This window comes from Notechis scutatus, chromosome 2, assembly GCF_049901735.1.
Source record: "Notechis scutatus isolate UNSWTSFEM ecotype Mainland chromosome 2, rNotScu1.2, whole genome shotgun sequence".
Taxonomy (NCBI): Eukaryota; Metazoa; Chordata; class Lepidosauria; order Squamata; family Elapidae; genus Notechis; species Notechis scutatus.
The window spans coordinates 127,730,228-127,971,388 of record NC_142010.1 but is presented as its reverse complement, the minus strand read 5'-3'; the positions used below and the strand labels follow the sequence as shown (position 1 = coordinate 127,971,388).

The 241,161-nt window shown below is 42.1% G+C and overlaps 6 protein-coding genes across 22 annotated transcripts; 3 read left to right on the top strand and 3 right to left on the bottom strand.

Annotated features, from left to right (window-relative positions):
* The first annotated feature begins 850 nt into the window (after positions 1-850).
* On the top strand, positions 851-17,901 carry CD63 (CD63 molecule). Of its 2 annotated transcripts, none has more exons than XM_087956171.1 (8): positions 851-1,018; positions 1,852-1,932; positions 12,713-12,904; positions 14,645-14,719; positions 14,974-15,069; positions 16,318-16,455; positions 16,925-17,008; positions 17,302-17,901. In XM_087956171.1, the coding sequence occupies exons 2-8, from the start codon at positions 1,867-1,869 to the stop codon at positions 17,365-17,367; spliced, it is 717 nt and encodes a 238-aa protein (XP_087812297.1). In that variant the 5' UTR covers positions 851-1,018; positions 1,852-1,866; the 3' UTR covers positions 17,368-17,901. The 2 variants fall into 2 exon arrangements, with proteins under 2 accessions (XP_087812297.1, XP_087812298.1); XM_087956172.1 differs by lacking the exon at positions 851-1,018 and adding an exon at positions 1,118-1,694.
* A 2,326-nt stretch (positions 17,902-20,227) lies between these two features.
* RDH5 (retinol dehydrogenase 5) lies at positions 20,228-29,034 on the bottom strand. 4 transcript variants are annotated; one of them, XM_087956164.1, is made up of 5 exons: positions 29,012-29,034; positions 25,273-25,599; positions 22,758-23,016; positions 21,866-22,029; positions 20,228-20,542 (listed from the first exon to the last, which is right to left on the bottom strand). In XM_087956164.1, exons 2-5 carry the CDS (start codon positions 25,583-25,585, stop codon positions 20,319-20,321), a joined length of 960 nt encoding a protein of 319 aa, XP_087812290.1. In that variant the 5' UTR covers positions 25,586-25,599; positions 29,012-29,034; the 3' UTR covers positions 20,228-20,318. The 4 variants fall into 4 exon arrangements, with proteins under 4 accessions (XP_087812290.1, XP_026536578.1, XP_087812287.1 ...); XM_026680793.2 differs by lacking the exon at positions 29,012-29,034 and adding an exon at positions 28,753-28,993; XM_087956161.1 differs by lacking the exon at positions 29,012-29,034 and adding an exon at positions 28,727-28,969.
* A 6,030-nt stretch (positions 29,035-35,064) lies between these two features.
* On the bottom strand, positions 35,065-46,705 carry BLOC1S1 (biogenesis of lysosomal organelles complex 1 subunit 1). The gene is made up of 4 exons (XM_026680824.2): positions 46,262-46,705; positions 44,175-44,247; positions 36,792-36,924; positions 35,065-35,546 (listed from the first exon to the last, which is right to left on the bottom strand). Exons 1-4 carry the CDS (start codon positions 46,320-46,322, stop codon positions 35,436-35,438), a joined length of 378 nt encoding a protein of 125 aa, XP_026536609.1. The 5' UTR covers positions 46,323-46,705; the 3' UTR covers positions 35,065-35,435.
* Positions 46,706-61,354: 14,649 nt separating this feature from the next.
* ITGA7 (integrin subunit alpha 7) lies at positions 61,355-124,590 on the top strand. Of its 11 annotated transcripts, none has more exons than XR_015747756.1 (26): positions 61,462-61,881; positions 83,643-83,770; positions 86,590-86,669; positions 88,995-89,250; positions 90,551-90,670; positions 95,667-95,874; positions 96,091-96,284; positions 96,647-96,735; positions 102,952-103,079; positions 103,732-103,827; positions 104,838-104,902; positions 105,184-105,353; positions 106,681-106,830; positions 107,812-107,924; positions 108,345-108,534; positions 109,475-109,558; positions 109,666-109,745; positions 110,267-110,344; positions 111,032-111,134; positions 113,229-113,405; positions 114,508-114,606; positions 117,859-117,972; positions 118,494-118,592; positions 119,607-119,732; positions 120,247-120,465; positions 122,782-124,590. XR_015747756.1 is itself a non-coding variant. In XM_087956157.1 (26 exons), exons 1-25 carry the CDS (start codon positions 61,469-61,471, stop codon positions 120,355-120,357), a joined length of 3,471 nt encoding a protein of 1,156 aa, XP_087812283.1. In that variant the 5' UTR covers positions 61,462-61,468; the 3' UTR covers positions 120,358-120,359; positions 122,782-124,590. The 11 variants fall into 11 exon arrangements, 8 of the variants coding, with proteins under 8 accessions (XP_087812284.1, XP_087812283.1, XP_087812282.1 ...); XR_015747757.1 differs by lacking the exon at positions 90,551-90,670 and adding an exon at positions 89,987-90,109 and having other exon boundaries at positions 104,841-104,902; XR_015747755.1 differs by lacking the exon at positions 90,551-90,670 and adding an exon at positions 89,987-90,109.
* Positions 124,591-131,496: 6,906 nt separating this feature from the next.
* MCRS1 (microspherule protein 1) lies at positions 131,497-150,550 on the top strand. 2 transcript variants are annotated; one of them, XM_087956150.1, is made up of 14 exons: positions 131,497-131,627; positions 137,774-137,903; positions 139,305-139,443; positions 139,938-140,096; positions 141,098-141,207; positions 143,596-143,704; positions 144,143-144,281; positions 144,372-144,447; positions 145,077-145,105; positions 145,675-145,767; positions 146,201-146,283; positions 146,908-146,995; positions 148,301-148,428; positions 149,639-150,550. In XM_087956150.1, the coding sequence occupies exons 2-14, from the start codon at positions 137,794-137,796 to the stop codon at positions 149,723-149,725; spliced, it is 1,350 nt and encodes a 449-aa protein (XP_087812276.1). In that variant the 5' UTR covers positions 131,497-131,627; positions 137,774-137,793; the 3' UTR covers positions 149,726-150,550. The 2 variants fall into 2 exon arrangements, with proteins under 2 accessions (XP_087812276.1, XP_087812277.1); XM_087956151.1 differs by having other exon boundaries at positions 131,536-131,622.
* A 209-nt stretch (positions 150,551-150,759) lies between these two features.
* KCNH3 (potassium voltage-gated channel subfamily H member 3) lies at positions 150,760-218,423 on the bottom strand. 2 transcript variants are annotated; one of them, XM_087956148.1, is made up of 15 exons: positions 218,199-218,423; positions 185,855-186,088; positions 182,947-183,081; positions 177,134-177,264; positions 171,983-172,235; positions 170,328-170,485; positions 168,629-168,836; positions 164,740-165,006; positions 162,369-162,568; positions 161,230-161,479; positions 158,961-159,175; positions 155,619-155,899; positions 154,398-154,501; positions 154,221-154,288; positions 150,760-151,956 (listed from the first exon to the last, which is right to left on the bottom strand). In XM_087956148.1, exons 1-15 carry the CDS (start codon positions 218,272-218,274, stop codon positions 151,345-151,347), a joined length of 3,192 nt encoding a protein of 1,063 aa, XP_087812274.1. In that variant the 5' UTR covers positions 218,275-218,423; the 3' UTR covers positions 150,760-151,344. The 2 variants fall into 2 exon arrangements, with proteins under 2 accessions (XP_087812274.1, XP_087812275.1); XM_087956149.1 differs by lacking the exons at positions 185,855-186,088; positions 218,199-218,423 and adding an exon at positions 185,746-185,797.
* Between the last annotated feature and the right edge of the window lie 22,738 nt (positions 218,424-241,161).

The window sequence follows — 241,161 nt, the reverse complement described above, 5'->3', positions numbered from 1 at the left end:
TATGCTGTCTCATCCTCTCCGGAGATGAGACCAATCACGGTCGTGTCGTCCACAAACTTTATGATGGTGTTTGTTGTGTGGCTTGGTGAGCAGTCAAAGGTGTACAAGGCATATAGCAGAGGGCTCAAGACACAACCCTGGGGGGAACCAGTACTGAGTGTAATAGTAGAAGAAAGGTGGGGGCCAAGTCTAACAGACTGTGGTCCGTTTGTCAAAAAGTTCTTAATCCAGGAGCACGTGGGGGTGGGGACCTGCAGATTATACAGTTTGGTTACTAGTATATCTGGGATGATAGTGTTAAACGCAGAGCTGTAGTCCACAAAGAGCATCCTCACATAGCTCTCTTTGTTCTCCAGATGACTCTGTGCTTAGAAAGGAGGATGCAAGAGTCTCTCAGGCGAGAGAGGAAAGTTTTTCCTATTAATTCCTTGGCCGTGTTTGTTTTTCCTTTCTCTCCTCGCTGCCTTTCCATCTGCCAGTTTACAGCCCGCTTATTCGGATCCGACAGAGCGCACTGAGCCACACCGACTTCCACGCCAGTCCCAAGGCGGGTTCCCCCCGGTTCACGGGCGGCGGGAGTTTGTGTGTGTGTGTGTTTAGGGAGTGTATCTGTGTGGAAAGGCCGAAAGTCGGCGCTCCTCGGACGCCTGACTTAGTCAGCTGCTCCCGCTATCTTCCCCTTCCACGCGTCCTGTTGACTTAAGTTGGCGGAGGAGCCTCAGATGAGGTTCCGCTTGCCCTGTAGACTTTTCCCCCCCTCCCTTCTCTCCCTTCACATGACCGGCAGCTGGGCTCCCTCAAGCAGAAGGCGGCGCTGGAGGGGAGAGGAGTAGGTCGAGCGGGGCGGGACAGAGCCGAGGAGAAGTGACGCCCGTGAAGGCAGAAGGCGTACGCGCGGAGGGCAGGGGCGCAGTATAAGACGCGGGGGAGCGGCACTTTGCTTTTGACTACTCCGTCCTTAGCTTGTCGGTGCGGGCTTCTTATTTTATTTTTTTCCCCTTGACTAAAGAGAAGGAAGGTAAGCCAAAGGATAAGAAGGGGGAGAGAGGGAAGAGGGAGGGGGAGACGGGTTGAATAGCAGCCTCGGAGAAGAAAAAGCGGGCGAGAAAGAAGGAAGGAGGAAATGCAGTCGGGGTGGGGGGGGGGGCTCTAATTGCCTTGGACAACTACTTGGGAGCTTTCTTCCCCCACTCTGCCCAAATCCTCCCTCCCTCCGGCCACCTTGCCTCCCTTTCGAGGCTCCGGGTTGTGAAATCTGGTGCTGCTTAACAAGAGGCGGCAGGGAGGAGCGGGAGGGGACCCGACGCCTTTAGGAGCGGACGTAGTTCTAATTCGGCGAGGCAAGGCGCATTGCCACGCTGCTCAGGGATCCTCTTTTCCCTCCTCCTCTCTTACCCCTCCCTCCCCCCGCCCCAATACGCACACAAACATTTCCAGGGGGTGCTGGTGTGTGTGTGTGGGAGGGGGGGAAAGGACCGGCTTTGGGAGTCGGCCCTTTCGGGGGCTTACGTCAGAAAGCAAGGTGGGGCGTGAGGACGGGAAGTTTGGGTGTTGTCCCGGATTGGGAACTTCTTGGCCGGGAGCGCGTCCTGTTTTTAGCCCGCTCTCTCTTTCGGTTGAATAACCTGATCCCGTCGAGTTATTAGTAATAAGCGAAGGATTAGTAAAGCTGACCACGATTCCTGGAATTGCAGGTCTCTGTGCCTGCCTCCTTTACGGGAAACTTTCCCAAGCTTCCCTTTTACTTTTTTTTTTTAACAACCTCCATTTTATTAATAAAGACGTGTTTCTTGTTCTTGTTCTTGTAATAATTTTCTCCTTCCCCTCTCGTTCTTTTTTTTTTTTTTTCAGAAAAAAAAACGCAAGATGGGAGTGGAAGGTGGGATGAAATGTATTAAATACCTGGTGTTTTTCTTCAACTTTATATTCTGGGTAAGTTAATGGGGGGGGGGAGCTGACTGGTCTTAAAGAGTGAAGATTACTTACTATGGATTACTTGTTTGGCCCCTTCCCCAGGTAAGCTTTCTGGGGTATGTTTACTTGGAATATGTTTGGCTTCTGTTTATACAGTTTATCCCTGGAGAAGCTTTATATATAGCCATCCGGATGCTAGTTTAAGCTCCCATCTGCTACTACATGTTCCTGAAGCCATGGCCACACGTTTCGTTGTCTTTTAACAGGTTTTAAAAACATTAGTAGTAGAACTCCAGATTTACAGTTTTATCCTGCTGACCTGGTCATTGTTTGGATTTGTACTATATTTCTATAGAAGTCAACATCTGAGGCACTTCTACTTGTATACCTGAAACCTATTAAATCAGTAATTTTCCTGGTAACTCAGACTGCTAGGTTTGGAAGTAATACCAATACTAATTAGTAATACTAACGCCTTTCCAAGAACAGTATCATTTTCAATACAAAATCCCCAAATGTAAAATCCTGGATTGAAAAAAACCCCACTGAATTAGAGTATAATTCCATGACACCAAACAATTCACAAATAGAATAAATTTACCAGTGCAAATTTAAACTTCATTTTAAAGGTATTCGTTAAATAGCTGAAATCTTGTAAGATCACCAAATCTTATGAGTTTCAACTGTATTTGTATAGATTAATTTTGAAGTCCCGGGATAATATCTGAAAAAGGGTTGGTTGTGCCTTGGTGCCTATAGGATTTGCATTGCTCACCTAGACTTATGTGGTAATCCTCCAAAGATTTTAGTGAAAAGGTTGGAAACCACTGTTGTAAGAAAATGGTTGGCTTTGTACAATAGTACTGTGTCATGGCTTGTTCAATCATCGTGTTGAGTTAAGCCACTGTTCACTCAACAATTGTAAAACAAGCTTAACCAAAACAATTTGATTTACATGGCCTGCTAACCAAGCCAAACCAACCACATTATTGCTATTACTACAATGGGTGAATATAATTAATATGCTAGAAGGAAGATGTGCTTCTCTACCACTCCATATAGGAGTGGTTTCAGGTGCTAAACTACTGACTTGGTATAAAACTGGCCAATGCACAAATAACTCTCCATAAAAAACACAAAAAACTGCTGATGTAGAAAGTTCAGCCCACAAATAGCTGAACATTTTGAGACTTTGGTATCAGTTTGGCCAATGGAATTGCCAGACATCAGGGTTCCAGAACTTGGTGGTTTCCTGTTAGACTAGAAACTGCATATTATCCGTTCGATGACTGATGTGGCAGAAATTGTTGCTTTTACCATAGCAGCCATTGTAACAAAGCCAGTGGTTGCTGCTGATCTGCTTGCAGCGCAGGGCTAGTTCCTGGTGTTGGCAAACAAGATTCTGTGGAATGTAGTGAGACTTTTAAAGCACTTTTACTGATCTGGATTACATATCCTAATTCTGTAGAAATAACATGACTTGCTACATTGCCCAACCACAGAAAAAAATTAGCTTTCTACATCCCTTTTCAATACCTACTGTGACAAATTCTGGGTGGTACAGACTAGACAGTTTTAAAAGCTGGCTATTCATTTTGTTGCAAATGTAGAATGGGACATTTGTTCACATGAAATGGACTTGCCCTAGTATTGCCCTGTCGTGTCTTTACTGTCTCCTTAACTCAAACACATTCAGGATTTTCTGGGGAGGGGGAGGCGGTGACTTATCATTTGAGCTCCAAAAAAGGACCATTTTTTTAAAGGAACTGCTGACAGGTACATGAGTGTGCCCGTATAAGATCTGAAGTAGCTTTCTAACTTTGGCTCTAAATACCCCAGTTCCCATTTTTTATTATGTTTTTAATATATTTTTATATTTTGTACTTTTTTCTTTATATGAAAGAAATTCTGCAAAACATACAGTTTTTTTTTTCATTCAGTACCCTTTAATAACTAGCTACATCTAGAGTTGATGGAGTTATACCAAATTGTGGGTGAACTGACAGAGTAGTACGAAAAGAATGCATATGTGGAGACAAAGTTTGGTGTGGGCTTTGTTTATAAGGGGCAGGTGGCAGTAAAGGATGCTACTTAATGGGAAACCTGGGATCAGTTGGGGTTTTGTAATTAGAAAAGGATATTGGTTTTTCCCAGCAGCACTTGGGAATGCTTTATGTCAATACAGTTGGATTAAATTTGTTAAATTGCAAGAGTTAATATATAAGGAAGGTATTGAGTGCTTCTTCCAGCTCTTCAATATCCTTGTAGAACTTGGAATTTCCTTTTGAAGAAACAGGAGTTTTTTTTATTGGACCAAATAGATGATAGGAACTTGATAGGAACTATTGACCTTTCTTAGTACTGTATGTTTATTTTGCCAATCGCAAGAAGGGTGAATTAGCCATATGTTTGTTCTGTTTCTCTCAATGCAGTCAAAATGATAAATACAACTGGGTGAGGAGCACTCTTGTGGTATGGAACAGAAAAGAGAGTTAAATGTGAAATCTTGCTTTTAAAAAAGTCGTCTATCTCTAATTCTAGACTCTGAAATAATTTGTAGTATTACGTGCCATAATATAAGCACCTACATTTCAGTAATGAGATGCATCTTTATAATCTGATTTTGTGTACATGTTTTTAATTGTACTTGAACAGTGAAATTATATATACAAATATATTTTGGTGGTAAGATGGCATTTGTTCTTGGATTCAAATACTTATTTACCTGCTTTTGGAGAAATGTATAACACAATTTTTCTCTTGGAAAATTATCAAGATATTAAATAATGTGAGAGTACTCTTTTTGCACATCCCTGCACAAATACTTGCTAGGTTTCCACTTTTTATAGAGGAGTGGTTGATAGTTGTTGGGATTTTACTTTCCAGAGATTAAAAAAAAGACATTTTTTTTTGTGTAGGCTTTGAAATTTAGATACTAGTTTATTTCCTGTTGTTAGGCCCCATTTACATAAAGGAAACTGTATGATCTGGAAATTAATTTGTCGGTGTAACATTTGGTGGTCTCAGGCTTAAAAAGAAAATAAATTATGACTGTGCCTGTCTTTAATTCTGTTTGCACCAAAGTGACAAGAATTGGCATCTATCTCAGAACAGGTTTAGCTGCATATAAAAATTATCGGGGTGGTTCAGGAATCAAATAATGAAAGTACTAAGTTGTCCTTTTTCTACTTTGGAAAAGCATCATGGTTGGTTTTTGTTCTCTAGAAGGGTAAGCCAACTTTTATTTGGCAGAACAGTGGAATTGGAATTATTTGTCCTAATGTACGCAGCAGCCAGATGTTTGCCTGGCTATAATACAAAAACAAAGATAGCCTTTAATAGGGACTGTTATTTGGGAAATGATTTCAAGATAGTCTGTTTATGACTGTCCAGATATTGTATCTGCCCTTCACAATAGAATAATCTGAATATAAAGGGAAAAGCAAAGGTAGAAACAGTAACTGTTGTACATTTCTTTTTTGTTTTGTTTCTGGTTGTTGTGCCACTTGTGTTGAACTATTTGAACTGGCAATTAAGTATTTTTATAGGATGGTGAAAAGCAATTAGTAGCAGGTAGTAAAAGAATAGGATTGATGGCTGTCTGAAAGAAGCTTGATAGTATAAGGCAGGGGTCACCATACCTGGCAAGTTAATTCTGGAAGTTCAACTTGCAGAATTTCCCATCAGCTAATCCACAAGTCTTAAAGTTGCCAAGTTTAGAGACCCCTAGTATAAGGGAAAACCTAAAGGATGTATAAAGTCAGTTTAGACAAATATTTAAAATAATGTTCTTTGATTTATTCTGAATGAAAAATTTATGAGAAAACTGATAGGGAAGAAGGCTACCATGTGGATGTGCTAGTCAGGAAATCCATATCATTGTCATGAGGAGTCTCACTTAATTTTAGAAACAATTTGAAGATTCTGTGAGGGGGGACAAAAAAGGTTTAAACATTTTTCTTAACTCTTTTGTTATAGAAACATTAATCCTAAAGCAGAGGCGTCAAACTCAAGGCCTGGGGGCCAGATGCAGCCCATGGGGTGCTTAGATCTGGCCTGCAGGTCACCCTGGAAACAGTGAAGGACTGGCTCACAGTACCTCTGCCAGCAAAAATAGAACTCATGAGCTCGCAAGCTCAGTTTTTGCTGGCAGAGGGTTGGAGGAGGCCATTGTAGCCGAAAACGGAGGCTGCGAACTCTGTTTTGGCTGGTGGAGGGTTGCAGGAGGCTGTCACAGCCAGAAACAGAGCTTGGGAACCTGTTTTCACTGGCAGAGCGCTTGGGCCACCACAGGTGCCCCTGACACGCCCACCTCGGCCCCCTGAGGTCAAACACAACCCTGATGTAAACCTCATTGAAATTGAGTTTGACACCCCTGTCCTAAAGTATCCAGGTGATCAAAGCAGTATCTCTAACAGAGAATACTATTCTATTTATTCATTGATAAAGAACAATAGAGATGATCGTTTCCATTTAGAATTTTTTCCATTTAAAATGCAGTTATTTTGCATCCACAGTTTGTAGTATAAATCCATTTCCTCCGTTGTTCTCCCATCCATTCTATCAACACTCCAAAAATATAAAGAAATGAACATGTCCTTATTCCTGATGCTGGAAAGCAAACATACTTTTCCTCCTGACCCTTAAGGGATTGCTTTATAATCCCAAGTGTTGAAACCATTTCTGCAAAGCAAATTAATTGTGGCTCTGTTTCACTGTGTTCCAATACTGGGTCTCTGCTTGTTCTTTGGAAGACTCCTCTATGCATGTGTATACGTGCAAAATATACATCCTAATCATGTTGAGACTGGTGAATCATAACAAGTGAGGGTTAGACTATTGTAAATGACAGCGTAAATCAGAAGCCCTTTCTCTGCCCTCTTCTATCCACGTCAGATCTGAGGAGTTTCATGTTCCCTTGAGTTAGGCCAAGCGGAATTTCTGCTGCTGGCTGACTAGGTTTAGTGGTGAAAGCACCAGACTAGAAACCAGGAGCTGGTGAGTTCTAGTCCTGCCTTAGCCATGAAAGCCAGCTGAGTGATTTTGTGTCGGTCACTGTTTTTCAGCACAACTCAACTCACAGGATTTTTGTGGAGGAAATAGGATGGTGTGCTGAATGTTTGCCTCCATGAGTTATTTGTAAAAAATAAAAAAAGTAGGATACAAATAAAATGTTCGTTTGGTTACAGTAGAAATAATTCTCTGTGGATTTGCCTTTCACGCTTGGGCTATTGTGGAAAAAAGCTATGTGTGCTATCAGGATATAGGCAGAGTCTCTTTGTTTTTGGGTGGGTCCATCCTGCTGCGATAAGAGTAAAAGGTAAACACTAAATCTAGGAAGTTCTAATTATTTGGGAAATGTGTGTGGCAAAGGTTGGAGAGAAGACTTTCTGTGTGTTGGAGATCCAGAACTTTTTATTAGGATTAGCCTTAATGCTATTAGAAGTGTGCTCTCTCTCTCTTTTTTTTAAAAAAAATCTTTTGTTTGTTTTTAAAAATACTGCAGTTCCTGTTCTGAAGCTTTTAGTCTCTTTGTCCTTGCTAGCCTTCTTTGAGAGACCAGTTAGTAATTTGATTCTATTAAGCACATGTGCCAAAGTGTTTTCTAATATATAGCCTGCTGTTTTATATTCTGAGGCCATGGTTTGTTTTGAACGCAACTATTTTCTGCCCATATATCTTTAACAAAACAAAAATAAAAAAATAAGCAGACTTTAACATGATATAATGCAATCCCAGCAGAGTCTCAAGTATAAAATGTAAATTTCCCTCCATCTTAGTCATCTTCATAGAGAAAGTTTCCATATACATTTCAGTTCCAAATTTGTGGTTTTGTGCAACCAGATTCTTGGTGAGATTAAATATGTATTTTTAAAAAGGAAAAGGAAACCAAGAGATGGTGTATTTACATATCTGATTTCATGAGCCATTTAAAAACAGGCTATTGCAAAATGAATAGATTTGTCAGGGAGAGGGAATTGAAAGACCATTCATTTAAGCGAGGAAAACAATAGTTATTGCTTTGAAAATTAAATGTTATGTATATAAATGTGTTGGTTTTCACCTGAACGGTGAAAAGAGGGTATGGTTTTGAAAGTATTTACCTGAGATCCATACAACACACTAGAATAGCTAAAATAAGTTTGTGGTATTGGCACATTTGATTCTTCTTTCACTCACGTATTCATGGTGGTTCATCATAAGTACAGGAAGTGATCTCATCTCATTGGTAGTAGCTGATCTTAACGAAGTTGGACTAAGTTAATATTTGAATGAAAGTGCACGGTTTTAGAAACCCAGTTAAGTGTAATTTAGACAGGAATTCATGAACACCCAATTGGCCGTCATGAATTATGGCTGGAACTGCAGTGAATTGTTCACTTGGATTGTATTCAGTAGATTGATTAGTATTTGTTGATTTATATAATTGGTGTGTGGTAGTTTTACCAACCTTGGTTGGTTTGTGAAATGTAGAATACAAAAAAAGAACTGGGGATTAATGTAAACAGGCTACAGGCATGAGAGGTCCTTGGTGCTCTCTGAGCTTGGTTGTTTTCTGGCAGAATTGAGACTGAGCTTTTTAATCTTGGAAGGAGAGATAATTTAAGGGAAAGGACACCTTCTTTACAGTAGCATATAAGGCAGAGGTCTCCAAACTTGGCAATTTTAAGACTTGTGGACTTCTACTCCCAGAAATCCACAAGTCTTAAAGTTGCCAAGTTTGGGGACCCTTGATATAAGGAGATGAACTTTAAAAAGTTATAAGAAGTTCAGTTGTGTTGCATGATATATGTGTTCTAAAAACTGAAGATTAATGAGTAGGTATTAAGCAAGCAATTTTTAATAATTGTATGGATGATTTTATAGCAAAAAATAGTCTTGCTTTATTTTGTCCCAGTTTAAGATACTAACCTTTTATTTTTATCTACTGTCCCCATTTCATATTTTTTTTAAAATTTTTATTGATTTTTAAAAACAAACATAAACAAAACATAAAACATAAAAACATAAAACATCTTTTTTGAAAGCAGCATAATCCCGGGTTACATCTCTTCGTACAGACACAAATTCAAGTTCATGCTCATTATTATATTCCATTCCATATCTTACTACTATTCTACATTTTCTATATAGCTTCTCCTCTCTTTTAACTTTCTTAATTTTATTTTATTTATTTCATCTCAATTCAAATCATTGTACTTATATTCTTTGCCTGTCCTGTTTCAACTGTCTACTATCTTTTCTCATTGAACAAAATTTCTCCTGTAATCACTGATTGGAGTATGACCCCTTTATATCTTTCCCCTAAAATTATAACACTTAATATAATACATAACTTCCGTTCGGATTCTGCTTGGTACATTCTAAAACTACACACTGTATTTTGAAAAAAGAAAAAATTATAAATGTATAATATAATTAAAACAATAATCCATACCAATTCAATTCTATCATTAACATTAATATTCATTTAAATCTTAATGTTTTACACATTACTTTTCAGATAAGTATCATACTTCTATGGGAACACTTATAAACTTTCCATAGTTAATTCCCCCCCCACTTCACTTATATTTTATAAAACATTGAGTAATTAAAATGTTCCCATTCCTTCCTAATTCAATTCTCTCATTTTATTTCATTTATTTTGTTCACAAAAGTTTCACTAAATTACACTGACTATTTTATCCCACTTTTTAATCATACGTTGTTTCCAATTTTCTAACATTATTTCTATTACAAATATAACAATACAATCTTATGTACCTTCACAGAATCCCTTTTTCAGTTAAATTTTCACCCATTATCTCTGAATAAGTCCTTTCTTTACATCTTGCTCCAAACCTTTGTAGCTTCTCTTCCTTTCCTTCTTCCCTTTCTTCTTCTCTCTCCCCTTTTTACCCCCCTGTCTCTCCACCTCCATTTCCCTCTTCTGTATTCCCCTTTTCTGTTGCTTTCCAACTTTGTATCCGCTTTTCAAATTATTTTTCCCTTTTTTGGCTGTTTTTTTAAGTCTTAAATTCTCCATTCTCTTTCCCCCCCTTTCCCCTTTCTTCCCCAAATAAAGTTACTTGTTCATTAAAGATTACTTCTTCTTTGTCCCAATCTTCTAGTTGTGCAGTCCTTTCTTGTTGTTTCTCGTAGGTGCAGATCACCATTTCTAAGAATTGAAAAACGGAGCCAAAGAAGCCCTTCCCTTCTTGTGTCTCTTCTTTATATTTTTTAAATTCCATTTTCAGTTCATCCAGAAGTGATGCCATTGTAGTTTTTTTTTTAAACAGCCACCCAATTGTTTTTAGTCATTCCAATATAATATCCAAAAATCCCAAAGTCACCAAGCAATCCAAATACACACAAGCTGTTTCTTTTTACACTTTCTTCTTTCTTCACTTTCTCTTCCTGGGGTTACTATTTAGTTACAAAGTTCCAGTTAAAATGTATCTTTTAGAAGTCTTATTACGATTTTATTTTAAATTCTTTTGAAGTCCAGGCAGTCTCCTTCTTCCAAATCCTGCCCTTATTCTTTTCCTCTCCCTTCCTCCTTATAGAAAAAAGGATTTTCTAGTGTCCAGAAATCTTTATTGTCCCTTTGGCATTTAATTATATTTTCAGCTTAATTACCTGTTAGTGCCAAAGCGGATTTTTCCAATTTCTTATTCAGCTCTCTTCGTTGTCAATGTGAGGAAGGAGAGTGAAGAGAAAAACAACTTTCCCTTTTCACCTTCTTTTTCTGCTTCCAACTCTTCTTTGGGAGCGGTGTTATCTTTTATAAAATTTAAATTCCAGGATACCTTAGTTGTTGCTTTTTATCCCGGTCAGCCAAAACTTTCACTTCTTAGCTTCCTCCTGCACTTTCTTTTCTGGTTGAGAGCTTCTTTGAGGTGGCCATTTCTGACCACCGCTCCACTGCCTTCGGGAAAGGGAGTTTGACCAGCTGAGGAAGGAGAGATGCGGCTCTCAACGACCCTGCTGGCGATCTCCCCTCTCTTCACCACCTCTACGGGGTGGCTTAGCCCCAAAGCCAGCTGTCTCGGGGCGCTCCAGCGGCGAGCCCAGGCAGAAACTGCACACGATCGCGGATTCCTGCCTGCCAACGAAGCCCTGCAAACTGGAAATCCCCATTTCATTTTTAAGAACCTTGTTCTGATGTGGTCCATAGAATTCATGAAATTATTTCTTTACTGTCACTTAAAATCTTTTAAGAGTCACTCTGGAGTTGGTGCTGAAATTAAATAAACGAATGAATCAGTTCTCCTTTGTAATGCTGTTCAGAATAAATAACCTTAACCCTGGTTGTTGTGTTCTGGACAGCAATACACACAATTCCTAACTGGTTGATATTGTAAAAAAACAAATCTAGAGGATATCAGATTATTGACACAATATATTGCAAAAATAGCTAATGCCCTCTTTCTAGATGGCTATACTGCTTTGGGATTGGACTTCAAGTCTCGTTCATTCTGTGCATGATCCAGCCCACTAATGACTGAGCTGATGAGAGTTTCACTCGGCTTACCTGAAGGCAGCAGGTAGAGAATAACTTAGCAGGTTTTTCTCCAAAATTGGCCCTGTACAACATATAAGAGATGGAATGCTTCCATGGGAAGACAAAACATTAAGCTTTCCAAATGTATCCATTTGCCTATGCCACCGTTTTGAGGCTGAAGCTGGGTTAGTGGGAGTTAGTATTGGAATATATACAATAAGGGAACTTCTCAAATTAACTCTTGCCTGAGGGGAGGAAAATGATTGAGGAGCTGCACTGAATAAGAGTTAGTTGGTGTGATGGTTGAGTTGTTGGGCAAGGGTGGTTCAGGTTCAACCACTATCAGCCCTGAAAGCTCATTGAGTAACTTTGGGGCAATTGCTGTTCCCTCAAGCCAATTTAACAGATTATTTGTAATAAGAAAAACAGGGAGGGAATGTGCATTTTTTTTTTTATTGAAATTTGGAATCTGGAAAGAAAGATGAGATCTAAATTAACATGTAAACAAGGCCCCTGGAGGATGTGGTTTGATAATGCACAAAAGCAGCATCACCCACACATTGAGATGTGGTTTTCTGTTTTCCGGAATTTAGCTGTTGTTTTATTTCCTTTCTTAAAGGTTCTGATAAACTTATGTTAAGGCCTGTACTACAGCAGGGTCTCCCAGCTTGTTGTGAGCACATTTGAAATTCAACAGTCAAATGAAATACTAAGCTTTAGTTATCTGTTTTTTATTTTTTTATGAATGCCCTGGAGATTAGATGATAGATAGATAGAAATTACTGAAGCTTTCTTGAAATCAAAGCTTTGTGGCACCACAGCTTCCCATTCAATTGTTTTGCTTACATTTTAAACATCTAGAAATAGAATAAAACCAGATAGGGCATAGTGCCTTATGGATGTCAAAGAGGTTGATTGCAAGTAAAATAGTAATTATTTCAGCTTTCTTATTTCATGACTCAAAGAAATAGGAAAGCGTTGCCACCAATTTCTGACCATTAAAATTCAGCAGCAAGAGGGTTTTAGGAGGAGCCAAACTAGTGGGCTAAAGGTCTTACACATCTGTTGCCTTAGCCTGTTTCCCTTCGTAGTTGCAGCCCTTCTAAGATTATGACAGAATCTTAGAGCTGGAAAAGCTCTATTTAAATCCAGCCTCCTGCTCAGTGCAGTACTGTTATTACAGCATCAACAGATACCTATCTAGCCTCATCTGGAACACATTCAGGGAAGAGGAGGCACCACTTCTCGTACATTGCAGTTCCCCTGCTTATCACTGCCACCATGCTGATGCTTTGTTTTCCTTCTCCACAGCTCTGCGGAATTGCTCTCATTGCCCTGGGGATTTTCGTACAAATCGAGCTCAAAGACACGCTGGTGATGACTGGCCCAGCATCAGCTTCTGCTGCTCCTATTGTCATCCTGTCCGTGGGTGTCATAGTGTTCTTCATCTCCTTCTTTGGTTGCTGTGGGGCAGCAAAGGAGAACTACTGCATGATCACCACGGTGAGGGGGGTGGGTGGGGATGATGGAGAAGGAATGGGGGGCGGGGGCTATGAAATTGCTGACGACCTTATTCCAGCTTCTGATGCTGCATTCAGACAAAGAATCAGAGCTGTAACGTTATTTCTTGGAGTTTGGGTAATGGGAAACATGAGAAATCAAGCAGACTATGTTATGCAGCCGGTGTGCAGATTTATCTATGTCTCATTGCAGAAATGTTTCCTAGGAATGTGCCACCTGAACAATTCTTAGCCACAGGTCCCTGGGGCTGAAACATGTGCAATCTGGCAACTACTATTCCCAGTTGTTTGAATTGGTGGGCATACCTGCGATGCTAAGAGCTTATTTTCTAAGGATGCTTGTGGGGTTTGGATTTTTTTTAAAAAAGTTGCTGGAAGTTAGGGTTAGGGTTAGGGTTTACTTTTTAGCCTGCCAGCTTCCCATTTCATTTTAAAAACATGTTCAACAGTAAGTTGAACAATCAGGTAGCATAGCGGGCAACAAGAGTAACCTCCATCAGTACCATATTGGTGATTATAGCATTATGGCCACAGACCGTATTATTATAATATATTTGCAGTTGAGAAAAGAATTCAAAAAGGAATGGGACAGATCGTCCAATCTAACCCAGAGCCTTTTATAAGTCAGAAAGTATATTTTTATTTATTAAATTTTTATCCCATCCATCTCCCCTACAACATGACTCCAGGTGGGCTTACTTGTTATAAAACAAGTAAAATTAAAATATTAAAACTACAGCTTTACCTATTTAAAACTTTGAAGGCTTTATCAATACTTTGTCAGTCCCTAATCTTTGTACTTTTAAGATAGTTGGAGAAATAGTAACACAAATATTCAGGGCTTAACAATACTCATGAAATCCAATCAGGAGCTTTATTTTGGTCTTGAACATTTTGGGTCAAAAACCATATTTTAAAATGATTCAAAAAACATTTCTGTGCCAAAATTCTGTGCAAAGTCATGGCAACAGCAGTGTATATCTTTTGCATAATTTAGATTCCTGGGTTCCCTCATGGAAATTTATAGAGCGTGATGTGTTATTCTATGGAGAAATACCTCTTGATTCCAAGCAGAAATTGTCTTTAATGTGTTTTAAAATAATAGCAGCAAAAGATCCCCATTGGCCAAAATCTTGTAGATTTGAGTGGGTGTTTATTAATAAATCTAAAGTCTTGGCAAGCGATAGGTTGAATTAAAATGAAAACTAAAAGGACCCACAAGAGAGGTAGAGGCTACATGTTTTTCTTTTAAAACTTGTCTTTGTGTGCTGGGTCTGATAACACTAAAATTGTTGCTATAAGCTGAAGTGTGCAGGCAAGCACTGGAGAGAAGTATAAAGTTGTAGGGCAGATAGTCACTGGGAAGCTAGGAAATCTTTTTTCCTATATGAACATGGAAGGCTTTGACTAAAGATGGGCCCAGGAGCTTTATTTGGTGACAGATAGATACTCAACTGGTGCCTTCTAGATGTGATAATATAAATAGAATAAGTAAAGAAATAAAAACTAAACAACTTATAAACTCCCAACCAAGTATTCTGAGACAGAAGAAGCCTAGTTTAGACCATGATAGAGAACCAGAATTGAAGAGTTTAACAGTTTTTTCCAGTTTGGGGATAGGTTTTTTTCTTGAATGGAGACAACATTATCTGGAAGTAGGTTATATGAGCCAAACTAGCAGTACATTTTTGTCTCCTTAATCACAATTTTTTTTCCTCTTCAGTTTGCCGTCCTGTTGACTCTAATCTTCCTGGTAGAGATTGCAGCTGCCATTGCAGCGTACATCTTTAAAGACAAGGTAAGAGAGACCTTTAGGAATGATGCCACAGTAACCACCTACCTTAAATATTAAAACTTCCTAGAGAAAAAAAGGTATTGGACCACAATTCCAAGCATTCCCCAGCTAGCACAGGCAAAAGCTGGAAAAAAGATTAGGCCTCAAGTTATGATATCCACCTTTAGAGAATCCATGTTGAAGTTGTTTCATTCTTCATATGAGATATAGAAACTTTTTAAATCTTATGACCTGTCTTACTTTGCTTTCTTTCCCAGGTTCAAACAGTGATTGAAAATGAAATCAAGGAAGAAATGAGTCACTACAACAGTACTTCAGAAGTGAAAAAAACTTTGGATAATTTGCAGAAGAAAGTAAGTCTGCCGTAAGGGTCTGCTTCTAGGACTCCAGGGTTGGCAAGTAGTGGGTTTAATATGTATGTATGTATGCAGGGGTGGGATTCAAATTTTTTAACAACCGGTTCAGGGCGTGGCTTAGGTGGTGGGCGTGGCTTGGTGGTCATGTGACTGGGTGGACATGGCTTGGTGGTCATGTTATTGGCTGGGTGTGGCCAACTCAATATCACTCACATCGAGGCACGCATCTCCTCGCCTGGCCTCTCATGACTGTGGGGATCCTGCAACAGTTGTAAGTGTGAAAAATGGTCATAAGTCACTTTTTTCAGTGCCATTGTAACTTTGAATGGTCACTCCACACAAGCAAAGTACCAGCAAAGGAGGGGGAAAAAACTCCAGAGATGTTCCTGAAACAGGAAGTCTAGTCCTGCCAAGAATGTAATAAAGGTTAACGGAGAGGCAGTTTCTATAAGCAACACCAGAATGTTTCCTTCCTGCCTTCCTTACAGGATTAGGCCAGTAATTTCTTCTAACAACCAGTTCTCCGAACTGCTTAGAATGTTAACAACCGGTTCTAGCGAATAAGTGCGAACTGGTAGAATCCCACCCATGTATGTATGTATGTATGTATGTATGTATGTATGTATGTATATGGGTTCCTAATTAGTTTGCAGATTCCCCTTACTTGATTTCAGTATTTCCTTCACTGTCCAAAACAACTTGTCCAAATGTCCATAGTTACAGTCTGTCTGATATTTGTTGTATTGCTTTTCCTACACATAGTCCTTTTGAGCAAATCCGCCTGCAGTAGATTCCCTGCAGTGAATAACAGTGGAGAACCTGCATTTTTATCTTGAATCAGGACAATTTTGGGGAAAGGTGGATGAGGCTTCCCTTTCTTCTGGAAGAGGAAGGTGAAAGGCACATGAAAGATGTAGGCTGAAAGTGGTGGGAGCAGAATAGTTGGAGTATGTGTCAAAGAAGTTATAACATAGATGCAAATATTTTCTGTTAAAAAAGGAGAGAAAAAGGCTGAGCTCTAACCATTCCAGTTCTATAGGTGTGAGAATGAAGCTGATGGGTGGCTTACCTGAACATACGCTGGGACTCCATCCAGCATCAGATGTGGCCCAATCATGCGTTTAATAAAAAGCTTCCTCTTAATCAGATACAAGTCAAGTATCGAAGACTTACAAAACTCAACCCCCAATTTCATTAAAATGTTGATCTCTTTTTCTTCTTCTCTTTTCCCATCCCCAACTATAGTATTCCTGCTGTGGAGTCACTAGTTATACTGACTGGTTTAATGTCACAAAACCTGAGCCTGGAAAAGTACCTGCCTCCTGCTGCAAGAATTCTACAGACTGTACCCAAAATCCCACTCGTGGCAATACTTACGAAGAGGTTTGTATGACAGGAGTGTTGGGATGGTGTATGTATTCATTCATTCATGCATTCTGCTTTGAGCTCTTGATAAAAGGCAGAGCATGGGGAAATCTGCCTGAATAATATCCCTGCTGCAACCCTGTGAAGTAGGCTAGGCTTAGAAAATATGCCTAGTCTAAAGATGTCCAATCTTGGCCCTTCAGGACTTGTGGACTTCATCTCCCAGAGTTCCCCAGCCAGTATTCTGGCTGACATGGCTGGCTGAGGAATTCTGGGAGTTGAAGTCCACAAGTCTTAAAGTGGTCACGGTTAGAGACAGACATCCTTGGCCTAAGCCAAAATCACCCAGTGAGGCCTAGTTCATGTAGGAAACTTCATCCTAGTTTTCCCACACCAAAACCTTGCCTATAATGCTTCACTGACTTTTTGCTCCAGCTTTAATTTTTTGAGAGAATCCTCCAAACATTTTTTTTTTCTTTCCCTGCAGGGTTGTGTGAAAAAAATAGATCTTTGGGTGCGGAATCATATCGTGATCGTGGCTGCAGTTGCGTTGGGCATTGCCTTCTTTGAGGTACAAAAGCCATTGTTTGTGGGAATGGGTTCTCATCTGAACATGCCTACCTGCATCTTCATTTGCTAGAAAAAGCTAGTAGCCTTGTTCTGGATTGTGTTCTTGAAAAAGTGACTTCCACAAAAACACAGTTAAAACGTGACTATACAGATATATGGCTGTGGAAGCAGAGTTTGCCTGCAATCCTGCGTTCTAACCACTGCACCTCCACAGCTCCTACAGTGTAGTAGTGGTCTTGCTATTTCTAAATAAAACATCGGGGCTAAATATTTTTTTCTCTCATTTTTTTCTAGATCCTGGGCATCATTTTTGCCTGTTGTCTCATGAAAGGAATCCGCAGTGGCTATGAGGTCATGTAATAGTTTCTGTTCCTGTACATCTGGCTGTTATGAGGCCCAATCACAAAGCTCTGGAATACTTTCATCTCCATTTCTGTGGATACAGTTGACCATCATGTGCCAATGGGACAGGGTTGGGTGGATGCCTCCTCTTCTGTTGCCTGTTAGGAAAATATATGCTGCCCTCAAAGAATTCACATGTTGCCTTATCTCTCTTTTTTCCTCTCCCATAATGGACAGGTTTAAATCCATTCCTTGCACCTCACTGCAACTCCTAACCTTGCATTATCCTTCATGTGAGACTTGTGTGCCACCTAGTGGGCATCTGATGATATGTTCCTAGTGCCCTTAATAGATGTGAGCAAGCATATTTAAAGACATTATTCTACCTTTTTGAGTCCTTTCAAGTAGACTGTCTTATGTGTTCAGCTATATTTCTCTCTTCCTTTGGAAAGATAGACTCTTGATTCTATATAGGTCATAATAAGAAAAATTGTCAGGGCTAATATTTTTAGTCAGTAATTCACTATTTGGAAAATAAAAGATATTGTTTCACCCACGAGTTGTGACTTATTTGTATGGTGCCTTTTCTCCATTGACCATTTTTTAGCTTTGCCTCATCCTCTGACTCTCTTGAAAAAGAGAGGATGGTTGGTAGAATAAGGCTTCTTTATGTAATACTGGAATAACGTGGGGTATAATCAGTTGTAAACAACTCCTCCACTGCTCCAGAAATGTAGGAGACCTTATTTAGCATTGAATTATGGGGTATATTTGGATCAGGTGGGTTCTTGATGTGGATGTATTTATTTTTGCCCTTTACAGATAGTCCTTGAGTTACAGCCATTTGTTTTGTGCAGGGGTCTGCAACCTTAAACACTCAAAGAGCCCATTGTAGCCATTTCCCACAGAAAGGAAAACACCGGGAGCCAATAATTTAACAACCGGTGTGACTGGGTGGGCATGGCCAACTCGACGCCCCTCACTCACACCCAGTCACCACCTGCTCTGGAATATGGAGCAAGTCTCCATCCCCCTTATGTTCTCAGGCCAGGTGAAGAGTGACGGAGAGGGGCTTGCCAGTGGTGGGATCAGCCGACAGAGAGCCGCAACAGAGGGCCAAAAGAGCCACATGTGGCTCCAGAGCCACAGGTTGCAGATCCCTGGTTTAGTGTCTGTTAAAAGTTACAGTGGCGCTGAAAAAAGTTACAACTGGTCCTCACGTTTGCAACCATCACACTATCCCCACAGTCACATGATTGAAATTTGGGTGCTCGGCAACCAACATGTATTAATGATGGTTGCAGCATCCCAGGGACTTGGGATCACCATTCACAACCTTCCCTGCCAACTTCGGACAAGCAGTTAATGGAGGAAGCCAGATTTGCTTAACAACCATGGCAATAAATTCACTTAACAATCGCCTTGCTTAGCAATGAAAATTCTGGTCCCAATTGTGGTTGTAAGTCGAGTATTGAGAAGTGTGAATTATATTCCTTTGTTCTGTTTCTCCTTCCTCTGGCTTTCAACAGGACTTTAGTTCTTGGTCATTATTAAATCACTTCCCGTCTGGGCTTTTACAAGCCATGACAGTCACAGCCATGTTCCTAGACTCGCAGCATGAAAGAAGGCTCATCAATTGGCTCTAAAAGTTATCTCAGTAAAGCCAATGCCATATTAAATTTCAACATAAGCAATAGATTATGTTTTATCAAATTAATATGGTTGTACGAGGAACTTCCTCCCATGGTGCTAAAATCACCCTCTGATAGCCATCAAGTTCTATCTTTTTCTCTTTCCTCTGCCTCCAATCATTGGATGCAATCTGCTTTCAGTATTTTTGTGTACCTGGTTGCCCTTTCTTAATAGTTGCCACTAAGTAGGAGTACATTTGTGCTAGGTTTGTTGGCATTTTTGAAAAATCAGGTTAATATACACACTCTTTAACAGAGCTGTCTAGCTAAAAATAGAATTCTAATTTTAAGACTATTTTTGCCTGAAGCAGCTGAGTCAAAGAAAGGCTGTTAGGTCATCCTTTGGGCTCGGGGAAAAACAGAGATTTTTGATTGAACGTAACCCAAGGGCGCCATACTGAATCCTAATGAATTTCCATTATCCATCAGGATTGAAACTGATAATAACTCTGGAGAAATGGTTTTGTCCTAAACACGTGTTTAGGTCTCCACTTCTCCATACATTCACCTAACCTACAGGTGAACCTTTGGTATCGATTCCTTCTCTAAATATAGAAGACTTGGACACTTATGCAAAAAAGGTAGCAAAGGTTTCAGATTATGGACTGGAGATCATCTTGGAGCTCTCTTTGCTATTTGGGAGTTCCACAATAAAAGAACCAGTAGAGCTTCCTACTCATAGCTATAACACTCCCCACAGAGTGTATGGATGCATGAAAGTTGGGACGGTTAGGCAGTCTACAACCGACCACAACAGCTAGCAGGTGTTTTGGAGTACATCCTAGTATAAGGTGTCCCCAAGTTCTCCCTCTGAAAGTCTGCAACAGTGGTGTGATTTGGCGATGGGAGTTAAGACAATGAACTACAAGCATTTTGACATTTGGAACACTGATTTTACTTCAAACTTTTTCCTCCAAGGCTGCAATTAAGATTTAAATATTGCCCTTTCCTGTATTGTCATCTGTACTTCAGAGACTCACTAAAAAAAGCTTGTACTTGGGGGAGAAAATGGTAACTACTTTTTGTACTTTTATATTGGCGCCAATTATTCATCTGCCCAACATTTCCCTTTTGCATCCAAATATCTCTGTTCGTTATGATTTCTCAGCATCTGGATAGTAAACAGCTTACAATATGGAAATGTTTCTATACCGTCCTGTGAAACCAGAGCTGGTGAGACAACAGCTTTCTTTGAATAATCTTTTTATTTATTACTGGTTTTCAGGAGTATGATCCGTCAACATTTAGGCCTCAAGCTTGATCATAAGAGAACAGCTTTTACTGCATCCGCTGAGCTGGCTTTGGTAAGATAATAGACAGGGAAATATCCACCAAAAAGGAAGGTAGATAAGAGATTGGCAGCCACAGAAATTTAGCATCCCATCCTGCGCTGTAACGAGAGCGAGGGTGCTTCGCTTGAAGGGCATGCTCCATGCAGTTCGTCACTTTGCTGAGATCAGAATCACATATGATATTCATGATGAACTTCTGGACTTTCAAGTCTACAGAGAGATGGAAATCATCAGAAATTAAACTTTCCACCTGATACTTAACCTTATCCTGATACGAGGTTATTGTTTTAGGATGTCTTGTCTTAATGTAAGGTACTGACTTTTCTTGTTAGCTGGTCCCATCAAGCTTACACTTGACTTCTAGACCTAAATTAACTGTCTTCAATCAGATAGTCTTTAGGCAACTGGTTAAAGCAGTGGTGGGATTCAAAAATTTTTACTACCGGTTCTCTGGGGGTAGCTTGGTGGGCATGGTTTGGCTTGGTGGGTGTGGCAAGGGTAGGATACTGTAAAATCTCCATTCCCACCCCACTCCTGGAGGAAGGTTAATGCAAAATCCCATTCCCTCCGCACCCCACTAACCTGCTTTCCAGCTCTCTTCTCCTGTGCAGAGCAACCAAAGAAGACCCAGCTGATCAACTGGGACTCGGGAGGCAGAGAAGAGATGGGGTTGGCGGGGCCAGTCAGAGGTGGTATTTGCCGGTTCTCTGAACTACTCAAAATTTCCACTACCGGTTCTCCAGAACTGGTCAGAACCTGCTGAATACCACCTCTGGGTTAAATACAGGTGTTGATAGTCCTGACAGTATAAAATGATGGGGGTTCAATTCTTCTGATGGGCACCATGTTAGGAAAACTCTTCTCTGATCTGTATTTAACTAGCAAAGTGCAAAATTTGACCGAAATCTTGACTTTTATCTGCACAATTCTTTCAGTGGTATTAGAACAGAAGAGATAAGTTGCAAATGCAGCTACAATGGTTCTCCCAGTACTTGCCATGCTGAAAAGCCATGGTGGCTCAGTGGTTAGAATATACTATTGCAAGCTAATTCTGCCCACAACCTGGCGTTCAATCCTGACTGGCACAATGTTGACTCAGCCTTCTGTCCTTCCAAGGTCAGTAAAATGAGGACCCAGATTGTTGGGGGTGATAATCTGACTCTGTACACAGCTTGGAGAGGGCTGTAAAGCACTGCGAAGTATGTAAGTCTAAGTGCTATTGCTATGCACCTATTGAAATTTAGGAGCCAAGTATCAAGTTTCAAAGGCCTTTTTTTAAAATGCAAAAGTAAGGATGAAAATGGGAGCAAGGTTTACTCAAAAGCGCCTTTTTTTCTAGAGTGATTTCAGTCGCTTTTGGGCAGGTTTTAGTGTGCTAAATGGTATGAGAACAAAGATCTCTTTAAACCCTGCAATATGGCTATGGCCACGATGCATTTGTTTGGGTGAGATTTTACAGGAAATGGCTTCAAATGGGAGTAGTTTACCACCACTCCTGCTTCCATCCATATTTTAGTATGCATCAGTACTCACAATTGCGAAAGAAACTTTCACCATAGCTCTGCTGGGCTTCGGGGGTCATTCGGTCCCAGTAGTGCCTCAGACTGGCCTCTATCGTTTCAAGATCAGTCATGGCTGTTTTGAAAAAGCCTGGCTCTACAATGGAGACTTTTACCCCAAAATGATACAAGTCCCTCCTAAAAAAAAACACCAAAATATTGTGAAGGGCTGAATCATATTCTTTATACTAATGTGTAAAGCTTCCATAGCATTCCTTGAGACCTCAATAATTTAATTATTTGATTTGATTTGTCAATCACTTACAAGATAATATGTATAAGTATAAACATGAGCAAGAATACAGGAAATAGGTACGAGCAAATGGGGACAATAGGACAAGGGACGGTAGGCACGATGGTGCACTTATGCATGCCCCTTATAGACCTCTTAGGAATGGGGTGAGGTCAATAGTGGTTAGTTTGAGGTTAAAGGAGTGGGGGTTAAGAGGATGTAACAACAAAGTCAGGTAGGGCATTCCAGGCATTGACCACTCTGTTGCTGAAGTCGTATTTTCTGCAATCAAGTTTGGAGTGGTTTACATTGAGTTTGTATCTGTTGTGTGCTCTTGTATTGTTGTGGTTGAAGCTGAAGTAGTCATTGACTGGTAGGACAGTCAATTGTTGCCACAGATTATGTAGGATCAACAGAGTATGTATGATCTAGCAATACCTTTACTTCTCAAGAAACAATAGGCACCATAAAATGTTTGAAAATGGGAAAACAGCCCAGTCTGAAAGGTTATCACATGGGTCGGGGTAAGACATCTGTTTTAATAACAATAATTGTTACACTAAGAGCAGGCAATAGGCAGACTCCGAAAAGTTATTGTGGACCTGAGGAATGAGCGCACATCAAGCTCACCTACCTGAGGCTGTCAGAGAAGGCCTCCACAGTGTATTTGGAAACGCAGTAGCCACCACCGTTGGCTGAAATCCGCCCCAGGACGCTGGAAACATTGACTACTCGGCCACGTGCTTGCTTGAGCAACGGCAGGAAGGCCAATGATACCTCAATCATTCCAAAAGTGTTAACAGACATGACTTTGCGGTAGTCTTCCACAGTCATCCATTCTGTGGGGCCAATAGAGCTGCCTAAACCTGCATTGTTCACCAGACCAAAGAGTCCTGGGAGATGAGAGAGAGAGACAGAGAGAGAGGGGGAGAGAGAAGGAAGGAGAGAAGGAGAGAGAGGGAGGGAAAGGAGAAGAATCACTAAACAAACTGCTCCTCTTCAACTACTGTATGGTGCAGTGTTTTTCTGTTTATGCTACAAAATCAGTTGTAGAGAAGCCAACTGATCATGGTCTCGTGTGACCCCAGTTTGTGTACTCTGCAGCAAGCCAGGGTAAGTGGATGGACTCAATTCAAAAAAATAACCTCTCCTTTACCAAGATACCTGTGAAAGACCTGGATCTATCTCTGATCCCACATCCTACATTGGATCATTGGGTACAAGTTGCACAATGCATGTGCAACTTACATGTAGGATCAGAGATAGATCTGGGAATTATATTAATGTAACCCCCACCCTGTTGGCTAACAGAATCTCAGATTGAAATGACAGCTGGAGTTGGTGCTGAAGGGCTTCAAAATCTATTCTGGTGCTGGTTTGGAACAGTTCAGGACTTCATAGTACCCATGACAGCTATAGGTCTAATCCAGAGGTGTCAAACTCACGTCGTCACAGCGGCATCACATGATGTATCAGGACTTTTCCCCCTTCGCTAAACCAAGTCTGGGGGGTGGCCAGAGTGTGACACATCCGGCTCACAGGCCGGGAGTTTGACAGCCCTTGTCTAACCCAACTGGGTATATGTAATATAGGTCTTGCATTTGTTCTAAATATCTCAGATGGTCTGTGGCTGGGGGCACTTCACCTCATTTTTTTTTCATTGTCTTGGATCACCATGTGGTTAAGGTTGCATTAGTGGCAAAGGACTAATAGTCTATCTGTAAAGATTATCAGTCCAAGATTTCAAGACATCATGAAAAGTGTTCAGACTGATTGCACTAGATACCATTATCTACGATTATGGTTAGCACATGGATATAGAGTTGCTAAACCCATCAGTACTGTTGTTCTCAAGGATTTTGTCTGGCCTTTTTTAAAGGTAATTCTATATTGCCTCAGTGGTTAAAGATGCTGACCTTGTCAGCTGGAAAGCTAATATCCTGGGTTTGAGACCTGAGTGCCATGTGATGGGGCGAATTCCCATCCTTCCAGCTCCTGCCAACCTAGCAGTTCAAAAGCATGTAAATATGACTAGATAAATAGGTACCACTTTGGTGGGAAGGTAACAGTGTTCCATAAGCCTTGGAATATAGTCATGCTGGCCACATGACCACAGAAATGTCTTTCAACAACGCTGGCTCACTTGGCTAAGGAACAGATGAGCACCACTCTGTAGAGTCAGACACAAATTGACAGAGGAAACCTTTACCTTTATACAGATATGAAATGTGGGCTGAAGCACCAAAGCAAACTAAGCGTGCAGGTGGAGGAAGATCTGACAAATCTGATAAATATGCAGCAAAACACCAGTGTTCTCAAACCTCATGCCCAGTTGAGTTTTGTTTGAAAGGGAGCTACCTTGTACTTTTCCACTTCTTCCTTATCACAGACCTCTGGAGAGCTTATTATACCATTTTCTATAAGGGTTGGGGTTGGTTTGTTTTTTTGTTTGCAGATGAAGGCATCTTTGAGCCCATCTGGGTGTCACCTTTGGTATATGGTTAACATTAGGATGTCTTGTCACTTTTCTGTATATAATAGATTGGTTTTGACTTATAATACAGAAGGACAGAGATTAACTCCTTGAAATGGTGCATTCCACTGCTTGTCCTCTGGATCTTTGTCCAGCTTAGCTTACTAGTGACACCTGGTTAACATCATGAATGCTTCTCTGAGGGAAGGCAGGATGACTCCTTTTTAAAAAAGAGGCAACTACTAGACCATCCTTAAAAAAATTGCCCTGAATTTTTCAGAGATGGGCAATTACAACAAGGTGCTAGCCTCCCACAAGTTGGTTAAGGTAAGAGAATGGTGACTTTTCAGGATGAGACTAACCTGACCCAATTAGACTCAGGGCAGAGCTATGAGGTTGAGACTGCTTTGACTGGTCTGCTGGAAAAATCTGATTTTGTTGGGATTTCCAAAGAAGGTATGGTGATCTAAATAGCTTTATGAAAGCAGGCCCTGTGACCACAACAGAAACGAAGAACCTGGTGAATTCTGAGAATGGAAGTCCACACATTTTTAAGTTAAGAATAGTGTGTTGAGTATTTATATAGAAAAGCTAAAGGAATTTAAACAGCTAATTCCGTTCCTGGTTCCACACACTCTCCTGTCTTTTCTTTGATCCCTGTTGGGGTGAAACTCACCTTTCCGACCCACTTCAGCTTTCACCCATTCCACTGCTTTGGAGATGCTTTCGGAACTGGTAACATCGATCAGTGTGGTCCGCAGGTTTGGCGAGCTGGTGCGGTCCAAGTTATCAGCTCCTTTCTGAGTCAAGCAGCCTGCCAGCACGTGGAAACCCTTCTTGTCAAGTTTCTTGGCTAGCATGTTCCCAAAACCCGTGTCACAACCCGTGATGAAAACATACTTGTCTTTAAAGTTGCTCAAAATCTGCTGGTCACGGAAGAACCAGACCACAGCCCAAACCACACTGATGAGTAGGATGCAGCACCACATTGTAGGCTGAAGGCCTGCGGAGATGGGAAAGGGTTGGCAAAAGTAGAACGGGACCCCAATATTCCCACTTTTGTCCTTTTCCAAAAGTCCAAATGGCACTTATCTAACTCAATCCACACATGCCATATTTTTTTTTTCCAGGGAGAAGCAGTCTGGGATTTTCCATTTATTTAGGATCATGACTTCCATCAGCCGTAGTCAATACAATCACGGCACTCAATGTCTATGGAGATTCTCAATCATCCAGGCCATGGTTGTCCCAAACAACTGGATTTTCTTGGGTGTTTTTCTTTGAAAATGTTTCACTTCTCATCCAGAAAGCTTCTTCACTGAAAAAGCTTCCTGGATGGGAAGCGTAATGTCTCCAAAGGAAAAAAAAATCCAAGAAAATCCAATTGCCCTTTGGAAAAGCACTTTTGGGACAAGCGGCTACTCGTTAAAGGATTTGCAGTCCTACAGAGATGGAGGTCACGAGGTTGTCTGAGCCTGCATCAATCACTAGGATTCTAGTTCCAGAATAATGCCCTTGAGGGACATTGATCAAGCTGCTGGTATTTAAGCAGCCACATTAATTCTCTTGCTAAACATCTATGCTAATTGAAATAACGAGAAAGAGAGCTACTAGAAAACAGTTACTGAATCATCCACACAATTTGAATGTTTAGGGAGCCTTCCAAAGAGGGAAGCTAGAAATTAATTTATTCTCGCGTAACAGCCTTTGTGTTGCAAATAAATAGAAGAAATGGACAGGATGAACCTGATCCCAATCAGCACTGTGCTATGTGGAGTAAGGGTTCAATCTGTTGACTTGGTACCCAAGTAAGTGTGGACTCTTGTATTTCAAATAGGGTGAAATTGCTTAATAAGCCCAGTGGGATGTTCTCTTCAATAGTAAACATCAAATGTGTTTCTATCTGGTTTAGATTTGGGACTCCATTTTAAGGTCCAAATTGCACCATTCTACCATCTGGGGCATCTAATTTGTGACACTTACACTTAGAAGGATCATTACAGACCACTCATTAAGTCTAACTCAGTTCCTAAGAATCTGATATCCAGTTTTCTCTTGAAGGGAAGATTCAGCTATGGATAGTCAAATCCTAGAGGATAAGACCCTCCCTCCTCCGGAATTCCAGTTTAAACTATTAAATAAGTTTAATAGGCCAGTTTTGTAGCTGCCTTTGGTCCTGTTTAATGTGTGTCCAGTTCTATGCTTCATTCCTGTAAAGCTTGGGAAGAGATTAAAGGATTAAATTGACATTTACACAAGTTGCATACAGTATACAGTTTTGGATGGTTTCCCTTACCTTGGAGTGGATCACAAACCTAGGGCCTCCCATGCACATTAGGATGAAGATAATTTTGCAAGAATATGTGTCACATCTCTTATGGTCATCCCCATGGCTGATCTTCGTCAGCTAATGACTTTACTTGAATGCACATTACCATGATTTTTTTGCACATACGTATCACTAACTGTATTTATAAAACACAATAGAATAGTTGGGAAACATGTTGTGGAAACCCAGCAAGTTTTGTGAAGCAGGACATCATGTCTGCATACTTGTTTGTGCTTTAGCATATTACATAGATTGCATCTTAATAAGTGTAGCATTTTGCATGCTGTGTGAACCCAGCCAACCTGATTAGGGTTTAATCCTGCCAGCTGTCAATTCAACACAATGTAGTTCAAAAAATGTAGCTAGTAGTTAGAGAGTGACATTGACACCACCAACACATGCATACAAAGCTACAGATGTTAAGGAACTGTGCATTCAAATCCAGTCCAAGTACTGTGGCACCTGAATTTCTTCCCTATCCCGGACAGTTTAAATGCAACAAAAATAACAAAGAAGCATTTAATGCCCCAATTCTATTGCCTGTGACAATTTCCTTATTCTCCGAGATTGGGCTAGCCTTAACTTTACTTGGCACAGAAATAAAGTTATAATTTTCCATCAGAGCATAAGAGCAAAAATGACTAGTGATACTCAAAAGATGGATGCAAGATGCAGAAATGGCTTTTTGCGTGGCTACAAAAAAGACAGCGTCTCCTGTTCTTCAATCAGCTACATTTCTTCTCTGCTACTACAATTAATGGTATGTTCTTTTTGCACTCTTTAGCAGATCATTAAGACAATCCCTTCTCTTTCTTCAATGAAACAGAAAGTATAACTTCCAGTGATCTTGATTTGCTAGTTCTTCATTGGCAGGGATAGATACCCACTCACAATTGGTTTGTCTCATCAAGATCTCCATGCTTCACACAATCACTATGCTTTTTTTTTTTTTACTTGTAAACTGTCCAGAGTCACTCAGGTGAGATGGGTGCTGTAAAAATTTAATAAATAAATTCTAGAAAATGTAAAGATTAGGTGAAATAGGTATGTATAGTTTCTCCACTCCATTCCTGGACTATTCTAGGGATGTTACAGTGTCAATTTACCCTCATATGTTAATGCATTCAATGAACAGATCTCTTTGTATTTTAGGATTGTGACCCCAAACCCCAATACAATACAAGTGAAGAAAGGAAAACACTGACTAGCAGAATGAGCTCTGTCCATTAATGGAGAACCTAACAAAATGATTACTCTTTAAGATGCTCAAGAATGTTGCGATTTTTCCTATAATCCACTGTTTTCCTTTAATCAGGCTATAAACTGGAATGCTAACAGCTCTCCTCAAGCAAACCAAAGGAGACAAAATTCTGTAAATCAGGCATAAAGCAAAAGATATAAGGTCCAGTTAAAGACATACAGCGACAGAAATAAACGCTACATCCTATTTCAAAGTAGAAGTTGTTTTTCCCCCCCTCTTAAACATCACTAATTGTCCCCTTTCCTTCTGAAGTTTAATAAGTGGGATTCCAATTTCTCATCTCTGTTTACATCTTGCACAGCTAGGCTTTTGATTCCTGAGATAGTTCCTACAGTATCTACAGAGCAAAATGGGAAGAGTTTTTTTTTCAGATCAGGTTTCCCCTCTCCCAGTTTTCCCAATTTTCAGCCTTGACTATACTGGCTGAATATCTTGGCTATAACACCCTACCCCTCCTAGGCTTGCAATCTTGCAAGATGGAAAATATAATGAGTCAGTTAGAAAATCCCTGGGATTGGACACCGAGCAATGTCAACTCACCTCCCGCCTCTGTTCCTCCTCCTTACCTTTCCGAAGATAAGCTTAGGGAGATAACCTGAGCAAACTGCACCACTCAAAGCAATAGCAAGTCCCTACCCTGTTTCAGAGCCTTTTAGCCTTTAGTAGCCAAAAGTTCTGCTCCTTGTCAAAGTCCATGAGGGGTAGAAACAGAGCCCTTTCTAATCAGGACTCTGGTGGAGAATGCCAAGGGCAGTGATTCAGCCCAGTATTAACTCTTGCGGTTGCCGCTAAGAGTCAGAACAACAGAAAGAATATCCCGTCTGCCTCCAAGGGTGCAAATTCCACTTCAGTCTCTTGCGAAGGCGAAAGTGGAGAATGAAACAAATCAGGAACGAGCCTGCGTGAAGAAATGGGTTGAAGAAATGAATGTGTAGGCTGAATTCCTGTACAATGAAGCAGGCCAGAATGGCAGTCAAAGGTAGTCAGTATTCAAGCAGTCATGATAGCATACGGCTCCCTCATTTATAATCCCGAGAGCTCAAAGTTAGTGTATGTTCTGTTTCATAACTTCGCAACAAGGGAGGTAGATGTAACTGAAAGACTGTTTCTTTCCCCAAGAAAGCTTCATACACACACACACACACACACAGAGAGAGAGAGACAGAGAGAGCTGCTTTATCATATTCTCTTTCCATCCAGAGCTGGCAGGAAGTCATGCTGACTTAAATTTTGTTGTCTCTGCAAGCTTGCCCTTTATGCACTTCGAATGGGTCCATGTTACACTATTATCTTCTACAGCTTTTAACTTGCACTGAACTAAGGGTTCAAGAGTCTGGTAAGCACCTGGAGTTGACCAATAGACCTTTAGATCACGAGGGGGCAGCATAGAATTAGGTTTTTATTTTGTATCTTGACTGTCACCAAGTGGTCCTCTGTATTTGTGCAGCCATTGGATAAATGGCATTGAAGAACTGCGCTTGGGGAAGGCGGGGTAAGCTACGGAAATCAGAATGGGCACTGTAAACTACTCTAAGAACATTGTGCAAGAAGAGAAATCGAGGAGCTATTCTTCTTGGGAGTAGTAACTATTAAGAAAGAAATTGTCTCCCAGACAGGCTACATTGTACAAGAGGTTATTCTTTTGAGTACACTTCCAAGTAAGCCACAGATGGGCTAATCAATTTCACATTCTGTGTTAACCAGCCTATCTTTAAAAAAAAAAAAAAACTATCTGTAAACGTTGGGATGCTGGTATTCCTCAGGGCAAAAGGGCTTAGAAGGGTAGAAATCATACAGGAAGGGGTGATTCCACAGGAATCTGGCCATACCAACTAGAGTCACCATTTTGCCAACAGAGCATGTCATTTCAGGCCCCCTCCCGATGTGCATTGATGTTCTCTACGTTGCTTGGATGTAACATATGGATGTTACATAGGGTGAAATGAGATGGGGGAAAAAAAAACACTTTCAAAGTGAAACACACACACACACATACACATGCACACACGCACGCACACACAATTCTCAGGCATATTTCAGCAGAAACCCTGTGTTGAAAAACATTCAACTATTTTGGAATGATTTGGGAATTCATTTCTTGTCTTAGTGCCATTATAAGAAAACCACTCCTTTCCTCTTGCCGAGAGCTCATCAGATATATGGCTCTAAATAGAGGGAATTTAATTTGAGGTTATCCAAGGCGACGTACATACATTCCTATTTAATTTCTCTTTAGCACCTGCCCTATCCTTTTAAGGACTTAGGAAAGAAAACTGACATTTTATTCTCTGGAAGAAGGGAGCAGCAATGGCAGTTAGACTTAAATACCGCTTCACAGTGCTTTCCAGCCCTCTTCAAGCTGTTTACAGAGTCAGCCTATGGCCGCCAACAGCCTGGCTCCTCGTTTTACCAACCTCAGAAGGATGGAACGCTGAATCAGCCTTGAGCCTGGTGAGATTCGAACTGCCAAATTGCAGGCAGGTAGCAGGCAGAAGAAGTAGCCTGCAGTACTGCAGTCTAATACTGCGCCACCAAGGGCTCATACAGGATACACCAATTCTCCTCTGCTGGCTGCAAGAAGCCATTGCAAAAGGGGAGAAGTTTTCTGTATTCTCTTGAATACTCCAGTATTGATATATCAGTAATTTACTCCTTGTGGAGCTGTATAGCATCACTTGCAACCATTTGTTTTGTCACCGTTCAAAGTTACAATGGTTGCAGCCTCCCCATGGTCGCGTGATCAAAATCCGGACACTTGGCAACTGACTCATATTTATGACTGTTGCAGTGTCCCGCCCGGGGTCATGTGATCGCCTTTGGGACCTTCTGTCAAGCAAAGTCAATGGAGAAGTCCAATTAAATTAACAACCGGGTTACAACAACTGCAGTGATTCACTTAATAACTGTGGTAACAAAGGTCATAAAACAGGGCAAAACTCACTTAACTGCCTTGCTTAGCAATGGAAATTTTGAGTGGAATTGTGGTTGTAAGTCGAAGACTATCTGTAGTGCATTTAGAGTCTCACTCATTGCTGATAATATCTGCTAAACAAATAATTCCCTCAACACTGTTCAACTATTTACAAAGTGTGCACTACTATTACTATTAATCTTCTCATCACTCCTTATCACCAATCCCCTCCCACTTGTGACTGTATAACTGTAACTTTGTTGCTTGTATCCATACGATTTAATATTGACTGTTTCCTAGTATGATTTGATTGCTTATTGTACCCTATGACTATTATTAAGTGTTGTACCTGATGATTCTTGACTCTTGACAAATGTATCTTTTCTTCTATGTACACTGAGAGCATTTGCACCAAGACAAATTCCTTGTGTGTCCTATCACACTTGGCCAATAAAGAATTCTATTCTATTCTATTCTGTTCTGTTCTGTTCTGTTCTATTCTATTCTGTTCTGTTCTGTTCTGTTCTGTTCTGTTTTCTATTCTATTCTATTCTATTCTATTCTACTCTACTCTACTCTACTCTACTCTAATGTCAAGAATGAGAAATAAAGAAATGTAATCCAGGCTTCTTAAAAAAATCTACAAAGGGTTTTATGCTTTTGCAGAAGGGAACAGAAGAGAGAGAGAGCTTAGAAATGAAAAAGACCTTTGTTGCTTAGTTCAACTTGTTAGAAGATTCTAAATAAGAGATCTAAGCCGCTGAGCTTTATGCAAGTAAAGAAAGTGTCCATGAATTCTGTGTGTGGGAAATCCTCTTACTGTTAAACATTCTAACAAAATGGAGAGTAGGGTGCCCTTTTTTTTACAGATTTATACGGTGCTATGCAAGAGAAAAAATATAAATATTTAAATCCAGGAAAGAATAGGTAGAGAGGTGTGCTTGCTTTAACCCTGTTACAGAAGCATAGCCAGTTTGGCCTAGTTCAGTGAGTTCAAGTCCCGCTTTAGCCACGAAAGCCAGTTGGATGACTTCGGGCCATTCACTGTCTCTCAGCCCACCTCACTACACAGTTTGTTGTGGGGAAAATAGGAGGAGGAAGGAGCTCCTTCACCCTTATCAGAATAATAAAGGTGGGATATAAATAAATAAACTTATGACCGAAATGCCCAAGTATTTCAGGTTATCCAATTTAGAGTATCAGCAGAGAAAGGGAAAGGTCAACAACTTAGAAGTCAATTCCAACTGGATTTGTCTCTCTCTCTCTCAACAATCATTCAGCAACCTTTTACTGGGATGTAACTGAAGAAGTGATAAAGTTCCCTATACATTAAGAATTGGTTTCCAAGTATGTCTTTTCCCATCTTGGACATTTTTTTTTTTGGTTTACTGTCATGTTTTGTTTTGAAAGATTGTGAATATAATGTTAGGGACTGTCTTTTTACTGAGATAGAAGCTGCACTGGGAGTCTTTCTAGCCGGGATGTACTTTTCTAAAAATCACCTGAGTTTCTTGCTTGGAACTAAAAGCTAAACAAAAAACGAAGAAAGCCCATCCTTTGCCACTCTTTAGCTACAGAGAAGGGAGGCGGTGGAAGTCCCCACAGTTTAGATGCCTCCATATGTTGCAACTGTTTTCCACCTACCACTGAATGAATTAAGGAATATAGAAGAAAATGAGAATAAATAGCCTCGGGAAAATCCCAATTAATTTTCTGGCCTCAGGGCTCGCTTACAATTAATTTAGGACTAGTTTGGTCTAGTGATTATGGCCCCAGGCCAGAAAGCGAGTGAGGTGGTGAGTTCTAGCCTTGCCTTAGCCATGAAAGCTGGCTGGGTGAGCTGTGTCTAGTCATTCTCTCTCTCAGCCCAACTTCTCATAGGCCTGTTGTTGTGAGGATAATAAGGGGAGGAAGATGTGTTAAATATGCCCACCATCTGAAGTCATTTGTAAAAATCGTCAGGCAGGACACAAATAAAGTGAAGAGGAGGCATATTGGGAGCTTAAACCCAGCAGTTTAAATCAAATGTGAACCTGTAATTGAGAAGGATTTTTACCTCATCTTTGGGGTAGAAACCAAGAATCCATTTTCCACGGCTTCTTTCAGAACAAGCAATATAGGTAGTTCTTGACTTACAACGGTTCATTTCGTGACCAAAGTTACAATGGCACTGAAAAAAAAGAGACTTATGACTGTTTTTCACACTTACGCCTGCTGCAATATCCCCATGGTCATCTGATCAAAACTCGGGCGCTTCGCGACTGACTCGTATTTATGACGGTTGCAGTGTCCCAAGTTCATATGATCACCTTCTGACAAAGTCAGTGGGGAAGCAGATTCATTTAACAACCAGGTTACTAACTCATCAACTGCAGGGATTCACTTAACAACTCTGGCAAGCTAGGTTGTAAAATGGGGCAAAACTCACCTAACCATAGAAATGCTGGGGTCAGTCGTAGTCATAAGTTGAGCATTACCTGTACAGTTTGGGCAGAAAGCATTTACATTCAGATATAAAAACTGATGCACAAAAACACTCAAAATATGTGGTTGCCTGATCTCCAAATGAAGCAAATATGGAAAATGGTGTCTTGCTTTGGTAATGTTGTGTTAATTAGAAAGACCCATGATGTAACAAAAGGCCCAGTTTAGCCAAAAGATTCAGAGATGCCATAAAGGAAGAAAGGAAAATAAATGGTTTACATTTTTACCGACTCTGCCCTAAGTTAGGAAATCTCAGTGCTGTTGTAAGAAATGCAACAAGAAATACTGTATTATCACAATTGTGATGAGATGGGCAGAAAACTATTAGTATTATATCTATATCTGCATCTATATCTATATATATAAAAGCGAAATACCATTCACACGTCATAAAATCTCTAGAACCATAAAGCCTACTAACTTGAAATTTGGCATGTATGTTCCTCTTGACTTCAAGGTGCTCAACTAAGAAAGGATTTTTCAAAATGACCACCAGAGCATTAGTATTTCATATATTATTAATACGCTCTGATGTTAAGGAGATCTACTCTCTCTCCCCACCTGAAACCTGTTCCAAATGCAAAACACAGAGGAGTTTAAGTTTCACGGCAGCAACCAGCTTTAGTACAGAACAGTTGAGCTAAGCCATGCCCAGGCTCCTTGCTGTCTCCTTTTTGCTCACATAGCAAATACTGTTTCGGTTTCCATGTTTCAGTTTCCAAACAGCCCTCAACTCTCACACACTGACAGAAGACGCTAGGCAGATGAATACCGATGGATGCTGGAAGGCAGAGGCACAATTTTTCCTCTTATTTTCCTCCCAAAAAACTAAGCCCGATCACATAGCTTCATAGCAAAGCACGGGTATAGAGCTAGTAATTCTATAATTATTATTAACTCAAAAGCTCCCCAATTTTTGCAGCTACAAAAGCAGATGGAGAGGTGCACTAGATCAGGAAAAGAGAAGCAGAACGCTTGCTAGCTGAAGCCCAGAGGTAGACGTGAACAGACTAAAGGCAACCCATCTGTGAAAGCAGGGAATATGGGGAGCTTCCTTGAAAGGATATTTTCCTGGAACACTTTAAAATATCCAGCCTCCTTTACCATAAAGCTAGTGAAGGGAGAGGCAACATTCCCAGAAATGGAAACTGAACACGTTTGGCATTCCATGTCACACCCCTCTTACCCAAGTATGTAGTACATGACAAATTAAGAAGAGATTAGGACAAATTAAATCTTGAGAAGGGTTCCTTTGTTTAAAGGGTTGCAAAACACTGGGAAAGGATTTGAAAACTAAAAGAGGATGAAGAGGCCAGGCTGGGTGACCTTGTGAGGAAAAGCTCCAGTTCTCCATCTCCACCCCATTCCTCTGGGTGAGGAAGAGAAGGCAGCTTTCTGTTGTTCTTCGCCATTTGCCAAGATGGGGTTGAGCAGCTGACAGAACCAACACTCCCACTCCAATGACTCACATCGACACTTGTAATTAAGCCACCTGCTTTTATTTCATTCTTTCTAACTTCATAGCACAGACTGCTCCAGCTTGCATGGGAAAAGCATGGCTTCTTTTCCTTTCCTTGTGGGTTTGGGCACTTCCATGCCAGGCTGTTTCACGATTCCTCCCAGCTAGAGGCTGCCCATGGATACTCAGCCAAAGCGAAAGGCCCAACGGCACCTCTTATGGCATCTAGATGGGCCGGGGAGGAGGGGGAAAAAAAGGTTACTCGGTGCTGTAGAAGAACAGTCACCGAACTACAGGAAGAGGTTGCAGGCAAGGACTCTGCCACGACGTGCCTTCAGCTGGCAATACAGCGTGAGAGATGCAACTCTGGTGACCAAGAGATTCTGGCATCTGGATCAGGAAGTGGAAGGCTGCAGCTGCCCTTTGTACACATATTCCAGAGCGGTGGCAATGGTCCGCATGTCCATCTCGATGCTCCGTGCCCAGTTCTCCACATCACCAATTTCCTGCCCAGAGAGAAAAGTCAAGATCAAACCCATGTTCTTTGGCTTCTCAAATCCATGGCATGCAGAGGTGTCAAACTCGATTTCACTGAGGGCTGCATCAGGGTTGTGTTTGATCTTGGGGGTGGGGGCGGATGGGCATGGCCGGGTGGGTGTGGCCAGGGCATGGCCTGCTTGACATCACTTGTGTCAGGGGGCACCTGTGGTGTCCCAGGCGGGGCTGGAGGGGGATCCTCCTGCAGCCCTCTGCCGGAGAAAATGCAGCCTGGGAGGGCTGTGCGCAGCCCTCCCGAGTTCAGTTTGCGCTGGCAGAGGCACCGTGAGCTGATCCTTCGCTATTTCCAGGGTGGTCCCGCGGGCCAGATCTAAGCACCTCATGGGCCGGATCCGGCCTGCAGGCCTTGAGTTTGACACCCCTGTTCTAGAGCATCCTTCTGCTCTGACACTTAAATAACGTTAGGTGAATTCAAGGATAATGTACAGGAAAGAATTTACCATTTTAATAGAAGACCCTTGTTAGCCCTTATCTCTTTTACTAAATACACTACAAGGCTCAAACAGTCTTTCATTTCTTTGTCTACTGGACTATCTATCCATCTATCCACCGTCTCCATCCCTGCCATTTAGGATGAAGAATGTACAGATACAAATTCCACAAATGCACATAAGACCACTTTTGTCCTTCTTACAGACTCGGTATCTTGAGAAGCCTGTGACCAGTAGATGGAGCTCTCCCATCGTGCTCAGGATTAATCACAGCTTGACAAAACAACAAATAACATTTGAGAGATCAAGTTAACATTGTTTTGGTAGTGGGTTGCTGACAATAAGCTTTAAATAAAAGCGTAATGATACCGCCCTTCTCAGATGTGCCAGGTTGCCGATCCATGCCCAGTATGCCACAATAGAACCAGAAGGCACACAAGGGTCAAGGTGCATTTTTAAATGCGCATGTTGCATCATATTTTTGAAGGAGAAATTATAGCATAATTCATATTAAAGAAGTTATAAATGACGGGCTAGAGGGGGAGACCGTCTTGTTGAGGTGCTTGCTGTTCCTTTCCCTTCTGGGATTGCCTCTTCTTTCGTACCTGTGAACTGATGGCTTTGTATATCCTGAACCCATCTGGGATTCCCCCTATACCCACTCACCAAGCCCAGCCCAGCCCAGCCCAGTCCTTTAAGGGTGACCTAGAAGAGGCTGAGCAATATACGAACCACTGCCCTTCATACAGGCACTGTGCTCACCTTCAGAGCTTGATTGAAGTTTTCCACCATGCTGATCCACTGGCCCGTTTGCTTGGCAAACTGAGCGGCTTGGATTTGCAGTGTCTTCACCTCGTGGTCCAGCTTCCTTTGATTCACGTAAGCCTGGGCCACCCTGGGAACGAGAGGCTCAGTCATTCTTTAAGACAACAAGGGAGGAACGGAACTTCCTTTCTCTAAGCCCTCCGTCGCTCTATTTTCTGTTCAAACTTTTCTCCATACTAAGTAGCTTCCCAGCTCAGAACAAGCTAATCCCAGGGGCAGAGGCAGGCGCTGGAAGCTTGTAGCCGGATAAATTCCCAAGGATATAGTAGATTAAGTATCTAAGCAACATCTGGCAATCATTATATACACAAGTAGCATCTGGATCCATTTGTGAATAAGGCAAAGTCAGGTGAAAGATTCAGCATAGAGTGGAGGCTGAGCCACTTTGAGTCGAAGAAACTGCCCAAAGTAGGGCAGATATAGCACTAACACCTAGACTTATATACTGCTTCACAGTGTTTTTCAGCCCTCTCTAAGCGGTTTACAGAGTCAGCATATGGCCCCCGACAATCTGGGTCCTCATTTTACCCAAGGATGGAAGGTTGAGTCAACCTTGAGCCTGGTGAGACTCAAACTGCCAAATTGGGAAGGGAAGGGCAAAATAATTAAGAGGTTGTGGTGAAGAGGAAAAACCAACCAACCTGTAAACAGCCAGGCTGTTTCTAAAACTAGCTGCTGCATTAATGACATGTAGAAATAAAGTCTCAGAATTTCATTCTGAGAATTTCTTTCACTACCACCATTGCGCATTTTTAGGAAGAAAATTTTCCAGATTGAATAAAAAACTCTATTCCAAGAAAATGCGATATCCTTCCTGTATAAGTTATAGCTTCTGATAACGCAAAGTCTCAGACCTTACCCAGCAGAAAGTAAGTTACTTGTTCTGTTATGTCTCTTTTCCTGCTTCACTGAATGATGAACATTCTCAACTGATATGGGTCTCTCTTGCAGGCAGCTGGTTAAGAGATCGAGAAAGCAGAAGGCAGCACTGGGGAAGTCTCAAAAGTGGAGAGATGCTACTGTGTAAGCTTTACTTTGTGGAACCAAACCAGGGACCCACAGGCCGGATGCGTCACGTCCTGGCCCCACCCCTGCTGGGTTTAGTGGAGGGGGAAATAGGTTGTGATACATCACATGACGCTGCCGTGACGACACGAGTTTGACACCCCTGATCTGAGGCTTTCTCTCAATATTTTGTCAGCTGCCTAAGAGGAATGTAAGCTCTACAGAGCCTATAGTTTACTCTAAAATCTTCAATCACTTAAGCTGATGTGAAAGATGTTTCAAAGACCAAACATTTGTGCTGACTGCTACTGTGACTTGCTATACAATGACATTATGTTTAAAATGTGATGTGCTAGGCTAAGACTGGCTTTGCACGGTTGGATGAACGAGGGTCTTAAATGGCTGAAAGTGATTATCTGAGAAAGTTCTCCTATTAATTGTCAGAGGCTGACAATTGTGGAAATTCAGGGTCAAATTGTAACCATTCCAGTTCTCTGGAAAATATTCTCCACTGAATTGAGGCATCTACCCTTTGCAGACCTTTTTAAACTGGCTTGTAATTGCTTTTAAACTCTTATTTTTAATTCAACTGGGGATCTAAAGCACCAAGAGATCTCAATGATCAGAGAAATATAAGGTAATCTGAATGTTCCTCTCTGTTAATAGTTTTTAACAGCCTTTCATGAATCATTATTCTTGCCTGTAATGAACTAGGTCAATTAAAGCTCTTTAACGAACTATGGCCTTCTAATAAAATCCCTTCTTTAATCAACTGAGTATTTATATGGGTGTTTGATGCTTAATCTATTATACCATTTAAGAACAAGCCCTATATTCCAATTATCACCTACTCCATTTTTAATGAACTATGCAACCAATTAAACATTTAATTGAATTGTGCAACAATTGTGTTCTATTCAGTGAATAGATGAATGTTTTATAAATGGTATATTTTCACAAAATATCTTTTAATGTTACACTGATACATTCTCTTTTCCTCACTTGAGATAATTGAGTTAATTATCAAACATTCATATATGACAGAAAATATACAATACAGCTAGGGAAGAAAATAGCAATATTCTGATATTGGTAGCAATCTGACTGAAATAGACTGATACTTTTGATAACGGGCTAATGAGATATTTTCATCATAGACATTTCAACATACATGTTTTTAGTTAAGAAATGTTGATATATAAAGTCAGTGTTGTTTGTTTATAAAAGATTCTTCTATGTGGGATGAAAATCACATATGTAAGCTACAGCAGAAAATCCATCTACTGTCAATAATAATAAGTTAAATAGTTAAATAATTCTACTGTATTTGATAACAATACTTTTGAGAACAGAAGGAACAACTTGTAGATAAGGGAGACAGGTGTGACAAAAATAGAATATTCTGGAAAATGATTTATATGATTTGTTTTTGACATACCTGCTTGGATGTAATACTTTTGATAGACTCCTTCACCTAAGCTACCTTACTGATCAACAAGGAAATTAGACGTCATATTTGCAGATACCTTTCTTCATTTGCAACCCCTTAAAATCACAGCAAAAAGATTAAAATATCCCAAGCCCTCAACTCTACAAGAGATGAGGATTTAGTTATCTCTTCACATTTTTTTTCTTGCAGAAACCTTGGGGGATCTTGGATATTTACCTGGAAAGGAATCTTTCCACTCATATCTTCCATTCAAATCTACAAGTTAAAGCTATAGAAAAAGGCTCTGAAGATTACCAGGCTCCTTGGAAGAAAAAAAAATCTTTTCAGATGGATTTGAAATGAAATGGATTTTAACACTCAGCTGCAGGGGGAAGAGCAAGTATCTGTTTGAGACCTCTTTTCATTTTGCTTTGCATTGCATCTGGTACCAATTTAAATCTTTGCTCCACTGACTTTTGTCCACTGAAGTCAGTGGCCCACTTAAGTGGAAATGGTTTGGAAAACACAAAATACGTATTGAAATAATTTGAGGGACTGATACAAGACAATATTTGTAGTTCAGGGTTGAACTGTGGGGTCCTTGGTACTCTCTGACCTTGGTTGTTTTCTCACAAGATGTTTCATTAACCAACTAAATAACTTCATCAGTGTGAGTAGAGAGTGGGGTTTGCTCTCTGTTTATATACTAGTAGCTTCCACTGTCAATGTTGGTGGGAGTGCTCTCGATGATTCCTTGATGAGGCTGTTGTTTGCTGTTAGCTTGTTTGTCTGAGTTGTTATAACTTGTGGAATCATATCTTAATTGGTTGATTTTCTAATGAAAAATATTCATCTAATAATTTTATATACTAATCCATGTTTTGTACATGTGCCCCCCCTGCCCTTATGTCTGAGGCAACTGCCTTATTGCATTTCCATCCCATCTCACCCTCTTTAAAGGCCCTGAAAGCATTTCAGGAGGGATTATTTGTTTTAAAAAGTCATGCCTGAAATTCATTAAAAATTATTTTTGTGGCTATAGAAATTAAAACACGATAGTGCTCTGGCTTGTTTAAGTGGAAGAAAAATGTTGCCTGCATAAAAAGGAAATAAAAAAAGTTGTCTTGATTTTTATAGACACAAGCATACACAAAGAATAGCTTATAACTGCCTCCACGAGGAAATGGATTATGAATATAACATTAATCTTAGGGGGATGCTTTTAAAGCTAAGATAATGTCATTTGAGCTTTTTAGGAATGGGAGGAAATTACTTTCTCATGACTGTGCAACACTGAGTACCAGATAGACGAATAGTTCTTTAAATATACTGGAACAATTAATGACTTGGACTAACTTGATTTTGTAAAATAAACAGGAGAGATAAACCAGAGATATTTTAAGACTGAGAATGGTAAAGTTTTAGTGCATTCTTCTTCCGCAAAATAATGCAAAACAAAACAGTAACAATTCTGTTGCGATGTCATCAACTTTTGATAAATTAATGTAGATATGTAGTTTTCTTGGTATGAAAAGAAGTCTATTATTCATCAGTAATAATGAAAACAACTGTTGATGAGCAGGGCATATCTAGAACTAGTGGTCAGGATGAGTAAAAGGCGGAGACTTATTGGTAGTTTGTGACTTGATTCCAAGAGGATGGAAATGAATTGGATAGCATCAGTAAATTGGGCCAAGAAGACTCTGAACCTTTATATGTAATATATATTACTGTTCACTGTAAACAGTGGAAAAGGAACCTTGGGCTTGCCAGGATATCCACCATACCTCAAGTGAATCCCCTCTTAGAACGGACCTTGGGGAAGATACGAAAGAGACCTGAAACAGGGACTTGGACAAGAAGTTACATAGTCCAAACACTGAAGCAAGCATAAGAAAGAATCTCAAAATAATCCTGCTTTGATTTTGTTTCCTATTAAGATGGATTAGAAAGAAACCTAGAGAGGCTTTCAAGATTTTGAATACTGAATGGATGGGAAAGAGGAATATGAACTAGAATGCATTCTGGGCTATCCCAAACCAGAGAAGTCACAGGAGAAGGAGAGAAATGACCACATCACACACGTTGCACAACAGTTCCATCTGATATGCCTGTACAAGTTCTGTCCTTGTGACCTGCTGTCGCTATTAATAGCCAGAGCATGAAGGAGACTCCTTGCTGATTCTCAGGGTAAAAGCTCTTCCGTACTATTTGCAATGGAATGGGAGGAGTGGGGGGAATTTTACAACTGACTCTGTTGCGTGGTTCACTGAACTTGGTAAGATGCCAGGCCAATCTTCAGATGAGGGAAGGAAGGATTCTTATCTCCTGCCCATAACAACCTGTCTAGCTCATCTTCCTACAAGGGAGGGGAGGATTGTTCTGATAGGGGAGGTGGAGTAAAGGAATTCAGAGCTGATCTTGCAGAAGAAGGTATGAAGAGCCAGTTATGCTGGGACTTGGACACGCAATACACAGTTCATCAACTGAAGCACAGGTGAGAAAGAAAGTCAAAATAACCCCGCCTTGATTTTGTCTGACATAAAGCGGGATAGAGAGAAACTTTTCAAGATTCTGTTATTGCAGTCCACAATAATAAAACAACGTTCTTAGAATCCCTGCTGCTTCTGTTTCTTGACCTGGCCTGTCTGGAAGGGCTGATACCTCTCTCCCTACTGACTTTAGTTACTATTATAGTAAAATGAAAAATATGAAGCCATTGGAGAAGTCTATGCAGCTTGATCACAGGGCAGACAAAGACAGCCTGCTTTCTACTCCATGTTTAAAAGTACTAATGAGGAAGAGAAACGTGGGAAAATACACAGGCTACAGCTACTTTTATGTTCCATTATCAGGATCTCATTTGTTGGGTGGTAAAAAGTTATAACAACAAAAATAGTCATTGCGAACGGAGTTAGATGCAGCATTTCTGGGGCAAAACCTACACAAGGCTTACTTAATCATTTTCTCTATTGTCCCAAGGAATTTCTAGGGATCTGCGGTCTACTGAAAGCCTCTAGGGAAATGTAGCCTGAAGAATAAAATTGTAATTCCCATTCTCATCCATTAACCACAAAACTAAATGGCGCCAGCAACTGTGGGAGCTAGTCAAGGACAGGAGTTGTGCTATAAAATGTTGCAGCTTCTGCTTCCCAACGTAAATAAACATTTTAGGCTAGAGGGTGGTCTAGTTTCAGTCCTCTCTTCTTTCAAAATAACTGTTGCACAAAAGGGTGAAGAGTGTAAAACAGGCCACAAAGTGTTAACAGGAAATCACATCCTTCCAATTAGTATTTCAGACCTTGCAGAAACATACAACTTTTACTTTACATCAGGGGTGCCTAACCTTGGCAACATTAAGGCTTGTGGATGGAATTGGTTGGCTGGGGAATTCTAGGAGTTGAAGTCCACAGGTCTTAAAAATTGCCAAGGTTTTGGACAACCCAGCCTTAGATGTTCTTATGTCACAGAAATATTATTTCTCCAAGATTTTGCCATCATACTGAGGCTAAAAACCTAAGTATTTATAACATGATTACTTAAAATCTATTGGAGGGGATGAACAGTTATAAGTTGCATTGATTTATGTCTGAAATGGAGTATTTTGGTATGGTTTTTTTTCCCCCAGAAGAGATCAAGAAAAGCAATATTTACACGATACTTAGAATTATAGAAATCAGTGTTTTAAATTGTTATGTTGTGGTTTATTTATTTAATCAATTTATATGTGCAAGTCTGGGCAGCTCACAACACATTTAAAACCAAGGAAAAGAATGATATCAATTGAAACATAATGTGCTACGGCTAAAGCAATAAATCCAGTCCACATGTCTAAGACAACCGTGATGAAGTTCCTAGAGCCGACTATCAAAGAGACAGTAATAGAAAAGGACACCCATATAAAAGAAAGGTCGTTTCCCATCTGCATTCTTCTGCATTGCCACGCGAATTCTATGAAGCTATTTTTGTTAACATGCAACAAATGGCGAGAATCATATTAAGTATTTATTTATACAGGGCTGTGAAGTTGAGCTTTAAACTTCACAGCCCTGCATAAATAAATACTTAATACTTAATTACACTATCCAGGCATTGTCAGGAAAGTCCTGTATTATTCTTGGAATTGGTGAGATAAAGCTAAGTGGCTTGTCATATGCATATGCTATGTTTATAATCAAGGCAGGAAGATTGAATTGCTCTATCCAGAGATTACATCCTTCACATTACTGGCTCTTGACTATTCCCTTATAAGGGAACAATTCAGGGACTTATAGATGTAAAAAAAGAGTGGTCCTTTTCTGCAACCCCAATCTTCTGTAATTTGATTCTCCCCCTGCCCCAGAAATACAAATGAGTTATTAATTAATTTTTCAGTAAGTCTGCCCAAGACACTTTCAATTTCCCTTGGTTAAGAACTTCGCTCCATGAATGCAAAGTGTTTGTTGAAATGAAGAACTAATTTGCCTCCATAAAGTGCTTTCCAGCCTCAACAAACCTATGCAGTAGCTAGAAGTGGCCTCTACTGATTGCAGCTTCCTAAAGAGAAGCAACCTTGAATGAAGTAACCATTTGCTGTTAGAAGTGAGAAGGTATCACTTCCTGAAGCAGCTTCAAAGGGCTGGTTCACTCAAGTACTTGTCAAAGCAAAGCATCTCTTTGAAAATTTGCATAGAAACCTTATTTTTTGGCAATACAAATTTCAAATAGGAGGCATGAGCCAGATGGCAAAATATTCAAATTCCCATTTGAGGAAGGACACCGTAGATGGATATATTAGAATATCAGTTTGATCTTAAATCATGTCCTGGATACCAATATCCACGCCATGTAATTTCATGGCTATTCCATATAGTTTCAATCACTCCCCACTTCTCAATACTACTCACCCCACATTTAGATGATCAACGAGGGCTTCTGTTAAACAAGTTGCTGCAGCAATAGCTTCTCGCCGCCGCCGTTCTAGAAAGAAAAGCAAATGTCTCTTCTATGATATCATTAAAGTCAACATGTCCGTGAAATGACTCTACATCACATTCTTGGCAGTTTTCATGTTCTGTCCTTTCTCTCACTGTACATTCAATTATCTGTTTGGAATATTAAGGTTCCTTGCTTAGTAGAGCATTGATTTTGTATAATATCCATCTCAATAATTTAAGATAGGCCTCAACCTCCTAGCTGCCTGACCACGGCAGGAAATGCCTCAGAAAGGGTTTTTTTTAATGCCATGTCCTCATGATATTGCTCATTTCTTTCCTCAGCTCACACCTGAAACAATTCAAGGCCAATTTTAGTTGATCTAGTCATAAACAAGTAGATTCTCACACAAATTGAATCAGCCATATTATTGCTTCTGCAATCAGGGGTTGGGATGAGCCCTACTGTTTACCATTTCAGAATGCTACAAGCATCTGTTCTGATCACACAGGCTTCCTATAAACATAAATTTGAAAGAGAGCATCCTGTTTTTTTAAGTTTTTTCAGTCTTTGTTGAGAAGACTATAAATCCATGATGGTGAACCTATGGCACGCATGCCGGAAGTGGCACACAGAGCCACTTCTGCTGGCACATGAGAGGTTGCCCGGAAGAGCCCTACTGTGTATGCATGTGCGCCCCGCCAGTCAGCTGATTGTTGGGTATCTGCCGCGCATGCGCGGGAGGAGACACACTCATGCAAAGGTGTGCAGTGCAGGGAGGTTGCGCATGCATGCGCAGGGGGTGGGGGAGTCACACGCATATTGCATCATGGGTGCAGGCATGCAACGTGGAAAAGGTTAGCTATCACTGCTATAAATAGTCCCCGACATTATTTAGTGACCATTTGAAGTTGCAACAGAACTGAAAAAAGTGACATGATCATTTCTCTCACAACTTTTGTAATCGCCACAGTCAAATGATCATGTTTGACAACCGGTATGTATTTATGTTGGCTGTGGGACCCAGGTCATGTGATCCCCTTTTGCAACCTTCTGACAAGCGAAGTCAACGGGGAAGCCAGATTCACTTAACAACTGTGTTACTAACAACTGCAGTGATTCATTTAACAGCTGTGGCAAGAAAGGTGATAATATGGAGCAAAACTCACTGAACAATTGTCTTGCTTAGCAACAAAAATTTGGGCTCAATTGTGGTCCTACGTTGAGGACTGTAGATGGAAGGTTGCTTTAAACTGGGAAAGAACCGACTGTTTTATTTTTATCCCGCCTTTACTTTTATTACAAATAATTCAAGGTGGTGAACATTCCTAATTTGCTTCCTCTTCCTGTTTTCTCCACAACAACGAGGGTGTGAGGCAAGATGGTCTGAGAAAGAGTGACAGGCCTAAAGTCACCCAGCCGGCTTCCATGCCTAAGTGGGGACTAGAACTCACAGCTTCCTGGTTTCTAGCCTGAGGCCTTAAAACCACCAGACCAAATTTACCAGATCTTACCAAACTTTTACCAACTGAGTACTGATGGTTCTGCCACCACTGCATTTACCCCACTTCTGCACACAAGGAGGGGCTAATGCGTTTGGACTCAATTGTGGTCATAAGTCGAGGACTACCTGTTCAATATGTATGCCGCCCTTCTCACTCTCCAGAGCGACCCTCGCCAGGCTGTATCAGGCTAGCCTGTAGTTCACACCACACAAAACTATCCATCCTTTGGGGAGCGAGGCGAGGTTCTCCCAGGCGGGAGGTTCCAATGTGGTTTGAAGGCTTGTGTCGTGAGAATTACTGCCGCAGCCACGCTCCAATTGCACCTTCCGAAAAGCCCGGCTTTTTTATTATTATTACGCGCCGAGCCACGAAAGCCACGGGGTCCCTCGCCTCGACTCCTTAGTCCCGAATCCGGCCCTCCTCTCCCCAACCACCTTTCGCTCCGAGAAGAGTTGAAAGGCGACGCCGCGGCGTTTTGCTGGGGAGGGGTGGGGTTGGCTGGGCACGGGGAGCCAAGGCTTTTTTCCCCCACCCAGGCTCCCCCGGCCGCTCACCTTGCAGCTCCTTCCGCTCGCTCTGCTTGGCCTGGTGCTCCCGCAGCAAGCGGGAGAGCATGGCCGTCCGGGGAGAGCACTGAAGCGCCCGGATTCCCCCTCGGCCTTCCTCCTCGTCAGATGACTCCGGCGCTCACGTGTGAGCTGCTGGGCGGTGCTGGGAAAGCGCGGTGCCGCGGGTGTCTTGCTCCGCTGTCTCTCCCTGACCGATGGCTGCCTGCTAGGACGGAGGCGGTTCATCGGTGGCATGCTGTATCGGTGGCACGTCAGCCAGTCACGCCAGTGTTAGCAGCAAAGAATTTCCCCGCCTCTTAGAAGTGATTCTCGTCGACTCTGACACTGCCAGATCCTCTCTCTCTTTCTTCTTTCCCTTCCCTTCCTATTGTCGCTTTCGTTCTTGCTTTCTTTCTTCCTTTCCTTTCTTCCTACCCCCCTCCCCCATTCCCCTCTCTCCCTCCTTTCCCTCCCTCCCTCTCTTCCTACTTCCTACTTCCTCATCCAATGTAATGGCAAGAGTCAAGAGAATAGTCTTCAGTTTTGGCATTCATCTGCTTAGGCGACAAAAGTATATCGGAGGCTGGGTGCATGTGCATGTGTTGTTTTGTTTTATTTTGTGTTTTGTATTGTTTTGTTTGAGGGGGGCAGGGGAGTTTCAGTTAGAGGTTGACTATTGACTGGACTAGTCCCTGTAGTTTTCTTGGCAAGCTTTTCCGAGGTGGTTTGCCCTTGCTTGCTTTCCAGAACGGGGGAGAGAGTGATTGGCTCAAGGCTGCCCAGTTGGTTTTATGCCTAAAGCAAGACTAGAACTCCCAAGTCTCCCAGTTTCTAGCGTGGTGACTTAATCAGTGCACTAAACTCGGTAATTTAAGGGTTTAGCCTGGGATATTTTTTATCTCAAGGAAACTCCCCCCCCCCCCATTTATTTATTTATTTATATATGGGGGAATTTGCTCGCAACAACTATAGATAGTTTTTGACCTACAACAGTTTGTTTAGTGGCCATTCAAAGTTGCAACGTCACTGAAAAAAGAGACTTATGACTGTTTTTCACACTTATGACTGTTGCAGCGTCCCCATGATCACTTGATTTACCTTCAGATAGCAATAGCACTTAGACTTACAGTAGTGGCCAAAATTATGGAAAACTTTTGGGAAAAGCATTTTTGATGGCTAATAACACCACTTTCTTTAGTAGTACCATAAAATTATAAATCAATGGAAAGATAATGTAATCAAGAATGTAATGCAATACAGTTTGTTCAGTTATCTGCATTCTATGAACAGTTATAGCCAAATAACCAGAAAAAGGAAGCACAACTTGCTTCGGGTTGACATCAGGTAGCTTTCCTTCATCTGATTGTAGCCAATGAGCTACAGTGTTTAGAGAGCCAATCAGGTGCCATCTTGTTTGGCAACGAGCCAATCAGATCACAGTAGGATTCAGTTATTGATGTATTGAAGCTGAGAAGGGGACATTTGTCATTGTTAAGTGATCGCTATCAAGTTGGTTGGGGTTTTTTGTGTTCTTTCATTTCGTGAGCTTGTAAAACATAATAAAATTAAAGTAATGGTACAAAGAGTTGACTGGTGACTCAGAAAGCATTGTAAAATAGTATTATTCAGTGAACAAGGCTACAGTTATAAAGAAATTAGAAGAAAAATTGGTGGAAACTTAACCAAAAGTGGCATTTCTAAGTTTTTGAAGAGGTATAAGGAAACTCAGTCACTTCAAAGCCACACTGGTAAAGGCAGGAAAAGGTGCACAACAGCAAGTGATGATAGAAGAATTAAGAGACTGTGCCTACGTGACAGAAGAAAATCATCAGGGTGTATGAATGGCGCAATGCAATGTGAAGTTGAGTGCAAGGAGTGTTCGAAGCAGATTGCAGGAATTTGGCCTAAAATCTAGAATTCCACAAAAAAGCCATATTTTTTTTCTCAAACAAAGTTGAAAAGACTGAACTGGGGATAAAACCCATGTTACCTGGACAGAGGAACAATGGGACAGTGTTATTTGGAGTGATGAGACCAAGATCTCCCTGTTTGGTAGTAATGGCATAAAATACGTAAGGAGACACATTTCCCAAAAGGTTTCCACAATTTTGGCCACTACTGTATATACCAGGGAGTATAAGCCTGGAGAACTTCAACTCCCAGAATTCTCCCAGGTTGGGGACCCCTGGTATATACCACTTCACAGTGCTTTACAGCCCTCTCGAAGCGGTTTTACAGAGTCAGCATGTTGCCCCCAACAATCTGGGCCCTCATTTTACCCACTTCAGAAGGATGGAAGGCTGAGTCACCTTGAGCCTGGTAAGATTCGAACCACCATTGCAAGCAGCCGGCAGTCAGCAGAGTAAACCCGCAGTGCTGCATTCTAACCATTCTGCCACTACAGCTCTTGACAACTGGTTCATATTTATGACGGTTACAATATCCTGGAAGTCACATTTTGCGAGCTTCTGACAAGCAAAGCCAATAGGGAAGCCAGATTCACTTAAAAACTATGTTATTAATTTAACAACTCAGTAATTGATTTAACAAATGTGAATAAAAGTTGTAAAATGGACAAAACTAACTTAACAAATTTCTTACTAAGCAACATAAATTCTGGGCTCAATTGTGGTCATAAGGACTACCTGTACTGTAATAGAGGCATTTATCTATAAAATTTATAAGGGCTTCACATGTGCAAGCGACACTTGGATATTTTATTGTTGCATTTACAAGGGCAAAAAACAGCTCACTCTTGATAGGATACATCCATAGAGAGTGGGGTATCTAGACAACAAGCCGAAAATATATTACGGGAAATATCTGAAGCAAACTTCTCCCATATACTGACTGTAGATTAAATCTGTACTTAGGTCATAAGAGGGAAAAAGCTAATATCTCATGTTCATCCCTCAGTTTAATTTGCAATAAAAATATACAACTTCTGTTATTTACTGATAATTTGCAATTTACCTCATATGTATGAATCATTTGACAGATGATGAATTAACAGTGAATAATTTTAAGAGGCTGGCTGTAATTTGAACATGCGGGAATGAACTTGGCTGTTCTTATTAAAAGAACATTAAATTAAGAATTACTGGTAGGGCTTTGTCACAGTGTAACAGGGAGAAGATGATTAAGCCAAATACAATATGGCATCTGAACTCACTGAATTCAGATGCCATATCATATTTTGCTTAATCACAGAATGATGAATTATTGCTGGAAATTAGAGTTGGATCAACAAGAAAACTGCTGAATTTAGGTGAAAAGAAGTTGTGGGCCCAGATATATAAAGGAATCAGAAAAATAAAAAGAAGATGAATTCATAAATTTTATTTGCTAATGGAAATGGTACATTGATATCTGCATCATGTTGGATGTGAAAGCCTTGAGACAGACATTTCTATCTAAAATAAATTGAAAATTTCTCTCAGATTTTCGCTGAACGTTTTTGAAAATGTTGGTTGAGAAAATGACTGTTCTGTATGATACTTCCTGACTGGATTTGTGTCCAATTATTATTCTTACCCTCTTCTTCCATATCTTTGCTTTTGTCTACATAGTTTTCTTATCAGTACAGAGATGACCCACCTACTTTCATGTCCTTACACCAGAGCCTCCATCTTGTTGGTAGCCTGCTACTGAGATAGCTAAAGTCACCCTGCAATGAAAAACATGTTTTCCATCTTGTGGCAGCAGAAGCCTTTTCATGAAAAACTGAATGTACATAAAGGAGTAGAAGAGGCTGGGTTCCATCATCCACCCCAATCCAACCATCTCTGGGACTGCCCCTTCCCTTCAGGAAAACTGCTGGGGCCCTGTCCTTTTTTATCATTCTCATTTGGGCTGAAGGGTTGCAACTCTTTTTCCCCTGATATTTTGCTGAAAACATGAACTTTGGTTCCCTAGGAAATATCAAGCTTTGCACATTGGAGCTTTTGACTGAAAATTTAGCATTATTGAGCACTGTTCACTTTTCCATTTTTAAAAAAATGTGCTGGCCATCTACATCACTTCCTCAATATGTCAGTGGGTTGCACTGGTAGCAGTTGCCTGAGTGCCTGAAATGGTCCCTTGATATGCCATGGATTCATGGGAGATGCTCTAAGGGGCAGGCTTTGTATTTTGGCACAGTCACAGTATGGGGTTACCTGTCTGCATTTTCTAGTAACCCCAAAACTTAGTCTGGTTGGTGTTTTCTATGCTGTTCCATTCTTTCCTTGGACTGATTTGGAAAAAAAACCTGTATGCAATCCTCTTTATACCTATGTTCTGCATGTGTTGATAGTTTAATCCAGGGGTCCCCAACCCCCGGTCTATGGACTGACATCCATCTGTGGCATACCAGAAACCAGGCTATGCAAACAAAGCCCCATCCATGTGATGCAGGTAGCACATACTATGCTCCTTCTGATCTGCCGAAAAATCTCTTTCCACAGAACCAGTCCCTGGTGCCCAAAAGGTTGGGGGCCGCTGGCTTAATCTACTATATCTTGAAAGACAAGGAGTGATGGAACAGCCATCGTTCCCCCTTTACAATGATAAAAAATAGATTTGATTGCTGGCAGCCTGTCAAACTTTCACCTTCAACTCTTTGAAGGTTAAACAGACAGTTTGGCTGTGTGTCAAATGAACAGTCTATAACAGGGGGTCGCCAACCTTTTGGACCTCAGGGACCACCAAACTGATAATTTTAGATCCCAGGGACCACTAACCGGTTCTGTGGGCGTGGCCTAATTTGTGGGTGTGGCTTGGTGGTCATGTGATTGGCTGGGCATGGCTTGTATGTAAATATTATAAATATTTATATAAATATTGATTTTTTTATAAAAAAGAGCAACTTTTACCCAAAATCGGGCAAAGCAGGCAGATTGAGTTGCTCATAGAATCACAGATTCATTCAGAGATCTATCTATCTGCCATTGGCTAGCTCAGTCTGTCACATAAAATTTGCTAGCAAGCAAACTCACAAAATTAACTCACAACACACCATGTATGTAAATATTGAATTTTTTATTTAAAAAAGCAACTTTTATCCAAAATCAGGCAAAGCAGGCAGATTGAGTTGCTCACAGAATCATTCAGTGATCTATCTATCTGCCATCGGCTAGCTCTGTCTCTCAAATTTGCTTGCTGTGAGTCTGCACTGAATTTTCTTGCAAGCAAACCTTCAGTTGTAAGGGAGGTTCGGCTGTGCTTAGCTAGAAAGCAAGAAATCCAACCATTTCCTGCTTCCTAGCTGATTTAAATCTCCCGGCACAGCAGAACAGATGATGGTCAGAAAAAGGAAAAATAGCAACTTAGCAGACAAGTTTGCCGGGTAAGGATTGAGTGGGCAGGGAGGGTTCCCGCGGGCCATGTGGGCTGAGCAGACTTGTGTTTCTGCGCAGCCTGGATTAATTGTTTTGGGGGGGTGCTCTGAGGGTGAGATTTCTCTGCGGCCCACCAAAATTTTCTCACGGCCCACCAGTGGGCCGTGGCCCACCTGTTGGCAACCGCTGGTCTATAATGAAAGTTGAGTTTTCTAATTGAGTGACTCCAAGAAAGGCTTTAGATTAGAAGCTAACAGAATCTTCTAAATAAGGAACATTTTCCACTTGTACATTATACAGCTAATCCTCAACTTACAACAATTAATTTAGTGACAGCTCGAAGTTATAACAGCACTGAAGGAAGTGACTTTATGACAATTCGTCACACTTATGACTGTTAACAGCAACCCCATGGTCACATGATTTACATTCGGATGCCTGACAACTGACTCACATTTATGACGGTTGCAGTATCTCAAGGTCATGTGATCTCCTTTTGCTACTTTCTGACAAGCAAAGTCAATGGGGAAACCAGATTCACTTAACTGTTACTAATTTAAGAACTGCAGTGATTCAGTTAACGAACGTGGGGAGAAAAGTTGTAAAATGGGGCAGAACTCACTTAACAAATTTCTCACTTAGCAATAGAATTTTTGGGGTCAATTGTCATCCTATGTTGAGGATATCTACTGCCTGCATCTTAATTGTTCAAAAAATACCACTCACAAAATGCATTTTTAAAACAAATTTGGAAGTTGGTAAAAAAAAAACTTGCCCAACTTACTTATAAAATAGAACAACAAAAATCTGCATCCATCCTAAGAGAAATACATACCCAACTTTCATCTAGAGAAAATAAGAGTAACAAGGATTTATACAATGTGTCTTGTTCTTGCTAGAAGTGTATTTAAAGCCAGCTAAAAGGCTCACTACCCTTGCTCACTACTGTAAAACTTGAGCCCTTTATTACCAAACATGGCAATTCTGTTGGTTACAAAGTATGTTTGTATGAGATTATAGTATGCATGGGGAAATAAGTGCACAGAGATGAGCAAAGGGAAGGACATGACAATTGAGAAACACTGGGAGGCAGAAAGAGTTAATCCACGGGGAAGGAAAATGAAGATCACTTTTGAAAATGTGTTCAAAAGAGTCCTTAATGGGCTGGCTTATCCTTTCAGGAGGATTTCAGCAGTTCTAGCACTGGGGCCTCTACACATGCCTGTCTCATAAATTGCATGAAGTTAACAAAAGGGCAGTTGCATTGTGCTGCAGCTGTTGGTTTGCCCACTGCCTCCACTCCAGTTCCACTATGCTAAAAAGTGCCCCCCCCCTTGCAAATCACACTTTGATGGATTTCCTACCAGTGCTCAAGGAAGCCTAAGCTTCACTCTAGATTGCATCTTTCCTCCAATAAGGTTTTTCTGTGCTTTTTCCTTCAGAGGTAAACTAAGTGAAAAGATAAAGGTAAAATGTCCACTAGACAAAAAAAAAACCCTCCCTGAATCTAACTGTGATGTTGGATTTACTCCACAAATTAAAGGAAACCAAACCCTAATTCTAGATTACATTTTTGCTCCAATTAGGTTTTCTCATGCATTTTCCCTTAGAGATAAAGTAAGCAATAAACATAAAAGTAAGATGTCCAATACAACAAATGGGGTGTAGGACAGCTCACCAGGATCAAGTCGCCATGGGACAAGTCACCACAGGACAATTCAATGCTACATTAATTGTTTCATTCAGTTACTTTTATTATTGGTGACCATGTTTTCATCCAAATTATTGCAACTGGATTGACTTTATTATTATTGGTCACTGTTCCATTGAAATTAATTTAGCATTTGTGTTTGTTGAATTGTTCTGTGGCGAAGTTGTCCCACAGAGAGATGGCTGTGACGAGTTGACCATGGCTAGTTGTCCCATTCCTCACCAAATAAGCTTCCATAAAATTGATCCAATTGATGTTGTGTTTCCTTCCAGAATTCAAGAAAGCTGAAGATGTACCTTAATTTCAAATATCATATTTTTCCTCCAGTGGGGTTTTTCTGTGTATTTTCCCTTAGAAGTAAAGTAAGTGAAAATATAAAAGTCAGTAGTTCACTACACCAAACGAGTCTCAAGGAATACAACTATGATGCTGAATTTCATCCTAACCCTAACCATATACCTAACCCCAAACCTTAGATTGGGTTTTTTTTCCTCCAAAGGGGTTTTCCCATGTATTTCCTTTTACAGTTAACTAAGCGAAAACCTAAAGTTAGATGTCCACTACAAAGGAGCCTTCTCAAATCTAACTGTGATACTGCATTTCCTCCTAGAATTTAAGGAAGTAAAACCCTAACCCTAGATTGGATTTTTTTTCCTCCAATGGGCTTTTAGCATGCATTTTACTGTGGAGGCAAAATGGGAAACTGATATGTCCACTATGCCAAAACCACTTCCCTGAATTGGACAGTGATGTTCAATTTCCCCCCAGAATTCCAGGAAGCCTAACCCTAACTTAAAAATGCACTACCTTCCTTACTTCCTGATTGTAGAGTTGTAATTGCAGGAATGTCCTTATCTTGGATGGTAAACCTCAGAGAAAGCAAATACAACTCAGGCAAACAAAGTCACTAATGTAAAGGAGGATTAGAGAGAGGAAGTAAACATAAGTTGGACTTTGACTAGAGATCATTAATTGTGTTAGTTACTATGCTGAACAATAACGAAAGTCAAGCAGAAACCAAAGTTAACCAATGTTGGAAGATTACTGAAAATGTGTATAAATGCAAGACTAGACTCCAATAAAGTTCATCATGATTCAGTTGATCATGATCAAATACCTCGACTGCCTCGTTATTACAACACCTGATAGGGCTATTTTGTTTAAGGAGAGGATAAGGAGCTGCTCAGGAAAGATTTGGTGCTCTTGGACATAAATGGTGTTAGGCATTGTCTTTGTAATAATGGGATTTCCTGGGAAAGAAAGTAAGAAGAGACAATTATTTCTAGTGATTATAAGTTGAGCGAATACCAGCAAAACAGCTTAAAAGGAGGGCATGAGAAATAATAGGAATTTGCAGAAATTTCCCATAAAAGTCCTGAACCAGAATCTGAAGGCAATTGGGATCTGGATGAGAAGAAAGATCCTCAGAGTAAAAGAGTTGTAGTTTGGCCAAAAAAACAAACAAACAATCCACTTTGGCCTCTTGCTAACATTGATTCCAGTACTAATTCTATATGCTGGTCATTCTCCCTGAAAGAGCCAGTCTTACCATGAATATCCTCCTGGACTCGAGTCCTGCTTCAGCAGCAGCAGGCAGAATCATTGCCTGGTGGAGCCGTTGTTTTACTATCTTGAGCAAGAAACCCAGCAGCAGTGACTCATACACATGTCCCTATGCAATTGGAGTAATGCAGTATTGTATCTTTTCCATTTATATTGTTTTATTTGTTTCCCAGTATGATTTGATTGTTTATTAGTAATCTATGACTACACGATCCTACTCGTCTTAAGTTAAAACACTGAATATTAATTCTACATTAGGGCCAAACAGGCTCAAATGGTGTTGTAGGTTACCGTTCATGTGTGTGTTTGTGTGTACAAATATAAACATGTTTTAGTAAGTTATCATAGCCCCACTTTAAGAATATTAGCACACAATTCTGCACATATGTATTTAAAGAAACTTCCATGGCAAAATTCATCTTTAATAGAGCTAATGCAAGGGGGCTCACATTCCTATCTATTAGTGTCATTAGGTTTCTCTGCATAATCCAGTTTTACATCTGCGATTATCGCTGGTACTACAAGATAGCAATCTTGTGTACCTTCACTTGCAGCTAAGTCCAACTGCATTTCATAAGACTTATTTATGTGCTCAAAAGCCTGGCTAGTTCTGAATTTCTTCTGAAGAAAGTAGATACCGGCATTATCTAATGTGATGCTGTCCAGATGCATTTAGACTGTAATTCTCTTTGATTATATAGCTAGCTAGGAATTCTGAAAACCGAATCCAACACAGTTGTTCAGTAGCAGGAAAGGGAAGCCCAGCATTAATTCATAGCACATTTCAATTGAACATATAGCAAATCAAAATGTGAAATAATAATGTGTATTGCAAGGCATATTAAATGATATTATTTAAGGACCTTTTTGCATTGTTTTCTTTGTTTGAACTAATTCCTGTCATGGATATTTTGAAATGCCTGCACTATTTGCTTTCTTAAAAGTACCTTCTTTTAAACTTAAAAGAAGTATAAGTTTTAAAAAAATATCCATCAAAATGATTTTGTAGCAGCCAAAATTTTACTGTCAGGCAATGATGTTAAATCAAAATCCAGTTATTTCAGCAAACGCCATTGCAAATCTCAAGAGGCTACTGTTCGACTGTGTTTCATAAATCTGGGTTGTATTTATAATTATCCATCCTATCCCAAGATCCTCCCAGAAGGGCAATTTAAAGAAATGACCAAGTGGGTATTCTAAGCTGGAATATTTGCAGCTGAGTTGCCTCTTATAGTGCAACACATTCTGTTTAGAGTTTGGGAGCAGCCTGACCATTGGAGAACTGCAGAACTATATTCTCTGGGATTATCAGAAGAAACCGGGACCTTTCCCAACTGGTGCTTATGATGTCCTCACAGTGGTTTAACCGAACCAGAGCAAAAGCTAGGGAGACAGCTAGCTAAGAGAAGAAGCACATGTCAAGAGACCAGGCACTAAAATGGAGGTAGAAGATGACTCCTCAAAGGCATGGATGATGGATCCATTTCAGGTCAGCGAAGAAGTCTCATGAATGGCACAAAAGCCCATCCCATGAACAGCAGAACAGGGTCCCAAGAGAGGAACAACTTCCAAGTTCCTGTGACATTTGTGTAGCACTCCACCGCTGTGTCCTGCCAATATTCTGGACTCTCAGAGATGTGGTGTCCTTGCCAATACTCCAACGTCTCTTAAAACTTTCACAGCTATTTAAAAATAGCCCTCACGTCCTGGAAAATATGATGGATGCTTTTCCTCCTGCCAGAGGCTCATCATGTTAAGGGTTGAGTTTATTTATTTATGTATTAAGGAAGTGTATAGGGCTACCCATGTTAAGCAAATAACTCTGGGCAACTAACAATGTGAGCCAATACTGTATAAAGCAACAAAAATGCATTTAAAAATAAACTATATAAAATGAAAATGTCCCGGGATCCCACATATAACTCCCAGCCCCAAATCCACATATGTAGACTCTGCTATCAATCCAGTCCTAATAATTGAGGAAAAGGCTAATTTTTTTCAGCTTTCTGGAAGGTGAATAGCATCTGGGTCACTATAGTTGCTTTTCATTTTGAAATTGTCGTGTCCTTCGCAAGGAATGAGACTCGTTAGTATGTAAATGACTGTACAGAACACCCCTCCCCCTCTTGGTATGGTCCTCGTAACGTAGTCCCGTAGTAGGCGGGGCTGCATACTTGCCTACTTGACCTGCGCAGGTTAGTTGGTGCTTGGCTCCCAGCCGGTTCGGTCGGGTTCTGTGTTGCTCTCTGCCCGTCGATGGAACTGCCTGGAAGGGTGAGCCAGGCCTTTCGTCGCCAGCTCCCTCCCGGTCTACCCGGGCTGGTTGAGCTGCGGTTGTCGTTGCTCCCGCCTGGTCTTTCTGGGCTGGTTGAGCTGGCCTGGCTGTTTCTTCCTGGTGAGGCTTCGAGCTGGCTGCTTGTTGGTGAGTATTCGGTTTCTTTCTGGTGTGGGTTGGTTCTTGGGGTCTTCCCTCCCCTCTTGGTTTGTGTTGGGGGGGTCCCCTTCTTTTTCTGGGAATGTGTTTGTGTCTGTTTGCGTGTCGGTTGTGTTTCCCGTGGTTGTTCTTGACCTTAATTGGTCGATGTGTCGCTTCCATGCTCGTCCATCGGTTGTCTGTAAGCGGTACGAGCGGGGACCTGTCACTTGGGTTATGGTTGCTGATATCCAAAGTGGGTCCCGGTAAGGTTCCTTGCGTATACTGTGTCGCCTGGTTTAAATGTTCGGTCTTTGCTTGAGGAGTTTGGGGGGGTTCTGGGTTGTATGTGGGTGCAGTCTGTCTAACGGGACCTTAATTTCCTCCCCATTAATAGTTCTGCCGGGCTTTTGTTAGTTGTTGTGTTCGGGGTTATGTGTTGTATCAAGAGCATTTTATTTATTTTTTCTTGGATTTCCCGTTTTCTATTTTCTGGATTGTTTTTTTTTGTAAATTGAACCATCCGTTCCGCCCTCCCGTTCGCCGCCGGATGTGCCGGCGCTGTCAATGCGTGTCGTATCCCCGCTCCGCTGAATTTTCAAATTCCAGCGAGGTAAATGGGGCCCGTTGTCGGACACGAGGACGTCTGGGAGGCCGTGGGTTGCGAATAGTTTGCTGAGTTCTTTGGTGATGGCCTCTGTGGTGGTAGTTCTCATATTGCTTACCTCCAACCAGTTGGAGTAAGCGTCTGTGGCAGAGAAGGTGTGGGCCCGCAAAATCTATGTGGATCCTGGACCATGGTCCCCTAGGGTTTCCCATTCCAGGATTGGGGCGGCGGGGAGGGCTGGGTCTGGTTTCCTGGCATCTGCTGCATGCTGCCACCCAGGCCTCGATTTGTTTGTCCATCCCTGGCCACCAGGCGTAACTTCTGGCCAAGGCTTTTGTCCTAACGATGCCTGGGTGTCCCTCATGCAATAATTCCAAAACCTTTCCTGTAATTTTTCCGAATAACAACCCGGTCCCCCAAAGAAATGTTTATAGGCAATCCTAGGATAAGCTAGGCTGGCCTCATGCCTTCTCTTTGTCAAGGCTCATGCCTACCTGTGTAAGTTTGATGGCCTTCAAACCATTCATTTGCACTGATACATCTCATTCAGACCATTTTTTTTCCTGGGATCCTGGATTTAGGAGCCTAGACAAGAGATGCCTAGGATTCTTAAACTCCTGATAGTTGTGATTCCAGAGCTGGCTATTTGAATTGAATTGAATTGAATTCTTTTTATTGATCATGTGTGATTAGACACACAAAGGAATTTGTCTTGGTGCATATGCTCTCAGTGTACATAAAAGGAAAACATACATTTATCAAGAATCATAAGGTACAACACTTAATATAGTCATAGGGTACAAATAAGCAACCAAATCATACTCGGAAACAGTCAGTATAAATCATAAGGATACAAGCGACAAAGTTACAGTCCTACAGTCACAAGTGGGAGGGGATGGGTGATAGGAGTGATGAGAAGATTAATAGTGAGTAATGCAGACTTACTAAGTAGTTGGACAGTGTTGTGGGAATTATTTAGCAGAGTGATGGCATTTGGGGAAAAACTGTCTTTGTGTCTAGTTGTTTTGGTGTGCAGTGCTTTATAACATCGTTTGGAGGGTAGGAGTTGAAACAGTTTATGTCCAGGATGTGAGAGGTCTGTAAATATTTTCACAGCCCTTTTTTTGACTCGTGCAGTATACAGGTCCTCAATAGAAGGCAGGTTGGTAGTAATTGTTTTTTCTGCAGTCCTAATTACTCTCTGGAGTCTGTGTCTGTCCTGTTGGGTTGCAGAACCAAACCAGACAGTTACAGAGGTGCAGATGATAGACTCAATAATTCCTCTGTAGAACTGTATCAGCAGCTCCTTGGGCAGTTTGAGCTTTCTGAGTTGGCGCAGACAGAACATTCTTTGTTGTGCTTTTTTGATGATGTTTTTGATGTTAGGTGTCCATTTTAGGTCTTGAGATATGATAGAACCTAGAAATTTGAAAGTCTCTACTGTTGATACTGTGTTGTCTAGTATTGTAAGAGGTGGTAGTATGGGAGGGTTTCTCCTAAAGTCTACTGCCATTTGCATTCTGCAGGAACTGGCAGCAACCCATCCTGTATTCCTCCCAGAGACTAGTCTTATATGTCAGAATAGGACCTGGAGCTTTTAACAGTCAAAGCAGAAGCAAACTTAACATTTCTCTCTTTCGGATGGAATTCCTTGGGGAAAATGTTGTCCTTCATTATTTTGCTTCTCATTTCCTTCTTGAAAATTGACATTGTTGGGTGGCATCCAGGAACAGGATCTGCCCTGGAAGCTTCTATTGTTTGCTTGTTTGATTTATAATTTCAGTTGCTGAGGTTGTCCACTTGCTGAAAACTCAGGGTGGTTCACAGAGGATTAATAGCAATAAAAAGAAAATAACAGAAAACAACCCAGAAAGTGAGAATGACCGAGGAAACATTTAATTTCTTCACATTTAATAGTTTAAAATCATGTTGGTGTACACATATTACTGTCATATAAATGAAATGCAGTGGAGAAAATAAATCTAACAAATCAAATGCACCTTTTCTTTCCTGTTTTTTTGGATGTGACCAAGGCCAAACTCTTTGCCTAATCTCATCAGACACAAATTAATCCATCTTGCCCCAAAGTCCCTGCAATTCCATTTAAACCAAAGAAAAAAAGCCCCCCAATCAGCTCAAGGACAGCAAAGGAATTGAAACCTAGAGAAATCCCAACTTTCAATGTCCATTAGTTGATTATCTCCAACATTCCATCTTTTTAACAGTTGACCTCCTCAGCTCTGCCACTCTCCAAAAGGCCCATTTTGTCTAACAAAACCAGGTACACAGACAAGGACCTTCTAGAAGAGCAATAAAGATGATTAGGGAACTGGATATTAAAACGTGAAGAATGGTTTTAGGAATTGGGTGTGTACTTTAATGAAAAGAAGGACTAGGGATGACGATAGCAATGTTCCAATATCTAAGGGGTTGCCACAAAGAAGGTGGGGGTAACCTATTCTCCAAAACATCTGAAGGCGGGACAAGGAGCAATGGGTGGGAACTAATCAAGGAGAGAAACAACCTAGAGCTAAGAAGGAATTTCTTGACAGTGAGAACAATTAATCAGTGGAACAACTTGCCTCCAGAAGCTGTGGATGCTCCAACACTGGACGTTTTAAAGAAGTGATTGGACAACCATTTATCTGAAATGGTATTGGGCGACTGTTCAAAGTTACAATAGCACTGAAAAAAAAAGATTTATGACCATTTTTCACACTTACGACCATTGCACCATTCCCATGGTCACATCAGAATGTGGATGCCTGGCAACTCATTTATATTTATGACGGTTGCAGTGTTCTAGGGTCATGCGATCACCAATCTTCTGACAAGTAAAGTCAATGAGAAAGCCGGCTTCACTTAACAACGGGGTTATTAACTTAACTGCATTGATTCCTTTAACAACTGGCAAGAAAAGTGTTAAAGCGGGGCAAAACTCTCTCAACAGATGTTTCACTTAGCAACAGAAATGTTGGGCTCAATTGTGGTCTACCTTGCATATTCCAAGCTGCCACTTCGCTTGGAAGTCCTCTAGTTATCCTGAACAGTCAGAAGAGAAAATGTTGCTAACAGTATGTATGTATGTATGTATGTATGTATGTATGTATGTATGTATGTATAAATAAGTAAGTAAGTAAGTAAGTAAGTAAGTAAGTAAGTAAGTAAGTATAAATCCTTCCATTTCCCCACCATCCAGTCAGACTTGAAGAAAGCTTCTTAGATGAGAAGGGAAACGTATTTAAAAAAAACACCCAGAAAGTCCAGTTGCCTCTTGAAAAAAAAGCACCCTTGGGACCACCGCGACTGAGATTTGGGTTGCCAGTCGTGGGCAAGGAGGAGCTCTTTCTTGCCTCACTGGGTGGCAGTCAGGTTCCTCCTTGTCCTTTTAACGGTGTGTGTGTGGGGGAGGGTTCCCTTTGGATCTCGGGTTTGACAGCGGCCCACCCGGATCGCGCGGCCTGGGCGCTGGGATGGAGCGGGAGATAGCTCGGCACCTGCTTCCCAGCTCTCCGCTTCCTCGTGTCCAATAGCGGAGAGCGTGGCGAGGGCGTGTTTGTTGTGGGAGCGCGAGGCTCCGCCCAGCGCCACTCCAGAATGGATGAGGGAAAGAGAGCCCGCGCGAGCGGGCGGGCGAGGTTGCCTCCTTGCCTCGGGAGTTTGGTTACACGCCGAGGTTGGCCGGCCTTCGGGCAGCGCAGAGGGCGAGCCAAGGCCCGAGACTGAGGCGGACAGCTGGCAGCAAAGCCTCCGAAGGGGACGGCGGGCTGCGAAGCTCTTTGGAGCCGAGGTGGCTCTCGCCCGGCTCGCCTTGCAGTCGCTGCTGCGACGCCTCGCAGGGATGTCTGGGGCGCTGGACTTTCGCCTCTTGTGCCTCCTCAGCTTTTGCCTCGGGAGGAATTCCGCCTTCAACCTGGATGTCGCCGAGCCCATCGTCAAGCGGGGAGAGAAGGGCAGCTTCTTTGGCTTCTCCGTGGCATTGCACCAGCAGCTTAGTCCGCAGCCCATCGGCTGGTAAGCTCCCACACCGCCCCCCCATCCCCACGCCCGGCTTCCAGGACGGGAGGTTTGGATGCTGATCCCGGGAATGAGCCCGAAAAGGGGATGGAGGTAGACGGTCGCCCTGGGAGGACGTTTTGGACTCACAAGAACGAGGCGATCAAACTTTCGCCTCATCATTTAATATCGGCATGATCGCTCATCTTTCCAGGCGCCTTCTGAATTCAGGTTTTCTCGGGGTCTCCTTGAGCTTGAACACGGCTCATATAAGTTCATCAGTCCCTGCCTGATTCCCTGGCTATTGCGATGAAAACACAGGCTGGTTATTTGCACCTTCTGGGTGCAAAATACGTGGAATATACAATCGGCGATATTCCCTTTGCTAATATTAGTCTCCGGCTTTGGCAGTAGGAGAGGAGGACCAGATTAAGAGCCGTTTGTTTCCTTTCAGCGGTCCCGTGGTGGATAGTTCTTATTTTGTTGTTGTTGTTTTAAATTCCAATGCAATTTGGGTACATCATCTTCACAGGGTGTGAAAGTTAGATCCAGGGAGCCAGTGGTTAACATTCTCCACTGCCCTACCCTAAATATTTTTAATATTTCGTAGAGGGAAGGGAATCCTTGATCTTGATGGGTGTGTTGTCAGAGATTGCATTATTTTGGTAATAAGTGAGTGTCTTTATAAGTTGTTTTTTTTTTAACCTTATCTTAAAGTCTCTTCCCACAAGTTTACTGTTTTCCCTAGTTAAAGAAATTGCCTGTGTATTATGAGATATTTTCTTTTTTACCCTTATAAGCTGGGGTTTTTTTTTTTTGGGGGGGGGAATAAATCTTTCTTCTTCCTGCTTGAGACCGGAAAGATAGAATTCTGAGATATGCCCTTGCCTTGTTCAGTGCTAAGGGAGCTGAATCACTGCTGAAAGCAAGGTCTCCTTTGCCAGGGCTGTTTTCCTAGTTAGCTCCTGGCGACAGCAGTTCTGCAGGGAGCAAATGTGGAAGCAATGAAGTGGTACAGAAGAAAGAGAGAGACAGACAGACAGAGAGAGAGAGAAGAGAAAAGAAAGAAAGGAAGAGAGAGAGAAAGAGAGAAAGAAAGAAAGAAAGAAAGAAAGAAAGAAAGAAAGAAAGAAAGAAAGAAAGAAAGAAAGAAAGAAAGAAAGAAAGACTGTAAATGTCTTACTTTGTGGAAGCAAGGGGCCATGCACTCAGGGAAGTCTACTGAGATTCCCCCCCCTTGGAGCAGAAATCAGAGGAGATGACCCTGTGATCTGAATAGGAAAGCCAGGTCACGATTTGATGAATCTGTCAGCTGGGTGGTTTTTGCACATGCATTAGGAGATCTTGGGGACGGCACCAGTAGAAGGCCTCTGGTCCCCAAAGGGTGGAGTGAGAGTATCTTCCTTCAGTTAGACTGGAGGGAATTCTCGTGACTCTCTCTGAAGTGTTTGGTTTCTTCCATGCTTGGTTTCTCCGGGGATATTGTGACCTAGGATCTGTTCCCCCTGTAACGTTGCTGTGAGGCTACTGACAAAGTGGAGCTTCTAATTGCTTTGCCTGCAGCTTTTAGCCCTTGCTAAAGATCACTTCAGCCCTACTGAACTTTCCATGATGGCCTCATTCACCTTCCTGCCTGGAAGTGTTGCTCGTTTTTTTTTTTTTTTACTGCTAGTTGTTGTCAACTTCTTGGACTCTATTGTCTCGTTTTCCTATAATAGTAGTGGTACAGTACTATTTTTTTAAAAAAAAAATTGCATTTGCAGTCAGGTCTAGTCCATCAGCAGCCTCTGCAAACCAGAAATGTGGACAAGTTGCCTTGAACTGTGAGATGGGTGGCGTATATACTGTAAATGTAATAAATAAATAATAAAAGAAATTGCCTTGGAAAGGTAGACAGGTACGAACTGCTCTGGCTAATTCTGGAATCTAAATAATATTGTATTACAGACAGCTTCTTCTTGGGCTTCCACAATTTCTTCAAGAGTAACTGCTTGAAGCTATCCAGGGACACATGATCACCTTTTGCAACCTTCTGAAAAACAAAATCAACGGGGAAGGCAGATTCACTGAACAACCGTGTTACTAACATAACTTCAGTGATTCACTTAATAACTTTGGCAAGAAAGGTTGTAAAATGGGGCAAAACTCACTTAACAACTGTCTCACTTAGCAACATAATTTTGGGGTTTAATTGTGCTCATAAGTCGAGCACTACCTGCAGTTGTCTTGCTAGTACTCAACATTACAGCCTAAGGGTAGAAAGATCCAGGTTCTTTAACACGAGGTTACCATGTCATTCATGGATCTATTTGATAGCTCTAAATCTCATTTCTTCATCTGTACATGGAAATATTTATGATTCAATGGAAGGATTTGAAAGACAAATGTAGACGGGAAAGTACTTTGCAGACTAGCATGTCCTATGAATGACGGATAATTAGGGAAGACAATATTTATAAACGTTGAACTCACTGCATTTTACAGATAGTTCCCAGATAAACTCATATGATAGCAGTTAAAAGTCTGCCAAGCTTCTGAAACAGCACCACATGCCTCAGGGCCATAGACCGTCCATCTTTTCTCACCATTAGTCATGCTGGTTAGATCTGTTGGGTGTCGAAGTTCAGCCGTATCTGCAAAAGTCCCGTGGTAAGTGCTAGAAAAGAAATGATTATCTGGCCTGGTCCTTGGACAGGGGTGGGATTCAATATTTTTAACAACTGGTTCTGTGGGTGTGGCTTAATTGGTGGGCATGGCTTGGTGGTCATGTGACTGGGTGGACATAGCTTGGTGGTCATATTATTGGCTGGGCGTGGCCAACTCAATGTCACTCACATCTCGGCACCATCTCCTCGCCTGGCCTCTCATGACTGTGGGGATGCTGCAACAGTCGTAAGTGTGAAAAAGGGTCATAAGTCACTTTTTTCAATGTCATTGTAACTTTGAATGGTCACTCCACACAAGCAAAGTACCAGCAAAGGACGAAAAAAAAAACTCCAGAGAAGTTCCTGAGACAGGAAGTCTAGTCCTGCCAAGAATGTAATAAGTGTTAACGGAAATGCAGTTTCTGTAAGCAACACCAGAATGTTTCCTTCCTGCCTTCCTTACAGGATTAGGCCAGTAATTTCTTCTAACAACCGGTTCTCCGAACTGCTTAGAATGTTAACAACCGGTTCTAGCGAATAGGTGCGAACTGGTAGAATCCCACCCCTGTCCTTGGATCATGATTGTGAAAGAGAGTATCTATATTTTGTGGATGATATATGATGCCCCATTCAACCCAACTGTGATAGACTTAGACTTAGAATAACTTTATTGTCACTTTGAATGTACCCTAATCGGTATACATTAAAATGAAATTTTGTTGCACTCAGCTCTCAAAGGGTCTCCACCTCTAATATATACTACATAAACATGATAAAATAAATAAATATAAAATTATGCATATACCAACATATATAACACAGAGAAACAACACAGTCTAGTTCCCATTAATAACATAACTTCCCATTGTTTAATCTATGCTGGGATTATGAGCAACTGCAACAGAAACAATGTTAAAACTGAGTTGTTCTGAAGTACTTTGATTTTTAAATAAGAGGAATCAAGTTGTGGGTTGTAAAAACGCAATTTTTCTTGCCAAAGTACTGAGAAACTGCAGACACAGCATGTTTACACCACTTTACCTGACATGCTTATTATAACAAGACACTATAACAAATTATATCTTCCTTTCTTTTCATACTCTCGAGTTGAGATTCAAGCATAAGAAGAGCCATCTAATCTAGCATCCTATTCCCAACTAGCGAAGCAAATGCTTATGAGTCTAATAAACTGGCCATAATAGCACTTTTTGCATAGTTAGAAGACATTAAAAGCTCTGCAGCAGCTCACAGATACAACAAAACAGGGACCATGGCATGGAGCAGGGGTCTCCAACTTTGGCAACTTTAAGACTTGGGGACTTCAACTCCCAGGAACTCTGGGAGTTGAAGTCCCCAAGTCTTAAAGTTGCCAAGATTGGAGACCGCTGGCATGGAGCGGGGTTGTTAACACAACAAACCTACGCTCTGTGTTTTGAAGATGCTTGGAGGTTCCCCAAAAGTACAGCATAATTTTGGGAATGAGTCCTCGTCTTTTCCTCCAGTTTCAAAGACCTCACATGTGTAGCAAAAGCTACATTTTCCCTGAACCCTTTCCCCTGCTCCATCCTTCTGTGTAGGTGATGTTACATTTTTGTGGCACACTAAGCAGCTTGTATTGCAACATGAAAGCCACAAGCGAAACAATTCTTTCCTTGAGCTTAATCTGGGGGGAAGATGAAGGACTAGCCCTGTTCTCAGGTGAGTTTCACAGGTATAGCATGAAACCAAATGCAAGACTCTATTCTGGTAGTGCTTGTCTAAGGACAATGGTCTGAGCATTCAGACTAAACTTTGCTGCACAAAAGTAATCTGGCAAAAATCTGGTCTATTTGGTAAATAATCTGGTTTATAGCAAAAAGGTTTCAGAAAGCTGACTAGAGCAAGGGCATCATATTTACTGGCACATATATTCTGACAGTATACAGGTAGTCCTCGACTAACAACAGTTCATTTAGTGATTGTTCAAAGTTACAACAGCCTTGAAAAAAAAGTGATTTATGACTGTTTTTCACACTTATGACTATTGCAGTATTCCCATAGTCACGTGATCAAAATTCAGACACTTGGCAACTGACTCATGACAGTCACAGCATCCTGGGATCATGTCTTCCCCTTTTGTAGCCTTCTGGCAAGCAAAGTCAATGGAGAAGCCATATTCACTTAACAACGTTACTAATTTAATGACTGCAGTGTTTCACTTAGCAACAACTGTGGCAAGAAAAGTTGTAAAATGGGATAAAACTCACTTAACAAATGTTTCACTTAACAAGAGAAATTTTGGGCTCAGTTGTGATTCTAAGTCAAAGGCTACCTGTATAAAGTATCTGTAAAGGCATTACTGAATATAATATTATATTGTAGTGTAGACTCTTATATCTTGCAATTTGATTTTTAAAAAAGGTTTGACTAAAACTTTGGACACACTGCAATCTTAGCAAAAAAAATTATGTTTGCTAGGATTGCAGAAGCTGGTAAAAGTTACTTTGGAGGCTTTATCTGATCTGCGAGTTATTGATTGATGGATTAAAATTACACGTTGCCCATCTTGCCTACTCATCATTGACTGTCAAAGAAAATCCCAAATGAAGGTCCGGATAGTTTCTAGGGGAATTGTGAACTCCCCCTTGCTCTCTTCTTCATTTGAAGAAGCCAGTGAATGAACAAATTCTGCATTCCATTCCCCCATCACCACCCACAAATGTATTACAAGACAGTTACACACCTAATTGTGTTAAAGGCCAGCGGCAACTTCCCCCTTTTCACTGAATTCTATGATTCTCTGAGCTCTTCCGTCCTTTGAGAGCCTTAATGTATGCGGAGAACACAAGCTCTCTTTTTTTCCTGACTGATCTCATGCTTTCATTTCAATTCATGGATTAAATTGTTTCTTTTTGGCCTTGGATGAGCTTGGGAAAATTTCAGATAATGTAAGTCCACTCCCTCCACCCCCAACTTTTCTCCCCGAACACATCCATGAGAGGCTTTTTTTTCCAGTTTGAAAGCGGCTGCAGATCTCTCCATTCCCACAAGGTCGGTGGTGTTGGGAGAGCTGATCTGATTGATTTCTGGCTCAGCTGCTGTGTGTAGCCAAAAAGAGACCTGCAGATGGGGGATGTGTAGGGTTGGTTTGGTTGCTGGTATATTGAGATGCTGTATCTCCCTTTTTCCATCGGAAGACATTCTTACCTCACGTCTTCTCTCAGTTCTTTATGCCCTGCAGTGAAACACTAGCTTTACAGATTTGCAATTTTCCTTCAAGCCCAAATGAAATGTACCAGGATTAGAAAACAAAGCCACCTTCAGGTGGTGGAAATAAAATAGTCAGACCAGGTGGCTTTGAAAACAAGCTCAACCTAACGACATGACATTATTATTTTCCTCCAAGTTTTCTTTTATTTCAGTCAGCTGGTTTAGGAAGTAAAAATGCTTTTTCACTTTTTCTTCTATTTAGCCTTTCTTCTTCTACTATAAATCACCCCAAGGCCTGCAACAGATACTGATCTATCCGCCTTTGCTCAAAATGATGAAAGATGAGTTTTTTTTTTCTCTTCAGAACTTCACTGTTAGCTTGCTCTGCTTCTATGATACACACCAGTAAAATTTCTAGATAATTGCCTTTCCCTCTGTAGTTGCTACTCCGTGCAGAGAAAAATAGCTGTGATACATAAGGTTGCAATGAGTTATTATCCACATACAGGGTTTATAATCTATATATTCTTGGTTTCCTATTTTGGAATTATTTTTAATAATTAATGAAAAAACATTTAAAGTAAATGTAAAAACACACACAACAGTACTGTACATTGGGAGGGCGGAATGAGTATTTCACAATGATGCTGTTGTTCACTGAAACCCCATTTAAAAATGGCATATTTAAATCCATAAAACTGCTGAAAGTGTAACAGTACAACATCACCGTATGCCACACACTGAAGTACAAAATCACCAGAAATGAGGAGCCACTAGCACAAATGTAGCCAAAAGCCTGAATAATGAATAAAAGCTGATAATACTTTGCATTCCCTGGAACTAAATTCTGCATTTATAGTGTTTGTATCAAAATGTCCTCTTTTGGGTCAGCTAGAAAAGTCAAATCAAACTTGTGACAAATTCTTAGACAGATCTGTGCAGTTGTGTTGATAACATTCTACTGCTAAATGTCTATGGGGATTCTCAGTCATTCAGGTCATACCGTAGTTTTCCCAAAGGTAATTTTTTTCAAAAGGCAACGGGACTTTCTGTTTTTTCTTCGAAGACATTTTGCTTCTTATTCAAGAAGCTTCTTCAGTTCTTGGGTAAGAAGCAAAACGTCTTCAAAGAAAAGGAAGTCCAGTTGCCTCTTGTAAAAGCACCTTTGGGACAACATGATACTGCCTCCTTATTTATTTTTATTTATTTATTTGTTTTATTTATTTGTCAAAAGCTTACAATATAACAAAACCAAGAATAAACATAAGTTTAAATACAAGAAATAGGAACTAATAATTGGGGACAATAGGACAAGGATGGCAGGCACGATTGTGCGCTTATATACGCCCTTTTCTTCCAAGGTGCCTTTCAGCTTCCTAGTCTATCTGTAGTCTTAGTGTTTTCTGGCAATTTGCCCTTCAAATGCTAACCATACTTAGCTTCTCAGCCCTGGAAAGGTTTGCCAAGTGCTACCATAATGCAGGGCTTTCAAGAAGGCATCCCAACTGGGTTCCAATTGGTGGGCAAGGCATATCAACGATCATATGCCTGTCAGATGCGGCATGGGGCAAGTACTGAATTTCACTGCAACAATCCCAGCTATTTCCAACTGATTGTTACAAGTTTGCACAGTAACTATTTTTTTCTTCCACTGTTAAAAAAAATCAACAGTGAAAAACAACTGGATACTACAAAATGCAGTAACTCAAATTGCAACTCTAAGTCAGATCATTCCTGGTCAGCCTAAACAAACAACACACCCAGACGCAATAGTACAAAATCTCTAGAGCTACTTATAGGAAGTGGATTTTTTCTGCCGAAGAAAAATAGTTTAGAAAAATCTTGATCAAGTCATCCAGACAGGGTTTATGGTTTAAGAGTGACCTCCCATTTGCCAAAAGACATTTGCTTTGAAAGAGCTTCCTCGGCCTCCAAGCAGCAGGCAAGAGTCAAGGCCAGACCTTCTGAAGAAGATTCAGGGAGATATAGCTTAAAACATCTGGTGGAGAACAGCTGGGAAGGCTACTCTATCTCAGACCTGTTGGCAATGCTCCTTTTGCTCAGACAACTTGCAAATTTCCAGTGCCTCTATGGCTTTGGGCCAGTGGTGGGATTCAAATTTTTTTACTATTGGTTCTGTGGGCATGGCTTGGTGGGCGTGGTGTGGCTTGGTGGGCGGGGCAGGGGAAGGTTACTGCAAAATTGCCATTCCCTCCCCACCCCACTAACCTGCTTTCCAGCTCTGTTCTCCTGTGCAGGGCAACAAAAGAAGACCCAGCCGATCAGCTGGGACCCGGGAGGCAGAGAATAGATGGGAACGAGGTCAGCCAGAGGTGGCAGAACTGGTCAGAACCTGCTGAGTACCACCTCTGCTTTGGGCTCCCATCTCATATTTTAGCCACACTTTTTCTCAGATATGATTGATGATGAGTTTTTGATCCCACCATATGTTTTCACAGAGTATTAGGCTCTTCATGTACATTCCTGTTCCAGGTAGTCCTTGACTTACAACCATTTGTTTAGTGAGCCAAGTTACAAAGGCACTGAAAAAACTGACTTATGACCATTTTTTACACTTACAGCATGCCTATGGTCATGTGATCAAAATTTGGATGCTAGGCAACATATACAGATAGTCCTTAACTTATGACCTTCAATTGAGCCCAAAATCTATGTTGCTGAGTGAGAAATTTCTTAAATGAGTTTTCCCCATTTTACGAATTTTCTTGCCACATTTGTTAAGTGAATCACTGCAGTTGTTCAATTAGTAACACGATTGTTAAGTGACTCTGCATTCCCCATTGACTTTGCTTGTCAGAAGGTTGCAAAAGGAGATCTCATGAGACAGTTGCCAAGCATCCATTATTTTGATCATATGACCATGGGGATGCTGCAATGGTCATAAGTGTGAAAAATGTTCATAAGTCACTTTTTTCACTGCCATTGTAACTTCAAACGGTCACTAAGTGAGCTGTTATAAGTCAAGGACTATCTGTAAGACAGTTACAGTGTCCCGAGATCATATGGTTACTTTTTGCAATCTTCTGACAAGCAAAATCAATGGGGAGGCCAGGTTCACTTAACAACCAGGTTACTAACTTAACAACCACAATGATTCACTGAACAATTGTGGCAGGAAAAGTGGTAAAATGGTGCAAAACTCACTTAACAACTGTTTTGCTTAGCGATAGAAATTTTGGGCTCAGTTGTGGTCGTAACTTAAGGACTCCTTATATTGTTGTAGCTTGGATGTTTTCTTCCACAGTTACAATATGCCTACAAGTTATCTATATCCTTGTGTAATTATCAGGGAGATAAACACAGTGCAGGTGATCTTGTGTAAGGCATATTTAGTTTAATTTATATTGTTCAGCCTGGTAGCTGTAAAAAGATTTATTCTACACCCAAGCAATTAAGTGTTTCTTCAGTGTTATATCTAACAGGGCAATCAGGGGATGCAAATATATAGGAAGAAAGGAGAAAAAAAGAAATTAAACTTCTCCTTTCCACATTATTTAACTTATCCTGGTAAACAGTACCAGATAATATATTTTGCCTCAGAAGATCCCAGGTTCAGTTTCCAGCATTTTTTTTCTGGGCTGGAAAAAAACTATGTTTGAGGTCCCAGAAAGTCAGTGTCAGCTAGCCTTACACATCACACTAAACAACAATTAGACCGCAATATGTTTTGGCATGATATGTGAACTCAACCAGTATTGCTAATACTAAATTACAGTAATTATCTGATTTAGTATAGCAAATCCATGCGTGGAATTCACATTCATTTGAAGTTACAGATGTTTTTAATGGGAGATTTGTTATGGATCCCTTCCATCGAATTCATTTTAATCCCCAAAACTTTGATATTCGTACAGCCCTAGAAATCAGGGATGGGAGAGAGACTTTGGAAAATGCTTTTCTGCTCCAGCCTCTATAATTTTGGTGCAGAAACATTATCACTGGGGGTATAAATACCACTGGTTGTAGTCCAAAAGTTTTGCTATAGCAATGCCATCATTGTATCTCCTTGCCAACCCAATTCAAGGTGATTAGTAAGAACATTGCCCTTGTTGTGTGAAGAGCAATTCCAGTGTCATTTCTGTAATCCTGTTCCCTAGGATCGTTAAAAAGTTTTGTTCTCATCCACTGACCTTCCAAGGCTTCTTCAGATATTACAATCCCTCTACACAGAATGCTCATCGGTGCAAGATAATGCATGGCAGTTATCTAAAATACACGTTTACCTCTTTCATTATATATTTGCCCCATTATAAGTCTTGGCAGGCCACTACCAGCTGTAGTTTCTCAGAAAAAAGATGCTCGAATCATAATCACATGTAAATGTCTGTATACCCCTGCTCTCTATTTTTTCCCATACCGTAATTTTTTTTCCTTCTGTGTGAGAAAGTTCTGAGGGCGAGATCAATGTTATTTCTGACTCGGCTTCTCTGCCAAAGGCCTAATAGTCCTGAAAGAGACTGTAGAGAATAAATGGAGGTAATGATGAATATTTATAGCACAACTGCTAGAGCCACTGGTTGCACCCAGAATTACTAATGGAACGTTTAAGCAGTGACATCCGAAGTCCAGTTCTCCTTTCTCTCCTCCCTTCCTCCCAAGCTCCACTTAGCTCCAGATGCTCTACTCTGGCCTTCATTGAGAGTCTCTAGGGGTGTGTGTGAGAAATAATATCTCCTATCTAAAGAACCTGGGAAGCTGCTGCTTCCTTCCCTTCTTCACTATATTTCCCTCTCGGGGAACTGCCAGGCCCACCCCGCTCAATCAACTCCTCAATTATGTAAAGGCAGCTGAAATCAATAATCTAAATGGAGATGGGAATTCTTTCATTCCAGGCCATAATAAGACCTCTGGATATGTAACAGATAAATAAAACCCTTATGCTGATTTTAAAGTGGACCCTAAATGTAATGCAGTGTGTAAGAGAGCAACACAAGAGGGGTGTGAGAAAAATAAACATTGTGGATTCTGTTATATTTTACTATTCATGATTTACCACTCTGGACAGTTTGTACTTTTATACTTTAGCCTGGAAAGGTGAAAGAGTCCTTTTCCTTCCCATCCTAATACGCGCTAGTAGTGCATTTATGAGTACTTTAGCTGCCAATTATAGAAAGCCCCATCCAGTTTATGCACTTAATGAAGATAATATAAACACACACATATAAACCAGCACATTTATAATCCTAGATGGAAGATTCTTTACAAAAGAGCAGTATGTAACTGTGCGTCTATATTTACAGGAATTTGGAATTGTTTATTCTGGGATAAATCCAGCCGTGACAAATACAGCAAATAGTCTCACAAACTACAAACCTCTTACATTTCTTCCTTTAGTACAGGAGAGTGTGTACAATTCCTTTACTCTCCCAGCTGAGCGCACAGTCTGCTTGATGCAACCAGCTTTAAGTATCCAGGTGCCTAAAGTGGCCTTTCTTTATCCCTAATAGCTCGATAACTTCACAGCAAAAAAAAAAAAAAAATGTGATCCTTTGGGTCCCCCCCAAATACATCAGTAGTGATGTAAGTTAGGCTAATAAGAGTCTGTCTGGCCATCTAGCACGAGATTGGTCTCTAGGACAGCAGTTATATTGCTGCACTAAGAGAAAAGAAAAACATCATATAGTGAATTTATTCCAATTTGTATGTGAAAAAAATACCCAATACTTAAATGGGGCATCAGTTAAATATCTGAAATGACTGGCACTGATTCTTTAAAAGTTTCTGACCCGCTATATAATTCCTGGGGATTGATCCTGAAATCTTCTACAGTACGTGTAAAACGTCTGATCTGTTCCTGAGGAAACATTTTTGTCTACCTCCTACAGATCAAATGAGTAGTGCTGGAAATTTCTTTCCTATTACACATTTTGCATCTCCCAATTGTCAGTTGAAGGAGAGCTTGATCACCGGGTGCTCATGTAGAACCTACATTCTTAAGGGAAGAGGCTTTTGTGTGTCGGAATTTAATTTTGTGATTCCTGAGGGGAGATGCCTGGAGGACTCATTTTGAAAAGGAGACAAGGGAACGTTCAGCAGAACAGACGCAAATTTTCTTCAGTTAGTTTTGGGGTTTGTCACTTCTTTGAGGTCCAAAGGAACACCTGTCAATCAACAACTGAATCAGAGAAGGTGTCATGCTTGGCCGGTGCCCACAATCTACTCATTATGACTCAGAGGCTGAGCTGGTGGTTGTGGAAGGAATGTACTGAAAGGGCACCTTGGTATTCCCAGATCTATGTGTGAGTCCTTTGTTGGTTGGCTGTCAGAGTCAGTCAGGCACCCACAGAGATTCCAGGATGGTGTTTGCTGGCTTCCTGGCAGGACTCTGATTCTGGCAGTAGAAGGGACTGTTGTCCAGTCTCCTGCCCACACTGCTGTGAACCTTCTGCCTGTACTGCCACTCCAACACTAGCTTCAGCCAGGCAATGTGTGAAAGGCTAGGACTGTGAGAGCCTTGGAAGTAGGCAGAAGAAAAGGAACTTGCCAGCTGCTTTTACAAGCACATCTCAAAAGCCTTCAGGGAACACTTTTAGGCTTAAGCTTCTTCTGGCTTTCTCACCTGGATCAGTGTTGTCACCCTGCCCTCCAAGCTTCTGCCTACCAGCTTGTCCTCTCTTCTCGCCGTGGGGTTGCAGTACTGGTATCAAACAGGGGCTTTGGCATTTTCCCTTCCTGCAAGAATGCTGTCCTTACTACAGCAGCTTGGAGGGGAACCAAGGTTTCCTGGTGTTGGTGTCCATGTGTGCATTTCGGTTACATGGATAAGACAGCGATCATTACATAATTCTTCCCTGTTATATCTGCTCCCCACCTTCCTGCCCATCCCAAGACATTCTCCGCATTCTTCATCCTTGAATGGGTCTGCACAGACTTCAAACAAGGGATTGAAGACGAAACAAGAACTTGGCATGAATAAATAATTTCTCCTTTACTAAGACCTGCTCTGCAGAGGGATCCAGCAGGCCTCGGAGATTGGAACTGTACTCCTCCTCTGTCATCTCTTGTACCAGACTGTTCAGCTGTTCATAAAAATGGCAATTTTTATGCACGATCAGCTTCACGTATACTATGAACTCTCCTCTGATCCTTTGGCCTGTAATAGTCCATTGAATACTCAAGCGGGTACAAATGCTCCCTTGCTTTTTTATCTGACACAGTGCCCTACCTGGAGGATTACACGTGACCGAGCCTCATCTGTGGTGTGCTTAATGGAGTGATACCTATAAGGCTTCTGTCATCCTTTTGGGTCAGAAGCAAGAGAGACGTGCTGGGAAACAAGTGTAAATCTCCCTATTCAGGGATTAAACCACGCTGCCTCCTTAACTTTTGGGGATAGAACAGAACGGTGCCTTCCAACTCTGTCTCATTCGTTCACTGGAAAGCTGGTGCCTGTGGAAGCCAGAGCTGAGCAAAGAAGCACTCAAAATTCTTATCGTGTCTCTGGTTATTTTGGATCGTCCTTGTGCTTGTTGTTCCAAGCAGTTATTTGTGGCAGAGGCTCCTGTATTCTGTCTTGTTCACTCGTTTGTGACCTTTTCGAGAAGGACAGTACTTTTTTATAGAGTTGCTACCAGAATTAGGCAAGACTCAGAGCAGGATGGTGGGGTTCAGTTATTTGAGGGAGGGGGGGGAATCCTGGTAGAAGAGACCCCCTGTTTTGGTATGTGAAGTAAGAAATCCAAAGGGTAATTCTCCACTTTAAATTACACACTATGATAATGTGCTGCTTTTCATGGTAGTATCATATCATAATCTGTCTACTGCCCGGCTGTCAAACATCCTGAGTACGATTACTATAATTACTACTAATAGTTTCTGCAATAGGCTATGAGGAGGATTGACTTGTTTTAGAAGCGGAAGAATGACATATTGATCTCAATGTTAATTATTTCGTTTCATTTTTTTTCTGGAAGGAAAGAAAGAATCTGGATGTGGGAACTCTGAGAAGGATAAAAGAATTTGGAGTTTCTGGTGTGGATCTTGGATACGCTCTTCCCTGGGGAGATAAAACTTACTCAGGGCTTCAGTAATAGTAACTTCGTGCCCCTGCCTTGTCCAATCACTGATGATACTCAGAGGAACATGCACACATACAGAGGATCTTGCATGAATATTTCTGGCACTCCTCCTTTTTGGACATGCTGGGTGCTGAGTTATTTTGAGTGAATTCCTGTTTATTTTTACCATCTCTCTCTTCCCCCCCTCTCTCCCCCCACCCCTCTTTCTTCCAGTCGTCCACATGGCCTAGCTTTCCTGCTGCTAACTATCCTCTTCCCTAACCCTGATCTATAGTGTGAGGATGAAGTAGAAATTCCTTGCAGAAAATGCTTCAAGAACTCCAGGATTGGCTGGAGGTAGGGACTTCCTTCTCCAACCAATCAGGAAAAGCAAAACGCCCACAGCTCAGGCAGTCATAAAAGGCAATAAAGAGGGACAAGGAAACAGTGTAATCCAACAGCTATGTAGTAGGGTCCCTTACAATGCAACAGCCAAATCCGTACTTTCTCCAGGTATGCAGTTGTGTGGAGAGCTAAGTCCATCTGAAAGGATTTAAAAAAAAAATACCATGGATCAAATAGTTGAGTTTGCATGTAACCATTTCTAATTAAATAGGAAATTCAGTGTATTTCCAAGATAAGGTCAATTTCCTTCATACCGAGTTGGATTCTAGATGATGACTTCATGGACTTTTTTAGCAGTAAAGCCAAAATGACTTATTGTAGCCTTCCTTTGGATGCTCTTTAATTACTCTGCAGTTTTGAGTTTTCTTGGTGGTTCGATCCAAGTACTGATTAGCCCAGATCCTGCTCAGTCTCTTTTAGATCACCCAAAGCCTGCTAGCTGCTGCCTCCTGCAGTGATGCTTTCAAAATACCCATTTATTAATTCTGTTTATCCAGCCTTGCCCTTAACATGCATTTTTCTTCTGTTATTTGATATCCACACCTTGTCATGCATTTCTGAGCAGAAGGTATATTTTTGGGGCACCTTTCGGTCTCTAACTCTGCTCCCATGAGCGAGCAGAGAAGAATTCATGATAGCCATTGTAGGTACAGGAGAAAATCCTTTAGAAATTATAAAGTCTACTTGCATGGAATTGCCAGCTAATGGTTATTGACTATCCTTTGTTAACATTGTTAACTGTCAGATAGGATTGTCTGATCTTTCCTCGCTAGACCGTCTGGGGTTTAACAAACAACATTTAATGTGCTTGAAAACTCTGCCAAATCCAGACTGGGAATTGGAGCAGAGAGAAAAAATGCAATTTGATGGTAGAAAGTCATTTGAGGGTGGGTAGCTGGAGCTGGCCGAAACTGGAGATGCAGTGAGAAAGGAGAGGACAACTTTCTCTAGTAACTGCTGGAGTCCTCAAGACAAATGAGAGTATGGAAGTCTTCATAATATCAAAGGAAAGAAGGACAAAAGGAAAGCAAAAAGGGAGGAAGGGAAGATAAGGAAGGAAGGAAGGCAGAGAAAAGCAACAAAGATGATTAGGAGGTTGGAGGCTATAACATATGTAGAATGGTTGCAGGAATTGGGAATGTCTAGACTAGTGAAAAGAAGGCCTAGAGGCAATATGATAGCAGTGTTCCAGTATTTGAGGGGCTGCCAAAGAGAAAAGGGGGTCAACCTATTTTCCAAAGCAGCTGAAGGCAGGACAAGAAGAAATGGATGGAAACTAATCAAGGAGAGAAGCAACCTACAACTCAGGAGAAATTTCAATAAACTAGTGGAACAGAAGTTGCCTTCAGAAGTTGTAGGTGCTTCATCACTGGAGGCTTTTAAAAAGAGACTGGACGTCCATTTGTCTGAAATGGTATAGGGTCTCCTGCTTGAGCAGGGGGTTGGACTAGAAGACCTTCAAGGTCCCTTCCAACTCGGTTACTATAAATCAAATGGGAAGAGGAAAGGAAGGAAAGGGAGGAAAAGAAGAAAGGAGATGGAGGAAAGGAAAGAAAGAAAGAGAGAAAAGAAAGAAAGAAAGAGAGAGAAAAGAAAGAAAAAGAAAGAAAGAAAGAAAGAAAGAGGTGTGCGTAAGAGATGCATATAATACACCCACATACATAATATAGTCATATGTTCTCCATGACCAAATTCTAAATACAAACTGATTTAATAGCCATTCTGAATTCCCAGCAAATGAAATATAGTTGAAACAAAGTTTAACATGCTCTAAGGATTTTCAGCACATCATCAAATAGACTTTAGAGCAGGCGCCTCCAATCCCCGGTCCATGGACTGCACTGGTCTGCAGCCAGCGAACCCGGGCCATGCAAGCAAGCGAAGCCCCATCCGCAAGATGCAGGCAGCATGTGAAAACGGGCCCCCCTCTGGTCTGCAGCAAAACCTCTCTCCATGGAACTGGTCCCTGGTGCCCAAAAGGTTGGGGGGGGGGGGCGCGTTGCTTTAGAGAATTTCTGGGAAAGGCTAACCCCATCTCCTCTCCTTGAAGCTCCAGTTTGTAGGGGCAATCAGTGATGCCTTCTTCCAAATAGATTGCTGATGATAGAAGAAATTGTGCAAGATAGCTTTTTATAATGGGGCATGTCGTTGGATGAGGTGTATACTTCTGTTAATTCTTGAAGTCCACCTGTTTTTTTTTAAAGGGGGAATGGACATTAGTTGAACGGTTCTCCTGAATTTAATAGAACAGTTCCAATCTCCAGCCAAGTTCCAAAGGCTTTATGCAGCTGGCCTACATCTTCATGTAACTGTATCACTGCTCTGATTCAGCTTTCATCCTCTCTGGAGAAGACAATAAAACCCCGTAAATGATCTTCTGCAATCTGGTCCCCTCTAGGGATATTGGTACTACAATTCGCAGGGTTGTAGGAAACTCCATTTGGATGGTATCAACTGGGGAAAAATATGGTTTAAACAGCCCTGGAAAAGAACATTGTATTCAGGAGTTATTTATATTTCTGTTCTGCAATCGGTCTTTGAAATGTAAGCAGGATATTGGTTTCCCTGTGTCCCTAAAGCCCCCCTGTCCCTAAAGCTATTCCCTCCACAACATACCACACACAGAGAGACTCTGCTTGCATTACTGCTGGAACTCTGACAGAAGAACCAGGACAGCTTCCCCTGTATCTCATTTTCCTTCTCACCGAGGAAGAAAGGGACACAGGCAAACCAGGTGCCACCCAGTGTGTTCCCCAATAAGATTCTGCTGGGAGACTCAAGGCAGAGCTGTTCAGCTGGCCTTGGAGGAGAAGATATATGTTAGAAGCAGCAGCGTGTCTTGTTAAACTGGCGAAGATGACTCTCCATATCCTCTTCCGCAAAACAGTTGGTGAGGTCTGTGGTGGGACTCCATTGATATCACAAGGTGATGTCACTTAGCCTGGAATCCACCCCAATGGACTTGGAGGGATTGAATCTGAGGCTTTGGTGAAACCTAATCTGTTCCTCTTGTCTTCTTCTTTTTTGGACAAAAGCCATTTTTAGTCTGTCCAACAACATAGCTCAGCTTTAAAGGAATCTCAAGCCCACTTCTGCTTCCTCCCGATCTATGAAGACTCTACTATTCCGTTGATAAGCTCTTCTTAAGCACTCAGGCCTGCTTTTACCTCAGATGTAAGCTTTTGGAGATGGCCTTTGCTCAGGAGAATTTGTGGAAACATTTCACGTCTCTCTGCTTTGTTTTTCCAGCAAGAACATATTGAATGGGGAATTTGTTGAGCTTGTCTTGTCAGTGCTATGAGAAAACTTGATCAAGAAACCAACTCCTCAGGAAGATCTATTTATACTTGATTGAGATAAGCTGTAGTAACAGAATTTTGTGTCTGCTTGATTTACCTTTCCTCCCTCTTGCATCTTACCATACCCCATTAGGCCATTGTTTTGGAGATATTTCCTTACCTAAACAGGATGATTAAAGGCAAAAAAGTGAAAAGGGAGTGAAAGCAACATCTAACTTCTGGCTGGGTTCCTTTCTCTTCCTTTCCCTTCCCTCCCCTTCCCAGCAATCAGGTAAGTGGCTGCTGCTGGGTGGGGGAGGGAGGTAGGGATTGTTAGACTGGCTGGGAAACTGTCATGGAACATTGTAAATGAAGATCACATGACCATAGCAGAAGCACAGCAGCAGCCAGTAATTGAAGCAGCCATAACTTTCTCAAATTTCATTATCTCAGGAGTCACGGGTCCTGGATTTTAGGCCATTTGAGGTACCTTAGTTCAACAATTGTTGCCTGTCATGCACTTGTTTTCACCTAGTTAAAGGTCATGATAAGGAGAATTTTAGTAGCATATAAATTGAATCAGGGAGGAGCCAGCTGGAATCTCTTTCTAATACTATCTTCTTTCCCAGGGTTTCCTTCTGCTGCTGTTGTTTTTATAATGGCTTCTGAATATTTTCCTACAAGTCCATGTCTCTGCACATCTGGATTTTTCCTTCCTTTGCTTTTTAGCTGAGGTTTAACTAGTGTTCTGAATTTTGTCTAGTGTGAAATATAACTGGAATTCGCTGGTTGAAAAGCTACCCGATAAACTTAATTCCACCTTAACTTTTTCTATTTTAAAAAAGAGGTGATTCTTTCTCCATCAGCATGAGACACATAAGAAACAGAGAAAACCACCTACTGGGAAATCAGTTTGTCAGAGTCTGTGAAAAGGGGAGAATCGTGTTCCTTTGTGAAGAAATTGGCAGCCAGACACTTTCCATTAAATTCTTGTAACTTCATTGTCATGACTTCTAGCAATTTCCTCTCTTCCAAGAAATCAGTATTTTAGTTAAACATTTGTTTTTGTTTCCCTTTGGTTAATTGTCTGCACTCTGAAAGCATATTTAATATTGGATATTTCTGTGTCTTTGAAATTCCTCATTTTGCTTTGAATTTTCCTGAAGGTGTGACTTGCTTGTTGTATCTCTTGGTTTGATGTCATGTGAGAAAGTTAGGCCAGTTTTTCCACCTGTTCTTTGAATGTTATTCTTAACTAGCCATCCAGATTTAAGAGTGTTCTTGCAGAACAGGGCGATTCTTGATTGTCCCAATAGTGGTTTTTGCAAGCAGAGTTATCTTTTACAGATGAGAAGGGAAGTTGGGATATATTGTGTGTTTAGGGTTATTGAATTGATTCAGGATTGAGGTGGGCTTTGTAGGGAGATTTCTCAGTTTATATTTTATCCAAAAGCTTGTGCAAAACCTACCATCTGTGCGAAAGAGAGAACTCTTGGTCCCTGGATAACACCTGCTAGCTTGTGAAAGGCAATATGTCAGAAAAGGGAGGGAGAGCGACAAAAAAAAAAAAGGTTTGGCTCAGAATCTTATCTAAGTTTGCAAACCATTGATAATAAAATATATTTAAAAAACCAGCTACAACTTCTTCTGTTCACTTGCCTCTATTGTGAATGGTCAATTTAGCCAGCAGCACTATAGAGGGGGGTGGGGAAGAGAGTTCTGTGGGTTTGCTCTTTTCACAGAGAACAAGTTTGAGATTTTTCTGAGATTTGTGGGCACTTCTGTGTGGTACGTGCATAATTGTGCAAGGAAAGCTACAGCTGGTTTTATTGTTTCTCCTCTTGGGATTTCTGCAAAACTCCTGTAATTCTAGAGATATCTGCATATTCTCTAAAATGTGCATGAAATAAGGACTAGAGAGATTTTGTTTCAGATCTCAGAATCTAAAGATCTCTATTCCTATATCACCTGCTGTTGAGCAATAATGCTTCTTATGAAGATTGGACTGCCATTTGTCAGAAATGGTGTAGGGTCTCCCGCTTGGGCGGGGGGGGGTGTTGGACTAGATGACCTACAAGGTCCCTTCCAACTCTGATGATCTGTATCTGTATCTAAGATTTTACCTGCAAGGTCAAATACAAAGGCTCCAGCCAAGCATACATAATCCAGCTGGCATCCTCTGTGGCATTTGTCCAAAATGGCATTGCAACCAGTCAGGGTTAAGGAAAACAAAAGACAAAGCCTAAAATTGACAAAATTTGTGATAGTTTCATTCCGGTCTTGCAACCCATTTTAACTGGTGTGCTTTGCATTTCCTGTAGAAATGTTGGGAACAGGAGAGGAAATTTGCTTTGAGCAAAGAAAATCAAAGTGCATGATTAGAGCTAATGTGTTGGTTTAGTGCAGGGGTGTCCAACCTTGGCAACTTTAAGACTTGTGGACTTCAACTCCCAGAATTCCTCAGCCAGCTTTGCTGGCTGAGGAATTCTGGGAGTTGAAGTCCACAAGTCTTAAAGTTGCCAAGGTTGGACACCCCTGGTTTAGTGTGTCAGGCCTGTCCGATTACCCAGTCCCTAGGGAAGTGACTTATCCCTGTGTGGCAACAGCTGCATCATCATCAATGTCTTCGTAAAAGAAGGGCGTGGCCATTTTCAAATCCTCCCACTTGCTGGAAAGGAGACTAGGATGCTATCATTTTCACGCAGGTGGGGGTTGAGGGATGGTTAAACATCTGCAGTGGGCAAAGCAGGTTGAGCCTCACTCTAGAAAGAAATTAGTCACCTAAAGACTTATTTTTGTATATGCCAAAAAAGGAGCAAAAATGTAGAAGAGAATGGAAAGACAATGAAGCTTGTGTTCTTCTAGAGTTGGCTAAGATTTTGGCTTTGTTTCAGCAGTGGGACAGGAGGATTAAGCCTCCATCAACCCTCATATTCTTCTGATGACCCAGCTGGGACTCAGGCTAATAACTAACTCCTATCTATGTCCTGCAGCATTCTGATTTTTCTCCTTTTCTCCTTTAAGTGTGACACACAAACAGAAACAAGGGTAGCTTATCCGTATTTTATTGAACGGCTGTATCCACGCAACATGCTAAATCACAAACAAACCTGCCACATCATTATGGCTTAACACAAATATGTGAACCCAGCCGGCGAAAGCAAATAATCAGCAACAATATGAAACGTAATGGAAAAGAAAGGGGTTCTGCAAATGGGATTCAGCATGGGAACTCTTAACTTTGTGGGTGAAATTTTGTCTTGGGGAAATTGGTAGACCGCGAGCAGAAATACAGCTGTTTTGGTCAGGAATGCAAGCATGAAATGGGTTGTGGGTTGTTCCAAGTGACAACATGTCCCTCCTTAGGAATCCTGGCTGCTGGAGGGAAAGGACAGCTGTGATGGAGATGCAGGAACAGGTGACATGTGGTCAGGAGCTGAAGTGGGCCCTGCATCTGCTTGAGGCAAAAGAGTATGAATCCTCTTCCCCCACGCACCCAGCTGTTCACTGCCCCCTTCTCCCCCTATATGTGCTCCTGACAAAAATGCCTAGGATAGAATTTATTCTCTCTTTAACTAATTGATCTTTTCAGAACGCACATTAATGTCAGAAGGGGGAATACTCAAGGTCACAGTGGCTTAGCATCAAGGCGAAAGGAGACCAGCAGCTTTTGGCAGCTCAGCAGAAATCTGGTTCCCAAGTGTGCTGCTCAGCTCTCCTTGATTCACTCTCTCACATCTTTGTACCCATCACAATAACAATTTCATTTCCTCCTTCTGTACGTCCATTCATTTTTAAAAAAAATCATAATTCAACCTTTCCCTATTTTCTTTCGATCCTGCAGATCTGATGCCCCGTTTTCTCCTTTTATTCGATGCTTCTTTTTGCATTAATCTCTTTCCATTAGGCAGTACTTTTTTTTCTTCTTAAAAACAAAAACCAACACCATCTGCTTTTTGTTATTAAAAATAATCCAGTGCAATAGGATACAAGATGCAAAGAATAAAACCGTGAAGAAGATAGTTGGCAAAATTACAAGAGGTTTAAGAAACCATTTTATGAGACAAGGACCAAAATGCTAGCCCACATTCAACGAAAGGCTTGACTGAAGAATTAAATGCTTCGCTTAGCATGCCACAGCCGTCCAGATGCAGAGCAGTCAGTAAAAAGCCCACATGTCCTCCCATCTTTGCTCCTTCCCATCTTCTTTTGGTCCCTCTAACTTTCTCCTCCATTTCTTTCAGGATGTTGGTGGGAGCACCACAGGCTACTGCATTGCCCGATCAACAGGCCCAAAGAACAGGTGGCTTATATGCCTGTCCTTTGACCTACGGAACTAAGGACTGCGAGCGCGTGCCCATTGATGAGGGAGGTATGGAACAGTATGGTTAAATTGGGGTGAATATGAACCCTTCCTTCCACATAGCAACATTCCTTCTCCAATTTGGATCAGGTTTAAACTGGAGTCAGTTCAGAATCTGGGTTGTCTGTGATAGAAGGGGACAACTTGCCATGTAATTAACCTGCTGTGGCCATATCTGGTGGTGGGGTTCAAATTTTTTTACTACCAGTTCTGTGGGCATGGCTTGGTGGTGTGGCAGGGGAAGGATACTGCAAAATCCCCATTCCCTTCCCACCCCACTAACCTGCTTTCCAGCTCCGTTCTCCTGTGCAGGGCAACAAAAGAAGACCCAGCCAATCAGCTGGGACTCGGGAGGCAGAGAATAGATGGGGGCGGGGCCAGTCAGGGGTGGGATTTGCCGGTTCTCTGAACTACTCAAAATTTCCACTACCAGTTCTCCAGAACTGGTCAGAACCTGCTGAATACCACCTCTGGCCATATCGCCATGGCCAACTTGCTGCAGGGCAACTCGTCATGGGAAAACTTGCTGTGGGACAATACATGCGGGATAACTCAAAGACTTTACACTGGAAATCATGGAAATGATGTTGAAGAAACAATAGTGGATAACATTTATCATGACTGTAGCGAGTCGCCCTGTGGTGAGTTGGCCATAGTGAGATGGCCTCAGCAAGTTGGCTACGGCGAGTTGTCCCATTCTGATCGCAGACAATTCAGATTGACAAGACAACCCTGTGGTGAGATGGCTGCACCAGACTGGCTGCAGTGAGATGGCAGGGGTGAGCTGGCCATGGTGAGATGGTCACACCGAATTGGCTGTGGCGAGTTATCCTAAATCCATCTGCGATTACTCCTGAGTTTACTAAAGAGTAAGCATAGAATTTTTTTTCAGCCAGTGTAGAGCCTATGGCCCAAAACACATGATAATAAAATGTTAAACATGCAAAAAGACTCATAAGTCACTTTGCCAGCTAGACTCTTCTAAATGTATTGGATTTCAATTCCCCTGGCCATCTGTCTAGGTCAGGGGTGTCAAACTGGCGGCCTGCAGGCCAGATGTGTCATGTGCAAACCATGCCCACCCCAGCTCCGCGAAGGGGAAAAACATTATGTGATGGCATTGTGATGCCGTGAGTTTGACACCCGTTACCTAGGTGTTGGGAAGGTGGGATCAACACATCAGGAGATTATCATCATGGTGGAGAACATGGCCATTTGCAGCATTGAAAGCTTTTATCAAAATGACGAAAGCAGGACCTCATCATCATGATACAAGCCCCACCCTTTTTGTATGAGATCATGACAAAAGGGGTGGGACTTGCATCACAGTAGGACAAGGGTGTCAAATTCACGGTGTCACGTTGCCATCATATGACGTTTTGCGGCATTTACCCCCTTCGCAGAGTTGGGTTGGGCATGGCTTGGGCATGACGCATCCAGCCTGCGGGCTGCCAGCTTGACACCCCTGAAGTAGGACAACCCTGTTTTCATCATCTGTCCTCTTGACTTTTTAGAAGCCACCTCTCTCTGCCCAGGGGTGCCTCTGTTGGGAAGCATAGTTAAAATATGTGATTTCCAGAGCAGCTAGCTTGATTGCTTCCTGGCAATTTGCATTTCTTTAAAAAGAGAAAGCTCAGCTGCATTAGCCTCAGTATGTGCTCTAGGGGGCAATTTCTTGCTGACCTGTGTTACTCATGAGGTGATGATGAAGAACGGTCATGGAGCTGATGATTGGTCCTGATTGGGCATCTTTCCAGCATAGAATCTTGCCCTACTGCCTCATTCTGGTTTCTCATTGCATTGTCCGAAATGTTCCCAGGCGGGTACATTCCCCTGCAGTGATAGAGGGGCGTTTTTGCAGTTGTCTAAGTGCAGGTGTAATTTAGAATTATAATTATAATTCTTTTATTGGCTAAATGTGATTGGACACACAAGGAATTTGAAGAGGAGCAAGGAAGCTGGGAGGGAGATTAACTTTTTATCCCATGCTGCATATACATGGTCTAAATTGCTCCTCTTAAAGTGCTTCAAACTCATGGAAGAACAGATACATTTTCTTCTGTCTAGCTCAAGCGTCCTCAAACTTGGCAAGTTTAAGACTTGTGGACTTCAACTCCCAGAATTCCTGAGCTAACATGACTGGAGGAGGAATTCTGGGAGTTGAAGTCCACAAGTCTTAAACCTGCCAAGTTTGAAGACCCCTGGTCTAGCTAATAAAAACCTTGGTGGAATTGGATACAGAAGAGAGTTAAAGCCCCATTTCTGTAATTGTGATCCAAATCAGAGCCACACAGCTCAATCAAAGAAATTGAGATTGTTTAATGGGTAGTGCTGTGTGTGTCTGTATAATATTTTTTCACGGAAGAATTAAAGGAAAAATGCTGCAAAATCCATTTAATTTGATCCTAAGGATAGGATCCTAAGGATTATTTGATCCTCATATCTTCCTAAACATGACACTCTTCCATTTAAGATAGTGCTTTTCCTCTTCTCTTTGATGGGGATGCAACGTATCACCCTCCACACTTCATGTAGTCAGGATGAAACCTATCTAGATCCTATTAGTTGCTCAAGGTAGCCATCTCTGGTCACTGGGAACTTCCCTCCTCGGCCATTTTGGCAATTTAAACTATCATATATATTTTTTGACAACCCACAGATTAAAAAAAATATTTTAACATGACTATTTGTCTGTGCCTTAGCCACTCTTGTATTTTTGCAATTTGTTGTATCATATAAAGCAAAGATCAGGTCCTCTGTGCCCCAGTAACACAGGGTCAAATAATCTTCCCTCCTTAATATCTCTCCATTTCTTTCCCACTTTGCAGTTGACCTGAAGAAGGAGAGCAAGGAGAACCAATGGCTGGGTGTTACTGTCAACAGCCAAGGCCCCGGAGGAAAGATTGTGGTCAGTGGCCATGACTGGATGGGTGGGTGGTCATTCTGTTTAACCTCTTTGGTTCCGGCCAAGTAACCTAACAGGGTCCAGCCTGGTGTGGCTAAGTTACATAAATCTGAGTTTGTGAGGAGGCAGCATGCTCAGCTAAAGAGACTTAGGGAGCTATTCCAGCTACGCCATGTGGATTGGGGGGAAATTGAGAAATCCAAACAGATAGATTTCAAATGGATTGTGATGGTGAAGAATGAAGTTGGGGAAGATAAAATTAGAGAGAAAGCTTTTCCTGTGTTCACGCAAGTGAAATTGTGCTTAGTATTCTGGATGAAAGGAAGCTCCTTTACACTGCAATCACCTTTCACACTGTTGTGGAATAAAATTATATAAACATATCCCAACGCCATGTCCTTGTTCTCTCTGCAGAGAAAGTTGTATGGCTAAAACTAGAATGCAACAGGGAGGTTAAAGAAACCTAGCTACGTTGGCAACATTCGTACAACTCAAGCAGTCTAATATAAAGATATGTTGTCTTCCTAGAAAGACTTTAAAATCAAAATACATGTTAAGAAAATCCTTTCCCATCCTAACACTGTCCAGATATTTTCCCAGAATCCTTAAGGCTAACTTTCTGGACTTAAGATTTCAACACACTACATGGACATTATGCTGGGAAAGCTAGAATATAAGTATCTGGCTGATTTTTTAAAAAATGGAGCAGGGTTGGTCTGTGTTAATATTTGAAATACCAGGGATATAGGCTAGACTGAGAAGTTTTTAAAAATACAAGAAGACGACAGTTGCAAAACATTTCTAGGTTGTCAGGAAAAAAGCCACATCCATGAAGGTATAAACAAGTCAAGCTTGGTTAAAAAGAAATGATCACTTGAAATAGCTACTCACATTACCATTGCCTGTAAAAATATCAGCTCAGATGAATAATAAAAAATCCTTATGTCAATAATTCTTGGTTAAGTTGGGTAGCTATTGAAATTAAATAAGTCAATTAAATCCTCACTTCATATAGAAAGCTGCTGGCAGGTCTGTGGGGTAGACTCTCCTTTTGCATTGATTTAATAATATTAGTTAGGGACAATTCATACAGTGTATCAGGGCATCATCTGAGGAGTTTCATGGACTATTGTTTATGCTTAGATTTATGCATTTATTTCCTTATATGGCCACTTATATCATCTAATGACTCTAGGTGGCTCACAACAATCCATAAAACATAGTGAAGACCAAAGATACTTTCCTCAAACCCTGTTTGGATTATGTTTTTCTACATAAAAGATTGGGGTGGGTTCTTTGTGGTAGGAACTGCACCTTCTGGGCTTCATTGGTAAACAGGACCTGACTTATAGACTTCAGCTTTCAGCTCCATCTATTGATTCCAGGAACCATGAGCACATTTTTCAAGTATAGTTCTAACTTATCACATTCCTAGGAAGACTTTGGCTTATGGCATACCTGCCATTCATAGCGTGGTACCTTCCAGGAAAGAATTCATATCATTTTTAGTCATGTTTAAATCCATTCACAAAGTGACAAATTTGTCACAGGTATTTCACTAGTGATGTCCATGAAGTGGGTCTGAATATACAGTACATACCACACTAGTCAGGATGTGTGGGCTAAGGTGTATGTTATACTTTGGGCCTCCTGAGCAATTATAGGAAAAGAAAATGCAATTTACTAGTGCTTTCAATTTGTGTTTCTATCCATCCATCAATTAAAACAGCATTAGCTTTTTCATCACTGAAGCAATCTCAGAATGAGTTTTAGCCCTTGTTAACTTGTCAAAATGTTTAAATCTTGTCTCGGAATTGTCCCTGTTATCTGTTTTGTGCATGTTTTCATATATATATTTAAATCTGTAATTCACATTTTGGCTATTATTTGATAATTATCATGCCTTGCTTGGAGCTTCCCTACCTCTAGATCAGGGCTGTCAAACTCCCAGCCCATGGGCCAGATGTGTCATGCTCTGGCCACGCCCTTGCCCGGTTTAGCAAAGGGGGAAAAAGTCCTGATATGTCACATGATACTACCTGATGCCATGAGTTTGACACCCCTGCTCTAGATAATGTTACCTCAGAAAGGATGGTTAAAAGTAGAACCATGTTAACAGCTCTTCCCTATTGCTTAGACACTACAAAAGAGGCTTATGGCCTAAACTCCACTCAAGGTACATTCCAGGAAAGTCCATGAACTCTCCTGTGCTATACCTTTGATAAGACTATAGGCCTTCTACAACCGGTGTTTGTTTCAGGGTCTAGAGGCCTCACATACTTTCTAACCCTCTCTGCCCTGTCTCTTTTCTCCTCCCATGAATCCCAGACCTGCGCTCACTTATATGAAGCACGCAACCGTGTGAACGACTCCCTGGAGACGAGGCACGTGATTGGCCGCTGTTACGTACTCAGCGAAGGGCTGCAAGTGGCCGATGAACTGGATGGTGGCGAGTGGAAATTCTGTCAAGGGCGTGAACAGGGGCACGAACGCTTTGGTTACTGTCAGCAGGGAATAGCCACGGGCTTCACTGCAGATAGGCATTACATCCTCTTTGGGGCACCTGGCACATACAACTGGAAGGGTAAGCCTTTGCTTTCAACAAAGAATATTATTAAGTCAGGTAGTCCCGACCCACATCTTGGCAGGCAGCTCAATCATACCGTACCCCCCCCCCCATTTGAAGCTGCAGATATTCCCCCCCAAAAAACAAATAGGATGGCTGTGGATACCATTCATGCCCTTATCAATTGGTACCCAAATCTGGGAATATGTCCTCCTAAGTGACTTATAGGAAGCCCATGGAGGAGGGGGGCAGTGTCTGTATTTTCTATACTGAATGGCACTGGATGGGTGTATCTCCTGCAGGGATTGTGTGGAGGGTTTTCAAATCTAAGGCATTGCCTCTGAAGGATCAGACCTTCCCAACATGACCAGTATATGCAGGAGTATTCTGCTGTGCCAGAAAGAGCAGATCATGGGCCCAATCACCACAGCACAGCACAGCTGCTGCAAAGACAAAGCTAAATCCCAGGATCTTTCATGGAACCAATGGGCTTGTGGCAAGCAAATCTAAGCTCCTAGGAAATGCTCATTGTGTCTTTGGCTCTTTGCCCCCAGCATTATTCTAGAGGGCTCATTTTAAACCTCTGCCCAGATCCTCCCTGTAAATTTGTGACAAGCGGTTGCCTCTTCCATCACCCACTACAGAAGGACAAATCAGAACAACACTCTTGCTTTCCTACTATCCTGCAAGACTGGCCATTTTCTCCAATGTCTCCCTCACTCTGCCCATCATTAACAGGTGTTTGGTTTGGCAGGGACCATACGGGTAGAGCTGAGTGTCTTGGATTTCAGTCACTACGACGATGGGCCGTATGAAGCCGGGGGAGAAAAGGACCAGGATCCCTCGCTCATCCCCTTGCCAGCTCACAGCTACCTCGGTACGGGGTTGTGCCCAGCAGGCCAAACACTACAGAGCAATCAGACAGGCCATAACAGGGCAGGGTGTTTGGGGGGGGGCGCGGGGGGATGGGAAGCAAAAAAATTCACCCGGGGAGAACTAAAGACTGGCCAATAAACATCATGCCAAACTCAGTTTTGATTGGAAGAATAAATTTCACTTGTAACAAGCATGCTATCTCGTTCTTTGGACCCGGGCAGTCCCATCCCTGGGAAGCAGAATTGTTTGATCAGCAACAATAATGTGCCCTGGGTCATAACTGGGGGCCAACCAGACGACAGTGTGCGAGCACAACCCAAGCCCTGGAAGTCTCCTGCCCGATGCTCTGTGGTGTTTCTCTGCCTGGGCGCTGAACTTTCTCATACCGCTAACCATCTCTCTCTCTCCTCTCTCTCTCTCTCTCCTTCCATTGGCCTTGCAGGGATATTGTTTGTGACAAACATTGATAGCTCAGACCCTGATCAGTTGGTCTATAAAACGCCAGATACCAGCGAACGGGTCCCCGGGACTGTTGGAGACGTAGCCCAGAATAGCTACTTAGGTTTGTAAGGTGTTGGTGTGCCCGTCTCCGTGATTTCTGCCCCTTCCTCCCCACTATTATTTTTAGCTAGTGTCTGTTGTTCTCCCCTTCTGTTGTGTTTTGTCGTTTCCACCTTCTCTGCCTCCCCCAAATACATGGCAATCGAATTCTCAAGTCCTGCTACTTTCAACCAGCAGAGGGTGTCAGTCCCAGCTCCTGCTGCAGCTCTGACTGTAAAAGAACAGGAATCTTTATCGTGGTTTTTTTTTTAAAACAGGCTGCTATAACAGGGAGCCTATGGCTAAGGATAGTGGATCTGGGAAAAGCAGTTCAGTAAATAGTTTAATAATGACTAATCAGCTTTCCCAGTGCAGCCTGTTTCGATAGGGATTGTCACCACTAATAGGGGCATCAAGAATATCACAGTTACAAAAATGGAAGGTTTTTTTTTTTGCTTTTTAAATGTTGGAAAAGAGTTGGTAGAGAAATGCCACATTTCTCTTTTGGTCTGCTTCCAAAGGCTATATTGGATATTATCTGGAGTTTAAGAAGCATAAACCTCTGGGCTCAAAATACGTTATGATACGTAATCTCCATCTGCATGCTTCCATTGTATGTCGCAGTCATGTGCTTTAGTTTGAACTACGTCAGAGCATTTGACATTGTGTGTGTAAATGTGTGTGAGAGCTGTGAGAGGCAGGAATGTGACCAGGTGTGTGTGTGTCTGTATGGGGGGCAGGAAAGAATGTAATCAGGAGCATTCATGGAGGAGTAAAAAAAAAAAAAATCAAGACTATATGAAGACCCACTCCTTTTTTACATGTGCCATATATGTACTGCATGTACAAAAAGGCCAGAGATTAATTCTCATAGTTGTGGCTACCATCTTGACTTTTTTGACACCTCCTGTTCACCCTATGGACTTTCCTGGATGCAATCCTCTGGAAGATGCAGTCTTTCCAGCCTGAAAATTTTCAGATGCTATGGACCCCATCTTTCAGCCGACATACCTGAGAGTCATCAAGATGGAGAATCATGGCAGCAAGCTCTGAAAGGATGGACAAAATCTATGTAGGCAGATGGAACATGGGCACAGTGGTTCCGCCCTCCTGACATTACCATTAACGCCCAGACAGATCAGAGTGAAAACATCTCATCTGTCTGGTGTAGCTGCCATACCAGCGGGACTGTTGCGACTGCATCTTGACTCAGTGAGAAGTCTTTGCAGGATTGTGGTCTGCTAATCAGTTGGTCCTGACTCCAGTTGAACTGCCAGGTGGGGCTATTTCGGGACATGATGTGTCAGGCATGAACAACCAGAACCACAAGTGCAGAGTTCAGTCTAACTACTTTATTATATTCTACCAATAATGCCTATAACTGCAGTGGCTCAGCGCTTAAGATGCTGGGCTTGTCATCTGGAAAGCCAGCAGCCCAGGTTTGAGACCTGAGCATCACGCGATGGGATGAGCTTTTGTCCTAGCTTTAGCTCCTGCTAATTTAGTAGTTTGAAAGCATGCAAATGCAAGTAGGTAAATAGGTACCACTTTGGAGAGAAGGTAACAGCACTCTGTGATGTCATGTAGGCCACATGACTGCAGAAATATCTTCAGATAGCGTTGGCTCAATGACCCTGAAACAGATTAGCACTGCCCCCTATAGTCACAAGGACTAATGGAGTAAAATGGAGATTTCTTTACCTTTACCTTTTTACTTACTGTATATTAGAAGAACCTCTCCAGACTGGTAGCTCTCCCTTGGGAACAATTCGATAAGACTCCAAGGAACTTGGGGTGTGGGGAGGTCAATCCTAACCCTTTTACGGTTGCACAGAGACTCCAGGCTAAATCCATGCTTGATCCCTCCTCCCTGTCAGGCTGGGTTCTTCTCGACTGATGTAAAGAAGGTTGGCAATTCTGGATGATTAGTTCTTGAACCCAGAACTGGCTGTGACTCTAGTGGTGGTTTGGATGGTATTCCTCCTACAGGTCTATATACAGATATTCAGGATGCTCTTTGGCTTCATATTGATGCTGGAGATGCATGCGATGCCAGTGACTAGAAGCACCAGGGCACAGGTTTAGCTGTAAATCATCTCTGGCTGTTTCCAGATGGAGCTAATCTGATTTTAGCAGTGCACCTGCTGCTCCCAAGTTGGATGACTGTAATGTTATCTATGTGACAGTCCTTATTAGTTGATGCAGAGCACTGATGGGCAGCAGGGGAGCTTGGAAATGGGTGCAGGTGACTCGGTACTGATTGAATACTGGTCCCAATTTTTAATGTGCTAATGCTATTTATCATTGGAGCATGTGGGTCGTACTCTATACCAGAACCAATCCTTTGGAAAAAATATCCAAGGGGGCTGAATCTGTTTTTTTTTATTTTATTTCTTTTAGAAAACGGCTAAAGACCTACATACGTTCTTGCTGTATTTTTGGAGTGTATTTTTATACGCTTTATATAAAATGCCTCTTTGTTACCCTTGGCAGCCCTGAGACTTGAGTGGCCTTGTCCAAGTTGATATATAAATTTCTACATTTTTGATAACAGTATTTAAGGCGGCCTTAGCACGGATACTTTAATGCCGTTTAATTTGTGATTTTATTGTTGGAAACTAACCTGAGTGCTGTGAAGTGGTATGACAAAATGTGAATAAATAAGAAAGATGAATTTTTATTTGGAACCAAACAAAATAGGTGGCCAAGTGCCTCATTAAGATGTCTTGTCTGCTTAAGAGAGAAAAACATTAATTTACACCAGAACAGCTAGTGATCAGTGTTTAAGTTGAGGTGTTTATTTATTTGATTTTCCTCCTGCCTTTCTTTCGGGAACTCAAATGGGCATTCATAGTGGCCCCCTCCCCTATTTTCCCCATTAATAACAACCCTGTAAGGTAGGTTGGATAGAGAGTGACAGGTTTTGAATCATAAAGAAAACTCTGGTGGCTGGATGGGGAGAACGACTAGAATGAGAGGCAGCTTGGTCTAGTAGTTAAGGCGCCCCAAGCTAAAAATTAGGGGACTGTAAGTTCCAGTATCACCTTAGGCATGAAAGACAGATGGGTTAATTTGGACCAATCATTTTCTCTCAGCCCAACTCACCTCACAGAGGTGTTGTTGTGGGGAAAATAGGATGAAGAAGCATCAGGTATGTTCTCTGCTTTGAGTTATTTATAAAAACAAAGGCAGGTTAAAAAATAAAATAAAATAAAAACCTCGGTCTCTATCATTCCTATTCCAAGGGACTAGGGCAGGAAGAAAAGTTTTCTAGGGCATATTTGTTCTGTGATAGTTTAGGAGCAAATGGAGCTAAGATTTTGAGACAGTCTACCTGCTGATCTAGCAGAAACTGATATGAACAGCAGCTACTGATCTAGTAAAATTGGAATTTGCTAATTTTGATCAGCATTCCACCTGCTTTGCAACTAAAGGCATTTTAAATATTTTTTGAAACTGAAGTCTATGGTGGTCTGATTTAGGTTGGAACTGCCAAAGCAAAGAAAAGGACCCATTTTCTGTCTCCCTTTTGCTCCGTATCCACTACAGAGAGATGCAAATGAGAAAATAACCAAGTAACATCATCAGTGATAGAAGACAAACCCAGCTCTCTTCTAGCACTGAGGTTGTTACCTTGCTGGGTAGTGAAACATCTGTAAGAAAACAATCAAGCTTAGAGAGCACCAAAGACTACAAATATTCTCTTCTATTGGTAACATGTTTTGCTATATTTTGGATAAAGTCACCAATTTAGTATGACCATTTCTCCCTCATCCCACTCTCTCAATCACGGGGAAATATTACATAATATTCTGTTGTTGGGATCATCTTCTGATAAAGTAGACCATAGGCCCCAAATTTTATGCTACAACAAAATTCCTGGACTTTTAAGTTGCCACAAGATCATGCTACTGTATTCCATTTCCAGATGAACCGCAGGCACTTTCCTGGGAATGAGCTGAAAAGACAAATTTCTCTCAGTTTCTAGAATAGAAAACTCGGTCTTCTGGGAGATTACCAGGGCGTGTATTTCAAGGAGCCCTTGCATTCCTGATCAAGAGCTGTTATTCAAGCCAAAAACGCTCTCAGTCCCTTGGGAGCGGGAAATGACAACAAAAAAAGGCCAAGAGAGACTCTAATCAGACTGCAGAGCCTATAAAGTTTGCCTGCCATTTTCAGAATGGAATGTTTTTTGTCTTAAAAGAGGTTTCCCTCTCTAAATTCTCCTCTTCCTTGGCCTCTGTAGCATCAGTAAAAGCAACTTCTTCTTCTTTCCTTCTTGGTCCTTAAGATGTTGTGTTTCCTGCTGTTCTAGTATTGATTTCCCGCCTCTTCCCAAATAGTCTTTATATATTCTGGCATGCTTGGTGGGAAGGGAGACAAAACTAGGGAAATGAAGTGACCGTTTTACTTAATGTAGCTCCCAAAGAGGAAGAACAGTACCCTTCACCAATCTTATTACTGTGGTGTAATAGGGGAGCAGCACTGTTGGCACTGATATATTTTTCTGCTGGCGGATAACAGTTTAATTCAGCCACCAGGAAAAGCCATGTGCCACAAAGGATAAAGGAAAATAGTTGTAAAGCAGAAGAGGCATCTTCCATTCTACAGTGAGTTCCACTGTATAGAGTAACTTTAAATTGCCATTTTGTGCAACACCAAAGCTTAGGTTCTAAAACCAAATCTAAAGATTGGTTTTTTTAAAAAAAGATGATTCAAAGACCTCAGGTATGATTTTGGTGGCTTTCCTTCTCCGAACAATTCAGGAACAAGAATGTCAACCAGTTGAAAGTAGGTCTTGTGATGTTTATGAGTGGTGTATGCCCGTGAGCATGACGGTGTGTGCATGTTTGTGCATTGACATATTAAGTCTAGAACTGGTATTGGTACCAATATTGAGAGCTCATGAACTGATAGCTTGTCTTATAAGTTTTGGAATGAAAATTCTGGAAATATGGTGTTAATGCCCGGTAACACCTCTTTCTCAAATGACAAAGTACCCCTTCCTCCATTTCCAGGTTTTTCTATAGACTCTGGAGTAGGGATAACCAAGAAGAATGAGCTGAGCTTTGTAACGGGGGCACCCCGAGCAAATCATATTGGATCCGTGGTGATCCTGCATCAAGACAACTTTAACCGCTTAGTGCCTGATGTTATCCTCTCAGGGGAGAAACTGGCTTCGTCCTTTGGCTACTCTCTGGCTGTAGTAGATCTCAATCATGACGGGTAAGTAATGTGGGAGGAAGAGAGCGTTATGTGCAAAAGGCTTTTTGCTCCATGCTCTGTTTGACGTTCTACTCTGGTCACACAATGGATGGTCCATTGCCTTGTCTAACCCAAATACACAAGAATACACAGTGGGACACTGTTGGACCAGGGCTTGAAAAGCCATCGGTGGAAAAGAGCAAGAAGTGAGCAACACTTACATATTGTTTCTTTTAGATGGATGGACTTGGTGGTTGGAGCACCAAACTTCTTTGATAGAAAGGAACGAATCGGGGGTGCCGTCTACATTTACATCAACCAGGCAGGGCGCTGGGAGAACATCCTCCCCATTCGCCTCAATGGCACCTCTGACTCCCTGTTTGGCATCACAGTGGGTGCCATTGGGGATCTCAATCAAGATGGCTTTCAAGGTGAGATTCTTGAACCTCTTGTGGGAAAGATGGGCATGAACGCTTCGGTTGGTTCCACATGTGCTACCCGTGAATTTGAGTTAAGGTTAGGGGGAATTCTGGGGGGCCAAACAAAATATGCATGCTTGGAAGCAAGCCTCTGAGGATCTGGGGGACAAAATTTCAAAGCCTGTGCGTAGGACAGTATTGAGTGACTCTTGGAATAGAAAGAGAACCATTAGAGAAGTACACAGGTATGAGAAGAGAAAATAGAAGAGAGACAATATCTGTCTTACAAGTTCCAGTGCAAGCTAGCAATATAATTACAATTGCTATGGGGGTGCGGTTCTTATTTCTCTCTGCCCCAATTTCCTTCTTTCCAGATTTTGCAGTTGGAGCACCACTGGATGGTGATGGGAAAGTCTACATCTATCATGGCAGTAACTTGGGAATTGTGACAAAACCTGCTCAGGTCAGTAGCCTTTCCAGTTAATTAAATGATTGAGAAATACTACATCTTTATGATCTGCCTTGGCTCTACATAGATAGAAAATGAGGAAAACTATCTTGATAATAACGTGGAGGAACCATTGCCTAAGACAGCGGTTCTCAACAGGGAATTAGGGCCCTCATAGGGGTCTTAGAATATTTCAGGAGGGCCACTGGTGAAAAACATACAATGCAGTCTCAGCATGTGCCAAGAGGGACACAGAAAAACTATGACTGCATTATTAAATATTGTCTTCTTGATATCAGAAAATGCACCAGTTACTGGTCATGCGATCTGGAAAGGGAGCCACAGAAGAAAAACAAGGTCAAAAGGGGGGCATGGATAAAAAAAGGCCAAAAAAAAAAGTGGAAGCATTTTTAAAGTCCAAAGCAACAAGGTAATGTTTAGAAGCAGCTTTCGCAGATATGTCCCTAATCCATTGGATCATAAGAAAGGGGAGGAGGTACAGTACAGCCAGATTTGCCAGACCCTGTTATTATAGCTACTATCAATAAAAGTCATTTAAGCCTTCCTGGGGTGATGATTTCTTAGTCTACTCTAATTTATCTAGTGGGGCTGACAACAAACATTCCCTTCCCTCTGTTTATCATCATTACGCTCGGTAATGGCGGCGCCCAACTAGGAAGGTGAGGCTCTCGCTCCTGGAGCACTATCTCCCTATAAAGCCACCACCTGCACCAGAAATCACTTTTAAAGCTGCCGCCTGAACCAATAACCATGAGTAAACCAGAGCCCAAAAAACAAGCCCCAAAACGCTAGATTCTGAAGCCGTGGAGCCCTAATAATGCTGGCGGAGCTCCTGCTAACTGATCCGGAGTCTTCCTCTCCTTCCCCAGAGAAGTGAAGCTCTTTCCATCGAGCCCTATTAACCACACTGGTGGAGCTCTTGAACTGGATCACTTGGAGCCAGCGGAGTGCAAACAGCGTACCTTCATTTAAATCCCTCACACAGCTGATAGAAGTATCTTCCACGCCAGACAACCGTGTTTCCATTAATATCCCACACACAGTTTCCCTGGAGCCACATCGGACAGCTGGCAGGGAGAAACAAGGAGGGAGGAGAAAGCCCTGAGGCTCTTAGGAGCCGAAAGTCACCCTGGACGGGTGGTAAAGGCAGAGGAATGCTTCGGTGGTCGCGAGGAGAGGAGAGTCTCCTCAACTGACCCGAAGAAAACCCCTCCATCCGAACTAAAAAGAGAACTGCCAGCATGGCTAAATAGAAGCCAGGAAGGCAGCTGAGACAGAAGTGAAAAAGAAAGGAAAGATCTTGTATCAGCGTGCTTAGTCTTGGTAAGAATCACTCCAATTTCTGCAGTGGAATTTTCCTTGGAAAGTGGGACTCAAAGGAGGAAAATAGCTGCGATTAATGATCTGGAGTGACTGTCAAATTTTGTTAAAAAAAAAAAGATATTGCAACTAGAAGTAACTTTAAAAGTAAAGGACAGATTGGATTGGTTACTACTACTCAACTTGAAGAACTTTAGGAAACTATTGGAAAACAATCTTATTCAGAGACATATTGATTGTAGTTAAAGTGTTTTAATTCAGCGAGTTTTGCTCTCTTTCAAAAATCCAGCGTGCTTTTAACATCTTGTTACAGCCTATTGTTTACAGAGTAATAGCAGCAGCAATCAGAGCAATAAATTCCTCCCACCCAGTAAATCACAGCTGCTAGTAAAACAATTAACCCTTTCCTTGCAGACTCTCAATACTACCTCATTACTTTAATCAAACACTCATTAATTCATTACCTCAAAACTTACAACTTTTCTACTTCATCACCTATATCAATGATTAGATAATCAATTTCTATAAAATATTTTATTAATGGTTTAATTTATTTATTGTTTTAATTGATTAGTATGATTAGAGTGTTTAGTGCAAATAGCGTGATTACTGATTAGTTTAAAAGATCAAGATTCTGTAATTTAATTGATTAGTAAAATCAGTGATTTAGTGAATTTAATTGAACAGTGTGATTAATGATTAGTGTAATTAATTGATTAGTGATTAGTGTAATTAATTGATTAGGCTGATTGTTGCTTAGGAAAATTATTTGACTAGAGAGATTACTGCAATTGATTGATTGGTGTGATATTGGCTATATTGATTACCCAAAATTGTTCCATTAATTAATTTAATCAACGTACCATCTTAAAAAACCTACCATGCCAAGAAAAAAAATCCAGTGCCAAACCACAACCTAAAGAGAAAGTAATCCCCACCAATGAACCACAAGACTCCTGCACATGCCTTAAATGCTACAAAACTCTAAAGGATAGTGAAAACTCCATCAAATGTTCTCTATGTAACAAATACGCTCATCATGACTGCTTGGGGATTACCCGAGCAAATGATTCAATACCTAGAATCATGCAATGAGTTTCCATATCTCTGCAAATCATGCAGACCCAAACTGGATCTGTTGGAAAGAGTTGATACCATTGAAACACGAATAACATCCCTTGACACCAGTAGCATCCCTGGACGTCTTAAAAGAAAGATTATCCAACCTTGAAAAAAAAGACACAATGCAAAAACTTGAACATCCAATAGCTACAAACCACATCTCTACCCAACAACCACAACCCAATCCACAACCCAATCCACAAAAAAACATAAGCCAGACAAATATTGATATCCCAATCCTCATCAGAGAAGCTGTTGAGCGTGAACGGAAACATCCAAACGCCATCTTATTTGGTCTAGAGGACATCAATGATAATGATGACATCACAACTGTCCGAAACATCATCAGTGATTATCAAGCATCAACCATCTCCCCTGATGAAATACTTGACATTTCCCGCATTGGCCGAGAGCTCAAAAACAGAGACGGCTCTGTGGTCCCACGCTTCTGCAGGGTTATTTGCGAAAATGAATCAAGCAAACGTAAATTCATTTACACTATAAATTCACTCGCCAAAACCAACACCAACCATAAGAACCTCCGTTGTTGCCCTGACCTAACCATACAGCAATGTGCCCTCTCCCGTGTACTCCGCACTGAACTCAAAAAATGTCTAGACAATGGAGAGAAGGACCTGTACATTGACTACCATGCTGACTGTATCAAAAGTAAGTCACACAACCCACAACTCAGCTTTAACCCTCAACCACAACCCTACCTCAACCAATCCACCATCACCCAAGACTAGGCAGGCACGCCCCTAACTACCTCAATTCCAACTACTGCTGGCCTTAAATGCAACCTACTCAATGCAAGAAGCCTTGCGAATAAAATACCTGAATTTTTCCTCTTACTAAATATGGCTAAATTCGACATCATATTTGTCTGTGAAACATAGCTCAACGCATCTCTCCCTGACTCCCATTACCACAGTAAGAGACTATCATGTTTACCGATCAGATCGTGAAATTCGTAGAGGAGGTGGTGTTGCTATCTTCTATAAAAAGTCCTTACATCTAAAAAATATCCAAGTTACCCAGGAGCTTGCTCTTCCTGAGACCATCATCTGTGAACTATCCTTAAATATCACATTTCGATTCTTACTATGTTACAGAGCACCTGATTATGACATTGAACATGTAAACAAGCTAAATACACTATTAACATGGGCAGCATCCTGCCTATATGCTTTTATCTTTCTTGGTGATTTCAATCTACCTCATATTGACTGGACCCTAAATGAATGTACAACTGAAACCATACACGCAACCTTCTACAACGCTGTTACAAATCTGGGACTGGAACAACTAGTAACCAACAACACTAGACTAAACAACTGCCTCGATCTCATCTTCTGCAATAGTTTGAATTTAATTTACGGAATACAAACTAAAGAACCCTTTTCCAGCAGTGACCACAATATGATTGACTTTTGTCTCAACATACGCCCACACAAAAATCATCACAATGACGTAATCCCCAATTATAACTTCAAAAAAGGCAACTATGATCTTATAGACAACGATCTCTCATCCCTTGATTGGCAATCTCTATTCACTGGATGCAATACTGTTGAAGACCATTACAACATATTTTTACTTGAAGTCAAAAGAGTCATCAAACTATATGTACCAACAACAACTCCCAAAACAAAAACAAAAAAACAGATTACCCATAACAATAAGGAAACTTCAATCCAAAAAGAGATCACTCTGGTGGAAAAACAAATCTGGTCACGTTGCCAATTTCAAAAGCCGATACAAAAATTTATGCCACCAGATAAAGACTGAATGCACCAAATATCACATTAAACAAGAGGAAAACCTTCTATGCACCAATTCCACCCGCGTTTTTTACAATTTTGTAAACAACAAACTAAAAGACTCAAGGTCCATCCCACCTCTGATAGGACCTAATGGTAAAGACTGCAACGACGACACCATTAAAGCCAACATCTTTAACACATTCTTCAGCTCAGTATTTGTAAACAGCAATGGATCATGCCCAGTATTTCCTAGCCGAACCACAGATAACTACAATGATCTAATACATATCGATTTTACAGAAGACAATGTTGAAAAAGCACTACGCAATCTAAAACCATCTCTATCTATTGGACTGGATGGAATATGTGCCTACTTCTTTAAAAAGCTATCCACTGCCATAGCCGAACCTCTAAGCATAATCTTTGAAAAATCTTTCAGGACCAGCTCCTTGCCTAACCTATGATCACAAGCCACAGTCATCCCCATCTTCAAAAAGGGAGACCCCAGCCTAGTTGAAAATTACAGACCAATCTCCTTATGCTGCATCACCTGTAAAGTCATGGAATCAATTATTAACCAATCCATCATCCTCCACTTAGAGACAAACAACCTACTCTCCAATAAACAATTTGGTTTCAGGAAAAAACTATCATGTAATCTGCAACTCTTACACTGCAAAAACATATGGACGACACAACTCGATCAGAGCAAAGCAATAGACGCAATCTACATAGACTTCTGTAAAGCCTTTGATTCAGTGGTACACGACAAACTACTCCTAAAAATAAAATCTTATGGTATCTCTGGACAACTGCATAACTGGATAGAAGCATTCCTGTCAAACAGACAACAAATGGTCAAAATTGGGAGTGTCCTATCAAATTCTGTACCTGTCAATAGTGGTGTCCCCCAAAGCAGTGTTCTAGGATCAACTCTCTTCATACTCTACATAAATGACCTCTGTGATCATATTAAGAGCAACTGCGTTCTTTTTGCTGATGATGTAAAGCTGTTCAATACCACAGACAATACTGCTACCCTTCAAAAAGATCTTGACTATGTATCAGAATGGTCAAACAAATGGCAACTTCAAATCTCAACAAATAAATGCTCTGTCTTACATATTGGCAAAAAAAATCAGAAAATAAAATACAAGCTGAATAGTCAAGATCTTGTTGATGATCCAAGCTCTGTAAAGGACCTTGGAATACTCATCTCTAATGATCTAAGTGCTAGAGCCCACTGTAACTACATAGCCAAAAAGGCATTAAAAGTTGTTAACCTAATCCTACGTAGCTTTTTCTCTGGTAATACCACACTACTAACTAGAGCATACAAAACATTTGCTAGACCAATACTCGAATGCAGCTCATCAGTCTGCAACCCACATTACGTATCTGATATTAGCACAGTTGAGAAAGTCCAGAAATATTTCACAAGAAGAGTTCTCCACTCCTCTACTCGTTGTAGAATACCTTATGCCACCAGACTTGAAATTCTAGAACTAGAAAACCTTGAATTACGCTGTCTTCGGTCTGATCTAAGTATGGTATATAAAATCATACATTGCAATGTCCTACCTGTAAATGAATACTTCAGCTTCAACCATAACAACACAAGAGCACACAATAGATACAAACTCAAGGTTAACCGCACCAAACTTGATTGCAGGAAATACGACTTCAGCAACAGAGCGGTCAATGTCTGGAATACTCTACCTGACTCTGTAATTTCTTCCCCAAACCCCAAAAACTTTAATCTTAGACTGTCTACTATTGACCTCACCCCTTTCCTAAGAGGTCTGTAGGGGGCGTGCATAAGCGCACCAACGTTCCTACCGTCCCTGTCCTATTGTTTCTTTTATTTTTCTTATATGTACCCATTTCATGTATTCATAACTATGTATATACTTATACTTATTATCTTGTAAGCAATTGACAAATCAAATAAATAAATAAATAAATTACTTTCTTCTGATTACTATACCTTTGATCTCTGTAGATCCTGACTGGGGAGAGTGTTGGCATCAAGATGTTTGGCTATTCCTTTTCTGGAGGGCTGGATATTGATGACAACTTTTATCCAGATCTCCTAGTGGGCTCACTGTCTGACACAGTAGTATTGTACAGGTAAACCTGGAGGTGTGTGTGTGGGGGAAAGTAGGGAAGTGATCTTCAATAATCAAATTGCTTAAAGGAAAGCTCATTTGGTGACTTTGGGCCTACAAACAAGGAGGGTCTTGTGGAGAAAAAACAGGAGGATGGAACAGTGTGAGCTCCTATACAATAAGCAGGATAGAAATGCCCTCTGAGCACAAGAAGGAGATGGGGTTTGGGAATTCCACCATAAATTATGATTACATCTGTATATAACCTATATGACTGTCATCTCTTAACTGTTATGGTTACAGCTGGAAATAGATTTGAGGAAAACACGACAAGGACATAAAGGACCATATTGTATTTCTGCCATAAGTGTGAGAACGTTTCCATCCCATTTGGATGTTTAGTTAGTTGAGCATTGACAAATGCTGTCAGAATGTGCATAAGCACACAATCGTGCCTACCGTCCCTGTCCTATTGTCCCCAATTATTAGTTCCTGTTTCATGTATTTAAACTTACGTTTATTCTTATTCCTATCATATTGTAAGCGTTTGACAAAATAAATAAATAAAAATAAAATAAATAAAAATCTCACCTGTATTTAACATTTTGGGCTCCAGTGAGCCTCACTGTCTGCAGACAGCTCAGTTTCTTACTACTATCCAATGTATTTTTTAGATCTCGACCTGTCGTCCATATCTCCAGAAATATCACTGCCAACCCCCAAAATGTCGACCTGGAGAATATTATCTGCCGCTATATGGAGGGCATCTGGTGAGGACAATCTCCTCTTCCTTGGTTGTATCGCCTCGCTTCTGCAACCCTTGCTACTCCTTTTCTTTGCAAACACCGAGCAGATGTTTCCTGAATATGCCTGTAGCTATGGTGCTTTTTCAAAGAATATTCCATGACAGTGGTTCTCAACCTTTTCTTCACAATGGACCCCCTGTAAATACCTTTTGTAGCCATAGACCAGGGGTGTCAAACTTGATTTCATTGAGGGCCGCATCAGGGTTGTGTTTGACCTGGGTGTGTGTGTGTGTGTGGCCAACTTGAAGTCACTCGTGTTGGGGCACCTGTGCTGGCCTGAGCGCTCTGTTTTCGGCTGGGATGGTCTCCTGCAACCCTCTGCCAGCGAAAACAGAACTTGGGAGGGTTGCACACGGCCCTTCTGAGCTCCGTTTTCACTGGGAGAGGCAATGCGGGCCGTTCTTCACTGTTTCTAGGGCGTCCCTGTGGGCCAGATGTAGGATCTGGCCCACAGGCTTTGAGTTTGACACCCCTGCCATATACCATGGCCATGGGCCCCCCAAGACTTTACTTAAGATTTAAATCATAACATTTCTTCACGTCTTCGTGGACCACAAGTTGAGAACCCCTGTTCTATGATAAGAAAATGATCTATGATGTTTTTCTGGGCCTGTTCATTACAATCCCAGGAAAAAAACAGACTTGATACGCCTTCAGATGTAACACGCATGCACCCTTTGCATGTTTCAAACCATCTTTGAGCTTAGTTGCTGCATAGCCCAGGCTAGTAATCTTCCAATGCTGAATGAGCATTTTTAGGAGTGTGTTGCTCTATTGTGTGCTTTGTGATTGGGAAGCAGTGCAGAAAACAGGAGAATAAAATTTGTAAATTCTTGCCCTGGAGTAAAACCAGAACGTCATCATGAGAACCAAAAGATTGAATTGGAGTTGCCGGGCCATTGTGATGGTGCTGTAAATAATTAGTTTTTAAAAGGCCAGGGCCTACTTTCCTTCTTTCTTTCTGCTTTCTTTAGCAGTGTGGAAATACAAGCCTGTTTCATCTATACAGCCAAACCTTCAAGCTATAACCCACCCATCAGTGAGTATTGTCTGGAACTTTCCAAGTTTCTTGGCTTTTCGATATCCTTATAGTCTTGGTTTTGTGTCACTGTTTCAACACCTAAATCATAACAGTGTTAGAGAATTAGCCCCATTGTAGCTAGTGCACTATATCCTATGGCCTGTGTAGTAGATCAGTCTCTTAAAATTGGGCCAGGGAATCCTGTTCAAGGCTTCAACAAAATAAATGTGGACACCACTAGAAATAACTTCTGGTCTCTTCTCTTTCACCTTTTCCTCGGCCTCTCCTTCTTCCCCTAGGACTTGAATACAGTTTTGAGGCTGATGGTGACCGTCGGCAACAAGGAAAAACTTCTAGAGTCTTTTTCCGATATCAACAGGCCAAAGACCTTGAGCATCAGTACTCTGGGATACTGGAGCTACCCAAACAACAATCAAAGGTCTGCACAAAGGCCATCATGCAGCTAAAGGTGAGGGTCATAGCCGATCTTGCTGGGTCTCTAAGTTCTTGATTTCCATAAGCCACCTAAAAATAGGTGACCTTAAGCAATGTAAATACCTAAGTAGATGTCCTTGGTTTGTTCTAAATGAGCCATAAAAGAAGCTGGCTTAACATGTGATCCAGGATGACAAGATCCAGGATGCTATTCTAGGGTGACATAAGCAGTTCCCCATTTTGCCTTTTGTTGTTGGTGCAACAACTTGGAAATAGAAAGATGGAAGGTGGATAGTTTACCCCAGGCAGCTACACAGACCCTACCACCATGTTATTTGAAGCTTCTCTGAAATCACCATGAGCTGAACTTGAAAAAGAGACAAGTAAGCCAGGAGGGTGCTTGGGGTAGATTTTGGGTAACAATATATTGTCATAAAATTCCTTGAGTGAACAAGATCTTTGTTCTAACAACAGAGGATTTTCTATCCTTGGCTCTTCTGTGTAGGTGGGAGGGAAGGCTTGATTTATTTCAGGCTCCCTTTTTGAATGTTTAATTTCCATTTATAAAATATGGCCTGCATCCAGGGTTATGTCAGTGAATCTTTACTCACACAATGGTATTTCCTCTTTCTCGGTAGATCTTCTCAAGCCTCCAAAGCAAATTAAAGGGTGGGGGTGGAGAGCAAGAGTCCTTTGTCCACAAACATGCTGTTGGACCTAGCCTCTGTTTCACGATTTTTCACTTAGTTAATTCCTTTTAAAAGGCCTTCATTAGGAAGCTGTTTTATTCTGATCTTCCCGTGTTATGTCTGAGAAGTCCAGCGTAATGACTACTTTAAAAATTCCTGGCCCAGTTTTTAGCATCCAAACAATAGACTAACCTATAAGACCCATCTGCATTTAGGTTTTACCATATTGTGCCGATTCTTACAATTCCCCCATCCAATTAAGCTTTTCCACCCTAACATTTCTAACAGCCTGTTATTAACCACCACATCCTGCCTGAAATATTGGCTATGAATTCACAGCTGTGGCCTTTTGTCACCATGGCACTCAAAGGAACTGAGTAACAGGGGCAGAAATTTAAGGCATGCAGAATTTGTCATAAAATATTCCAAGACGGAAGCAGACCATTCCTCCTGGAATAGGCCATTCCAAGTCTTCCAGAAGAGCAGCTCAGAAAAGGAATCTGTTCTGAATGTTATTCTAAGGAACCCTTACATTAGAAGGACTCCCATTTCCAGATCGGACCAGTTCAAACTCACTTTTGGCTTTTGACTATACTACAATAAACTTTTTGAGAGTTGCATTCCAAAATTGTTTTAGGGAGGCAACGTATATTGTGATTGTCATTATTATAGGAGCAAGTCCGGGACAAGCTCCATCCCATTGCTGTGATGATGACCTATAACATCAAGCATGGCCGCAGCAGACGGCAGATCCCAGGGGCTGCCCTGAGGCCTCTCTTGCCGGTACTGAATGCCGTGCCACACAACTCTCAGAGGATTGAGGTAGGCAAGCATCCGAAGACAAGGTTATGTGAAGGAGAAGTTCCCTCCCCCCCCCCCTTGTTCACTGGTTAACTAGGAGAGAAAGCAGGCTCTATTAATCATTGCTATTACTGTTTCGGAATCCCTTTGTTATGAGGTTGAATAAACAGTTGAGGATAAGGAGTCAAATAAGAAAAAGCTGTGGCTGGTCCTGGTTTTTGTATATAGAGTTATGGATCTATTTGCATGCCACATTCTTCCAAAGCAGCGTGCAATGCATGAAGCACATAAAAGTTGCTGATAATGTCATAAGCTACTGAAGGCTTTAAAAAATGTAGCATGAAATTGCAATATCCCACCCCACCCCATCTCGGGCAAACTGCAGGAACATTTAAACACAAATTATGTGTTTCAATTAATTATGCATTTTATTATAGGTGCCCTAGGGTTTCTGGGGGGAAAGGGGATGATTCAAGCCTGTTTAAAGACAAGAATTTCTCTTGCTGTTCAATGCGCCTTTTGCTATTTTTATATGTATTATATATTACTGCTTAGTTGGGCGATGATGTGGCTGTGTTTAAAGAATAACAAAAAGTCAGTTAGTCACAGCTTGCTAAATTTTATCGCCGCTTTCTAAGGAGATAATCTGCAATAATTGCATCATCTATTCCCTTATTATAATGGTAGCCTCATTTGTATCAATTACAATTGCCATTTTTCCTGTTTGCATGACTCATGACTCATTTAAACATGTTGCTTTTGGGGCCAATATTTGCAGTTTGATGGGGAGGCCCAATAAGTTTGCAATCAGAAGATGCCAGGATCCTTTATAGCATGTAGCTAACAAAGACTTCTTAGGAGAACAAAGAAGCAGCCTTGTCTACTCACTATGAGTCGGTTTGGAGCTTGAACCCAATCCTTTGCCAAACCTTGCAGAATTCCTCTGGAGTTACTTCTCCTTATAGCTGTGTTGTTTGACTTTGAAGCCGTGTGTTCCTACAGGTCAATTTCCTCAAGCAAGGGTGTGGGGAGGATAAAATCTGCCAAAGCAACCTGCAGCTGAAATACAAGTTCCACTCTCGTGTTGATGATGCCGTGTTCCAACCTCTACCCAGGTATGAACAAAATCCAAATTCTCATTTGATGTTGTAACAGTGATGTTGTGTCTCGAGATTCTTCTAGGATTCTAGAACTATTAATGTAGCTGATGTACCAAAGAAGAACAGAAATGAATCTCCATTTCCAAGGTGGCTTCACAGTTTCAGCTTTTTTGGAGGTATTGCCCTTAATTAGCTTAGACTATGGAGGAAGGGCCAAAGACCATTTGGGAAAAGAATATCAGGGGTTTTAAGAGGTAAGATGAGTGCGTGAAGGAACTGCAATAAGAAGCCCACATTATGAAGGAGCCCTGGCTGAAGTTGGTATAGGTTAACAAGAGCTAATCCAATTAGGAATTCTCATTTTGACTGTTTCCTAACTTGCCAAAATTACGTTAGATCAACATTTTAATTATCACCTTTGTTTCTTTCCTCCAGAGGTGATGATGGCTTGGACGTTTTTTCTATGAGTGATCAGAAAGGCATAGCCCTTGGAATCTCTATCACCAACTTTCCTTCAGTCGCTGCTGAGCCGCAGCGGGATGGCGATGATGCCCATGAAGCCATGCTGCTTATCTCACTGCCATCTACTTTGACTTATGCTAGTCTGCGGCAGTACAATGCCACGGTACCTTTTGGAAAATGCTGCATGGTGTAGCCCATGGGGAGAGCCAAGGGAAGGGGCGGCCTGAAGGACCGATTGACTGCCAGAAGCCTAATGATGTTGGAGAGATGGCAGCGTCACCTGAGATGGAAAGCCGAGTGGAGTTTAAAAGATGTGATTCTCAAGGGATTGAGTGACACAGTGAAACAGATTGTTAAACACTGTACAGCATCTGGGTTTGGGAATTAGTAGTGCTGTCGGTGGGATTTGAAGAAGGATTCCAGCTGGGCTGGCATGCTGGTACTGGGAGTTACAACACAGAGATGGAATGTATAGCTCTGTGGGGTATGACTAAAGATACTATTGTTAAGCTGCAGAGGCAAGGGGAGAATGCTTCTGGAGACAGGGAAGGGTTGTGCCAGGATAACAGAGACCCATAGAGAGTTGCACAATTATAAAGCCCAGAAGTTATGGGGATGATAGGGCCAATGAGAGTTGCATTGGAATATTCTCAGTTTTAGATAAGTGGATAAAGTAGGATTGCACTTGCATTATTTAAAAAAGCACCGGCAAGAGTGATTTTTGAACAATGGTATCTATTCTGATGATAATGTCAGAGAAGTGCCACTGTTTTTTCCTCTGGGGATAGAAGCACTTTCAGGGCTGTATGTATATTCAGGTACAGATTCAGAATATTTAAATGCGTTTTTAGCCTTTATTATTGTTTGAAGAAAAGAGATAATGTATTCTGAAATTCTTGATACTTTCTCTCCCAGATGCATGCACACACTCTCACACAAGAAAAAAAAAAGACAGGCTACATAAGTTCCTAACATTCTGTTGGGTCCAATCTTGGCTATATTTTTCTCAATTCCTTCAAATGCCAGATTTTGGAAGAGTAAGATACATACGTGTTCAGATATGCAAAGGCTGATTGTAGTTGAACCTTTCTTGCTTTTCATAGGAGAAGATCCCAACCTGTGTGTCTAACCAGAATGCTACACGTGTGGAATGTGAGCTTGGCAACCCCATGAAACGTGGAGCACAGGTGAAGGGCAGTTCCTCTTTGTTACTCTCTCTGCAAAAACAGAGTTTCCTTTACTTCTCTAGAACTCATACTTCCATCCCTGCTTCTTCTCTTCTTTTTACCTCCAGTTTCAGTTCTACCTTGTTCTGAGTACTTCAGGCATTACCTTGGAGACCACAGAACTGGAAGTAAACCTAGAACTGACTACGTAAGTAATTCCTTTCTGGAATCTCTTCCAAAAAACTATTTTGTTTCCCAGGACTTAGGAATGTTTCAGTCTTCCTTGCTTATGCAACACTAGCCTGTTTCCTTCAGGGTAATCTCCTTGACTGTATACTACATCATAGCCATGTGATCAAATCAATCCCTAACCCTTTCTTTATGGGCACTGCATGTAAAAAGAAGTGGAGCTTTAGTTGAGTGGTTGTAGTCACAATCCTGGTATTTTTTACTTTTCTCTGGCTTGTCCCCATTCCCTACACAATTTAATCATGCTAAGGGACTAAGAGACAAATATTCCCAGGCCAAAGCTTGGATTTACTTGAGTTTCATATATTTAGGAGAGCAGAGCTTCTTCAAATCAAGTTTGCATGGTTGTCAGGGAACAAGTTGAATACGAGTGAAAGAAATTGAACTGTCCCCTTGACAAAGACAGGATATGACTTCAATGAACACAAATAAATGCAGGCAATCTTACCCTGCTGAACTCCTGTATTTCCTTCCTCCCAGGATCTCCGAACAGCCTGCGTTGGCCCCAGTGGCAGCTCGAGCCCGTGTGATCATAGAGCTTCCTCTGTCAATTACTGGGTAAAAACAACTTGGGAAGCATTTGTTTTGCCCCAAATAATGAGATCTTTTTTTTTTACCCCCAGATTAAGATACATTGGTAGCTGATACTCTATTCACATGATTCTTAAAAATGACTGAAAGAAGCTACCTTTTTCATTCTGCCAAACAGCCTGGGACTGTGATGATGAACCTTTGGTCAGAAATTCTTAACCTTTGACATTTTCTGAATGTTGAAAGTTCAGAAAATACCTACCTTGATTCTGCTGATGTGTCTCACACCCACACCCACCCACACGGACAAAAGAGAAACATTTCATAAGAAAAGAGTAATAAATGACATTAAATTATTTAAATTTGCCATTGAATAGATCAATAAACAAATACATAGTTCTAAATATTTTTAGAAGTGCCTATCTGAGGCACCTTCAAGGCACTTGAGGCCTGGAAGCTCCGGAGAATGCTCTTGAATGGCTTTGCAGCCTCAGAAAAGAGTGGGAAAACCCCATTCTCACTTGTTTCTTGGAGGTCTTAGAGGCCTCAGGAGACCAGGCCTTCTCCTTCAACTTCCACAGGGTCCAAAGGCCTGGCATGTCATCAAAAATGGCACGGGTGTGTCGCCAATGGCCTAGAACTGTCTGCGGGATGTGAATGGCTGACTTCTAGCCCTCTGTCCGTCCCTTGAGACTTTTATCCATCTCTCTGCAGACTGCCCGAACCAAACCAACTCTTCTTCAGTGGGGAAGTCCGGGGCGAAAGCGCCATGAAGAAGGAAAGCGACGTGGGCAGTCCAGTGAGCTTCAATGTGACGGTGAGTGATCCTGATGCCTTCAGAGCAGAGATGTAGTATCATGATTGCAACACCTTCACGTTGTAGTCACCTGTTATGTTTGGACATGGTTGAGGCAACCTTGTCCCCTCTGGTCAGTAATAAGGATTGTAAGGTTAACAAAAAATGGTATTCAAAAATAAATGTTGATGATATTTAGAATAATGATCTCCTATACTTCAGCTAGTTTGGGCCAGTGGTTAAGGCATCAGGCTAGAAACCGGGAGACTGTGAGTTCTAGTCCCACCTTAGCCATGAAAGCCAGCTGGGTGAGTTTGGGCCAGTCTGTCTCTCTCAGCCCAACCTACCTCACAGGGTTGTTGGAAAATGGGAGGTGGAAGGAGTATTAAGTATGTATTGAGGCACTAATAAAGTAATAAAGGTGGGATGAAAATCTAATAAAATAAATAATACTTCCTAATCTAGGTGTCACCAACACCCAGTCCACAGCCCTGCACTATTGGGAACTGGGCCGTGCAAGCAGCAGGCAAGCGCATGAGCGTGCAAAGCTGCATTTGTGCAAGTGGGACATGCACACGCACAAAACCATTCCTTCTCCCTCACTGCCACCAGTGCCATTGGCCCGGAAAAGTTGGGGATTGCTGTCCTAATCAATGGTTCCAGGTTTTAAAAAATAGTACTGTAATTATGTTTAAACTAAAAAACTTGATTAGTTTAGGGGCAAAATCTCTTTTGAACATATTGGAACTCTCTGAGAATGTTTTTTAAAAATGGCTCATGCTGTTTTTATGCTGGAGATATAATTTTGAAGGAACTTTGGTGCATATGTTATGGGCTTCTTCAAAGAGAGTTAAGGATTAGAACAGCAGTATTTGTTAAATTATGTCTTCAATGTCTGGAAACTTTCACTCTATGGAGAACACTGGATATATTTTGCTTGAGCTGTGGCAAAATGTGATTATGTATTAATGGGAAAATGTCTGTATCCTCTATTTCTTCTAAATGTTAACTTAATGAAATTTGTCAGCTCTCAGCCTTTATACTATTAGTTCTGTACTGATGGAGAGGCAAGAATGGGCAATATGATTTGCTATGACCCAGGAACTAAATTTAAAAATGGAATCACACCTTAGGAAAAAGATGAAGAAAGTTTCTTTTCTTTCTTTCTTTCTTTCTTTCTTTCTTTCTTTCTTTCTTTCTTTCTTTCTTTCTTTCTTTCTTTCTTTCTTTCTTTCTTTCTTTCTTTCTTCTTTCTTTCTTTCTTTCCTTCCTTCCTTCCTTCCTTCCTTCCTTCCTTCCTTCCTTCCTTCCTTCCTTCCTTCCTTCTTTTTCTCTTTCTTTTTCTTTCTCTCTCTTTCTCTCTTTTTCTTTCTTTCTTTTGCTTGTATAGACATATTTAAATATTAGCTAAAATATAAATTATATAGATGTTTAGCTTTGTTGTCTTGATTTTTTTTAATACAGCATTTCTCCTAGATTTCATTATTTCCTATGGAATAAGATATAGGATGTGAAAGATACACAGCTGTGAGCTAGAATTCTTTTGTGGCACCCAATTTTTGCTATATATTACTGATTTACTTCTAAGGAAAAAAGTGAATTGAGAAGTCTTCCCCATATTCTTTGACAGAACCCAAATACCTCTTCTTTATTTTATTCATTCTTGGATTATTTATCTTTCAAGATGGTTAAAAATGTGTTTTTAAAAGGCAAGGTTCTTTTTTCTTTTACAATTTCTGTTCTATCGCCAGTAAAGAGACTCGCAGACCGGAGTTGAATTCAACTCTTTTAATAATAACAAGTAACTTCAACTGCAGTCAAGCCGCGGCAGCCCTTTTTATAGCGGCTGCTCGCGGCTCGCAACCAATGGCATTTATTTAAACTTCCCGCCGCTTTAGGTGGCCAATCCAATACTGACAATATTAACCAATCCTTTTGTTGCATTAACTAACCAATAGGAACATCGACTTAGAAGTCTCTATTTGAATACACTACAATTTCTATCCTGTATTTTTACTTTAAAAGGATTTGTTAAAAATACTGAATTAGGGACATGTGATTGACCATGTAAATATGATCTCCTGAGTTGCTTATCTCTTTCTTTGCCTCTACTAGGTCTCAAACAGAGGCCAATCCTTGAGCACCCTGGGCTCTGCCTTCCTCTACCTCATGTGGCCGTATGAAATTTCAAATGGAAAATGGCTTCTTTATCCCCTTAAGATGGAGTTATTGAGCCATTCCCAGCATCGTTCAACCTGCACCCCTAATCCCAACCCCCTGAGCCTGACTCTGGTAAGTACCATGGATTCAGATAAGCAACAGGATACAATGTCTAGTAAAAATAGCGGACATCCTCCTTTTACTTTTAAGAGCAAATATATTTAGGGGTGCCAAGTTCCAGATACTCTCCATTATTTATAATATAGAAAGCACCCTTTCAAATATTGGCTGTTTCTTTTTGCGAATATATTTGCTTTCCCTACCACAGAGGCTTCATATTCAGGGCATACATCTGCAAAAGGGAAATGTCATTTATGTAGAAATATTCATGGTTCCAAAATTATTGTTGTAACTCAATTGAATACATTCATTATCAGAAACTTAAATATATCTCAGTTGTACACTGTTTTAAAAAGGACAATCCATTTCATTTTCAATTAGAATTCTGCCCATTGCATATTTTCTTTATGGAATAGCTAGATCTAGTCCATTCCTGCAGCCCATGGAAGAATTTCAGATCCCCTCGGCTTCATCTGCTTGCATCCTTTCCAGCCATTGTTTACTTTCTTGGGAAGCTGGCAGAAATGATTGCAAATGGCGATCACATGATTGTGGAGCACTTGGCAACCAGTTGTATATGTGAGCCAGTTGCCAAGAACCCAAAATTAGCTCATGTAACAGAGGAGGGAGCGGCAATATTTTATGGGCCATAAATCACTTTTCTGAGGTCCTTGTAAGTTTGAATAGTCTTAAATGACCGATCATACATCAAGTAGTGGCTGTAGTGTAATATTAGCACAACAATGGTTGAATGATGATAGAAGAAGTTATAAATCACTAATGGGGAAATAACTGTAAGATCCATTAAAAACATTAATACGCATTTATTGATTTGCTTATTTGTTTCTTTCAGGAACTTTTATAACTTTCAGCCCCTGAACCTCTCAAAACAGCTTATGTACCAGCAATAAAAATGACAGGCTAACAAACTGAAGAAGATATGACCAAAAGAAAATGGGAGGGGAAAAAGGAAGAGGGAAGGGGGGAAAAGCCAATCCAGGAACTAATCCTTGTCTTTTTGCAAACCAGTTATCTGCAAATTCGTTTTGTTTTGTTGAGAACAGAAAATAGCAAATGTTTGCAGTGTCCCTCATCCAATGTTGTTGTTTTTCAGGAACCACCTCCTCGAGGAAGGAAGAAACGTGAGGCTGAGCAGGCAGAAATGTCCAGCCCATCACTGACTTATTGGAAAGGACGAAAAAATGCTACCTTAGTAAGTGAAGTTCGCTGTTTGTCAGGACCATGTGTATTCAACACCATCTCTGTGAAAATGCCCTGAAAGCAGTGAAACTGCTCTGCATGACATTTAGTGTCTCTTTGGTCTACTGGGAAGTAGTGGCAAAGATACAGGAAATCTGCTAAAGATGACAAAACTCTGATTTTCTGAAAAAAGAGTCTTCAGAAGTTAGACTTAGAAGCGAAATCATGGGAGTTTCAAAAAATTACATATAAATACAGCTGATCTGCCTTTTACAGTGACTTTACAGGTGGCTTACAGCATAATAAAAAGATAAAACAATTAAAAATTAAGAAAAAATAAAACTTGGGTCTGTTGGCTGGCCAGAGCCCTGATTGGTGCACTCTATGCTGGTGTGGCTGATGGGATAGAGAGAAGATTCCCAGGGCTAAAAAACAACAACCCAAGAGGACAGGCAACATGGGGATGGGGATCTTCTCTCTATCCCATCAGCCACCAGCATAGAAATGCACCAATCAGGGCTCTGGCCAGCCAACAGAGCCAAGTTTTAAGGCTGTTATAGAAGGCCAGGAGCAGGGGAGCTTCCCTCAGCTTGGACAAAAGAATATTCCAAAGGGTGGAGGTCACAGCGGAAAAGGCTGTTCTCCTGGACCCTGCCAGCCAAAATTCTTTGGCAGATGGGATCCAAACTAGGCTTCTTTTGCTGGAGCAAGTGGGATGGCTCCTGAAATACCCCTGAAACCATGCCATAAAGGGCTTTAAAGGTGATAACCAATATCTTGAACTGGGCTGGAAGCAGACTAGCAACTAGTGTAGTTTGTTCAACAGAGATATTACATGTGCCATCCAAGGGGCCTTCAGAACTGTCTGCGCAGCATTCTGTAAGAGCCATGGTGGCCCAATGGTTAGAATGCAGTATTGCAGACTAACTTCCACTGCTAGCTCCAGGAGTTTGATTCCCACTGGCTCAAAGTTGACTCAGCCTTCCGTCCTTCTGAGGTCGGTAAAATGAGGACCCAGATTGTTGGGGGCAATATGGTAACTGTGTAAACTGCTTAGAGAGGGCTGTGAAGCACTATGAAGCAGTATATAAGTAAGCACTGTTGCTATTGCTGTACTGGTTGTAGCTTCTGAATATGCTTCAAGGGTAGCCCAGTGCAGAGGATCATACAGAGGGCTATGTCATCTGTGGCTATTGCAAAAATCAAACTCCTCCCTCCTTATTACTCAAATTTTCTGGTCGAAAGCTTTGAACAGATATTGTCAGCTACAGCTTCAACACAATTAACATGTTTTTCTCTAGTCCTGGAATTGGCAGAAAAATATTCTGACAAAACATGTGCTGCCCCAATGACCAAAATGCAGTCTACTTGAATAATGAAGATTGCAATTAGTCTGATCCTTAAGCTTAATGAGGGACAGTTTACGGGCAGCAGTTGGTGATTTTCTTGATTTCATTTATTCTCCCATCCAGCATCATCTTCCAGCAGAATAATAATGACCACCAATTACTGTCTTTAATTTGTGGTGTAGGTGGGATTGGGCAACTCCAAGTAGATGCCCAGGATAGAGAATTTTAGTAACTTTAAAGTTGCTGGAGTGACAGCTTGGTGGTGTGGAAGTGCTCCATGCCAGTAACCTGTCACTTCTGAATATGGTTCTTTTGTTCTTCTACAAGAGGAGTAAAACTGTGTGTAGTAAGATTATGATTGACAGATTGCTGAGGTGGAGGGTGGGTGGGATAACATAGGAGGCACTTTTCCAGTGCATTGGGAGAAGCTCATTTCTGCTTAACTCACATCCCTGTTCCGACTCATAAACCAATAAGGCAGGCAGAATTGTTTTTATTTTTTCCAGATTGGTTCTGTCTCCAGAGAGAATTAGTTCTTTAATGAATAAAAAAGACCAGCGATGTTTCAGAAAAGAATCAAGCTTGTATTTTGAAATGAGGTGATCTTCCAGAAGAATTTTAAACCCATTCATATAAGGAGTTTGCATAATGCCTGAATGGCACTTTGCTGGATGGGTATTAGGGAAACAAATACTTATGTGGAAATCAGGCATTACTACACAGTCTAAGTCTCAATGGTCATGGAGGCAGTGTCCATACAGAAAGAGACATAGCCACAGCAGTCTAAAGTAGACAACGGGAATTGGGCAGATCTTGACCACACCATTAAATATTTTTTTTAATTTATCTCCAAAATTAAAATTACAAAATAGAAAGAAAAAACCCACCTGTTTTGTTTTTTTTTGGACCACATAATGGTTGATATTGTGAAAAAAGGCATTATGGATAGTTCCTGTGGGGAAGTCTTGGGTTGGGGAAGGGGGAAAAACACTAACAGAACAGCTGAAGAGAAAGCTAAACTGCCTCCATGGTAAGCCTACCATGTGGGATGAGTTGAAGGTGAGATCATGAGCTTGTGATCTCTCAAAATGGTGACCAAGATATCTTTGTTACTGGAACATAACGAGGAACTCCTGGGATCCATGAAGTCTGTAAACTTATTTTTTTCTGAAACTAAAAACATTCAGGAATTGAATGACTTCAAGTCAGAAATGGGCAACCTTTGGTGGCCAAGGACTGATTTTTTGGGGGGTGGGGTGGGGGAGACAATTGATAAGAATGAGTTAGGAGAATGGGAATGTATTGTTATAGAAATAGCTACTTTATATTATTATATAAAATTAATAAGTTGAGGTTTATGCTATTACCTCCTACTGCACCAAAAGGAGTAGGAAGTCAACTCTTTTTCCCTTCTGCCCTATACTTTGCCCTTCCCTTTTTCCCTTCCTTATTTTCTTCTTTCTTTTTATATTTATTTTGTATTTTGATAAACTAATAATTATTTTTTGAAAATAAAAAAGGAGAATGGGAATGTATGTGTCTAAATCTGTCTAATTCTGACTTACCCTGACATTTCCATCTATTATCTACGTTGTTACAGATAATTATCAGGTCAAATTTCAGAAATCATAGCCAAAAGGGGCTCCAAGGGCTATGAAAGGGGTCCAGGTGGGCCACCCCTGCATTAAGTGAATCATGGGCTAATAAACAGGCTATTGTGATTACAGTCAGAAAGTGTCAGGAAAGGGGAATGGTCAGCACTGCAAAGCTATTCCAGTGAAGTGCCTTTTATAGAAAACACTGCCATAATGGGAGAAGGATATCTCTGCTGTAGATGAGACTGTCAGATAGTCTTTTCCTTCCTGACCCTAATCACATTTCACATCAATCACATTTCCCCTTCCTTCCTGCTTCAGGACTGTGTGTTAGGCACTGCTCGATGTCTGCTATACAAATGCCCCCTCTACAGTTTTGAGCGTTCAGCTGTGCTTACCATCTGGGCCCGTCTCTGGAACAGCACCTTCCTGGAGGTCAGTGTGACTCCCCCTGTTGGATATTAGAAGAACAGAATCACATGTAAACTGACAAGACCCAAAGGGCATTTCCTCAAGGCCAGTTAACATCCACTTGTCCTGTTCTTGAATTGAAGAAAAATATATTTAACGTACGGTATTAATGTATTTTTGGTGATCCGTGACCAAACTTTATTGAGCCTCAGCAGTAAAGCTAGGAAGTACTGCTGTCCTTGCTGACATAATGCAAAATAATTTCAAGTGTTGGCAGGTTTATTTCCCAGTGTCTTTTTCTCTCCCACCCAATATCTACTGATGGGGAAAGGAATCATCAGTCGCTCCTCACAATACCCTCATGGGAGCTGAGGTAGCACTGTTTACACTGTGGCTTGCAGTCCTGAACCCCAGGGTTTTGGAACGCCATATCACATAGGAAGGGATACAGTCTTTGTGACGTTATAACTAAGAGACTGTATTGTTCCCTGCAGGGTACTTGGATGGCTTATGACTATGCTGAACCCTGTTCCTTTTCTTCCTAGGAATTTGCTCATATGACATCCGTGGAAGTGATTGTTCGTGCCAACATCTCAGTGAGCTCCACTATTCGCAACCTGGTCCTGAGAGATGCTACGACCCAGGTGGTGTAGCCTTACCACAACTCATTTCCCCTTTGTTTCCCTTATGTAATATATAAAAAAATTGCAGCTCTTTAGGATCATTTCATCCCACCTGTTGTCCTCCAAATGTCTTGGACTTCCATTTGGATAATTTCCAGCTAATAAGGTAAAACAGTATGCTCATGGGAACTGAAGTAACACACGTCTGGAGCTGCAAAAAGTTTATGGTGTCCATTTCCTGCCTTCCTGGACCATTTACTACTGCTGAATTAGAGAAGAGAGGGATGTTACTGAAATAATTTAAGTGCCAGATTTTGGAGAAGGCCTCACAAGTCATTGATGCCCATTAAAACAACAAGAAAGGGGCTCTGAGGCCAAAAGTGAAGGTGACCAAATCAGCCTCTTTTTTAAAATATTTTTTTTATTTTTAATACAATTATTCCATCTTCAGTTGAAGAGTGTGTTGTCTGGGTACAAATATCTTTGTTAAACAATAATCAAAATTACAACATCCTTTGTTAAATTAATATTGATTCTGCAATCTTTAACATAATAATATTCCACATATTAATTCTACAATATTAACATAATAATATTCAACATACTATTCATAATATTTACTTATCTCTTTTAGCATATCTTCTTTATTTTGTTTTCCTATTTCTAACTTCCATTTTTATTATTTTAACCATTGGTAAAATAGATCCCAAGCCATATAGTGTTCAGTTTGCTCTTTCTCCTTAATTGGCAGCATTAATCTATTCATTTCTGCACATTCTAATATTTTCCTAATCCCATTCTCATCTTTAGGTATCTCTTCACTCTTCCAATTTTGTGCAAATACAATTCTGGCAGCAGTTAATAGATGAATAATTAAATATGCATTTTCCTTACTGCTGAATCAGCCTCTTCAATGAGCTATGAGATTTCATATGTAACAGCAGAGCAGAACTTCTGTGAACAGCAGTGTAACCTCTACTCCCTCTTGCATGTTTCGAGTTTGCTCTCTCACTTTCCGCAATGTCTCTTCCCCAGATCCCAGTGACTGTCTACCTGGATCCTGTTGTGCCCCTGACACGAGGTGTGCCCTGGTGGATTATCCTCATTGCAGTACTAGCTGGAATCCTAGTGCTGGGCCTGCTAGTCTCCATCTTATGGAAGGTAAGCTGGCCAGAGAAAGAGCCAGGGGTGGCTGCTGAGAGGGCTTCCTCTCCCTTTACAGCCTTGATACCAAGGCAAATTTTATCTACAAACATACATGCATGCGTGCATTTTAAGTGCTTCTATGTCCCTCCAGTTGAACTGATAGTTCCAAGTTACATGATATCCCAAAGCCACCATAACTGCTGTCTAACAGTATCTTCAGTTTCATGGTGATAATTTCTACTGTAACAATCCATTCCCTAGAGGCCATTCTTTGTAGCTGAACTGTTCCAGTGATTACATCCTTCCAGAACAATTGCACTAGATCTGCTAGGATTCACGGTGTCTGCTAAGGAAAGAAGTATCTGTTGACGGGAGCCTCAAAATTCCCTTTCGGAGCTTGGTGGGGAGATAATATCCAATTGAATGCATCCATGAACCCTGATGGGCATTTAAAGGAAGGCTTCATCTTGTGGAGCAGAAGCATAGCAACAAGCCTGCTAATACTCTTCCTACTTCTCCCAATTCCCAGTGTGGCTTCTTCAAGAGGACCAGCCAGGTCTCCAAATACTCCACAAACTATTATCGGGCCCGGCTGGCGATACAGCCATCAGATGCAGACAGGCAGGCCATGGAGGCCTAGTGGTAATGCCTGGCCTCACCTACCTAACTGACCCTCCCCCTGTATGTGTATTGGAGTGTGTGAGAGCACCGATGACCCAGAAATAGCAAGCAGTGGAATGTGGTTCCTGTAAGCTCCCTAAGAGTACTAATGCATGTTGTGTTCACAAACAGCAACCCCACTGTCTGTGTCCCCAAGCAGATAGGGAAGCATGTCTGCAGGACTGGGCAGATCCTAACAGATATGAGAGTTTAACAGTCCTTGTCTGCATGTGCTATTGCTCTGTGGGATGCAAAAATATTAAAGGTCACACAGTTGTAACTCACAGTTGTGTTACATCGTGTAATACAATGCAATTCAATATTGAATGCCATACAATTAACACATGCATTATTAAGGGCATTGTGAACAGTTGGCAAAGCCTAGAAACTTGGCAGGCATTGGCAAGATGTGTATATGCACAACACAATTCTGAATCTATTGGGGGGCATGAAAGGTGTATTTATAAAGCTTGAAGAACATTAGTTCCAATAGAAGAGAATATTTAACAGAATAACAGAAGGGCCCTTGGAAGTCTTCTAGCCCAATCCCCTGCTCAGACAGGAAAGCCTATAACATTTCACACAATTGGTTGTCCAATCTCTCCTTAAAAGCTTCCACTGTCGGAGCACCCACGTTCTGGAAGCAAGTTATTCCACTGATTCATTGTTCTCACTGTCAAGAAATTCCTCCTTAGTTCTGGGTTGCTTCTCTCCTTGATTAGTTTCCATCCATTGCTTCTTGTCCTGCCTTCAGGTGCTTTGGAGAATAGGTTAACTCCCTCTTCTTTATGGCGACCACTTAGCTATTGGACCACTGCTATCATGCCATCCCTAGCCCTTCTTTTCATTATACTAGACATACCCAATTTGTAGCTCGGGGTTGAACTGTGGAGTCCTTGGTGCTCTCTCAGCTTGTTTTTGTGCAGATGTTTCATCACCTGGCTAACATCTTCAGTGTGGAAGAGACTGGGTTTTGTTCTTTCTTTATATACAGTAGCTTGCTGTGTCAGTGTTAGTGGGGGGTAATGTTTTCTCCTTGGTAGTTCCTTGATTGAGTTGTTGTCTACTGCTTGTTTGTCTGAGTTGGTAGTTCCTTGATGAGAATATTGTTTATTGCTTGCTTGCTTGTTTGGTGTTAATCTGTGTTAACATTAGTATTATTTCAATGTTTGTTCATAAGTCACATTAAAGGATATACTTTTTGGGCTGGATAGATGGGTGGAGCAGGACTAATGATTTGGGGCTTCAGTTGAAACCCTTCTGAATGGGACTAAAGAACAAATGGGTAACTGTGAATACAGCCCTACCCATCAAGCGTTGAGTTGTTGCATGGTGAGAAAGAACATGAAAGATGCCTAGGAATGTTGACAGTATATAAGGATACATTTTTCCAGTGGATGGGAGCAACTCATCTAATCCAGCTCTATCTACATTCTTGCCACCATCTGTAAAATGATGTGCATTTGATCTGGCTGATTTTTCATAAGAGCTGCAGGACTCTGCTGGGCAGGAAAAAATTGTAGTTCCCCATAATTCTAGTTATTAATGAAGTTACACTAAAATACAAAAACTGGGATATGGGATTCAGCATCTAGTTGTGTGCTGGAGAGCATACACGAGGGGATCTGAATATCATTGCAAGAGGACAAGTTTAAGTTGAGTGAATCCTCCTGTCTATACATGTGTCAGAGAGCTTGATAATAGATCTGTCTTCTACACTCATCCTTTAAAGTCACCTTCCCTTATTTGCAATCCAAACTTGAAATCTGATTTTTAAAAATACCCTTTAATAATATTTATTAGAATGATTAAGATTAGAATGCAAGTACTCTTATTTTTAAATAGGGCATCTATATATAGACAATTTAGAGCAGTAAAACATTTGTCCATTTCCTCATTGTTTTGATGAAGGTGGGTGGAAGCTTCTCCTTTTGTTTTTTTTTTGAGGGCAGGACAATATCTGTTCCTTATTTTTCTTAGTGTGAAAAATAACCCACCCACTTCCCCTTCCAGTGTATTGGACTTCTGTTCTCAGGATTTTTCCAGAAGTTGACGGAGGTTTGTGACAGAGTTGGAAGTCCCAACACAACTTGAGTGTCCCAAAAGCTCTATGTGCTAAATGTTCTAAATCAGCCACACTGGCTGAGGAACTCTGGGAGTTGAAATCCACAAGTCTTAAAGTTGCCAAGGTTGGAGACCCCTGTTCTAAATGCATGGTATGCACTGAGCGTTTCCATCCCGCTAGGTGAAGTGTGAATAGGTGCTGGAGTTAACCCATGGCAGTTGATAGGTGGAGCTTATGGCTTAACAGCCAAACTCAAGAACCCCATCTCCTAGCATTCATGTGGTAATGGAGGGCAATGCTAACTTCTTTGAATTCACAAAGTGGCTTCCTCTCTTCCAGCTTGGCTTCTTCAAACGTGCCCACTACGAGAAAGCCAAGCTACCCCAGTACCATGCGATCAAGATTCCCCGCCAGGAACGCCAGCTTTTTCATGAGGAGAAGATAGGCACCATCACCAAGAAAGACTGGGTCACTAGCTGGAGTGGAGACAATGATGGCCATGTTCCCGTTTCAACCTAATTACTTCCCTCTTCTTGCACGTTCTTCTTGCATGGAGACTGCTTCTTAAGGAGAGACCTTTTAGTGGCACCAGCCAAGCTCACTGGAGCTGTGCTCTTGGCGTCCTTTCCTCTCTGAGTGTTGTGCAGGCACTGGATGACTCTTTCAGGGGAGGTACAACAAACACTTGGGGGAACTGATGCTTAACGGTGGAGGTTGAGCTGATGGATATGACAAGGCCAAACCTTTGAAGAGTTTTTACTTCCAGGGATTTTGAATTTTCTTGTAAAGCTGAGCAGTATCTGATGAGAAAAAAAGAGCCAGCATCTGTCTGAAGAAATGCTTTCTTGGTCATCAGCCAGGGCCAAAAGACCAATGAACTGTGTGCCCTGATGTTGAGAGCTGGAACGGCATCTACCTTTGAGTATGTGGGCCATCAAGTCAACCTTGACTCTAAGGACAAAGTCCCCACAGTTTTCTTGGCAACATTTTCAGCAGTGGCTTACCGGTACCAGGGGTGGGTTTCTACTGGTTCTGCTCACCTCTGTAGAACCGGTAGCTCTGAAGAACAGCAGACATAGAACCGGATCTATGTCTGCTGATGTTTTTGCCCACCCGGGCTCTTACCTGACCTTTATTTCCTGCTTTTTTCAACTTCAGCTGACGTGCGAATGCAGGGAAGCACATCGTAAATCACCGAACCTCATAAATCACCGAACTGGTAGTTAACCCTGTCGGATCCCACCCCTGACCAGTACCATTTTTCTACAGCCGGGGACACCACTGCAAGAACAGCAGGAATATGCTGCAGGATCTGGTCCTTTGAAACTGAGGATAACATGGGTTGCTTGAGCAGCATACAGGGCCTCAAAGCCTTTCTGTGTGTGTATGTGTGGTTGTATGTATGTGTGTGTGTGTGCATGTGCAGATGTATGTGCATGCAGAGGATGAGAGAGACAGAAACTGCCTTCTTCTGAGCATGATTGCTGCCTTCCTGCCATCTTTTTAGTAGTTTTCATTGTCTTAATTCATATTAGAAGCACTAGTAGCATATTCAGTTGAATGTGGCTTTCAGTATCAAAGGTTCTTATTACTATGTTTAAAGACAACACCAAAGTATCTCTTAGTTGCTTGTCTTCTTCCCTGAAAAAAGACAAGATTCCAGAGGCCCATCCCTATCCAATCATAACAGATCTGGTTTCGATCTCTGTTATGAACAAACACACATATGTACACATCTCTCTACCCATTGATTCCCTCCCTCCCTTCCCCTTTTTTCCTTCCTTCCTTCCTTCCTTCCTTCCTCCCCTCCCCTCCCCTCCCCTCCCCTTCCTTTCAGAACACAGCAACCTACCTCATCAGCTTACTGTGAGGCTAGAGCTGATAAGCAATACTTATCAGAAAGGTCAGATGAATTTTGAATAGCAGAACTAACCAAGTTCAAAGGAAAGTCATACCCAAAAAATAAAGCCCAATTCCAGCAATTACTATGCTTGCTCATCTGCACTGTCTGGCCTTTATGCTTAATGGAGATGCAAATCTATTTTTATGCCACAAAAACAAACAAACAATAAAGTTCAAAGAAGAATGCTGCATGTGATAGAGGCTGGCTTCTCATCAAAACTATTAAATGGCTTCTCTACTTTAGAATCCTGGCGTGTAATTTTATGACAGATACCGTATATGCCGGCGTATAAGGCGACCCGGCGTATAAGGCGACCCCCAACATTTCCACTCAAAATATAGTTTGTTATATACTCGCCCCCTCTTCCGCATGCCTTCCACTTTTGCACTTTTTTTTTTTGGAGGCACTTTTTGTGCACTGTGGAAGCGAATCCTGTGAAGCCGAAAGGAGCAGCCAGCCTTCTCCCAGCTCCCAAGGAAATGAGGCTCGCACCGCCCGGGCTCCGCTGAGGTATCCGGCTGGGGCTGTCAGGAGTTGTTACCGCTGCCGCTCGCTTGTGCTCCAGTCCAGCGTTGCCTCGGGAAGGGAAAGGCAAAAAGGAAGAGCCGCGGCGGCGCTTTGCAATGGCAGCAGCGGCTCCTGGTTTTGCCTTTCCTTCCCGAGGCAACGCGTGGACTGGGCTGCGCGGAGCCGCGCCAGCGGTAACAACTCCTGACAGCCCCAACCCAGATACCTCAGCGGAGCTCAAGGCGGTGCGGCCCTGCTTCCTGGGAGCTGGGAGAAGGCTGGCTGCCCTTTCGGCTTCACGGATTCGCTTCCACAGTGCGCAAAAATGCCTCAGCCGCGAGGCAGCCGCAGTGCTTCCCAATTACTATTTGCCGGCGTATAAGGCGACCCGGCATATAAGGCGACCCCAATTGGAGGCATGTTTTCAGGGCAAAAAGTCGTCTTATACGCCGGCAAATACGGGTAAATCTTTAGAGGCTATTTTTCATTGAGGCATTATATTATCCAAGTCACCATTCACTCATAACACTAAATCAACATGGTGTGATTTTGGTTTAACAGGACGTGTGAACTAGTCCATGATAGCTGTGCATTATATGCAAACAGTGCTATTGTTTGCTTGTTCAACAAACGGTGCTTTAAGAAATCTATGTTAGTTTTATATTTTTTTAAGCAGCTGCTGTTTCTTACTCCAGGGGACAAAAAAAGCTCTGAGGTCAGCTTTGATTTTATTGATAGGATTATCTCAGATGCTTTCCTCAAGTTTCTGTTCTGATGACATTTGTTCTTAATCACAACATCAAAATGATGAAATGTGCATCATGATATGATAATGTAAGCTCTTCCCTTTCATACTTGCATCATTATGCCACACAGAAACACATAAGGGGTGCAATTTGTATTATAATGGTGAGGCATGAGTTTTGACAATTGCTCCTCTTTACAATTTTTAATGAAGGTGCTTACTGTCCTGTGTGTACCATTCAGGAAAATAAGCATCTTCTTAGGGTACCAAGGAAAAGAGGTACCCCAGTTTCACACACACATACCCCCAGCTATCATGCCTTTAATTCTTTCATTGCCATGGTCAAATTTAGTTTTTGGCACATTGAGTCTTGTCACTTAAGCTCTGGAAGGGCTGAAGGATATCATTGTTGGCCTGTGCTCAGCACATCTGGGTGCCTATAGAATTGTGACAATTTCCTTTCAGAATTACCCTTTATGGTTTGCATGTATGAAACATGTTTCTCACCCTCATTTTCTCCCTAAAAGACATATTAGCAGAAACATAATGTTTGTGCACAAACATACACTATATAGAAACTGGTCTTTGCTTAATAGGGACAGCGATCAGAACACAACGGTGGCAAAAACAGTGTTTCAAAAAAATTGAAGCATTTCTCAAATCATCTATATGGCACATTGCAGACAGATCCAAAGTAAGCACCTGCAATAAACCCAGTACACCTAAGCACTAGTTGTATTCTTGGGTACAGCAAAACCCATCAACAATCCTGTGAAAATTGAAAAGTTATGGTGTATGCTATTCAATAAATGAAAGATTATACCCCAATAAACCTGTTTTTAAGGTGCTATGAAATGTATTGTTGTTGCAGTCAGGGCTATAATCACAATCAAATTCAGAAAGTTCTGATATAGTATGGTCATCAGTTACCCTGCAGTGGAAGTAGCTTCTACATTTAGATCGAGTCTCCAGCTGGTATAAGTTTGGAAGAGTTCTCCATTGGAGAAGATGATAGTTAAAGGGAAGGTGTGCTGTCCAGCCAGTGTATGGGAATTGGATAGTTAATTAGCAATTGTGAGCTGTCCCCTTAAGGGAATGCATCATGGTAAATGTAGTTAAGGTATCCTGGGAAATGTAGTCCATGTCACGTGACCACATCTGTAATCCTGATTGGTCACTAAATTGACCCTTGCTGGGTTGGGGGAGGTTTCCTCACTCTTGGCTGAACTCACGGACTCGTGGTAACTGTTCTACTTCTATCGCTACAAAATGGGAGAAAAAGGATAGGAGATAACCATATTTTTACCTACAAGACAGATATGCAAAGGGTTGGTCATTAAAGAACTTCACCATAAATGTGAGTTATGAGGATACCTGATGAACCAATAATAAAAACTTTGTATGGATGTTTTGTTGAGTTTATCTATCTGCATCTATACAGAAGACAAAATCTACCACTGTACAGAATACAGAACAGTAAAAAGATAGTTATCTCCTATCCTTTTTCTCCCATCTCATAGCAATAAAAGTAGAACAGTTACCACAAGTATGGTATAGTATATATATAGTATAGGGAGATTCAGTTACCCATACTTTCATCAGGAACAGATTGATTAAGGTTGCATCCATTTGACAATTTGCAGGTGCCATATTGCCTGAAGGATAATGTTTCCAAAGGATTTCACATACATATACTCACGTATCACATTTTCCATTTTCCAGTGAATAGTAAACTCTTTATATTTCAGAATTCATATATGGATCTCCAGCATTTATCTGCTGTTAGTGTAGCAGCAAAATCAAAATGCGTAACCTGAATCGGGAATAAGGAACAATGTGTTGACTGCAAGGGATTTGCAACATTGTTTTTTTAACCTCTTTTCCATAGTAGCAAATAGAAAGTCTGTAATTACATTTTTGTCCTTTATTAAAATAACTAATCCATGTCTATCTGTCATATACCAGTTCATTTAGATTCCCCTAGTTATAAATCTAAGGAAAATCTAACAAGCATAAAAATGCTGTATAAAACAATAAGGCTTTGGTTGTGCCAATTTTCACTATTCTGCAATATCCTGTTGTTCAGAGGACGTAAAAACATACTTTAACTTTGATTTCACCAAACGAGCGAGCAACTGTAATAGCAAAAAATGACACTGCTCTCAACCCTACTGTCCACCACTAGGAAAAAAAAAACTCCTAAGAATAATTCCCATGGAAGCATTTGGGAAGAAGAGAACTAATTTCAAAATATTTGCAGTGCTCAACCTAATAAGCTCACTAGATTTAAATACAATGCAGATGGGAAAAAAACTTTGGTGCTAAAGATGTTGCTTTACGTGAGCATTGTAGGAAGGGAATCATATCAGTTTATGGCAGCAAATAAAGGTCTCATAGCACCTTTTCCATCTATTGCATTTTGTTAAAATAAATGTGTTCTGACCCAAGCCTCATTCAAATAAAATAAACACAAAGTATACATAAAAGCAAACCTTTTTAATGTGTTTCTGTGAATTCTGTTCATTCACAGCAAAGAGTCATTAAAGCTAATCGTTCCAGATAAGAGCAAGCCCTTTCAAGGTTGTTGAAAGGCTGCCAAGAACACAAGATTAATTGCAGGGAAATATGCAAAACCAAAAGTCTCCGAAAACAAACCAGAATAGACAGGACTTCCACAAGAACTTGGAGTTGAAAGAACTTCTTTGCTTCCTGCAAAGAACTCAACCCCTGAGGGCTGGCTTTTATCCCTTATGGGAGGGGCCATCACCTTGCAGCCTTACTCCCAAGTCACCTGTGCTGCTCCAGCTGCTCTTTTCTTTGAACAGCCCTGTGCGCACACACACTGGGTACAGATTCCTCGGGGTCCTCTGCATCACTGCTGCCAGACTCCACAAGCTCCAAAGGCAGCACCCCACTCTCCGATAGTCCTGGCCCCATCTCTGCATCACATGCAGGCCCCTCATTCGAGTCCTCGCTCTCAGAGACCTCAGCCGTCCACACCTGCTGCCAGCAAACCACAACAAAATGCCATAAAATTTTTTTTAGGTGAAAAAGGTATTCCCAGATTCCTTCTGACTCTCTGTGAAGTGTTATGAACATTCCTGAACATAGTTCAAGAAGCTATAATCTATTCAGAATATTTCAAGATGTTGCAATTAAGAGTTTAATGAGTGAGCAGGTGTGATTCCTTGCTGCTCATCTTGTCTAGCCATCACACCATGCAAGTCTATATATTCTTAAATCAGTCGTGTATATTCATAAATAACTGCACTTTGGTGCTTAGCCCTAAATAAAATTAGTTGCTATGGCATTATTAGCATCATGTATGTGGCATGTGGCTGAGAAGGAAGATAGTTAAAAGGCAGCGACATTAATAGAGGGATTTAAGATCACACAGCTGGAAGGAGAGGCTCCTACAGCTTCTAAAAAACCAGTCCTGGTCAGTGAATGTGGGAAAACAGGTAGAGCATCAGTTATCTAAGGATTATGCTTTGAGAACCATCACTTGGTGCTTAGGTCTCAAACTGCTAACATTCTGGTCAACAAACCCAGTATTTTAACTGCTAGGCTAATATAATGTATATAATACATAATATAATGTAGAAAGAAGGATTATATCTATTTTGGTGATAGCACTAGATCTCTTTTCAAATTTATCAAGCGCACCTCTCTTTTACTATTATGGCACAGGAAGCAAAACTGTTGACAAGCTCATTATTGATGCTTTAGGATATCAACATCAGCATGACATCCCAACTCTGACAGCACAGCAGATGCACAGTTCAGGGATATAGAATCCACAACTTGTTCTTATCAACTGGGTTCATATAATTTTTATGTCAGCCGATTCTTTTAGCTGAAGAACAAACTATCACTCCCACAGTTGGCTTTAACTTAATTAGTTTGAACATTAACCCTGGCAGTTATCACAGGATTAAACTTCTGCCCCCAATGTCAAGAAAAATAAGTAAAATGCCTGGTCTTTCATGAATCGATGAGTCAATGAATACCAATCCCTTTTATAGAGTGTAGACCTGGGAATGGCTATAATTAAAAATCCAGATCTCTTTAAAAAAAAAGTGATAGCAACTTAGTGCAAAAATAGATTGTTCTTGCCATAGCTGCTTCTTCCAAATTGCTTGAGAAAATTCTATATAAGAAAAAGAGGACTATAATAGTTTTTAAAAAGCTGCAAGCTTTGAAGGTTTAATGGCAGCAGTCCTAAAGGATGCTGTGAAGAAATAAAAATTAAATCTCAGCAGCATATGGACAAGGCTATAAGCAAAATATTCTTCAATGAATTACCCAGCTTTTCAGAGAGAGAAAAGATGAAATAAAATTATTTTAAAATGCTTTTTTAAAAGGCACCAACATTCATATATATGTACATTCACATACAGTACATACATACCTGTGTCAACAATTTATCTTCACTTTAGCTTGTACCATTCTATGGTCACTTCCGACATTAAAATGATTGATGACAGTACAATTGCAGAATATAGTTTTATCACTTGGCATGATGTAGTCAATTTCGCTTGTGTGTGTATATGTACACATATACATAAGAGACCTATTAAGCTGATGTCAGCTTTGCTGCTGCTGAGATAGTTAACAAATATTACATTTTAAAAAGTTGCGGTAGGCATTCAAATAAAATTGACTAATATGTTGAGTCTTGGCACAAAAAACCAGCTGGTGTGCACATCTGCAGTGAATTAGAGATCATGTTATAACTCTTATTCATAATAAATTATACCCATTTTTCATTAACAATAACACAAACAGCCAGAACATTTCTACTCCTGCTGTGGCATCAATATCCTTGCCACCATCTCTAATTGCTATATAGTACCACTGTATTTTTTTAAAAATAAAGATCAATTATAGATTAATCAAACAATAATTTTAAAAAAAGACTGACCCAAGGCGTTTTGGTGACTGAGATGTACCCAAATTACCACACCATGGGGACTGCTCCCAGGCTAAGCCACATCCACTTGTAATCTCTGGATGAATTGCAAAATCCCAGACTTTAACACAGCCTTTTATAACACATGGCATAAAATGAATGTAACTCAGAATGACACTTATTGCTTAACAATCACAATTTCCAAGACTTAATGATCCATCTATACAGATGCTGTGATGGCTAATTATGTTTGTGCTATAAATATAAAGAGTTTGCTTCCAATTAGATAAGATAACCTTTATTTTTTTTGTGTGGGACTATGGCGTACATTAAAAATGAAGTTCTGTTGCCTGCTATCAAAAGTGTACACATACGTTACATACAGATATGCTATAAATATATATAGTACACATACACACTAACATATAAATTCATTCAAAATAATATTAATCACAATTATCCTAGAATCAGCCATTTCCTTCATCCAATGCCTGGACTGAGGTTTGGTGACTGTTTAATTCCAAATAATTAAACACTAACTAATGCAACTGCTACTTTCTCAAGGAGTCCCAAAAGAGAGGCGAATGCCGTCCCGTTATTTCTCCTCTGCAACTAATATTCAAAGAGACAGAAACATGAGCTTCTGTTAACAATTGTACATCGCTGTCAAACCAAAAAGAGATTGGAATGGACTTATTTGATCCATCTTATTATAGCAATTCAAGCCACCGTCCTGTCTGCACTCTGTCCATCTTATTCCATATTTCCCCTACAAAACTGTGAAAATGATTTTTTAAAATCTAAATGTCTGTGGCAGAGCGAAACTTCATGCCAATCAGAAGGTGTGCAGGCACGTCAGGAAACGAATGATATAAACTGAAATCACGATGTCCGAAAAAGTCGAAAGCACTGGAACGGTGCCCTTAACCAAGATGGCCACTCTCCCCTCACGGCTCTCGGGCTAGGCGACAATAACCCGGAACTGATCTTTCGATTGTCTCATTTTTCCTTTTCTCTCATCGGAAGTTATTGGGATTTTTTTCTCGCGTCTCCGAGATGGACGTCGCAGAGAGGCGGGAGTCGTTGTTGTCGTTATCGTAACGATTGGGAATGGTGAGGTAATGCCGTTACAGACTTTATATAACACCTTGAGATCTATTGAGATTAAATAGAGAGAAAGAATAGCTTCGTTTCTTGGTTAGGAAACGAACGAGTGAGGCGGACGGAGGAGCGCATGCGCAAAAAAGTGACGGCAGTAGAACTGCGCAAGCGCCTTTCGCTTCTCTCCCCCCCCCCCACCTTTTCCTGTCGTTCTATGGGGCGAGATTCTGCCAGTCTGATTCGCTTGGGCTGATTGGAATCGCCTTGTTTGCATGGTTTCATTAATTGGGCATCGTTCTGCTTTTTCTTCTTCCTTCTTTTGAGGCAGTTGTTTCGTCCTCTAAATACGCTGGATCACAAATTTCCATAAGGCCAAACTTCTGGAAGGCATTAAACTATGTCAAATCTTGAACAAGATTCTTTACTTTGCGATTTCTGTTTTGGTCATACCACTTTCCTTTTACTTTCCAATAAAGGAAATCCTCCCAATGAATCACTATAATCTTTGATCACATTAGACTTAGAAGAACTTTATTGTCACTTTGAATGTACACTAATCGGCATACGTTAAAATGAAATTTTGTTGCCTACAGCTCTCAAATAAATCGATGTTTGACACATCTGGAGGGCTCCAGGTTAAAGAAGGCTGCGGCAATATAAAAAATGAGAGTTACCCAAAACTAGATCAGTGTATTTGAAGTTCTGAGCAACGATGATGACGAAGCATTGTACCACACTATCATATTTACTTGTTTATTTTGTCTTATTTCTTTTAAGTCATGGAATGAAGCAGCGGCTTACGTAGGGCTGGGATCTGTTATTTCTTTTAATCCAGAATTGGAATAGTGTCATGTTAGTAATTTTACTTTGTACCTCGAAAGAAGCAGCTGTGACAGCACTCTTAAACCACTTTGGACCTGAATATTGTATCATTTTATTCGGTGTTATATTGATATCCTAGTTTTCTTCTGGGAGTTACAGCAGAGTGTAACAGGATGGGAGACTATCCAGAAATCCCAGAGTTGTAGAACTTAAATAGGCAACACCAAACCTTTTCTGTATTCCTACCAAGGAAATACTGTGTTTCTCACATAATAAGGCCGGGCCTTATTTTTTTTTGACCCCCGAAAAACCGGCTAGGCCGTCTTTTCGGGGGTGACTTAATTCCCCCCCCCGTTGCATCCTCGGGTGGGCGGGCGGCAACAGCTTGGATGTTCGGGAGACCTTCCATCACCGTTGCTTTTCCTTCTCCCTTGCTGCCGCGGCGTTACAGTAACGCTGCAGCGTTTAGCGCAGCCACGTGCGGCCAGTCAGGGCTCCTCCCTGCAACCGGAGCCCTGAGGAGACACTTGGCTTCAGGCGCTCCTGTCGCCACCTTCCTTTGCCTTCGAAGGTAAAGCGAATTATTTTAAAAACCTCCGCTCATCCCATCAGGGCGCGCTCGGAGCCGTGCGAGCTGGGCAGAGCCAGGAAGCGAGCCGCGGGTGTTTCCTGGTTCTGCCCAGCCCGCACGGCTCTGCCATGGCCCTGGCGGGATGAGCGGAGGTTTTAAAATAATTCACTTTACCTTCGAAGGCAAAGGGAAGGCGGCGACAGGAGCACCTGAAGCCAAGTATACCAACAACAAAAGGCAAATCCTCAAGGTGGGCTGGAGGGAGGTGGCTACGTGCCCCCGGGCTGCTTCAATGCAAAGTCCTGACTTGCAGCATCCTGCCGTTGCCGCCGCGTCCGTTTCACCGCCGCCTCCCTCTCCGACTGCAAAACTCTCGTGTGCTTCGCCAACGCTCCGAGCGAGGCGAGCTCTTTCATACATAGAGAGAGAGGGGGAAAGAGGCCGCCCGCTTTTTATCACACCGCCACCGCACCACCGGCTCTAGGCCAAAACCCGGGCCTCGCTCGGAAAGCAAATACCACGCATGAGAGGAAAAGATGCGCAAACCCCGGCGCAGGCGCCCGCTTGTTGATGTGGGAAGGGAGGGGGTGGGTGAGGCAACCCTGCTGCCGCGGACCTCCTTTGAGCCCGCCCGCCCGTGACCTCCAACCAATCCACAACTTCCAAAGCTTCGGCGCCTCCCAATGGGGATGTTTGCCGGGAAATGGCTTCAACTCCTCCACTCGTCTGTGCATTTCATTGCCCGCCCCTTTCCCGGACCGGAGGGTTCTGGCCACGCCCATCATGCCTTTCAGCTTCAGGAGCCTGTGCGCTCTTTTTTTTTTCCCGAGAGTTACGATCCCGCCTTTCTGGAGAGGGGGAGGGCGGCGCCCTCTCAACCCAGTGCGTCCAGCGTCCCATCCGTCTCTTCCCCCTCCCGCGCATGCTCCTCACGTGCTGAGCACTTCCTCCTGCAAATTACGCCTCGCAACTCTTCTCTCCCTTTCCTCTCGCTCCAAAAAGATTGCCATCGTATCCCGCCAATTCGGGCTTCCAGCCACGTTGTGATCCACTAGTGAGGTTGCCATCTCGGATGGAGGCATCGTGTCTCCCTCTCTTGCTCGCTCTGAACTTCGCGGACCAAAATAAAAAGATCACCCGCCGTCATGTTTGGAGCTGCCACTTCCGCGTTTGGAGCTCCAAATGGCGGCACTCCAAACACGGAAGCGGCAGCTCCAAATGTGGTGGCGGAATGTGCAGAAGGGAAAGCAACAACGGCGGGTGCCAAAGGTGTCTGCAGCAAAGGTGTTTGGTGGGAGTAGGGAGCTCTCCGCGCTTCGCCATGATTGCCCGTTAGGAGCGGCTGGTGGCGAGGAATTCCTGCCCGCTGGCGCTCCTAACGACAAGTCTCCCGCCCTTCCCCCTTATTTTGCATATTTTAAAATAGGCCTAAATTTGGGGGGAGGGGCTTAATTTGATTTTATGCCCAAAAAACATGCTGGGCCTTCCTATTGGTGGAGGCCGTATTGTTGGAGAAACACGGTAACAGGGACAAAGTCAGGAATTGAGCTTGATATATTTCCCTTTAATTGGCCCAGCAAGTGGCAATAACTGTTTTTACTAAATTAACCAACAAATTGATACTGAAATACCAAACAAGTTTAGTGTGGTTAATACTTGGATAGGAAACTAGTAGACTACCCCGAAGCTGTCCCAAAAATAAAACAGGAAATTGAAAAAATATCCTGGAAGAAGAAATGTGGAAATTTGCTTTCATACTGTTGCCAAATAAACAACATGCACGTATAAACAACTTCATGGATCCATGAAGTCACCAGGAGTAACTCAAGAGCATCGTTCTTTTTCCTTTTAAGAACTCAAGATGGTGTTTGTGGAACTCTCGCTCTCATTTTAATATTACAACAATGAAACTGTGGAAAAAAGTTGAGCTAAAAGATAATTATTGGTCCAAAGATTGAGTTCCAAACTGACTGTACAGATAGTCCTTGTTTTGGGACATCTGGGACAGTCATCATTTGTAGTTATGATGAAAAAGTAACATTGCGACTGATGCTTGGATTTCTGATTGTTTCTCTCTCGGTCATGTGTTCACCATTACAGTCAGTCAGTATGCTTTGAGCTGTACTTGGCCCACTTGTTTTTTCCCTCACCCCACGAGTTGAGAGATTGCCTAAACCAGGAGTCCCCAATTCCCATCTGTGGCATGTCAGAAATTGGGCCCCGCAAACAAGCGAAGCCCCCATCTGTGGGTTGCAGGCAGCACACAAAACCACGCTCCCTCTGGTCCATAGAAAAATCTTTCCACAGAGCCTGTCCCTGGTGCCCAAAAGGTTGGGAGCCACTGGTCTAAACAACCTTTCTCTTCCTGAGCTGCTTTTCTCTAGAGCGTGTGGGGTCCCTAAACAGCACTAACTGCAAGTTAACAAGCTCAGTTCTGCCTGATCCTGAGGTAATCAGTTTCACACCAAAGATTTTCTTTAACTTCCTAAGCCAGCGTTCCCTAACCTTTCCAGGTTGGCAGCCCGGCGCGCCGAGGGTGGTGGTAGAGGGGATGGTTTTGTGAGAGGGGCAGTTGTGTGCACATGCACAGCTGCATTTGTGCGAGCGGCCCGCCACTCGCATGAGTGGAGCTGTGAGTGCCAGCGCTCACATGAGTGGGGCTGCAAGCACCGGTGCTTGCGCAAGTGGGACTGCGAGTGCCAGTGCCCGTGTAAGTTGGGTTGTGCACGCGTGCCGTCCCACAAGTCACAGGGCCCAGTTGCAAATAGGCCACGACCCAGTAGTGGGTCTTGGCCCACAAGTTGGGGCCCCCTGTTCTAAGCAGTTCCTGGTCAGCTGGCAAACAAAAGATCTAGTTTTCAGTGCTTATTCTCCATTATTATTACAGGTAATCCTCAACCTATAATTGCAATGGAGCCTGCCCATCACAGTTGTAAATTATGACAGTTGTAGAGCAACTGCTGCGGTTAAACACAGTGGTTGTTAAGGGACCAAGTGTTCCTACGCAGACAGTTTTGCTGAAAATTGGAAGTAAGGGTGGGTTTTCAGCGAAAACCCTCACAAAACATCACGGGACAGTGGGGTGCTGCAAACACCTGTGATGGCGTTTGGCTGAGTGACTGAAGTTCAGTCACATGACTATCAGGAAGGGCCCAACTATCAGAACTTTGAATCCTGGTTGTAAGTAGCCCCAAAGAGAGTCCATTGTAACTTTGAAGGTTGTCAAGCGACCAGTCGTAAGTCAAGGAGTACCTGGGTGCTCTGTTGTAATTCCTTCCTCTCCAATGAATGTAAACATAAATATCAGTTCTCTCCTTGTTAATTATCCCAGTGCCAGGCTGAACATTCCAAAGGGCAGGAATGGAGGGGGCGGGAGAGAAAGTGCTATAAGATTTGCCCTTTTACTTGGCTTCCTTGTGAAATGAGTTCTGGAGTTCTCTTTGGCTCACCAGACCGTTTGACATTTATCCTTTTGACAATATAAAGCAAAGGAAAGCTGAAATAAAATCATAAACATAGTCATAAGTGGCTTTCACTTAACCACCACTATACCTAATGACTTAATAATTCATAATAATGAGACATGGTGGCTCAATGGGTAAGACGCTGAGCTTGCTGATCAGAAAGGTCAGCAGTTCGGCGGTTCGAATCCCTCTCGCCGTGTAACGGAATGAGCTCCCATTACTTGTCTCAGCTTCTGCCAACCTAGCAGTTCGAAAGCATGTAAAAATGCAAGTAGGGACCACTTTGGTGGGAAGGTAACAGTGTTCCGCGCGCCTTTGGCGTTTAGGCATGCTGGCCACATGACCACGGAGACGTCTTCGGCTTTGTAATGGAGATGAGCACCATCCCCTAGAGCCGGAAACGACTAGCACTTATGTGCAAGGGGAAACTTTACTTTTACCTTTATACCTAATAACTGAGACTCTAGAACCAATCGTGGCTGTTTAACAAGGACTTCCTGTAGCTGCTCTTAGCAGCCAAGCAAAACAATAACCAAAATGCTTATGCCCATTGTTATCTTCCTCGAAAACCGTCATGATGGAAAATGCCTTCTATGTAATACTAATTGTAGTAGCGGGGCACATTGCTTAGAATATTTTCCTCTGAAATCAATGACAGTATATTCCCAAGCAAAAATATACTAGAATAAGGTGGGTGCTTAACTTGCTTTTAAGTTATATATTCCATGTACAGGTAGTCCTTGACTTACAACCACAAGTGAACCCAACATTTCTCTTGCTAAGTGAGACATTTGTTAAGTGAGTTTTTTGCCCCATCTTATGACCTTCCTTGCTACAATTGATAAGTGAATCACTGCAGTTGATAAGTTAGTACACCGGTTGTTAAGTGAATCTGGCTTCCGCACTGACTTTCCTTGTCAGAAGGTCGCAAAAGGGGATCACATGACCTTGGGGCGCAGCAACCATCATAAGTATGAATCATTTGCCAAGTGTTTGAATTTTGATCACGTGATCGTGGGGATGCTGCAACGATCGTAAATGTGAAAAATGGTCATAAGTCACTTTTTTCAATGCTGTTGTAACTTTGAACGATCACTAAATGGTTGTAAGTGAGACACTACAATTTATACAATTTCTTTTAGACTTCTAAGACTGCTGGTTAGGGATGAACCCATAATCAGTTTGCGCACAAGTGCTTTCCTTTGGTTCCCTCTGCATCAGCTACCTAGTAGACATGGCTGCAACTTGGGATCCAATCAGAACTAGTTACCACCAGGCACTGAATCTGTGCTCCTGTCTCTGGCAGACACTTTGGATTCCAGACTGATGGCGTCGGGTACAGCTAGCCGCTCCGAAGACGAAGAGTCTCTAGCAGGACAAAAAAGGAGCTCATCGCAAGTATCGGGTGCCATTCCAAAACGACGGAGCTCATCCAGGTACTATGATGGACGCAGTTGGGAAGGTGATCCAAGGAAAGGAGAACATTTAGCCTTCAAACATACCTTTCGTTTGAAGAGTTGAGAGTTTGAAGTTTAGAAATACGGTGCTTGTTGGAAATGAGGGCTAAGTTATAGCTAAATAGGCTGGATTCTTTTCATAGGTAGATGCAATGGAGCCATTGTTTTCTGAGGATGTTTAAAAATGGATGTTGGTTTTGAGTAAAACCTATTGAAGTTGTAACTTTTGGAGCAATCACAAAGTGTTTTGCTTTCTTTTAATTTGCACCGATTAAGTCAGGAGGTTGACAACAGGATGTCTAATCAAACTGTGGTCTCAGGTTGGTTTTCCAGCCAAAGATAGCAGTTTTCTTTGGTATTCCTTTAATTGAAAGGATGGAATCTTGGGAATCACAAAATGTACCAGAAGTGACCATATTTGTTCTCTTGAACGTAAATGAGCTGTGGTGGCATAGTGGTTAGAATGCAGTACTGCAGGCTACTTCTGCCGACTGCCAGTTCAAATCTCACCAGCTCAAGGCTGACCCAGCCTTCCATCCTTCCAAGTTCAGTAAAATGAGAACCCAGATTGTTGGGGGCAATAGGCTGACTGTAAACTGCTTAGAGAGGGCTATAAAACACTGTGAAGCAGTATATAAGTCTGTTGCTATAAAAGCAAAGAGAATAATTGTGTAAATGTTCTTGCTGATTAGAGAACATTATTTGATTTTTCTTCAGTATAGTTCATGGGGTCAAATAGGTTAGAAGTTAGTGCCATAAGGAACAAGATCTCCTCCTGTAGAATTCTATATAAATTATAAAATATGTCTCAAACATTTTGTGTATAGAGACATGTTCATGTAATGCATTCCAATCCCTCAGAGCATTTTATCCCATATCCTGTGCATTTTATCCAGAGCATTTTATCCCATATCCCATATCCTTAATCACAGCTGATAGCTTCCCCATGATTAAATGTACCGACTTAACCTGAAAGAGTCGCTACTTCCAGTCCACACCAACAATTGATCTTAGTCTCAAGTTCTTATTAGAGGTAACGGGAAATAATGGCTGCTCTTAATTACTGCAAAAATGTGACAGTAAACTAAGTGCATGTGGTTTGCATATTAATCAGCCAAGTGACTGAGGGTAATTGTGCAAATGCTGCCCCCCCCCCCCCCCCGAAGATATGGTTGTTAAAATGCTGGTTGACCTATTATGAGTCATTATGCCGTATGCAAATATAGCTTGGGCTTTTCTTAAAAGACTTGGCCCACAATCCTGCTAAGTGAAAGAATGTCCAATGAAGTCATCCATGACTCCCTGTTGTTAAAGAGAAAGTAGTGAAGGAGGGTAGCTGTTTCCTTGAGATTACGGCAATGCGGATGTTCACCATTCTAGATTCATCAAGCGGAAGAAATTTGATGATGAGTTGGTAGAAAGCAGCCTTGCCAAATCATCCAGCCGGGCCAAAGGCCCCAGCGGGGTGGAGCCTGGACGCTGCTCTGGCAGTGAGCCATCTTCTAGTGAAAAGAGGAAGGTGAGTCAGTGACATTGTGTTTCACTGGGAGGGGGTGGGGGCGGCTTCAGAAAGCCTCTTTATTGTTCTCCATGTCGCACATAAGACGCTCTGACCGTAAATGTAACTATGACTCTTTTATTGAATCCACATTCCAGTACAAAACTATCAGTGCATAACTCAAATGTTTACATTAAATACATATTAAGAAATAATGGTGCCCAACCTTTTAGTTGTTGTTGTTGTTTTTTTTCATTCGTTTGTAAGTCTGACTGGCAGTTTCTTTAGGAATGGCTTGTTTTGTTTCTCTGTAACTGACAGTATGTTCTAAAAGCTGGGTTGGTTTGAAATCCTCTTTCATGGAATAAGCCAATCCTGCCAGGCAAAGTTTGATTCCTGTGTCCTTGTAGCAAAATGGGAATCCAAGGGCTTCCACTTCCTGGTTGCCTTCTGAATTTAAGGCCTGCCGAAGACTCTTTGAGTAGATGGGATAATCTTCCCCTCTGCCTCTTCAGGTGTCCAAGTCCATCTCAACTCCTGTCACTCCAAACCCTGCTCCAAATCCCAGCCTCAGCAAACGGATGAAGAAGAGCAAGCAGCCCTTGCAGGTCACCAAGGATTTGGGCCGCTGGAAACCCACCGATGATCTGTTGCTGATCAATGCTGTGCTTCAGGTAGTGGAATGAACTTACGGTTAGGGAACACATGTTCCAGATGTTTATTCACCGTGGTTCAGAAAGGCTATTTAAATCCTTTTGGATGCCAAGAAAACTAGAATAGCTTACATGAGGCTCCTAAGCAGTTCTCTTCCAAATATATCTGGAGACTATTCTCACCCTCTTCCGGAATCTTTTTAATGTGTGCCTTTTCCAGTTAGAACAGGTAGTCCTCAACTTACAACCCGTTGCTTGGCAACCAAAGCTATGATGGATCCTCCTCCTCCCCAGGTCCAATGGGGGATCGCATGTTGGGTGCTCGGCAGCTGGCCTGCATTGACTGCCATTTGCAGTGTCTCATGGTCACATAATTGCATTTTACCATGTTTTTTCCAATGCATTTCCGGTTTTCAGCAAAACCGCTCCATAATGAACAATGAGTCCTCTTTAGGACTGCCACATTCACTTTACAACCACCACATTTGTTTAAGAACAACAATCGGAGGCACCATTACAGTAGTAAGTCAAGTATCTGTAGAACCAGTATTGAAGCCTGACTCAGTCCACCATAGATGCAGAAGTATATTGATTTTCTAAAAACATCCATCCCACCCCAGCAATTTTTTGTAATCAGTTTTTGATTGCTTTATCCTTCAGTGGGTTCTGTTCCATTTAAGCTCAAAGTGTTGGAAACCAATATAGTTGCTTGCTTGCTTCTTTCTTTCTTTCTTTTTCTTTCTTTCTTTCTTTCTTTCTTTCTTTCTTTCTTTCTTTCTTTCTTTCTTTCTTTCTTTCTTTCTTTCTTTCTTTCTTTCTTTCTTTCTTTCTTTCTCTCTCTCTCTCTCTCTCTCTCTCTCTCTCTCTCTCTCTCTCTCTTTCCTTCCTTCCTTCCTTCATCCCTCCCTCTTTCTTTTCTTTTCTTTTCTTTTCTTTTCTTTTCTTTTCTTTTCTCTACTTGCCCCAAGCCTGACTGTTTTGCCCACCCTAGAACTGAGATCTCTTTTTCTTTCTCTCTGAAGACCAATGATCTGACCTCTGTGCACCTGGGAGTGAAGTTCAGCTGTCGCTTTAATCTGCGAGAAATCCAGGAGCGGTGGTATGCTCTACTCTACGATCCTGTGATTTCCAAGTAAGTTTGGTCCTAGTCACACAATCCTGATTCTCAAAGGGAGAGGACAGAGCTGTGGTGAAGGCTCCCACTCTTGTTTCCAAAATTAGGCAAGTGGCAACCTGAGCCACTACCAGCTGAGGACTAGAAGCAGATCGCTCTCTTAAGGAGAGGCAAGCATCCCAGTATGCTGAAAGACACACATGTGTTGATCTAGTTTCCAGAAAACTTTCCTCTGTGGAGATTCTGTATGTTAAGTGAATTCTTTTGACTTAATGGATCCTACTTCCAAGCAGAGTCTTGGGATAAAGGGTCATGTGTGGCCATGTCTGTGGCAAAGTATATATTAGGTCTCTTTCTGCCACCCTTATTATATGGAAGCCATTGTCTGGCGAGGTTTCCCCATTCCTTTCAGTATAGCTACTCTTGTGGCTTTCCTTGAGAGGAAAGAGAACCCCTGAAACACCAATAAGGATTCATTGATTTTTATGTGGGAAGAATGATCGGGGTTCCCCCTCCCCCTTCTCCCACTTTATGTGCAGTTTCAAAGCTGTTGAGAAGCAGTGTTGACTCCCACCTCTCATGATGTCAATAGGGAGAATACATGACAAATAGATGCCATGGCATATGTGTCATCACTGGGGTGTCATTTCAGCTTGTTCCAGGTGCCATGGCCAACCGTGATCTTTTCTTCCATACCACAGGGATGTTATCTAACGATCTAACTGCTGGATCCGATTCTTGCAAATTGGATGTTAAATTTTCCTCTTTCTTGGAGGAAGAAGCAAACTCAGTGTGTTCCAGCTGAGGAGAGAATCAAGAGTCTCCAGCAGCAGGCCTGGTCTGCTTGCACCGGTACCCTTGCTGTCCGTGCTCCTGCTGGCTGCTTCTACTGCAGCCATGGCTCCTGCTGGTGCATGGCTGTGTCATCTGGTTCCCCACTAGGCAGAGTGTCCAAGACAAGTCCAGAAGGCTAATCAAGCTGGAAGAGGGGGGAAAAAAGCTAAGATGGAACTGGTTGTTTTCATGGAAACTGGTCACTTCCTGATTTAGATAACATTCCTGCATGTAGTTCATCCATTCCTCCTCCCACAGTTCTTATGTGACAGAGATAGCATGCAATGTAGTAAAAGCAGAACGTGGATTTTACTATATTGTTGATGGACTGATAGAACCACAGTGTGAGGACCCAGGATGGGGATACAAAATAAACACAGTTACAAAAACCCAGTGAAGCCCCTTTTATTCCTTCTCTTTGCTTCCAAGCTCCAAATATCCTTGACGGAAGACAAAAAACTCCCACACAAGCAGTTACAAGAAGGAGGGAAAAAATAACACAAACCAGGCAAGATAAGGGCTGGAGGAAGTCCCCAGATAACAGAACACACACTGGGAAGGACGCCAAACTCAGGAACCATAAACTAGAGATATTTCCACGCTTTGTTTCCAACGTTCGCCTGTACGCATGTCCGTCCTCTTATTCAGTTATCACAGCTGCAGCCCATGAAGAGGATCAAGGCCCTCTCCTCCCGAGGAGATCACGTCTCCCCCTTATCCTCTCCTCCCTGCATGCCCTAGGATGAATAGGGGATGGGCCTGGGTCCTCCTCTGACTGCCCAGCTGGCCTCTGCCCTTCCCCAGCCTCCTCCACAACCTCCGGAGCCACACTTCCACTTCCTGTTGGCTGTTTCTCCTCTCCCTCAGAGTCAGTCTCCACCAGGGACATGACACACAGGTGGAAGAAACATGAAAGTAGCACAGATTCCAGATTTCCAGAGGGTTAAAACAAAGTAGTCCAGTTTAAATATTGATGCAGTTATGTTTGTTCTAAATGAGCTTGTCTTCATAGTAGAGATGAATAATGATTCCTGATCATTGTAAGCGGTATTTTGATGTTCTACTTCCCAATGCATATTTTATTTACTTTTTCTTAGGTAAAGAGGGGTTTTCTAATCATGTGGCACTGGAATCCTACCACTAGAAAAAACAATAACATTCTTAAACATGGCTGAGGGGGAAGATGGTTTTAAGTTGAGAGAATTAGTTTCTAGTTCATCAGTGCTGGAATTAACGTGAAACGTTTATTCTGACATCTCCAACTTTTCCTGAAATGGTCATCTTGCATTTCTTTGGATATGCAAATATCAGGATAGCTTTCTAAAACATGAAAAAATCCTGACATACCCCCTTTGAAAAAGACAGGATACATATATCAACTACTTGGGACTTTATTGAATCTGTTTTCATATTAATGAATTTCATATTAATGAATTTCATATTAATGAATTCAGTGTACAGCCTTGTTTTTCCTCTTTCATTCTTTCTGCTGGAGACTCTTGGAGAGACAACAATCCCGCTGAGTCAGTGAAGCCAATGAATTCTTGATTCCTTTGTCTTCATTCTCTACAGACTGTCTTGCCAAGCAATGAGGCAACTGCATCCTGAAGCCATTGCATCCATGCAGAGCAAAGTGCTTTTTAGCAAAGCAGAGGAACAGCTGCTAAGCAAAGTGGGATCGGTAAGGAGCAATAAACCTGGATGTCACATCCCCAGCCAGAGTAGCTCTGACACAAAGCAAACTTGGGTTTCTGAGAGCCCTTTAGTGTCAGCCTCTAATGCCTCACAAGTTCTGCTTTATCCCTCTATAACTCACGGACATTTCCTCTTCTCAATGCTCAGAAAAGTTTTTTTGTGAGAATTATTCCTTGTTTCTGCAATTAATACATATAGTATAATAGACCAGGTTGGAGCCATTTTAGAGTTGGTGCCATTGCAAACCTTACTGCTATGGATTTCAGGAAATCTGAAGTTAGCAAATGCATTGCACAACAAGGCTTGAGATACACTTAAACCTGATTAAGACCCTTTGTCGTGGAAATGTTTATAATATTAGCAATAAAGACCACTCTATGTAATGACAACTCCTGCTTTCACTCTCTTTCTGTTGTTCGCCTAGACCAGTCAGCCATGTTTGGATACATTCCAGGATTTGCTGCACAAACATCCAGAGATTTTCTATCCTTCCCGCACTGCTAAAGTCTTGCAGACACATTGGCAACTCATGAAGCAGTACTACCTCCTGGACGATCAAACAGGTAAGGCGGTCTGCTGATTCCTTGGCTGAGGCTAAGGCAGAGGCTGGGATCTGAATTCTAAACTACCTTGTTCCCTCCTCCTCTCTGCAGTGCAGCCACTGCCCAAAGGAGACCAAGTGCTCAATTTCTCAGATGCTGAAGACATGATAGATGACAGCAAGCTGAAGTAAGTGAGAAGCTAGTAGATAACCCCACCACCCCCTCTCCTTTTAACTGTAGAGTAGGTGTCCAACCTTGGCACTTTAAGACTTGGACTTAACTCCCAGAATTCTCAGCCAGCTTTGCTGGCTGAGGAATTCTGGGAGTTGAAGTCCACAAGTCTTAAAGTTGCCAAGGTTGGACACCCTGCTGTAGAGCATTCTGCCACCAATGCGGCTTGGCCGACTTGGGGATGGGCAAACATCCCTTCAGTGTTTAGAATGACAATTTGAAGACACTCCTGTTTCCCTTCCAGATCGAATGTCCAGGAATTGTGTCACAGTAGAGTTTAGATCTGATGACAGTTATTGACTAGCTTTTACAGCGCTTTCATTTCCATCTATTCTGTAGCCAGCATCCTGGCTGTCCTGGGGAATTCCAGCTGGAAATTTGTAGTCGTTTGCTTTTTGAAGTTGTCTGCGTTGCACCGGTGACAGTCTTAATCTGACCCAAAGTGCATACATGTGTTTAATAATGGAATTTCAATAGAACAGAAGCAAATGCTAAACTCATACTGGAGCAATCAATGAGCAGTCTAGGATCTACTTAACCTTCTTTGTCTCTCTTTTTCTCTCCCCTTTTCCTCTTTCCGTATAGAGATGTACGAGATGAAGTGTTGGAACATGGTAAGTTAAATTTGGTTTGATAACGTGAAGCTACATATGGACCGAAAAGAAACTTCCTCTTTAGATGGCTGTGTTTTTTGCATTATCAGCTTTATGTGTTTCTGACTATTTTCTGTTTGGTCAAAACACTGGGCAGTACTAACTCCAAGGATTAGAATCTGTGTTGGAAAGCTGTGGAAGAAAAGTAGGGCTGAATTTTGCTTTCTCGATGACTAAGGAAATGGCTCCAGGGCCTTCTACCTCCTTTTTGGCAAGAACCTCTGAAGTTAGAAGCCTGATAGCAGCAGAGCCAAAGGAAGGAAGAAGCCTTGTTTGGAGAGATGTGAGAGCCTAAAATGCTAGGATTCTTCAGTCAATTTCTGCCATGTTCTTCCTTGGTTTTCCTGCAAAAAGGGGAAGAAAGAGCCGCCAGGATTGAGTGGTGGTAGGAAACCTAAGGAAGGGAATTTGAAAAAAAAACAAAAAACAGCCCAGGATTTCTAGGAACCCAAATTATGTATAGCTTTATTACAAAAGAATGCCATTGCATTTTTCTGTTCAACACGTGGTTATTACCTTCCTCCTTTCAGAACTGACTGTGGCAGACCGGAGGCAGAAGCGTGAGATTCGGCAGCTAGAGCAAGAGCTGCACAAATGGCAAGTGCTGGTGGATAGTATAACAGGTGAGAAAAAAACTGCAGAGGCCTCTTGTAGTGGACAGAGCTGCTGGAGAATCTTGAAAGGAAGCCCAGTTTTGAAACGGAAGTGATATAAATCAGGGGCCCCCAACTTCCAGTCTGTATACCAGTATTGGTCTGCGGCCCGTTGGGAATTGGCCCATGCAAGTGGTGGGCGAGTATGTGAAGCTTCCATTTACACATGTAGGGGATTAGGTTGCGCATGCGAAATCATCCCCTCCCTCTCCCACCGCCGGTCTGTGGAGCCAGAAAGATTGGAGACCGCTGGTTACAAATAACACCCAAGCACGATTTATTTATTTATTAAACTTATATGCCAAAGGCGACACTAGGCACTTTGCTCTTGCCAAGCTTGCTACTGGTTGTCTCCATTTTCCAAAATCTTGTCAGTCTGATTTCTTTTTTCCCCCCCTCCTAGGAATGAGCTCCCCTGATTTTGATAACCAGACCTTGGCGGTGCTGCGTGGACGGATGGTGCGCTACCTCATGCGCTCCCGGGAGGTAAGTTCTGTTTTTCATTCAGCCACGCCCAAAACTAAGGAGGTGAACTCTTTATTACTAGCTTGGGTCAAGGAGAGGAAGTTGAATCATTTTTCAATAATGCAAATCAAGCATCACAATCAAGCTCCATTTGATTTTGAAGTACATGGCATATTTGTATGTTCTGAAACGTTGAAGATTCTGGGTGATTTCAGTGAGAACATTTTGATAGAAGAAGAGTTTTTAATTCAAGAGGTCCCGATATTGTTTTTATTCTTTCTCCAGACAGTGGAAGATAACACTGTACTGGCAGTGGAGTGGAGAATGAACATGGGTTTCTGATTTCCATTACCTTGACTGTTACTCCATTAGTATCTATGTAATTTACTTTGTGACAAAATGACAACCTGCGAACCCATGTTAAAAATGTCATTTTCAATCCAGTGATGAGCTTCACTTCTTTTTTTCACTGATTTTTGCTTGTCTCCATGCCCTCATGGGGTCTTTTAGAAAAGTCAGTATTTGCAAAATCAAAAACAATGTACTGTGTCAGTTCACTTGATTTATTTTGATCGCTGAAGCCGGCAAAACCCTGACCGCTTTGATAACGCAAAGTGAATTCTTTATCTGATTTCCTTTTCTTAGATCACGCTTGGCAGAGCCACTAAAGACAATCAGATTGATGTAGATCTGGCACTGGAAGGCCCTGCTTGGAAAATCTCCCGCAAACAAGGTAATGGAAGTGATTCTTGACTCTGGATTGCTGAGAAAAAAGATACTTTGTTGGGCAAGCTGAGTACAGCTATGGTTAAGAAAGTGTTACTATCAGGAACTGGATCCCGAATCTCTTGTTTGTGGTTACTGATACACTGACTTCACAGTGTGAAATGCCTGAGAATTTTCTCTTTTTTTGGCTAGGAGAAACAGCTGTCTTTAAAATGTGAAAGTAGGGCAAATGTAAGATGCTGTTTATTATTCTAATGACCCCATGAAATCTTCGAGGCATTAGGTGAAATTCTATGAATCCAAACAAGCTCTGCGGTTTTTCTCATATATTTACTATCAGCATGTAAAAAGTACATACAGACAGTCCCCGATTTACAATTGAGCATGGAATTGCCATTGTAAGTTGAGGCATGACTTGAGTTTTTTTGGGAGGGTGGGGGGAATTAAGCGAATGCCCTAGTCATAAAGTGAACACTGTGACTAAGGCAAATCCATTTTATCCAATGGACATTTTTTGACAGAAACTAGAAGTAAAACGTTGCAAACCGGCAGCGCCATCAAAAAACTGCAGTCCCATGAGCACGGGATGCTATAAAAAGGCCACTGAAGTTTGAGCCGATTGCCAAGAGCCCGAAATGCAATCACATAACTCTGGGTGGGTGCGTGGGTATGCATCCGTCGTAACTTTGAAATCGGGTTGTAAGTAGCTTTTGAGGAAAGGGGGTGTTATAACTTTGTAAGTCAAGGACTACCTGTTTTCAGTGGCCATTCATCAGGCTACTTAGTTAGAGAGCTTCTCTGGATGGAGATTGGCTCTTTAACTTTTGAAGATAACCATTTCTCAAGAAAGGTCAACATGTTTTTTAAAGGCAATGGCGGGCATGGTGGCTGTGGCCTAAATTCATGTGGCTTAGGACCCAGTGACATTCCACTGCAGCTTCGTTCTCTTCCTCCTGGGAAGTCACCTTAATCTCTTCCTAAATGCACATCCCTCAACACTGCCCAACTATTTTACAAAGTCTGCATTACTATTACTGTTAATCTTCTCATCACTCCTTATCACCCATCCCCTCCCACTTGTGACTGTATGACTGTAACTTTGTCACTTGTAACCTTACGATTTTTATTGACTGTTTCCTAGTATGATTTGATTGCTTATTGTACCCTATGACTATCATTAAGTGTTGTACCTGATGATTCTTGACTCTTGACGAATGTATCTTTTCTTTTATGTACATTGAGAGCATTTGCACCAAAGACAAAGTCCAATCACACTTGGCCAATAAAAGAATTCTAATTTCAATTCCCATAGGTGTCATCAAGCTGAAGAACAATGGGGACTTTTTCTTGGCCAATGAAGGCCGACGGCCCATTTATGTTGATGGACGGCCAGTGCTCTGTGGCAGCAAGTGGAAACTCAGCAATAACTCTGTGGTTGAGGTGAGCAGTTTGAGTTAGATATTGTCTTCTTGCCTGTAGGATCGTGGTCCAGTCCTGTTTTCTTTTGAGAGAGTGGGAAAACTGGGAATTTGGAGCTCAGATTAAATTAAATAGCATTTCTTGCTAATTGATGCTGAATCTGTAGTTTTTATTCTTGTATTATTTTTTTAATTTGGTTTTGTGCACTTAACTATACTAAAGCACTGAGAACTTTATATCGGCATATTGTTCTGCCTTACCTGTGTATTTTTTAAACGTTGAACTGCTTAGAATTATTTGAAGTGGCCAGAATATAAATATTGCTGTAAATTTAGTTATAAAAGCCAGGGCAAATTACCCGTGGGTCTACACCATGCTTACAGCCTATCTGCATGGACGCAGTTGAGCCCAGTTACTGTCAGCTTTCATGAGCATGGCACCTTCAGAGGGGTTGGGACTGTAGCTCTCAGATGGGGAATAGAATAGAATAGAATAGAATTAGAATTAGAATTAGAATTAGAATTAGAATTAGAATTAGAATTAGAATTAGAATTAGAATTAGAATAGAATAACAGAGTTGGAAGGGACCTTGGAGGTCGTTTAGTCCAACCCTTTGGTTAGACAGGAAACCCTACATCACTTCAGTCAAATGGTTGTCCAATCTCTTTAAAAATTTCAGTGTTGGAGCATTTACAACTTCTGGAGACAAGCAGTTCCACTGATCAATTGTTCTAACTGCCAGGAAATTTCTCCTTGGTTTTAATTTGCTTCTCTCTTTGATTAGTTTCCATCCACTGCTTCCTGTCCTGCCTTCAGGTGATTTGGATAATAGCTTGACTCCCTCTTCTTTGTGGCAGCCCCTTCTTTTCATCAGACTGGACATACCCAGTTCCAGCAACCGTTCTTTATATGTTTTAGCCTCAAGTCCCCTAATTATCTTTGTTGCTCTTCTTTGCACTCTTTCTAGAGTCTCAACATCTTGTTTTTACATCATGGTGACCAAAACTGAGGCTGCCTTAAATGGAGGGCTGGCTCATAATAAGAGCCTGGTCAGGAAGGAGGACACATGAGTTACTTTAGGCCAAGAACCTTCTAGTTAGCTTCCATTGCAGATCTCCACACTGGTAGAAAAACTTCCTCCAGGTGGCTCATGTCTTAATTGGGTGCGAAAGCAGAATATATATGAACAAACTGATTTGATTCTCTTCTCCCTCCCTCCCTCTCTTTCCAGATTGCCAGCTTGCGCTTTGTTTTCCTCATCAACCAAGATCTGATTGCTCTTATCAAGGCAGAAGCTGCCAAAATTGCCCAGCCCTGAGGCTTGGATCGAACCAAAGGACACCCCACCCAACCCCACTCCGCTCCTCCTGCCTCCAGCAGGGACTGCTGTTTTCTTTGCTGCTTGATGCAGCTTCCTCCAGTTTGCCTCCTTTGAGATTAGGACACAAAAGCCATCCTGGCTCTTCGTTGTTGTTGTTGTTGTTAGCATAGAGGAACTCTGTTTCATGCGTGAGAGAAGGGGTGGGTGTGAGTAGAGAGACTTAAACACAGCCCTTTGGCTAACAGGAACCTTTTGCCGGGTTGGGTGAGAAACGACTTACTGCTTCTACTGACTCTTGCGCTTCACTCTCTTTGGGACAGAGTGATGAAATTTTTCAGGACTGGATGCGGCGAGAGCCAAGGTCAAGCTAATATAACAGTTGATCAGTCCTCTCGTTCTGTGCTGTGTTAGTGCCATTTCTAGATGTCAGTTTTTTAAGGTATCCATTATTTTAATCTCAGTTCCTTGGGTGTGAAAAAAAGAATGATTTATTCCAAATAAGGTTGGTTGTAAAAATAGAGGTCCATCTGTTCCTATCTGCTTACGTGGTACAATATTACTACTTAACAGGGGTGTTGACAGACTAATGAGCTATTTTAGCTTTTGGCACTTGCCTCCTAAGTGCAAGCACATCCTTGCCTGTAAGTTAACTGTATATCTTACCAGAGTGTTGTCAGTCATAGTTCGATTGTTTGGGGGTTTTAAAAGAATGACAAAAATGGAAGTAAATCCTAATTATTTAAAATGCAGCCTTTGCATTGCTAGCTTTTTAAAAAAAAATATCTAACTTTTGTGTCCATTAAAATTTCTGGTGCAACAGTGCAGACTGGCTGGTGGCCTCCGTTGATCTGGCAGTGAAGTTTATTGCAGAATCTCCTTTTCCGTGTGTTTTACAACTGAAGTTCGTGATTTTCATTTCACTGTTGGCAGTGGTTCTACATACCGTGATTTAGCTTTTGGGAAAGGTCGCTCGCGAGCCTCATTAAGGACAACATCTGAGCCACAGCAGCTCATAAATTAAACAGTCAGAGTTCAAAACATACTTTTTATTTTATAAAAAGGGTGCCCAGCATCACTCTTACTTAGGGCTGGGGGAAGTCTTGGACCTGCCTTCCCATTTGAAAATTACATGCTCAGGGGGAGTTTCCGCTCCAAGTCCACTCACTATCCCCACTGCAATGCCTAACAACCCAGCTGCCTGAAGGAAGAGTATCTAAAATGGAGTCAGGTACAAATATGGGTACATTTGCATATTTCAAGCTGTGACGCATGGATATATTCCCTAGCCCATATAACCCACTCCGATGGCCCAGGTTTTGGCCTTTGCTGGTAGAAACTCTTTCACAGCAGCTTGCCGCTTTCTACTTTTGCCAAGACGAAAGGTGCCTTGTTTTGTGGCGTTTGCTGTCTTTTTCTTCTGTCTCCGTCCTGAGAACAATTGCAACTCTCTCTCTCTCAACCTTGGAAGAGCTGATCGTAACCTTTCTCTGTTGTGTTCTCTGTCCCCTCACATGGGAGAGCATCCGGTCCCATAAGACAAGGGCTAACCCTTGATATTCCCAGGATGGAAAAATCCCAGGGCCTGGGTTTTGTGTAATCAGTTGTGCTCAGCATACTCATATCCCCGTCCCTTCTTCCTCTATCCAGCAGGGCCCACTGCAGGTAGAACCATCATCCCCAGCACCAATCAGCACCATCTCAAGGCTGGAGGAATCACAGTCTTGAGTCCTAGAAGGTTTGGTTTCTGGAGAGCTTGTATGGTACGCTGGATCTGTGGCGGAGCAAGCTTGGGGCAGAGAGCTCTCTCTTTGGCTCAGGTTTGGCATCGGTGTGTTGTTCCCTTGGTCCTTGGGACCGTGACCAGAGGGTGAAAACACTCCTGCCTCAGAATCCCTTGCTTGGCGTCCCAGGGTCCAAAACGTGCCAGGCCAGGGTGAGCTCTGCCCCGCTGGAGGGGCCCACATCCACTGAACTTTGCCACAGGCTCCATTCGGGCATGATGCTTGCGGTGCACTGTGGGAGCAGAAAGCTGGCGAAAGGCCTGTGTCAACCCGGAGGGGGCTCAGCAGAGGCGTCGTAGGAGCATCTGGATGGGGGAAAGGCCCACAGGCAGATGGATCAACGCGTTGCTGGGCTGATGTCTGGGAGAGAAGGAAGAGCTGGACAGCCTGGCGCAGAGAGTACAGGCCTTCCCGCATTTGCTGTATTTGCCCAGAGAGCTCGGCCACCTGGGAAATGATGCAAGGGAAATGAGGTCATTTGCTTGCCTGTCTTCTTAGACTGGAGCCCTCCCTGCTTCCCTAGGGGTGAGGTAACTTAGTAGTTTTGGCAGTAGATCAGTCAGTCTCTGGAAACACACAGGACCCGTTGGGAAGTTGGGAAGAAAAGTAGGGAATTGTATACTTTTCCTCACTCCCGTTTTTGGCCATTGAACAGTTTGAACTTGGATTTTTTTGTGTGGGGGGGAGGGTGGATTCTTTTTTCACCCAGAATGATATTGATAGCATGAAACATACTCTCCAAGCTGGGATATGGCAAAAAAAAGAAAATAAAAACTCTGGTTTGCTCAGATGAGAGTCCTATCTAGGTTTTCCTAATTGGGGAAAGTATTGGAGGAGGCGGTAGAAGTGCTGCTTCCGCAAAGAATGCTGGGTGAAAGCATCCCTTTCAGTCACGCTTCGAAGGGGACTGAAACTGTCCTGGATAGTTTTGACTGAGGATGCTTTGGAACCAAACTGGGATTTTGCAGGGGTTGGGAATGGGAAGCACTGTTTTGAGTTAAATCCTGGGGTTCCAGTCTGATCATTGGGGGCGGGTGTATGTGTGTGTGAGCGGTTGAGTTCATAGGCATTCTGTACGATGTAGGACTCGGTCCTTTGCCAAATGGTTTAACATCTACGTCAGGGGTGTCCAACCTTGGCAACTTGAAGACTTGTGGACTTCAACTCCCAGAATTCCTCAGCCAGCAAAGCTGGCTGAGGAATTCTGGGAGTTGAAGTCCACAAGTCTTCAAGTTGCCAAGGTTGGAAACCCCTGATCTACATGAAACTGCAGGTTGGTTTGGAGTGAGGTATCACCGTAACAATTATACCACGCCTACTGCCCTCTTCTTAGATGTGGTAGGTGGGGGATGCAGGGGTGGGAATTAAACAATTCGAAACTAATTTCAAGCAAGACAGTTGCTTTTTGCTCGTAAGCCATGAGGTTTGGTGGTTACCCTTAATCGGACTCTGGAAGGAAAGGGATAGAAAGCAGATCTTCACTTGTCTCTGGAGATTCTCAAGTCATCTAGGTCATGGTTGTCCCAAAGGTGCTCTTTTTTCTTCTCCTTCAAAAGGCCACTGGACTCTTTGTTTTTACTTGAAGATAGTTTTCCTCTTCAGTTCAAAACCGAAGAAGCTTCATGGATGAGGAGCGAAATGTCTTCAAGGAAAAAACAAAGTAAGTCCGGTGGCCTTTTGAAAAAGCACTTTTGGGACAAAAAGTAATTTATGGCTTCTGATACATGACTTTCTGCTCAATCGGCAGCAGGGAAGTTTTTGCCCAGCTTGGCGCTGTCTTTGAAGACTACCCAGAAGCCAGGCCCTTTCCACCAGCACGTGGCAGAGGTGCATTGGTTGCCGCTAATTTTCCAAGTACAAATCAAAAGTGCTGCTTTTCACCAATTAAGTTCTGTAAAGCTTGAGCCCATGTTTGTTTACAAGGCTGCCTTGCCCAAGTACAACATGCCTACCCTACAATCAGCTCAGGGAGCAATGGCTGAAGGAAACTGGGGGGAAGGGAGGGCTTGGAAGCAAGTTTTTTTTTTCCTATGATGACCTTGTCGTTCAGGAATACTCTAGCTCCAAAGGCCAGATCACCTTCATTCTTAAAAATTGGGAAAATAGCAAACAAGCCATTTTGTCAGTCTTGAGGGGAGGGTTTGGGATGCTCATATTTAAAAATCTGGTTTTAGTTTTTAAAAGAGGATGAATATCATGGTTTTTATTTAAGCTATCTGGACTATGTGAAGATAGGTACGAGATAAATTATATAAGTAAGGCTTAGTCAGTTGCGCTCAAAGAGCCTAGGGCCTTTCCTTTGGTACTCAAATGGTAAACCGTGAGTTTGTGTTTTCAGAAGATCATTTAAATCTACCATTCTCTGTAGAGAATATTTCCTAGACTAGTGTTTTGGATTTCCAAGGCACATATGTAGTCTGCTTCCCTACTGAACAAAAAGCAAGGAAGCTCCAGGTAAACATCGCTGTAAAGCAGGAGTGTCCAACCTTGGCAACTAAGACCTGTAGACTTCAACTCTTAGAATTCCCCAGCCAGCAGTGGAATTCTGGAAGTTGAAGTCCACAAGGCTGTCTATGTACAACAAGCCTTGTTATTTTTAAGCAGGCTGCTCATGGCAGGCAGACACATGTCCTTAACTTATTAGACGTCAAGCATGGTAAAGTAATGCTATCAAAGGTACAAACGGATTCTTTGAGTTAAAAACACCTTACCGCTTGGCGCAATTTCTCAATGGTGTCGGCACCAGATAACTCAGGAGGGATAGTCAGCAGGCCGCTATCTGGAAGAGGAAAAACGGATCAAGTTGATGGATCAAGCCTTCAAGAAATTCAGCCTATTCCTTATCAACCTCTTTGTGACCCCCTTCCCTGCATGATGCAGAATATTACCTGTACCAGGTGAAGGGCTGCTGTAATCCGGTCCTGACAGGCCAAGGCGGAAATTGAAAATAGGTTTGTCTGAACTGGACCCATCCTCAATTCCATCTACAACTCTTTTAAAGAGAAGAAGAGGTGGAAAATCAGTAAGCATTTCAGAAAAGAGAGGCGCAGGGAGAAACTTGCATACTAAAGTCATGGCAATTGGACCAAAGTTTGTTAATTTGAACTTCTGTAGAGATTCTCAATCATCCAGGTAATGGTTGTCCCAAAGGTGCTTTTTCAGGAGGCAAGTGGACTTTCCTGTTTTTTCTTTGAAGATATTTTGCTTCGCATCCAAGAAGCTTCTTCAACTCTGACAGGATAGTGGGAAATGGAAGGATTTATATTCCTTGCCGACAGCCAGTCATTTGCATCCTTTTAGAGGGTCGTTGAAGCACTTGGAGGTTTATCTGTGTCCTCAGAGTCACCTGAGTGGTGCTCCTGGTTCCTGTAGTCTGCAGTTTTTTTCCTCTGGAAATCTATTCCTATTCCCACACTATTCAAAGGGTGTTCATCCCCAATTTTTAGCTAAAAGTCTGTAGACATTCTCAGTCATCCGGGTCACAGACTTTTAGCTATACAATTTGGGATGAACACCTTTTGAATGTTGTGAGAGTAGGAATAGATTTCCAGAGGAAAAAAATTACAGATTACAGGAACCAGGAGCACCACTCAGGTGATTGAGGACACAGATAAACCTCCAAGTGCTTCAACGACCCTCTAAAAGGATGCAAGTGACCAGCTGACTGCAAGGAGTATAAATCCTTCCATTCCCCACTATCCTGTCAGAACCGAAGAAGCTTCTTGGATGAAATGTCTTCAAAAGGAAAAAATAAGAAAGTCCAGTTGCCTCCTGAAAATGCACCTTTGGATTAATCTGAGATGTTTCATTACTGATCCAAGTAACTTGTCAAAATAAAACAGAGAGTCATTGGAATATACCCACTCTTGCCACAGCAAATGAAGTTACTTGAATGAGTAATGAAACACCTCAGATTAACAAACTTTGGTCCAGTTGCCATGATTTTAACCTTTTCTGCATACTTTTGGCCTGCACGATTGAGTTTTCATTGACATACTGTGCTTCATCACAGTTACCTAACATGGGGAAAGACATTTTGATGGGGCCTCGTAGTTGTGTCCCCATTCCCAAAGCTGGCCTGTACCTCCTTCCCCATCCTGTGATCTTACCTGGGGCTGAGATCTGGGGGACCGCTGCAGGGCACGTTGTGCAGCCGCAATGCTGTGGGGCGTGAGGATGTTTCAGAGGCCACGTGGCGGGGCATTCCTGACCGTGAGGGCAGGTGGCTGTGGCCCCCCGAGGACTTGGGGAGCAAGGGGCTGGCGGGCTCATCCTCTATCTGCGTGGGCAAGCAGGGCATTCTGCGGCGTGGAGGAAATGAAATATCTGCGTCCTTCACCGTCGAAAGCAAAGTGGCAGGTTCCCTGCTGCTCGGAGATGGTGACTGTGCCTGTGGTGGAAGGAGACAGTGAAGGAACCCTTGTCTTTCCCATTACAGCTGCCTTTCTCTCTAGAATCGGAAAAGGACTATCCTTATGTGTAAACTGTATTCCTCCCACTGGATTCTCCCTCTCATTGGTAAATGATTCTCATTGCCAGATCCCTTCTCCCCTCCTCACCCCCCCCCAAAAAAAATTCGGGGGCTTTTTAAAGAAATGATTGTTGTAAGAGTTCAGAATCCACTTGATTATTATTTTTTCTGCCCAAGGACTGGTTTCAATCTGGAATCATTTGTATAGATATTAGGAATTAGCAGTCTCAGTGGGACGTCTTGTGCAAACTATTCATGGCTGTCAAAATTGTTTCTGAACAGGACTTCCGGTTTGCAAGCTTCAGCAGCGACAGGAATCTGCGATCATGCGCGGTTCCTGCTGCGCTCGCTGCTGGAGTGCCCACGATCCAGCTGGATTTGGGGGCTAATAGTTACCCCGTAGAGGTGACTGAAGACAGGGGAGATTCAGCAGGGGTCCGGGGGAAACGCAACCCCCCTCCTCAGCTGGCTAAACCCTTTTCCAAAAGTGGTGGAGTGACGGCCAGCAATAGCCGCCACAAAGAAGCTTTCATCCGGACAAGAATGTGCAGGAGGAAGCTGAAGAAAGTGAAAGTTTTTGGCTGAACCGGGATAAAAAGTAACATCTAAATACCCTGGAAACTCAACTTCATTAAAGATACATTGTTCCCTAGAAGATCATAAAAAGCGGCGGGTGAAAGTTAAAAGGGAAAGTTTGTTTTTTCTCACTCTCCTTCCCTACGGAGATAGCAGATGGAAATTGGAAAAACCCGTTTTGGCATCCACAGGTAATCAAATTTGAAAACTAAAAGCCAAGGGGACATTAAAGATTTCTGAACATTGGAATTAAAAAAAATTCTTTTTTTGCTATAAGTGGGAAGGGAGAGGTAAAGAATTAATATTAAGACCTTGCTGGAGGAGATTGCTTGGAGCTTATAAGATCAGAGTTAAATTGTAACAAGACTTCTAAAAGATACATTTTGGAACTTTGCAATAGAACTGTACCCCAGGAAGAGAAAGTACAAAAAGAAGAAAGTGCTAAAACAGCTTGTGTTTATTTGGATGGCTTGGTGACTTTGGGACTTTTGGAAATTGTTATTTGAAAGATTAAAAACATTTGGGTTGTTTAAAAAACTTTCACAATGGCATTATCTGTTGAAGAACTGAAAATGGAATTTAAAAAGCTAAAAGAAGAGGAACAAGAAGGGAAGGGCTCTTCCGGATCTGTTTTTCACTTCTAAGAAATGGCGATTTCTACCTATCAGGAATTACAAGAACAAGAAGACTGGGATGAAGAAGAAGAAGCCATCTTTAATGAACAAACAACTTTAGCTGGGGAAGAAAAAGGAAAGAGGGGAAAGAGAATGGAGAATTTAAGACTTAAAAGAACAACCAAAAAAGGGAAAAATAAGGTGAAAAATCGATACAATGTTAGAAAGCAACAGAAAAGAGGAATGCAGAAGAGAGTGGAGATTAAGAGGGAGGAGATCAAGAGATGGGGGGGGGGTAAAAAGGCTAGATTGGAGAAGAAAGGAAGGGGAAAAAGGAAGAGAAGTTACAAAGGGTTGAAACGATGTAAAGAAACAGGTTTTTTTCAGAGATAAAGGGTAAAAACAATTAAAAAAGAGATTCTGCAAAAGTACATAAGACTATTGTTGTATTTGTATTTGAAATAAAGTTAGAAAACTGGAACATTATATGATTTAATAAAATATTAAAGGGAATGTGTAAAATGCTTAAGATTTAATGATAGAGTTTAATTTGCTATGGATTATTGTTTTAATTATATTATAAACTTACTATTTTCTTATTTTAAAATGTAGTATGTAGCTTTAGAATGTACTAAGCAGAATCAGAATTAAAATTATATATTATTTTAAGTGTTAAATTTAGGGGAAAGATATAACAGCGTCATACTTCAATCAGTGATTGCAGGAGAAATTATGTGTTAAAGAGAAAAGATAAGTAGATAATTACAGAACGGACAAAAGATACAAGAATAATGATTTAAATTGAGATGAAATATATAAAATAGAATTAAGAGAGTGAAAAGAGGGGAGAAGCCATATAGAAAATATAGAATGGTAAATAAGATATGAAATGGTATACAAAGTGAGCATGAATTTGATTTATGTCTGTACAAAAAGATGTAACCCGGGACTAAGCCGCTTTCCAAAAAGAAGTTTTATGTTTTCATGTTTTGTGTTTTGTTTGTGTATGTTTGTTTATTGAAAATTAATAAATTTTTATTAAAAAAAATTGTTTCTGAACAAAAGTGGATACAATTCAGACTGATACATTGGAGTAGCTGGAAAGGCGTGGAAGCCCAGTTTTATCATCAGTTTCCCTCAAGTCCAGCTACGTGGGTTAAGATTTGGATTTGTCAGTAGATTTCCTCCAAATTTTCTTGCTGACCTTGAGTGACTCTGGAGGACATACTGAAGACTTACCCAGCTGTATAGCTACTCCTTTCTTTTTAATGGCAAGTTGGAAGCCCAAGAAAAGCACCTACAGAGTTATTCTCTAGCTTTCTTTGGCCTGTGTGGCTTCTATGTTGGCTCTGTGCAGGTATATATATATATTATAGTCTTTTTACTAATTTCAAGTAAACCAACTCTTTTGTTGTTATTGTCTGACTCTTGTTCTTGTAGATTGCATTTTATAATTGGATTGGATACACAACATACAATATGTGCCAAAAGAGTGCCTATAATGGAGACTGCTGATTTCCTGGCTGTGACAAATGAAGCAAATGATTTTATCTGTAATCTAGACATATGTTTATAACATTTTATATTTTGTATTTTCATCTCCTGTGGTTTTTTTTATTGAAATGTGATGTGAATGGGCCATATAATAAATAATAATTTGTAATTGGATCTACCTTCCCCCGCCCCGAGACCTGGCACAAGAACTTAATTAAACACTACTGCACCCAGAATGAGGCAGTGACAATTGTTATCCAATAATAACAGAGATTTCATCACCCTGCTCCATTCACCTGGAAGACGCTGCCTCCACCCAGGTTATAGCTGAGTTCACAGGGAAGTTCACGGCGGAAGTTGCTGGCAAATTCTGGGTAGAGCTCCAGACTAGCCAGCAGGCCAGGCAAGCTCAGGCACTGTAGGTCGCAATAGGTGAGGCCCCGCACATCTGCATTGGCCTGGACCCCCTGTTCCTTGGATAAGATGTGGCAACCAATCAAGTCTCCCTTCCCTGCAAGGAAAAGAGTTTAAAGGTGAATCCTTCATCGAGTGGAACAAAATGGAAGCCCCCTCAGACTCTCGTTCTGAAAGGAGGCTCGCTGAAAACCCCAAATTGAAAGCACCTTTGGGATGAACAGGATGGGATAGGAAAAGATAGTAGAGCAGAGCTCTCGGAAAGAGTTGGCTTAAAAAAGCAATAATAAAAGGCAAAAACATTTCAAGCCTTATTGCATGGGGGCGGGGGTGGAACCAGCATGCCAAAATGGAAGTTTGGGCCTCTATTCCCACCTTATTCTGGATATAGAAACCTTTTTTTTTCTGTGTGGAAAACTTCAGAATGAGGGGGTTTAGAATTTCTCCCATTACACCTGCATTCACACATTCACACCCCATATTTCAAGTCTTGGCTAAATTGGGTAAATTTGTGGTTCATTGTGTCATGGCAATTGCCATTTTTTAAAAGGGCTATGAGAAACACGCTGTAAGACTGTGGGCTTCAAAAATTTTAGCAACGGGTTCTCTGCTGGGTTTGTTGCTGGGTGGGCGTGGCCACGGTGGGCATGGCCTAGTTGGCCTCCTGCACCATGGTAGTACGGAGGCTTTTTGCCCTCCCGTGGCTCTGGAGGTTTTCCTCGAGCCTCCAGGAGTGTGAAAACAGCCTCCCCTGGCTTCAGAGGCCCTCTGGAAGCTGGAAACGGGCCCATTTCTGGCCTCCCCAAACTTCCGGGAGGCCTGTTTTTCGCTCTCCCCGAGCCCCCACATGCGCCCTGCACTTACCTGCATCCAAAACGGGCCACATGGGGACTCCTGGGAGGCGAGGGGCGGGGTGGGTGGGGCCAGGCAGGAGTGGGATTTGGGAGTTCTCTGAACTGTACAGAATCTTAGCTAGGGGCTCTCCTGAACCCCAGCAGCCCACCCCTGGATATGGCTTATTACTCGGGGCACACCAAGATGTGAGAACATAGTGACTGTTGTGTTCACCCAGCTTTGAGGCTGCAGGTGTTTTCAAGTCCAGCCAACTTTTTGAAACTTGAAGCTATTCAACACCACAGACAATACTGCTACCCTTCAAAAAGACCTTGACTATGTATCAGAATGGTCAATCAAATGGCAACTTCAAATCTCAACAAATAAATGCTCTGTCCTACCTATTGGCAAAATAATAATAATCAGAAAATAAAATACAGGCTGAATAGTCAAGACCTTGTTGATGATCCAAACTCTGTCAAGGATCTTGGAGTACTCATCTCTAATGATCTAAGTACTGGAGCCCACTGTAACCATATAGCCAAAAAGGTACTAAGAGTTGTTAATCTAATCTACTTAGCTTTTTCTCTGGTAATATTGCACTACTAACTAGAGCATACAAAACATTTGCTAGACCAATACTCGAATACAGCTCATCAGTCTGGAACCCACATTACGTATCTGATATTAACAAAGTTGAGAAAGTCCAGAAATATTTCACAAGAAGAGTTCTCCACTCCTCTACTCATTGCAGAATACCTTATGCCACCAGACTTGAAACTCTAGACCTTGAAAGCCTAGAACTACGCCGTCTTCGGTCCGATCTAAGTATAATATATAAAATCATACATTGCAATGTTCTACCTGTCAATGAATACTTCAGCTTCAACCACAACAATATAAGAGCAAACAACAGATACAAACTCAAGGTCAACCGCACCAAACTTGATTGCAGGAAATACGACATCAGCAACAGAGTGGTCAATGTCTGGAATACTGTACCCGACTCTATAGTCTCTTCCCCAAACCCCAAAAACTTTAACCTTAGACTGTCTACTATTGACCTCATCCCTTTCCTAAGAGGCCTGTAGGGGGCGTGCATAAGCGCACCAATTGTACCTACCATCCCTGTCCTATTGTTTTTTTTTATTTTTCTTATACGTAGCCATCTCATGTATTCATAACTATGTTTATACTTATACCTGTTATCTTGTAAGTGATTGACAAATCAAATAAATAAATAAAACTTCCCAGTCTCCCAGACTTACAACATGGTGAGGGGGGAAAGAGCAGGGACCAAAGGGAAGCAGGCATTACCTAGGATGGCAAGCACAGTGCCATCTTTCAGCACCTCCATGGAGCCCGAGCAGATGAGATACAGAGCCTGGAGTGCATCTCCCTGCCGGATCAGGTATTCCCCCGGCGTGCAGAAAGACATTCGGACACTGAGTGAAAGGGAACGCCGGCAGCCCCGGCTCGCCCCCTCAAAAAGGGGTAGCTGGAGCAGATCCTTGTGAAGGTGCAGGGCAATATCGGCACGCAGCTCATCCGGGAGGCTATGCAGCAACTGGTGAGAAGGAAGACACAGCAGCAGGGTTAGAAGGCCTCCCTTTCCTTGCCATACCAGGGAGGCTGCCTTTGTCGGGGATGGTACAAGGACTCCTGGGGGGGTTGGACTAAAACAGGGGTGTCAAACTCAGGGCCTGAGGGCAAGATCTGGCCCATGGGGTGCTTGGATCTGGCCCACAGGGCCACCCTGGAAACAGTGAAGGACTGGCCCACGGTGCCTCTGTCAGCTAAAACGGAGCTTGGGAGATGCGTGTGTGGCTCCATTTTTGCTGGCAAAGGGCAAGAGGAGGCCATTGTGGCTGAAAACAGAGCCTGGGAGGAAAATGGATCCCCCCAGCCAGAGGTGGAATTCAGCAGGTACTGACCAGTTCTGGAGAACCGATAGCGGAAATTTTGAGTAGTTCGGAGAACCGGCAAATACCACCTCTGACTGGCCCCGCCAACCCCATCTATTATCTGCCTCCCGAGTCCCAGCTGATTGGCTGGGTCTTCTTTTGTTGCCCTGCACAGGAGAACCAAGCTGGAAAGCAGGTTAGTGGGGTGGGGAGGGAATGGGATTTTGCAGTAACTTTCACCCTGGAGTGGGGTGGGAATGGAGAATTACAGTATGCTTCCCCTGCCCTGCCCACCAAGGCATGCCATGCCCACCAAGCCACGTTTACAGAACCGGTAGTAAAAAAAATTGAATCCCACCACTGCCCCCAGCCCTGCCTGGGCCACCACAGGTGTCCCTGACATGAGTAACGTCGATCTGGCCATGCCCGCCCCCCAGGCCCCCCAAGGTCAAACACAACTCTGATGCGGCCCTCACTGAAATCACGTTTGACATCCCTGCAGTAGAGGGTTTTCCTGCCTAGTTCTTTTCCTTGCTAGGGCTGGAATCTCACCTCCCGTGTATCAATCCCATTGCTGGCACTCCAGGTGGCTTGGAAGTATTCCAGCATGCGCTGCTTTAACGGCGGAGGGATCCGATGAATACGGATGTAGTCACGCAGGTCACGTGTACGGCTGTGATAGAGGAAGCGCCGAGCATACATGCGTTGAATGATGGCCGTTACGTTGCCGAAGACAACCGCATGCATGAGTGCTGGGGATGGAGGAGAAAGAGAAGAGACCGAGGGTAATCTGGCTGAGATGGCCAAGGAGAAGGTGAGTAGCAGAAGCACCACCTGATTTTGTACGGCCAGTGATATGACAATGATGCCTCCGATAAGAGAACCAGGACAAACTTCACAAGCAAATTGAAAAGAATGAAGGAAGCGTCGGGACTAAAAGTTTTGGACATAAACTTTATCAGGTAGGAAAACAATGGGGTAATAATTGAGCTAGCCAGGAATTGACTGTAATACAGATCCAAGAGGCAGATCAAGTTTTGGGATATTCAGTTTATATGAACGGTTTTAAGCATGTTTATATATTTTAAAAAAGAGCCAAGGGAGAAGTCCTCTAACCTGGCCTACTCCTTATGATGATACTTTTCTATCTGGCAAGAAGGTTTTTTTTTTTGTAGAAGGGAGTATTTCAAATAGGTTCTTCTTTATCTACCTGAAAGGACAGATAGTCCTTTCCTTACAATCATAATCGGGACCAGAATTTCCATCACTAAGCCCAATTTTACAAACTTTTTTTTGTTGCAAATTACTGCTGTAGTTAAGTGACTCATGTTCTCGTTAAGTAAATCCAACTTTCCTCATTAACTTAGCTTGTCAGAAGCTAGCTGGAAATATCACAAATGGTGATTACACAACTCCGGGATGCTGCAACTGTCATAATACACGCCAGTTTACCAAATGCGCCAAATTTTGATTGTGTGACCATGAGTATGTTGCTACAGTCCTGAATGCAAGGACTGGCCGTAAGTTATTTTATTTTCAGTCCTGTTGTAACTTCGAATGGTTGCTAAATGAATAAGTCGAGGATTACCTATCGTCCCAGCCAGAGGTGGTATTCAGCAGGTTCTGACCAGTTCTGGAGAACCGGTAGCAGAATTTTTGAGTAGTTCGGAGAACCAGCAAATCCCACCTCTGACTGGCCCCGCCCCCATCTATTCTCTGCCTCCCATTGAGTCCCAGCTGATTGGCTGTGTCTTCTTTGGTTGCCCTGCACAGGAGAACGGAGCTAGAAAGCAGGTTAGCGGGGTGGGGAGGGAATGGGATTTTGCAGTAACCTTCCCCCAGGAGTGGGGAGGGAATGGAGATTTTACAGTATCCTTCCCCTGCCATGCCCACCAAGCCACGCCCACCAAGCCACACCACACCCACCAAGTCACGCCCACAGAACCAGTAGGAAAAAATATTTGAATCCCACCACTGGTCCAATTCATATCTTTTATTATCTCATTCTATGGACATGTTTCTGCATGTCCTGGCCTAGGATAAAGTTGCTTATTTGAGTGGTCAGTTGATTATTTATTATGTTTCTGAATATAGAAATGAGCCTCCTTCTCCCCCAGCTGCTGCCCCTTTCTAAAAAAAAAAAAAAAAATCCTAAAAAAGACTGGTCTCTAACATACAGATCCTTGCCCTGTAACTGTAGTTGTGGCTGTAATTCCACTATTTTCCAATTAAACCACAAACTCATCTTTCCCAATCTTGCTACCTGTAGCTGTCTTGGACCTACAAACATGGCAACCAAGAATCTGGGGAAACATCCAGAGAATATCAGGTGGAAGAAGCAGCACGAAAACTGAATCAGGGGAAGAATTCCAGGTGGTACTTTCATTGCAACCAATGGGCAAGGAAGCAGGCCTTTCCTACGTTGGGAAGTCTTCTTCTTTCCCCCCTTTCAGTAACTTTGCTTGAAGGTTAGCCACAGAGCATATGAACAAGAGGTATTTGGTGTACCCATCCACCCCTTGCTTCTTGCTTCTTGGTTTCCTTAGTCTAACGGTTAAAAGTTAGGTCTAAATTTAAAAAGGCAGCTTTCATTTCCCACCACTGATGTGTTCCACAATCTGAGAAGAACAGAGATCGGCCATCTGGTTTTCTTTTCTTACCATTGGAAGGAGGCTAAGGATGTAAGAACCACCTTGCTGGTTGTTGGCGATGTACCAAAATAAAACTCACAATAATAGAAGGTGCTTGGCCCGTTGTCATGAGAACTAGATTGCCCAAGAACCTGAGTTGGAAGAAGGAGGAGAGAGGAGGAGGAGGAGGAGGAGGAGGAGGAGGAGGAGGAGGAGGAGGAGGAGGAGGAGGAGGAGGAGGTCTTGCTGGTTCTCCTTCTTGATATCCCACCCAGGGGCAGAGCCCAACTCACCCCCTACCAGCATGGTGCAGATGGAGAAAATCTTCTCTGAGTCGGTGTTTGCCGATACGTTGCCAAAGCCCACACTGGTCAGGCTGCTGAGGGCAAAGTATAGGGAGGTAATATAAGCACTGCGCAAGGAGGGTCCCCCTAAGAGTTCCCAAGTTGTGCCGTTGAGGGAGGAACTAGTCTGGTTGGCAGGTTCTTCTTCACCACTGCTGTTCCTCTGAGCCAGGTAATAGGGAGTCTCCAGGCGTCGAGCCAGCTCCTGCAGCCAACCTACAAGGATGGGGAAGAAGGAAGCGAAGCTAGAAGCGAAGCTAGAAGAAAACCCATGTTAAGCTCCTCCTGAGTACTATTCCCTCTTTCCCAAAAACATGCCAGTTGCAGACACAGCCTGTTCTGGTCCAGGGTCTTGCAGAAGAACCGAAACACTAAAGCCTTGTAGGCCAGGAGGTAGAAGTTCCAACACTGGTCCATCAAGACAACCAGGGCATGCAGACAATTACCTTCCTCGGCTGCTTGTCTAAAGCATCTGATCTGTCATGTTCTATGAGGTGTCATCTCAATCTCTTTTAACAGTACTGTACTAAAAAAGGGGGGTACACAACCTATTAGCCTTCCAGGCAGTGTTCCTGGCATCTTTCCCATGGTCATACTGCCCAGGATGGATGGGAATCAGAGCCCAACAATTTTGAGATCAGGGGTGTCAAGCTCGGTTATCATTGACAGCTGCATCAGGATTTTGTTTGACCTCGGGGGGAGTGTGTGTGTGGCCAGGATGGGCATGAATAGCTCAACATCACTCGTGTTGTGGGTACCTGTGGTGGCCCAAATGCTCTGCCATGAAAACAGGCTCCTGAGCTCCGTTTCCAGCTGCGATGGCCTCTTGCAACCCTCTGCCAGTGAAAACAGAGCTTGCGAGAGCCGAATGCAGCCCGCCTGAGCTCCATTTTTTCTGGCAGAGGCACCGTGGGCCAGATCTAAGCACCTCACGGGCTGGATGCAGCCCGTGGACCTTGAGTTTGACACCCCTGTTTTAGATGATCACAGATTTTCTGCCTGGCTTTAAAGATAGTTTCTGTGGACGTATCATCTCCCTCTACAGATATAATGTCTTTCACCATACATTGAAGGCACACATTCTCTAAGTTCATGATCTCCCACCCTTCTATAGATCAGTGGTTTTCCATCCCACCCCCACAATTATGGAACCTCTTGGATCACAAAAATTAATTAATTGGTTCTTGGAATCCCTGATCAAAGTGGATAGAAAAATAGCTGAATCTGAGTGAACTATTTTTTTTTTAATCTTCACCTCTCACAGAACCCATCAGGTTCTTACAAGACCTCAGGGTTTCATGGGACACAGTTTAGGAAATCCTGGCAGTGGCTATACACATCATAAGCTTTCTTCATGCAAGCTGTTCCCACGTGGAATCCATGCTTAAGCAAGGTGGCACTATTTGTCCCCTGTCACCGCACATGCCAGTCAAGCCAGTCATACCCACTGGCATCTAAGTGAATGTTCACATAGGGCATTTGCTAAGCCTTCTCTCTTGCAGCCATTTATGCCGTAGAGAGGGTGTCAGAGATCTAGCCAAGCAGCTGTATGCAATGTTGAAAATGAATGTAGTCAGCACAATCTTCCACTTAGACCAGTGACAGCCAACGCGTGTCAAGGGTAACACACCATGACATTTTGGGTGACATGCCAACGTTCAGCCATACCCAACCACAAATATCCTTGAAAGCACATCCCATTCTGACATAATTTTCAGAGGCTGTGGAAGATGCAGAGGGCTGTGCTCTTTATGTTCTCCACAGCCTCCAAACATTGTGTGAGGAAAGGGGCTGCTTTTGCATGGTTTTCAGAGTTTGCAGAAGAGCACGCTCCGAAGCTGCTTCATGAAGGAAGGCCTGGTGTGACTGAGAGCAATTCTGGGTAGGCTGCAGAGCCCTGTCAACAGAAAGAGGACATCGTATGAAGGTGAAGAGGTGTGTGGTAGATGTTCGGGGCAATCGTGCCATTATCCAACACAGAGTGGTGTGTTTTTTGATAGCAGCAGTGGTGCTAGGGCTGAAGTTGAGGTCCAGAACTTGACTTCAGGTCCAGGCTCATCACTGCCGCTGCTGAGTGCTGCTGTTTGGGATGGCCTAGATTTGGGGGGGGGGGGGAGGGGGAGAGATTTTTTCTTTTCTTTGTGTGTGTGTGTATGTGTGACACAGCAGCATAGTCAAGCTAGTCATTTTCTGAGTTTTTGACAAGCTGAGTCCAAGATGTTTGCCATCGCTGACTTAAACACTGATCCAGGTACAGTATGTCTGAGTAAGCTAATCATTGTGTGTTTCCATTAAGCCTCAGAACCGAAGAATTGCCCCAGTTCAGTAAGATCAGTAAATCCTGCAGTGGTTAAAAGTGAGCTAGAGAACAGAAGTATCTGTTAGGAATATAAGTCACCTAACAGGTATTTGGGTTAGAAATATACAAACCAGGATAGACATTTTAGTACTATATCTTTAAGAAAATGCAAAACTGTAGTTGGGTGTGGTTTTTCAAACGGCCATAAGTTGGAGCCAGTAACCTGGGTTGTTTTAGTCTTAGTCTCAGAAGAGAGTGTGTCTGAGTAAGTATCTCTGTTTCCTGCTGTTGGAAAGTATTGCTGTTGCTCCATTTCTTCTAATTGACTGATATTACTGGATTTAATGTAAATCTGATACTGAACTGTTTTTGACACTGGAATTTGATATTTGGATTATCCCTGGATGAAAACTGACTGATTTTACCTGTGAATGACTTTTGGATTGCTTATTTTGGACTTTGCTTAAACCTTTCTGGAAGTAAAAACCTACATTTACTGTACAGTGTATCTGTGTACTGTGTGTGTATTATTCAAACACTTCTCTCAAATACGTCTCCCTGTATGCGCTCATTCTCCTAACGGGGAATTACCTCAACACTATCCTCAGTCCTAATTGCTTTCAGAGATCAATGGAAGCAGGACTGTGAGGTCTTAGGAGCTCCTCAGGACTCCTCCCCCATTCCAGTTCTCTTAGAGGAGACCCCAGAGAAAGGGGTTGGATAGGAATCCGGAAAGCCAAAAGACAAAGGGAAGCTCTCCATACAGGCCCCAAACCCAAGGTGAAATTTATCCCAATCTCTTTGAAGCTCATTTCCCCAGCATCGGTCGCTGTCTCTCTCTTTTCTATGGGAGATGTTGTGAGCCAGAGGCAGCATTCCCCGATGAAGTGCCATCTGGAGGCGTTGCATGTCAGTTCCCGTCATTTCAGCGAGCACGCCCAAAGGGAATGGGGCAAATCAGGAATTCGTACCGTCCAAGTTGAAAGCCAGGGCACCGTATCAGAGGACGAATATAATTTGAAAGCATGGAGCAAAGAGATCCATTGCCAAACCAAAGATAAATTCAGAGAGCCTGGAGATTTCCCAGCTCTCTTCATTTAAAAAAGAAAAAGAACCACCTGCCCCGCTTCACCGAGTTGCAACAGATATATATCAACCTTGAGCACTGAGTCTCTCTCTCTCCCCACACTCCCCTAGGGATTTGGCAGCCCGATCTCAAAGCCAATGCGGCAGTTACTTGTTAATTTGTCGCCATGTGGTCCCTAGAGCCTGCTGGAGAATGGTAATTATGAAAGAGCTCATGGTCCCCAACACGAGAGAGACTCTGCGGATTATTTCTGCCCTTGATTGGAGGGGGCTGCAGCCATTCATACTTGCCTTTCTGCTCCTACTTGGCCTTACAGTGCAGCTTCCCCTGAATTGCAACATGCAGCGGCCTGGGGAGCTCCGACTCTAATCTGGGAGAAGAAAATAACTCCTCCCTTCAGTTGCCCTTTCCCCCCCCCCAAGTCCCACTCCAAGGCAACCCATGACACGCACCTATCCCGGGCAACTGGGAGGGGCTGCTCTCGACTTCCCGCTGGCCGATGAAGTACCAGACGCAGGCGACCCAGTGAGCCAGAAGGGCAAAGACAGTCATGAGCAGGGTGAGCACCACGGCGCTGTACTGTGAGTACCGATCCAGGTTGGGCAGCAGCCGCAGTAACCGCAAGAGCCTCACCGTCTTCAGCAGGTGTGCCCCAAAGTACTGGTTGGGAAAGAAAAGACCAGATATGCCTACACAGTACCCTCTGCGGTTCAAGGGGGAATGTTGGGATGGCAGAAGGGAAGAAACACGGCAATGTCACCAGGCCCCCGAGCCAAAGGGTACTGGGGTTGCTTTTGAGGAATACAATTCTCTTGAATTCAATTTAATTTTAAACATCCCTGAAATACCACACCAGCAAAAGAAGAAGAAAAAATAGAAAAGCCTTCCTTCTTTTAACCTTCTAACCAAATTATTTATAGTCATTTGGGTAGTAACTTTAAAATGCATCCAACTGATACTTCGGCTTCTGAAGTTTCACACCAGCTTGTAATGAACCAAGTCTTTGGTCTTCCTAACATTTCTGAGTTGCAATTACCTGGGCAAAGAGCTCCAAAGGGCACATTAGATCCTAGAACTGATCCAAGCCACATTTAGTACAGAATAACAGACTTGGAAGGGACCTTGGAGGTCTTCTAGTCCAATCCCTTGCTTAGGCAGGAAACCCTACACCATTTCAGACAAATGGTTGTCCAATCTCTTCTTAAAAAATTCCAGTGTTGGAGCATTTACAACCTCTGGAGGCAAGTTGTTCCACTGAATAATTGTTCTAGCTGTCAGAAAATTTCTCCTTAGTTCTAAGTCGCTTCTCTCCTTGATTAGTTTCCACCCATTGCTTCTTGTCCTGCCCTCAGGTGCTTTGGAGAATAGATTGACTCCCTCGTCTTTGTGGCAGCCCCTGAGATATTGACACACTGCTATCATGTCTCCCCTAGTCCTTCTTTTCATCAGACTAGACATACCCAGTTCCAGCAACTGTTCTTTACATGTTTAGTCTCCAGTCCCCTAATCATCTTTGTTGCTCTTCTCTGCACTCTTTCAAGGGCCTCGACATCTTTTTTACATCATAGCGACCAAAATGGGATGCAGTATTCCAAGTGTGGCTTACCAATTCATTATAAAGTGGTATCAGCACTTCATGTGATCTTGATTCTATCTGATAGCCCTGCACAATCACCAGCCAGCTGGAAATAACCAGACTTAGTTGCAGTCAGGAACAAAGAGTCATCAGCATTAATGCAGAACTGGACAGGCCGCAAGCCTTCCCAAGGCCTTCTCTGCAGCGGTCTGTCCACACTCACACTCTCATCAGTGGCCTGACCTTCTGCTAGAGCAGACATTTTTCCAGCAGGCTCAATTCAGTGGAAGGTTCCGTAGCCAGAGACCGTTCTCCCTACTAGCAGGGAAAACTTTCTTAAATTATGTGAGATTCTAGATCAGGAGCCATAACTTTGAGGCCGAAACACTCATCAGCAGTATTTTACCCAGAAATGAAACACTGAGAGAAAGATCAAGTTCAGGAAGTAATAGCGGAAAAAGCCAAAATTCAGCTCTGACTCTCTACAAAGATGTATTTATGGCTGCCTGAACCGGCCTTGAATAGTCAACACGTCTTCTGTGTGCCCCATCGTGGAGGTTCTGAGCCCAACTCACCACGTTGACCTTGAAGGCATAGAGAAGGTCGAAGGGTAATGCTGCTAAGAGATCCAGCACGAACCAGCGGGTCAAGTAGTGTAGGAATATAGCATGAGGATCAAAGACCACCTGCCCTGATTTGCTGACAAACGTAGTGCGAAAATTTAACACGATGTCTGCAAAACAATGCAAACAACAACAATAAAAGAATGGCAGTGTGCAACCCTTATGCAAGCCTTCCTTCCTTTAGTGTCTTCCAGATATCCCAAGGTTATAAATCTGACAATTCCTGGTCATGCCACCTGGGAATTGTGGAAGTTATAGAATGACACAATTCAGAGGCCTCTGGTAGAAAAGGCCAGGCTATTTCATACTCTCACCAACTGATGCTTTCAAGCTGTGAGCCCACCCTCATCTGTTTTTCTTACTATGCAAATGGACACTTGAGTGAAAGCCACAGAGTGACACTGATGTATATCTAAACTCACCCCAAACAGCTCCTTTGCCAGTGAAAGGAAATCACCTCCCGGGAAGGCCCTAACTTGTTAGAGGTGAATTAGAAGGCCAGGGTCGGGGGGAGGGGGAGGCAAAAAGGGCTCCCTTGAAGCCAGTTATGGTCAAGAAATCATCTGAGCTGGTCAAGCAGGATGCATGCCCCAATTTTGATTGGGGACCACTGTTGCCAGTTCCTTAACAACCTCCAATTTTAGAAGCAAAGAACTTTTCAGGCAGATGCCATCAGAGTTGTGGTGGCACAGTGGTTAGAATGCAGTACTGCAGGCTATTTCTGCTGACTGCCAGCAGTTCAGCACTTTGATTCTCACCAGGCTCAAGGTTGACTCAGCCTTCCCTCCTTCCGAGGTGGTAAAATGAGGAGCCAGATTGTTGGGGGAAAAATGTAAACCACTTAGAGAGGGTTGTAAAGCACTGTGAAGCAGTATATGAGTCTATGTGTTATTGCTATTGCTGTCACAACTCTTCACAGGCTTTCCTCAAAACCAGAGCCTAGCACTCTTTGCCAAATTCCCAGATGGAGAAATGAGGGGTCATTCTAACAGCCCCTGTACTCCAAAAACTATTAGGCCCGGAATAAGAGCTTCAGAATAGATCTGCATGGTTGCCCATCAAGTTCAGTATTAAAGGTAGTCCTCAACTTACAACCAGAATTGGGACCAGAATTTCTGCTTAAGGTGGTGGTTAAGTGAGTCATGCCTGATTTTACATTGCTTGCCATGGCTCTTAAGTGAATCACGTCAGTTGTTAAATGAATCATGTGTAAACGTGAAGCAAATCTGACGTTGCTTGTCAGAAGCCAGTTTGGAATGTCACCCAGGGAAGGAATGCTTGCAAATGGCGATCCGTGACCCTGGATTTCCCACAATCATTGTAAATACAAGCCAGTTGCTAGGAGCCCGCATTTTCATTCTATGACCATGGGGATACTGGGATGATGGTAAGCACAAAGACCAATCAGACGTCACTTTTTCAGGGTCATTGAGGCTTCAAGCAGTCACTAAACAAACGATTGTAAGTTGAGGACAACCAGTAGCTGCTCCCTGACTCTCCTCTGTCTTGGAACGTCAGGAATTAAATAGGGGATTGTTTGTATCTTAATCCTGAAGGCTGCCAACATGCCCCCACCCCTCTCAGGTGCTGATACCTCTCCCCCATACCTAAGATAAAAAGGATTTCCACAGAGAGATCACAGACACTGGGGGGTGCACGAGAAGCCTCTGGAAGCCCTTCATCCTTGGTGCCATTGAAGCAGACACTGTAGGGCACTGTGACAGCCACGTACAGCGTGGCCAGGAGAATCAGTCCATCCCAGCCAGCCTTGAAGGTGCCGTAATGCAGCAGGATGAATGGCGACTTGCGAGCGGCAGCCACTTTGTATTCAGGCAAGGCAGGCTTCTCACCAAACACACCCTGGAGACAAACCAACAAGAAAGATTAAATGCTTGGAACGGCGAGGCTCGGAAATCACTGCCGACAACGGCAGCGTTCACCGTGTAAAGCAGGGGTCCCAGGATTGAGCAAAGCCTCCCAAAGCCAACCTGTATGCACTAGTAAGCAGGGAGACCCCCAAGGAATACATCAAGTAAGGAAGTTAAGAGGGAGTGGGGGATTTTGCATCCAATTGGTCCACCACTGGATCTGCCTGCCTTTTTTTTTGGTTTAGGTACTCTAGTGTGATGGAATGTGCACCAGCAGCAGCAGAGGGGGAAGTATTCTGCCAACTCAGTTCAAGAGACGGCACAGTCTTGCGCTGAATGGGGAAGAGGTTCAGGTAGCCTACAACACACCCCTAGAATAGGGATGTCAAACTCAAGGCCTGCAGGCCAGGTCTGGCCCACAGGCAGCAGTGGGAATCTACCAGTTCAGACCAGTTCTATAGAACTGGTTATTATGAGTCTGCACAGTTCAGAGAACCGGCAAATTGTGCCCTTGGCTGGTCCGTCCCTTCTCCACCTGCCCCTCCCCTCCCAGTCAGTCCTTATTGCGCATGTGTGACATCGTGTGCATGCCCGACATCGATGACTTTGTTCTCCCCGCCCAGTTACTCCTTAAGTTTTTTTTCTCTCCCTCCCAACGATCAGCCGTTGATGATCAGCTGTGGTGGGATCCCCCTCCCTGTCTTACTGCTTCACCCAGGAGGCTTCCCTGAGGCCCAGGACGGAAAAGGGGTTGCATGGGGGGTGGGGGTGCTGTGCACCCCCCACGCGCTCCATTTTTTTGCCTTCCTGGGCCCCAGGGAAGCCTCCTGGGAGCAAAAACATCCCCCCAGGAGGCTTCTCTGAGGCCCAGGAAGCAAAAAAAATAAGACACGCCCACCCAGTCACATGACCATGCCCGCCTAGCCACGCCCACAGAACCGGTTGTTAAAAATTTCGAATCCCACCCCTGCCTACAGGGTGCTTAGATCTGGCCTGTGGGGCCACCCTGGAAACAAGGACCAGCCCGTGGCGCCTCTGCCAGTGAAAATGGGGTTCGGGAGGGCCAACTCAGAGGGTTGCAGGAGGCCGTCACAGCCAAAAACAGAGCCCGGGAGCCCCTCTTCACTGGCAGAGTGCTTGGGCCACCACAGGCTCCCCGACATGAGTGACGTTGAGCTGGCCACGCCCAGCCTGGCCACACCCACCCTCTCTCTCACAACCCCCGAGGTCAAACACAAGCCTGATGTGGCCCTCAATGACACCTCTGCCTTAGAATCTCTCAGGATAGATCTAGTAGATTGGGACGTTATTGCTTTAGTTTGGCAAGATTTTTCCTTTAGCTGTGAGCAAATAGAAGATCGAACTCAACCGGATCTCACTGTCTCATCTCTAGGCTTGGATCTGACAGATAGGACGTTAAAGAAGGTCTATCTGAAATCCTGCCTGGCGTGACCCCTCTAGGGATCCAAAACTGGCAATCTCAGGTCTACAACTCAGTGTTGTGCCGTAGCTTTACTAACCAGTGAATTCTAAAGGATGCACACTGAGCATTTCTGGAGGGGGCCAGGACGGGCCAGGCAAATTTAAAATCTTAAATCTTTTCCAGGATTATTTTGCCCTGATCCAGTAAAGCTCAGATACAAACGCATCACTCTCTGAATACAGATCTTCTTCACAAAATTATGGGCTTAAGAAGGATAATTAATTAAATGTGACTACTACCCATATGTAACCTCTGGAGGGAAGGGTGTACTGCATTTGACTGCATGCTCCAGTAACCACACACTGCTACAACTTAAACCAAATACAACTACATTCAGTGGGGCTGCCTAAGATTGTTGGTATTTTCCGTGCTTTTCAATATTTTTGTTTCAGTATCTGTTTTGACTTTTGCAGTGAATGAACCAGTTCCATAACTAGTGTATGTTTAATAAAGAAATTCTGATTTAAAAAAATGAGCCAGCTGTTTCATTAAACCGGATGAAGAATTGCCCTGGGCAGTAGATTTTGAGTGTTGTTTATAAAATCTGTACCGTATTCTTGGAAGACAGAGCTGTGTATGCTGCTGCATGACTTATTTTTCATCCTTAAATTAGCCCTGCTCTGTCCTAAGACATAATAAAAAATACCAACATTGAAGGGAGAATCCATTGCCAACTAGTTGGCTTCTGCATATGGAATAGAAGGGGCAAAATCATTGTAGACTGGTCTTCATTAGCATAAATTAATATCCAAATAATCATGGAATTACAGGTAGCACTTGAGTTACAACCACAATTGAGCCCAAAATTTATGTTGCTAAGCGAAACATTTGTTAAGTGAATTTGCCCCATTTTATGACTTTTCTTACCAGACTTGTTAAAGTCAATCATTGCATTTGTTAAGTTAGTAACATGGTTGTTAAGTGAGTCAATGGCTTCCCCATTGGCTTTCCTTTTCAGAAGGTCACCAATGCTGATCACGGGATCCTGGAACTAGTGGTGGGGTTCAAAATTTTTTTCCTACTGGTTCGGAAAGCTCGCTTCGCGTGCGCATGCGCAGGGCTCGAACACGGCCCTCTATATCAACACTGGTGAGCTGTGCAGGCATGCCTAACGCGCACGCATGCCAAATGCACCTTTCGCGTGCATGCAAAAGGGGCTCAGAAATTGCCCTCTTAATCAACAATGGTGAGCTGTGCTGTTCTTTAGCTCAGCTGAGGTGCGGCAATTCGCTCTGTCCATGAATCAGCTGAGCTAATAAACAACAGAATATAGGAGAGGAGAGAGGTGGGTGGGTGGGGCCAGCCAGAGGTGGTATTTGCTGGTTCTCCAAACCAGTCAAAATTTTCGATACAGGTATGCCAGAACCGGTCAGAACCAGCTGAATACCACCTATGCTTGGAACACTGCAACTGTCACACAAATATGAACCATTTGCCAAGCATCTGAATTTTGATCATGTGTCCATGGCAATGCTGGAATGGTCATGTGTGTAAAGCTGTCATAAGTCACATTTTTCAGTGCCATTGTAACTTTGAATGGTCACTAAATGAATTGTTGTAAGTTTAGGACTACCTGTATATAATTTCAGGGCTTGTGGTTCCCTAAGAAAGCAGAGAAGCGTGCAAGAGCTCTCTACAGAGAGATGGAAGTCACCTATAGATAAGACCATTTTCTCTCTTGGAGACTTGGAGGGAACATATTAAAAATGCTCACATGGTTTGCTTGTAAGCCTTTGCACAAATTATCTTGGTCAGCAACAGAGGAGAGAGAGAGGGAGAGAGAGAGGAGGGAGGGAGGGAGAGGGAGGGAGGGAGAGAGAGAGAGAGAGAGAGAGAGAGGATAAAAGTTGGAAACAAACAAGGGGAAATCAATACCCTAATCAAGGAACTATTGAGGAGAAAATCATGCCTCCATCAGCACTGGAAGAACAAGCTATATATATAAACAGGGACCAAACTCTCACACTCACTAGCACTGATGATATTACCTATTTTGGTAATGAAAAGTTTGCAAGCAACCAAGCAAGCTCAGAGAGCATCAAGGATTCAAAAAATTGAGATCCTTGCTTTTTTAAATATATAGCTTGGTTGGCTCTATTAAACGTTAATAAACAGCAAGAGCAAATTGTCAGGGAAGTAAGTAACGTGCATTGTCAGCAATTGCTGATTTTCTAGCAGTTGTTTGGCCAACATTTGAACCCTTGGAGAGCCAGGGCCATTTTGTGTCGACAGAACAGTTGGGGATTCTTGAGGAATTAGGCAATCAGGAACTGCTTCACACTAACCATCTCAAAACTGAATCCCCATGGTTCAGGGAAGATCTTGGATTTAGTTCTGCTTACAGATTCCCGGATAGTTATCATGGTCTCTCTTAGTTACTTTACTACTGATTACTACTGATTTTGAGTCATTTGTGCCTGTTCCCGAAAAGGACCTGGGCACAATCACTCAGACAAACAGGTTACAAGTACCGTGTTTCCCCCCAAATAAGACCTAGTCTTATTTTCTTTTGGGCCCCCAAATAAGCAGCAGGTCTTATTTTCAGGATAAGTCTTACCTGCTTACCTTAGCACCACTGCAGCCAGGCCTTCCACGCCCCAATACTTGTCATGCCACTGCCTGACTTCTGTGGCCGCTCGCAGCCAGGCGCCACGTGGCTCAGCATGCTGGTGCCGCCGCTCATGGCAGGAGGCTGCGTGGCCTGTTGCACCATTGTGCGCATGAATGGTAGCACAGGCGCAATGTGCCACAGGGCATACTGCTGCAAGCATCAGCATCAGCACAATGAGCCATGTGGTGTCTGTCCACATGTGGTGGCACTGGTGCGCTGAGCTTTGCGGCATTCTGCCTCAAGTGGTGGCACCGTCGCGACAAGGTATGATAATCATGATAAACTGAGACAGGGTCATCTCCATGTGAAATGAACCAATGTTGAGGTCCTCCTTCAAACATCACCTTCTTTAGATGATAGAGCAACATCAACTCTAATGTCCTTCCAGGTCCACCATTTTCTTTTTCTCAGGTGGTTCACATTGCCCCATTATTCATTTAATAGTGCTCATCCATGAAGGCATTTTCATTTTAAGATGCTTCGGAAACATATCTCCAATTATTTTTTTCCTCAAGATTAAATAGCTTTTTGTTTCTGCTTTTCGGTATGTATGATCTTATCCCTTAATCTTTGAGATTTAATCAAATATTGCATTTTTTTAAAAAAAAAAATTGAATTGTGAACAAAAGGTTTGGTGTGCTGGGTGAAATAGTGTTACATTCCTTGTCCCCTGGGATGAACATTCAGCGCCTCTTTCCCCTCACTCAACAAACTGAGATCCTGCGTGGTCTCTGTACTTCTGTCCACTGAACTTCCGAAAGGCTGTTCTTCCCTTGGCCTTGTCCCTACCACGTACCTTGTGGAGTTTGCGTTTTCCTTTGCCTTGCTTCTGGAGATGTCCTGAGAGGTGATAAAGTACTGCCCGGCTTCGCCGACGATTGGCATTGAAGCCTTTAGCTCCAGCTCGGCTGTAACGGCGCCGTCCACCTAGCAAAAGACAAATGCTGGATGGCATTTGGTACGTTAGAGCAAGAAGGGTTTGTATCTGCTCTTGTAGCAGTCACCAATGTATTTTTAATGAGAAAATATCTCAAATTTTGAGTTTTAGAGCAATGTTTTCACCCTTGCTTGGAGACGACTTCTACTGTTACAGAACCTTACATATTCAATGCTTATATTTTAGGGGAAAAGCTTTAACTGCCTGTTTTTGGGGGGCATTTTGGGCCAGTTTTTGGACCATTTTCAGGGTGTTTTCAGGCCAAAATGTCCTGAAAACGGCCCCCCAAAAAGAGCCCAATACTGGCCTGGAAACCAGCCTGAAAATGCCCAGAAAACCTCTTGAAAACAACCCCAAAACAGCCTGAAAACAGTGCCAAAAATGGCCTGAAAATGTTTTGGCCATTTCTGGTGCTCTGGCACCCACAAAGACCAGATGGTTGGCGTGCATGTATGTGCCAGAAACCAGAAGAGCAGCTGGCAACAGCATGCATGCCATAGGTTCACCATCATGGCCCTAATACCATTCCAGACAAGTGGCTGTCCAGTTTCTTCTTCAAAATCTCCAATGATGAAGCACCCACAATTCCAGAGGCCAACTGTTCCACTGAGGAATTGTTCTCACCATCAGAAATTTTTTCTTTCATTCTAGGTTTGCTCTTTAAGCTTCCACCTGTTTTGCCCTCAGATGCTTTGGAGAATATGTGACTCCACCTCTCTGTGGCAGCCCCTCCAATATTGGAAGACCGCTATTGTGTCACCCCTAGACCTTCTCTTTCAATTATAGAGTTTTTCTGAGGACAGAGAGCCCTCTGGCAGACAAACAGCTGGGAAAGGTCCCGTCCCAAAGCCAAGAAGGACCCGGCCAGCCAATACAAAATAGGCTCCTCCAATCTCTTGGTCAGAAAGATGAAAATCCATTATCCAGAGATACAGTCAGTCCTCTATTTACAAGCAATGGTTTAGCGACCTTTGAAGTTACAATGGCGCTGAAAAAAGGGACTTGCACCTGGACCTCAGACTTACGACCCTTGTAGGTCGTACGATCAAAATGTGGGCATTTGGCAACCACCGTTATTTACGTCATGTGATTGTCATTTGGCAACCTTCCCAGCCGGCTTCCGACAAGCAAAGTCAATGGAAGAAGTTGGATTCGCTTAAGACAATGTGATTCACTTAACAACTGTAGCAAAAAATGGTCATAAAACTGGGTTGTGGTTTGTGGTTATAAGACAAGGATTACCTGTACACAACTTAAGAGCCAGAGTTGCGTAGGGTCTACACTTTAGCCCTCATAGTCCCTCCAAAAGTTGTTATTGAACTGTGACACTTCATGAGACAACCTTGTGTGTGTGCATCAGGAATGACTAAACCGAGAGGGGATTAAAGACTAATTAAATGTAAAGGAAATGATTTGATATGTACATTCTCTTACATCAAATGTAATTGTCTTAGTATCATGTTATGAAACTTAGTTGCTGGAACTGGGTATGTCCAGTCTGATGAAAAGAAGGACCAGGGGAGACATGAGAGCAGTGTTCCAATATCTCCGGGGCTGCCACAAAGAAGAGGGAGAGAATAAAGAATATGTCCTACATTTGTATATTAAACAGTCCCATTCAAGTCAAAAATTGATTTCCCTCACAACTGAAAAACCAGTAGGCCAAGGATGGGGAAACTTTTATGGCTCAACTCAGGAATTCTAGGAGTTGAAGTCCATAAGTGATAGAAGAGCCAAGTTTCCCTAGCCCTGGTATAGGGTCTCCTACCTAAGCAGGGGGTTGGACTACAGCAGGGGTCGGCAACCTTTTGGACCTCAGGGACCACCAAACTCATAATTTTAGATCCCAGGGTCCACTAACCGGTTCTGTGGGTGTGGCCTAATTTGTGGGTGTGGCTTGGTGGTCATGTGACTGGCTGGGCATGGCTTGTATGTAAATATTATAAATATTTACATAAATATTGAATTTTTTTTATAAAAAAGAGCAACTTTTACCCAAAATCAGGCTAAGCAGGCAGATTGAGTTGCTCACAGAATCACAGATTCATTCAGAGATCTATCTATCTGCCATTGGCTAGCTCAGTCTGTCACATAAAATTTGCTTGCAAGCAAACTCACAAAATTAACTCACAACACACCATGTATGTAAATATTGAATTTTTTATTTAAAAAAGCAACTTTTATCCAAAATCAGGCAAAGCAGGCAGATTGAGTTGCTCACAGAATCATTCAGTGATCTATCTATCTGCCATTGGCTAGCTCTGTCTCTCAAATTTGCTTGCTGTGAGTCTGCACTGAATTTGCTTGCAAGCAAACCTTCAGTTCTAAGGGAGGTTCAGCTGTGAAGATCTAAAGACTAGCTAGAAAGCAAGAAATCCAACCATTTCCTACTTCCTAGCTAATCTAAATCTCCCGGCACAGCAGAACAGATGATGGTCAGAAAAAGGAAAAATAGCAACTTAGCAGACAAGTTTGTTGGGTAAGGATTGAGTGGGCAGGGAGGGTTCCTGCGGGCCATGTGGGCTGAGCAGCCTTGTGTTTCTGTGCAGCCTGGATTAATTGCTTTGGGGTGTGTGCTCTGGGGGTGAGATTTCTCTGCGGCCCACCAAACTTTTCTCACAGCCCACCAGTGGGCCGTGGCCCACTGGTTGGCGACCGCTGGACTAGAAGACCACCAAGGTCCCTTCCAACTCTACTTTTGTGCAGTCATGCAACAACCCAAAATATGCAGCCATAAAGTTTGCATGTGCTTCAGAAAGAGCTTTGCAGGCAGGTTGCTGGGGGTTTTCCATGGTTTTTTCCCCCCTGCCTGCTTATTTCTGACCATGACGGTTTTTGGTGGGTTTTTTTTTTTTTTTGGTGCCATCTGAGCAACGCATCCTCTGAACTTGTTTTCACCCTGTTCTAACTGACAATGAGTTAAGTGAATATAAGAGTTTTCCATAAATGAGACAATATATGGTCTGGAATAGGAAGCAACAGATAGGATAGTTGGGGGCCAACTCAACATCAGGGGGCAAGATCTTCCAGAGAGCAAGAGCAACAGCAGAGAGCGTCCCCCTCCACCTCGACCCCGCCAATCAGAATAACTAGGCTGATGGGACCTGCAGCAGGCTTCCTCTGCCAGAATGAGTGGGACGAGCCAATCCCAGTGGGGTGAGATGATCCCTCAAGTAACCTGGACCCATGCCACAAAGGGCTTTAAAGGTGATCACCAACATCTTGAATTGCACCTGGAAGCACACTGGTAACCAATGCAGCTCACGGAGCAGTGGTGTCACGGGGGCCATTCTTGGGGCCCCCAAAACTACCCATGCTGCTGTACTCTGCACCAGCTGTAGTTTCGGAAGGCTCTTCAAGAGTGGCCTCTGAATTGCGATCGTTTGACCGTGGGACGATGCGATGGTCATAACTTCAAGGATGGATCCTAAATTACTTTTTCCAAGGCCTTGGGGAACTTCAAGCCAGGTGCTGGGTGAGTGTGGCCATGGTGGCTGTGGCCTATCGGAACTTCTGGGAGGGCCATTTTTCACCTTCTCCAGGGTTCAGAGGCTTCCCTCGGGTCACTGGGAGGGTGAAAACAGCGTCCCCTAGGTTCCGGAGGCCCTCTAGAAGCCAGAAATAGGCCTGTTTCCAGACTTCAGGAACTTCCAGGAGGGCTGTTTTTCACCTTCCCCAGGGTCCAGAGGCTTCCCTTGGGCCACCGGGAGGGTGAAAATGGCCTCCCTGGGGCTCCCTAGGGCCTCCGGAAGCCAGAAACAGCCCTGTTTCCGGACTTCCGGAACTTCCGGTTCAGCTTGATTTTCGCCCTCCCAGACCCTGCACTTACTTGCATCCAAAACAGGCCACGTGGAAACTCCTGGGAGGGGCGGGGTGGGGTGGGTGGGGCAGCCGGTCGGTTTAATTTCTGGTTCGGCAAACCAGATGTAAATTTAACATCCGATTCACCCAAACTGGTCCTAACCGGTAGAATCCCACTCCTGGTTGTAAGCCGAGGGCTGCTTCTAAGGGCCACTCTAGTCCTGCGGTTGTAAGGACAATCTGATGATGAATATTATGCTTCGTTTGGTCCTGAGATGAAAGCAGGCAGCTAATGACTGGTGAAATCACAGCAGGATTTCTGATTTTTCAGGGAACAGGATTCTGATCTGTTTATAATTCTTTAGTCTTAAAGTGATTGCCCAAAACATACAGAACATGCACATGTGGTCAGGCTGAGATGCTCCTTATTTATCCCATAAATCTTACTGCTAAAATTGTATTAGTGCTATGTTTGCTTGGAACATCCATACTGTGGGATTTTTAAGCAAAGTGGTAGCTCCTTCAATCATTAAGAAATGCAAAATGCATTTCACACTAAAAGGCAAAAGAGGATAGGATAGATTCGTAGTTGTGATATACAGATATATGTAAGGATTAAGTGTGTATATGGCATAAAATAAGGATAAAAAGGAGGTCTCACAAACGGTTGAAGATGAAAATGTTTTTAATTGTTTTCTATCTTTTTCTTTCTATTTTCTTCTTCTTTTCTTTTTCTCTCTTACATTTATGTATGTGTTGTTGGTCTGTTTTAATTGTAAATCAATAAAATTTATTAAAAAGAAGAAGAAAAGAAATGCAGAATGCCTGATATCCTTGCAGATATTATACATTTTCCAGAAATGGAGGCCGTATCCATGATGAACTTCTCCTGCCCTTTTAAATCGACCACCCTGCTACACCAAAATGATCATGGGCCAGAGATACTAACATTACCAAAAGGGAGCTGCTACGTGAGCATTAATGGTTAGCATTTAGAAAAATAAAAGAAATCAGTGGGGGGAAAAGGGAGAACAGAAAGTGCAACATTTTCACATCGTGTTCATACTTTATAAAGAAATGAAGACATGTGAAAAGAGACTGAATGAGCTGTATGTACAGCTAATTAATGAAAGTTCAAGTTCCACTAGTAATTTCATACGGTGTGTGGTGAATAATATATATAGTGATATGCCAAAGAACAGCTTTCTGGCAGATCTCCTGTGTATGTAACGATGCATGACATGTCAGCAGATTCATCAGCCTTGAGATGAGGAAGCTTCGTCTATTAGGGCTCTGTATTCCAGTTGGAAAAAGTGTAGGATCCCTGCCAGCAGACTGAGTCTTCAGCTGTGCTACAATGAGTTCCTACAAGTCTTTCCTTGGCATTTGAAGCAGTTTCATTTACGTGCTCTCTTAACTCCCTTTCATTTATGCACCACTGAACATTTGTTCGGCAGAGTGCTTGACTCTCGTTTTGAGAGCCATGCATGAACTAAAAAAAAAAACACAGGGTGGTAGGCAGAAGGAGAGAGAGAAAACATTGCTGCTATCATCATCATCATCATCCAACATTGGAAGGAAGGAAGGAAGACCTTCCTTATTGATCTCACAATCTCTTGAGGATTCTTAAGCCTCTGTGATCCAGTAGTCCATCTCCCAGGTAGGTAGCAATACAATTCCCATCATGCCATCATGAAAAGAGAGCATGTGGGAATTGTGTTCCCAAGATATCAGGAGGACATGAATTGGTGCCCTCATAGGTAAGGTTGTACCACAGTTTACAAGTTTTTCCTTTATTTTTACACACACACACACACACACACACACACACACACACACACACACCACCTCCATCGCTAGCTTTATCTCACCTCCTTCCTTCCAGTTTTCTGCAGATGCTCTGGTTTTGGTGTCTGTGATGTCTTTGTGGGAGACTAGAAAAAGGGCCACTTCCCCCTTTTCATTCTTGATAGGCACCACATCCAAGAGACACCAGAAAGGGACACCTAAAAGATAAGGAGCTGTGTGAGTTGATGTTCCTGGGATACAGATTAACAGAGTTGGAAGGGGCCTTGTAGATCATTCTAGTCCAACCCCTAGTCTGAATGATCTTCTCCACTGCCATCCCCAGCATCATTTTTTTCTGCTGTTGCAAACTCTTTCTGGAGACCTAGGAAATGGCAGGCAAGAAAAGAAGGTCTCTTCAAAGAAAGCTCAGTGTAAAAGATGTTGCTTTACTGAGCAAAGCGATTGCTGCTCCCAGGTTCCGAAAATCCCAAATAGGGGGTGCCATTTTCCCTCCTGCTTTCCTATACTTCCTGTACAAGCAAGGACCACACTATTCAGCCTGGCTTTTGACCATCAAGGTCACACGGATTGTACTGTGCTAAATCAAAGCCTTGTTAGCTGATTGGTGGTGAGCTTTAATCATCGTCATAAATGTGGCTTTGTGAGCACTTTTGAGCACACTGAGGGCTGAACAGGTAATACCTCTGCTGCATGAGCTACATTGAGTTGCTTCCGGGTCCAGTTCAAGGTGTTGGTTATCACCTTTAAAACCCTTCATGGCATGGGACCAGGCTAGCTGAAGAACCATCTTGTCCCAATTACATTGACTCACATAAGCAGAGAAGGTAAGTTACAGACCTATCAGTTAAAAAATTCTGACTGACAGGATCTAGGAAGAAATTCTCCATTGTGACCTCTGCCCTATGGAACATCTTGCCCCATAAAGTGAGGCTGTCTACCCACCTCCCACACTCTTCTGGCCTTTTGGAACTGGTATCAAAGTCTAATAATGGTATGCAGTCGTGGGGGTGAGCTTGAGGATGCTTCTTCTGTGCCTTTTTATATGGCTTTATAGTTTTTATCTGTAAACCTCTCAGGTAGCAGAATAGGCAGTATATAACTTTAATAAATAAAATAAAATTTGCATTTTTATCTTTTGTTCTATTGTTAGTTGTATTAAGACCTGATGAGAAGAAGCACCGAAACTGGCTGAAACTCCTAGAAATAATTCTGGTTTCATTTCCATTGCGTTTTATAGGTGCTGAACTAGAAAAGAAAAATGGGAAATTAAAACTGTATATGGAAATAGTGGCAAGATTATTGTATGCACAAAGAAGAAGAATGAAATATCCAGGGAGAAGATTGTAAAATGGATGGAGCTCAGAGAAATGGCAAAGCTATCCAATTTTGGTCAGGGAAAAACAATGCAGACTTTAAAAAAAAGTATGGAAGCCTTAAAAGGGCTTTTTGTTAAAATAAGGAAAGACTGAATTGATGATTTATGGACCTGGGGATTGAAAGGGTTAAAGAGAAAGAGAAAGAATAAGATGGCAATTACTTGATAGAGAATTTCAGCAACAGAGTGGTCAATGCCTGGAATGCCCTACCTGACTCTGTTGTTACATCTTCTAACTCCCACTCCTTTAACCTCAAACTATCCACTATTGACCTCACCCCATTCCTAAGAGTTCTGTAAGGGGTGTGCATAAGTGCACCATTGTGCCTCCTGTCCCAGTCCTATTGTCCCCATTTATTTGTACCTATTTCCTGTATTCTTACTCATGTTTATACTTATATCTATTATCTTGTAAGCGATTGACAAATCAAATCAAATCAAATAAATAAATAAATAAATAAAATAAAAGGGTAGAAGTCATAATGAAGCTCCCTTTTTCTAAGTTTCTATTTTTCTCTTCCTTTTTTCTTCTTTCTTTGCACCTTTTTCACTGATTTCTCTTTCCCTACTTTATCCACTTTCCTAAATGTTATTGGCTTTAATCTCTTCATTTAATAAATTATTAAGTTTATAAATTTCATAAAGTGTGTGTTTGTGTGTAGGTGGGTATATAAATGGACCCACTGCGGTATGCATGTGTATTAGTATGGTGATATCCACGCTCCACTCGCTGCCCCAGTGCTGGTATCCGCTTCTCACGGTTATTGAATAAACCTCTCCTCTATCTGTTGGCCTCCTTTACTCATTGGGTAGAGGATTGCACTCACCATCTGCTCTTAAAACATCTTTTGTGTTCACACAGAAGTGGGAGGGGTGGTGTGAACAAATCTCAGCATGTGTGTAGGTGTGTGATATGGGCATTCCTAAGCATGCTAAATAAAATAGCAGTCTTTTTTCCCCCCCAACTGCTTCCTCCTTGGCAATGGAGAGAGTCACATATCAAATATACATATAGGGGAGACAGACAATTCAATCCAGGGCACTGGTTTTGGGGTGCAGAGGCTGCCTTTTGAGCCCCTCCCCACTTTCAGTTGAAACAAAAACCCAGGGAGCGGGGTGGGGGACGGGACTCTGGAAAGCTGTTCCTGTTCATGCTGGACGTGAAGAAGAGAAATTGCTCTAAAGCCACTTTCAATGTTCTTCACACTTGAAATGCTTCCAGAAGGATCCCTGCTGCAAGAGGTCCAGATACAAAAGACAACAAGAGCGCTGCAGTTTTCACAATTGTGTAGAACAGGGAAGCAGAGCAACGCAACTTGCTTAGCCAGCCCGAGCCACTAACATTCGCTTGCTGCATAATATTAAAGATCTTCTTCTCCAGCTAATTTTCTCTTGAGCAATATTCATAGCACAAAAACACACAGAGAGAGAAGGGAGGGGGCGGGCAGGCAAGCAAACAGACAGACAGACAGACAGACAAACTCACTTTCTACATTATCTACTTCAACTTCCATTTTCCACTCCCTGGTACAAATTCTTCCCCCCACAAAGGTTCCTTTGCAATTCAGAGTTATGTTCTCAGAAACCGGACTCACCACTTTTCCTGTAGAGGATGAGCTCAGCTTTAAATTCCTTACGCTCGTCAAGGGCTTTGCGGATCTGGGTGCGCACCAGCTCACTGGTGTCTGGCCCATAGAGGAAGTTGCAGGCACAGCAACGTTGCATGACCTCAGCCCGGGAGAAGCCGGTCAGTTCACAGAAGCCATCAGAACAGTACACCACCGGAAATGCTCCCCGGACTTGGGCATTGCCCAGAACAAAATTACTGTCTGAAGAGAAAAAGAAAAGAAACGATGATCACTAGCCTGGCTATCCCAGCTATCTCAGAAAAAATCACTTTGTCCACCTTGTGCCCACTAAATGAGCTGGTCTATAGCTGGGTTTCCCAACCGTGGCAATTTTAAGACGTGGACTTCAATTCCCAGAGTTCCCAAGCAAGCATGGCTGCCTGGGGAATTCTGGGAGTTGAAGTCCATGTGTCTTAAACAGTGGTGGGATTCAAATTTTTTTACTACTGGTTCTGTGGGTGTGGCTTGGTGGGCGTGGCAGGAGAAAGATACTGTAAAATCTCCAGTCAGAAGTGGTATTTGCCGGTTCTCCAAACTACTCAAAATTTCTGCCACCAGTTCTCCAGAACTGGTCAGAACCTGCTGAATACCACCTCTGGTCTTAAAGTTGGAAAAATATGCTCTATAGCAGGGCTGTCAAACTCATGGGCCATGGGCCGGATGCGTCATGCATTGGCCACGCCCATGCCTGGTTTACGAAGGGGGTGAAAGTCACTATACATCACACGATGTGACAATGCAAGTTTGACACCTCTGCTCTATAGGTTTCATCTTTGAGACACCAACTTTCTGGACTCTTACCTAAATGTTGATATTGAATTGGAAAAGCACTGGTGTACTTTTTTCACTAAGACACATGACAGTTGATGGCTTGAATTAATTATGACTGCCCTGTAAAAATTTTGAACGGCCTAGCCTGAAGCAAGTATTGCAATGACCAGTCATGATTAGGATTGATATCTTAGCCAGTAATCCTGTATACACTTAGCAGTAAGACCCATTGAAATCAATAGGATTTACTTAACTTTTGGTGTAATATTACATTTCACTATATATCATATTTCTTAGTTTTCCAGGGTATTTGTAACCACACTACATGTTTATTAAGGACATAAATGCTGTTAGCATAATGTTTACATTTTAAAACAACTGCTACTATTAAGCACAAACATCCACCAGGATTGGGATGACAGAAGGCAAGAACCTTATTTAACTGCTTTCATTGTGATCCCAATTTTCTCCATTTCACCCAAACTGCAATTAGCTGAAAGAAATACTTCCTCTTATGGCTAGACATTGCCCCTAATATGGTAAAAAATAACAACAACAATGAAAATGAGAGATACCATTCTTAAGCCTTACGTACGTCGTTTTCTCATAGCAACTTTTTAGCGCCTTCTAGAGTCATCCAACCACTGCTTTGCCAAAATAGCAGTAATAAAAACAAGATTCTGTCAATGAAACATTCAGAAACTAAACTGAAACAAGCTTGGAGAGCAACCACTACCAAGATTTCTGTAACTCCAACAATGGCTGAATGCTGCTAAGAAGTTGGTTGAAGTCACTACCCAAGTTAGTTGGTTCATTACCACCAATATATATATATCAGACAGCTGATCAACTATTGAATAAACAAACGATTATATATATATATAATCCTTTGTTTATTCAATAGTTGATCAGCCTTCTGATGTCCTCCTGATATCTGTTGGATCATTAAAACCATGAAATGCAAGTGAGGAAGCCAACCATCTGTGTTGTAGGCAGAGGTGCTATTCAGCAGGTTCTGACCAGTTCTGGAGAACCGGTAGCAGAAATTTTGAGTGGTTTGGAGAACCGGCAAATACCACCTCTGACTGGATATTTTATAGTATCCTTCCCCTGCCATGCCCACCAAGCCACGCCCACAGAACCAGTGGTAAAAAAAATTGAATCCCACCACTGGTTGTAGGACTGCAGTTCCTTCCCATTTCAACTGCACCAGCTTAGGGTAGGTTGCTATCTTTACTGCTATGAATCAGCCTCAGTTTGTAAAGTGGGATTGAGACAACAGGTTATGATAGGAAGGAAGGATAGGAAGGACTGTGGGTCTTTGGTGCTCTCTGAGCTTGGTGGTTTTCTTGCAGATGTTTCATTACTACACCAGGTAACATCATCAGTGCATAGAACAGGACTGACTGGAATGTATCTCTGAGCGAGGTGTATGGAATAATAGCAGTAGCAGAGTGTAGATACTTCTGAGGGACAGACAAAGATAAGGAGACAGACCGTAATCCATGATAATCTATGACATATTAAATTTGTCAGTCTTTCAAATGCATGAAGCTCCAGTAAAAGCTTTGCTGGGGTTATTTATTTGTTTTGTTTGTTTATTTGCATCCTTCCTTTTATTATCTTTTACAAATACCTCAAGGCAGCAAACATATCCAACACACTTCCTCCTCCTATTTTCCCCATCGCAACAGTCCTGCAAGCTGAGTTGAGAAAAACTGACTGGCTCCAAATCATCCAGATGGCTTTCATGGTTAAGGTGGGACTGGAACTCACTGGCTCCCAGTTTCTAGCCTGGTGCCTTCACCACTAGACCATACTGGCTGAGGCAGGGGTTAGAAACACGACTCTCCAAGAAGACAGGCCATCAGCTGTAGACTGGGGGGCGGCGGGAATGGGAAGAGGGACAGAGAAACCATGGACTAGAGCTGGGATCTCAGGATGCCCTACATGCCTCATTCCCCAGATGCCTCACAGGGAGGGAGTGAAGCCACATTCTTAATTCCTTCCCCACTCGCTTCCCAGGAGTTGGCGCCATCTGGTGCGTCTCCAGTTTCTGACTATTTTTACCCTGTTTGTTCTGTGCAGAGTTTAGTCATCGCCTGCGGCAGCTGGACTCAAACCCCCAACTTCTCACCAGGCAGAAAAAGCCAAAGCCTATCCCCAGCCCTGCCTGATCCATTTGCATATATTTGAATAGGAAAAACAAAGCCCCGAAAGATAACACAGAGATGCTGGAGGGACATTTCCATATCCAGAGAAGAAAAAGGGAGACAAATCCAATTGGTCCGGAGAAGAAGGATGGAGAGAGAAGGAGATGGTGCAGAAAAGTGTAATTTAGTGACTAAAGCAGGATGAGGGAATGGAGGTTCTTAATTTTAGGATTCCTCAGAAATTCCAGGAAAGTTGGAAAGGTGCACACCTTTCCTGGTTGTACCTGAAACCTAACAACAAATACTTCCAATTGCCTAACTAACAACTCATTGAAATTGCAGTCAACATTAAAATAATTCAAAAAGCGATGACCCAAGAAAGACACAGAGGTTTGCACGTTATGAATGGAAGATAACAAAAGTTCGGGTATAAGCAAAACAAATTTGTTATATTTGTTAGATTGAAAGAGTACCGAAAACCATCTCTACAGTAGCAGACAAAGAGAGCTGTTCACAGATTATGGGTGGTGCCATAATCCGAATGTCTCTTTTGCATACTGTAAACACACCATGTTTTTTTTATACTGTGCAAAGACTAGGAGTCCAGTGCTTTATATAACTTTATATAGAGTTCCCTCCCTCCAACAAAAACTCTTTACTTCTGACAAAAATCCCCCCCACCCCAAATAAAAAGATCGCAAGGACAAAGGAAGATTGTACAATCTTTTTTCCTAACCAGGAAAAAAATACTGGGAAAAATGTTTGAGAAGACAGGGTCTGGAAGGAAAAAACATTGGCTACCTTCTTCTAGCTTATAGAAGATGGGTAGCATATAAATTCATTGTTTTAGCTCATAGTGAGATGGACAATATTTAATTTAAATTTAAACAAACAAATAAATAAAAATAAATAAATAGAAAATCTTGGAGCGCCAACAAGTTTCCCAGGGCCATTTAATATATCCACTAGTTAAACTAGATTGCTGAAGAACAGAAGAAGAACTTTCATAGCATGAATATTAAGTGTGGGAAAGAGAACCTGGATTGTATATGTGTACATCTGTGGCTAAAAGTGTAAAAGAATTATTTAAAGAGGACTACAACAAGAATCTGCCAAAACAGAAATCGCTTGAATCAGAACTTCCCATTTTGAGAACTTGTTATAGTCAATTGGTAAAATCAAAATCTTTGTGTTACAAAAGTAAGGAAAAGAATCTGCCAGACAAACTCAAGGTATTTTTTTAGCATTTTACTTGCTTCCTGTAAGATATTTTGAAAATAGACTCATTATTTGTAGGTTCTGACAATTGTTTCTAAAATAGTGGCTCTTGAGACAAACACGCTTGTAAAGTTGGAAAGGTACATTCAAGCTGCCAGCATTAAAGTAATAATCAGAATCTTGCATGTACAATAAAATAGTATATTTTCAAAACAGAGAACTCAAAGAGAGCTTTGTTTTAAGTGACATATTTTTAGCTAATTATCTAAATATTGAGAAGCACCGCCGGCTTCACGTTTAAAATTCAGTAGTAACAAATGCATCGAAGACCCAATAAATTCTGTTTCAAAAAGCTTCTCTGTGGCTCAAAAGCATATTTGTCAGATCCAAAGACTCCATCCACTCTTTCTGCAAAAGCAGCTCACTATTACTCTCTAAAAAATCCCTGGGTTCATGTCACTCCCTTTCTCTTTTGCCCAATCAGTGCAAAAGCATCAGGATGTTTGTCAAAAACTCAGCCTTTCCTTCTCTTTCACATCAAAAGGAGGATTGGTGTTCAAACCTGTAGGGAAGACAGTCTTTCAACCCACAAGAGAAATGGTGTGTGGGTACCAAGGCAATGTGACACCAGGGAAATGGCCCTATAACTAGTGGTGATGCAGTGCAACAGTGCAACTGATGGAGAAAACTGAACTGTTTTCAGAAACACACATATGAAGCTGGGACTGATAACACTTCTTGTAAAATAATAAATAAAATAAAGTAAAATATCAAAACAAAACAATAAATAAAAACAAAACAAAACAAAACAAAATATCCTAGGGCCACAGACCAAAATTCTACAGGCTTAAACTGGGTTGAAACAGTGAACCTGTGCTAGCTGGGAACTGTAGTGCTGTGTATGGAGTGCCTGTTAAAAATGCCCCTACAGGTTCACCAACAGAACTACAAACCCCAGATCCTTCAGGGAGGATCTGATGGGTCAACGGACAGAGGTACAGTAGATACATTAATATATCTTGAGCACAATCATCCATGAAATGGAGGTTTCCTCAGGGACTGAGGTGATTTCCAGGTTAAGCTGATGTTCTTGCTTCATTGGTTGAAGTTGCAGTTTCCATTGACGTAGGCAAAGGCCTCAGCCTCTTAGAAAGTATGCATTCAGATCAGGATTAAATAGCTCCCTTACTAAGGAGTCAGATGACACAATTGATATGGAAGATACTTAATTGGAATCTAATGGCTGAATAGTTGGAAAAACAAAGAAAAACCTTTGATTTCAGCATCCTTATTTTAACACTTTCTTCTCTGCAGAGCAAACTACTGATTAATAAATGCTATTGCTATAAAGTTGGAAAAGTGTGCCCCCATCCACAAATGTCAAATGGGGAATTTGGAGGGGGGGGGAGGGAGGGAGTGGAGAGGCTTTTTGCTTGACCAAAACTTAGTTGGGGAAAAATGGTATCAGGAAGGAGAAAGGGAAGAAGAGACACAATAGCAGTAGCACTTTCTCATTTTATATTTCAAATTTAAGCTCTTCCTCTCACTCTGGCAGATTATGGTGGAGGAAGCTTCATTTGACCTACAATTGATTTACTAACACAGTTTCTGACATTCCTGTATAAAATAAGGATAGCTACTGAACATGACATTTTTTAAAAATTAATTTTATAAAAAGAGTCCTAATGCTGTAATCCTTAAGTCCACATATTGTCCTGTCTCCAAGGAATTTGGTTCTTTGGAAGATTATTATAAAATCTTCTACTCTCTCCTGAGTCCAGATAGACGATCCATGGGTATGATCTATATAGGAAAAACTCTTATAAGATTGGGATATGTTTCAGTTTGGTTCTCAGATGTTTTCTTAACATAATTATCTCTCTATGTAAGTCATTTTAAGGGGAAGAAAAAGCTTAAGGTGGCTTAAAAATAGTTACACAGTCCTAGCACTCACAATGCAAGTGGAACATTTAGAAAGCAATTCAAAGTACTTTAAAATGAAACTCTCTTGGGTAAAACATCTGTTTGCTCTTTCTTTCAGTTTTCTATAGTACAAATGGTTTTCCTATGGAAAAAAATTAAACATTTGTCCTTATATATATGGGCTACAGATATAAATTTAGTCAGACAAGGGCATCTTGAGTTCTCTGCAATTGTGCAATTAAATTTATATCTGTAGCTCATATATAAGGAGAAATGCTTAATTTCCCCCCCATAGGAATGTAAAGCAAATTCAGCTTGGCAATTGCAGTGTTTTGAAGGCAAAATTAAGTTTCTGGATCCTTATTTTACCGATCTCAGAAGGATGGGGGGCTGAATCAACCTTGAGCCAGTCAGGATCGAACTCCTGACAGCGGTCAGAGTTAGCCTTGAAATACTGCATTCTAACCACTGCGCCATCATGGTGACTTACAACCTATCCTCTCACAATCTCCATAATCTGCATCTCCATAATCATGTGATCAAAATTTGGGTGCTTGGAAGTGGCATGTATTTATGATGGTTGCATATTTGAGTGTCATGTGATCATCAATTATGATCTTCTCAGCTGGCTTCTGATATGCACAGTCAAGCTGCTGGATTTGCTTAATGACTGCATGACTCACTTAACAATTAAAGTGTTTTGCTTACCCGTGGCAAACAAAACAAGATTATAAAATTGGCACAACTCACTTAACAACTGCCTTGCTTAGCAGTGAAAATTCTGTCCCAATTAAGATCATAAATTAAAGACTACCATACAGCCTAATCTAATAATAATGATGCTGAGACTCTGGAAAGAGTGCAGAAAAGAGCCACAAAGATGATTAGCGGGCTGGAGGATATAACATATGAGGAATGGTTGCAGGAATTGGGTATGTCTGGTCTAGTGAAAAGAAGGATTAGGGGTGGCATGATAACAGTGCTCCAGTATTTCAGGTTGAGGGGGTCAACCTATTTTCCAAAGTACTACAAGGGAAGGCAAGAAACAATGGATGGAAATAAATCAAGGAGAGAAGCAACCTAGAACTAAGGAGAAACTTCTTTACAGTGAGAACAACAGTGAAATGGCTTTCCTTCAGAGGTTGTGGGTGTGCCAATACTGGAGGCTTTTAAGAAGAGATTGGACAGCCATTGTCTGAAATGGTATAGGGTCTCCTTGGACAATGGGGTGGACTAAAAGACCTCCAAGGTCCCTTCCAACTCTGTTATTCTAAACTTCTGAAATCTAAAATCTGAAATTTCCTCTTCTTTATTTCTCACTTTCCATGATGTGGATTAGGGTTTAGGAATGAAGTTCCCGATCACCTGAAGTAATGAAACTTACAACATAGATAAAATAGCTTATGAAAATGTGTGCCATCAGTTACAAGGAACCTCCTAATCTAAAATATAGCCTCAAATGGAGCGTCAAATAGAATTTAATTTGAACTGTAACTTACCAACACTCAGCCTCAAGTCCATCAACCTGAGCTTTACATAGGGTCTATTCTTACATGATTCCAGACTGACAGTTTAATGCAACTTGGCTGCATTATTTATCCAAAGATTACTCCTCTCTTCATCATTAAAAATGTTGAGATTTATTAAAAACTGAAGTTTATTCTACTGTATATCCTAAGAGGCTGTTGGACACCAATTCCCAACAATACAGCCACGAATGGAGAGGATAAGAATAAATTCCAATAACACTCAGATAGCTATGAATGTCCCATCTTGATTCCAGAGTTCATTAGCTCAGCCAATTTTATCTCACCATCAACACTGCAGGAGACATAAGACTTGTTCAAGGTTGCACAGTGGGTTTTTATATTAATTAGGGGGAAAAAATAACACGTTTTTCAAATGTTTTGGATTACTAGTCCTGTAATTGCTCATCATTGTTCAGGCTAGCTGGGAGTGGTTGCCAGTCTCTTTCTTAGTTAGGAAACGTTTTTTGGGTTTCCCCCCCTCTCCTGTCTCATTCTGAAACCTTTGTGGGGTGGAAATATTAACACCCCTGAGTTTATCCAGAATGCATTTGCCTCCCTGATTATGTTATTATTGGCTAGTGGATGTGGCCTTCAGATCCCAATTGCCTACCAACTAGTGCAGAGGTGGTATTCAGCAGGTTCTGCCCAGTTCTGGAGAACCAGTAGCGGAAATTTTGAGTAGTTCGGAGAACAGGCAAATACCACCTCTGGCTGGCGTGTCCTTCCCCTGCCATGCCCACCAAGGCACGCCCATAGAACCAGTAGTAAAAAAAATTGAATCCCACCACTGAACTGATCATATGCTCATCCAAACATCTACTTTTGGCAGGACCTACCAGCTTTCTGAACAAACATTCCTGATCTCAAAATATGTACTACTAGAGCAAGGGTGTCAAACTCACATCATCACAGAGTCATCATGTGGGTGTAGCATGACTTTTTTTCCACTTTGCTAAACTGGGCGTGGGTGTGGCCAGCACACGGTGCATCCGGCCTGCGAGTCTGACATCCCTGTCCTAGAGGAACCCACTTCTCTCCAAAATCCTGGATATCTCCCCTTCATATAGAAAATTCTCATTTTAAAAGTCTCAAAAGTATGTATGGGTAGTCCTTGACTTACAACCGTTCATTTAGTGACCATTCAAAGTTTACAATGGCACTGACAAAAAGGTGACTTATGACCATATTTCGCACTTACAACAATTGCAGTACCCCCCCATGGTCACATGATCAAAATTCCAATGGTTGGCAACTGGTTCATTTAAAAAAAACAACGAAATACATTTTTTTAATTTTTGTTTCTTTAAATACATCATTGGGTGAACAGTATGATTCCAGGTCATTTAACAGTTCAAAAACAAACAAGACCCTAATTTCATATCCTGATATTCATAGTATTAATTTTCTTATTTAGATTAATATTTGTACATGTTATCCATTTTTTATCATTCAAGATTCTCATACATTGCTTTATAGAGATCTCTGAATTCTTAATATAATTTTTAATACAAATTCTCTTAGTTACAACAGCACTGAAAAAAGTGACTTATGATCATTTTTCACACTTACGACCATTGCAGCATCCCCATGGTTATGTGATTTACATTTGGCTGCTTGACAACTGGTTCATATTTATGTTAATTGCAGAGTCCTGGGGTCACGTGATCTCCTTTTGCAGCCTTTCTGACAAGCAAAGTCCATGGGGAAGCCAGATTCACTTAACAACTGTGCTACATAAATAAACGTAATAAATGCAATGATTTGCTTAACAACTGTGGAATGAAAAGTTGTAAAATAGGACAAACACACTTAACAAATGTTTCGCTTAGCGAGATAAATGTTGGACTCAATTGTGATCGTAACTCGAGGAGTACCTATGTTTTTCATCCCATAGGCCAGCCGGTTCAATAAATTATATTTCTGAGCTGTTGCAAAACTACCTTTAGGGAAGATTAAAGGACTCCATCAGAAATGTGTCTGTTTCAAAAGTCCTCTTGTGTTCATCACTATCCTTAACAGCCTTCCGTTCAACATGGCAGCTTCAATTAGGAGCCAAAGAGATTTCCCACTAATTTATCACCAAGTACATTTACTATCCAGTCCCGTCAAACAAAATACAAGTTATACCCTTTTCGCCTCCCAAAAGTCAGTGACAAGAAGAGCAGGAGAAAGCAGGAATCTAAAAATAGATTTTGCCAGGCATTCATTTCAAGCTGGTTTCTGCCAGTGCAGCACTTTTGGAAATCACCGGAAAGTTCTGGGCATTTCGAGACTGTCAGAGAAATCGGAATGCTCCAGGGGATTTTTTTTAAAATGGATTGCACAGAATTCCTAAAGGATCCAGCCTTTTGTCGGAACATGGAGTTGAGTCCTTTCTGCTGGAAGATCATCCGTGTTTTTTCACATTTCTGGCTTTTGGTTCCAGGTACTACAGCACATCCGCAAAGCATCAAAACAAAAGCTGAAACCCATATTTGCAGCCCCAACTGTGTAATGAGGACTTGCACTTTGTGTGCTGTATTTCAGACATCCAGTCCAATTATTTTCATTTTCTTTCTGCAGTAGCATGCAGTTTATGCTCCAAAACACACCAAGTAGAACATTTTTAAAGGGCAGGGACATGCCAGAACCAGCTTTTATACCAATTACCCATTGATGGAACTTAAACCGTGTTAGGGAAAGGCTGGTTTTTTAAAATCAATTTTTGTCCTTTGTTTAACTGCAGTTAAACAAAGGATTACCTCATACAGGTAATCCTCGATTTACACCCACAATTGAGACCAAAATTTCCGTTGCTGAATGAGATGGTTATGAAGTGAATTTTGCCCCAATTTTACAAACTTTCTTGACACAGTTGCTAAGTGAATCGCTGCAGTTCTTCAATTAGTAACCCGGTTGTTAAGTGAATTTGGCTTCCCCATTGGCTTGTCAGAAGATCACAAAAGGTGATCACATGATCCCTGGGACACCGCATATGAGCCAGTTGCCCATTTTGATCATGTGACCCTGGGGATGCTACAACAACCATGTGAAACACAGTCATAAGTCGCTGTTTTTCAGTGCCATTTTAACTTTGAACGATCACTAAACGAACTGTTTAAGGACTTACCTTTACATGTGCTAGAATAGCCCTTCCTAGAATAGCCATTCCAGTAGCCCTTCTCCTGTTGGCAATGCAGCCCTTTCAGCAGTCCCAGGAAGCTGCCACACCCATTTTTCAGGTGACCCCGAGGATACAGATAAATCCCCAAGTGGCCTCAATGACTCTCTGAGTGCCAACAACCAGATGACTGCAAAGAATATAAATCCTTCCATTCCCCAGCAGACAGTTGGGGAAGAAGCTTCTTGGATGAGAAGTGTAATATTTTCAAAGAAGAAAAAACCACAAGAAAATCCAATTGCTTTTTGGGAAAAAAACACCGTTGGGACAGCCCTTACAAATTCCCAACCAACATCACCCTGTACCAACATGACCCAACACCTGCTGCTGGAGAAATCTGGCCCATTGAATACATTGAGGGGCTGATTGAGGTGTCGGTAGCAATTAATTTTTCTGATTTTAGGTTGCCTTATTTTTCTTGCCGATTCATTTTTATACAGTTCTGCTGGGACCCATCCCACATGAAATATTTCCCTTTTTTTGTTTTTTGTTTTGCATCACAGTGGCACTGGGTAGAGAGAAAAGCCATTCCATCTGCTTTGCAACAGAAGTTCTAACATTACAAAAGACTGCTGCAGGCAACTACCTATAATTACCTACATGCTTAAGGCTGAAATGATAATCAGCGCATCAGATGAGGAAATAACTCTATAAATAGCTGTTCCTAGGCCATAACTTTTACCCAAAGACCTTGCACTACACTCACAGGTTGTTTTAGTTCACTGATAGGGTTGCTATTGGTTTCTAATGTCCATCCAAAGCTGAAATTGTGCCAAGAAAATTGGCAGTGTGCAACCCGTGCAATTTACACCGATGAACTGAAAGAACAGCCGCAAACAGATGCTTCTTCCCAATAACGTGTTCCTCTTCTACTAGTTAAAGGAAGAGGACAAGGAGGATGGAAATTCCACTTCCTGAGTAGAGCCAGTTTGGCTGAATGGTTAGGGCACCAGGCTAGAAGCCATGGGACTGTGATTGGGTGGGTGACCTGGGCCAATCATGCTTAACTCATTTCATGGGGTTGTTGTGGTGGGGAAAATAGGAGTGTTGGATAGGTTTGCTACCTTGAGTTATTTATCAAAAGAATAAAAGTGGTGGCACTGCATTCAAAAGAATGCAGTGGTTAGAATGCAATATTGCAGGTTAATTCTGCTGATTGACAAGAGTTGAACGGCTCAGGGTTGACTCAGCCTTCCATCCTTCCGAGGTGGGTAAAATGAGGAGCCAGATTGTTGAGGGCCATATGCTGATCTGTAAAACCACTTAGAGAGGGCTGTAAAGCACTATAAAGCGGTATATAAGTCTAAGTGCTATTGCTATTAAAATGTTTTTTAAAAAATATTATTCCACTATCTAGACAGTTTGGCAGGTGTTGCACTTTTCCAACTAAGTGGAAAGGAGGAAGGTACATGCCCTAATATCACTGAATGCCTTTCCTGTGCTTGTAAATAGCCTTTAAAACAAAAGGACAACACTCTAAGCCAGGAAATAGTCTTTCATTCAAGAGAAAGGATACCTCCCCAAACCAAGTTAGCTCGCTATGGTAGCACTAGTGCTGCAGCTGCTCTTTTCAAGCACTCCCTTCCTTCCTTCCACCTCTGAGCAAGCTTCTTAATTGTACAAGTGACCCTACAAAAAAGCCACTCCCCACCCCCCAAGAAAGTCTCTACTTTGAGCCAAACTGTCTTGAAGCCCCTTGCTCCCCCTTGCTTTGCTATACACCATTTTTGAGCCATGATGCAACTATTTGAAATTAAGAGGCAATTAAAATATGGGGGGGGGGGGTAAGCAGAAACCCCCGCTTTCTGCTGCCTGTTTAAACTGCACCACACAGCTCCTCACTACCCTCTAATTATACCCAGGGTGACAGCAGCTTTCAGGCTCTGCGTGCATCCGTTAGATCTGCTTGACTTGGTGCCTACGAGAGCTCCGAGACCTGCTCTGTAATTTGCCTGCTGCTGTTACTCACTATTAGCAGTGTGGGGTGGGGTGGGTATTTATAGAGCAGCCGGTTGCTGGTGGGATCCTTGTGAAGTCATCTGATGAAATGCAGGGGGGGGGGAGAGGTAAAGGGACAAAGGTGGCCACGCAGGCCTGCACCTTCCATGAGCTTGTCAATCCTCTTTTTTTTTTTTTTGCAAAACCAGGCACAGTAGGCAACAAAATGGCAGGAGGAAACAAGTGACTTGTAGCCCTGGAGAGTCAAAGACATGGCTCATGAAGAGCTGAGAGTCGTCTAGGTTTTGCTGTGCTACTGTCAACCTAAACCTTATTATATCAGAGAAGCCCCATCTTTCTCTGCTGCTCCTCTTTGGCTCTTGGTCTCCACAGTGGCTGCCCTTCGTTAGCTGGTTCTCTTCTAGTAGCCTGCTATTTCACAGCGTGGCTTCTTCCAATCAGCATTTATTCTCAACTGCCTCCCAGGCAAGGGAAATTTTTAGACAGAGAGTCCTAGAAATCAGTCCTCACACTGACATGGAGTTATTGGGGGAAAAAATAGATCTTTAAGTTGGCCTGGCTAAGAACAAAGGTATTCTTCAGTTTGAAAAATACCTATCAAGGAGGTTGAGCCAATTCTCAGGAAGGGACTATTCTACAGCCAGATTTGAGTTGGTGACTTTATGGCCAAATACGGGTGTTTCCATCACCTGCCGTATCATGAGAAGACATGTGTATGTGGTATTCCAGCGATTGAAGACGCTGCTCATGTTTTCTTTGATTGTCAATGAAATGCCCCTCTTGGGCTTAAATACTTAGCATCCTTATTTGAAAGAATAGCCCACTGGGACCTGAATCGCAAATTGTCCTATTTCCTCCTAGGAACTAATCTATGCATTGTGAGCAGAACTGCTAAGTTTATAGTTAAGGCAGTTGAGTTAAGAACCCATAATATCAAACAGATCAGGTTATCCTGTAAAGGTGGCATATTTACCTGAAAGTTGGTTCTTTGTATTCACCACGTATGTATTTTGTTATTGTATTACTTTGTCTGGGCATTAGATCTTGTATTTTATTTTGATTGTGTATTTTTGATATGGTCGTAAGCCTAATCAGTCGACAAACTAAACTACTAGTAGATTGTCTCGTTTGTCACACTTCAGATTAAGCTTTGATATTTTCTCCACCCTACCACAATGCTACTTTATAATCACGCCTGCACAAATGAATACATCAACATTATTTGCATCATGTAGTACAAAACTGATGCAGAGAATTGTTAAGACATCAGCTGGAGATTTTGATTCTGCATTCACAGCTATTCAACTGGAATATAAAATCTATTAGCCCCCAACAGTTATACATTACACATCTATTGTAAAAACATAAGGATGGAAAGTACTCATTTTGAAGATAAGCTTCTAATTGTTATGACTGCAGGGAAGAAACATGTTGTGTAAGAGACACTTTTAGAGCAGCCATGGCACACACATCTAACAAGCTTTAAATACAACCAATTATACTGCACAGATTTGCCAAAGAGTGAGTACAGGGCAAAACCAAAGAATGTAAGCTATCACAGGGAAATGGTTTCAGAGAGACAGTTTGGTGTAAGGCAGCATTTTTTAACCTTGGCAACTTTAAGACATGTGGGCTTCAACTCCCAGAGGCCGGGAGCATGGCTGGTTGGGGAATTCTGGGAGTTATAGTCCCCATGTCTTAAAGTTGTTAAGATTGAGAAACACTGGTGTGGGGGTTCAGATATTGGGCAAGAATCAAGGATATCCAAGTTCAAGCTCCCAATAAATCAAAGTTCACTTTGGACAACACAGTGTTGTTACTTCAGAAGACAGTTGGAAAAAGCATAGAGTACACTCATGTGTGTTTCTTGATAAAGGTGGGGTGTAAATTTAACAAAGACATTTTAAAAAGTAATGTCAGTGTAAGAAAGTCTAATGCTGTGTATTTCTCAATTGACACTATCATTATGTGCTACCTGGAATTGCTTTAAAATATGGTGAGAATGTGGAGGTGCCAACTTTCTATGTGTCAATTTCCATTCAGAAGATTGCTTCCCATCTTAATTTTCCCCCCAAGTAGCCTAAGGAACAAGCCACCGTATTTGCCATTGCAAGAACATTTCAAAAGGCGCAATGGGAGGAGCAGGATATACCTGTTTAATTGAGGTCCATGCGCATTCTAAATGTGTTTGTGTTGCTGGCATGTGCAACTACAGTATTTGCTGCTGAGCTGGCAGTTAGTGTTTCCTCACACGGTTTTTCAGACATAGTACTTTCTGCCAAACACCCCAGAGCCCAGAAAGCAGAGTCCATCTAAGATGAGCGCATTTTAAGTGTTGTACTTTAGGCAGGATCCCATGTTGATTTAGCATAACGGACAAGGTAGAACTATGTAACTTGGAAGGGAAAGGAAAAACATTCATTTGGTGCACCCCACTCAATAAATCATTTTACACCAGTAAAATGAGGAGAACTAAAACACAATTTCTGTGAAGATACATAAGAACAAAAATCTTCATTTAAGACTTTTTCAAATAACTGCTTCCTGCAGCAGCAATGCAATATATGTATCAATAGAGTGTACAAAGCATTGCCAAAAGAAATAGATATCACTTTTTCTTGGAATACCCAGCTCACCGTAAGCAATTCAAAATCTGATGGGGAAAATATTGGGAAAAATAAACATTGCTGAATCAGTGTTCTTAACTCTCAGGGTACAAATCTTCAGAATAAACTTTATCTGCTGTTTAATTGATCGTAGAATAGAATAGAATAGAATAGAATAGAATAGAATAGAATAGAATACTTTATTGGCCAAGTGTGATTGGACACACAAGGAATTTGTCTTGGTGTAAATACTCTCAGTATACATAAAGAAAAGGTATATTTGTTAAGAATCAAGAATCATAACGTACAACACTTAATGATAGTCATAGGGTACAATCAACAATCAAATCATACGAGGAAACAGTCAAGTGGGAGGGGATGGGTGATAAGGAGTGGTGAGAAGATTAACAGTAATAGTAGTGTAAACTTTGTAAATAGTTGAACAATGGTGAGGGAATTATTTGTTTAGCAGAGTGATGGCTTTCGGGGAAAAACTGTTCTTGTGTCTAGTTGTTCTGGTTAAATATTTAAATATTATATTGTATCATCTGACTTTTAATGGATTTAGTTGAATGTATTATATTATTATTATTTGGTACAATTTTTGTACTAATCTATTGGCAAAGTCAACACCACTGTCTTTTTTCATATAGTAAAGAGGCACCAATACTTGCAGTTAACACACAAAAGCTCGGTTGTTGTTTTTTTAAAAGATCATCTTTAACAACTTTCTTTTCCACTCCATATTGTAGCAAAGATTATGTTACTAAAATAGTTTTTAAAATAAGCCAGCATGTCCTTAAATGTCAGCTCCAGTAGTTAAATTTTCCTTTCACAACTAAAATTGGCTTCTACCAATTTAGCCAGCTTTTGTTTTGTTTCATTATTGTGCTGTCTTAACTGGTTTAACCTTAATAATCATTTTTTTTCTAAAGCTTAAGATTCTAATGCCATATTGTGGATTGTATTTGGAAAATATAGAGTGGGGGAAACAGATTTTTCTTTCTTTCATAAGTGCTAAAGATTTGCCACCGTAGTAGCTAAAATAAGTACAGTACTGTAGTCATTTGAATGCAAGTTCTAATATCTGTGTGGAGCTGACCTGGGTCCTGAATGCATTAATTTTTAGTAAGCTAAGATAGTTTCTGCTAAGTTTGATTCTGGAAGAAAATATCTTTTTTCAAACTTCTGGTCTTATTCTTTGAAGCAGCCCACATTTTATAGATATTCCATTATAAAAAGAAATTATTTCAAAATAAAATATAAGAAGTGCACTGTTTTACAATGAAGGTACATGAATAGCAAGCAACCTGACACCATTTCAGCAACCCAAGAAAGTCTAATTTAAATATCTGCAACCTACACCCACATTCCATCTTCTGATGGTAACTACATGAAGAACTCCTCTCTTTGACTATCAGCCACTATCCTTCCCCCTTTTCCCTTTGTTTGACTTCTTGCCTAATGAAGAATTTCTGAAGAATAGAAAAGATTGCACAGAACAGAATTGGTGCCCCTTAGGGATTTGGTATAATGATTTATGAATTATTGTTAAAACTGAGCTAATAGCCATTGACATTTATTTTAGTCCTTGTCTTAATCTGTCACATGGAAGTGTGTTCATATTCACACACACTCTATAGTGATATAAAGCTATTGAACATGTACCATAGCTATGATGATGATCAAAGGCCCGCATATTTGCCTGAATTTCCCCATTTTTCAATACCTCCCATTTTCTGTAGTAGTAATCATGTCCAATTACTCTAGAGTTACATTCAGCCTTCACTGGTGATTTTAGCGGTTGACAGACTGAGGAGGAAAGGAATGATAGGAAAGTTTTGTTTTGCCTATCGCTTAATGCTGAAAGTTGGTCTTCCCCCAATTTTTCCATCAGAAATGTTGGATTGCAACCTCAACAATTTTCAAACAGCATGCTCAAGTTGAAGAAGGCTGAGCTAAGTTTTCATTCCATATATTTAAAACTGTGATATTCTATAATGATGATGAGGAATAAATGAATAAATTCTTATTTTCTTCAAGTTGGGGATTAGTTCCAAGTTTATAAGTTTTGAATTAAATTGAGTTTTATCATGTATCCCCAGATTTTAGTATTTTTTAAATTGTAATGGATAACTGCATTTTTTTTAATCTCTCCATTATTTTTTTTATAAATAACTCAAGAAGTGAACATGCTTAATCTTCCTCCTCCTATTTTCCTTATAACCACCCTGTAAGATGAGTTGGGCTGGGAGAGAATGATTGGCTAAGAGTCACCCAAACAGCTTTAATGTCTAAGGTGGGACTAGAACTCAGTCTCCTGGTTCTAGTCTGATATCTTAATCACTAGACCAAAGTTCCTGTCACAATTTGACACAGTTTTCACTTGTTATGGTGTTCTAGGATCTCAGCATCCTCATTCTAAAGCTGTGACGTACGACTTGAACAGAATCTAGAATGAGAATGCTAAGGTCCCACAATGCCATACACAAGTGAAAAGCCTAACAACAAACCATTGCTATTTAAAAGACCATTAAAAATGGGGAAAGCACGATAAAACCCCATTAAGCAAGACTACATAGGACAACAAATTAAAATGCAGAATGCTAAGACAATCAACAGATACAGAAATTAAAACTAAAGAATAAATCTGAAGTAAGGAAGAAAGTCTAGGATGTTTTCTTTTTAAAAGTTTGGCATGGTGACTAACAAGGTAACTCCATGAACGGCCACTTCCCTAAGAACTTTTTGAAACAGTGGTGCCTTCAGTGAAACAGACTCTTTCATAGTAGTACAATTATAACCCTGCCGTGTTGTTGCCAAGAAAGACATATCTGTGAAGTTACCAGCAATTGAGTTTAAGTTGAAGGAGACTACCATTTTTAACATGTGTTGACTCAGTCCACTGTCATTTCTTCCATTATTGCTACCTATTATGGAGAAATGCCTTTAATTTCAGATATGCCATCTTTCAGTGTCCTCATGAAACTTTGATGTTTTTGTCAGCTTGGGAAATTGGGTATGTTCAGAAGAAAGCTAGCACACATTTTGTAGGGCATCATATGGAATGGCTTTCAGGGCTCTACACTCACAGCCTCTTGGATTTCTGAGCCTCCATCATCTCATTCTCTTCAGCTATACCAAAAGAAAGTTTCCTGCTTCATTTGCACAGTGGGGGATTGGATTTCATATTTTATTTCACCATAAAAATAATGGCAAGGAAAAGCAAGGAAGGTGGCAGGGCATCAGTTAGCTGTTCCCAGTGCTTCTTCCCATGACAGTTAAAGGGTGTGCTCACTGACTGATAGACAGGAACGGAGGATAATTATGAAGCAGTGTGAAAAGGCTGCTTAGAATCAGGAGAAAGGACTTAAAGATGGGCTTTTAATTGATATATCATGTGGGAGAAGAAGTGACAGAACCTGGGGTGGAGTTAAAAGAGGAATTAGTGGTGGGATCAGGGGTGGGATTCTACCAGTTCGCACCTATTCGCTAGAACCAGTTGTCAACATTCTAAGCAGTTTGGAGAACTGGTTGTTAGAAGAAATTACTGGCCTAATCCTGTAAGGAAAGCAGGAAGGAAACATTCTGGTGTTGCTTACAGAAACTGCCTCTCCGTTAACCCTTATTACATTCTTGGCAGGACTAGACTTCCTGTCTCAGGAGCATCTTTAGAGTTTTCCCCCTCCTTTGCTGGTATTTTGCTTGTGTAGAGTGACCATTTAAAGTTACAATGGCACTGAAAAAAGTGACTTATGACTGTTTTTCACACTTACGACTGTTGTAGCATCCCCACAGTCATGAGAGGCCAGGCAAGGAGATGCGTGCCTCGATGTGAGTGATATTGAGTTGGCCATGCCCAGCCAATAACATGACCACCAAGCCACGGCCACCACCTAAGCCATGTCCACAGAAGCGGTTGTTAAAAAATTTGAATCCCACCCCTGTCTAGGATCCCTATATAGCCACAAGTGGACGAAGTCCAACACCCTTGTATTTTGTTGAACCTTTTCTAAGTAACCACTAACTGAGGATATTCCTATGCATAGGCATGAGTAATAATAAATCTGTTTAATTGAAAAATGTGTGGACCTGATCTTCTGTGCCTGACAATTGCTTACGTATCATAAGTCACATGCTAACCGATTGACCCTGCAAGTCATTGGATGGAATAACTGTCCATGATCTCCCAGGAATACTTGCTTTACAACCCTACTATTAGAAGAAAAGATGCTGCTTTTCTGGGTAACAGAGAATATTGGTGAAACCATATGGATTTTTTTTTCCTGAAATATCCAGCAGGCACCAACTGAAAATATGAGAATTCTCAAGCAGGTTAACTGTAGCAGGCGCATCAGAAATCCAGGTAAAACAAGTTGCTGTCTGTGGCATTAACTCACCCAGCAAAAGGAAAAGGCTATCTTTGAACCAGATCTTAGGATGACCAAAGCATGGGAAAGGATGGGAACAAACAGCATAACTCTCAGCCTTACCTTAATAGCAGATCAGGTGGCAAACCTGCCTGCAAATTTTACCATGTCAGATAGTGGATGGAGATTCGCAGCACTCACTGCTTCTCTATGTAAAAAAAAATGAATACTGTAATACCTGGATGTAGAAAAACCCACATTTTACATTAGCCTGGTCTCTGATCTAACAGTTTCCTACCTGCAGGGACTCTAACAAATATTTGTTTATGGGAAATGATGGAGTTGTGTAAGCTTCCCACATGCAGCCTAAAATAGCTCAGATGGAAGTCCCTAGCCTTCTCAAAGAAAATGCTCTTGACCAACTGATTGATCACACTCTCCTTTATTTATAAGCAGCCCATAATACAGGCAGGAGTAAGAAGTCTACAGATTTCAAAGCATTTTAACAGTCTCCCAGCCCTAAATTATTCTGATCACGCTGCCAGAAAAACTCACACACATATAAAGGGGTGGGGGGGAGAGAGGAATCTGTCAACAGAAGGAAAATCCCAGCCGTCCACAGGTACAGTTCAGCAATGCTCTCTTTATGTCCTTGCTTCATTCCCTATGCTTTCAGCTCTAGAAATCCATGTGAAACCTTAGCCTTCTCTGGTAAAATAGATTTTCCACTGTGAGAACAATCAGGGCTGTGGATAGGAAATAAAATTTGACTCCGAATGGCCAAGGTAGAGGCATATAATATTATTCATGAAGGCATATATACATGTCCCAGGATAATGTTGCAGGGTCCAATCTGGGTCGGTCACTGGGACCAGAGTCTTCGTCTTCTGAGCTTTTGGATTCAGAATGTGCTAGGGAGAAGTTGTCTATGGAGATTCTCAAGTCATCCAGGTCATGGTTGTCCCAAAGGTGCTTTTTCAAGAGGCAACTGAACTTTCTTGGTTTTTCTTGGAAGATGTTTCGCTTCACCTCCAAGCTTCTTGGGTGAGAAATGAAATGTCTTCAAAGAAAAACTAGAGAGAAGTTCTACCTTCTACCTTCTGCTAGAGAGAGGTTCCCTAAGGATGGGCTCCAGCACAAGTCTGAAAGTTTGGAAGACTAAACCTCTGGTCCCGGTGACAGACCCAGGTTGGATCTTGCATATAATATTCCAAGCTGTGGTCATTTCACACCAAATAATTACTGGAAGTTTCCCATCAAGGGGGTCATAAGCATTCATCCCTATCTAATGGAAAAGTTCCATTCTGGAAGCGGACTTAACACTTTTAAAAAATCAGATTTGTTGAACACATATGAAAAGCTTGTTTGGACTATGTATAGCAAGCCACATCAATACACCATAGACCATACAATACTACGCACATCTTTTTCAAGCTAGCCACATCAATACACCATAGACCATACAATACTACGCACATCTTTTTCAAACCAGTCATCCAGTCCAATCCAGGAATTCATTTTAATGAAATGAATACAGGAATTGTTAATAAAATGACTCGTGGATTGTGATTTTTCTGCCTCAGGGCCAATAGGCATTCATTTCTTCTTGGATGTTTAACCAGCAAAATAAAAAATAGTTAGGCTATTTCTGAAACTTGCCACCCTGCACCCTGCATGGCTTGTTGGGCATAGCAGGGGAAGGGTACTGCAAAATCCCATTCCCTCCCCACCCCACTAACCTGCTTTCCAGCTCTGTTCTCCTTTGCAGGGCAACCAAAGAAGACCCAGCCGATCAGCTGGGACTCAATGGGAGGCAGAGAATAGATGGGGGTGGGGCCAGTCAGAGGTGGGATTTGCCAGTTCTCCGAACTATTCAAAATTTCTGCTACCGGTTCTCCAGAACTGGTCAGAACCTGCTGAATACCACCTCTGCCCCAAACAAATGTAGAAATAAAGCTAATCAAAATCGTAAATGCATCAGACTCTTGCATTAAACATACATTTAATGATTTCAGACTAGCACTGATGAAATTACTTAATTTGGGTAAGGAAGCATCTGCAAGAAAACAACCAAGCTCAGAGAGCACCAAGGACCCCTCATTTCAACCCTGAGCTAATATTCTCCTCTATCAGTTAAAGATTTCTGCTCTCCCCTCCCAAATCACAGTTTAAATACAATTATAGTCAGTGAGATATCACTTCATCCTTCTGCTGCCATCAGCCAGTGCAAAAAAATCTCCACATTCGTGCCAGAAGGCCAGCAGAGACGTCAGAGAATGAGAAAGTAGACCTGTCTCCACAACTTGACAATTGCCCTTCCACAACAGATAGCACCCAACCCAGTCCCTGCAATCCCTGAGCAGAGCAGTGTCTAACACAACATAGATGTGTGGCTGCTATAAAAGATGAGATGTGTGTTTTAGGCCATCTGACCTGTGAATACACTGCTTGTGTGTAACATTCATCCCCACAATAGATGGCTTACCAAGACTGCCTTCCCCTATCTCTATAAACATCACAATGAATAATGCTTCTATGGTTATATTGTAAAAAAAAAATACCACAAATAAGTAGTGATGATTTTGACAATATTTTCCATTTTCATAGAGCTTTGCATCCCTTATTGTTCTTATAATAAACTTCTAAAAGACCTCAGCATTATAATTGCCTCACTATTGTAAGGAGAAGCTGAGATTTGGAAGAAGTCCCTTTTCTAAGGCCACCTAAGAAGGTCTTAATTTCTAAACCTCTGAGTTTTTTAACCAGCTCAGTCTTTATAATACATTAAATGGGAGTTGGAATTACACAAATTCTGTAGCTCTGGTGTTACTAGGAAAACCTACAAGTGGGGCAAGAACTACTCTGCCAATTGTTGACAGATGTGTACACTTATAAAAATTAAGACATATGGACAAGGACAAAAATATTCCTTCTTGAGCCTGGAAATCACACAATAAATTCTTGTTTTATATCTGGTAGTTTATTATTGGCAATAAGAGCATGAGAGAAGAAGCATTTCTTGGCAGCTGCTTCTGGTTTGTTCTTAATCTTAGGCATTCTTACCTGGAACCAAGCCCCATTAAACACAGCACACCGTGTTTGCAGTGAAAACTTGCACAACATTGCAATATTTTACCTATTTCACATTGTAGGTAATGAGGCACAGCCTCTATTTATCTCATTAAGGGAGACATAATAACTTTTTAAATATTAACACAATTACAAGATTGGGCTAATTTATCCAGTGATTAATGAAAGAAGGATGAGGTAATATCCACTCACTGCAAAACTGTAAAGGATTTCAAGTGTAAAACTACTGAAGGGTCACCCTGGATTTTGGTAGGAATTCAACCTCTGCAGTAATGAAAAAAGATATGCAAGACAGGCCGTTTGGTTTAGTGGTTAAGGAATCAGGCTAGAAACCAGGAGATGGTGAGTTCTAGTCCTGCTTTAGGGATGATGTCAGGTGGGTGGCCTTGGGCCAGTCTCTCTCTCTCTCTCTCAGCCCAATTTACTCACAAGGTTGCTGTGGAAGAAATAGGAGGAAGGAATATTATGTGTGTGTTCACTGCCTCAAGTTATTTAATACAGGTAGTCTTCAACTTATGAACACAGTTCAACCTGAAATGTATCTTGTTAAGTGAGAATTTGCTAAGGGAATTTTACGACATTTCTTGCCACAGTGCAGTTGTTAAATTAGTAATCCGGTTGTTAAGTGAATCTGGCTTCCCCATTGGCTTTGCTTGTCAGAAGGCTGCAAAAAAGTGATCACATGACCCTGGGACTCTACAATGGTCATAAGTATGAGCCAGTTGCCAGGCATCTGAATTTTGATCCCATGATTGTGGGGAAGCTGCAAAGGTTGTAATTGTGAAAAATGGACATAAGATCCTTTTTTTCAATGACGTAACTTTGGTCACTAAGTGAACTCTTGTAAGGGGAGGATTATATGTAAAAGCAGGATAAAGATGTAATAAATAAAATAAAATAAACCTCCAATAATTTAAATATTCTTTATTTTCTACCTCTGATATTCCTGGGGGATTAAAAATAGATCAACAGGGTAAAGCTTTTCTCAATCAAGATTAGAATTTGGGGGGAAAAATAGAAGGAGGAGGTCCATTTGTTATAAACCGCCATATTCTAAACCAGGGGTGTCAAACTCAAGGCTGTGGGCTGGATCCAGCCCACAGGGTGCTTAAATCTGGCCCAAGGGGCCAGCCTGGAAATAGCAAAGGACCGGCCCACGGTGCCTCTGCTAGTGAAAATGGGGCATGGGGAGCTGCATGGGGGGCCTCTGTGCCCTGTTTTTGGCCTATAGGGCCTCCTGCAGTGTCCTGCTAATTAAATGGGGCACAGGGGGGCATGCGCAACCACCACGCCCCATTTTGGCCAGTAGGGTGCTGCACAGGACGTCTCCACCCACCCACCCGGCTGGCCTACAGAGAGCTACAATATTAATCTGGCCCTCGAAGAAATCCAGTTTGACACCCCTGTTCTAAACTGTGAGAGGATGCCTGAGTGCAATGGAAGACTGTATCTCACTGTGCCATTTTAATTGCCCCCCCCCCCCCAGGTACAGGAAGGGGTACAGGACAGAGAGGGAAACAGACTGGTTCAGTTACTGTTCAAATGGCACAGCAAGCCAATTGCAGCAATATTTCTAAGGACTACATGGGAGGGTAATTTATTTATAGATTGATGCAGATGTTGTTCTCCCTTCACCACCTTTCATGCCTGGAAAAATTTGCAAATTTATTCCCCTCCAGGTCCTCTCTTCGAATGCCCAGATTGATTGAAAGATTAAACATGCTACAAAGGCATGACCTGATAATTTGGATACAACAGATTCAGAGGATTATTATTTTAGGAACTCCTGACATTCATAGGTCTAAGTGTGCTATTTTGGATGGCAGCATCATTCAAACTACAGCCAACTGCAGATAGCTTGCCTTTGCCAGGTTGTTTCTTCAAAAGAAATTATGTCTTTTAGTTGAAGCATGCATTGCTGGTATAGCCTGCTACACCCACTGCCACAGAAATGGCACCCCCTTTTCCATGTCTACTGTTACACGTGATAGTTAAAGTCACCATTGCAAATTTGATTCTGGGTGCAATTCAAAGGGTTGGTTGTGCCCGGCGGGAAAGACCAGATCAACCCGGGAAGGATTTATTAAAGTGATTTATTGCTATAGCCTGTGCACAGGAATCTTCTCAGTTAGTGGTTGGCACCTGCTTAGAGTTAAACTAAGAACCAACAGCACTCAAGGAGGATTGGACTTAGGTCACTCGTGGCTAAATAAAGACTCTAGGCTGATGCCTCTTTTAATTCCAACCCTTGCTTCTGCCATTCTTTCTCCCACAGATTGTTACCTATAAACCCTTACATGGCACAGGGCCTGATTAATCTAGAGACCACCTGGCTCCCAACACATATGTCCAGTCCATTCAATCCAACAGGATCACACAATGTCATTTGTTGGGACTTCAGCAGCACACCTTATCTGCAGCGGTGCCTGTCCTCTAGAATGAAATTATCCCATCCAAGATCCAGATGTTTCCCCTTCCCCAACTCTGCTATGGTTTAGAACAGGGGTCTCCAACCTTAGCAACTCAGTCAGCTGACTGAGGAATTCTGGGAATTGAAGTCCACAAGTCTTAAAGTTGCCAAGGTTGGAGACCCCCGTTTTAGAAGAGCCATGAAGAGCCCTCGCTTCATTGCACTTGCCATCTTTCATCTTTCTTTTTGATGTTTTATATATGCCTTTTCTTTGATTGTTGTCAGTTGCCCAGAATCGTTGAGAGTTAATTTGGGCAGCATACAAGTTTAATGATATTATCATCCTCATTATCATCATACAGAGAGGCTCCCAGGACGTTTAATCTGACATGTCTCCCCATACCCAACCATCTAGTTACTGGGAATCACATTCAAATGGCTTTGTATCTGATTTTTTCCCCATCTGCCCAAGACAAGCTTAAAAATACCATTCAGTTAGCAGAAGATGAAATTTGATTAAACCAAGAATAAATCAAGTCTATTTTCCCTTTCCATCACCAGGATGAACCAATCAGCATAGATGTTATAATTTTAAGCTTCTTTTATTTATTGGCCTATAGTAACTGTTACTCAAAGGAATAGGAACTCTGAACATAAAGAATCCATTCAATTAGTAGGTATAAATAGTATGCCATATATATTAGCATTATTTAAAAAAAACAGTCCAAGTTTTTTTGTAATACTGAGCTGACTGCTCTATATTTATATTAAGAAGAAGAAGAAAACCCTCACCAACCGGTCCAGGGCCTTTTCACTAAAAGTGCAATGAATTTAGTTAGCTGCTGGTTTAGACATCAGGTGACTGTGAGTTCTAGCCCTGCCTTAGACATAAAAAACTGACTGGGTCACTTTGGGCCAGTCACCGTCTCTCAGCCCAGCCCATCTCACAGGGTTGTTGTTGGGGGAAAATAGGAGGAAGGAGTGTTAGGTATGTTTGCCACCCTGAGTTATTTATAAAAATAATAAAGGCAGGATAAAAATCCAATTACATAAAGAAACCCTCGTATTTAAGTTCTAGGTAAGTCAGAGTGCTAAAATCAAAGTCAACCAAAACAGAGATTTAATTTGCTCAACCTACTTTTCACAGGCTTCCCTGCTCTGAGATAGGTTCCCTGTCTCTGGTGGTCCCTATTTGCAGCTGGTTCCCCACAACTGGAGCACTTACTCATCGCTTTCCAGATATAACTCTACAGCAGGGCAGAGGTGGTATTCAGCAAGTTCTGAGCTTTTCTGGAGAACTGGTAGTGGAAATTTTGAGTAGTTCAGAGAACTGGCAAATACCACCTCTGACTGGCCCCAACTCCATCTCTTCTCTGCCTCCCATTGAGTCCCAGCTGATTGGGCTGGGTTTTCTTTTGCTGCCCTGCACAGGGGAACGGAGCTGGAAAGCAGGTTAGTGGGGTGGGGAGGGAATGGGATTTTGCAGTATCCTTCCCCTGCCACACCCACCAAGCCACGCCCACAGAACCGGTAGTAAAAATTTTGAATCCCACCACTGCAGCAGGGGTGTCAAATTCATGGTCCATGAGCCAGACCTGTCACGTGCTGGCCACGCCCACCCCCAGTTTAGCGAAGGGGGAAAAGTCATTTGCAACTTTGAATGGTCATTAAACGAACTGCTGCAAGGTGAGGATTACCTGTATTGAATTTAATGATGGGCTTTAAAGATAATCTTAAAAACTCAGATTTCAATAGATTTACTTAATTTATTTGTTGATTTATTCAGCTTCTATAACTGCTCCTCTCAGTCAATGACTCTGGGTGGCTTACAATTCAGAAAATATATTACAATCAAAACGCTGAAAACATTTTAAAACAATAAAAACAACTAGAAATAGTTGAAGGCAGTCCTGTAATAATTGGATCCAAACTATTGTGTGTGTGTGTGTCTGTGTGTGCGTGTGTGTGTAAAGCAGGGAATCTACATTTTTCAGCCCTTGGATACATAGAGAATCTTAGGGATGTTCATGATCTTGTGGTCATTGAAATGTGTATCCAGTCACAAAACACTCATCGCTCAAGCGGGATCGACTTTCAAAAAAGAGCAGTCTGATTTCCCTTTTATTGTCTAAAAATGTCTTTGGCACATACATGCAGTGGTGGGATTCAAAATTTTTTACTATGGTTTTGTGGGTGTGGCTCGGTAGGTGTGGTGTGGCTTGGTGGGCACGGCTTGGGCGTGGTAGGGGAAGGATAAATCCCCATTCCCTCTCCACCTGTCAGCCTTCAAGATCTTCTACTATTGCTTTGCATCTTTCGGCTGTCATAAGTAACGGGGGGGAGGAGGGGGTAAAGTCTGGGAAGCGAGCTGGAGGTGTTACATTCTAGTGTTGTATAAAATGAGGAGGGGGAAGAGGACATTCTTGCTTAGGTTTCTATTTCTTGCTTAGCTTTCTTTCCTCTGCGCAACTGCAAACTTTTATCAAAGTATGGCCAAGGTCAACGGACAGAAGCCTCATCACCACCTGAGGTGGTCCACATGTTCATATTCACAACTTGTAATTGGAAGACTCATCTGAACTATTGGGGGTGGGAACATTTCCATCACTTTGTATACGTGGTTTACGCGCCTAATTCTTCAGATTCAGAATTCTATTGTTGCTACCACTTCATTTCCAGTAAAAGATATATTTTACTCTAATTAAAAGAGTCTAAGTATTTCTTTCTTGGATTTTGAATGGAGCACTGCCTGACACCACCCCACTAACCTGCTTTCCACCTCCGTTCTCCTGTGCAGGGCAACAAAAGAAGACCCAGCCCATTCAGCTAGGACTTGGGAGGCAGAGAATAGATGGGAGCAGGGTCAGTCAGAGGTGGTATTTCAAACAAGTGAAAATTTCCGCTACTGGTTGTCTGAACTACTCAAAATTTCTGCTACTGGTTCTCCAGAACTGGTCAGAACTTGCTGAATACCACCTCTGATGTGCCACCCCAAATAGGATTCATAACAGAAGCCTAGTCAGTTTGCAGCTAGAGAAAATGCAGCGGAAGCCAAATCTGCTTTTCCTAGGTAAAGTTGCAAATGAGAAATCAAATGAATTTGGCACAAGACTTATCTAGTTATTGCCACAGTCTGTGCTTCCCCAAAGTAGAGTCTGTTGGGAATAAACTCCAGGCCTAAGACTTAATCTTCCCAAAGACTCCAGCCCTACCAATGCCAAATTAATTATTTTATCTAACTCAGCAAGTTTCCCCTTCTAAATCCTGTCTTCTTGGGATTAAATCCCCCAAAACCCTTTGTAACTCTGCTGAAAGGTCATAGGTTGAACCAGGAATTACCTGCATGCAACTGATGTCTCACACAATCACTCACATACATTGTCAGGAGAAAATATTTCCAAATATGTCCGTTTATGAAGCCAATGTTGTAGTTTCTGGTTAGTGCCTTGCAATTCAATGGCTATGGAAAAGATGCTTATGCTATATTTTAAGAAATTCAAACCAGCATCGCTTAGTGACCAACACTGTTAAATGCAGAGAAAATGGAATACAGGTAGTCCTTGACTTACCCCCCCCCCCGAAATATAATAAATATACATTTATTTTTATAAGCATTCTCTATGAGTAGCAGATATGTTAATAATTTTGAGCACAATCTACTAAGATAGCTGTCACCATTCTGGCGCTTTCTATGTGTATTGGATTTTCAGTTCTCAGAATTCCAACCTTCCCGCGAACATGGCTCTAGAAAGCTCCACTTCATATATTTTATGGGAATGAACGATATTTATCCAAACAGGCCTATGTTAGAAACTGATTTTCCTATTGAAGAAAATTTCTTCCCCTCCTGACTCCAAGTCCACTCTTTTCCAGATCCACTAACCTGAACAAGGATGTTCTATCCCTCAAAAATTTAGACACACACACACACACACACACACACACACACACACACCAGTAAAGTTCAACTAATTCTGCCAGATCAACTGTTCCATCTGTGTTAAGCAAACTTGATTGTTGGAAATCCCTAGGTACCTAAATCCACCTCCTCTGGATTATGCAAGAAGGATTCAACCAACAAGCAAAGCCGATGCACTAACTCTTCGGAAGGCTACCCTTGGCTGGATGACACTGAACTCAGACTGCAATTCAAGGAATAAAATAAAACAGAGGTGCTTGATCGCAGGACAATATCCTCAGGGCATCTAAGACACAATGGAACCAGAGTCTCTTTCATTCTGAAAGGAATGAAATGTTGGGTCATTTTACTTCTACATTATTTATTAAATTTATATGCTGTCCCTCTCACCTATAAGGTGGCTTTACACTCAACAGACTCCCTTCCACCACCCACTGCATTCAACAACAAAATAAAAAACCCTCAACCCACACAGACTTCTACATAAGAGGAGGCAAGAAGACCAGGAGAGAGAAGGAAATCCCCTCTTTTCTTCTTTAAGAGCCTAGCTAGCAGACATTCCCCCCTCCCAATCAGAATGACCCCTGTCCTTAGATTTGTAAAGCCCCTATCTTTACTGAAGGAGGTCATTTTCAGGCTTTTGGAGGAGAGCTCTTCCGAGCATCAGAAATCAGATCAAATAGAAACACACCAAAGATTCCAAAGGCATTGCAATTTGCTGTACATCTTTTCTCTCTCTCAGTCTTTCTCTCATTTGGATGCCATGGGGGGTGGGGGGAAACCCTTGTATGTTTTGTAGGAAAGCCAGGCAGAGACAACATCTGGGAGTGGGGGATGGGGTGGGGTGGCATACAGCTTCTGTGTGATCAGAAAAGCTTTTTTTTCCCCCTCTCCCAATGTAGACTGCCCCCTTCCTTCTACCAGCTTAGGTAGAAGTTAGAAGTGTGACAAGCAGATGTGGGAGATAAAAACAGAGATGAAATCTAAACGCACATAAACCAACAAGAAACATGTTTGCTGATTAGACTCTCTATAGCAGACCTCACACCTTATGCAATTCCTACTCAGAAAGTATTTTCGGGTGGAAAATACCACGCAGCCTAGATGGAGAGGGAGACATGGGTGAACCAGAGAGATTTTTCTTAACTAAACAGCCTTAGGACAGGATGGTGACGTACAAGTTGCAGGGCGAATTACTGGGGACCAAATCCCACATACCGTAAGTGGCCTATAGTTCCTTAGCTACGACACATGATAACTATGACGAAGACCGTGTCATAATTTTGTAATAGGTTTCAACGTTAAATGCGTTCGGTGCTTCAATCTCCGATGACAGGCATGAACCATAAACTTATCATTGGATACTAATTCGAAGTTACCATTTTTCCCCCTCTCTTTTCAAAGCCAATGAAGCCCTGACTTGGTTTTTTAAAAAGTTTTCTTTAAAGATTGTGTGACTAAAGTATCTTTGGTTCTCTTCCCTCGTGATAGGATGACTCATTTTGGCATGTAGAGCAGGAGCGAAAGACCACGATGAAATTCATCTCTCCGACTTCCCAATTACTCCCCAAATTAGCAATGAAAAAAAAAACAGTAAGGAGCATTATAATCCTTGTTTCCCATATATACAGAGCACCTCTATCTTTCAGAAAGTGCCTCCATTCTTTCATAAGCAACAGTCAACAGTTGATTCTTTTATTTTCCGCACAATTACTTGAAAGTAATTAGTAACCACCGAGAAATCAGGAGGCTCTGAGTTCTAGATCTGCCTTAGGCATGAAAACTGGCAGGGAAATTTTGGGCCAGTCACTCTCTCTCAGCTCAATCTACTTCACAGGGTTCTTGTGGTGGGGAAAATAGGACAGGAAAGGAGCATTAGGTCTGTTGGGTGCCTGGAGTTACTTATAAACGAATAAAGGCATGATAAAAATCAAATATGTGTGTGCAGATTATTTGCAGAATCAAGGAGAAGGCTTAATGGGTAGAGTTTGATTGGAGAGAACTAGGTTCAAGACCAACTTGTGAGTTAAGATTTACTTTCACCCATCTCTACTATTTGAAGAAAGAAAGAATGGCCTCCATTCTAAGTACCTTGAGCTACATATATGATCAATTTTATAAGGGTAACAAAATCATTCTTCATAAAGCAAATTATGGGGCAGGAACATGGTTGAAAGTATTGTCTTTCCATACCCAGTGTCCTTTTACCCAACTTCCCAATTCACACATTCTAAATTTAATTTCTAATCTTTTGGGTTCACATGTTTATATGTTGTTGATGTGCCTGCATGATATCAGAGGTCCATACTATATATTCTACCACCCACACATTTTATTCTCTAATAGGAAACCAACTTGAAGCTTCAGGCTTTGAGGGAACTACTGCACAATATTTGTATGTGGGAAGACTTTATTCTGCTTCCATGAAGTTAAAAATGATGCATTGGGTCAATTTTCACTCTCAAGGATGTCCAACACGTTCAAAGATACTTCCTCTATTAATGAGTGAGGATAAATCTGTTCGATATGGCAACCCTTGGATGGCCAGATGCAAAGGCTGAGATCTGCTGTAGCCCTTGACATGCCAGGTGGAAGTTTCACTAACCTGACAAGATCCACCTGACAAAATTCCCCATGGATGCATGCTGGAGGAATTATTCCTGCCAACCTTAATGGCAAAGATCAAAAGTTCCAACCACATCAAACTCTCAAGGCTTCAAGAATGCTTTGCACTTTAGGAGAGAATTAGAAGAAATTCACCAGATCATCAAAGAACCGTGTGGGACCTATATGTATGTGCTGCATGTACATCCTGTTCTGGAGAGCCACCATCTCTCTCACAGCTCTCCCACATGCCTCCGTTGCATGTGCAACACATGCCATGACTCAGTAGTAGGTCAACATACAGATGTCACACTAGGTTCCCTCCTCAAAAAGGGATGTCCAACCTTTCTTGAGAAGTACAAACTTCATCGGTTCAGGATTGTGGTGACAAAGGTGAAGGAGGATGGGGCTGAGAGAAAGAAAGGGAAGAAGAGATCTTTGACAGGGAGAAAGACAGGGAGAAACACCTGGAAGTGTGTTTTCTTAGGGAAGTTTCCTTAGGGAAGACCAGACAACAAGGGGAGAGGAGAGGGAGAGGAGGAGGAGGAGGAGGAGGAGGAGGGGAGTTAAAAAAAAAAAAGAGTGGGAAGCCAACTCACGCGTGCCATCAAAGCGGGTTGCTATGGTATCCAGGAAGGTGTTTTGGGGAGCCAGGAGGCCCCTCATCACCGGCATTTTAAGACTTGCTCAAGGACATCGCCATCGTCCAGTTGGAAGGGGAAAAAAACCCAGAGGTATCTGAGAAGGACGGGAGCCGAGACGGGGCCCTTCGCTTCCTCTCCCGGAGACAGGCCAGGGGGAAGCGGGGCTTTCTCCGCCTGCTGCTGCCAGAGGGGTACGGGGGGGGGGAGTGCGGGGAAAGGGGGTTCGTGCCGAGGCTCCGCGGGCCACCGCCGCCTCCTCCTCCAGACGGGCGCCCAGACGGGAGGCGACCGCAGCCGCGACGGCAGAGACCGCGAGGTCAGACAGAGGCGAGGGGCGCCCCCGAAGAGCTCCGACTGCAGCGAAGGCGAGCGGCCACCACTTCCCCGGTGCGCGGCGGCGGGGCAACTCCTGGCGCAGGCTGGCCCGAAGTCCGACGTGACTCGCTGAGCCCTGCAAACGGCCGGCCGAAAGCCGAGAGGAGGAAGCCCGGGCGGCTGCCGCCCCTGGATCCTAACTGGAAAGACCCCACCGCCGCCGCCGCCTCCCGCTCAGGCAGGGTCCCCATTCCCCTGGCCGGGCAGGGGCACAGCCGCTTCCCACTCCAGAGCGACGTCCCGGCTGTGGAAGCCCGAAGTCCTTGCGGCAGCGCCGGCCGATGCCTCGATCTGCTCGGGCTGCCTTCGCATGTTCCGACGGCGAGTCCCGAACAGCCCGGGCGCCGCTAGTCAGCCTCGCTCAGCTCCCGGGGCGGCATTGCAGGCGCAGCCTTTTGCAGAGCCGAGCCGGGCCGCGCCTCGCCTCCTTCTCTCGCTCTTCTTGCAAAGCGCCGCCGAGCTCCAAGTTGCTCGACTTGGCGGCGAGCGGCTCCTTTACCCGCCTGTTGTATGGGAGCTACCGCGCTCGCCTCCGGAGCAGCCGTCCGCAGTTTCAGCCGCCCCGAGGAGGAGCAGCAGCAGCGGCAGCGGCAGCAGCAGCACCCAGCATCCTCAACTTGAAAGTTACCATAGCTACTGAAGACACACGCGGCGGCTCTTCCTTAAAGAAACAAGCCGCCTACCGCGTCGGGGATAACTGGCTGGGTGTGGTTTGAGTGGCGGGGCCTCCTCGGTGAGGCAAAAGTTTCCTCGATCCAGTTGGGGGCCGGCAGGTACAAAACGGGATGGTTCTCCCATTTCAATGATAGTTTTAGGAAGAGGATTAACCTAGTGAGAGCGTTTGCACCAAGGCAGATTCCTTGTGTGTCCAATCACACTTAGCCAACAAAAGCATTCTAATTCTAATTCTACTCAATGCCAATATAGGCAGAGTAAGGAGGATTCTCCATCAGTGTGTGCTACCTGCTCTAAAATATGCCGGGGGTGGGGGGGAACATGGACACTAACCTCACAATCAACATCGCAAAGGTGCTTGTTTCAAGAGGCAACTGGATTTTCTGGTTTTTCTTGGAAGGTGTTTTGCTTCTCATCCAAGAAGCTTCTTCAGCTCTGACTGGATGGTGGGGATTGACCATCCAGTCAACCATTCCCTGCCATCCAGTCAGAGCTGAAGAAGCTTCTTGAATGAGAAGTGAAACCTCTTCCAGGAAAAAAAACCAGAAAGTTCAGTTGCCTCTTGAAAAAAAGCCCCTTTGGGACAACCGTGACGTGGATGACGCTCCATTGTGATGGAGCGTCTAGAGAGAATCAAACTCACAATCAGTACAAAAGCTATGAGTGGCTCAAAGAGCCACGGAAAGATACATGCTCGGCATCGCAAGACAAGGTAGAAAGACCCCCCCACATGGATTAGAGAACAAATGAAAATATACGATGCCATCAAAAGAATAAAAGAATTGAAATGGAAATGAGCTGGTCGCATAGCAAGAAGACGTGATGGCAGATGGATTGAGGCAGTCATAGGATGGATCCCACTTGATAAAAAGTGTCCACAAAAGAGACCTAAAATAAGATGGAGTGATGACATTAGCAATTATTGCAGGCCCAATTGGCAAAGGAAAGAAAGCTCAAGACCATATTGGTTGGAAACATGCAAAAGAGGGCTTCCTTCTGCAGTGGATAGACAATGGCTAGAATGATGATGAAGGAAGATTATCAGAACCCTTGTAGGCCAACTTTTTCAGACGCTGGAGACTGGAATCTCAGTTTTTTTGTGATGGTTGTGGCCAATACCCTGGGCCTTTCATAATAAATGAACACAGAGAAATTGAATGAAACATTACCCATCACTTGTGCTCCTGCCAGGAAATGCATCATCACTTAGTAAACTGAAATGTGACAAGCTTCTGTTAAGCAAAGGGCCGAAGACAGTGGCAGCCTCACTAACCCTGGAAGCAGGGGTGGGATTCTACCAGTTCGCACCTATTCGCTAGAACCGGTTGTTAAAATTCTAACCAGTTCGGAGAACCGGTTGTTAGAAGAAATTGTAAGGAAGGCAGGAAGGAAACATTCTGGTGTTGCTTTCAGAAACTGCCTCTCCATTAACCCTTATTACATTCTTGGCAGGACTAGACTTCCTGTCTCAGGAACCTCTCTGGAGTTTTCTTTCCCTCTTTTGCTGGTACTTTGCTTGTGTGGAGTGACCATTTAAAGTTACAATGGCACTGAAAAAAGTGACTTATGACCATTTTTCACACTTACAACTGTTGCAGCATCCCCACAGTCATGAGAGGCCAGGCGAGGAGATGCGTGCCTCGATGTGAGTGATATTGAGTTGGCCACGCCCAGCCAATAACATGACCACCAAGCCATGCCCACCCAGTCACATGACCGCTAAGCCACACCCACCAATTAAGCCACAGCCACAGAACCGGTTGTTAAAAAATTTGAATCCCACCCCTGCCTGGAAGACATTTTCTTCTACCCTCTTTCTATTCACAGCTATTCATATTCAGTAGGCATGAAGAACAGAATCAACCCAATTATACCAAACCCTAATCTTCTTTAAAAGCAAATCATCCCCCCCCCCATTTCAATATGGTACTGGGGATGATGATACATAGCAAAGCAGGAGGCAGACTGGAGATTAAGTTTTTTTAAAAAATGGGGGATGCCAGCTCTTTATTCTTTGTTCCTGAATGTGACGTTTAATCTATTGCTAATGAATATATTCAATTTGCAATCTTGAGACTGACTGTAAACTGCAGATTTGATGGCTAAAATTGGTGGGCTGATTTTTGGACTTTTCTGCTTTGTGCACTTTTCCTGATAAAGAGTTTGCAGGCTTCAAAAGATGGCATACACCCCTGAACCACTTTGCTTTGGCCCAATGGGACCAATACTACCTATCACTGACTTTCAGAGGTATTGGCTTTTGGGTTGTTTTTTTTAGTGTGTCAACCTGGCTGTCATTTTTTAATCGGTGTGAATGCTATTTATTGAATGCTTGCTTGCTAAAACATGGAAAATGTTACTTGTGAGAATAGCTCTTCCCAATTGCAGGTGTCCATCCCATCAAATCCGGCAGAAGAGGTATGCTGTGGGTCCCATTGTTAAGGAACTATACTTGGTGGGTCCCAGGAGATGGGCCTTCTTTTGCCGCAGCACTTATCTTCACCCTGAGGTGAGGTCAGGTCCATTCTTTCTTATATTCTGCAAGTCCCTCAAATCCTAGCTGTGTCTTTGGACCTGAGATTATATTGGCAAGAAGATCTTGAGGTGGCTTCCTTGCCAATATAATCTCTTAGGTGCTTTGTGCTTTTTAATAATGATGTTTTTTTTAAAAAACATGGTTATTGTTTTATCCCTTTGTTGCATGCCACCCAGAGTCACATCTAGTGAAATAGGCAGCCATATAAATTTGATATTGAAACAGAGGTGGTATTCAGCAGGTTCTGACCAGTTCTGGAGAACCAGTAGCGGAAATTTTGAGTAATTCGGGGAACCGGCAAATCCCACCTCTGAATGGCCCTGGCCCCATCTATTCTCTGCCTCCTGAGTCCCAGCTGATTGGCTGGGTCTTCTTTTGTTGCCCTGCACAAGAGAACAGAGCTGGAAAGCAGTTTAGTGGAGTGGGGAGGGAATGGGGATTTTGCAGTAACCTTCCCCTTCCACGCCCACCACACCACACCCATCAAGCCATGCCACACCCACCAAGCCACACCACGCCCAGTAAGCCATGCCCACAGAACCCGTAGTTAAAAAAAATGAATCCCACCACTGTATAGAAATAAATATAGAAATATATTTTTCTTAAAAAAACACATATCCTGCCTTTATGAGAGCTGACGATGATGAAGACAAGAGGCAAAACCAGAAGTAGCAGCACCTCATTTAAAACCAGGATGAAGTTAAAACAGTGGCTTTCCCCTAGCCAGTCTAAATCTGTACTGGAAAATTTGAACCGCCATTTTGGATTTTGCAAGCTGGCCATAAACTGATTTTGACATGGTTGTTGAACAGATGCTGGTTTAGGATTAGCACAATTGAATATCCTACACTCAGGCCCAACATCCTGCTCCACACTCTTTAAGACAGATTCTGGTGAAAATACCAGAGTGCTCCTCCATTGCTCTTATCTCCCATGGAGATTTGCCTGGTAAAGTCTCTCCTGAACTTTCAGCTGTTTGGAGAAGGAGGAGTATATTAACAGTGTCAATAACTGTTATTATTTTGCTCTTCCAGAGGCAGTAGTTTAACTCAGCAGGAAAGCCCTTCGCTCTTTGGTTAGTAAAAAGCTGGGTTTGCCTCAAATCCCGCTTCACTCCCTACATTAGTCAGAAAGAAATTTCAAAGGCAACACCTGTATTTAAATTAATTCAGCCTGACTACAGAGACACAGAAGTGTATTCCTTTTTTTAAAAAAAAACAAATGCAAAGAAAACAATATCCCCAGAAAAGAATCCAAAATAAAACAAAGCAGGAACTGCTCTATTGTGCCTATGTTGATCCGATGCGGATGAGAGGCCTCTTCAACCACAGACCTGCTCCACACACAAATAAGGTCAAGCAGATGAACACTTCTACACCTCCCACTTATTTCCATGGACTTGGAGAATGGGGCCGAACTGTTTTAATCTTTAATTTTTTTAAAAAAGCAAGTCATATTGAAGCATAGTATGTGATACTTGTTTATGCTGTTTCTTACCAAGTCCTCAAAATGTTCTGTACAGGTGTGCAACTGGATGATTGCAAGAAAAAGGGCCCACCATATGCAGCACTCTGGAGGTATCTGCTAATTGGTTTAATTCCTTCATTCTCTGTTTTGCTAATATAGAGTAAGGTAGGAGATTTCTGGGTCTGGGCAAGCATTTTAAATTTCCAGGATGATGGTAGTAAGAGGGCATAGGCAGTGGTGGGATTCAAATAATTTTACACCTGGATTGTCCAGGGTCAGGTTGGCCGTCGTGGGAGGCATGGCTCATCGCTGTCCTCCAGCTCTGCCGCACATGCGGGACAATCCTCCCACAACAGCCAACCTGACTCTGGGTGAACCGGTTGTTAAATTACACCCCCTCCCTGCTGTCAAAATGGATCCTGGGCGCTGCACTGCAATGGAGAAATGGGCCGGTACAAGGGAAGGAGGAGGAGCAGGGAGAAGAATGAGGGAAAGCAGCCATCTCCTTCCCTCACACCGGCTGCTCCATTGCCAGTTTCACTATTACAACGCAGTGCAGCGGCCAGGATCCACTTTAATAGTGGGGGTGGGTGGATAATATAACAACTGGTTCGCTTGAACCAGTGTGAACCGGATGAATCCCACCACTGGGCACAGCTCAAAGACTCAAGTATCAAGCAGATTAAAAGCCCACTCGTAGGCTGGTTTCACACAGCAGGTACTGAGGTAAAAAATGCCTTGTGGAATAGGCAAGTACAGCCTGCAGTTGAGCAACGTAATTATGGTTTCATTCAGTAGTTCTATCCTTCCATTTACTATGACCCAGTAAAAGAGGAGACTCTTTTATCCTTGCAGCCCAAAAACATTGGTTTGTCCACAATTGTGATTTCTGTGCCTGTATATTTTCTATATTTGGTGCTTATGTTTTGTGGGGAGATGGAGAATATCTGCACACGTTTTTTTTAGTGCAGTCCGTGTTTTGCTTACATGTATTTTTGTGGAGCCTCATTTTATTTTGGTTTCTACAGTGTATTCAGAGATGGGACAACCCCTGTGTGTGCTTAGGAGGGAAATGGGTATGGAAAGAATACTTTCACTCGGAAAAATGAAAGGAGCAAGGAGAATCATTTGATTTTTAACCCACCTTTATAAATAACTGAAGGAGGCGAATGTGCCTAATACTTCTTCCTCCTCCTATTTTCCCCTCAATAACAACCCTGTGAGGTGAGTTAGACTGAGAGAAAGAGTGACTGGCACAAGTCACCCAGCCAGCTTTCATGGCTTAGGCAGGATTTGAACTCACAGTTTTGTAGTTTCTGGCCGTAACCATTACACCAAACTGGCTCTCTTAGCCAAAGTTCCTTTTTAAGCTGCCTTTGCCTTGCGCCCATATTCTGTTAATGATAAAAAAGAGAAAATGAAACCACACGAGGAATAGCTCAAACTTTCAGACAAAGCAAGCTGAGGGAATAAATACTGGATTAATTTTATGAGTGTATCAGTCTAAATGCTCTCCCTTCTTGATTTAGCATCAGTTTGTAGCTATGGAGGCTTCTCCTAATATTGGCAAAGAAGTTGATCACTTGGTCATTTTTTATAATTGTTATTCAGCTCCATAATGCAGGTTTTTTTTCTCTTTAATTTTTTTTAAAGGCCCATTGAGCCAATCAAATTTCATAGAATAGATTCTGCATGGAATTCCCTGCCTGGATAGAATAAGGAAAAGGACAACAGCTTCTAGACACCATTATGAGCAAAATATATCCACTTAAACTGATTTCTTGGAGCAGTGGCTATTATTGTTTCACTCAGCTGCTTCACCTGTTTCTCTCCCTGCACGACGAAGGCACACATTTGGCCTTTAAGGTTGTTTCTCAGCAACAGGTCCCACAAGAGCAGCACAACCAGCTCCCTCCAGAGTGGTTCAGGAGTGTAGCCAAAAGCTCATTTGCAGGGAATGTAACAGCTCTTGAACCTGACTAGCTATTAGAAAATAACAGCACCTGGGAGCAGAGAATCTGTTGGCCATTGTTCACTATTTACATTTTCTTCCAAGAGGGGTGCTGTCTCCTACACTTTGCCTTTTGCCTCAAGTAGACTTTAAGGATTTTAAGGACGATAAATTCCAGCAAGTATAAAGTAGGGAATGAACACAGTTGATGTTCTGTACTGTTAGGAAGCTCTCATGTACAGTAAAAGAGATTTTAAAAGAGATTTTGGTGGGATGCATTTTCATTTTCATATGCACCTCACCATTGTAAAATTGCAGACAGTACCAAACAGCCAAGAATCTGAAGAGATCCCCGAGGAAGAACTACTGATTTGAATCATCCTATTTAAACCAATAAGTTAGAGTGCGTTATGTTGCTATTATCATCTTAAATTAATCCTCGCAGATAAAGATCTCTTTACTGAAGTTTAAAGGCTGTAATCTACCACATTGGTCCAGTCTGGGTTGATAATTATATTGGCTTCCCCGTCCAGGACTGGCCCCAAATTCTCCTAGCTAGATTCTCTACCTAAGCGAAGACTAAAATCTGAGTCTCCATCACCTCATCCCACATCTTAATCACTGAACCACATTGGCTCTTTGTCTGTCTGTCTATCCTCTTGTGACCTTTAACAACCATCTTACTAACTTATCCACTGCAATGATTCACTTAACTGCTACAAGAAAGATTATAAAATGGGGCAGAACTCACTCAACAGCTGTCTTTCTTAGCAACGGAAATTTTGGGCTCAATTGTCACATGTCAAGGACTATGCACACCATATAGCTGTATTTATTCCAGTGTTCCCTCATGTTCTGTTGATGGTGCCAAACACAATCATCTTAGCCAATTCTTTTGTTAGGATAATCTCTGAGGGATCCCATCTCTTGCTGGCTATTTTGCTAAAGAACTGTCTTATTCTTTTTCCTAGAGAAAGGAGAAGGAGGAAGAAAGCAAATGGAACCTCGCTGGTGATTTCCCGAATCCATTTGTGCTGTGTTTTTGGTTCGCTGCTTATCTTTCTAATTTGCTATATTTGACAAGGGAATAAACAGCTCCTTGGTAGTCCAAACTAGGAAAGGAACAAGTTTCTGGCCATCCAGGAGAGATCCTCCCTTTTGGAGCTCAATTGAGAAATGTCCCCTTTTTCTCCTTTTCTCTTTCTTTCCTCTCGTCAGAAAGAAACTCTATTCATTCCCAAACAAGCAGAAAAGAAAATATATATTTTAATACCAACTTTGGTTTCTTTGAATGGTTTCCTAGACCAATTAAGTTCTTTGTCCTTTTCTGACGTTTTTCACCACAAAACCTACCTTAGCAAACTTTCTTTAAGTCTACATCCAACATCGCTCCTCAAAACCTTCCCTTAGAAGTTGTTCTCCAATCCTGTTTCAAAGTCATTCTTACCCTCCCCTTTCCCCAGGGGTGGGCTTCAAAATTTTTAGCAAGGGGTTCTCTGCCTGCTTGCTGGGTGGGCGTGGCCAGGGTGGGTGTGGCCTAGTCAGCCTCCTGCACCAGATTTGGTGTTTTTGCTCTCCCCAGGCTCTGGAGCTTTTCTCGAGCCCCTGGGAGGGCGAAAATGGCCTCACCAGGCTCCAGAGGCTCCCTGGAAGCCATAAACGGGCCCATTTCCAGCCTTCCTGAACTTCCAGGAGGCCCGTTTTTCAACCTCCCCCAAGCCTCCACGCACGCCCTGCACTTACCTGCATCCAAAATGGGCCACTTGGGGATTCCTGGGAGGGGCAGGGCAGGGTGGGAGGGACCAGCCAGGAGTGGGATTTGGGGGTTCTCCAAACTGTGTAGAATCTTAGCTAGAGGTTCTCCTGAACCCCTACGAACTCCCAGCAGCCCACCCCTGCCTTTCCCTAACCTTTCTGCCAAAAACCTCTCTCAAATTTAAAAAAAACAACATATTTTCACTGGAGCATGCTGCATAACTTTTTCATTTTTTAAAAAAAATATTGCTTAAATCTCCCTTACAGATATTTTGAACGTGTATTCATTATTTTATAATCATCTGCTTTTTTCCAAAGTTCTGTGGGTTTGGAGATATCCCACCCCTTAGACCAGGGCTGTCAAACTCCTGGCCCATGGGTTGGATGCGTCACACGGTAGCCATGCCCATGCCTGGTTAACCAAGGGGGAAAAGTCCCAATATGTCACGTGACACTGCCATGACGATGTGAGTTTGATAGCCCTGCCTTGCACAAGTCAGAGGATCCTGCAGATGCATTTTCAATTCACATCTATGCCACACATGTGTGTGTGTCACCAAACACATGTGGTAGCAACATTGTTTTAACATTGTAGATAGTTTTCTACACAAAATCAAAAAAACATTTCCAAATGCAACTTTGTGCACAAAATCTGTGAAGGGTTCTAATTCTATAATATTGAATGTTGACTTAATATCAAAGGAATAAATCCACTGAAGTTGTTTGGTCACAGATCAATCTATGGTTGTGAAAGTTGGACCTTAAAAAAGGAAAACAGGAAGAAGATCAACTCATTTGAGCTGTGCTGCTGGAGGATGCTCCTGTGTATTCCTTGGACAACAAAGGTGACTAACAATCAAGTACTGGAGCACAAAATATCAGACATGTCACTAGAAGGCAAAATCACAAAACTGTGCCTCACTACTTTGGCCACGGCATGCAGGGAATTCACTAAAGAAACATGTTCTATACTAACATTCTCCAAATCCTGAGTTCGGATTGGTCCACACGGACCGCAACCTGATTGCTAACTAAACAACTGTGATTGGTGTGCTAGAATCTACCGCGATTGACACGATGCAGTCGGGAGATTCAAAGCGCTGTCATTGGCCGCTGAGCCGCCGGCCGGCTCTATAAGAAAAGCCGCGCAGCTCGCAGGTCCTGTACTGAACTGTATACTACAATAAAGAGCTGACTGTTCACTTGGTCTCGCGTCTCTGTGGGAACCGATCTACCCGATCTAACAAAACAATTATGTTTGGAAGAGTTAGCAGCAGTAAAAGGGACCAAGCTATCAAAGAACATAGTGGCTAGACATCATCAGCTGAAACCAGCCAGAGCAGAAGTAGTAGTGCAAGATCCGGAAATGTGGAGAGACCTGTCCCATAGGATCTCCAAGAGTCAGATATGGCGAATGGATAACATTATTATCACCACTTTTTTTTTCTCCAAAGCAAGTGACTAATATCAAAGAAATAAATTCACCCAAATTGTTTAGTCACAGATAAAAAGGAATAAAGAGCAAATTTCTCTTTCTTACACACATACACACACTCTTCTGTCTGTTTATTCTTCTCTCTCTTTTCTATCTCTCTTTGTGTGTGCGTGTGTGCGTGTGTGTTAGTCAGGGTGGGATTCAAATTTTTAACAACCGGTTCTGTGGGCGTGGCTTAGTTGGTGGGCGTGGCTTGGTGGTCATGTGACTGGCTGGGTGTGGCCAACTCAATATCACTCACATCGAGGCACGCATCTCCTCGCCTGTCCTCTCATGACTGTGGGGATGCTGCAACAGTCGTAAATGTGAAAAATGGTCATAAGTCACTTTTTTCAGTGCCATTGTAACTTTGAATGGTCACTCCACACAGGCAAAGTACCAGCAAAGGAGGGGAAAAAAACTGCAGAGAGGTTCCTGAGACAGGAAGTCTAGTCCTGCCAAGAATGTAATAAGGGTTAACGGAGAGGCAGTTTCTGTAAGCAACACCAGAATGTTTCTTTCCTGCCTTCCTTACAGGATTAGGCCAGTAATTTCTTCTAACAACCGGTTCTCCAAACTGCTTAGAATGTTAACTGCTTAGAATGTTAACAACCGGTTCTAGCAAATAGGTGTGAACCTGTAGAATCCCACCCCTGGTGTTAGTGTTAAGTTACTAGATTGAGAGTAAGGAAGTGATCCAAGTTCTTGTTCTCCCTTACCCAGAGAAACCAGCTGGATGACTCCCTCTTATTCCTAGCTTAGAAAGTGAAACTATTTATCTACCATACTGCATCATACCAGCATGGTAGATTACTGTACATCATTTTTAATGAGGCATTTATTTTTTTATTTATTAAATTTATAAACCACCCATCTCACTATCAAACAAATCTTGGTGGTATTTATCCTGCAATTATTTGATTTGATAGTGGCTATTATACAACATAGAATCAGGAATATCATAATATCAATTCTGAATATCATGTTTTTCATTTGTTCAGGAGCTAAAGACAGCATAACTGCCACTCCTCACAATAACCACACTGTGAGGTAGGTTAAGATGAAAGTTGCTGGCCATAAGTCATCTAGATGAATTCCTCTTTACTTCAAGAGGAAGTAAAATTGTAGCTGGATGAATTTGATCAGATCCTGAAGGAGAAAGAGATCAGATGTTTAAAGAGCCATGTGTGAAAAAGTATATGGATTGATGGAAATAAAAGTGGCTTGTAAGAATAGAAGGGTATAGAGAGATATCATGAAGAATATTTGTGTTAAAAAAAATAAAATCAATTTAGCTTATTGTCTTACTCCTTTTCTGTATGCTACATAATAATTGCATATGCATGCCATTTCTCCCAATTTCAGCTTTGCAAAGACTAATTAGAAATTGCATGTATTCAAACAAACCTAAACGTGTGAGAACACTGCAGCTCAGGGTTAAGCCCATGTACATGAATAATTGGCTTTCTTTACTATTAAAATCAGGCATTCAGTCTCTTGAGGAAAAAGCATAAGCCGGATGAAGTAGAGCTGAAATCTTACCTATGTTTATCTGGTCCCGCTATACACAATGTGCTTCTGAATAGATACGAATAGGATTGTTTGCAAATTTTAGCAAAGTACCTGTGTTTTTATGCTAGGAAAAAAGCCCTAACTTTTCTTCCGAGCTTGAACTCCCTGGTGACATAATTAAAATTATGAATTTATTTTGGATGTTAATGAAATCCTACATGGAATTACCTGGTAGTGTGATTATACTAACTCTGTAAATCTTTTCTTGGGCATGCATAAGAGACATGGCCAATTTCTCATCTTCAGAGCCAGCACAAGTACGAAGTCTATGAATGGCAAGATTTTTAAGCAGGAAGGAGCATAAATCTGCCATCTGATCCTGTTCAAGTTAATGTAAATCCCAGTTGAATGGCAAATTGAGAGTGGGCTCACAACTGTAAGCCACATTGTGGAATGCTTGTTTGTAGTCTTGTGTATTGCTGTGTAGGAAGTTAGCACCTACCCCTCTCCTAGAAAAATGAAATGTCCTAGGAAATATTAAAAAGGCAGAATATTTCCCCCAAAAGAGAAGTAGAAATTCAGAGAGGCAGAAGCTCACCGCTTACCTTTGTTAATGGGTGGGACATTAAGGCCTGGGCCAGAGGATTCTACATTACAAAGGCCTCTACCCATCTCTCCACCTGGCCTGGGAAGATTGCATCATCCAGCAGTCAGGCAAAGTTATGTGGTCCTGACAAAGCCTACAAAGTTAGCTAAGACCCCTGCCCCTGGGAGTCTGACAGCCAATGGGATACATTTCTTACATAGGAACAGGAAACACTAAGGTGGGGCCCAACAGAGGGTGTAAAACTAAGGGACTCACAGCATCTTGCACCTTCTTTTCTTCACCCAACATATTGAAGCATTTGATCGTTCTTTTCACTTTGGAGCTCCAAGCCATGTGGTCTTGTCCACCATTAAACTATGTTTCCAAACAGCCTCCATGTTTCCAGTGTCTTTTTCCCCACTTGGAACTGAACCCAGAAGGATATTTCTTCCAACAGCTGGAACAAAGTCAATGCGATTTGAAAACCAGCACTTGTAGCTCATTGGGTTCTCTTGATTCCAACTGTGGTTAAGTCAATAAATCATCATTAATGCAGAAGCCAAGCAACAGGGGTGATATTTGTTAATATACAGTATGTGTTCATCACTGCCATTTATTATAACCATAGCTTTAAAAGGAGGATTTTATTATGCAAAACTGATTAAATAAGAGGCTTCCACTCACTCATTCACATTTGTGAGTCAAATTCAGATGGACTGGGATTTCATTGAATAAATACCTGTAAAAATGGGAAATCTTTCACTATGGAATCCTGCTCCTGGTCCAGTATGAAGCCATCTCTGCACACTCCATTCAAAAGTGTGTTATTCCTCAATCTGGAATTCTAGACCTAATATTAGGCCTAAAACACTCATTATCCTTCACTAGTACATGGGTGAAACTCGGCATGAACAAAACAGTTATTTGATGCAGTCCTCTTTAGGAGTGCCACCAAGGGACATAGAGTTCATCTGAGCACCCCAATTATCTTGTCTCTATTCCTCCCTCCCTCCCATCCATCCATCTGTCCATTCTTCCCTGAGATGGTGTAGGGTGCTTTAAATCTTAGCATTATATATTGACTTACTCACTCTGTAACATTAAATGAAAAAATAATGATCCATCTGATTGTTTCCAACACTAAAGAATTCTTCAGATGAGATCCGCCCCCTCTTATTGGGGTGTGTGTGGGGGGGGGAAAGAGAACAAGGCAATCCCTTTTTTTAAAAAGGTCTTAATTGGAAGACATCTCTACACTGATAATGTTAAATCTCCAAATGAAGTTTTCCTCAGCTATTTTGTGATGAAATCCACCTTAGCCATTTATTTTATTTTGCAGAAGGCTGTCCGCCCTGAAGCCAGCAGCCAAGGCTGGATTTATGCCCATTCGTTGTGCAAAGCTGTGGTTCGTGTTCACTATGAATTCATTTAATAAGTCACAATTAACTGGAGTTATCCATAGCTCTAAGTCATAAATCCTGATTTACAAATCAGGATGGTAGTTAGCAGAAAACCAGATAAACTACAAGAAGGCTGAAATGATAGAACAACTCTTTCAGGATGTCCTAGACTTAGAAAGTTGTAATGTTCCTCTGTTTGTTTGTTTTGCTTTGATTTCAGAGGTCGATTGATGGATGCTTAGGGTCCTGTTTGTCCAACATGAATTCTATGAACTGGGAGACTGCTGGTGGGAAATGCAGCTATTCTTTCTTTGGTACTTCCGAATCAACTTGGTTACATTGTCCTTGTTTTAGCAGCATTTGTTTTCATGCTTACTGTATTTTGAATGCCTGTTCTCTGGGCAATGATCCCTAGTTATTTTTAATACATGCTTTAAAATATATTTCTATCCTGCTTTTGCTTCTGTAAGTTCAGGGAAACTGAAACAGAAAATGGTTACTTAACAAAGAAAAATGTCCCTAAAGTATAAAACAGTAAGTGATGAATATAGCAGTTACAAGGTTAAACATCTTCCAAGTATTTTTTAGCACAGAAAGGCAGTGGCTTTTAGTGTTTTCTGAGCTTGGTTGACTTCTTTTTTTAACAATAATTTTTATTTTTTTATTTTTGAAATATCTCTTTGAGTGAACAATGTGATCCCAGGTTTTTACATTTCAATACAAACATGACCGTAGTTACATATTCAGCTTTCTTATCCAATTTCATATCATATCATTACCTATTCCAATTTCCCTTTTTATATTCTCATACATTACTTTATAATAATCTCTATATTCTTCGTCAATCTCTATAGTCATTACATGTATTTTCTTGTATTCAGTCATATTTGCAAGTTTTATCCAATTATCATTCATCATTCAAAAAATTCATCTCAATTTATATTATCCAATATTTGTCCCCGTCTCATTACCAATTCAATCTTGCCACCCTCTTTTCATTGAAAAACATTTTTTTTTCCATTTTAATCCCTTTAAACAATTATAAAAAATAATAACTATATAGCCATTTTTATTATCATATTCTATATTCACATTCCTCATCATATTATATCCATATGTTTCCCATTTTCTTTCCCTTTGATATTACCTTTATAATGTCAATATTCTCCTATTTACCATATTATATGCACATATATTTTCTATCAGATTCCACATGATATTCCCCTTTTCCCTATTACATATTAACTTCTTTATATTTTCCAAAAACATTTATATAACAAATTATATTTTCCATTTAGCCAATTACAAAAACTAATAACAATGTAGTCATTTTTAGTTCTCATATTCTATATTCACTTCTCCTCATCACATTCTTTTATATATTAAATGATAATCCTATAATAAAATCTTATTTCCATGTCTATCCCAATGAAGTCCGTCCATGTGTTGTGAAATTAAGCAGTTTTCATCATGTTTTCTGACTTGGAGTGGCCTAAAGATGAAGCTCTCACCTCACAATCCGGAGGCTGTGATTTCGATCCTAGGTAGAGGCAGATATTTCTCTCTCTCTGGGCACGATGAGGATATATCTGCTGAATAAAACTCCGCATTGGCAACAGGAAGGGCATCCAGCCAGTATTTATTTATTTATTTATTTATTTGATTTGCCAATTGTTTAAAAGATAATAAGTATAAGCGTATACATAGTTGTGAATATATATAATATTCAATTCAATAGTAAACCCTCAACTCCATTCAGTTGCCTAGACTCTACCCTGCAAGGGATTATGGGGTCATTAAAAGATGATGATGATGATGAAAATGTCCTCTGACTTGCTAGCTGGTGTTCATGGAGGTGTTCTGTTAGTCTTCAGTTTGGAGCCACCAACACACTATTACAACCACATGGCATCAACATAACGCACGAACCAGCTAAAGCCCTCCAAAACATCCTAGGTAAACCAAAAGACTCAGCAGCCCCAGAAGAAGGGGAAAAAATAGGAATCATCTACAACACACAGTGCAAGGACCATAACCATTACTATGTAGGACAAACAGGCAGAAGACTAGCAAAATAGGCCTTGATTTATTAGAGTTGTCCCATGATTGGTTGGCATAAAGTATGTGAAAAAGCTTCAGCAGGAATAGATGTGAAAAATCTGCCTCCCCATCAGCCAAAGGAGGAGTGACAAGGTCGGGGGTGTTTTCTCACCATGTACCTGCTTCTTTAGTACCACCTCATTTTGTGTGGGCATGCAGCACCCAATCTTTTAAGCAAAGGTTTTTTGTTTTTTTTTAAACAAATTTTATTAATTTTCAAAGAAAATACACAGACAAACAAAACATAAAACATAGGAACATAGAACATCTTTTCTAAAAACTGCTTAACGAAACAAATAAAACATCTTATTTAAGTATAACATAATTCTAAATTATTGTGTTTCCATACAAACACAATTTAATATGCATCTTATATATTCAACTTCATATCTTATTACTCTTTTCCAACTTCTCACTGTTTCTTCCTTTATTTCTGTTCAATTTTATTCATTAAACTTATACTTTCATCTATTTCATATTACTATATTTCGTATTATTACTGTTATGTAGAATGTACTAAGCAGAATCAGAATAGAAACTATGTATTATTTTAAGATAGAAAGGTGTCATACTTCAACCAGTGATTACAGGAAAAAGTTTGTGTTAAAGAGAAAAGATAAATAGATAATTGAAAAAGAACAGACAAAAGATACAAGTATAATGATTTAAATTGAGATTAAATAAATAAAATAGAATTAAGAGAGTGAAAAGAGGGGAGAAGACATATGGAAAATATAGAATGTTAAATAAGATATGAAATAGTATATAAGGTGAGCATGAATTTGATTTATGTCTGTACAAAAAGTTGTAACCCGGGGTTAAGCCGCTTTCTAAAAAGAAGTTTTATGTTTCTATGTTATGTATTTTGTTTGTTTATGTTTGTTTATTGAGGATTAATGATGTTGGATAAGAACATATGAAACAGTAATTAAGCAAAGGTTTTATCTTGAGCACAGCATGTGTGGGATGGGTAGTGAACACCTGACTGGGTAGAATGGCAGAAATAAGGGGAGCTTGTCAAGAAATGGCTGAGCAGAAGCCTACAGTGTAAGACCAATGGTCAGTTAGCACGTCCTGCAACTTCTGTACGAAACACACCAAAACCTGGCTTTCGGTTTTTTTTTAAAGATTGCAGCTTCCTAGCTCTCACTTCAGAGGCAAAATATGGCTATCATAGATCAATACTCAGGAGGTGAATAACAGATTTCAGAAATTATTTACCACTAAAAAGCAATTAAGTGCCAATTAACCAGGCATTTGAGTAGTTCAGTCAACTTTTTTACATTTGAAATAAACTTCCAGAAATGTAGCTAATCAAGAAAAAAATGCAGAGCATGTTGATATGAAGTCCGTTGTTTTTTTGTGGTTAGGAAAGCAGTTTAATGGCATTTTCCAACTATTCAAATTAAAATGCATTTCCGGGGCAAAAAAAAAAGTAATCAAAATAATTTTCATTTGAAATAGAAATGTAATTCTGTAAATATCTTGAAGCTTTTGGAGAATATCTTGGTTGATTTCACATATGATCATAACAGGGTTGGCTGAGCTTGTAAAACATATTAGATTACAAAACATGGTTTATAAACAAAAGTGGTTGATTATGCTAAGCCAAAACAGAACAAACCACATTAATGATAGATGCAGCAGTTTCCAGACACATATCAAAATCAATTAATCAATTTAATAGATTTTGAGGCTGCCCAACTCCAAAAAGACAGTTTTGTGACATGCACTGGTTACCAGTAAGTTTCCAAATGCTATTCAAGATGCTAGTTATTACCTATAAAGCCCTACACGGAACATGCTGTGGAGCTACTGGGTTATGGATTAGCGAGTCCAGGACAGAGCAGGACTTGCTTATTTGAGATACTGTTTGCCTCCTGTCATGTCAGATAGAGTTGACTTGCTTGGTATCCTGTTGATCTCTAATCATTAATGTTAATGTTTCTAGAGGTCTATATTTACTGCAGACGAGTGAGATTCAATAGATACTATCTATAAAAATTCAGTCCAATCGCTCTAGAATCTGAGAGAATTGGAAAGGCTTTGGACCCTAATAAAAGCAGAAGAGAGCATTTCTACCTCCAATGAATATTGATGTTTCTCAGGAAAGCCAAAGTAATAAAGTTAACATCAGACTACACATGATTTTGTCCATCATCCATGTGTCATGTGCCACACTATCACAAGGCTAATTATTCTGAATTGTTCCATATTAAATTAAGGAAACCAGAGGTGGGATTCAGCTGATTCGGACCGGTTCAGGCGAATTGGTTGTTAAATTTTTGCACAGTTCAGAGCAGGGGTCTTCAAACTTGACAGCTTTAAGATTTGTGGACTTCAACTCCCAGAATTCCTCCTCCAGTCATGTTAGCTCAGGAATTCTGGGAGTTGAAGTCCACAAGTCTTAAACTTGCCAAGTTTGAAGACCCTTGGTTCAGAGAACCAGCTAATCGCATCACTGGCTGGCCACACCCACCCTGCCCGCCCTGCCCCTCCCAGTCACTCCTTATCTCACCTCGCCCACCTAGGCTGATCGCCTAGAGTCACACCTGCAACATAGCTGCTGCTGCTCTCTGGTTTCCTTACTTGCCTCGACCACGTGGCCCAGCTGATCTTTGCCCCGTGAGCCTTCCTTCGCTCCTCCCCTATTGCTTCCCACATAGCCCCCATGGCCCAGCCCGCTTACCTGCTTCCCCGCAGCCTCCCACACAGTGATCATGGCCCAGCCTGCTTGCCTGCCTTCCCCTCAGTCTCCCACATAGTGCCTGTAGCCCATCCCGCTTTCCTGATTTCCCCGCAGCTTCCCACACGGTGCCCATGGCCCGGCCTGCTTGCCTGCCTCAGCCTCTTACGTGATGCCCGCGGCCCAGCCTGCTTCCTGTCTTCCACCCGGCCTCCCCCACAGCCCCCATGGACCAGCCCACTTGTGTGCCTTCCCCAAGGCCTGCCTGCCTGCCTTTACCTGGCCCAGTTCCCTGCTTGCCTGGTGAGTCTTTCTACCTCGATCTCCGCTGCCTCCCATGTGACCCAACTCCCTGCTGGAGTTGCAGTTCAGGCTTGGAGCTTGTGGCAGCACCGCATTCCGCTTTCATCGTGATACATTTGTGCTTCAGGCTTGGAGTTTGTAAGCCACATCCAGGAAGCACTGTGGTGGAAACAAGCAGCGGGGGATGATTTTCCCATGTCTGATGTCTTGCTATCCAACAGTCAGGGTTTTTTTTAAAAAAAGATTTTTGCAGCAGGAAATGGCAGGATGCTACCTACTTTCAGCCTTCGTTGGTGCAGCTGGCCATGACTTGGTCTCTCAGGGAACAACCTGCTCTCTGCCCTGAGACCCTGGCTGGCTGCGGCCTCCTCTTCCTCATTGCATGCCCGCTGGCAAACAATGGATGCTGCAGAGACAGGGCGATTGCCTACATACCGTTCCGAGTTCCTTCACACACACACCCCATTGGGCTGACAAAATAAAATCCCATCGCCATGGGCAATGCGGGGAGCATAAACTCTCAGGAGACAGACTTCAGGGCACACATAATCTACCCCTCAATCTCCTGAAGCCTGAACTGGGCAAAGTGGAAGATTTGTCATTGTGCTTGGGAGTAATGAACCGAGTAGGCTTTTTTGCTTTTTTCCTCTCACCTCCCCATCCCAATCCAGCATGGCACAGATAGCCCAATGGAGGCAGAAAGCGGCGTGGGGGTGTTCCATTGGCCCTTCTCTTTTTTCCCCCCCAGAGCTTCCTTTTGCCAGCATGTGCAAGGTAGGTCAGCAGGCAGTCGCAATCGTTAGGTGAGTTTTTATTTTGTCAGCCCAAGAAGGGTGGGGGGGAAGGGGCTCGGAATGGTACATAGGAAATCGCCCTGTCTCTGCAGCATCGGTCCGCCTGTGCTGCCCCCCCCCTTGCCATGAGTGATGTCGAGTGGGCCACGTCCACTCAGTCACATGAAACCCCCCAGCCACAGTCACCAGGGAGAACAATTGTTAAATTACTTGAATCCCTCCACTAAATGAAACCCTTTCTAATCCCGTATAGAGAGTGCAAAATCAGGTTTGGCAGCCTCCCGTGACCCTGACTTTGCCATTTCATCTATGCAAACTCTATTTTACTTATGAAAACATTTTTTGAGAATTGCAAATATATCTTATCCTAAACATTTGAGAATCATTAGCCTAGGCTTGGTTTCTCCCTTTGTTTCTTTTGTAACAGGAAAATAATCTGTGCTGCTTTTAATAGTTCCACCACCTCTTCCGCCCACAACAACTGTGATTTTTTGGGGAAAAGAGATTTAAAAGATACTCAGAGTGTTTGGGGTCACTTTAGGAGCTTAGATGAATTTTTATTATTCCTGGTGTTTTGATGGTTTTTCTGCATTTGGAGGGTTGTGAAAGAATATGAGAAAAAAAATAAAAAATAAAAAGCACCTGTATTTCAAGCAACATATTTAACACAAGTGGCAGCAGAAAAACATGCATTTGGGAACGCATTAAACAACAAGTTCAGATCATTCTGCAGCTAGCAGCAGTGGTATTAACCATTGAGCAGACTAAGCATGTGCTTAGGGCACCAGGCCCAAAGGGGGCACCACAAAGTTGAGAATATGGCTTCGTTTGCACAGAATGTACAAAAGAGGGAAGCACCAAGATTTGCCAGTGCTTAGGGCCACCAGTGAGTCTTAATCCGCCACTAGCTAGCAGATATAGGAAAAAAATGGGTCTGTTCCAAATGGAAGAAACTGTAATTTGGGGTCCTAACTACTGTATATCTTTGAATCATTGTTCCTGTTGCTGTTGGCACTGTCATTACTTTGCCTATGCTACCCATACTGCTTTAGAGAATAAAATAAATGAAAGCAAGAGCAGATGTTGCTGGATCAAATTCTGACAAGGAGGAAATCAACAGAAGGAAAGAAAGATTATTTAACAGCAAGTGTGGCAGAGTATGCACAAATTGCTTTACAAGGCATTTGAAATTATGGGTATTAAACATCCTATTTAGAAATACTTTGAACAGAATCTGTCAGATAATAATTTATTGATAAACATTTAGGAGTAAAAACAAAGGTCTTAAACTTGTCAATTTATACAAAATACATCTGGCATTTTTTCCTCTGTATCTTCTCTTACTTACTAAGCCATGGATATTTTGGCAAGTTTAAGACCTGTGATCTTCAACACCCAGCACAGCTGGCTGGGGAATTCTGGGAACTGAAGTCCACAGGTCTTAAAGTTACCAATGTTGGACACCCCTGTATTAAGCAAACAACTGAATCTATCAATCTGGCTTCTACATTCAGCCTTCTTAAGGGTGCTTCTGCATGGCAGGATTAAAGTACTATCATCCAATGCAGATGTTGGCAGAACAGCATGCCAGGTTAAATATCTGTACATTCCTGATTGCATTCAATATTACAATTCTCTTGCAACCACTGGTGATCTTCGAAGGAGCTGCAGACATCCTGGGATCAAAAGTTATGCCCCTTTGCCCCAGGGTTAAATTGGCTCCATGACAGAGAGGTATTTCTGTGAGAGCTCTGGTACTACCATGACAGCTCCTAAGACTGAGGCTACTAATCTCACAACCACCATGTTAAGGATTCCTCAAATGCACCTGCCACCTTGCTAGAGAGGAAAACCACACTTGCTCTGGTAAGGATGCAGAAACATGTTGTTGTCTTGGAGAAGAGCCAAGAGCTTCAGAAGCATAAGAACAGGAGCTGAACTGAATCTGAAGAGTTAGAAGGCTTTCCCCTGCTTTGGTGCTCGGACTTGTTCAATGCGGTGAGCAACTCTTTCATCTCCTCAGCTACACAGGAGGACTAAGAGCCACTCCTTTCTTCTTGTGATGCTGAGACACAAGTGCTGCACAAGGCCAGAAGGAAGAGCTACTAGACAGCAAAGGAAATGGTTCAAGAAGTTCTTTGAGGTTTCGTGGCCCAGATATTGTAACCCCACCAGAAGATATTTTTTTTTCCCACAGAGGTGATGGTGGGCTCTTACTAAAGCAAATGTGGACTTTAGTGTTGACTCTTGGTCAGATTTCTGGTTTTAACTCCAGCAATACAAGTCAAAGAGCGGAGCATTATATCTAAAGTCCGATGTGACTAAGGGCATAGATACCTCAAAGTCTACCTACTCTAAATAGACTCAACCTAGTCCAGTCAAAATGTGTCTTTGGAGAGTGCTAGCTGTAATAAATAAATAAAATATATAAATCGACCTTCCCAGAGGGTACAATAAATTTAGATATGTTTTCTGGATTCTAATTAAGGAAATAGTTTGTATAAAAGAACTTATAAGCAAGTTTGGAGATGAATTTAAACACAAAAGCACACAGTCCTAGAACTTCAGGCTTTATCTAATCATCCAAACAGCACCAAATTATAAACTGAATTCTCACCATATCCTTGGAGGTAATTCTCCAAAGATGACCGGCCACTCATTACAAAACTAGTTCCATGTTCTCTCAACTGTCAATTTATTTTTCTCTCTGCCATGCTCCTGTGCCTTCCTCAAGGAACAGAAAAGAAAAAAAAGCAGCGGTCTGTTCTATGCAGTTGCAAAACCCTCCAACTTACGCAGGGGTGCCCAAGGGGAAGAGGCGTGTGAAAAAATAAAAAATCAAGATGATGACTGCTATCATATGGTTCCTTTTTACCTACTTCCCACTGTAAGCCAGGATAAATTAAAAACAGAATATCTGTCACTGTCAATCAATAGAACAAATCAATCCAGAGACAAAAGATTAGATTCAAATAACTGAGTTTTGACACATTATTAGACAGACTCCTCTCTTTTGAAATGTCTGTAATGCTGGGAGAGATAGTAAGGGATACATACATTGAAAATAAAACAACACATTGATAAGGTAAAAAGATTACAGATCGCTCTGTTTGGATCATTGTCATTATCACAGCAGTCAAGAGCCTTTATCAAACATCAACCAGCATCTATCCTATTGAATTCTGAAAGAAATGTGGGAGACTGTAGTTAATTACCAGGCACTTTATTTTAACAAAATCCTTATGTCTCTTAATCATGTATGACAGTAAATTTCTACATCATTGAATTGCTGTGTTGGATTGGC

What these genes read in the sequence shown, in the direction of transcription:
- BLOC1S1 (XM_026680824.2), bottom strand. Translation starts at nt 46,322, where the DNA reads ATGCTCTCCCGCTTGCTGCGGGAGCACCAGGCCAAGCAGAGCGAGCGG. An exon ending in CGAGCGGAAGGAGCTGCAAG is followed by an intron (nt 44,248 to 46,261) that starts GTGAGCGGCCGG and finishes TTTTCTTTCTAG; the next exon opens with AACGGCGGCGGCGAGAAGCT. An exon ending in GTTGATCATCTAAATGTGGG is followed by an intron (nt 36,925 to 44,174) that starts GTGAGTAGTATT and finishes TCTCGTTCCCAG; the next exon opens with GGTGGCCCAGGCTTACGTGA.
- KCNH3 (XM_087956148.1), bottom strand. Translation starts at nt 218,274, where the DNA reads ATGCCGGTGATGAGGGGCCTCCTGGCTCCCCAAAACACCTTCCTGGAT. An exon ending in CTCCCAGTTGCCCGGGATAG is followed by an intron (nt 165,007 to 168,628) that starts GTGCGTGTCATG and finishes CCATCCTTGTAG; the next exon opens with GTTGGCTGCAGGAGCTGGCT. An exon ending in CTGCACCATGCTGGTAGGGG is followed by an intron (nt 162,569 to 164,739) that starts GTGAGTTGGGCT and finishes CTCCATCCCCAG; the next exon opens with CACTCATGCATGCGGTTGTC.
- MCRS1 (XM_087956150.1), top strand. Translation starts at nt 137,794, where the DNA reads ATGGCGTCGGGTACAGCTAGCCGCTCCGAAGACGAAGAGTCTCTAGCA. An exon ending in CTTCTAGTGAAAAGAGGAAG is followed by an intron (nt 139,444 to 139,937) that starts GTGAGTCAGTGA and finishes CTGCCTCTTCAG; the next exon opens with GTGTCCAAGTCCATCTCAAC. An exon ending in AGATGAAGTGTTGGAACATG is followed by an intron (nt 145,106 to 145,674) that starts GTAAGTTAAATT and finishes TCCTCCTTTCAG; the next exon opens with AACTGACTGTGGCAGACCGG.
- RDH5 (XM_087956164.1), bottom strand. Translation starts at nt 25,585, where the DNA reads ATGTGGTGCTGCATCCTACTCATCAGTGTGGTTTGGGCTGTGGTCTGG. An exon ending in AGCTGAAGTGGGTCGGAAAG is followed by an intron (nt 23,017 to 25,272) that starts GTGAGTTTCACC and finishes CTCATCTCCCAG; the next exon opens with GACTCTTTGGTCTGGTGAAC. An exon ending in GCCTTCTCTGACAGCCTCAG is followed by an intron (nt 22,030 to 22,757) that starts GTAGGTGAGCTT and finishes GTTTTTTTTTAG; the next exon opens with GAGGGACTTGTATCATTTTG.
- ITGA7 (XM_087956160.1), top strand. Translation starts at nt 61,469, where the DNA reads ATGAGGGAAAGAGAGCCCGCGCGAGCGGGCGGGCGAGGTTGCCTCCTT. An exon ending in GTAGATCTCAATCATGACGG is followed by an intron (nt 95,875 to 96,090) that starts GTAAGTAATGTG and finishes TGTTTCTTTTAG; the next exon opens with ATGGATGGACTTGGTGGTTG. An exon ending in GGAACAGCACCTTCCTGGAG is followed by an intron (nt 117,973 to 118,493) that starts GTCAGTGTGACT and finishes TTTTCTTCCTAG; the next exon opens with GAATTTGCTCATATGACATC.
- CD63 (XM_087956171.1), top strand. Translation starts at nt 1,867, where the DNA reads ATGGGAGTGGAAGGTGGGATGAAATGTATTAAATACCTGGTGTTTTTC. An exon ending in CGTACATCTTTAAAGACAAG is followed by an intron (nt 14,720 to 14,973) that starts GTAAGAGAGACC and finishes TTTCTTTCCCAG; the next exon opens with GTTCAAACAGTGATTGAAAA. An exon ending in GTGGCAATACTTACGAAGAG is followed by an intron (nt 16,456 to 16,924) that starts GTTTGTATGACA and finishes CTTTCCCTGCAG; the next exon opens with GGTTGTGTGAAAAAAATAGA.